Below are 288358 nucleotides of genomic sequence, written 5' to 3' on the forward strand. Positions count from 1 at the left end.
AGTTCTAAGTTCTAGGGGACTGATGACCTCAGATGTTAAGTCCCATAGTGCTCAGAGCCATTTTTATTTGATTTTCGTGGTGCGGCCATAAACACACTGGACACTTTCCATATGGAACACCTCAGTACAAATGACAGCTCCGCGAATGCACTACTCTTTTATCCCTTATGTAAACGATACCGCCGCTATCTGTATATGTGCATATTGCTATCCCATGATTTGCCCACCTCAGTTTATGAAGCTGGAATAACAAGCCTGTTTGCAAAGTGTGACAGAGTAACGGTTCGCAGAGCGTGTCTGTCAAGGAAGATTCGTTTCTCTGTGTTCTTTTGGTATCACGCAACTTAAATTGGCTGAATAAGAAATACTGCGAACGCTGACCAGTAAGGAACTGTTTTAAAGGAGCTGGTCACTCTCCATTACTCTCAATTCCAGTCGTTAACCATTTACTAAATTCTATATACGTGACACTCCAAAACTGTGTCCTGTTCACTTCCTCTCTCTGCCTATATTCGAATGCTGGCGAATCAGATGGGACCTCTGTAACCACTGCTGTATTTCTTGCTCCCACTTCTAAGTTATTTAGGTTAGGCAACGGCAGCTGTTTTTATATTTCGAAAAACATTCTGTCAGTTAAGTCTTAGTACCCATCCTCTTCTTTAAAAGGTTCAAACCCACTCTTTTCTTAAAATAATTACAGTTATCTAAATTAATATTTCGGTTTCGAGCTCAGGTAAGTTTTATGTTAGTAGTTAACTTTTTTCATGGAGTTACTTATTATTTACATCCGCTACTAGTTAATCCAGAGAGGTCTACTGATATCGACTGGCAGTTAACTGTATCCTTTAATTCTGCCTTTGAATTAATAATTTATCTGTCACCTAAATATGCTCTGGCCACCCTACATTTTCTACGATCTCACTGTGGTAGCTACATTCCGTACTCTTCATTCACTACTTCTCGTTTCCTAATCTGAGTCCTCCATATATCCATCAGATCCATCTTATGGATTCGCTTGATCTCTTACACTGTGAATTCACTAAATTGTGTCGATCGCTAACCTGGAACATAAACACAAGCATAATACGGTTCTAGACTCATACTTAAAAATTACAGAATGAAGTTATTAAGCCTTACACACTATTTGCTCTCATTTACAGAATGAAGTTATTAAGCCTTATACACTATTTGCTCTCATCCTTAATGGTTACCTATTTCACATCTGCAATGCTTCGCGGTTTGTCACACTGCCGCAGGGGTTAGCCGTGCTGCCTAAGGCGTATTGTCACGGTTCGCGCGGCTCCCCCCTCGGGCATGGGGGTGTGTGTGTTGTCCTTAGGGTAAGTTAGTTTAAGTTAGATTAAGTAGTTCGTAAGCCTAGAGACCGATGACGTCAGCAGTTTGGCCCCATAGTCCTTACCACAAACCTCAACTATTTTTTCTGGCTCGCTTTTATTGCGGGTCAACAACCAACGTACTCCTTCTTTTAACATGGATCGCGTCAAGATCACGCTCTTATCATCTCCTATTCATTTTCTTTCAACAAGGTTTCCTCTGAAAGTTCAGATATCTGTCCTGTTAAGAGTACATGGAGATATACAAAAATTGTCACATCATTCTATCACCAACTAGAAAATACTCATAGAAATCAGCAAATTGTATTCCTCATCAACTGTCCTCATATCGCAGCGTAGCCTCAATTCTGTTAATTCATCACAGTGCAGTGTTCCTTCACGTCGGTTGCCATCAAATTCTCGTCATCTCATTACATTCTAACACCATTCATATATTATTCAAAACTTCTGCTGTCGAAGCTGAAGTCAAATTTTTTGTCAAATCACTTGTTTGAACCCCCTCACAATCTCTTGTTGTTTCGTGGATAACTTCTGCTACGCTTCCTTTCACTTGTGCTCCTTCATTCCGTAACATCATTCAATCCAGGCTGTGGAATAACTTCCTTCTACCGATGTTTCTGCATTATCTACGAAATGTAATTTGATCTTCTAGTCCTTCAAATTGACCAGTGCAAACTTCTCCTTCAAATGTAACATGACGTGGTAATCCCCAGAAAATCAAGTTTCAATACGGCTTCTGTTGTGGTTGGCAGGAGAGCCAACACCGTGTAACTAGAGGAGGCCGAAATGCACGCGTTTTAGCTCACGCAGGCAGGCGTCAGGTCTGGAACAGGACAAGGAAATTAGAATTTAGAAAAACGGACGTAGATGGTGGAATACTTAACTTTAATCCATTAATGATGAACCTAGGTTTTGACGGTACATGATTCACAATATCAATAGTAACTGATAATGGCGCCTTGCTAGGTCGTAGCAAATGACGTAGCTGAAGGCTATGCTAAACTATCGTCTCGGCAAATGAGAACGTAAGTAGGCAGTGAACCATCGTTAGCAAAGTCGGTTGTACAACTAGGGCGAGTGCTAGGAAGTCTCTCTAGACCTGCCATGTGGCGGCGCTCTGTCTGCAACCACTGATAGTGGCGACACGCGGGTCCGACGTATACTAACAGACCGCGGCCGATTTAAAGGCTACCACCTAGCAAGTGTGGTGTCTGGCGGTGACACCACAACTTCCACTGTCAGATCCTTCATAATTAAAAAAATATGCAGTAAATGCGTGTGACTGATACTCAAAATCTGCCCTTGCTTCCTCCTTAACCTTTGCCTAATTGTTGTTCATCGCACCTTGCGTTCTCACCACGCATCTTAAATAATGCAAATATTTTCTCCCTATCACGTAACTCCTAAAGTTCCTTGCACAACGCCGAACTTGGCTACCTGAATCGAATATGCATTACAATTCTTTTTCTCTCATGTTCACCCTTATGATTGGATATGCAGTGTTCTGTGTCCTTGATTCCCGCTGCTAACATATCCTTCCATTCTTTAGAATTTATAAACAGTGGTCCCGGTAGACTGCCCGTGACTAACTGCGATGCCGGAGCATCCTTTGTTAGTCATCTTCTTGGTGCAGTGCCTCGTTCTTCATTCAATTGGTTATGTCTTGGGACACGCCCACGAACTTCAACTATTCAGACTCTTCCATCTTGACGATCTACAGTGTCCAGTTATCTTGTCGATCATCACGTCTACACTTACCTTGGAGATCGTCACATCTCCAGTTATTTCTCCTACCGTATGGCCAATATTGCGGTCCCCACCGTCTGTGTTCATTTCCCGTAACCCATTCATTTCCATTTCTTCATGACGGGTGTCTCGCTCTCTAGATCTGGCTACTCGCTTGCTGCTTTTCAGGTGGTAAATGCATCTGAATATGGCACACCTCAGTACTACGATTGTAAGCTATCTCTTGCAGTAAATGCTGGAATCCGCGTACATCGTGCATGTTCTTACTAGCGATTATAATTTATCTCTGGATTTGATGCACAAGTTTCGTCAAACAAATTTGTGTGAGTCCTGCTGGGTTGTAAGGTAGCATCTCCTTGAAATACTGTATTCGGTCCCGCCACCTCGAATCTGTATAATTTTCCATCATTAGTGTGCCCACTTTTACCTGATCGTATTTTGCCTTCGACCACTACTCAAGTAGTTCTTCATGCGTTTTATACTCTCCTGCAATCACTCACATTCTCACTGCTGACTCTTCTCTAATATGTGTACAGACAAACTCGATCTTCAGAATATGTCGCCACAATCTCTGTAAAGCCTCTCGGAACTGCTCAATCAGAATCTCAAGGTGTAAGTCGTTTGATGGATACGGAAACAATGAATAAGGTACAAGCTGTTTTCCGATTTCTTCTTCATCCACGCTGCACTGTCGCGGCTGTTATTAACTAATGGAGCTGAACGTTTTGGTACTCCCATCTCCTCTGCAGAGACGCGCAGAGGCCCCCCCCCCTCCACCCTCACCACGGTTGTGCGGAGCACGGCGGAGAGAAGTAAGATATCTCAACTCCTCTTCCTCTCAATTCTTCTCATCTGCGCTTTGTTTCGTCATGTTCTCTCTTCAGTTACTGCTCGAGCTACTGCTCTCCTCTTTCATCAGTGCATCTGTTTCTCTGTTCTTCCAGTTAATGTGGGCTTGCATCTCCTGTACCATATCTCTAATGTCTTCATGGCTGCATTAGCTTACTGTTGCTGGCCCATCTGATGCAATTTCGTTGCGTGTCAGCGACTGCTCGACGGGGCTGATTAATACTGCGACTAGCTAGATTACTTCGTCCAACTTATTCTTCTGTGATCCTCTATGCTTTGGTATCAATAGCTTTCTATAATATATCTGTAGTCCCTTTCGTGATCTGCATCAACGCATCAACTTTGCTATTGAAATCTTGGGCCTGTTCATCTACCTTCGTTGCGAGCTATTTTTGTGCTTCCGTAACCTGATCATCAACTTCGCGTCTAATAATTTAATTTGCTCTTCGCACGTCTTCATGCACTGGCAACTTTCTTGTTTATGGCCACAACATTCCCCGTCTATCTATTCATTTACATTTTTACTCTGCTTCCTATTTTCTTCAAATTGTGTGTTACTTTTTTCTCACTTTGCTGAAATGTTCTCCTTGCTTTTCTTAAACGTTCATCTGACTTTTCGACTTGCAAATCGCCTTTGTTTAAAATTTCGGCGTTCCTCTTAAATTCTGATATTAGTAAGCTCTGCAGACCGCACGTTACCGGTTGTTGAGGTATGGGCTCACGAATGGTATCACTATGTAATGTGCTTTTGTGACCTGTCGTTTCGGAAGTCTCCGTTACATAAGAAATTTTTCTATCTTCTTCGCTTCTACACTTCTGACATTTCTTTATTAGCTTGTGCCTGGCACTGTAATGTCCCCACATCCGTTTCATTTTGTGATGCTAGATTCCACGATTTGCTGAAATTTATCTGTTGAATACTCTCCTGCTGCATCTCTATACCTGGATCACTGTTTGAATTATCTGAAGTTCTCTCTATGCCTTTCTTGTTCTCGCAAAACTTTTTGCTTGCGCCCTTGTAAACTTGGGTGTACCCTAACAGAAACTAAAAAATTCAACACACTTACCATTCCAATAAAGGCTGCAGAGAAATGCTCAAATCCTACTTGCCCGCTATACTTCCCTACCCTCCTGACACAAAACACGCAGAGCATACAGAAAGCAATCCAAATTTTCAATGCTGATCTTCAGCTGGACAACGATGGAAATCTACAAACATCACGTTACTGAAATAAAACACACAAAATATTTACGTGCCAGTAACATTAAATAATTTGGTCTTCATTAATCTAATGTTTATTGCGAAGACAAAGGGAGAGCCTTCTTTAAAATTTAGGTTAGAGCTGGAAAACATTTCGAGGATCTAACTGCTATGACCTGAGCACAGAGTAGATGTATGACAGTCTTGAAGGGAGCCCTAAACTTTTCTGCTCCCATTCCACTTTCTAAAATGTTATATTAAAGGTCCATGTATTATGACAAATTATGAATTATGCAGTTCTGTTCACAGCAGGAGTTCTTCCGGGACTGTGCCAAAATAGCGCCCATGCCTCGTTAAAAACAATCTCCATTGTTCCAGCACGACCTGGAGATGTAATCTTTATTGTGACGGTGCATCCCTTGCTTACAGCCAGGTACGGTTTGCTTTCGTAAAGGCTTCTTATTTAGGCATATGAGCAGTTCACTACCCCGTCTGTATTAAACTATCCCATCCTATGATTTTAAATTACCCGTTAAGACTGGGGATGTTTATTTCCTGTTCAATGGTTGTGCAAAACTAAACATTTCATTTAAATTTGTAGGGGTATACACAGAAAATGTTAATAATTTTTTACTATTTTAATATTAACACGTTTTAGTATTAATTACGGAAAAGCGTTATGTATTCAAACATGTCAACGTGAGTCGTCATTCTCGTGCTATTATTGTTGCTTTTACCTAAGCTCCGACATCCGCTACTTGTGAACTTGCTAGGCAAATAGTATTTTCAGTGAGCTGAGTGTGTGCGGAATTGTAAGAAATATCAATATGTCTTTTAAACAAACTTAAATTTCGTCATTCCTTAAGAGCAGTGCATTTCCGGAAAAGTCAGCAGTCAATCACAGACATGATACTAACAGTGATGCTAATAGAGTTAAAACATACGGCAAATCTAAAAAAGAAAAAAAGGAAAACTGTAACGGTGATGTTAAGAAAGAGACAGAAGGCAAATCTTCTGGGACTGAAAACTTTAAGAAGTCTCAAGATAGGAATGAGAATAATAGCAAGTTTGAAATAATAATCCGAAATTTGGTTATGTAATCAGTTTTACGAAAGTGAGAAAAGACTAAGTCGTGGCTGTCTGTAACTGACAAAAACTTAGCAATATGTCCGGTGCGTTAAGAAGTTCATGAACTACAGGTGGAAAGCATTGCAATGTGTGCATATCGATAACGCATTTTAGCTGGTGTTTGTGCTATTAATTTCAAAAAACTAAATGATAAAATCGGTAATCGTGCGAACTGCAAATAGAAATTAAATGTAGGGAAAAAAACTGTCAGTGAAAGTGAAAAGTTGTGGGAAAAGCAATATTAAGAAGAAGTACACTGCAGCTCCCAACAAACTGGTATAGGCATGCGTATTCAAATACAGAGAGACGTAAACAGGCAGAAAACGGACGGTAACAAAAATATGGCTCTAAGCACTATGGAACTTAACATCTGATGTCATCAGCCCCCTACACTTAGAACTACTTAAACCTAACTAACCTAAGGGCATCACACACATCCATGCGCGAGGCAGGATTCGAACCTGCGACCGTAGCAGCTGCGCGGTTCCGGACTGAAGCGCCTAGAACTGCTCGGCCACACCGGCCGGCTCGGTCGGCAATGCCTACGTGAGACAATAAGTGTGTGGCGCAGCTGTTAGATCTGTTACTGCTATTACAATGGCAGTTTATCAAGATTTAAGTGAGTTTGAACATCGTGTTTTATAGTCGGCGTACGGGCTATGGGTCACAGCATCTCCGAGGTAGCGACGAAGTGGGGATTTTCCCGTACGACGATTTCACGAGTGTACCGTGAATGTCATAAATCCTGTAAAACATCAAATCTCAGACATCGCTGCGGCCGGAAAAACATCCTGCAAAAACTGGAACAACGACGACTGAAGAGAGTCGTTCGAAGTGACAGGAGCGCACATTGCTACAGATTTCATTTCTGGGCCATCAACAAGTGTCAGCGTTCGAACTATTCAGCGAAACATCATCAATATTGGAAGGCCCAGCCGTACACCCTTGATGATTGCACAACACGAAGCCTTACGCCTCACCTGGGCCCGTCAACACCGACATTGGACTGTTGATGACTGGAAACATGTTGCCTAGTCGGACGAGTCTCGCTTCAAGTTGTATCGAACGGATGGACGTGTACGGGTATGGAGACAACCTCGTTCCATGGATCCTGCATGTCTGCAGCGGATTGTTCAAGCTGGCGGAGGCTCCGTAAAGGTGTGGGGCCTGTGCAGTTAGAGTGCTGTGGGACCTCTGATAAGTCTAGATTCGACTCTGACACCCGGCCGATGTGGCCGTGCGGTTCTAGGCGCTTCAGTCTGGACCCGCGCGACCGCTACGGTCGCAGGTTCGAATCCTGCCTCGGGCATGGATGTGTGTGATGTCCTTAGGTTAGTTAGGTTTAAGTAGTTATAAGTTCTAGGAGTTAAGTCCCATAGTGCTCAGAGCCATTTGAACCATTTGATGACGTTGCGACATCTCTCAAACGGGGTAGTGTTTGCCGGGTAGTTCCTCATCCACAGTTGCTGTATACACAGTCACAGACGGTGCATTATGGCACAGGGAAGACGCCTGCCAGACTGTCTGCAGTGGAAGGCCACAGAAAGAATGGAAGCAGGACAGCCGAAAACTGATGTAGCCCAATGGCTTACTGTGAATCTGTTGTTTCTCGGATGTGGTGACAGTTTATAGAGACCAAAACTGTATCCGGAAGACCAGGGAAGGGCGGATCATTTCTGACACCAGAAAGAGGACAGTTATTTGGTTGTAAGGACACTACACCTTGGTACTGCACAACAATTAGCATCTGACCCAGCAGCATCCACTGGACGCGTTGTATCGAGGCAAACGGGGTACAGATGGCTTCGGCAGAGTGGCCTTTATTGCCGGGGACATGGTCTATGTGTGACTCTGACGCGTCTTCACATAAGGTGGAGTATAGACTGGAGTCGTCACTTGGGCGGTCGAACAGTGGGCTTATGTTTCTTTTGGTCTGGAGTGTGATTCACGACGTATTCGCATCTGGAGGGCACATGCAACTCGATTTCGGGAGCCAAACGTCGTGGAAATAGGTCGATGTTGAGGAGGATAGCTAATGGCGTGGGCAGGGATTGTATTGGTGAATGGGCAACGTTTAACTGCTGTCAGGTATCGTGATGAGATATTTTAACCTCATGTGCTGTTGTTGAGAGGTGCTGTGGGCCCGGACTTCATACTGATGGACGATAATGCCGGACCTCGGCAATCACAGGTGATAGGCAGATTAAAACTTTGTGCCGGACCGAGAATCGAACTCGGGACCTTTGCCTATCGTGGGCAAGTGCTCCACCATCTGATGGACCCAAGCACGACTCACAAGTTTCACATCAGCGTACACTTCGCTGCAGAGTGAAAATCTCATTCTGGAAACATCCCTCAGGCTGCGGCTAAGCCATGTATCCGCAATATCCTTTCTTTCGGGAGTGCTAGTTCTGCAAGGTTCGCAGGAGAGCTTCTGTAAAGTTTGGAAGGTAGGAAACGAGATACTGGCAGAAGTAAAGCTGCGAGGACGGGGCGTGAGTCGTGCATGGGTAGCTCAGTTGGTAGAGTACTTGCCCGCGAAAGGCAAAGTTCACGAGTTCGAGTCTCGATCCGGCACACAGTTTTAATCTGCCAGGAAGTTTCATATCAGCGCAAACTCCGCTGCAGAGTGAAAATCTCATACAGGTGATAGGCATTTTCTTGGAAGCGGAAGATATTGCACCTATGGCGTGACCTACTCGCTCTCCTGATTCGAATCACATAGAACAAGTCTGGGATGCACGGGGACACGGGTTGCATCACGTCAGCTTCACCAACCACTCTCCGACATTTGCGAGCAGCTCTGGAAGACGAACGGGCGTTATTGGTCCAACGTGAGACTGAGGAAATCATTCGCAGCATGCCCCACCGTTGTTTTGCCTGAACTGCTGCCAGAGATGGTCACACCCCGTATGGAGCACATTAATCAGTTGTCAGAATTTGTGTGCAAATTCGTTAAGATGCAAAAACGAAGATAATTTTTGCCTACCATTATGCACGTTGCATTTGTTTTCGTTCTGTATTCTTTACATTGTTTGTACTTTACTATCACCCGTGTACACTATTTTGTGGCCACTCAGTGTACCGCAAACCCACGCACACGGACCGTTATTTGCACCGGGATTCGAACCACCACCCACAACAGAAGCGGGGTGTTATCAAGACGTTAGCGGACAGAGCCAGAAATATTTGTGAACCTGACTTGCTCGACGCTGAGATGGAACATCTCCACAATGCACTAACGAAGAACGGATATTCGTCCGCCGAAATAAAACGTGCGTTGAGGCAGCCACGCAGAAATCATACTGACGTACAGGCTACTGCAAACTCTAAGGTTTTCCTGCCGTTTGTTAAAAATGTAACGGAAAGAATAGGGAGGATCTGGACGAAGCGGAATATTACCGTAATTTACAAGCCCACCAGGAAGATACAGGAATACCTTAGGCCTGCCAAGGACGCTCGCAAACCATTGGAAAAATCTGGGGTGTATAGGATCCCATGCAGCTGTGGTGATGTTTATGTCGGTACCACCAAAAGAACTGTTTCTACACGTTTGGAAGAGCACAAGGGAAATTGTAGAAGAGGAGAAACGGAACGATCAGCTGTTGCGGAGCATGCTTTCCAGCCAGGGAACCACAATATTCGTTTCGAGGAGACGCAAGTACTAGCGGCCACGAGCGGATACTACGAAAGGCTCTACAGGGAGGCAATCGAAATCGCTAAACACCCAAATAATTTCAACCGAAAGGAGGAGGGCGTCAAATTAAACGGTATATGGATGCCGGTGTTAAAGAAGATGTGTACCACTCGTCCACTACTGGGTGATGGCAACGGCGATCGACGGCGACGGACAGCGGCCAATTGCACTGACGTTTTCAAAACACGTGACGTCACGCCGCGGCGCGGGGGCGCGCGGACACGGAATTTAGCGGCAGTCAGTAGCGAGCCAGTGTGTGTGTTGGACCTTCCATCAAGCTACGGACCCCCTTGAAGATGTCTCCCGCAGTCGGAGACGAAACGTTGGGAATCACCACAGAATTCGTCAACCGTCCACGGCATAACAGCTCGGATAATTATAATGGACATGATATTTCCGGCCGTGAAAGTTTACATTTTAGTAAAATAAATGCAGCCTTGCATATTTCCGTTTGTTGCTTTGGGTTTGAACACCAGTGTAGGTGAAAGACCCTTGATTAAAAAATCAAACAGAACTTGTGATCACAGGGTACACACTTGGTAGGACTGAGTAAAAATCTGAACTGTTCCTTGCTGTTCCATAAAAACACGGGAGAAGTGCCGGATGTCAGTAACGTCCTGTCACGATATTTCAGCGCAGAGTCTTCTGGCCATCTTCAGGTGAGCACCACTGTAGTAGTACTGGCGAGTACGCGCTGAGCTCCGCTATTTAAAGCCATACTGAACTGACACGGCGTATGCGCTGCTCAGCGTGCGCGTTCATAACAACTCCGTGCGCTGCGCCTCGCGCCCTCCACGGTGAAAGCTTGGCGTATCGATATCAGGTCGATTTTCATCTTTATGCAGATAACTACGTCGACTGCGAAATTTCTCTATAACAGGATTCCAAGCAGAGTTTAGCTGATAACCGCTATCTCGACTAATGAGAGTCTCGTTGTCAGACAATCTTATTTCCACAGATTCATTGATAATCGAGCTCCAAAAGTTTGATGTATGGGCCAAAATTTTTCTGTCTTTGTAGTTCATGGAATGGTCTGTGGAAATACAATGTTCGGCGACTGCGAACTTGGTGGGTTGGAGAAGGCGTTCCTGCACAGTTCGTGTTGTTTGCCGAATATATGATTTGCCGCATTCACACGTAATTTTGTAAACAGCCGATTTACGCAGGCCCTGGTCGTCTTTTACGGATCCCACCAGTGATGAAATTTTGGAAGGAGGGTGAAAGATGACTCTCACTTGATATTTTCTCAATATTCTGCCTATCTTTGAAGAAATATTCCCAATAAATGTTAGATAAACAGTCGACCTGAAGGCCTCTTCCTCTTCCTTGTTCCGTCGTTTGTAGGTCTTCATCACTCTGTTCAGTTGCCTAGTTGAAAAGCCTTTCTTCAGAAATACTTTTTGCAGGTGTTCCAGTTCCGCTTGAAGACTGTCGGCGTCAGAGATGGTATGGGCACGGTGGATCAAGGTTTTGAGAACGCCCATTGTTTGTGCTGGGTGGTGGCAACTAGTAGCTTGTAGATACAGGTCTGTATGAGTGGGCTTTCTGTACAGCGAGTGACCAAGTGTGTCATCACTCTTACGTCGCACCAGGACGTCTAAAAATGGCAAACAATCATCTTTGTCCATCTCCATGGTAAACTTTATGTTTTCATGTATGGAGTTCATGTGACGTAAAAATTCCTGGAGACGGCCCAAACCATGAGGGCAGACTATAAAAGTGTTGTCAACGTATCGCCAAAATACTGTCGGTTTAAAAGTGGCAGATAGGAGTGCTCTCTCCTCAAAATCTTCCATAAAATGATTGGCCACCAGGGGAGACAAAGGACTCCCCATGGCGACACCGTCAGATTGTTAGTAAAATTCATTGTTAAATATAAAATATGTAGAGGAGACAGTGTACTCAAACAACGCTGTAATGTCTGCAACAAACGTATTGCCGATGAGGTGTAGTGTCCGAGCCGGCCGGTGTGGCCGTGCGGTTAAAGGCGCTTCAGTCTGGAACCGCGTGACCGGTACGGTCGCAGGTTCGAGTCCTGCCTCGGGCATGGATGTTTGTGATGTCCTTAGGTTAGTTAGGTTTAACTAGTTCTAAGTTCTAGGGGACTAATGACCTCAGAAGTTGAGTCCCATAGTGCTCAGAGCCATTTGAACCATTTTTTTGTAGTGTCCGAGCGGGCTGAGGCGCTGCAGTCATGGACTGTGTGGCTGGTCCCGGCGGAGGTTCGAGTCCTCCCTCGGGCATGGGTGTGTGTTTGTCCTTAGGATGATTTAGGTTAAGTAGTGTGTAAGCTTAGGGACTGGTTGGTAGTTTGGTTGGTTTGGGGAAGGAGACCAGACAGCGTGGTCGTCAGTCTCATCGGATTAGGGAAGGATGGGGAAGGAAGTCGGCCGTGCCCTTTCAGAGGAACCATCCCGGCATTTGCCTGGAGTGATTTACGGAAATCACGGAAAACCTAAATCAGGATGGCCGGACGCGGGATTGAACCGTCGTCCTCCCGAATGCGAGTCCAGTGCCTAACCACTGCGCCACCTCGCTCGGTAGGGACTGAAGACCTCAGCAGTTAAGTCCCGTAAGATTTCACACACATTTGATTTTTGATGTGTAGTTTTCCTTAAAAAATCAAATGTGTGTGAAATCTTAAGGGACTTGGTGTAGGTGTAGTAGTGTTCCTTGGATATAAAATGTAGACTGGCAATGGCATGGAAAGCGTTTCTGAAGAAGAGAAATTTGTTAACATCGAGTATAGATTTAAGTGTCAGGAAGTCGTTTCTGAAAATATTTGTATGGAGTGTAGCCATGCATGGAAGTGAAACATGGACGATAAATAGTTTGGACAAGAAGAGAATAGAAGCTTTCGAAATGTGGTGCTACAGAAGAATGCTGAAGATTAGATGGGTAGATCACATAACTAAAGAGGAGGTATTGAATAGAATTGGGGAGAAGAGGAGTTTGTGGCACAACTCGACAAGAAGAAGGGACCGGTTGGTAGGACATGTTATGAGGCATCAAGGGATCACAAATTTAGCATTGGAGGGCAGCGTGGAGGGTAAAAATCGAGGAGGGAGACCAAGAGATGAATACACTAAGCAGATTCAGAAGGATGTAGGTTGCAGTAAGTACTGGGAGATGAAGAAGCTTGCACAGGATAGAGTAGCATGGAGAGTATAAAAGGTCCTCTTTATTACTAGGCTAATTACTATTTGGCTCTACAGGGCCTTTATACTGAAATGGTTCTCCACACCACCTAGTATTGTCTTTCTATGTGTGTGAGTAACTGTTTGTTCACTGTTGTGGGTAAATACATACAGCGTACACAGGGCGGTGTGTGAAACTGATAGCGATTACACTCTTCCGCTGTTGTAGAAATCTGCTCCAGATGCTGCAGATACCGTGTTGAGCTGAAAGTGGTAACCAAAGTACGAAGAAATATTCTTCGTGGCTCTGTTGCATAGCAATCAGATTTCTTTCAGTTCTGAGAAATGTCCAGTTACTATTGTGGATTTGAATGATCCATGAAGTGACTTCTTTTCCGAAGAAAACATCGAACTATTTCACTAGAACTGAACGATCCCGTCGGAAGTGTTCTCAGCTGGTGTTTATTAGTAGATCACAATAGCAGTATATCGCTGGGTGTATAATAAGACGTACCTTCTTGAAATGAACAATATTTTATTGTTCTATTAACTGATTTCCTTCCATATGCACTTATATTTTACAATGTGAATCAAAACCTCGCAATGGCGTCGATTTTTTTTACATCACAAGAATGGCTCTCCTCTCCTAAAATTACTCTTAACAAGAACAAACAAAAAGCTATATCCTAAGAATAATTATGTGAGCGCTGACCGCCACAGAGTAATAAACAATATCTTTGTCTCTCTCTCGCACTGTCGCAGCAAGTTACGCTGCATGATACATCATAAGAGCTGCATCAAACCAGTCTCAGGACTGAAGACAACAACAACAACAACAGTGTTCCTTACTGCCATTTATCCAAGTGCAAGAAACTGACAAGAGCCGCGTACGACACATACCGCGCCATACGGCCAGAGACGAGGCAGCACAGCCTCTTGAGGAGGGCTGTCGGTATCTGGCGGCGGATCTTTCTGCCGGTGTGACCGCCGCGGCGGCCTCGGAGCATCCGGCGCGCGCGGTCAGCGGCGGCTATAAAGCGCTGCTGGCGGGCTGAGCGGCACACAGCTCGCTGCCCGACACGGACGCAGACACCGCCGCCAGCAGACATGGGCACAGCGTCCGCCGATGCCGCCGTCGCAGCCAGCAGCTTCACCGCCGCGTCGCCAGCTGTAAGTGGGCGTAGCCGGGCTGCCGACACCGGTACTGGACTCTGTAGTGATTCCGATCGTCGTCGAAACCTTGTGGACGTGCACGTAACACCGCTGTAGAACCAGTGCTTTCTTGTCAAAGCAATGAATGCTTTGCAATATAAGCATTCGCCAGCAAAGTTTCCAGAAGCGTGAAAAGTACACTTACGTGACTCCCAGCGTCGTTTAGGATCTTATTGTAGCCAGAATAGTGAAACAACTCGACACGGCATGGGCTCAACAAGTGGTTGGAAGTCCCCCTTCAGAAAAATTCAATGTTGCTGCCTCTATAGACGTCCATAACTACGAAAGTGTTGCCGGTGTAGGATTTTGTGCGCAAACTGACCTCTCGATTCTGTACCATAAACGTTCGATGGGATCATGTCGGGCTGTCTGGGTGGTCAAATCATTCACTCGCGCCGCGTGGGATTAGCCGAGCGGTCTTGGCGCTGCAGTCATGGACTGTGCGGCTGGTCCCGGCGGAGGTTCGAGTCCTCCCTCGGGCATGGATGTGTGTGTTTGTCCTTAGGATAATTTAGGCTAAGTAGTGTGTAAGCTTAGCGACTGATAACCATAGCAGTTAAGTCCCATAAGATTTCACACACACACATTCACTCGGTCCAAAAAGTTTTTCAAATCAACCACAAACAATTGCGGCGCGTTGGCATGGTGCAGTCATCCACAAAATTCCATCGTTCTTTTGTAGCATAAAGTCAGTGAGCTGCAAATGGAGTCCATTTCCAGTCAATGATCGGTTTAGTTTGACCAGTAGTATACAGAGAAGTTGCAGCATTAGAAAACAGCAGCGAAATGCAGGAAGATCTGCAGCGGATAGGCACTTGGTGCAGGGACTGGCAACTGACCCTAAACATAGACAAATGCAATGTATTGCGAATACATAGAAAGAAGGATCCTTTATTTTATGATTATATGATAGCGGGACAAATACTGGTAGCAGTTACTCCTGTAAAATATCTGGGAGTATGCGTACGAAGCGATTTGAAGTGGAATGATCATATAAAATTAATTGTTGGTAAGGCGGGTGCCAGGTTGAGATTCATTGGGAGATTGCTTAGAAAATGTAGTCCATCAACAAAGGAGGTCGCTTACAAAACACTCGTTCGACCTATACTTGAGTATTGCTCATCATTGTGGGGTCCGTATCAGGTTGGGTTGACAGAGGAGATAGAGAAGATCCAAAGAAGAGCGGCGCGTTTCGTCACAGGGTAATTTGGTAAGCGTGATAGCGTTACGGAGATGTTTAGCAAACTCAGGTGGCAGACTCTGCAACAGAGGCGCTCTGCATCGCGGTGTAGCTTGCTGTTTAGGTTTCGAGAGGGTGCGTTTCTACATGAGGTATCGAATATATTGCTTCCCCCTACTTATACCTCCCGAGGTGATCACGAATGTAAAATTAGAGAGATTCGAGTGCGCACGAAGGCTTTCCGGCAGTCGTTCTTCCCACGAACCATACGCGACTGGAACAGGAAAGGGAGGTAATGACAGTGGCACGTAAAGTGCCCTCGACCACTCACCGTTGGGTGGCTTGCGGAGTATAAATGTAGATGTAGATGACGTAGGACCCAGTCCATTCCATGTAAACTCAGCCCACACAGTTATTGAGCCATCACCAGCTTCTGCAGTGCTTGTTGACGTTTTTGGTCCATGGATCCCTGAGATCTGCACTACACTCGAACCCCACCATCAGCTGTTACCAACTGAAATCGGGATTAATTTGAATAGACCACGGTTTTACAGTCGTCTAGGATCCAACCGAAATGGTCGCGAACCTGGAATAGGCGATGAAAGCGATGTGCTGTTAGCAAAGGCACTCTCGTCGGACGCCTGCTGCCATAGTCCATGAACGCCAAATTTCTCATCCCTTACGACAGTGCTGCAAACAATTGTGGCGCGTTGACATGGTGCAGTCATCCACAAAAATTCCGTGGTTGTTTTGTAGCGTGAAGTCAGTGAGCTACAAATGGTGTCCAAGTAGCCGATAGTAACCATTTCCTGTCAATGATCGGTTCAGTTGGACCAGAGGACCCAGTCCATTCCACGTAAACGCAGCCCACACCGTTATTGAGCCATAACCAGCTTGCAAAGTGCATGTTGACATTTTGGGTCCATGGATTCTTGGGATCTGCGCTACACTCGAACCCTACCATAAGCTGTTACCAACTGAAAGCGGAATTCATTTGAATAGACCACGGTTTTACAGTCTTCTAAGATCCAACCGATATGGTCACGAACCTGGAATAGGCGATGAAAGCGATGTGCTGTCAGCAGAGGTACTGGCATCGATCGCCTGCTGCCATAGCCCATTAACGCCAAATTTCTTATGCTTTAGGACAGTGCTGAAAAATTTCGCTACACTGTTGTAACGGACACGTTCCTTGTATGTCACACGTTGATTTCTGCGGTTATTTTATGCAGTGTTGCTTGTCTGTTAGCACCGACAACTATACACAAACGCCGCTGCTCTCGGTCGTTAAGCCGGCCAGAGTGGCCGAGCGGTTTTGGGCGCTTCAGTCTGGAACCGCGCGGCCCCTACGGTCGCAGGTTCGAATCCTGCTTCGTGAATGGATGTGTGTGATGTCCTTAGGTTAGTCAGGTTTAAGTAGTTCTAGGGGACTGATGACGTCAGCTGTGAAGTCCCATAGTGCTCAGAGCCATTTGAACAGACCGCGACTTGGTCTTACTGGATAAACGTCAGCGATATGGCACTATCTCACTCAATGCTCTGACAAAGTAGTACACAAGACATCATCACACAATCTGTTATCAATACATAACGTAATATAAGCAGGAGCTTCGTACAGTAATGCCTCGTGTGTGCTCTCGAAGTAAACATACAAAATTCCCAACTCTCAGGAAGCCTAATAAGTGTTTCTAACATATGTCGGAGTTTCCAGATTGAGATGTTCACTCTGCAGCGGAGTGTGCGCTGATATGAAACTTCCTGGCAGATTAAAACTGTGTACCCGACCGAGACTCGAACTAGGGACCTTTGCCTTTCGCGGACAAGTGCTCTACCATCTGAGCTACCGAAGCACGACTCACGCCCGGTACTCACAGCTTTACTTCTGCCAGTATTGCCAGTATTTCCCGCGAAAGGCAAAGGTCCCGAGTTCGAGTCTCGGTCGGGCACACAGTTTAAATCTGCCAGGAAGTTAGATGATGGAGTTCCTTGACACATTCAGGGTATAGTTATTGGGAATAGTACATTTGATTGCCAAATAATTAGCTGAATGGAAAATGGGTCCTGTGGTACATCTACCACGCCTTCCATAGGCACACCGAGACCAAGCCGAGACCTATACTTCCACCTGACAATGTGTCACCCCATCGGTTCCGAAGCTTGCGAGAACTGCCCTTTGAACAAATCGCTACATGGCGATACCTGCCAGGCACCTAGATGCCAAGATGTCATTTCGCGTCAGTGATGTGCTGAGAATATAAAACTTCGTTTAGGAAGATTTGAAAACCTCGGGCACTGCCATGTCAACCTGTTGCACTGTCATTGCCAATCGTGGGTACCCAACGCTTGCGATGTTTTTATTAATTCGTATGACGACAAGTTGATGCCACCATCAGAATGGAAAGAAGTACAACACACTACGTGTCCCCTAAATCAGTTACACAGCAGTATAACGTGAAGTAGTTGCGAGTTGGGGCTGCAGATCAGTAAAGGATATTTCAGGGTATATGCAAGCTGAGGGAAGACAAAAAGGATGTACAGCCTGACGAAGGAGGCAAGGGACCGCAACCAGTGGAGATAACGGCATTCTAAATGAGCAGAAAACTGATCGTGATGGTGAACTTTATGGAGGATGTAGTGTGCTGCAGTGTGTTGACTAAGGTGCAATATTTCATTGGCTGGTACTTACGTTTCGTTTGTAGCTACGCTGCTTCAGAAAGCGGACAATATTGCCACTTCGCTTTAACAAACAGGGCGATTTAATGAGTCGGGTCCTCTCATTCAGCTATAGGTACGATGAAAAAAGTCATATTATCAACGCAGGTGGTACGTCGCTTCAATGCAATTTCGGAACTTCCCGCCCGATCACAACCACACTTCGCTGTCGGACTGGGAATCGACTGGGTAATCTAGTCCCGGCTGAGGACCTGCTCTCACAGCTGCAACTCTACCAGTAGCTCACTCCTAGTTTCCAAACTTCGCAGAAACAATCCTGTAGACCTTGCTGTACTGACGTTCCTAGAGGAGAGCACATCACGATGAAATGGTTTGTCCACATTGTCCAAATAGGAGCCCCGTTCGGTACGCGATTTTAACAGCTGGGCTTCTTTCGGAGCAGAAAGAAACGTTTATGAAAAAACGACATTGGGTCTATGGAGTGGGTGATTTATTCTTTTGTAAAATTTTCTTTGTTTATTTATAGACGCAATTTATAGACGTCATATAAATGTGATTGCGTCAATAAATAAACAAAAAAATAATGAAGAAAAAATTTTTTTCTAGAGGAACGTTTACTCTGGAGGCGAATGTGACTAAAGCTGGAACCTATTTTTCCTTTGCCGAATCGATGACTAAGATACATGCCGTTTACTGAAATAATCTCACCGTTATATAATATCCTTTACAAAAAGAGATTTTATTTGATCTAATGGACACTCCTAGCGATTTTTCTTAATAAATAACTAGTAAAAATTTGTAAAAAAATCTGCGATCTGTGACAGTAAATTAACAATGCTTGGAACTAATACTTTTGATATGTTGACACCTTGTTCATATCACAACCTGTGCTCTTCCAACTGAGCTATCCGAACATGATACTCACCTCCGTAGCATACCTCTGGCCTTTTCTCATACTATTACAAATTTTTAGAGCACCCGTCCTGACCATGACAGGTAACCACTAACATTGAACTAAGAGGTTAAACAAAGATAATTACAGGCACTCTGCTATAGCAAGAAGTATCTCACATTGGAAACAATTCTTGGAGTGCGGGGCCTACTTCGTAACAGTCCTAACACAGCATGGCTTCGGCTGATAAACTCTGATCCACGTTAATGTACATACCGAAGCTTGAATTACAATGTGGTACACTTACGTTTCATCCATTTCCGATTTTAGTTGTAGCCAGTACTATTAACTGAAGGAAAATTACAGAACTTAATTTCCACTGATATTAACTAGTGGGAAAGTAAGTAGCGCAGTGTAGTAGCAAAATAGACAAGGACAGAGATGACGGTAGAGCACATACGTTTATTCCTGTATAATATATTCCATGAGCAAAGCTAAATGTAAGACGATTAGGTTTTTTTTAATAAAGTTCTTAGAACTATTCGGCAACGGCCTGGTGGCAGTGGATACACCGCTTCCCGTCAGATCACCGAAGTTAACCGCTTTCGGGCGTGCACGGCACTAGGATGGGTGACCATGCGTGCCGCCGTTGCCATTTTTTGGAGTGCGCTGAGCCTCGTGATGCCAATTCAGGAGCTACTCTACCGAACAGTAGCGGCTCCGGTCACAGAGCGGCGTGCTGACCGCACGTACCCACTCACCCCATCCTTTACTGCATCATAAGCCACAGATGACACGGCGGTCGGATGGTCCCGACGGGTCACTTTTGACCTGAAGACTGAGTGCTATTTTCGAACTACTCAGTTTCATCAGCTGCAGCGTGGGTATTATACAGGGTGATTCAAAAAGAATACCACAATTTTAGGAATTTAAAACTCTGCAACGACAAAAGGCAGAGCTAAGCACTATCTGTCGGCGAATTAATGGAGCTATAAAGTTTCATTTAGTTGTACATTTGTTCGCTTGAGGCGCTGTTGACTAGGCGTCAGCGTCAGTTGATGCTAAGATGGCGACCGCTCAACAGAAAGCTTTTTGTGTTATTGAGTACGGCAGAAGTGAATCGACGACAGTTGTTCAGCGTGCATTTCGAACGAAGTATGGTGTTAAACCTCCTGATAGGTGGTGTATTAAACGTTGGTATAAACAGTTTACAGAGAATGGGTGTTTGTGCAAAGGGAAAAGTTCTGGACGGCCGAGAACGAGTGATGAAAATGTAGCACGCATCCAGCAAGCATTTGTTCGCAGCCCAGGAAAATCGACTCGCAGAGCTAGCAGAGAGCTACAAATTCCACAATCAACTGTATGGAGAGTCCTACGAAAAAGGTTAGTTATGAAACCTTATCGTCTGAAATTGGTTCAAGCACTGTCTGCAGCTGATAAGATTAAAAGAATCGATTTCTGTGATTTTATCCTTGCTCAAATGGAAACAGATGAATCTTTCGTTTCAAAGATTGTGTTTAGTGATGAAGCAACTTTCCACACTAACGGGAAAGTCAACCGTCACAATGTCTGTATATGGGGCACTGAGAATCCGCGGGAAACAACTCAGTATGAACGTGACTCGCCTGAGGTGAACGTTTTCTGTGCCATTTCAGCCAATAAAGTTTTTGGTCCCTTTTTCTTCGAAGGTGCTACTGTAACTGGACTACAATATCTGGAAGTATTAGAGAATTGGCTGTTCCCTCAGCTCGAACAAGAAGCACAACAATTCATATTTCAGCAGGATGGAGCGCCACCACATTGGCACTTATCTGTCCGTAACTACCTGAACGTCAACTACCCGAGGCGATGGATCGGCCGCCAGGCAGCCCGTGACAGAGCACTTCATCACTGGCCTCCAAGAAGCCCTGATCTTACCCCCTGCGATTTTTTCTTATGGGGGTATGTTAAGGATATGGGGTTGCGGCCACCTCTCCCAGCCACCATTAATGATTTGAAACGAGAAATAACAGCAGCTATCCAAACTGTTACGCCTGATATGCTACAGAGAGTGTGGAACGAGTTGGAGTACCGGGTTGATATTGCTCGAGTGTCTGGAGGGGGCCATATTAAACATCTCTGAACTTGTTGTTGAGTGAAAAAAAACCTTTTTAAATACTCTTTGTAATGATGTATAACAGAAGGTTATATTATGTTTCTTTCATTAAATACACATTTTTAAAGTTGTGGTATTCTTTTTGAATCACCCTGTATATTGCGAGAGTAAATATTTATGAGCACATTACAGTTTTTCTACATTTACAGACTTTCATGTATCGTACCAATTTATGTTATCGATACCACCAATTCAGTTTACTGTCATCTGGATAAATTTTCACCCTTTACAGAACACTTGTCTTCCTATCGTGTCACACGGCCTTCTCACGCCTATTTACGTTATGAAACCGAGGAGTAAAATCACTTCACAGAGTTCAGAGTCAAACATTGTACACAAGTTCTTGAATGCCCCTGAAATGTCGGATTTCACAGCAGCCGACCTTTTAGTCAAAGGAAAGGGGGAAATCGCAAACTAATGCAAGATGATTACTTAACTGATTACACGTAATTGGAATGGGCTCTTGAAATTATTATTAAACTTTCAGCACTCGTGAAACTATGTATCCTCATAAATTACAAAAAGGAACATTTTTCTCCCATAAATAAAATTTAAGGAATTACTTAGCTACAACAACCGATCGGGGTGGCATAGTGGTTAGGACACTGGACTCTCATTCAGAAGGACGACAGTCCATACACGCGTCGAGCCATCCAGATATAGGTTCGCCATGATTTCCCTAAATCTCCCCAGGAAAATGTCGGAATGATTCCTTTGGAAGGGCACGATCGATGTCCTTTCGTCTCCTTGAAACATTCAGAGACTGAGCGCCGTCACTAATGACCTTGATGTCGAGGCGACGCTAAATTCTATCTTCCTCCCTTTTCTTAATTACAACAGAATAAATCAATACATGACTTGACATCCAGATGCTGCCGTTACAGCATGGTTAACTGAAACGAAAAATGTGAAATATTCACACTTGAGCTATACACATAGGATTACAAATTAGCGCTGAAGCGGACAAGTTTCTATTTCCTTCTCTGTGGCATTGGATAATTGTCTCTGGAACATAATTAACTCTGAGCCACCGTTCTTGACACTGTTACTACCATGTCTGCCTACACCACGCTTGTCCGTCCACTGCTAGAGTACTGCTGTACAGTAAGGGATCCTTACCAGATAGGACTGACGAAGGACATCGAGAAAGTTCAATGAATGGCAGCTCGTTTTGTATTATCGTGAAGTAGGAGAGGAGGAGTGTCACGTATATGATATGCCAGTTGGTGCTGCAATCATTAAAACAAAGTCTTTTTTCCGTTGCTGCTACATCTTTTCACGAAATGTCAATCTCAAACAATCTCTTTCGAATGCGAAAATATTTTGTTGACATCCACCTAATGAGGGAGAAATAATAATTGTAATAAAATAAGAGAAATCAGAGCTCGCACGGAAATATTTAAGTATTCGTTTTTCCCGTGTTCTGTTCCAGAGTGGAACGGTAAAGAAATAGCTCGAAGGCGCTTCATGGAATTCTTTGCAGGCAGGTAAGTGTGAGCTGCAGTGTAGTCGTGTAGATACCGTATCACGTAGATGCAGATGTCAGCAGACCTTATTGCCACATGTACAGGAATATTGAAATGTGCTGAAAAATACTGTCTCCGAATTTTTCATTCTGTTCCCGCTGTCGGTTGTGGTATTACATGTAGCGCACATTAATCGGACGACTTTCGCCCTTCGCTGACGCAAGTTGCAAGGCGCTGCCGCTAGAGGGCTCCTCATTGTACCGCGAAACTTGTCGTTGTGTAAAGTAACTATGTCGATGCATGAGAGGCTCTCAGAAAACTAAAAGCTCGAATACGAACAGTTCTTCCACAGCATCATAATACCAGACCACACCCAAGGGCTGCGACCTGTGGAACAATCAGACACCTAAGATTCACTGCCATGCATCATACTCCATACACACCTGACTTGACTCCATCCGATTTTCACCAGTTTCCAAAGCTTAAAGGACACCTTCGAGCACTTCACTTCGGTAATGATGAAGCGGTGCAAGCAGAGGTGATATTGTGACTTTGTCAACAATAATGTCGAACGTTCTACAACGACGGTATCAACAAACTGGTCTCTCATTACTATATTGAGAGATAAATTTTTAGACGTGAAGATTTAAGACATAGAATGTTAATAATGTTTGTTTAACTTAAAAATGGTTTAAAAGTTTTCACATAAAAATTTTTTTAGCATTGTTTATCAGCACGACCTATTAGGATTCGTAACTATACAGAAATAACCGGCTATTTCCACGAAGGCGTCAGCTGCGCACTGTTGGTGCACATTTTGGTAAACAGACGATGCGCGGTTTTGGCAGTATCTTTAGTCACTGCCCAATACAGGTAATTGGTTACGACGGTACCCGTGGATAATCCGTAATTGGTTACCTCGTGCAGAAGCATGAAACCGGAATTTGCCTGCAATAATCGCACGTCTGTTGTTCGAAACTAACAATATTTTATTGAAAACAATCACCATTGTTATTTATACATTTCTCCAACCTCCCCTGCAGGCTATGAATGCCACGCCAAAAAAGCAGTTCTTCTTTTGAAGGAAACCAGCCAGCGAGACATTTTCGTACATTTTCATACGAATTGAAGCGTTGTTCAGTGAAAGCGTGTCCCAGCGATGCAAACAGATGATAATCGGACGGAGCCAAGTCTGGAGAATAAGCAGCATGTCCCAGTATTTCCCAACTGAACGCCTCGATCGTCTCCCTGACCCGTTTTGCTGTGTGTGATGCGTTATCATGGAGCAATATGACTTTGTGTTGACTTTTTCCATATTCCGGTCGTTTCTCACGTAATGCTCGATTTAAATCGATCATTTGCTGTTGGTAGCGATCAGTGTTGGTGGTTTCATCAGGTTTTAGCAGCTCATAATAGATGACACCCTTCTGATCTCACCAAACATAGAGCATTGTATTCTTCCCAAAGCGATTTGGTCTTGCAGTGGATGTCGATGATTGGCCTGGATCCGCCCATGATTAACGACGCTTATGATTCTGAAAATATATCCATTTTTCATCACCGGTCACTATCCGATGGAGAAACGACTTTCTTTTGTATTTGACAAGCAGCATTTCACAAGTGGTCTTTCGATTTGCTTGCTTTCATCCAGATCATGCGAAAGCCATTTTCCCACTTTCTGCACCTTTTTCATAGATTTCAACCGAAGACAAACGGCTTTCTGCGTCACATTCAATTGTTCTGCGAGTCCGTGTTGAGTTCGAGTGTCATCTTCATCCAGTAAAGAGTGCAATTCGTTGTCTTCTAACTTTTTCGGCGGTTTCCCACGCTCGTCGCTTCCAACGTCAAAATCACCACTTTTAAATTTTTTGAACTGCTCGAAACGCTGTGTTATACCAAGCGCATGTTCGCCGAAAGCTTCGACAAGCACTCGATGCCATTTTCGGCAGTTTTCTCCGAATGATAACAGGAAACCGATGCTGTTCGCAAATCGTAGTTCGTAGGCACAAAACTCGACAGGTTTACGGGTTTGAAACAAATACCGATGTATGGAACTTGGGTTACTGTGTGTTGACATTCGTCATCAGCCTCAACAGGAGGCAGATGGCGCTGCAGACGCGGTCTGCCGCCCGCTGTTGCCGAGCGGTTCTAGGCACTTCAGTCTGGAACCGCGATGCTGCTACGATCGCTGGTTCGGATCCTGCCTCGGGCATGGATGTGTGTGATGTCCTTCGATCAGTTAGGTTTAAGTATTTCTAAGTCTAGGGGACTGATGACCTCAGATGTTAAGTCCCATAGTGCTTCGAGCCATTTGAACCATTTTGAAGACGCAGTTTCACAGGCCCTACACCATCTACAGGGTGGTCCATTGATCGTGGCCGGGCCAAATATGTCACGAAATAAGCGTCAAACGGAAAAACTACAAAGAACTAAACTTGTCTAGCTTTAAGGGGGAAACCAGATGGCGCTGTGGTTGGCCCGCTAGACGGCGCTGCCATAGGTCAAACGGATATCAACTCAATTTTATTAAATAGGAACCCCCATTTTCGTATTACACATTCGTGTACTGCGTAAAGAAATATGAATGTTTTAGTTGGATCATTTTTTTCGCTTTATGATAGATGGCGCTGTAATAGTCACATACATATGGCTCACAATTTTAGACGAACAGTTGGTAATAGGTATGTTTTTTAAATATAAAAATACAGAACGTAGGTGCTTTTGAACATTTTATTTCGGTTGTTCCAATGTGATACATGTACCTTTGTGAATTTATCATTTCTAAGAACGAAGACTGTTACAGCGTGATTACCTGTAGATACCACATTAATGCAATAAATGCTCAAAATGATGTCCATCAACCTCAATGCATTTGGCAATATGTGTAACGACATTCCTCTCAACAGCGAGTAGTTCGCACAAGCATTGACAATGCGCTGACGCATGTTGTCAGGCGTTGTCGGTGGATCACGATAGTAAATATCCTTCAACATTCCCCAAAGAAAGAAATCTGGGGACGTCAGATTCGGTGAACGTGCGGGCCCTGCTATGATGCTACGGCGACCAAACCACGTGTCATGAAATATGCTATTTAATACCGCTTCAACCGCACGCGAGCTATGTGCCGGACATCCATCATGTTGGAAGTATATCGCCATTCTGTCATGCAATGAAACACCTTGTAGTAACATCGGTAGAACTTTACGTAGGAAATCAGCATACATTGCACCATTTAGATTGCCACCGATAAAATGGGACCAATTATCCTTCCTCCACAATGCCGCACTATACATTAGCCCGCGAAGGTCGCTGATGTTCCACTTGTCGCCGCCATCGTAGATTTTCCGTTGCCCAATAGTGCGTATTATGCGTTTACATTACAGCTGTTGGCGAATGTCGCTTCGTCGCTAAATAGAACGCGTGCAAAGAATCTGTCATCGTCCCGTAATTTCTCCTGTGCCCAATGTCAGAACTGTACACGACGTTCAAAGTCGTCGCCATGCAATTCCTGGTGCATAGAAATATGGTACGGGTGCAATCGATGTTGATGTAGCATTCTCAACACCGACGTTTTTGAGATTCCGATTCTTGTGCAATTTGTCTGCTACTGATGTGTGGATTAGCCGCGAGAGCAGCTAAAACACCTACTTGGGCATCATCACTTGTTGCAGGTCGTGGTTGACGTTTCATATGTGGCTGATGACTTCCTGTTTCCTTAAATAACGTAACTATCCGGCGAACGGTCGGGACACCTGGATGATGTCCAGGATACCGAGCAGCATACAGAGCACACACGCGTTGGGCATTTTGATCACAATAGCCATACATCAACACTATATCGACCTGTTCCGCAATTGGTAAACGGTCCACTTTAACACGGGTAATGTATCACGAAGCAAATACCGTCCGCACTGGCGGAATGTTACCACGAATGATACCACGTACTTAGACGTTTGTGGCTATTACAGCGCCACCTGTCACAAAGCGAAAAAAGTGGTCCAACTAAAACATTCATATTTCTTTACGTACTACACGAATATGTAACGAATAATGGGGGTTCCTAATTAAAAAAACGGAGTTGATATCCGTTTGACCTATGGCAGCGCCATCTAGCGGGCCAACCATAGCGCCATCTCGTTCCCCCTTTCAAGCTAGGCGAGTTTCGTGTTTTAGTTTAATGCTTATTTCGTGAGATACACTCCTGGAAATTGAAATAAGAACACCGTGAATTCATTGTCCCAGGAAGGGGAAACTTTATTGACACATTCCTGGGGTCAGATACATCACATGATCACACTGACAGAACCACAGGCACATAGACACAGGCAACAGAGCATGCACAATGTCGGCACTAGTACAGTGTATATCCACCTTTCGCAGCAATGCAGGCTGCTATTCTCCCATGGAGACGATCGTAGAGATGCTGGATGTAGTCCTGTGGAACGGCTTGCCATGCCATTTCCAACTGGCGCCTCAGTTGGACCAGCGTTCGTGCTGGACGTGCAGACCGCGTGAGACGACGCTTCATCCAGTCCCAAACATGCTCAATGGGGGACAGATCCGGAGATCTTGCTGGCTAGGGTAGTTGACTTACACCTTCTAGAGCACGTTGGGTGGCACGGGATACATGCGGACGTGCATTGTCCTGTTGGAACAGCAAGTTCCCTTGCCGGTCTAGGAATGGTAGAACGATGGGTTCGATGACGGTTTGGATGTACCGTGGACTATTCAGTGTCCCCTCGACGATCACCAGTGGTGTACGGCCAGTGTAGGAGATCGCTCCCCACACCATGATGCCGGGTGTTGGCCCTGTGTGCCTCGGTCGTATGCAGTCCTGATTGTGGCGCTCACCTGCACGGCGCCAAACACGCATACGACCATCATTGGCACCAAGGCAGAATCGACTCTCATCGCTGAAGACGACACGTCTCCATTCGTCCCTCCATTCACGCCTGTCGCGACACCACTGGAGGCAGGCTGCACGATGTTGGGGCATGAGCGGAAGACGGCCTAACGGTGTGCGGGACCATAGCCCAGCTTCATGGAGACAGTTGCGAATGGTCCTCGCCAATACCCCAGGAGCAACAGTGTACCTAATTTGCTGGGAAGTGGTGGTGCGGTCCCCTATGGTAATGCGTTGGATCCTACGGTCTTGGCGTGCATCCGTGCGTCGCTGCGGTCCGGTCCCAGGTCGACGGGCACGTGCACCTTCCGCCGACCACTGGCGACAACATCAATGTACTGTGGAGACCTCACGCCCCACGTGTTGAGCAATTCAGCGGTACGTCCACCCGGCCTCCCGCATGCCCACTATACGCCCTCGCTCAAAGTCCGTCAACTGCACATACGGTTCACGTCCACGCTGTCACGGCATGCTACCAGTGTTAAAGACTGCGATGGAGCTCCGTATGCCACGGCAAACTGGCTGACACTGATGGTGGCGGTGCACAAATGCTGCGCAGCTAGCGCCATTCGACGGCCAACACCGCGGTTCCTGGTGTGTCCGCTGTGCCGTGCGTGTGATCATTGCTTGTACAGCCCTCTCGCAGTGTCTCGAGCAAGTATGGTGGGTCTGACACACCGGTGTCAATGTGTTCTTTTTTCCATTTCCAGCAGTGTATTTGGTCCGGTCACTTACAATGGACCACCCTGTATAGGGAAATTCCGGTTTCATACTCTACACTTAGTATTTACTCGAGTCACACGCCACTTCTACCTGACATTACGCTACACCTCGTTACAGGAGGCGCTACCCATGAGACACCGCCATGCCTGGGTGCGGCACCTGCTGTTGCCGCTGCTGCTGTTGCTGCTGTCGTGCAGCAGCCGTGTTGCGGGGCAGCAGGCGGCTCCGCCGGAGGGCTCAGAGTACCTCGACGTGCGCCCCAACGGGGACTTCCGGTTCGGCTACAACAATGGTACGTACCGGTACAGCAACTGCCCATCACATACGCTGTACACCTCTACAAGCCAGTTCTGTAGTTTGCAATAATGCCTTAGAGACGTAGGAGCTATGGCGACATCCTTCTCAAATTCTGTACACGGTTTATATTACAGTATCCTTTAACTTTCATGTAATCCAGCATAAAACGGCACACACTTTAATAAACACAGAATACACGACTTTCTCAAGTAAACAGAGCTGTTGTACATCTGTTCAAGACGAAATTAAAGGTTACGTTGAAATTTTGTTTGAGAGAAACAATTGAGAGGAATAAAGTTAAATCAAAAGCAAAGTAGAATCTTGTAATAACGTTACATTTCAGTAGTTAATATAGAAGACTGCTTAGTAACTCACTACAAGGAGAAAACTGTCCAAGAATTTCTTTGAATTTATGTGTAGCGCAAGACGGGAAACATGCAGTTGACGGTTAATAACGAAGAAAAAAGTGATATTCCAGAATTAACACTAGATGATGTGTACAAGGCCACTTAACGAATGAAGAAAGGCAGATGGTACTGTTCCATTAGGACTAGTGAAAACTGGAGGGAAAGTAACACACACAAGCGCATTTGGATACTGCTAAAACAGTTTAATTCAGCCACGTTTGCACTTAAAGTCATTGCAAATCTTGGAGAAACAAATCAATGAGTTGACATATCTTACCTATTTTCATTCAGTAATACACTACTGGCCATTAAAATTGCTACACCACGAAGATGACGTGCTACAGACGCGAAATTTAACCCACGGGAAGAAGATGCTGTGATATGCAAATGGTTAGATTTTCAGAGCATTCACATAAGGTGGGTGCCGGTGGCGACTCCTACAACGTGCTTACATGAGGAAAGTTTGCAACCTATTTCTCATACACAAACAGCAGTTGACCGGTGTTGCCTGGTGAAACGTTGCTGCGATGCCTCGTGTAAGGAGGAGAAATACGTACCATCACTTTTCCAACTTCGATAAAGGTCGGATTGTAGCCTATCGCGATTGCGGTTTAGCGTATCGCGACATTGCTGCCCGCGTTAGTCGAGATCCAATGACTGTTAGCAGAATATGGAATCGGTGGGTTCAGGAGGGTAGTACAGAACGCCGAGTTGGATCCCAGCGGCCTCGTATCACTAGCAGTCGAGATGACAGGCATCTTATCAGTATGGCTGTAACGTATCTTTCAGCCACGTCTCGATACCTGAGTAAACAGATGGGGACGTTTGCAAGACAAGAACCACCTGTACGAACAGTTCGACGACGTTTGCAGCAGGATGGACTATCAGCTTGGAGACCGTGGCTGCAGTTACCCTTGACGCTAGATCATAGGCAGGAGCGCCTGCGGTGGTGTACTCAACGACGAACCTGAGTGCACGAATGGCAAAATGTCATTTTTTTTCGGATGAATCCAGGTTCTGCTTACAGCATTATGATGGTCGCATCCGTGTTTGGCGACATCGCGGTGAACATACATTGGAAGCGTGTATTAGTCATCGGCATATTGGCGTATCACTCGGCGTGACGATATGGGTTGCCATTGGTTACATATCTCAGTCACTTCTTGTTCGCATTGGCGGCACTTTGAACAGTGGACGTTACATTTCGGATGTGTTACAACCCGTGGCTTTACCCTTCATTCGATCCCTGCGAAACCCTACATTTCAGCAGGATAATGCCCGACCGCATGTTGCAGGTCTTGTACAGGCCTTTCTGGATACAGAAAATGTTCGACTGCTGCCCTGGCCAGCACATTCTCCAGATCTCTCACCAATTGAAAATTTCTGGTCAATGGTGACCGAGCAACTGGCTCGTCACAATACGCCAGTCACTACTCGTGATGAACTGTGGTATCGTGTTGAAGCGGGCATGGGCAGCTGTACCTGTACGCGCCATCCAAGCACTGTTTGACTCAATGCCCAGGCGTATCAATGCCGATATGGCGGCCAGAGGTGGTTGTTCTGGGTAACGATTTTCAGGATCTATGCACCCAAATTGCGTGAAAATGTAATCACATGTCTGTTCTAGTATAATATATTAGTCCAATGAATCCCCGTTTATCATCTGCATTTCTTCTTGGCGTAGGAATTTTAATGGCCAGTAGTGTATCATACGAAATATTGTTCTGGGGTTACTCCTCTTTAAGATAGAAAGCCTCCACAGCTCAAAAAGGTGCTCGAAGAATAATATGTGGTGCTTATCTACGATCGTCTTGTAGACATCTGTTTTCAGGAGCTGGACATTGTGACTGTCGTTTCACTACGTGTTCATTTCTCATGAAATTCGATGTGAATACTCGTGTTCGTTCCCTCATGAAGATTGACGTGAATACTCCACTACAATTTAGACGGGACAATGATATGCATAATTACAATAACACAAGGAAAAAAGACTCAGTACTCCACATTACAGTTGTCTTCAGCACAAAAAGGAGATCACAATGCTGAAACAAAATTTTTGATCATTTAGCCGCGGCTATAAAATGTCTGACAGACAGCAAAGTAAATTTTGAAAATAATCTGAAAATGTTTGTCCTTGATAACTGCTTTTATTCCGTAGAAGAATTTCTATTATTGTGATGTATAAAAGGTGGTGGGCAAGAATTACTATCACCTGTACATTAAAAAATTAACGCTTGTAAATTTTCGCCATTTGACGATATTCACGAATTCATTTCCGGTGGAATGCAAAACGACTCGTTCCACCTCGTTACAATTTATCGTGTAAAATGGTCCACAGAACATGAAACGAACTAACTAATACAAAATGACCTTCAAAAAGTTCATAGACAGTCTTAGGATAAACACAGTCCTTCAAAATTGGGAAGGATTCTATTTCACACGAAAGGTCACAGATAAGGCACATAATAACCAAAAACCCCAGAAGTCCGTCTCTTTCACACCTCTACAGCTCACTGAAGACGCCATTTTAGCGAGTGCGTGCACTGTCACTAAAACCAACAGTCTCCAGGAAACTGTTAAGCACGGTGGTACATCACCTTCCCTCTCACGTGTGGTTCGGAGACATCTCAACAGACAATATGGTGAAAGAAGGGCAGGCGTAGGATTTCCATCCGTGTGGCCGCCAGATCGCCGGATTTATCTCCTATGGATTACTTGTTGTGACGACATACGCAAGGTTTGATTTACGAAAGTCCAGTAGAGACAGAAGAAGATCTGCTAGCATGAACTCTAGCCGCTGCACTGGAAATTGAAGAGACCATTTGGGATGGAGAGTGTGTATCAAAACATGCTTTGTAGAAACAACGTCTGTAACAACGTTGGTGGACACCACATCGGGCGGCTTTTGTAGTGCATCGGCGCTGTCCTGTATGTACAGTACGCTGGGGTGTTTTTGTTTTGGAATAATGTATACACGTAATGTTTAGGTGATAACACAAACAAATCTGCTCAAGTCATAAATGGACATTTCGTTGTTTCCTTTTGGATTATTACCAAATAAATGTACTGTATCACGCCTAATTCAATTCTCGAGCGAAAGTGCTTTATTAAACATTTGAACTGAACCCATCGCAGAAAGGAAACGGTACGTCGGCGGAAATGGATTCCTATTCAAAATATTAGATTTCCGAACACCCTGTATATGCCCTATGTGTTGTGTCATACAATCGAAGCAACCATTCCACATGTTCATCCAAACGTGGATTATACATCTGCACTGCAATCTTAGATGGAAAAATGCAAATAACTAAATATTCTCATGCATAAGGTATAAAACTTTGCATTATCGAATCGCAACTTTAAACTGTTCAAAGCAAAGAGAGCTCTGGCACAAGCCACACGCATGGGACGATACACTTTGATGCAATGAACTATGTTACCAAACTCACAGCAGTATTCCACAAATCTGTTATCTGCTCCACTGTGCAGTACACCGTGCTCTGGCGTTGGCCGCCTGCAGTGGAGTGGAGCGAGTGACAAACAACCGGTGCGCTCGAAATTTAAAAGCTCTACATTCAGAATGTCGCAACTGCGTACTGGCAGAACTAGGGCCAAAATTTTCGCGAGGGATCGATTCCTGGGGTATCTTGAAAGTGTGCTTTCCCCTCCCCCCTTGAAAGATGAGGCCAAGTTATTAGATGCAACGGGACTGCAGGCGTAACAGCCAAGGAGGGTTTCATACTGAATATTTTGCAAAAAGTGAATTCTATGTCAGGGAATCTCGCTGTTGAGACATACGAACAAGCCTCGTTAGTAGTAACACTAGCTAGAAGCCCAAGTAAGAAGCTATGGGTGAAACAATCTACAACGTTTTGGAGAAGTCCCTAATTTGCCAATGAGACAGCAGTCCGCGTTTTAGAGGAGGACTTTGTCTCTATTTTACGTAATGGCTCTCAAAGCGCCATATGTGTACCAAACTGCCGTGTTTTTAGTCTTCTGTTACATAATGTGCTCTGCGAAAATGCTTACAAGGAGTGTTCTAATAAAAGCCCAAGATTTAAATTTTAGATAAAACTTGGTTTTCTGAACAAAGCACTGTAATACTTACTGTTTTATAATGGAGAGATTTTGAAATTATCCAAGTAAAAAGCATATCCGCTAAATAGCCGCAAAGACTATTGAACCACAGTGGGGCTCTTCCAGCAAAATTTTCAATAACAGTTTTGCACAATGACCGTCGTATTTCGTTGATTCAGTATTTAATTTCGACATTTGAACGGTCTTCGGTTTGATTCCATAAATCAGACACTTCAAAGAACCCTACAGACACTTGTCCATAGGTGATGATGATGATGATAATGATCATGTGTGGTCCATTGGGCGCTCAACTGCGCCGTCATCGGACCCCGTATAAAGTACCAATTTTTATGCATTCCAAGTTTTTACACAGTCCAGTCGAGCCGCTGTCGGTAATGATGATGATGAATTGATGAGGACAACACACATACACAGTCCCCAGGCAGACAAAATCCCCAACCCGGCTGAGAATCGAACCCGCGATCCCGTGATCCAGAGGCTGCAACGCTAGCCACTAGACTACGAGCTCCGGACATTCTTACGTGTTACATTGCAAGATCGTTGCGACCAGTTCCAGTCACGAAAACGGGGGATGGCACGATCAGGGTCAGAATAGTGCAAGACAGTCAGTGCCTCACGGACGGTACGGCCTGTGGTACCTTCTTGCTGAAACCACGTGCGTGCAAAAACTTTACCTTCCAATAGATGCCCGAAGAAGTGGGCTATCGTAAGGTTCGCCATTTACGGTTATTACATTATTTGGCTCGTTCTCATAGGTAACAGGTCCCATTTTTCTCGAGACCTCAATGCACACCAATGACATGAAGAGATTGCATTATTCCCTGACCATTCATTTGTTGATTTATTTATTGAGTCCCAAGTGCCACAGTTGAGCCTTTTAACGAAGCAATCGAGGTGAAAATGGGACTCGTCCCTGAAGACGATTTTGTCAAAACAAAACCGGCATTCACTTCTTGTTGTTCAATGATCCAGTTAGTAAACAGTTTGCTGTGCATAGCTGTTCGCAGAAGTCATTGATTCGTTTGGTTTTTGTAAGCATGGAGATAGAAATCATTCATCTGAGAGTACAGTGAAGAGTGGTTATTGAAAAGTCCTGTTCTTATGCACGATGGCGAATCGAGGCCCCAGGAGTAACGCCACAGTTTCGCATACTGCCAGGAGTTTCCTTTCGAACGACCACTACCAGCTCATGTCCTATGTTATACATCGACAGCTGAATTTTCCAGTTATTCTTTTCATAGCTGATGAATCTGGGACATAATTTCTACCGAAAATAGGACGTACTATACGATTCGAAACGACATACTTTCACCGTTTTGATAGCAATGTTTGTCAATGAGGACGCGTTGTTGCATCGTGTAGCGTCGTATAGTTAGTAAATCTGTATACTATAGACCCCCCCCCCCCCCCCCCCTTGGGGGTCGCAAAGCTTTGCTCGTGGTCGAAGGGGAAACCTGTTGCAGCATGGATGGTAACGTATGTTTCGTGATGATCATCTGCTGTGGTATATATGTCACGCGGAAATCACAAGGTTTTTTCAAAGCGCCTAGAGAATTCACTCAAATTCAGATATGGTACTTATTTATAATAATGAAAACGGATTTAATTTAAACCTTTTGAAGAGTTCAAATTCGCAAACACTTGCACCAGTGAGGAGCAACACGATGTCTATCGATCTTCTCCCACTTCTGCGGAATGGAACTAGGGCGGCGAGAGTCACTAAGTCTTGTACAAATAATATTTACCTCCGAGAGGTTTGCAGGCAGAGAGAAAGGGCCACATCAACTTCCGGGATGGAAAGGCGGTGCAGTGGCAGCGTCTTGTGTTTTACTGACTGCTTACGTGCCAATCATCTGCTGTGATAAAAATACCACACGGAACGAGAACAATTTATGAAAGGGCATTTAAATATGCTCAAGTTCAAATATGATACAAAATGATTGCAACAACACGCACACAGCTAACGTGCAAGATTTGCCACCACTGTTACTACAATGCATTTCAGTAACAAGCTTCGAACCAAACGACAGATCGCCAGGATTGGCAGCAGTGAGACAAGGAATGAGGTACAGCAATTTCTACATAGCGGATCTAGGATGCCTTACCTCACTGCATGTTGACGTTGTTTCTATTTTCCTAGTTCTGTGGCTTCATCGGGATTCCCACAAAATCGTCGTTGCTGATCACCTGGTTAATTTCTCATTTCTTTCGTGTACACTATGTGATCAAAAGTATCTCCCAAAAACATACGTTCTTCATATTAGGTGCATTGTGCTGCCACCTACTGGCAGGTACTCCACATCAGCGACCTCAGTAGTCCTTAGACATCGTGAGAGAGCGGAATGAGGCGCTCCACGAAACTCACGCACTTCGAACGTGGTCAGGTGATTGGGTGTCAGTTGCGTCATACATCTGTACGCGTGGTTTCCACACTCCTAAACATCCCTAGGTCCATTATTTCCGATGTGATAGTGAAGTGGAAACGTGGAGGGACACGTACAGCACAAAAGCGTACAGGCCGACCTCGTCTGCTTATGGACAAAGACCGCCGACAGTTGAAGAGGGTCGTGATGTGTAATAGTCAGACATCTATCCACATCATCACACACGAATTTCTAACTCCATCAGGATCCACTGCAAGTACTATGAAAGTTAGACTGGAGGTGAGAAAACTTGGATTTCATGGTCGAGTGCCTACTCATAAGCCACACATCACGCCGGTAAATGCCAAACAAAGCCTCGCTTGGTGTAAGGAGCGTAAATATTGGAAGAATGAACAGTGGAAAAACGTTGTGTGAAGTGAAGAATCATGGCACACAATGTGGCGATCCCATGGCAGGTTGTGGGTATGGCGAATGCCCGGTGAACGTCATCTGCCAGGGTGTGTAGTGCCAACAGTAAAATTCAGGGGCAGTGGTGCTATGGTGTGGTCGTGTTTTTCGTGGAGGGGGCTTGCACACCTTGGTGTTTTGCGTGGCACTATCACAGCACAGGCCTACACTGATGTTTTAAGCACCTTCTTGCTTCCCACTGTTGAAGAGCAATTCGGGGATGGCGATTGCATCTTTCAACACGATCGAGCACCTGTTCATAATGCACGGCCAGTGGCGTAGTGGTTACACGACAATAACATACCTGTAATGGACTGGCCTGCACAGAGTCCTGACCTGAACCCTATAGAACACCTCTGGGATGTTTCGGAATGCCGACTTCGTGCCAGGCCTCACCGACCGAAATCGATACCTCTCCTCAGTGCAGCACTCCGTGAAGAATGGGCTGCCATTCGCCAAGAAACCTTCCAGCACTTGACTGAACGTATGCCTGTGAGAGTGGAAGATGTCTTGATGGCTAAGGGTGAGCCAACAGCATATTGAATTCCAGAATTACCTTTTGAGTGCGCAAGAAACTTGTAAGTCATTTTCAGTCAGGTGTCCGGATACTTTTGATGACATAGAGTAGTTAATTGTGGAGATTGTCGTGAAGTGAATGATTGGTTTTTGATATTGCTTTGTAAAAGAGTTGAAAAACATCTCACAAGAAAAACTAGTACCATCATTTGTAAAAATGATGCGAGAGCGTTACAAATCTCATAGAAAGTTTGAAGTGGGACACACTTGCAGATAGACGGCGCGCTAAACAGAAGGGGCTGCTTACTAAATTCCGAAATCCGATCTGCACCGAGGATGTAGAGCATGTACTATTACCACCAGTCGTTTTTCCCTCGCGCGATCCCCGAATGGAAGAAGGGAGGGGGGGGGAATTTGACTTTGGCTCGAATTGTGCCCTCCGCCACACACCGCTTGGTGGCTACTGGAGTATATATGTAGATGTAGATGTAGACACATACACTCCTGGAAATTGAAATAAGAACACCGTGAATTCATTGTCCCAGGAAGGGGAAACTTTATTGACACATTCCTGGGGTCAGATACATCACATGATCACACTGACAGAACCACAGGCACATAGACACAGGCAACAGAGCATGCACAATGTCGGCACTAGTACAGTGTATATCCACCTTTCGCAGCAATGCAGGCAGCTATTCTCCCATGGAGACGATCGTAGAGATGCTGGATGTAGTCCTGAGGAACGGCTTGCCATGCCATTTCCACCTGGCGCCTCAGTTGGACCAGCGTTCGTGCTGGACGTGCAGACAGCGTGAGACGACGCTTCATCCAGTCCCAAACATGCTCAATGGGGGACAGATCCGGAGATCTTGCTGGCCAAGGTAGTTGACTTACACCTTCTAGAGCACGTTGGGTGGCACGGGATACATGCGGACGTGCATTGTCCTGTTGGAACAGCAAGTTCCCTTGCCGGTCTAGGAATGGTAGAACGATGGGTTCGATGACGGTTTGGATGTACCGAGCACTATTCAGTGTCCCCTCGACGATCACCAGTGGTGTACGGCCAGTGTAGGAGATCGCTCCCCACACCATGATGCCGGGTGTTGGCCCTGTGTGCCTCGGTCGTATGCAGTCCTGATTGTGGCGCTCACCTGCACGGCGCCAAACACGCATACGACCATCATTGGCACCAAGGCAGAAGCGACTCTCATCGCTGAAGACGACACGTCTCCATTCGTCCCTCCATTCACGCCTGTCGCGACACCACTGGAGGCGGGCTGCACGATGTTGGGGCGTGAGCGGAAGACGGCCTAACGGTGTGCGGGACCGTAGCCCAGCTTCATGGAGACGGTTGCGAATGGTCCTCGCCGATACCCCAGGAGCAACAGTGTCCCTAATTTGCTGGGAAGTGGCGGTGCGGTCCCCTACGGCACTGCGTAGGATCCTACGGTCTTGGCGTGCATCCGTGCGTCGCTGCGGTGCGGTCCCAGGTCGACGGGCACGTGCACCTTCCGCCGACCACTGACGACAACATCGATGTACTGTGGAGACCTCACGCCCCACGTGTTGAGCAATTCGGCGGTACGTCCACCCGGCCTCCCGCATGCCCACTATACGCCCTCGCTCAAAGTCCGTCAACTGCACATACGGTTCACGTCCACGCTGTCGCGGCATGCTACCAGTGTTAAAGACTGCGATGGAGCTCCGTATGCCACGGCAAACTGGCTGACACTGACGGCGGCGGTGCACAAATGCTGCGCAGCTAGCGCCGTTCGACGGCCAGCACCGCGGTTCCTGGTGTGTCCGCTGTGCCGTGCGTGTGATCATTGCTTGTATAGCCCTCTCGCAGTGTCCGGAGCAAGTATGGTGGGTCTGACACACCGGTGTCAATGTGTTCTTTTTTCCATTTCCAGGAGTGTATATACAATTACAATGATATGTTGCTTTCTTTTGAAACTGAATGAAAGTAAATGAAATAATCATCCTGCTATTTGTGTCAAAACTAGGGGTTCTGTAATACAAAAACATAGGACTACGGAAAATGGTATCTATTTTTTATTAAAATTACGTAAGTGTTACGTCATTGGTTAACATCAATTATGAAACTTGTCCATTTTATGCTCGCTGAGAGCGAAGCGCGAAGACAATAATCGCGTCCGTACTTGCTGGCGTACTCGGACAACTGATTGTAGTGACCGAAAACACGCGACTATGATCTCACTGACCCGTTCTGATCCCCACGCCTCTCCGGGGGCAAAGGATATAATAATATCTCTGCCCGCAGATCACTGTGACCTCGTTTCACAATGAACTTGATTTCTCGATCACTATAGTATCAACAGAAGGAAAATTAAATACGGTGCTTTTGAAATCGCTGACATACTTTTATTAAGGTTCTGGGGGTCGCCAGAATATATTTACTTGGAAAGGGGTCGTGTATGCGAAAAGGTTGAAAAACACTGCTGTAGATCCATCACGGTTATCATTTCATTTTATCATGACAGCCAAACTGTCTGTTCAAGTAGCCCACGATGCTTCTTTCCGCTAACCAACCACTCAGGTTCTGAAGGCATTTAGAATGCACTACAATGAATGCGAACGTGATTTTTTAATATGTCCTCTACTCTTGCTTACTTGCGTGTACACTTCATATTATTTAACATTTCCTTGCTCAGTAACAATACCTGTTTGACTTTCATACAATTTCTGACCACAAGTGTACGAGCAACCTTTTGTATTGCAATATTGACCACTAGATGAGACGAGAGGTGGACCATCTGGTATGAGTCGGAGAGTCTCGTATTGTTAGTAGAGAAGCAGTCGCAGCAGATTAGGAGAGCAGAGTGATTTCGTACGTGTGGTGGTCAATGGAAGTCACCAGAGTAACACGGACATTTCAAACCTTCAACTGTTCGGACATGTAGGAAAGGACGGACCCCACGCATTCATATAACTGATTCGCTTAGCTGGGCAATGGATCTACCTTCTTCAGTGCGGATGCCATGAGGCGCGACGAGATAGCCTGCGCAGTTGTGATAACGTCGTGTCCCGGATGGCGCAGAAGTTAACGCACCTGTCTCGTAACCAGGAGATCACAGGTTCGAATCCCGGTCCGGTATAGATTTTCATTAGTCGCCGCTGATTCTTCCCTTCTCCACTTTCAATTTACATATAACGTTATAAGGCTGCCCAAGTCGACAGTTTGTGACGTTACAGTGAAGTAGAAACGCGAATAAACAACCACAGCTGAACCAATACCTGATGGATCTCATATACTGACGGACAGGGATCGTCGACCACTGCAGAAGGTGGTTGTAAAAAAAAGCGTCAAGTCAGCGGACAAGTGCCCCTAAGCGCTACCAGCTGTCCGTCTAGCACTATGACTGTGTGTAGGGGGTCCCAGTGGGGTGCAATGGTCGATCACCTGCTCATCACTGACGCATTTGTGTAGTCAGTGCTAAGTAATGCGTGAGGTGGTGTAAAAAACGATGTCACTGGACATTTGATTGCTGGTCGCGAGTGGATTTGGAGTGATGAATCACTCTACACCATGTGGCAATCCGATTGAAGGATTTGGGTTGAGGGATGCCTGGAAAACGTTACCTGCTAATAGTGAAGTACAGAGGAGGTGATGTTACAGTATGGGAGGGGGGTTTCGTGTTTCGGGTGTGCTCCTCACATTGCACTTAAGCAACAGCTTAATGCAGAAGGATATGAAAACATTTTACAGCTTGGTGTACTGCGTACAGTATAGGGACAGTTCAGAGGTGATGAACGTACTAGGATATCAGTGTACCCTTTCATAAATCATTATCCTCGCAGCAAAGGACTGTGGGCAATAACATGCCTGAAATGAAGTGGTCTACCCTGAGTCCCGACGTCAACCTAATGGAACAGCTTTGAGACGAGTTGGAAAGTCGGCTTCGCTACAGACTGCATCATTGCCTTTGCAGGTTTTGGCTATTAAGAATGGACTCCCGTTACTCCACAGACATTCAGACGACTCACTGGAAGTGTACTCAACAGATTTTAAGTCGTCGTAAACATGATGGGTGGACGTACCCGATACTGACGTCCACACTAGATGTACAGTAGCGATACTTTTGATCAGATAGTGTATATTTTGCTGTATAGCTTTACGTAATTACACTACTGGCCATTAAAATTGCTACACCAAGAAGAAATGCAGATGATAAAAGGGTAATATATTATACCAGAAATGACATGTGATTACATCGTCACGCAATTTGGGTGCATAGATCCTGAGAAATCAGTACCCAGAACATCCACCTCTGGCCGTAATAACGGCCTTGCTACGACTGGGCATTGAGTGAAACAGAGCATGTATGGCGTGTACAGGTACAGCTGCCCATGCAGCTTCAACACGATACGACAGTTCATCAAGAGTAGTGACTGGTATATTGTGGCGAGCCACTTGCTCGGCCACTATTGAACAGACGTTTTCGATTGGTGAGAGTTCTGGAGAATGTGCTGGCCAGGGCAGCAGTCGAACATTTTCTGTATCCAGAAAGGCCCGTACAGGACCTGAATCATTCGGTGGTGCATTATCCTGCTGAAATGTAGGGTTTTGCAGGGTTCCAATGAAGGGTAGAGCCACGGGTCGTAACACATCTGAAATGTAACGTCCACTGTTCAAAATGCCGTCAATGCGAACAACAGGTAACCGAGACGTGTAACCAATGGCCATACCATCACGCTTGGTGATACGCCAGTATGGCGATAACGAATACACGCTTCCAATGTTCGTTCACCGCGATGTCGCCAATTACGGATGCGACCATCTTGATGCTGTAAACAGAACCTGGATTCATCCGAAAAAATGACGTTTTGCCATTCGTGCATCCAGATTCGTCGTTGAGCACACCAGCAGGTGCTCCTGTTTGTGATGCAGCGTCATAAGTAACCGCCGCCGTGGTCTCCGAGCTGATAGTCTATGCTGCTGCGAACGTCGTCGAACTGTTCGTGCAGATGGTTGTTGTGTTGCAAACGTCCCCATCTGCTGACTCAGTGATTGAGACGTGGCTGCACGATCCGTTACTGCCATGCGGATAAGATGCCTGCATCTCGACTGCTAGTGAAACGAGGTCGTTGGGATCCAGAACGGCGTTCCGTATTACCCTCCTGAAACCACCGATTCCATTTTCTACTAATTGCAGATGTTGCTGTCATTTACTGTCTTGTAAAGTCATCATAAGACCAAAACGAATTGCAAAACTATTTAGATAAAATATCTGTATTGTGCGAAAAGTGGCAATTGACCCTGAATAAAGAAAAGTGTGAATTTATTCACATGAGTACTAAAAGAAATCTGCTAAATTTCGGTTACATGATAAGTCACACAAATCTGAAGGCTGTAAGTTCACCTAAATACTTAGGGATTACAGTTACAAACAACCTAAATTGGAACGATCACACAGATAATGTTGTAGGTAGACCAAACCAAAGACCGATTCATTGGTAGAACACAGGTCTACTGAAGAGACTGCTTACACCACGCTTGTCCGCCCTTTTCTGCAATATTGCTGTTCGGTGTGGGATCCGCATAAGGTGGGACTGAAGGAAAAAGTTCAAATAAAGTCAGCTCATTTTGTATTATCGTGAAATAGGGGAGATAATGCCACAGACATGATACATGAACTGGTGTGGCAATCATTAAAACAAAGGCGATTTTCGTTGCGACGTGATCTTCTCATGAAATTTCAATCACCAGTTTCCTCCTCCGATTGTAAAAAACATTCTGTTGGCACCCACCTATATTGGGAGAAACAATCATCACTATAAAGTAACAGATATCAGTGCTCGCACAGAAAAATTAAAGTGCTCGTTTATCCCGCGAGTCGATCGAGAGTGGAACGGTAGAGAGACAGCATGAAGGTGGTTCATTGAACCCTCTATCAGGCACTTTATTGTGAATAGTGTAGTAATCACATAGGTGTAGATGTAGAAGTCAAATGACAACAATGACGAAAACTTTGGTAGATTAAAACCAAGTCAGTTGCCGAGATGAACATTTGGACAGACTGGAAAAACCAATACGGATATCAGTGTCCGTCGAACTAAGCTTAAGCTTAAAACGGCACAAAGAAGCGTATAAACGTGACACGTGCACGTTGCTTCAGCACACTGTGTCGCCAGTGGCAGTAAACGCGCAGAAAGGCTGCAGCTGAAGAGGAGGCTGTCAGCTGAGGCGAGCACCGTGCTACGGACTTCCGGCAGGCTGGGACCTCCCGCGGCGTGTAATGGTTTCCCCCCACAGCTGGAGACGGCATTCTGTGCAAATCGTGGCGGGCATTATGCCAGGCGCGGGCATACATTAGCGGCCCCGTCCGTCACGGAGGATGGCGACGCAAAGTGGAGGCGGCGCCCGTCGTGTCTGCACGTCTCACTCCCCGCTAATTGGCAGTCAGCTGCCGGCGGGCGCCCAGCGAGACCGTCTGCCCACTGGTCGGTCGCTGGTTCAAGACCCACTGTGGTGACTAAATGGGCCTTCTGTATACTGTTCAAAATGGTTCTGAGCACTATGGGACTCAACTGCTGAGGTCATTAGTCCCCTAGAACTTAGAACTACTTAAACCTAACTAACCTAAGGACATCACACACATCCATGCCCGAGGCAGGATTCGAACCTGCGACCGTAGCGGTCTCGCGGTTCCAGACTGCAGCGCCAGAACCGCGCGGCCACTTCGGCCGGCTGTCTACTGTTACTGACAAAAGAAAGCTTGGAGTTAAAAAGTGAATTTACTTTCAAATCTTTTTGTAAAGAACTTACTTTATTTACTAGCGATTCATCAAGAACATTAACACATTTAATAACACTATGTGAGATTAGATTAGATTAGGAAATGAGACACTTAAAGTAGTAAAGGAGTTTTGCTATTTGGGGAGCAAAGTAACTGATGATGGTCGAAGTAGAGAGGATATAAAATGTAGACTGGCAATGACAACGAAAGCGTTTCTGAAGAAGACAAATTTGTCAACGTCGAGTATAGATTTAAGTGTCAGGAAGTCGTTTCTGAAAGTATTTGTATGGAGTGTAGCCATGTATGGAAGTGAAACATGGACGGTAAATAGTTTGGACAAGAAGAGAATAGAAGCTTTCGAAATGTGGTGCTACAGAAGAATGTTGAAGATTAGATGGGTAGATCGTATAACTAATGAGGAAGTATTGAATAGGATTGGGGAGAAGAGAAGTTTGTGGCACAACTTGACAAGAAGAAGGGATCGGCTGGTAGGACATGTTCTGAGGCATCAAGGGATCACCAATTTAGTATTGGAGGACAGCGTGGAGGGTAGAAATCGTAGGGGGAGACCAAGAGATGAATACACTAAGCAGATTCAGAAGGATGTAGGTTGCAGTAGGTACTGGGAGATGAAGAAGCTTGCACAGGATAGAGTAGCATGGAGAGCTGCATCAAACCAGTCTCAGGACTGAAGACCACATCAACAACAACAACAATGTGAGAGTGGAAGTAGTTGCCAGTGGGTAACTGATGAAAGCAAATTAAACTTTTTCAATAAATGGAAATTTATTCCTAAAAGCCCCCCCCCCCTTTTTTTTAAACAGATTTAAAATTATAATCAGAAAGCACCCTGTAAATATCAAGTTACAATTTATGCAGAGGCAGACTTTTTTTTTTTTTTGTTACAGTATGAGCTTTCGGGCTGAGAACCTTGCCGCTCCCTTTTAACACGGCCGTAGTCACGACCGCTCACAACAAGCTCTGAAATACTACACTGGTGCAAATCTGCAACACACCAGACTACTTTATACTAAAAATTTTAACAATTCACACAAACACATAAACTATGCACCCCGTAGGAGGGATGGAAATGGTGCAAAACACTCACAATAAAAATTGTTTGCCACCGAAAGTGCAACTTGTTTTTAAAAGAACTCTTATGGTGGAAGGGTGGCAACCTTATATACTAAAATGACCATTTAAACGAAAACCCATGAAATGCAGTCTTACATAAAATGTAGAAACATGCTCTACCTTACACATATACAAGATGATAGGCAAGATAGAAACACATTTCAGGAATTCGGCCTTCACCTTAAGCAATAAATTCTTTAACACCGAATCCGACAAACATGACAGAGGCAGCTATTAATTTATGGCAGACCGACAGACAGACAGACAAACAGACACTAACTGCCTAACAAATGAGGACGGGAGAGAGACGAGCAAGCTGGGGACGAGAGACTGACCGAGAAAACCAGTAGAATTTAACAAGTAAATGAAACAACATATCACGAATCACTTAACTTCTAACTAACTGCGATGTGTGGCGAAGACCTGGCGCAGCTCCCCCAAAACGCTTTCCCGAACCGTCCGCTGCCAGCCGCTTCAACGGACGCAGGAAGGCGCGCCGATGTCCCGTCTCACGGCGTCGCAGCTCGCGCCGGCCAGACCGATGTCGTGGTTTGACTCCTGTCGCTCTCGTGTCGGCCGCGAAGCCACTGCCCCTCGCTATACGGCGTGGCCCACTGGACTCACGCGGCGACCTTACATGCGCCGACGCTCAAGACGGACAAGTCATCTTGTGTCTCAGTGCGTGACCGACCAACCGATCGATCCAACCACCAATGCCCATTGCCTGAGCAAACTCGAGCAGACTGGCGGCCAAACACATACTAGCACTCCGGACGACAGACAGACACTGACTGCCCCACACTGACCCGGCTGACCAACTCACCCCCTGGCGAGTTCACAGCGCCCCTTAAATGCACGTGAACAGGCAACCTTTCCCCTTACCCATCAGAGGGAGACACCAAAGCTGCGGTTGCCACAGCGGCGCCACCGCCAGAAACGGAGAGCGACTGCTTCACGTTACGCACTCCGGCGCGCTCTTCAAAACAGAAAATTTTACCACGGCTTAGGAGTGCTGCCTCATTTTTCTTGGAACGTACGCTCGATGAATTTTGATACTGAAGTTATCCGCTATGCGCAACACCTCTATTCTAGAGCATCTGTTTGCAGAGTTGGATGAGCAGCTGCAAAGGCTCTCGCGCTTACGAAACAGATCTTCTATTGGAGTTATCTGGTAAAAGCCACAGACCGTCGAGCAGTATTCAAGAAACGGTTGAGCGAGGGTGTTAATTTTTTGTGGATGAATTACATTTCCATAGGATTCTTAGAACGTCTCGTTAGTAGAGCAGCTGGAGGAAACCACGGAGTATTTTACATTGTCGTTCCACTTCACGTCATGCCTGTCGCATACTCCAAAACATTTTAAGTTTGTGACTGTTTCCAGTGACTTATCGCCAGTCACGGAAGCGCACAACAGTGTCTCTTTCCGTATATTTATGCAATATATTTTACAATGGACCTGCCTCTGTAGCCGAAATCGTGAACGGTCGCCCGTGAAATCAAGAGTAGTTCGGAGCTAGTTGATTCGATTCCTCATGGCGTAAGAAATTTGACCGGTAGAGGGAGGGAAGTGCCTGATCATCAGACTATGCACCCAATGTGTTGGGTATTGGGCTGACTTCCAAACGTTTTCGCGGCGTCTCATGCAATGAGGGCATGTGACACTGTTTGTGGGGGTCGTCTCACTGGATATGGACAACAAGCACGGACGATCCCCTTAGACACCCATTACCCAAGCCAGTACAAACATAAAACTACGCTACACAACAATTATTGCAGACATCCACACGACAAGTATACACACTTAACTCTTCACAACCGATGAGACGTCAGTTGCCTAGAAAGTAGAGCTTCGCATTTTTTTTTCTCACCGCAAAACAATGTTACGAGTGCGAAACGTTGCGTATGTATTATTTGAAGTCTTCTGAGTGAGCGCGTCAAAGTTTCCGTCACTTCTGTTAGACAGCGCAGCTGCAGGACATTTTCAAAATGGCGTCTGTAGGTGATGTACGTTACAAGCAACGTGCCGTCACTGAATGCCTCACTGCAGAGAAAGAAACTGTGGGGAATATTCACAAACGCTTGTGCCACGTCTATGGAGCATCTGCTGTCCACAGCTGCTGGGCACGGAGGGTGAGGTCTTCAGAATGCGGTTCGGCGGAGCTCCACGATTTACAGCTGTCGGGGAGACCATCCACGGCTAATACACCTGACAGTTGCAGCGAGCGGATGGTGTCATTCGCGAGGACAGACGCAATACGACTCGACAGTTGGCGCTAAGTCTTGTAATCAGCAAAGAGAGTGTGGATACAATTATCCGCTCTTGGATATTCAAAAGTGTGTGCAAAACGGGTCCTGGCTATCTAACGGTGGATCACAAATGGCGCAGAAAAAAGTCTTAATTTGTTTAACGTTTTGAAGCTGAGGGGAAGCACTTCATTTCCTGGGTTGTGACAGGTGATGAAACCTGGGTTCACAATTCTTAGCCCGAAACAAAACGACCGTCTTTGGATAGGCGCCTTTCCCACTCCTCACAGAAGAAAAAATTCAAAGCAACTGCTTCTACATCTACATCTACATCTACACTCCGCAAGCCACCCAACGGTGTGTGGCGGAGGGCACCCCACGTGCCACTGTCATTACCTCCCGGAAGCAATATACTCGACACCCCACCCAGAAACGCATCCCCCCGAAACCCGGCGAGCAAGCCACACCGCGACGCCGAGCGCCCCCCCCCCCCCCCAGAGTCCGCCACCTGCGCCCGCCAAAATCTCCGCAACGCTATCACGGCCACCAAACAACCCTGCGACGAAACGCGCCGCTCCTCCCCGGATTCCCCCCCCCCCCCCCCCCGCCAACCCGACCCGCCACGGATCCCACACCGACGAGCAACACCCAAGTACAGGTCGAACGAGCGCCCTGCAAGCCACCTCCCCTGCCGACGGACCACACCCTCCAAGGACCCTCCCAACGAATCCCAACCCGGCACCCGCCCCACCAACAAACAACTCTACACGATCATTCCACCTCAAATCGCTCCGCACGCACACTCCCAGATACCCCACAGAAGCAACCGCTACCTGTGTCCGCTCCGCCATCACACAATCATACAACAAAGGATCCTTCCCTCCATGTACTCGCAATACACCACACCTGTCCACGTCAAGGGTCAGCCGCCACCCCCCCGCACCAAGCGCCCATCCGCCGCAGATCCCCCCCGCACCTCGCCACAACCCTCCAACGCTGCAACCACTCTGTACACCACAGCACCACCCGCGAAAAGCCGAACGGAACCCCCGACACCATCCACTAGGTCACCTACACATATCGTGAAAAGCAATGGTCTCACAACACTCCCCTGTGGCACGCCAGAGTTTACTTTAACGTCTGTAGACGTCTCTCCGTTGATAACAACATGCTGTGTTCTGTTTGCTAAAAACTCTTCAATCCAGCCACACAGCTGGTCTGATATTCCGTAGGCTCTTACTTTGTTTATCAGGCGACAATGCGGAACTGTATCGAACGCCTTCCGGAAGTCAAGAAAAATAGCATCTACCTGGGAGCCTGTATCTAATATTTTCTGGGTCTCATGAACAAATAAAGCGAGTTGGGTCTCACACGATCGCTGTTTCCGGAATCCATGTTGATTCCTACATAGTAGATTCTGAGTTTCCAAAAACGACATGATACTCGAGAAAAAAAAACATGTTCTAAAATTCTACAACAGATCGACGTCAGAGATATAGGTCTATAGTTTTGCGCATCTGCTCGACGACCCTTCTTGAAGACTGGGACTACCTGTGCTCTTTTCCAATCATTTGGAACCTTCCGTTCCTCTAGAGACTTGCGGTACACGGCTATTAGAAGGGGGGCAAGTTCTTTCGCGTACTCTGTGTAGAATCAAATTGGTATCCCGTCAGGTCCAGTGGACTTTCCTCTGTTGAGTGATTCCACTTGATTTTCTATTCCTTGGACACTTATTTCGATGTCAGCCATTTTTTCGTTTGTGCGAGGATTTAGAGAAGGAACCGCAGTGAAACAGCTTTGGAAAAAGGTGTTTAGTATTTCAGCTTTACGCTTGTCATCCTCTGTTTCAATGCCATCATCATCCCGTCGGTGATGTCATGATCACCGTGTTCTGCGACTGTGAAGGTGTGATCCTCACTGAAGTGAGGCCAAGAGGCGGTACGATTAATTCAGAAGCATATACCGACACAATAACAAAACTAAAGACCCGCTACAGGCGACTTTGGCGCCACAGTAACCCACGAGATGTTCTGCTGCAATACGATAACGATCGGCCCCACACAAGACTGAGGACTGGTGTACAGTTCGCAGAACAGGGATGGACAGTATCACCCCATCCACCATACGGCCCAGACCCAGCCTCCTCGGACTTCCTCTTGTTTTGGCCATTAAAGGATGCCATTCATGGAAGACATTTTGAGGACGATGAGGTAGTGATTCACACAGTGAAGCACTAGTTCCGCTGCTAGAACAAGGACTGGTACCGACAGGGCACACACGCCCTTGTTTCACGCTGGAGGAAGGCCACAGAACGGGATGGAGATTACGCGGAAAAATAGGGTGTGCAGATAAAACGCATTTCATTACTGTGTGTAATTCTCATTATATTCAAAAAAGAATTGGTGAAGAAAATAAAGTGCGGTTTATTACTTTCTGGGCAACCCTCGAGATATAGGATCGCGGTTCCCGCATCTTTCCCCAAAGCTGTTTTCCCGAATATGGGCTGATTTAGACTTCTCATTTATTCATGTCGACGACCACATGCCACTTCCTGCACCAAGCATCATTGCTTTTCAGATCTTCCTGCTGTTCGCTACAATTATCTGTCTCTGTGACTTTCGTACATAAAATAGCATCATCTGTGAACAGCCACACTGATTTTCCAATGTTATCTTCCAGATCATTTACTCGTATACAGTTCCATTGTTGTGAGTAACAATCTTATTAGGAGCTCTTTTAGGAACTCCGAAAGTTACTTTTACATCGCACAGTTCCCTGCCATTAGGAACAACGTAATGAACTACGTCTGCCAGAAAATCCTGAATCCAGTTTCACAGCTGGTCGGATATTCGGTCAGCTGGCACGACACGTTCCGTATAGTGAAGAGTACTCCCCGCTAAGCCGAGAACAGAGTTTCATAGTTAATAGTATCATTAAAGCAGGTTTTATCCTTCCCCAGCTTACTTTAGTGCTAACAGAGATATCGAAAAACCACTGATATTTAGTCTTTACGTTCCACTCCATAATGTTGACACAGCCGGTTGCAATAATTAGCCATTCTCTTTCTTCGTTTACTCATTTGATGATAATTCTATTGTACGTTTATAGTAGATTCTTAATAAACACATAGAAACTCTTAAGAAGTTCATATCTTCGTAGAGTTTAAATTCATTCATCCTTGCTAGGTTGGACGATATATATAACCACCAAAAGGTGGTTTTTCATCACTGATTTATTTCAGAGGCAGCTGGTTTCGGCACTCCCTTATACCATCATCAGGCTCTCTGTGGTAACACAGTGGCTGAGCTTGTTTTGCCAGACAAAATATAATGCAAAAGCGAACCGTAGTGCACTCAGATTGTTTACAAGTGTCCAGCCAAGTTAAACACGTTGTGCAAATACTGGTTGACTTTGGCGTGATATTTTGTCTGGAAATATAGACTCAGCCACTATGTTACCATAGAGGACATGTTGGTGGCATTAGGAATGTCGAAACTGACTGTCTCTGTAATAAATCCTATATAAGAATACAGCTGTTGCTTTATTTATTTGTGGATAATTCGACTGCTGCTCGTCAACAGATTTCTAGAGTCTTCCTCCCAATGTGAACAGAGAATGAAGTCTGTACACTGCTTAAATGTGTCATGTGCATCCTGTGGTATTATTTTACTCGAATATTTGTTATTTTTGTGGTATGTTGCAGTTCTTTCATGTTACGAAGAAACTGACTGCCTGGCTATGATTTCTGAACAGATGTTAGTCGTGTCGCCTTCGACTAGGAGCAAATGGCTCGAATATTAGTTGCGTAAAAAATATTACCATCATATTCGCGGCAGCAAGAATAAAGGAATGGTGGTTGTTAATTCTTGATCACCAGATATTACCCAGCTCTCTTGGACTCACTTGTAATGACGATCGTCGGATTTGTACACTACAAAAATCTCTTGGAGTCACTTTTAATGACAACCAGTCTGTAGGATTTGTACATTAGCCTCTGCAGCTCCCGAACCCTCGATCTGAGAGCGAGAAGTCTGTGTTCCTGTGACAGTACTTACTCTCGTACTTCACTTTCACGTCACCGAACGAGGTGTCACAGTGATTAGAAGAGTCGACTCGCATGTGGGCGCAAGACTTTTCCAATTTATGTCCGAGCATCCTCATTTAGGTTTTCCAGTTGTTCTCCGAAGCCGGTTATGGAAAAAGGCCACGATGGTTCCCTGGGAACAACACGGCAGATTTCCTCCTCAATCTAATGTCCTAGTTGTCGGAGGACGTTGATCCCTGATCTTTCTTACTTCCCTTTCTTGTCGTCTTATCATCGCCAACAGAACAGAACCGTACGCATACTCATCACAGTCCGCAGCTCGTGGTCGTGCGGTAGCGTTCTTGCTTCCCGCGCCCGGGTTCCCGGGTTCAATTCCCGACGGGGTCAGGGATTTTCTCTGCCACGTGATGACTGGGTGTTGTGTGATGTCCTTAGGTTAGTTAGTTTTAAGTAGTTCTAAGTTCTAGGGGATTGATGACCATAGATGTTAAGTCCCATAGTGCTTAGAGCCAGACTCATCACACATGTACACTAAACAGTTGTGCTTTAGAGACCCTGTGGAAAGCTATCTTATCTTTTGTCTCCTGACTGGTCTGATGCCGCCCACCGCGAATTCCTCTCCTGTGCCAACGTCTTCTGTTATTTACCGGATGTATACCAATCTCCGCCTTCTCTAGGGTTTTTACCCTCTATAACTCCCTCCAGTAGGTTGGAAATTAATCCATGGTCCTATCATCCTGTCATCTTGTCAGTGTTTTCCATGTTTTCCTTTCCTGCGGCGCGGAGTGGTCGCGCTGTTAGAGGCGCCATGCCACTGACAACATGGCCCCTCCCGCCGGAGGTTCAAGTCCTCCCTCGGGCATGGGTGTGTGTGTTGTTCTTAACATACGTTAGTTTATGTAGTGTGTACGTCTAGGGACCGATGACCGCTGCAGTTTGGTCCCTTAAGAACTCACACACATTTGAACATTCTGAACATTACTTTCCTCGCCGATTCCGCAGAGAACATCCTCATTCCTTACCTTACCAGACCAACTAATTTTCATCATTCTTCTGTAGCACCACATCTCAAATGCTTCGCTTCTCTTCTGTTCTGGTTTTCCGTTGTCCATGTTTCGCTACCATTCAATGCTACCTCAAAGGCCTATGTTTCATAATAGACTTCCGTTGGCCAGGAACGCCCTTTTTGCCACCGCTGCTCTGCCTTTTATGTCCTCATTGATCCGTCCATTATGGTTGGTTTTTCTGCGTACGTAACAGAATTACCTAACTTTGTCTACTTTGTGATCCACAATTCATATTTTAGTTTCTCACTCTTCTCACTCTGCTGCTTGTCATTAGTTTCTCTTTCTTCTATGTACGCTTAATCCGTATTTTGTACTCAACAGATCCTGTAATTCTTCTTCACTTTCACTGAGGAAAGCAACGTCATCAGCGAATCTTATCATTTATGTCCTTTCACTCTGAATGTTAATCCTACTCCTGAACACTTCTTTTATTTTTGTCAGTGGTTTTTCGGTGTTTAGATGAACAGTAGGTGCCAAAGACTACCTCCTGTCACACACACTTTTGAATCCGAGCACCTCGTTCTTTGCCTTCCAGTCTTATTGTTCCTTCTTTGTTCTTACACATATTCTACATTCACTACAGCTTATCCCTGTCTTTCACAGAATTTCAAACATCTTGCACAATTTTACATTAGAGAACGTTTTTTCCAGATCTACAAATCCTATGAACATGTCTTGATTTGTCTTTAGTCTTGCTTCTACTATCAATCGTAGCGTCAGACTGCCTCTCTGATGCCTTTACCTTTCCCAATGCCAAACAGATCGTCATCTAGCACATACTCAATTTTCTTTTCTCCTCCTCTGTGGCCGGCCGCGGTGGCCCACCGGTTCTAGGCGCTTCAGCCCGGAACCACGTGGCTGCTACGGTCGCAGGTTCGAATCCTGCCTCGGAATGGATGTATGTGATGTCCTTAGATTAGTTAGGTTTAAGTAGTTCTAAGTCTAGGGCACTGATGACCTCGATATTAAGTCCCATAGTGCTTAGAGCCATTTGAACCCTTTACCTTCATATAATCAACAGTCGACTAGGTCACCTTTAGAAGGTTTGAATTTTCCACGATGGATTTGTCACTAAAGTTACATCCAATGATTAGTCCACGTTTGAAGTCAATACTCATTGCCTTGCCTTTTTTTTTGAGTTATCAGACTCCTGGTGTCATGGAAAAACTATTGCAAGAGCTAAACAACATTTGAAGAAGAAACCTGATGTAATTTTTAATGGTACTGTGAGGGGAAAACTTTTTCTTGCACTTCCAGTTTGGAAATGGCTGCATCTTCCCTTTCAGTCCTTACAAAAATTACTGGACAGGGATACATTTTCCAGTGTCGGGTTACAGTGATGGGTTGTCAAAATTCTCCGTGGCTGGCTTTAAGCTCAGTCGTGCTCACATTAGTGTATCTTGAGAACTGCAAAGTTGCTTTGCATCTGGGGGCAGATATACTCAATAATGTTCATGTCTTGGGGATTCGGTGGCCAATGGAAGTGCTTAAACTCAAAATGTTCCTGGAGCAACTGTGTGGTAATTCTGGACGCGTGGTGTGTCGCATTGTCTTGCTGGATTTGCCCAAATCCGTCGGAATGCATAATGGACATGAATGGATGGAGATGATGATACAGGATGCCTACGTACGTGTCACCTGTCAAAGTCGTATCTAGACGTATCAAGAGTCCTGTATCACTCCAACTGCGCACGCCCCACACCAATACAGAGCCTTCAGCGGCTTGGACAGTCCCTTGCTGACATGCAGGGTCAATGAATTCGTGAGGTTCTCTCCATACCCGTACACGTCCAGGCGCTCGACACATATTCAGCAACGTAGCACGTATTTATCAAATTCGTGCAGGACATCAGTAATCAGCTGATTCCATTCGACACAGAGCTTCCACGAACAGATTCTTGGTGCACAGTATGGTAACTGGTAACATTTGTCTCACAAGCCCCCGGCAACGAGGTCGAGGCTCATGCCAAAATTGTTGGTCATATGTCTCCCAAAGAAGGCGCCCCACCCACCAGAGGCAGAGAAAGAGACTACTAACCGAAAATATAGGGAACTGAAAATCAGATTACAACTCCGATAAACGCTTAAGTATACTATTGGCCATTAAAATTACTACATCACGAAGATGACGTGCTACAGACGCGAAATTTAACCGACAGGAAGAAGATGCTGTGATATGCAAATGATTAGCTTTTCACAGCATTCACGCAAGGTTGACACCGGTAGCGACACCTACAACGTGCTGACATGAGGAAAGTTTTCAACCAGTTTCTCATACACAAACAGCGGTTGACCGGCGTTGCCTGGTGAAACGTTGATGTGATGTCTCGTGTTAGGGGGAGGATGAGTACCATCACGTTTCCGACTTCGATAAAGGTCGGATCGTAGCCCATCGCGATTGCGGTTTATCGTGTCGTGACATTGCTGCTCGGGTTGGTCGAGATCCAATGACTGTTAGAAGAATATGGAATCGGTGGGTGCAGGAGGGTAATACGGAACGCAGTGCTCGATACCAACGGCCTCGTATCACTAGCAGTCGAGATGACAGGCATCTTATCCGCGTGGCTGTAACGGATCGTGCAGCCACGTCTCGATCCCTGAGTCAGCAGATGGGGACGTTTGCAAGACAAGAACCATCTGCACGATCAGTTCGACGACGTTTGCAGCAGCACGGACTATCAGCTCTGAGACCGTGGCTGCGGTTACCCTAGACGCTGCACCACAGACAGGAGCGCCTGCGATGGTGTACTCAACGACGAACCTGGGTGCACGAATGGCAAAACGTCATTTTTTCGGATGAATCCAGGTTCTGTTTACAGCATCATGACGGTCGCATCCGTGTTTGGCGAGGTCGTGGTGAATGCACGTTGGAAGCGTCTATTCGTCATCGCCATACTGGCGTATCACCCCGCGTGATGGTACGGGGTGCCATAGGTTACACGTCTCGGTCACCTCTTGTTCGCATTGACGGCAGTTTTAACAGTGGACGTTACATTTCAGATATCTTACGACCCGTGGCTCTACCCTTCATTCGATCCCTATGAAACCCTACATTTCAGCAGGATAATGCACGACTGCCTGTTGCAGTTCCTGTACGGGCCTTTCTGGATACAGAAAATGTTCCACTGCTGCCCTGACCAGCACTCTCTCCAGATCTCTCACCAATTGAAAACGTCTGGTCAATGGTGGCCGAGCAACTGGCTCGTCACAATATGCCAGTCGCTACTCTTGATGAACTGTGGTATCGTGTTAAAGCTGCGTGGGCAGCTGTACCTGTACACGCCATCCAGGCTCTGTTTGACTCAATGCCAATTCGTATCAAGGCCGTTATTACGGCCAGAGGTGGTTGTTCTGGGTACTGATTTCTCAGGATCTATGCACGCAAATTGAGTGAAAATGTAATGACATGTCAGTTGTAGGATAATATATTTGTCGAATGAATGCTGGTTTATCATCTGCATTTCTTCTTGGTATAGCAATTTTAATGGCCAGTAGCGTATGTTGAACTCTAGCGATCGGAACACAACCGTGAGAAATTAACAAGACCAGTACAGTAACTTGTACGATGGGTAGGGGCGGAAGTGAGTGACGGGGGACTTCCTGTTCCCATGCACTCTACATCTAGATCTACATGATTACTCTGCAATTCACATTTAAGTGCTTTGCAGAGGGTTCATCGAACCACAATCATACTATCTCTCTACCATTCCACTCCCAAACAGCGCGCGGGAAAAACGAACACCTAAACCTTTCTGTTCGAACTCTGATTTCTCTTATTTTATTTTGATGATCATTCCTACCTATGTAGGTTGGGCTCAACAAAATATTTTCTCATTCGAAAGAGAAAGTCGGTGACTGAAATTTCGTAAATAGATCTCGCCGCGACGAAAAACGTCTTTGCCTTAATGAATTCCATCCCAACTCGCGTATCATATCTGCCACACTCTCTCCCCTATTACGTGACAATACAAAACGAGCTGCCCTTTTTTGCACCCTTTCGATGTCCTCCGTCAATCCCACCTGGTAAGGATCCCACACCGCGCAACTATATTCTAACAGAGGACGAACGAGTGTAGTGTAAGCTGTCTCTTTAGTGGACTTGTTGCGTCTTCTAAGTGTCCTGCCAATGAAAACCAACCTTTGGCTCGCCTTCCCCACAATATTGTCTATGTGGACTTTCCAACTGAAGTTGTTCGTAATTTTAACACCCATGTACTTAGTTGAATTGACAGCCTTGAGAATTGTACTATTTATCGAGTAATCGAATTCCAACGGATTTCTTTTGGAACTCATGTGGATCACCTCACACTTTTCGTTATTTAGCGTCAACTGCCACCTACCACACCATACAGCAATCTTTTCTAAATCGCTTTGCAACTGATACTGGTGACCTTACTAGACGGTAAATTACAGCATCATCTGCGAACAACCTAAGAGAACTGCTCAGATTGTCACCCAGGTCATTTATATAGATCAGGAACAGCAGAGGGCGAAGGACGCTTACCTGGAGAACACCTGATATCACTTCAGTTTTACTCGATGATGTTCCGTCTATTACTACGAACTGCGACCTTCCTGACAGGAAATCATGAATCCAGTCGCACAACTGAGACGATACCCCATAGACCCGCAGCTTGAGTAGAAGTCGCTTGTGAGGAACGGTGTCAAGAGCTTTCCGGAAATCAAGAAATACGGAATCAACTTGAGATCCCCTGTCGATAGCGGCCATTACTTCGTGCGAATAAAGAGCTAGCTGCGTTGGACAAGAACGATGTTTTCTGAAACCATGCTGATTACGTATCAATAGATCGTTCCCTTCGAGGTGATTCACAATCTTTGAATACAGTATATGCTCCAAAACGCTACTGCAAACCGACGTCAATGACATAGGTCTGTAATTCGATGGATTAGTCCTACTACCCTTCTTAAACACTGGTGCGACCTGCGCAATTTTCCAATCTGTAGGTACAGATCTATCGGTGAGCGAGCGGTTGTATATGATTGCTAACAAGGGAACCTCCCCATCGCACCCCCCTCAGAATTAGTTATTAGTTGGCACAGTGGATAGGCCTTGAAAAACTGAGTACAGATCAATCGAGAAAACAGGAAGAAGTTGTGTGGAACTATGAAAAAAGTAAGCAAAATATACAAACTGAGTAGTCCATGTGGAATATAGGCAACATGAAAGACAGTGTAAGCGTAGGAGCGCCGTGGTCCCGTGGTTAGCGCGAGCAGCTGTGGACCTAGAGGTCCTTGGTTCAAGTTTTCCCTCGAGTGAAAATTTTACTTTCTTTATTTTCGCAAAGTTATGATCTGTCCGTTCGTTCACTGACGTCTCTCTTCACTGTAATAAGTTTAGCGTCTGTGGTTTGCGACCGCACCGCAAATCCGTGCGATCGTTATTGAAGTCGCGAGCTATATTTGCTGGATTCATATTGCCCACGGAATACATCTCACGTATTTAATACACTCCCGTCCAAAGTAGCGAACAGTCAACTGCCAGCCAGGGAGCCTCTTTAGCAGGAATACTCTCTCTTCCGTGCGCTGTAGTCGACTGACGTCGTCTGTTTCGATGTTTGTTTAGGTGTGGCGTCCACATACTACGGCGCAGTTACCTCGCATCGGACGGACGGACAGATAATAATTGTCCGAAAAATAAAAAAATTAAACTTTTCAGTCGATGGACGACTTGAACCAAGGACCTGGCGTTCCGCAGTCGCTCACGCTAACCGCGGGACCACGGCGCTGTAGAGCTCACATTGTGCTTGGTGTTGGCTATGTTGCGCATTGACTACTCAGTTTGTATATTTTGCTTATTTTTTCATAGTCCCACACAACTTCTTCCTGTTTTCTCGACTGATCTGGATTCAGTTTTTCAAGGCCTATCCACTGTGCCAACTTATAACTAAATCTGAGTGGGGTGCGATGGGGAGGTTCCCTTGTAAGTAGGGAGCTATTGTATCATCGTAATCTGAAAGAAACCTAATCGGTACACAATATTCCGTGTCGGCCCTCGCGGTCACTGCTGTGAGCTGCCTGCGGTGCCGCTGCCCGCTCGCCGCTGGAGCCACCTGCTGCAGCAGCGCGCTTGCCGGCAGGTCCGCCGTCGCTGCACTTCCACACGGCGACGTCGCGCAACGGCGTGGTGCAGGGCCGCTGGGGCGAGCGCTCCCGCCCCGACACCGTCTACTCGGCGGGTCCCCGCGGCTACCGCGTGCGCGGCGCCGGCGTCCACCGCCGCATGGACCTGTCGCAGGCGGTCATCCCGTACCGGCCGCCCGTGCCGCAGGACAGCCCCCAGTACCAGCCCACCTACTCCGGCTACCACGACCCCAACGAGAACCCCAGCTACCAGTTCACCATCAACGAGCGCGAGCTTCAGCGCACCGAGGACAGCGACGCCCTAGGTGAGTCCTCATTGGCCCTACACTTACTTCTGTATAACACCGGCAGAGAGTCCTGGCGGACGCCCACCTGTTGCAGTTACCACAGTCCCAAGGAGGACCCCAGTTGCATGGTCTCCATGAGTGAGTAAGAGCTACAGTACACTGAGGACAACAATTCCAATGGTGAACCCACATTCATCATACAGTTCCTCTCTACAATTTGGATATAGTGCTACCAATTGTCAACCACCTTTCCTGGACGCTACACCCCAAATGGGGGCTCTAGCTACCACTTTTTCTTCGATTTGCTGCCTGCTGGAATAGAAATATTTACCATCAGCTGATAGATTATAAAACTTTATTTAGGTTACTAGTTACAACGCCTCAGTAGCGAATCCTGTAGGCTCAAGTAATCAAATGTCCAGAGTATTTCAGGTATATACCGGGTGATCAAAAAGTCAGTATAAATTTAAAAACTGAATAAATCACGGAATAATGTAGATAGAGAGATACAAATTGACACACATGCTTGGAATGACATGGCGTTTTATTATAACCAAAAAAATACAAAAGTTCAAAAAATGTCCGACAGATGGCGCTTCATCTGGTCAAATGGTTCAAATGGCTCTGAGCACCATGGGACTTAACATCTATGGTCATCAGTCCCCTAGAACTTAGAACTACTTAAACCTAACTAACCTAAGGACATCACACAACACCCAGTCATCATCATCTGGTCAGAATAGCAATAATTAGCATAACAAAGTACGACAAAGCAATGATGATGTTCTTTACAGGAAATGCTCAATATGTCCACCATAATTCCTCCACAATAGCTGTAGTCGAGGAATAAAACAGCACTGTAAAGCATGTCCGGAGTTATGGCGAGGCGTTGGCGTCGGATGTTGTCTGTCAGCATCCCTAGAGGTGTCGGTCGATCACGATACAGTTGCGACTTCAGGTAACCCCAAAGCCAATAATCGCACGGACGGAGGTCTGGGGACCTGGGAGACCAAGCATGACGAAAGTGGCGGCTGAGCACACGATTATCACCAAACGACGCGCATTTGTCGGACATTTTGTGAACTTTGTTTTTTTTTTTGTTTTTATTTTTATTTTTTTTTTGTTCTAATAAAGCCCCATGTCATTCCAAGCATGTGTGTCTTTTTGTACCTCTCTATCTACATTATTCCGTGATTTATTCAGTTTCCAAATTTATACTGACTTTTTGATCACCCGGTATGTGCATAATACTGAAAGTGCTGTAGTGACTGCATGCTATAGCAGTGTTTCGACACACTATTCGAAAGATTTATATCGAATCCAGCTACTTTAGCTTTTCCTGTGTTATCGTATACGACTGGAATCATCTGGATGTTTGAGGTATTGGAGTCTGGAGGAGACGCTACTAAGGCATTGAAACTAATGCCCAAAATAAAGTTTTCAATAACGGCTGATGGTAAATGCTGCTACAACAGTGCGACTAGCCGCTGTTCCTCACTCCATATTTTTATGTTGGATTTACGAATTCCTGAGTGGGTCTACTAACCCCATGTAATTTCCTACCTATGATGTTGGTAGAGTGGTCTCCACTGGGTGTCCAACTGTTCTGGATCCAAATGAGTAGCTACCAATCTGCCTTCAATCAGTTCGTGCTGGAGTGCATCAAGGACAGAGATTCCTAAGGAGGGTTACATTCCCCATAGAGTTCCCTCTATGAAGCAGGTATAGTGGTCCGCAGTGGTATTCAGAAAAGGGTTGGAAGAAGACAGAGCCGACGCTGTACTGTGGGGTGGACAGATGACATCATAACGTGTGCGATGGTAAGACATACATCTGAAGAGCATAATGTAAGGAGAATTCTAGAGGAGATATTTATCCCGCAGAGGTATTTCTAATACTTGTCGACCTACAAAAAGTATTCGACCATGTAAAATGGTGCAAAATTCTTACGAAAGTAACTGCAAGCTATTGGGAAACCCCAGCAATACACAGTATGTACAAGAAACAAGAGGCAACAATGAGAATGGGAGACCAAGAACTAAGTTCTCGACTCTATATATCTGAAAAACAATGATGGAAATAAAAATAAAGGTTCACAGTGGGATCAGAATTCAGGGAAAGAGTATATCGACGATAAAATCCGCAGATTACTTTGATGTACCGGGTGAAAGAGAGGAAGAGCTGCAGTACCTGATGAATGGAATGAGCAGTCTAATGAGTACACAGTATGGATTGAGAGTGACACGAAAGTAAGGACGAGTAAAATAAATGAGATTACCGATACGTTTATTAAAATTGGGGACGACGAAGCAGACAACATGTAGGTTTTCTTCTGAGTTGGAGGTAAAATTACACATGACGGACGAAGCAAGGAGAACATAAAAATCAGAGCAGCACATTCACTCCTGACCAAAAGAAGTTTACTAGTATCAATCATAGACTTTACTTTGGTGAAGAAATATCTGAGTATGTAAGTCTGGACCACAGAACTGTAAGAAAGGTGATCATAGTCCAATGACAAACTAGCAAAGAAGAGAATCGTAGCATTTGGGATGTGGTGCTATAGAAGGATGCTGAAAATAACATGGACTGATGAGGTAAAGAATATGGAGGTTCTCCACATATTTGGTGAAAAACGAACATTTGGAGAACACTGACAAGAAGAAGGTACTGGATGATAGGACATATGTTAGAGCACCATGCAATAAATTCACTGGTACTTTATGGGAGCTGGAAAGGGTAAAAATCTAGAGAGAGGTCAAATGTTGGAATATATCGTACAGTATTTGATGATGTTGACTATATTTACTACTCAGGGATGAAGAGATTAGCACAGCAGAAAAAGGTGTGGCGAGGAACATCAACCCAGTCAGCAGTCTGATGACCCAAAAAAGGTATTAAACGGCTAATAATAATGAGTCAGACGTACATCCTAATTTGAAAATAATAAGCATAGAGTGCTGAAGTACATACATCAAAAACAGTTTTGCATCACCCCAGTTCCCAGAACTCCTGAAGATAGACGTTGAATGTGGATATTGTATCACAGACACAGTCCCTTAGACTGTTCAGATATATCACTCAATCGGCCCAAAGATGTAAACAGCCATGCATGAGCAGCGCCTATTAGACCGTGGGGGTCCGACAGCCGATCAGTTCCAGTCATTCCACCACGAAGGAGGTACACGGCTCCTGTTGTCTGTAGTCCAACCATGCATAGACGGTCGACACCGCGGTTTGATCGCTTCCGCATTCTTACTTTGTGCCAGGAAGGGCTCTCAATAAGGGAAGTGTCCAGGCGTCTCGGAGTGAACCAAAGCGATGTTGTTCTGATATGGAGGAGATACAGAGAGACAGGAACTGTCGATTATATGCCTCGTTCACGCCGCCCGAGGGCTACTACTGCTGTGGATGACCGCAACCTACCGATTACGGCTCGGAGGAACCCTGATAGTAACGCCACCATATTGAATACTGCTTTTCGTGCAGCCACACGACATAGTATTACGACTCAAACTATGCGCAATAGGCTGCATGATGCGCAACTTCACTCCCAGTGTCCATGGGGAGGTCTATCTTTGCATCCCCGACATCATGCAGCGCGGTGCAAATGAGTCCAACAACATGCCGAATGGATCGCTAAGGACTGGCATCACGTTCTCTTCACCAATGAGTGTAGCATATGCCTTCAACCAGCTGAGACGTCTTTGGAGGCAACCTGGTCAGGCAGAACGCCTTAGACACACTCTCCAGCGAGTTGGAGGTTCCCTGATGTTTTGGGGTAGCATCATGTGGGGCCGACGTACGCCGCTGCTGGTCATGGAAGGCGCCATAACGGCTGCACGATACGCGCATGCCATCCTTCGACCGACTGTGCAACCATATCGGCAGCATATTGGCGAGGGATTCGTATTCATGGGCAACAATTCGTGCCCCCATCCTGCACATGTTCTGAATGACTTCTTTCAGGATAAAGACATCACTCGAATAGAGTGGCCAGCATGTTCTCCAGACATGAACACTATCGAAAATGGTTGTTTATGGACTACGTGACCCACCAAACACTCTGAGCGATCTACTCCGAATCACCAGTTGAAGATTGGGACAATCTGGACCAACAGTGCCCTGATGAACTTGTGGATCGTATGCCACGACGAATAGAGGTATGCATGAATGCAAGAGAACGTGTTACTGGGAATTAGAGGTACCGGTGTGTACAGCAATCTGGACCACCTTTCGAAGGTCTTGCTGTATGGTGATACAACATGGAGTGTGTGGTTTTTATGAGAAATTTTCTGTACAGGTTTCGGAACTCTCGGAAACGAGATGATGCAAAACATTTTTTCATGTGTGTATAAAATTGTCCGATGTTTCGGTCACTGTTGAAAGTGGCCTTTCTCAGTGCTGCGTCACTTCAGGAAGACCACTTGCAAGAGTGGCCGAAACGGCGGTCAGTTTTAGATATTGACAATCCGGTCAACAGTCCAGAAGAACTTTATTGGCAACGACAACGGCCGCGGAAGCCTGCGCTTACATTTAAAAATTGTTTGTCTCTATAATCTTGTATGACGTTAAATTGTAGCTCTCTTGCTACGCGTACACTGTGTTTGGTATGCCTCATCTATGCGAGATTATTTTAGACCAGGGGTCTCCAAACTTTTTAGTCCGCGGGACACATTGACTCCTCCACGAAGTCATAAGGGCCAAGATCTACCTAGTGGAATTAAAGCACCCTTGCACTCCATGATCACCGTAATGTAAGGCTACAGGAAAGATGAAATCGCAAAAATCTACGGTCGTGGGAACAGCTAGCACTGAAATGAACTATGATTTTTATTTAATTACATAATTTTGATTGGTGGACGTACCTGACTGAACTTCAGTTTGAAATTATTGATTTGCAATGTAGCGACTTTTTTTAAAGAAAAACATTCAAAGTCAACACTACTGGAATTTTGTAAGTGTCTTCCATCCACACAGTTTCCAAATTTACGTAAATTTGCCCGTGGCTTTTTTTCGCTTTTGGCACTGCTTATTTGTGTGAAAAAACTTTTTCCAAAATGAAAAATTCAAAAAGTGTTTACAGATCAAAATTTAGTGACGAGCATTTGAAGTCGCTGATGATTCTCTCTAACAGTACACTTGATCCACAACTGGAGGTAACTATGAAAGGAAAGTTACAGCTACATAAAAGTCACTAATTATCACTAAGATGTTAAAATTGTTTTACGTGTATAATCTAACAATGTGAGTTTTCAAGATATAAATTAATTACAGTTATTTTTATACATCAGTTACAACTAAAATATCCAATATCGTCATGTACACCCGGTATTGTATTTTCTTTACATTACCTTTAAATAAAAATATGTTATACGATTTACTTGCTATCTGTATTATACAATGTAATCAAAAGAAAGTGAAACCTCGCTTAAGAAGCATCTTCCATAATGATTGATTACTAAGGCTAGCCGCCGAAGTGGCGTCCATTTGAAAGACTTGCACCACACTCGTGAGTAGAATAAAATGCAAAGAATTTTTTTACTTAAAATGTTGTCGCCAAACTAGTCTGTTAACCGTTCTTTTTTTTTTTCACTATCGCACGGAGAATGGTCTGTCTGCTTATTGTGGACAGCCACAAGTTTAAACATGACCTTCAGCTTTGTAAAGATAGAGCCCCGACAATGTCGCGGTGTATTGGTCGCGATAGGTCTCGAAACTCAATTGTTGGCAGTATAGGTACCTCTCAAATACGAGGGGTGTCCAGAAAGTAAGTTCCGATCGGTCGCGAAATGGAAACGACTATGAAAATCCGATGAAGCTTTGCACAGATGTGTTGGTCAGTACATCTAGTATGACCTTAGATAGCATCACGTCGCTCTTCTCATTTCTGAGCTCGCAGTGAGTTCGTAAAGATGCCTAGAAAATAGTGCTTCCCGCCAAGTACGAGCTCCTGTCGAGAAATTTCGCCTGAAGCTATGCAGCCAACATTACATAACTGACGTGCTGTTTCTTCTTCAAGACAATTCTCAGCCGGATTCCGCAGGGGCAATGAAGATGCTACTGCATCATTTTCAATTGGAAATGTTTGATTACCAACAGCACAGCCCGTAATTGTCTCCGTCTGAGTTTCAACTCTGCTTACATGAACCACTGGCTATGAAGACAACATTTTGGCACAGACAGCGACCTATAGGTCAGCGTAGGGAATTGGCGGAAAGCACTGGCGGCTGGCTTCTATGATGAGGGTATTGGAAAGTCGGTTCAACGCTACGACAAATGCCTAAGTCAGAACGGCGACTACGTAGAGAGGTGGCTGGAAGGTGTAGCTAACTGTTACAAATAAAACATTTCTGACTTTCAATGTGGTTTCCATTTCGCGATCAATCGGAACTTACAGGGTGTTTCAAAAATGACCGGTATATTTGAAACGGCAATAAAAACTAAACGAGCAGCGATAGAAATACACCGTTTGTTGCAATATGCTTGGGACAACAGTACATTTTCAGGCGGACAAACTTTCGAAATTACAGTAGTTACAATTCTCAACAACAGATGGCGCTGCAAGTGATGTGAAAGATATAGATGACAACGCAGTCTGTGGGTGCGCCATTCTGTACGTCGTCTTTCTGCTGTAAGCCTGTGCTGTTCACAACGTGCAAGTGTGTTGTAGACAACATGGTTTATTCCTTAGAACAGAGGATTTTTCTGGTGTTGGAATTCCACGGCCTAGAACACAGTGTTGTTGCAACAAGACGAAATTTTCAACGGAGGTTTAATGTAACCAAAGGACCGAAAAGCGATACAATAAAGGATCTGTTTGAAAAATTTCAACGGACTGGGAACGTGACGGATGAACGTGCGGGAAAGGTAGGGCGAGCGCATACGGCAACCACAGAGGGCAACGCGCAGCTAGTGCAGCAGGTGATCCGACAGCGGCCTCGGGTTTCCGTTCACCGTGTTGCAGCTTCGGTCCAAATGACGCCAACGTCCACGTATCGTCTCATGCGCCAGAGTTTACACCTCTATGCGTACAAAATTCAAACGCGGCAACCTCCCAGCGCCGCTACCGTTGCTGCACGAGAGACATTCGCTAACGATATAGTGCACAGGATTGATGACGGCGATATGCATGTGGGCAGCATTTGGTTTACTGACGAAGCGTATTTTTACCTGGACGGCTTCGTCAATAAACAGAACTGGCGCATATGGGGAACCGAAAAGCCCCACGTTGCAGTCCCATCGTCCCTGCGTCCTCAAAAAGTACTGGTCTGGGCCGCCATTTCTTCCAAAGGAATCATTGGCCCATTTTTCAGATCCTAAACGATTACTGCATCACGCTATCTGGACATTCTTCGTGAATTTGTGGCGGTACAAACTGCCTTAGACGACACTGCGAACACCTCGTGGTTTATGCAAGATGGTGCCCGGCCACATCGCACGGCCGACGTCTTTAATTTCCTGAATGAATATTTCGATGATCGTGTGATTGCTTTGGGCTATCCGAAACATAGAGCAGGCGGCGTGGATTGGCCTCCCTATTCGCCAGACATGAACCCCTGTGACTTCTTTCTGTGGGGACACTTGAAAGACCAGGTGTACCGCCAGAATCCAGAAACAATTGAACAGCTGAAGCAGTACATCTCATCTGCTTGTGAAGCCATTCCGCCAGACACGTTGTCAAAGGTTTCGGGTAATTTCATTCAGAGACTACGCCATATTATTGCTACGTATGGTGGATATGTGGAAAATATCGTACTATAGAGTTTCCCAGACCGCAGCGCCATGTGTTGTTGAAAATTGTAACTACTGTAATTTCGAAAGTGTGTCTGCCTGAAAATGTACTGTTCTCCCAAGCATATTGCAACAAACGGTGTATTTCTATCGCTGCTCGTTTAGCTTTTACTGCCGTTTCAAATATACCGGTCATTTTTTAAACAGCCTGTACTTTCTGGACAGCCCTCGTACTTGGCGGGCCGGACACCGGGGTTGTCCGGCCAGCTAACGCGGGTCGGTTTGCCGGGCCGTAGTTTGGAGACCCCTGTTTTAGACGACCAGCTTTGCCCAGTACTACAGTCCGACATACAGTGTTAATGCGCGTAAACCTGCGAGCGTGACACCTCCTGCGCGATACGCCACCTGCACGAGGCTGCCAGCCGCGAGTGACCACTGTGCCTGTCGGCAGGGCGCGTGAAGGGCCGCTACTCGTTCGTGGACGACGCGGGCGAGCGGCACACGGTGGAGTACGTGGCGGGCTCGGGCACCGGCTTCCAGGTGCTGACGGCGCACCCCGACCTGTCGGTCGGCGGCCCGCTGTTCGTGCAGGCGCCGCCGGGCCGGCCGCGGCCAGGGGACGCCAGGCTGCCCAGGGGCAGGTCGGAGGTCACCCGCCGGCTGGACGGCACCTACAGCTTCAAGGCGGCCGGGCCCACGTCGCGCCGCGAGGAGGTCAGTCATATCTCTAACAGGGGAACCTCCCCATCGCACCCCCCTCAGATTTAGTTATAAGTTGGCACAGTGGATAGGGCTCGAAAAACTGAACACAGATCAATCGAGAAAACAGGAAGAAGTTGCGTGGAACTACGAAAAAAATAAGCAAAATATACAAACTGAGTAGTTCATGTGCAAGACAGGCGATATCTAGGACGCTCTGAGCTCAGGAGCGCCGTGGTCCCGTGGTTAGCATTAGCAGCTGCGGAACGAGAGGTTCAAGTCTTCCCTCGAGCGAAAAGTTTAATTTTTTATTTTTAGACAATTATTATCTGTCCGTCCGATGCGATCACTTTTTTGGGAGTGATTATCACATCCACAAGAATACCTAAATCGGCCAAGGTGGAAGAATCTCTTTACCCATTCGCCAAGTGTACAAGTAAGGTGGGTCGACAACATATTCCTGTCATGTGACGCACATGCCGTCAACAGTGTCGTATAGAATGTATCAGACGTGTTTTCCTGTGGAGGAATCGGTTAACCTATGACCTTGCGATCAAATGTTTTCGGTTCCCATTGGAGAGGCACGTCCTTTCGTCTACTAAGCGCACGGTTTTGCGGTGCGGTCGCAAAACACAGACACTAAACTTATTACAGTGAACAGAGACGTCAATGAACGAACGGACAGATCATAACTTTGCGAAAATAAAGTAAGTATACTTCTCACTCGAGGGAAAACTTGAACTAAGGACCTCTCGTTCCGCAGCTGCTCACGCTAACCACGGGACCACTGCGCTCCTCAGCTCACAGTGTCCTTCATATTGCGTATCTTGCGCTTGGACTACTCAGTTTGTATATTTTGCTTATTTTTTTCATAGTTCCACACAACTTCTTCCTGTTTTCTCGATTGATCTGTGTTCAGTTTTTCAAGGCCTATCCACTATGCCAACTTATAACTAAATCTGAGGGGGGTGCGATGGGGAGGTTCCCTTGTAAGCATCCCCTTCTCAGGCCGGCAGATCGGCCAACGCCACCCATCCAGCGGGGTCTGTCCCGACGTGTTCGCCTTTGTGCTCCAGAAGCGTAGGCTCCACTGGCGTACCGGCCAGCTACTGCCTCTGACCTCTACCTGCTTCCACACTTCGTTCTTTTCCCTTCTGATTGGGCGTGGTGAAAAGTGGCACGCGACTTGGCGCAGGTAGGGCCTGCCAAGCAGTCAGTGCGCCCACACACAGTCAAACAGGTCAACGACCCATTTAGCGGGAGGGGGATGGCCGACTCGTAGGTCTGTGAATGGTCAGCTTTACATGTACTCACCGGTGCTACACAACAGCACCAACTGAAACGTCCCCTTGGAAAAATTTATCAATTACTGTGCTGGAAAACCGCTTACGTTATTTGATTTTCAAACAGCTGAGCAGAACTGAACGTACTCAGACATTTCGCTCTTTACTTATTCTGATCAACACTAAACTGACACACAATATTTTTAGCGCAACGCAATCTCACTTTTAATAATCCCTACAAAAGAATGGCCCTGACAAACAATAACCTATACCCTCCATGAATCACTTACCCCACAAAAATCTTCGTTACTGGAACTACTGCAATACAGCTGCCAGCTAAATAAAAGATTCTAACTATTGAAGGCACTAACTACTGACAGGAATATGTAGCAAATGAGAGATTTTGATACAGAACAAACAATGTATTTACCTTAATAGCGTTCAAAAGTCATAATATATATATATATATATATATATATATATATATATATCAGTTCACGACATCCAGTCTTACAAATTTACTGTCTCTGATGTACACACGTCCAGATCATCCGCTGTCAAAACTCCGCCATCTCTCTCCCCACATCCACCACTGCTGGCGGCTCACCTCCAACTGCGCAACGCTATGCGCTGTTAACAGCCAACTGCCCAACACTACAATAGCAAAATACAACAATGCGAACCAGCCACAGATTGCACACAGCACAGTCAGTGATTTTCATATAGAGCGCTACATGGCGTTACCAACATAAAAACCCAAACAGCCTACTTACACAACACACATGCACATGTTGTTGCCTTCAGTCCAAAAACTGGGTTGATCAGTTCTGCATGCTTGTTTGTCCTCAGCAGTATTCTTAATTTCTGCATATTCCATAAGATAAAAAGTATCCAACACTTATTAGAGGACATTAACACGTGGTGTGTCCACCATTCACTTTTGAGACTGTTTCGACACTGCAATGACACTTTCAGTGTTATGTCTAAATATGGAGAAATGGCAGCTCATTCCTCCTCAAGACTCGAAACCAGAGAATACAGTGTTGTTGGATCTGGAGTGAAATCGACGATCTTACTCGCCCAAAAAGTATTACATTGGGTTCAGGTCGGGACACTGGGCAGGCCATTTCGTTCCAGGAATGTTATTGTTCACGGAACATTGCCTAACAGATGGTGTTTTATACTCAGGTGACAGAACTCATGGATCATATCCTAATATCAAGTCGGATTTCCTTCTTCCCACCATAGTGCAGCAACAGTGCAGCATGCAGTCAACAAGCCGTAAGAAGTCCTCTGCAGAAATATTTAGCCATGCTGCCTTCATAGCGGTCCATAATTGCGAAAGTCGTGCTAGAGCAGGATATTGTGCACAAACTGACCTCGCCATTATTTCCCGTAAATGTTCGATACGATTCATGTCGGCCTGTCTGGGCAACCAAATCATTCGCTCGACCCGGCCAGTGTGGCCGAGCACTTCTAGGCGCATCAGTCTGGAACCGTGCGACCGCTACTGTCGCAGGTTCGAATCCTGCCTCGGGCATGGATGTGTGTGATGCCCTTAGGTTAGTTAGGCTTAAGTAGTTCTAAGTTCTAGGAGACTGATGACCTCAGCTGTTAAGTCCCATAGTGCTCAGAGCCATTTGTACCATTTTGAACCATTCGCTCGAATTGTCCATAAACTTCTTCAAACCAACGGCGAATAGCTATGACCTGGTTAGATGGTGCACTGTAAAATGTAAACTTTCACGGCCGGAAATGTCACAATTAATAAAATATTCCGGGCTATTATGCCGTTGTCCAATGGGTTTCACGTTAAAACCCGACGTTTCGTCCCTATCTGCGGAGTACGTTTTCAAGGGGATCCTAATTTTTTTCAAAAACCTGTCATCCGTCAAAATTCCGTCGTTGTTTGGGAACATGTTTCCAAATAGCCGAACTGAACTGTTTTCAGTCAATGAACCAGTCCATTCCCTGGAAACACAGCCCACACATTTAGGAATCCACCATCAGCTTGCTCAATGCCCCGTCGACAACTTGCTTTCACAGCATCGCGGAGTCTGCGCCACACTCGAATCATACAGTCAACTCTTTCCAATTTAAATCAGGACTGATCTGACCAGACCACCGTTTTCCAGTCGTCTAGGTCCCAACTCCATATGGTCACGAGCCCAAGAGAGGGCTGCAGGTGATATCGAACTGTTAGTGAAGGGAGGATATAAGATCAACATCAACAAAAGCAAAACGAGGATAATGGAATTTAGTCGAATTAAGTCGGGTGATGTTGAGGGTATTAGATTAGGAAATGAGACACTTAAAGTAGTAAAGGAGTTTTGCTATTTGGGGAGCAAAATAACTGATGATGGTCGAAGTAGAGAGGATATAAAATGTAGACTGGCAATGGCAAGGAAAGCGTTTCTGAAGAAGAGAAATTTGTTAACATCGAGTATAGATTTAAGTGTCATGAAGTCGTTTCTGAAAGTATTTGTATGGAGTGTAGCCATGTATGGAAGTGAAACGTGGACGGTAAATAGTTTGTACAGGAAGATAATAGAAGCTTTCGAAATGTGGTGCTACAGAAGAATGCTGAATGTTAGATGGGTAGATCACATAACTAATGAGGAAGTATTGAATAGGATTGGGGAGAAGAGAAGTTTGTGTCAGAACTCGACAAGAAGAAGGAATCGGTTGGTAGGACATGTTCTGAGGCATCAAGGGATCACCAATTTAGTATTGGAGGGCAGCGTGGAGGGTAAAAATCGTGGGGGGAGACCAAGAGATGAATACATTAAGCAGATTCAGAAGGATGTAGGTTGCAGTAGGTACTGGGAGATGAAGAAGATTGCACGGGATAGAGTAGCATGGAGAGCTACATCAAACCAATCTCAGGACTGAAGACCACAGCAACAACAACAGTCAAGGCACTGGCGTCGCTCATGTGCTCTCATAATCTGTGAACGCCAAATCTCACTTCACTGCCCTAACGCACACGTTAGTCGTACGTCCCACATTGTTTTTCGTGCTCATTTTTCCGCACTATTGCTCGTCTGTTAGCACTGCCAACCCTACACAAACCCCGCCACTCTAGGTCGTTAATTGAAGGACGTTAAGCAAATGGCTCTGAGCACTATGGGACTTAACATCTATGGTCATCAGTCCCCTAGAACTTAGAACTACTTAAACCTAACCTAACCTAAGGACAGCACACAACACCCAGTCATCACGAGGCAGAGAAAATCCCTGACCCCGCCGGGAATCGAACCCGGGAACCCGGGCGTGGGAAGCGAGAACGCTACCGCACGACCACGCGCTGCGGACGGACGTTAAGCATTGCGTTGTCCATGATGAGAGGTAATGTCTAAAATTTGGCATTCTCGGCACACTCTTGACACTATGAATATTGAATTTCCTAACTACTTCGGAAATGGAATGTTCTACGCGTCTAGCTCCACCTTTGTTCTGCTCACAAAGTCTGTTAATTCTCGTTGTTCGCCTACAATCACGTCGGAACGCTTTCCACATGAATCACCTGAGTACAAATGACAACTTCGCCAATGCACTCCCTTTTTATACCGTCTGTATGCGATAGTAGCGCCATCTGCTAAAAAAATGTCCAAATGTGTATGAAATCTTATGGGACTTAACCGCTAAGGTCATCAGTCCCTAAGCTTACACACTACTTAACCTAAATTATCCTAAGGTCAAACACGCACACCCATGCCCGAGGGAGGACTCGAACTTCCGCCGGGACCAGCCGCACAGTCCACGACTGCAGCGCCCTAGACCGCTCGGCTAATCCCGCGCGGCCTGCCACCTGTATATGTAGGTGTCTCTAGCTCGTGACTCATTGTGAGACAATGTATATTGCCATTCCGATGGAAACAATCATCGTCTCCGAACAGATTTTCTACTCTGAGCATTACGCAATGTTGCAAAACGTGTTCACATACTTCCGCATTCTGCATTATCTTAAGCTCAATAAGAGGCTCACACCCCGCCCACGAGAAACACGACCGTACTGTAACAAAGTGTTGTGGGTTGGCAGGAGAGCCAACACCGTGTTATTAGAGGAAGCCGAAAGGCACGCGTTTTAGCTCACGCAGGCTGGCGTGAGGTCTGGAACAGGACAAGGAAATTAGAATTTAGAAAAAACGGACGTAGCTGGTGGCATACTTAACTTTAATCCATAAATGGTGAACGTCGCTCTTGACTGTACATTACTCACAATATCAATAGTAACTGAACATGGCGCCTTGCTAGGTCGTAGCAAATGACGTAGCTGAAGGCTATGCTAACTATCGTCTCGGCAAATGAGAGCGTATTTTGTCAGTGAACCATCGCTAGCAAAGTCGGCTGTACAACTGGGGCGAGTGCTAGGAAGTCTCTCTAGACCTGCCGTGTGGCGGCGCTCGGTCTGCAATCACTGATAGTGGCGACACGCGGGTCCGACGTATACTAGCGGACTGGCGGTCAACGGCTCGATGAAATCATTCCGAGGTATTCACCGTCAGTCACACTCGGTGATGGTACTAACAAATCTCTCATCTATCCTATCTTCTTTTTATATTCTTCTTAAAAACTACAAAATTTTATTTATATTTCAACCTCAAATTATTGTTATTTTGAATCATTCTTTGTAAATGTTGTAGATAAAACAAAATGAAAGAAAACTGTAAAAAGATGAAAATCGAAAATTGTAAGATGTACGACCTGTTTTAAACATCAGGTAACAGGTCTATAATTTGGCAATAAATAAATAAATAAATAATACTAGCGGACCGCGGCCGATTTAAAGGCTACCACCTAGCAAGTGTGGTGTCTGGCGGTGACACCACACAAAGCTCACCTGTGTACTTGACTGTCGTCACAAGACGTCCAGGCATTCACCAAACCCAAACACTCCAGTCGGATTGGCGCAGGCTACAGCGTGATTCGTCAGCCCAAATCACTCGTTTCCAGGCATCCACTGTCTAAATGCGTCGCTAATTACACCAACTCAAAGGTCGAACGTCGCTTAGCACTGACTAAAGAAACGCATGGCTTATGAGGAGCTGCTCCACAATCGTGTCCCGTTCTTTTTAAATTCCTCCCTACAGTCACTGTGTTTGCTGAACTGCTGGTATTATTTTCCAATTCACAAGCGATTTCTTCCGCTAATTTCATCTGATTTTTTTTAAAACCTCCTTGCACATTGTGTACATTGCTCGACGGTCTCTGACTATCAATGTATTATATTTGCTTGGTTATTCTATGGCGTTTCCCCTTTACATTCATATAAGAAACAGTCGACTAGGTCGACTTTAGAAGGTTTGACCTGTCCACGAGGGATTCGTCACTAAGGTTACATCCGATGATTAGTCCACGTTCGAACTCGATACTCACTGCCTCGTCTCTTTTTTTTTTATTTTTTTCTATCAGTCTCCTGGTGTCATGAAAAAACTGTTACAAGAGCTGAACAACACTTGAAGAAGAAAAATCGACTGTTCTCAGATAACTGATGTGCTTTTTAATGCTACTGTGAGGGGAAAACTTTTTCTTTCACTTTCAACGTGGAGTGGACTCTCTATCCTCCCTTTCAGTCCTTACAACAATTATTAGATAAGGATGAATTTTCCTGCGTCGGGTTACAGTGACAGGTTGTCAAAATTCTCCCCGGCTGGCTTTAAGCTCAGTCGTGCTCGCCTTCTCTCCTTCGTGTATCTTGCCAACTGCGAAATTGCTTTGCAACTGGGGGCGATCTGTGTCGCGAATTCAACCTTTCATAAGGTGTCTCTGAAGCGCCCTCGACGGTTTTTCTGAATGTTTTTAATCCGAATAAGATCGATTGCAACGATTTCGAGAAAAGGCTAGAACCGATGCACTCCACAATTACGGCATCGTCACCAGAATTATACAGTATAAGAAAAGGCATCGCACAGAATGCAGCATCACGGAACAAGTTTGCACCTGTTGATGTTCCTGGCACTTCCAAGGGCGCCTGGTTCTGCGTGAGATGGAAAACAGTGGGTCGAGGTGAACGCAGCGAGAAGAGGCCATCTCTCACGCGAGGTAAACAACCTGACTTCATTCTTCTGAGCCGCTCAAGACAATGGACGCAAGTCATGTCGGAAAATGACTTCAGTGGTGCGTTAGTGGGTGTTTAAGGATACAAGAGGGATTAGTTTCTTTCTTTTTTAATTATATCTTTCTTCGCGCTTCGAGTTTGCTACTGTTCTCGGCAGATTGATGAACTTTTTTTGGCATTTTGAAAGACAGATACGAAAATGATTTACTCACCACCATTTCTAAATGCCAGAAATATTCATTCTCTTCATACGACATTTTCCTTTGAGTGAATTACAGAAGTATTTTTTAGGAACACTACGTGTTTAGGAAATAAGGATAAGATATCACCGTTTACTAGCCTCAAGAAAAGTTTCTGGGTAGCAACCGCCTCTAATTCTACAGGGTGAACCTCAGTAGACCCGACGTAATTTCGGATGTTATTCAAGGATACTTTCCGAATATCTGGCATAAAGGGCCCGTGATCTGTGGAGGTTCGTTAAATAGAATTTCGTTTCAATTCTTATCCCATTTATCTTTGTACCCGTATTGCACTGAAAATATCTGCACTACAGTGAATTGTCGACGGTATTCTTTGAGTACCTTTTCCGGAAACAAACCTGTTACACTCATTAAGTGTTCTGCAACAGTGATGTCAGCTTTACTCTTAACCGCAGTCTGTACTGCTCGGTTCTGTCTCAGATTTTGCTTTTTCGGATATTGCTGATACAAAGCGGTATGGGTGGTCTTACTGATGAGGATTTGGTTGGTATGGACCCCGTGTACGCGTTCAATGAATGTGGCGCAAGAGCGAAACAACGATGCTTCGCTGAACTGTTCCTGCAGGGATGGCAACCACATCACAGCTATTTAGCTCCTGAGCGCTGTTGTATTACTGTGTGTTATGAGTTATTCGTTTTAGCGAGTGTAGATTGCGCCTTATTCACGGCTGAATATGTATTTTTACAGAAGTAGAGATAATAAGGCAACAAACCTATACAGGGTGTTACAGAAAGGTACGGCCAAACTTTCTGGAAACATTCCTCACACACAAAGAAAGAAAATATGTTATGTGGACATGTGTCCGGAAACGCTTACTTTCCATGTTAGAGCTCATTTTATTATTTCTCTTCAAATCACATTAATCATGGAATGGAAACACACAGCAACAGAACGTACCAGCGTGACTTCAAACACTTTGTTACAGAAAATGTTCAAAATGTCCTCCGTTAGCGAAGATACATGCATCCACCCTCCGTCGCATGGAATCCCTGATGCGCTGATGCAGCCCTGAAGAATGGGGTGTTGTATCACAGCCGTCCACAATACGAGAACGAAGAGTCTCTACATTTGGTACAGGGGTTGCGTAGACAAGAGCTTTCAAATGCCCCCATAAATGAAAGTCAAGAGGGTTGAGGTCAGGAGAACGTGGAGGCCATGGAGTTGGTCCGCCTCTACCAATCCATCGGTCACCGAATCTGTTGTTGAGAAGCGTACGAACACTTCGACTGAAATGCGCAGGAGCTCCATCGTGCACGAACCACATGTTATGTCGTACTTGTAAAGGCACATGTTCTACCAGCACAGGTAGAGTATACAGTATGAAATGATGATAACGTGCTCCAATGAGCGTAGGTGGAAGAACAAACTAAAATGAGCTCTAACATGGAAACACATGTCCACATAACATCTTTTCTTTATTTGTGTGTGAGGAATGTTTCCTGAAAGTTTGGCCGTACCTTTTTGTAACACCCTGTATAGCTTAATTTCATTATTACTCTGCAACGAGCCACCGCGTACCACAGGTCCAATATATAAAATATTAAGAAAATATTTCTGAAAATTCTCCGTAATTTTCTCAGTAATTTCGGATTCATCCTGTGTACCCTCGGGTAGCAACGAATGGTCCGCCCTTGGTAGCCGAGTGGTCAGTGCGACAAAATGTCAATCCTAAGGGCCCAGGTACGACTCCCGGTGGCTAGAAGATTTTCTCTGCTTAGGGACTGGGTGTTGTGCTGTCCTAATCATCATCATTTCATCCCCATTGACGCGCAAGGCGCCGAAGTGGCGTCAAATCGAATGACTAGCACCCGGCGAACGGTCTACCCGACGGCAGGCCCTAGTCACACGACGAGCATAAATGGATGAAAATCTTGTTTATTGACTACAAAGAGGACTGAAGGAATTTAAATACGATTTTATACACCCCATAGCACTTCCAGAAAGTAAAGGATTTGTACCTACCCTATTTCTACGACTTATACGTAAAATTCATTCACACGAGGTATCTCTATGTGTTTTCGTTGAAAACCGCCAACGAACTGTGTGTCACTACACCCCATGAGACATGCCTATATGATGGAAGTTCAACAGATTTTCATTTTCTGCACTAACTGGTGCCATTACTGATAGCAATTGGCGGGCCATATTGGCAATCAATACTGGTAAATCGCAGGATCCGTGCATTCATTCAACAATTATAAAAGCGAAAGGCAGTGTATTGTCACAGCTGAAGAAATATGGTAAGAAACGATGTAGAAGCTCCATAAATACTTCAAAACTGTATAAACGAGAAGGAATATCGATCATTACAGTAAATCTGAGTAACATAAGATGATAATGTCCTGAACGGCCACTAAAAACTCAGCTGCCTTGATACCGTTGCACATATGATGTATTTTTCTACTGGTCTCTGAATTTTCCAAATGCATGCTTGAGTAGAAAGGGAAGACTCATAATAGGTGTGTGTATAGAATCTCTCTGGGTGTATGCTTGTAGAATCAAATTCTGAAGCGCAGAGAAGCAGTTAAGAAGAAACGCTGACTTACTGCAAATCGTAATCGCAAAGTTCCATGAACCGTTATGATATCTAACTCCCGAATAGATCTACTTTCATATATATACCAGTACGAAGTTACAGAAACGATTCTTTGAAGGCAATAGTGACATTATTACGTTCCTTAGAAGAGACACTGAGGAAAAGCAAACCTACATTTATAATTCAGATGCGACGCTAATTGCAGTCGATGAGTCTTGTTGTTTGGGCCGCAAAGTAACTGACGATATCCGAAGTAATGAAAATATCAAATGCAGACAGACAATAAAAAAATGTTTACCTGAAAAAGGGAAATTTATTAATGTGGAATATAGATTTAAATGTTAGGAAGTCTTTCCTGAGGTAGAGCATAGGAAATGTGGACTACAGAAAATGCTGAGATTAATGGGTATCTCAAATAACTGATGTGAAGGTTCTGAATAGAAATGTGGTAAAGATTATCACACAGCTTGACTAAAATAAGTGACCGGTTAATAGGACACAACCTGAAAGCTCTAGGAATCGTCAGTTTGGCAATGGAAAAAAATGAGGGAAAAATTGTAGAGGGAGACAAAGGATGTTGAAGAGAACATAGGTCGCTGTAACTACACTATCTGAACAAAAATAACCGGACCCCGTATATAAAGCGGAATTGACCACCAAATATCATGAAAAACGGATTCGCTACTATAAAACGAGGCTTGCCAATGGAGAGATCATCATGATACTTTCTCAATTATAGAAGATTCCAGTTCCTAATCCGGATCTCGGGGAGGGGACTGCCAAAGGGGAGGTGACCATGAGAAAAAGACTGTATAACCAACGAAAGTATAAATTTCTACGAGTCGAGGCGTGGAATTTCAAAAGCTAGAACGTGGTAGGGCAAACTAGAAAATCTGAAAAGGTAAACGTAAAGTCTCACTCTAGATATAATAGGGGTCAGTGAAGTGAAATGGAAAGAACACAAGGATTTCTGGTGTGAGTAGGTGTAGGTTAATATCAACAGCAGCAGAACATTAGTATAACAGGAGGAGGATTCGTTATGTATAGGAGGATTGGGAAGGAAGTATGTTCAGTGATAGGGTTATTCTTATCGGAATTCACAGCAAACCAAACTGACAACGATAGTTCATGTATACATGCACGCGTCGCGAGCTGAAGGTGAAGACGTAGAGAAAGTATGTGAGGATACTGAAAGAGTAATGCTGTACGTAAAGCGAAATGAGAATCTGATACTCATAGGAGGCTGGAATGCAGTTTTAGGGGAAGGAGTACAAGAAAAGATTACAGGGGAATATGGGCTTGGGAAAGGGAATCAGAGAGGAGAAAGAGGTATTGAGCTAGTAATGGCAAATACCCCGTTCATGGAAAAGACCGGGTGATACGAGAAGACTTCAGTTAGATTACATCATGGTCAGACAGAGATTTGAAATCAGAACAGGATTGTAAGGCGCACCCAGGAGCTGATATAGACTCAGATCACTATGTAATATTGATGAAGAGTAGGCTGAAATTTAGGAGATTAGTCAGGAAGAAGTGGAATACAGAAGTACTAAGGCATTCCTGGCCAAGAGAAGTCTACTAGTACCAAACATAGGCATTAATTTGAGGAAGAAATATCTGAAAATGTACGTTTGGAGCACAGAATCGTATGGTAGGTAACACGGACTGTGTGAAAACGGGAACAGAAGAGAATCGAAGCATTTAAGATGTGGTGCCATAGATGGATGTTGAAAATTAGGTGGGCTCATAAGGTAAGCAATGAGGAGGTTCTGCGCAGAATGGGAGAGGAAAGGTAAATGTGGAAAACACTGACAAGGAGAAGGGACAGGCTGATGTTGTTGTGGTCTTCAGTCCTGAGACTGGTTTGATGCAGCTCTCCATGCTACTCTATCCTGTGCAAGCTTCTTCATCTCCCAGTACCTACTGCAACCTACAGCCCTCTGAATCTGCTTAGTGTATTCATCTCTTGGTCTCCCTCTACGATTTTTACCCTCCACGCTGCCCTCCAATGCTAAATTGGTGATCCCTTGATGCCTCAGAACATATACTACCAACCGGTCCCTTCTTCTTGTCAAGTTGTGATACAAACATCTCTTCTCCCCAATTCTATTCAATATCTCCTCATTAGTTACGTGATCTACCCATCTAATCTTCAGCACTCTTCTGTAGCACCACATTTCGAAAGCTTCTATTCTCTTCTTGTCCAAACTATTTATCGTCCATGTTTCACTTCCATACATGGCTACACTCCAAACAAATACTTTCAGAAACGACTTCCTGACACTTAAATCTATACTCGATGTTAACAAATTTCTCTTCTTGAGAAACGCTTTCCTTGCCATTGCCAGTCTACATTTTATATCCTCTCTACTTCGACCATCATCAGTTATTTTGCTCTCAAATAGCAAAACTCCTTTACTACTTTAAGTGTCTCATTTCCTAATCTAATTCCCTCAGCGTCACCCGACTTAATTCGACTACATTCCATTATCCTTGTTTTGCTTTTGTTGGTGTTCATCTTATACCCTCCTTTCATGACACTGTCCATTCCGTTCAACTGCTCTTCTAAGTCATTTGCTGTCTCCGACAGAATTACAATGTCATCGCCGAACCTCAAAGTTTTTATTTCTTCTTCATGGATTTTAATGCCTACTCCGAATTTTTCTTTTGTTTCCTTCACTGCTTGCTCAATATACAGACTCAATAACATCGGGGATAGGCTACAACCCTGTCGCACTCCCTTCCCAAACACTGATTCCCTTTCATGCCCATCGACTCTTATAACTGCCATCCGGTTTCTGTACAAATTGTAAACAGCCTTTCGCTCCCTGAATTTTACCCCTGCCACCTTCAGAATTTGAAAGAGAGTATTCCAGTCAACATTGTCAAAAGCTTTCTCTAAGTCTACAAATGCTAGAAACGTAGTTTTGCCTTTCCTTAATCTACTTTCTAAGATAAGTCGTAGGGTCAGTATTGCCTCACGTGTTCCAATATTTCTACGGAATCCAAACTGATCTTCCCCGAGGTCAGCTTCTACCACTTTTTCCATTCGTCTGTAGAGAATACGCGTTAGTATTTTGCATCCGTGACTTATTAAACTGATTGTTCGGTAATTTTCACATCCGTCAGCACCTGCTTTCTTTGGGATCGGAATTATTATATTCTTCTTGAAGGGTATTTCGCGTGTCTCATACATCTTGCTCACCAGATGGTAGAGTTTTGACAGGACTGGCTCTCCCAAGGCCGATGGAATGTTGTCTACTCCGGGGGCCTTGTTTCGAGTCAGGTCTTTCAGTGCTCTGTCAAACTCTTCACGCAGTATCGTATCTCCCATTTCATCTTCATCTACATCCTCTTCCATTTCCATAATATTGTCCTCAAGTACATTGCCCTTGTATAGGCCCTCTATATACTCGTTCCACCTTTCAGCTTCCCCTTCTTTGCTTAGAACTGGGTTTCCATCTGAGCTCTTGGTATTCATACAAGTGGTTCTCTTTTCTCCAAAGGTCTCTTTAATTTTCCTGTATTCAGTATCTATCTTACGCCTAGTGAGATAAACCTCTACATCCTTACAGTTGTCCTCTAGCCATCCCTACTTAGCCATTTTGCACTTTCTGTCGATCTCGTTTTTGAGACGTTTGTATTCCTTTTTGCCTGCTTCATTTACTGCATTTTTATACTTTCTCCTTTCATCAATTAAATTCAGTATTTCTTCTGTTATCCAAGGATTACTACTAGCCCTCGTCTCTTTACCTACTAGGTCCTCTGCTGCCTTCACTACTTCATCTCTCAAAGCTACCCATTCTTCTTCTTCTGTATTTCTTTCCCCCATTGCTGTCAACTGTTCCCTTATGCTCTCCCTGAAACTCTGTACAACCTCTGGTTTAGTCAGTTTATCCAGGTCCCATCTCCTCCCTTCACTATCTGAATAATTTCTTTTATCTCATCATACATTTCATCAATTTCTTCGTCATCGGCAGAGCTAGTTGGCATATAAACTTGTACTACTGTAGTAGGCGTGGGCTTCGTGTCTATCTTGGCCACAATAATGCATTCATTATGCTGTTTGTAGTAGCTTACCCGCACTCCTATTTTTTTATTCATTATTAAACCGACTCCTGCATTACCCCTATTTGATTTTGTATTTATAACCCTCTATTCACCTGACCAGAGGTCTTGTTCCTGCTGCCACCGAACTTCACTAATTCCCACTATATCTAACTTTAACCTATCCATTTCCCTTTTTTAATTTTCTAACCTACCTGCCCGATTAAGGGATCTGACATTCCACGCTCCGATCCGTAGAACGCCAGTTTTCTGTCTCCTGATAGTGATGTCCTCTTGAGAAGTTCAAATGGCTCTGAGCAGTATGGGACTCAACATCGTAGGTCATAAGTCCCCTAGAACTTAGAACTACTTAATCCTAACTAACCTAAGGACATCACACACACCCATGCCCGAGGCAGGATTCGAACCTGCGACCGTAGCAGTCCCGCGGTACCGGACTGCAGCGCCAGAACCGCTAGACCACCGCGGCCGGCATTCTTGAGTAGTCCCCGCCCGGAGATCCGAATGGGGGACTATTTTACCTCCAGAATATTTTACCCAAGAGGACGCCATCATCATTTAATCGTACAGTAAAGCTGCATGCCCTCGGGAAAAATTACGGCCGTAGTTTCCCCTTGCTTTCAGCCGTTCGCAGTACCAGCACAGCAAGACTGTTTTGGTTAGTGGTACAAGGCCAGATCAGTCAATCATCCAGACTGTTGCCCTTACAACTAATGAAAAGGCTGCTGCCCCTCTTCAGGAACCACACGTTTGTCTGGCCTCTCAACAGATACCCCTCCGTTGTGGTTGCACCTACGGTGCGGCTATCTGTATCGCTGAGGCACGCAAGCCTCCCCACCAACGGCAAGGTCCATGGTTCTTGGGGGGGAGGGACAGGCTGATAAGACATCTGTTAAGGCATCATGCAGTGACTTCATTGGCACTACAGGGAGCTGAGAGGGCAAAAACTCTAGAGGAAGACAGGTTAGAGTACATCCAGCAAATCATTGAGGACGTAGGTTGCAAGTGTCACTCTGAGATGAAGAGGTTTGCATAGGAGAGTAATTCGTGGCAGTCCGTATCAAATCAGCAGAAGACTGATAACCCCCCAAAAAAAATGAAAAGAAAAGAAAAATGGTTGATGATGTAGTGTTCAACTTCGGCACGAATTTTCGGTTGTGTGGCACCACGTGTGACAGATAGATCCGCTTTGAAAGTCTATATTCTTACATTCATCAAAAGTGTTCGTGTCGTTCTTACAGATTCTTTTACTGATTTTGTCAACACTCGTGTACTTCGTGATATATTGTGTTTTTTCGTACATTTGCGAGAGCCGCGAAAAATCTCGTACCGTGCTGTCAATTGCTACGTTTATCTGAACTTTTAATAACTTTAGCCAAAGTATTCTCTTTCAAAACCAGTCTTTCCCTAATTTAATTATAATTATGTTTACGCGAAAGAAGGTACAGCTTTGAGAATTTTTAGACGCTTGCAAACATATTAATTTCGTGAACTTACTAAGTTACGCTTGTTGCGCATCGCCAGTTGCGTAGCAAATGGGCATTTGTGATTTACTGTTACTGTGAATCGCTATAATATCGTGTCCATTTCGTTTTCTCTTTGAACAGGCGTGACTACTGGTAATACTTGTAGCGCATCATACCTATAAATTATACACAGTAAGCAAGCTTAGTATAAAGTTATTTGTTTACTGATCAAAAAGACACTACACCAGGTATAATGCAGCCGCACAGGAAGGGCCGCGTCAAACTGCGAGACCATTGGCAGCCACATTTAACAGGACTGCAAGGCACGCAATTTCACGCTGCTCAGTGGCACGGCGACTTCGGGGGGGGGGGGGAGTCTCTTTACCCAACAACCAGTACGCTGAGTTCCGCTGACACCTGCATATCAGAGGTGGTGCCAAGTGCGTAGGGAGTGTACCAACTTCGCTTGGTCTTCCCACATAGGGCAGATTCAGTCTGAGTAGTGATTCTGGAAGTATCGTCATACGGCAAGTGGTGCAACGCGTGTTGCACCCAATAACATTGTCGACATAATCGTTTTGGTGGTGCAGGTGTTATGGTATGGTGAGGCACAGTTTTGCATTGGCGTACTGACCTCCAAATCATTGAACACGGTGCACTCACCGATCAAAGTTACTGAGATTATTTATTCTCCATGTGGGTCTTTCCAGGAGTCCGTTCGGCCCTGACTTCTTTCTTAGGGTGACAATGCAAGACAGCGTCGTATAAGGGGGGTGAGAAGTTATTGGAATGAGAGGTTATGATACAATTCGCACTCACCACGTGTGGGATGTGGAGACACATGCATCGAAGACCATCCAGCAGTTGCCGAAGACACTGATGGAGAAACTGAACATCCCGCCACAAGAATTCCTTACTAAGCTGGTGGCCAGTTTGGGAGCACGTTGCAGAGCATGCGTTTCTGTCCGTGGTCATCCAACAGCTCACTGAGAACCATGTCCCGCCTTTTGTAAAGCCCATAGGATGGGCAGAGACTCCATTCTGATTATTTATTACCTTTGAATAACAGTGTCTTTTTTTTCCTCGCATTGCGCATTTCTTTCGGTTACTTTCTGTGCTATACTGTAGCAATTCTTTCTATGTATGGTCTAACTTTCCTAAAACTATGTTACTTGGCTATCACAGCATGCCAAAGTTATTTCGTCTTCACGTTGTGCGCGCCAGTGTGCAACAAATTCAATCTTTTTCCGTATTTCGCTTCTTGAAAAGCTTCATATCACTGACTTTCAAAATCAGTTACGGAAGTATGGAATGATGTGGCATTCCCATACAAGACCGTGGAGAACCACACTTCACCAACATGCACTACCGGTCAGTTAAAAATACACCCAACTATGAACATTCAGTCTGATATTTTCAAGAATCGCATAATTCGTCACTGTTTCGTCTCCTAATACACATGCTAAAGCCGCTATTGAAAGATATCCTACTGGACGTAAGACAATGCATGTGCTACCAACAAGGCTGATGATTTACCCGTTCCGCGTTTGAAGATCGTTGGGTCGGTAATCTCCTGCTACAGTTGACCGTATTAAACCAACTCATCTGGTACGGATTCCCCCCCCCCCCCCCCATGTATGTGAAACAATGCGTGAGCAATACCAAACTCCTGGCCTACCCTCGTCACACTTCGTCCCTTCTCAGTTTCCCAATGAGTCTTCTCTGTGTGATGTGATCCAGATGTCGCCCTCAGGCCATGCTGTAGGTGCCTTAACTGCCCTGTGATTGACACACGCTGTTCTTTGCTGTTCCTTCCACTACCTCGTGTTACGAGCCCAACACCATTTGGCGCTATAGTCACGCTCACCTCAAGGCATGCGACGTCCATCTTTCTATGGATGCCTGGGAGAACTCTGGCCACATGCTCCAGCGCTTTCATTTTTTCTACAGGGCAATTAGTATATTAAGTTGCTTCCCCTACCTCGTCGTTACGTTTTGGAGAGCAGTTCATTATTTGCAGTACAGTCATTGGCTGAATCTCTCTTGCAGTTCAATCTGCTCCGCACTGACTTGTGGATTGTGTGTTACTGTTGCTTAAGTAGTAGGTACTATTCTTTTCCGTTGCGTTATTTTATTCTTTGCACCTACTCTTTCTTGATATTTTTTGTAGTTTCCGGAAATACTGATAGTGAGTTTTTGGCACGCTCAAGATATCTTTCAGCATACAACCGTAACGTTTCTCTAACAATTTGGCGACATCCACTTTTAAGGAAATCTATATCCATTTTTTCGACTGTCGTGTGTAGCGTGAAATTCTGAATAGCTTCAGGAGCGAGTTGTCTGATCGCTGCAACAGTGCAGCACAGTAGACATGCTGAAACGTCCCCTTAGAACAAATTATACAAGACTGTGCTTAAACTGACACACAATATTTTCAGCGCAACGCAATCTGACTTTCAAAAATCCCTACAAAAGAATGGCCCTGACTAACATTAACCTATACCTTTCACAAATCACTTACCTCACAAAAATCTTCATTACTCGAACTACTGCAATACAGCGAAGGCCACTACTGCCAGCTAAATAAAAGATTCAAACTACTGAAGGCACTAACTACTGATAGGCATAGTTAGCAAATGAAAGATTTTAATAGAGAACAAACAATGTATTTACCTTAATAGTCATAATATATATAACAGTTCATGACAAATTTCAAAACTCCGCCATTTCTCTCCCCACATCCACCACTGCTGACGGCTCACCTCCAACTGCGCAAGGCTACGCGCTGTTCACATCCAGCTGCCGCTGCCCAACACTACAATGGCAGACAACAATGCAAACTAGCTACAGACTGCACACAGCACAGCCAGTGATTTTCATACCGAGCGCTACGTAACGTTGCCGATAAGAAAACATAAACAGCCTACTTACAATGCTTCAAGTGTACAGGTAAGCACGCGGACTTTACGTGACGTGCGTGTTTACTGACTTTCGCTACAGAAGAGCGGACGATTGTGGGACCTCTTCTCCTGACGACGCACAGTAAGTCAGGTCATTTCAAAACATGGGGAGAACAGAAAAAAGAGGTGTTTGTTTCAACTTCAGTCCCGCAAAATATTGTGTATATTGCACCGGTGCGTACTTGGCCAGCGCTGCAGTGATATTACAGTCTTAAGTCGATATGCTACATGGCGTGACAGTTGGCAGTGATCCAACAGTTACATATATTTCAGATATTGCTGGTGTAGCCTGTTTGATATATGTCAGCGATCCTGCTTGGTCGTCAGGATAAAATAAGGTGTGCAGCACTCTAGAAGGTCGGCTAGGCGCGCGGTCTAACGCGCTGCTTCCCGAGCGGGAAGGCATGCCGGTCCCTGGCACGAATCCACCAGGCGGATTAGTGTCGAGGTCCTGTGTGCTGGCCAGCCTGTGGATGGTTTTTAAGGCGGTTTTCCATCAGCCTCGGCAAATGCGGGCTGGTTCCACTTATTCCGCCCCAATTACACTATGTCGTCGATTGCTGCGCAAAGGCTGCCTCCGTCTACGCGTACACCATACTTGCTCTACCACGCTAACATTTGGGGTACATTCCTCTGGTATGAGACATTCCCGGGGGGGGGGGGGGTGGAGGGGGGGGGTTGTCCACTGGGGGCCGAACCGCACAACAACACTGGGAAAGGTGTGGGGCGGCGGTGGGGTTGGTGGACTGCTGTGGTCTGTTGTGGGGCTGTGAACCACTGACGGCTACGGCGGGGACGAAGCCACTCCGTCGTTTCTAGGTCCCCGGTGCAATACATACTCCAGAAGGCACTTTTACGTCATTTTTAATCGGTAATTTTTAACCGGTAATGACGTATATCGACTTAAAACTAAACGAATACCGATATTATTCGAAAGTGTTGGCAACAAAATTTCCTTAGCGTGACTCCAATTTTGTAAATGGTTCTCCTACTATCCTAATAGTACACTTAACAGATTCAAATGTATTTGCGTGCACGTATGTGTACCGTTTTAGTGGATGGCCATTCTTCTAGAGTCTGGCAGTGCCACAAGGTGGAACTGGGCCCCTCCTTATTGCCGTCATCTCAAAAACTGTTATCTGAGCAGAAAACGTCATTAGAGTTTTCTGGAGAATCCTTAGGGAGCTATTCGGAATAGTGATCGTAATTGTTTTTTCGCAAATTGGCAAATATTTTTTTGCAAGATTACAGCTCTTCGTGTAATAACGTTTCTTTCTCTAAATTCTGCAAAACTACTATAATTTGGAGCGGAGAACTCTAGAACTAAAACATATCAATCAGGAATTACAAAAAATGATATACTTCGTGAAAGTCACTTGTCAGCTTCACCGGTCGCACAATATTCTGCAGTGATGCGCGGTGGCGACAACTGTCCACATAGTTTCGATGCACGAATGTGCCGTAATCGAAACTGGTCCGTTGGTGATTGGTCGGTTAACTGAAGTCGCGCAGGAACCTCGGAATAAGCATATCGGGCATTACCCGTGAGGATTTTACATGCAAAGATTCTCATGAGAATGCATGTCGCATCCCATCGGCTTCTGGCATTTTCGGATCCATTCATCTTGAGAGTTTAGAAAATGACAGTTGAACAAGAAGAAACAGAGGCCATCTGAGGTAAAAAAATAACTGCTATGCGAACCATCTGCCAGTGGAACATGCGACTGCGACCCTTCTGAAAGTCGTAATGGCACAAGTGACGAACGTGGTTATGATTTCAATTGAAAAATGCAAAATCTCTCAACGGTGAAAAAATATAATCTACAGAAAAAAATGGTTCAAATGGCTCTGAGCACTATGGGACTTAACATCTTTGGTCATCAGTCCCCTAGAACTTAGAACTACTTAAACCTAACTAACGTAAGGACATCACATAACACCCAGTCAGCACGAGGCAGAGAAAATCCCTGACCCCGCCGGGAATCGAACCCGGGAACCCGGTAATCTACAGACTTCAAATTATTTGTTAATGCACTGACTTATGTGTCGACAACTCTAAGGATGTTTTCATCATTAAAAAATTATTTGCAAGTGGCCGGCTGTGTTTCTTCTGCGTTGAAACTAACATACGCTTGCTGAAAGACAGCCAATCTCAAAACTGGAAAATGTCAAACATAGAATGAAACGATTCCATACGGCAATTTCGACTTCTAATTCGTTATCAGCGACCTCTCTCTATTGTAAACTGGAAGTTCTACTCGAATTCGCTAAATTTATAATTTTTGATCCGTCAAATTGGATCTATTGTTCTCAGTTTTCTACTTCCGATATCTGAATCCTAATCAGCTACCGAAAGATTCTAAAAAAACCACAGGTTTTATGTCCAGGTTTTGAAGTAAGTTGGCCCACTGCGCATCGGGACAATGGCTTATGGCGCAATATCATTGCGAAAATACCCGCAAAAAAGTAGAAGGACGAAATTCCTTAATAAGAAAGGTGTCCAATAGCAAATGGGGTGCCAAACCTACCGTGGTCAGAACTTCAGCCGAAGCTTTGTGCTTCTCAACTGCCGAATATGCCTGCCCGGTATGATGCAGATCCGCCCACGCAAAAAAGGTAGATATTAGCTTGAATGAGACATGCAGGATAGTGACAGGCTGCATGAAACCAACCCCCATAGAAAATCTTCACAGGGCCGCAGGTTTCACAAACCCTGACTCACGTAGGAAAGCCCATGAACATACCGAGAAGCTAAAACAAACCTCTGATGCCCGTCACTCAATATTTGGCCTAGAGTGTGGCCCCAGCAGACTCAAATACAGTCGCCGTTTCCCAAGTTACGCCTTAGATGAGCCCCCCATGTACTATCCACTAAGAGAGGACCCACCAAGCGGTGTCTCTGGTAACTGGAAAACCTGTAGAACGCTTAACCGCATCAGAACTGGGGTGGCTCCTGTGAAATCTGATCTGATCAAAAAGGGTTTGTTGGACGAAAATGACGACGAATGCGACTGCGGCACTCGACAGGACATGGAAAATCTCCTAGAATTCCCTGCCTGCCCCCACAGATGTACCCTCGACGATCTATGGCTGGCTGAAGAAGAAGCACTGGACACTGCCCAATACTGGGAAACAAACTGTAGTTTCCGGAAACGAAAAAGTAAAGTAAAGTTTACTACCTGATCACATACGCTATGTCGTTTAAGTCCCGTTCATAGATTCTTTCCTATGTCACAAAGAAGGAAGTAGCTTCATTATAAAAAGAAAAAGAAAACAGTGTCATAATTCCACAGCTAAAATCTTTAAAAGTTACTTGTATATGTCCTAAAATTCACCACATTGTCCGCTATAACTTCGCAAAAACCGCAACTCGGCATATTTTCTCGTCATATAAATATTTTCGGTGGCCTGTCTCAGGAACCTCACGCAGAATATTTCAGTTAGCAAGTGGTTTTCTTGTGTGACGGACAGACGGTAAATGCACTGCTAATGGCTCCTGTATTGTTTCGTGTGGGAGGCCAGACGCCCGTATAGCCAGGCGGCGCATCGCTCTACACGGGGCGGGGCGGCAGAGGATACTGGCCCGCCCCAAGGCTAGCGGCGCTTTGTTCCTGCCAAGGACTGCGGAAAGGAACAGCTGGGCGGGGAGGAAGCACTAAGACTCGGCCGTGCCTCGCACCGCCGCGAACTGCGCCGGAAGAGCGCAATAAACAGCGCAGCCTCCGTCGATCCGCAATCTCCCGTCTCACACTCGGCAAACGCAAAATCTTGAACTATCATCAGCGACGTAAAGTTTAGGTCAAGGCGCTACGCCCTCATACCCCAGCCGACAATTGCCACAGTTCCTTCCAAGAATCTACCAAACTGGACGATTTAAATGTTGAATCTCAGTGGCAGATTTTTCAGCAAGTTCTGATAAACTGTAATCGAAATTTGTCTCCGTCCATTCTGAAGCATGGTGAATAAGCTTCCCTCTTTTCGATTAGCTGAAGTGGTACACAAATCAACCCAATGACAATGCATAGTGCGCTTAGGAGCTGGGTACACATTACAGAAGGACAGGCGCGAAAATTTCAGGAGGATAGATGTAGATGTAGCAGGTGGCATGCTTCATACTTAAAGTTGTGTGACATGACCACTGCTATTCACGATATGTACAGGGTGGGCAGAATAATTGCCCAGAAGAGTATTTCATGCACCTTAAGACAGGTAACCAAACTGTTGTGTACATAGTTCCGCGTAGTCAGCGCGTACACAACTTCCCCACTAGAGCGCGCTCTGCTAAGCCCAACAGCGCAGGCGCAGCTCTCGTCCATCTCCGCACTACGAGATGGCGTTGCCATAAAGACGGACCAAATTCTGCTTCCGCCGATCCGCGTATTAATATGTAACGCAGCCAATGAGATTGCTGCTAACGTAGAACCTTTTCTCCTCGCGGATCACAATCGCGCAGTGATACATGAACGCGCGAGATATTATAACGAGTGTACAGACCTCCGATTAGTCACTCTGCATTTGTCTGCACCAGTCTGTACCAGTCTGCATTTGTCTGTACCAGTCTATAGTCAAGTTTCAGTCTGCGCCTAATAAGATTACCATATTCCTGTACATAGCCATTAAGATAAATGTATAGACACTTTTGTCAAATATCAGAAATATATGTGAGAATAAGATTAATGTACCAATACCAAAGGAACTTCTGGTTGTCAATTGTAAATAGCATCAAGAACCAAGTTAAGTAAATTTTATGCTTGCTATTATTTTAATAAATGTGTGTGAAAATTAATCAAGTTCTGTGTAAAGTTGGTCACCGTCAATCTGCTACTCTAAGCGTGTATAGACACTTTTGTCAAATGTCAGAGATATATGTGAGAATAAGATTAATGTACCAATACGAAAGGAACTTAGGGTTGTCAATTGTAAAAAACATCCAGAACCAACATCAGTAATTTTTATGCTTGTTATTATTTTAATAAATGTGTGTGAAAATTAATCAAGTTCTGTTTAAAGTTGGTCACCGTCAATCTGCTACTCTAAGCGTGTAAGTGGCATTTCTATCGTCTGACCTAACGGCAGAAGATAAACACGCCGCGATAAGACCACGAGACATATTGCTGACACTCGTCTACTTCGTTAGAGCGACAAGTCAAATAATCTGATGGTGTGTGTACTGAAGGTCTTACAGTATGCACACCACACAAACATAGGAGGGCCACTCGGAAAGTAAGTTCCGATCGGTCGCGAAATGGAAAACAATGTGAAAATCCGGTCAAGTTTTGCACATATGTGTTGCGTAGTGTCTCTACTATGCCCATCGATCGCGGCACTTCGCTCTTTTCAGTTCTGAGCGCTCAGTGAGCACTCAGAGACGCCTAGAAAATCGTGTCTCCCGCCCAGTACGAGGGCCTGGTGACAGATTTCGCCTGATGTCATGTAACCTGCATAACAACTGTCCTGCGTTTCATTCTTCATGACAACTCTCGGCCGCACTGTGCAGGGGCAGTGAAGATGCTCCTCCACCGTTTTCGATGGGAGGTGTTTGATCACCCACAATTGTCTCGTTCTGAGTTTCATCTCTCCTCACACGAAACACTGGTTATGAAGACAACATTTTGGCACAGACAACGAGCTGTAGGCGAGCGCAGAGAATTGGCGGAAAGCATTGGCTGCTACCTTCTATGACTAGGGAATTGGAAAGATGGTACAACGCTACGACAAATATCTAGGTCGGAGCGGGAGCGGCGACTATGTAGACAAGTAGCTGTAAAGTGTAGCTAACTGTTGCAAATAAAGCAGTTTTGAGTTTCACATTGGTTTCCATTTTGCGACCGATAGGAACCTGCTTCCCAAATAGCCCTCGTGTATTATCCGCCACAGGTGTTGATGTTGTAAGTTGGGTTGCCTATCTTAAGTTGACGGAAAAATTGTAGAGTGAATTTTACGATGGCTGTCCAGAAAGTAATTTACATTGAAAATCAGAAATGTTTTATTTGTAATAGTTAGCTACACCTTCCAGCTACTTCTCTACGTAGTTGTCGTTCTGACTTAGACATTTGTGGTAGCGTTGAACCTACTTTCCAATACCCTCATCATAGAAGCCAGCCGCCAGTGCTTTCCGCCAATTCTCTACGCTGGCCTACAGCTCGCTGTCTGTGCCAAAACGTTGTCTTCATAGCCAGCGGTTCATGTGAGCAGAGATGAAATTCAGAGGGAGACAGTTACAGGCTGTACTGTGGGCGATCAAACATTTCCAACTGAAAACGATGCAGGAGCATATTCATTGCCCTTGCAGAATCCTGCTGAGAATTGTCTTGAAGAAGAAACAGCATGACAGTTATGTAATGTTGGCTGCATAGCTTCAGGCGAAATTTCTCACCAGGCTCTCGTACTTGGCGGGAGACACTATTTTCTAGACATCTTTACGCGCTCACTGTGAGCTCATAAATGAGAATAGCGACGCGATGCTATCTAGGGTCATACTAGAGACACTGCCCAACACATCTGTGCAAAGCTTTATCGGATTTTCATAGTCTTTTCCATTTCGCGACTGATCGTAAATTACTTTATGGACAGCCCTCGTATTTTGTCCACTCTACATAAATGACACCGATGATGATATATTCAGTGCTATGAAACTACTCACAGGCGATGCAGTTTCGTACAGGGAGGCAGTATTGTTGCAAACCTATTACCAAATACAGGGAGACGTGCATATGCCTGGTGCAAACATTGGCAGCAGAGTGTAAACGTAAGGAAATATAATTCTGTTATATAGATGTAAAGATCCGATATGAGTTGATTACACTGTCGGCGCTAAATCACTGAGATCAGACCCAGCCTTCACGTATCTAGCAATATCTATCCGCAGCGTTTTAAAGTGGAACGACCACCTGAATCTAATGACGCGGAATACAAAATCTAGACTCCTCAAGTATCTGGGTGTGACTATTTGAAATGCTCTCAAATGGAATGATCAGATTACAGAAGTAACGGGCAAGGCGAACTCTAGATCGGTTTATTGGTAGAATCCTGAAACGATGCAGTCCTTCAACACAGGAAATTGCTTACAATACGTTTGGTCATCCAGGCGTAGAGTATTGCTCGTCTGTATGGGACCGTTACCAGTTGGGTCTGATTCAAGAGATTGAGATGGTCCAAAGAAGAGCGGCAAGATTCGTGACTGGTACATTTAGCCATCGCGAGAGCGTTACAAATCTCATAGAAAGTTAGAATTGGGACATACTTCAGATAGACGACGCTCTAAACGGAAGGGGCTGTTCACTAAATTCCTAAATCCGATCTTCCACGAGGGTGAAGAGCGTATATTATTACCACCAACTTTCAAATCACGCAATGATCACCACTCAAAGACAAGGGAAATTATAGCTCGTAGTCAGACGTTCAGACAGTCGTTTTTTACTCGCGCGATCCGCGAATGGGAGAAAGAGAAATATAACTTTGGCGTGAATTGCGCCCTGCGCCAAACACCGCTCTGGGGTTAGCGGCGTATATATGTATATGTAGAAGTAGAATGAGTATTTCGACGCGAACGTGAAGCTTGAATGCCACAGTGTCATCGAGGAACTCGTTGTTTCTTCTTTTCAAACCTTGCATTTCCATTGTTTAAGTAACACACGAGAAAAGTTGCATGTAAAAACAGGCTTACCACATTTTCTCGCCTCTGGATTGATATGCCTTGCAGAAGTTTAATGGAACAGAAGAACAAGTCACCTGGTGGTCAACTTTTGAATCGATGATAACCAGTTGAAAACCTCGGTGCGGGATTTTTACCCCATCTACATCTACATCTACATCCATACTCCGCAAGCCGCTTGACGGTGTGTGGCGGAGGGTACTTTGTGTACCTCTATCGGCCCTCCCTTCTATTCCAGTCTTGTATTGTTCGTGGAAAGAAAGATTGTCGGTGTGCCTCTGTGTGGGCTCTAATCTCTTTGATTTTACCCTAATCGTCTCTTCGCGAACTGTATTTAGGAGGGAGCCATATACTTCTTGATTCCTCGGTGAAGGTATGTTCTCGAACTTCAACAAAAGCCCGTACCGAGCTACTGAGCGTCTCTCCTACAAAGTCTTCCACTGGAGTTTATCTATCATCTCCGTAACGCTTTCGCGATTACTAAATGATCCTGTAACGAAGCGCGCTGCTCTCCGTTGGAACTTCTCTATCTCTTCTATCAACCCTATCTGGTACGAATCTCACACTACTGAGCAATATTCAAGCAGTGGACCAACAAGTGTACTGTAACCTACTTCCTTTGTTTTCGGATTGCATTTCCTTAGGATTATTACAGTGAATCTCAGTCTGGCATCTGCTTTACCGACGATCAACTTCATATGATTATTCCATTTTAAATCACTCCTAACGTCTACGCCCAGATAATTTATGCAATTAACTGCTTCCAGTTGCTAACCTGCTATATTGTAGCTAAATGATAAGGGATCTTTCTTTCTATGTATTCGCAGCACATTACACTTGTCTACATTGAGATTCAATTGCCATTCCCTGCACCATGCGTCAATTCGCTGCAGATCCTCCTGTATTTCAGTACAATTTTCCATTGTTATAACGTCACCGGCCGGGATGGCCGAGCGGTTCTAGGCGCTACAGTCTGGAACCGCGCGACCGCTACGGTTGCAGGTTCGAATCCTGCCTCGGGCACGGATGTGTGTGATGTCCTTGGGTTAGTTAAGTTAAAGTAGTTCTAAGTTCTAGGGGACTGATTGCCTCAGAAGTTAAGTCCCATAGTGCTGAGAGACATTTGAACCATTTGTTACAACCTCTCATTATATACTACAGCATCATCCACAAAAAGCCTCAGTGAACTTCCGATGTTATCCCCATGCGGGGTCTTGCCCCCCCCCCCCTACTTTACATGCTGTGCGCATTGTGTCAGTGTGTGTTTTGTCTGTTGCAGGCGAGCGACCGCTCTGGCGTTGTGCGCGGATCGTACACATACTTGGACGACAAGGGCGTGCAGCGCACCACGGAGTACATCGCTGGGCCCAATATCGGCTACAAGGTGGTCAGCATGCGCAAGGGCCCAGTGCCCTACCTGCCGCCCACGAACACCATCGGCACCGGCGCAGGAGGCCTCGGCGGGGGCGGAGGCGGGGGTGGCGGCTTCGAGGGACTCAGCACTGCCGCCTCTGGCGGGACGGGGTACGTGACGTACGTGCCCCACGACACACTCCTACTGACGCTTAGACTACTGGACGGAGGGGGGTACCGGCACTGCCGAATACAAACACTGTGTTTGCTGGAAGGGCGGTGTATTTGACGCACATGTTGCAGGACTCTCTACTACCCATATATTGTACGTAACGTCTTGCAGGACTCTCTACTATCCATAAATTGTCTACCGGAAGGTCGGCGTACGTGACGTATGTGGCACAACAATCTCTGCTACTGTCTGAGTATGGTGGGGTGGGGGTACCGACATTCTCTACTACCAGCTCTTGCTCTATAGCAGACGCAGCTTATGCGCCACGTGCTCCAGCACTCTCTGCTACTGATGGACAACTGGAGTACAAGCATTACTCCTACCCAGACTGGGTCTACCACAGGGAAGGTGTTCATGACGTATGTGGTCCGGAACAACACTACTGGCGATTAAAATTGCTACACCACGAAGATGACGTGCTTTAGAAGCGAAATTTAACCGACAGGAAAAAGATGCTGTGATATGCAAATGATCAGCTTACAGAGCATTCACACGAGGTTGGCGCCGGTGGCGACACCTACAACGTGATGACATGAGGAAAGTTTGCAACCGATTTCTCTTACACAAACAGCAGTTGACCGGCGTTGCCTGGTGAAACGTTGTTGTGATGCCTCGTGTAAGGAGGAGAACGCGTATCGTTTCCGAATTTGATAAAGGTCGGATTGCAGCCTATCGCGATTGCGGTTTATCGTACCGCAACATTGCTGCTCGCGTTGGTCGAGGTCCAATGACTAGTAGCAGAATATGGAATCGGTGGGTTCAGGAGGGTAATACGGAACGCCGTGCTGGATCCCAACGGCGTCGTACCATTTGCAGTCGAGATGACAGGGATGTTATGCGCATCGCTGTAACGGACCGTGCAGCCACGTCTCGATCCCTGAGTCAACAGATGGGGACGTTTGCAAGATAACAACCATCTGCACGAACAGTTCGACGACGTTTGCAGCAGCATGGACTACCAGCTCGGAGACCATGGCTGCGGTTACCCTTGACGCTGCATAAGAGACAGCAGCGACTGCGATGGTTTACTCAACGACGAACGTTGTTGCACGAATGGCAAAACGTCACTTTTTCGGTTGAATCCAGGTTCTGTTTACAGCATCATGATGGTCACATCCGTGTTTGGCGACATCGCGGTGAACCCCCATTGGAAGAGTGTATTCTTCATCGCCATACTGGCGTATCACCCAGCGTGACGGTATGGGGTGCCATTTGTTACACGTCTCGTTCACCTCTTGTTCGCATTGACGGCACTTTGAACAGTGGACGTTACATTTCAGATGTGTTACGACCCGTGGCTCTAACTTTCATTCGATCCCTGCGAATCCCTACATTTCAGCAGGATAATGCACGACCACATGTTGCAGGTCCTGTTCGGGCCTTTCTGGATACAGAAAATGTTCGACTGCTGCCCTGGCCTGCACATTCTCCAGATCTCTCACCAACTGCAAACGTCTGGTCAATGGTGGCCGAGCAACTGGCTCGTCACAATGTGGTGTCGTGTTGAAGCTGCATGGGCAGCTGTACCTGTACACGTCATCCAAGCTCTGTTTGACTCAATGCCCACGCGTATCAAGGCCGTTTTTACGGCCAGAGGTGTTTGTTATGGGTACTGATTTCTGAGAATCTATGCACCCAAATTGCGTGGAAATGTAATCACGTGTCAGTTCTAGTATGATATATTTGTCCAATGAATACCTGTTTATCATCTACATTTCTTCTTGGTGTAGCAATTATAATGGCCAGTAGTGTACTTATACGCGGGTCGTTCAATAAGTAATGCCCCCCATTTTTTAAAGCCATTAATATAGATAGACAAACGCCCTGTTCGTGCTTCACATTTAACTTTTTTATGTGCGCCAGTGAAGTTTCGAACTCTTCTGGCGGATCTCCGAGCTGTAGTACAGCGTCAAAATGGCGTCTACATACGACTCACGTTACAAGCAGCGTACCGTTGCTGAATTCTTGTGTGTGGAAAAATAAACCGTTGCGAACATCGATAAACATCTGTATGTAGTGTATGGCGATGCTGTAGTTGGTGGGAATACAATTGGGCGATGGCTATAGAAACTTACAGCCTCAGGAAATGCAGTAACAGAGTTCCATTATCAACCACACTCGGGATGTCGTTTCACAGCCACTGCTCCAGACATGCTGAATCGTGCGGATGCCATTATTCCTTCCGACTGGAGCATCACAACCCGACAATTGGCTCTACAGTTGTCGGTCAGCTCTGAAAGTACGTCTGCAGTGACCGAGACTCTCGGGTATTCAAAGTGGTGCTCACGATGGGTTCCACGAACGTTCACAACGGACCGTAAGATTCAAGAAAGGCCATTTCATCCGAATTGTTGGAGCCGGCCGAAAGCTGGATGGACCACTTTGCACCGGAAAGAAAAAGGCAGTCCATGGAGTGGCATCATCTTCATTCACCACAAAAGAAGAAATTTAAGACAACTCCCTCTGCGGGAAAAGTCATGGTGACAGTCTTCTGGGATTGTTATGGCTTCATTCTCCTGTATGTGGTGCCAAGAAGGTCAACAATCAATTCAGAGGAATACGTGAAGACTCTGAATAAAGTCAAAAACCGTTTCCGACGTGTTAGATCTGAGAAGAATCCAGCAGAAATCTTGCTCCAACATGATAATACACGCCCCACACACAAGTCTGAGAACCCGGGAAGGGAACACATCGCCAGTGATACCTGTACCATTCTATACTGAATACGAAAAGAACTTGCTGCTGTTCTATAAGCAGTACCCTCTAAACACTGGAGCAGCAAAGAGTTACCTGTGATTGGAAAAATGCGTAGGTCATTCGCGTATTGAAGAACAGGAGGGGGAAACTACAGGACGATATTGATATCAACCTTGTGTAGAATTTTGATTCTCATTTTATGCTCGCGTACTTTGACATTTCCGAAGACCTAATCACTAGCAGCGATCATGTTTGTCCACGTGACGAACGAGTCCACAGTTGTATGCGAAGATTATTCTGATACCTCTGACAGTGGAATTCATATACCGGTACTGTTGTTGCTAAGGCTGTACTACAGGAGTCCGCAGCTCGTGGTCGTGCGGTAGCGTTCTCGCTTCCCGCGCCCGGGTTCCCGGGTTCGATTGCCTGCGGGGTCAGGGATTTTCACTGCCTCGTGATGAGTGGGTGTTGTGTGATGTCCTTAGGCTAGTTAGGTTTAAGTAGTTCTACGTTCTAGGGGACTGATGACCATAGATGTTGAGTCCCATAGTGCTCAGATCCATTTGAACCATTTTTTGTACTACAGGAAATTTTTACAAGTGGAGGTATGGACCAAAACAAGGAAAAATATCCATTAAACTTGTGCTCTAAAATACACATCGGAAAAGCTTGTTCAGCCTCGCTACTGAGAATCCTGTTCCTCTATTAGGTCCACACAACCTCTTCTGAAAAATGTGAAAAATAAGTCCCCGGGGCCTGTAACTTCGACGCCACCTTTCGTCGCTTAATGACAATTCCAGACACGGTTTCCCACCACTGCACCTTCTAAATGTCTAAGAAGCTCGTTCATGTGAATTTGAAACACACTGTGTACAAACTATGTTACTGATAACATACGAATTTCCATGAGGATTTTCGTGGTTGATGCTTTTATATGCAGAGAAATCGCAACGCTAGAAAACTGTAGCGAAATATAGAGGAGCGACGTTTTGTGTAGCGAATGTAGTCGACCTTCAACAGAAAAAATGTAACGTATTGTTCAGAAATAGGCATTTCACTTATTTATTTATTAAAGTGGAACGACAGCATAAATCTAAGGCACATGCCAGAATGAGGTTCTTTGGAAGAATCCTCAGGAACTATAATTCGCTCAGAAAGGAGGTAGATTACAAAATCCTCGTTCGGCTAGTGCTTGAACAATGGTCGACAGTCTGGAATCCGAACCAGACGAAATTAGTAGTAAGTGCGAAAGCATCACGGAAATCATCATCTGGCTATAATGGCTGATGCTACAGAGCATCACTGTGTCGTTCTCCGAGAGCGTACGTTTCTGCAAGAATCTACCTACGTATAGCTACCTTGTACTCGTATCTCACGAAAAGACCGTGAAAGAAAAATCGGAGAGGTTTGAGCTCACATGGAGGCTCACCAACTAATAGCGACTGGAACAAGCAAGGGGGCAAGCGACAGTGGTATTCGAAGTTAATATCGCAACAGACCATAATGTTGGTTGCTGAGTGTAGATGAGATGTTTTAATTATATTCGTACACTCCATTAAGATAACGGTATAGGGAACGTTGTTCTCAAGATATTGTGATGCGTGAAAAACTGATCAAGAAACGTAAATCCGCAGAATTTGAAAATGAACATGTGCAAAATCGTTTGGTGTAAACTAGTAATCAAGAGGAGGCATTAATGTATAACTGAATCCCTCTCTGGACCACCAGACGCACCCCCAAACGTAACCAAAAGATATAGAGAAAACCTTATTTCACTAAAACGTATGTACCCCAATCAAAAGGTCATCATTGGATTAGACAAAACATACAACAATGGTCTGCCAGTTTTGTGCTTGAAGAATGTGATCAGACATCCTTTGAAACAATACTAAATGCTTTCTCAGAAAAGTATATACAAAAATAGCTTGGATTCCCAATCAAGACGGAATTATTTTAGATCCAGTAGCAACAAGCAGATCGTACGTCTATGACGATGTGATGTTGAAACTGATATTAGAGATCATGCGGCACTCGTAGCAACAATGATCACCGAACTACACAGTGCAACTATAAAGAAGTAGGAAGGTGTACTTTCAGTTAACTAAAATAGAAGGCAGTTGCAACCAGTCTCAAGGAGGATCTTAGAGCTCTTAGTTCTGAGAAGGAACATGTAGAACCTGTACTCATGTTTCATAGTTGATCACTGACTGGATTGATACGACCTAGGACGATAGCTAATGGTTTGAGAAGGGGGATGGGAGCACACTTCATCAAATACAGTCTCTTTAAAGAAACGTCTACAGAACTAGCGACTGCTATACAGTAGTGAAAAGAAATACTATATACGGTTGTAGATTAAGAGATGCTAAATGAAATGTGTTTGTATATCAAAAGGTCAATACGTGAAGCTTCCAACACGTTCTGTGGCAGAATACAAACGCAAAACTTTCAGAAAACCGGAACAACTTCTGGTAGTACGTGAAGGCCTTGAGGGGCAGCGTGACTAGATACTCATGAAATTAACAGGAACAGAACCTGAGAGTAGCAGGACACAAGTAGACATTCTGGACCCTGTTTCCGAAACGTTCTTGACAACGCCCAGGAGTATTGGCCTGAGTTTAATTCCTGCAGCACTGCACAAATGAATGGCATAAATACTAGTGCCAGTGACGTTGAGATATTGTAGAAATAATTCAAACGAAAAAGCCCCCAGGGCCCGATAAAATCCCTATTACATTCGGTGCAGCTGATTTATTCCCTCTCATTTCCATAATATAGGGTCGTTACTATTAAACTTTCGCCACTTGAGAGGGCCACTTGAAAAACGTCTTCCTAAGCTGTAGAGGCAATCTGGTTTAACTACTATGCCGAGCTGCTATAATTTTGTCTACTTGGAGATACATTTCTTGTACATGTTCTGAGTAATTACATACGCAGTTTTCATCTTTTGGCAAGGAATTTCATTTGCTTCGTTTCGATTCATTTTATTGAAAGGTCTCAGTGAGATATTTTAATTGTGGAAGTAGTTTTATTTTACCATATTTAGTCTCTATGAATTTTGGTGCTTATTTCTTTCACGTCACGTGTTCTCCTGCTTCAGAAGATATTTGGAGACCGACTTTTTCTGCAGTTTCTTTCAGAAGTTCAGTCTGAGTTTAGAGCTGCCGAGATGTCACGTGTTAAGATTGCTAAATCGTCGGTAAATGCTGGACAGTCTACAAATAAAACTTTGAAAATGGCTGCTAAGGTTCAGTGACCGTGTCAGAATTATATTAGAACAAGTAAGCCCTCGGTCACAAATATTAAGTCAAAATTGACCAGGTTTCGGCGCTACTATGAGCGTCGTCTTCAGAATTAGACTAACTGTTCTAAAACATATTAGAATATAATACATCAATAAAGTTAAAGTTTGTTCTGACTGGAAAAGATGCAGTACTTACAAGTCACATATTAAAAAAGGATCTAAGCCGGAGAGGCGACGTCATGAATAGTTGTGAGATGACGAGCCGATAAGGGCTGCTCGTACTGTGAACAAGGGTTGCAACAAGACTGAGGTGCCCACGTTAGAAAGTGTGGGCAAGTAAACATGGTGTTGCTACGAGCGCCATCTAGTAGCCGCAGAAACAACTAGGCTACTGTACATTCAAAATTAGACACATGAAATTGTGATGCAGCTGATTCAGGCATAACGTAAGCACTAATAATAGGATGAAGTTACGTATTTATCTGCTTTAAGTACATACATTTTGTAATGTAAAAAAACGTTAGTTATGACATACAAGAAAACAGCAAAGATGTGACAGGAAAACAACATTTCGGTAAACTGCATGAATCTACAGTAGCCTAGTTGTTTCTGCGGCTACTAGATGGCGCTCGTAGCAACACCATGTTTACTTGCCCACACTTTCTAACGTGGGCACCTCAGTCTTGCTGAGACCTTTGTTTACAGTACGAGCAGCCCTTATCAGCTCGCCATCTCACAACTATTCATGACGTCGCCTCTCCGGCTTAGATCCTTTTTTAATATGTGACTTGTAAGTACTGCATCTTTTCCAGTCAGTACAAACTTTAACTTTATTAATGTATTATATACCTAATATGTTTTAGAACAGTTAGTCTAATTCTGAAGATGACGCTCATAGTAGCGTCGAAACCTGGTCCATTTTGACATAATATTTGTGACCGAGGGCTTATTTGTTCTAATATAATCTACAAATAACTGGCCACTGCCTGAAGTGATTTACAACATTATTCGGTTGCACCATATTTCACAGGCAGTACACTTAAAATATTCGTAAGAGCAGTATAGTGTAGCAGGCAGCAATAGTGAAGCTGGTGATGTTCCGCAGGAGGCCGACGTCGCCTACGGCGAGTACGCCCGGCGCTGGTGCCGGGTCCCTGTTCGAGTCCAGCGCGGGCAGCACCTTCCCTGCAGCTGGAGGTGGTGGTGGCGCCGGTCTAGGAGGGGGCGCTGGAGCCGGCGCCGGAGGCTTCCTGAGCCCTGGGGGCGGCGCCGGGGGCGGCACCACGGGGACCGGCTCGTCCATCTTCAACACGCGGCCGCAGCGACCCACCACGGCACTGCTGCCCGCTGCAGGCTCACACACCCCTGCCCCGCCTGGAGGCGGCGGCTACACCGATCAGGACATATTTGGGTACGTCCTCCCAAAGCCTGTACAGCCGGCTTTAATTGAAGCTCTGAGCAGCGTATTTCTCTATCCTGCCACTGGTTCAATACTTCACCTGTCTCCAGACATAACAGTTAATAATGACAATAACGTCTTTTCCTGCACTTTCATGCTGTACAGTGACTACCAAACCTGGCTAAGCTGCCCAAATACTACACTACTCGCCATTAAAATTGTTACATCAAGAAGAAATGCAGATGATAAGTGGGTATTCATTGGACAACTATATTATACTAGAACTAACATGTGATTACATTTTCACGCAATTTGGGTACATAGATCCTGAGAAATCAGTACCCAGAACAACCACCTCTGGCCATAATAAAGGCCTTGATACGTCTGGGCATTGAGTCAAACAGAGCTTGCATGGCGTGTACAGGTACAAATGCCAATGCAGCATCAACACGATACCACAGTTCATCAAGAGTAGTGACTGGCGTATTGTGACGAGCCAGTTGCTCGGCCACCATTGACCAGACGTTTTCAGTTGGTGAGAGATCTGGAGAATGTGCTGGTCTGGGCAGCAGTCGAACATTTTCTATATCCAGAAAGGCCCGTACAGGACCTGGAACATGCGGTCGTGCATTAGCCTGCTGAAATGTAGGGTTTCGCAGGGATCGAATGAAGGGTAGAGCCACGGGTCGTAACACATCTGAAATGTAACGTCCACTGTTCAAAGTGCCGTCAGTGCGAACAAGAGGTGACGAGACGTGTAACCAATGGCATCCCATACCATCACGCCGGGTGATACGCCAGTATGGCAATGACGGATACACGCTTCCAATGTGCGTTTACCGAGATGTCGTCAAACACTGACACGACCATCACGATGCTGTAAACAGAACCTGGATTCATCCGAAAAAATGACGTTTTGTCATTCGCGCACCCAGGTTCGTCGTAAAGTACATCATCGCAGGCGCTCCTGTCTGTGATGCAGCGTCAAGGGTAACCGGAGACATGGTCTCCGAGCTGATAGTCCATGCTGCTGGAAACGTCGTCGAACTGTTCGTGGAGATGGTTGTCGTCTTGCAAACGTCCCCATCTGTTGATTCCGGAATCTAGACGTGGCTGCACGATCCGCTACAGCCATGCGTTTAAGATGCGTGTCATCTCGACTACTAGTGATACGAGGCCGTTGTGATCCAGCACGGCGTTGCGTGTTACCCTCCTGAACCCACCGATTCCATATTCTGCTAATAGTCATTGGATCTCGACCAACGCGAGCAGCAATGTCGCGATACGATAAACCGCAACCGCGATAGGCTACAATCCGACCTTTATCAAAGTCGGAAACGTGGTGGTGACCATTTATTCTCCTTCCACGAGGCATCACAACAACGTTCCACCAGGCAATGCCGGTCAACTGCTGTTTGTGTATGAGAAATCGGTTGCAAACTTTCCTCATGTCAGCGCGTTGTAGGTGTCGCCACCGGCGCCAACCTTGTGTGAATGCTCAGAAAAGCTAATCATTTGCATATCACAGAATTTTCTTCCTGTCGGTTAAATTTCGAGTCTGTAACACGTCATCTTTGTGCTGTAGCAATTTAGTGGCCAGTAGTGTAAATAAGCTGACGAAAAAAATCGTAACACCAAAAACATTAATTATTAATGTAGAGTAAAGAAGTTTCGGGAATACATTGGTCTAGTTAACATATTTAAGTGATTGATGTTGCAAGATCACAGGTTAATGTTAGGCGTGTAATTTTGGTACAGTAATAACCGGTGTCATCGCAGAATGTTGAATGCAATCATACACTGTGTTGTACAGATGTCGGCTGTTAGCCTGTGGGACGGAATTCAATGCCTGTTGCACTTGGTCTGTCAATACAGGGACAGATAATGCTAGTTGCGGACGCTGATTGGGTTGTCGTTCTCCGATGATGTCCCTGATGTGCTCCATTGGGGGCATATCTGGTGATCGTGCAGGCCAAGGCAACTTGTCGACACACTGTAGAGCATGTTGCGTTACAACAGCGGCATGTGGGCGAGCGTTATCCTGTTGGAAAACACCCCGTGGAATCCTGTTCATGAATGGCAGCTCGTGGAATAAGCTGATTAACGTACAAATTTGCAGTCGGGCTGCGTGGGATAAGCACGGGAATGTTCCTGTTATCATGCCAAATCGCAACCCAGACCGTACCTCCTGGTGCACGTAGGTCCAATGTGTGTAATACGCAAGCAAGTTCGTTGCAGGCCCTGAACTGACCTCCTTCTAACCAACACAAGGCCATCACTGGCACTGATATTGACCCATGCATCATTAATAACTAGAACGGACCTACAGTCTGCACTCTAATGAACCGTCTCTTGACACCCACTGAAGTCGCAAATGGTGGCTGTTTGGAATCAGTGAAATGCACGTTACAGGGTGTCTGGCTCAGAGCAGTCCTTGACGTAACCGGTCTGTAGCAGTTCACTGTCTCACTGTGGTTCCAACTGCCACTCAGATTGCTGTTGCAGATGCAGTACGATGAGCTAGGGCCACACACCGAACACGACAGTCTTCCCTCTCGGTGGCCCAAGTAGCCGTTCGAAGCCCAGTCTTGTTGCGACCGTACATTCTCTTGACCAGCGCTGTACAGTGGCTACATTCTTGTCAAGTATATCTGCAGCATCACAGAAGGAATATCTAGCATCTCTTAGCCCCAATACGCGGCCTCGTTCAAACTCAGTGAGGCGCTGACAATGACTTCTTCGCCGCCTTCAAGGTGTTCTTGATTAACATCAACTCACCACGTCCAATCTCAAAGGTAACTAACGCTCACGACCATTACAGAGTGCTTCACTCCATCCCTCCATATATACACTCCTGGAAATTGAAATAAGAACACCGTGAATTCATTGTCCCAGGAAGGGGAAACTTTATTGACACATTCCTGGGGTCAGATACATCACATGATCACACTGACAGAACCACAGGCACATAGACACAGGCAACAGAGCATGCACAATGTCGGCACTAGTACAGTCTATATCCACCTTTCGCAGCAATGCAGGCTGCTATTCTCCCATGGAGACGATCGTAGAGATGCTGGATGTAGTCCTGTGGAACGGCTTGCCATGCCATTTCTACCTGGCGCCTCAGTTGGACAAGCGTTCGTGCTGGACATGCAGACCGCGTGAGACGACGCTTCATCCAGTCCCAAACATGCTCAATGGGGGACAGATCCGGAGATCTTGCTGGCCAGGGTAGTTGACTTACACCTTCTAGAGCACGTTGGGTGGCACTGGATACATGCGGACGTGCATTGTCCTGTTGGAACAGCAAGTTCCCTTGCCGGTCTAGGAATGGTAGAACGATGGGTTCGATGAAAGTTTGGATGTACCGTGCACTATTCAGTGTCCCCTCGACGATCACCAGTGGTGTACGGCCAGTGTAGGAGATCGCTCCCCACACCATGATGCCGGGTGTTGGCCCTGTGTGCCTCGGTCGTATGCAGTCCTGATTGTGGCGCTCACCTGCACGGCGCCAAACACGCATACGACCATCATTGGCACCAAGGCAGAAGCGACTCTCATCGCTGAAGACGACACGTCTCCATTCGTCCCTCCATTCACGCCTGTCGCGACACCACTGGAGGCGGGCTGCACGATGTTGGGGCGTGAGCGGAAGACGGCCTAACGGTGTGCGGGACCGTAGCCCAGCTTCATGGAGATGGTTGCGAATGGTCCTCGCCGATACCCCAGGAGCAACAGTGTCCCTAATTTGCTGGGAAGTGGCGGTGCGGTCCCCTACGGCACTGCGTAGGATCCTACGGTCTTGGCGTGCATCCGTGCGTCGCTGCAGTCCGGTCCCAGGTCGACGGGCACGTGCACCTTCCGCCGACCACTGGCGACAACATCGATGTACTGTGGAGACCTCACGCCCCACGTGTTGAGCAATTCGGCGGTACGTCCACCCGGCCTCCCGCATGCCCACTATACGCCCTCGCTCAAAGTCCGTCAACTGCACATACAGTTCACGTCCACGCTGTCGTGGCATGCTACCAGTGTTAAAGACTGCGATGGAGCTCCGTATGCCACGGCAAACTGGCTGACACTGACGGCGGCGGTGCACAAATGCTGCGCAGCTAGCGCCATTCGACGGCCAACACCGCGGTTCCTGGTGTGTCCGCTGTGCCGTGCGTGTGATCATTGCTTGTACAGCCCTCTCGCAGTGTCCGGAGCAAGTATGGTTGGTCTGACACACCGGTGTCAATGTGTTCTTTTTTCCATTTCCAGGAGTATATATATATATATATATATATATATATATATATATATATATATATAGGGTTCGTCCAACAAATGTCAGTCTAGCATCTGATTTTACTATTTTAGATGTGGTCATTCCATACAGGTTGCTCCATACAGAGACTCATAGATATTTTACGCGTGTTACTTCCCCCCTTCCATTATTGGTTCGGTTTACATTAAGACAATACATGTCCTTCGCTGCACAACTACATATGTAAGAAATGCTGTTCGTTTTCCGTTTTTATTAGTGGCTAGCCAACAACCCGTACAACAGAAAATCTTTAACCATTTCTTTGAACAATTCTCGTTTATCGAACAGTCCACGGGTATACTGCCGGTTCATCAGCGCACCTGACGATGGCGACATGTCTGGTCGCCGAAATATTGTGCCCGTTGGACACTATGAACCGGTAGTCTACCCGTGGACTGCTCGAGCAACAAATACGCTGGGAGAAACTGAAGAATCACAATTCTCGTTTAGTTTAGTTCTCGTCTTTGATGTCGTTATTATAATTTTGTTTGAGCAAGTGCTTGAGAATACATGTAGACGTGCACAGTCGAACTTTTACTATCGATTTCAGTACGAGGTTGTTGATAAGCATTCACTGCATGTGTTGTTATTGTCAGACAGTGTGTCCATGGGTAGTAGCCCCAAAAAGGCGAGGAAAGACATTATTCTCTAGAAGCATTTACTCCATATTCTGCAAGGGAGTATAGCTGTTGAGCGTCCTGAAACATCATCATCATGAGCCTACAGCTTCCACAGGAGTTCCAGTTTACTGAAAATGCTGTGTCGGATGCTCAATAGTAGTATGACTACAGTACGTCTAACAGTATATGACTGCGGTTGTAGTTAGTGCTACACTTTCGACACGCAGAGACGTAGAGATGAACAACCAGGAACATATGTGTGACTTAATTCGGGGAGCATTCTTGTCGTTATCGAGAGGGTATGGTTCATAAGTTTCTCAAAGGTAAAGATATGTACAATGTGGGTGACCTGGTGTTGAGTGTGAACATCTACATTAATTCTAGTCCCTGTAGCCACCAGTGATACTGTCAGTCGTCCCATAGCATCTCTCAGTAAAAGCGTAATTTTCTGACGTATTGTATCCCTTCATAGAGATACTAATTATTGAAAACAACAAGCGGAAGCAACATTCCATATTATTACTTCATTGATGTTGTATTGATTAAACAGGTTTGTTACTTTACTTCGGTTTCAAAACTTCCACATTCAAATGTTTGGTTGTTGTTGTGTCTAAAATTTCTTGGAATTAAGATGTGCCTTTTTGTGTAATCCTAATGATTGGAAAAGAGCACAGGTAGTCCCAGTCTTCAAGAAGGGTCGTCGAGCAGATGCGCAAAACTATAGACTTATATCTCTGATATCGATCTGTTGTAGAACTTTAGAACATGTTTTTAGCTCGCGTATCATGTCATTTCTGGAAACCCAGAATCTACTCTGTAGGAATCAACATGGATGCCGGAAACAGCGATCGTGTGAGACCCAACTCGCTTTATTTGTTCATGAGACCCAGAAAATATTAGATACAGGCTCCCAGGTAGAAGCCATTTTCCTTGACTTCCGGAAGGCGTTCGATACAGTTCCGCACTGTCACCTGATAAACAAAGTAAGAGCCTACGGAATATTAGATCAGCTGTGTGGCTGGATTGAAGAGTTTTTAGCAAACAGAACACAGCATGTTGATCTCGATGGAGAGACGTCTACAGACGTTAAAGTAACCTCTGGCATGCCACATGGGAGTGTTATGGGACCATTGCTTTTCACAATATATATAAATGGCCTAGTAGATTGTGTCGGAAGTCCCATGCGGCTTTTCGCGGATGATGCTGTAGTATACAGAGACGTTTCAGCATTAGAAAATTGCAGCGAAATGCAGGAACATCTGCAGCGGATAGGCACTTGGCGCAGGGAGTGGCAACTGACCCTTAACATAGACAAATGTAATGTATTGCGAATACATTGAAAGAAGGATCCTGTATTGTATGATTATATGGTAGCGGAACAAACACTGGTAGCAGTTACTTCTGTAAAAAATCTGGTAGTATGCGTGCAGAACGATTTGAAGTGGAATGATCATATAAAATTAATTGCTGGTAAGGCGGGTGCCAGGTTGAGATTCATTGGGAGAGTCCTTAGAAAATGTAGTCCATCAGCAAAGGAGGTGGCTTACAAAACACTCGTTCGACCTATACTTATTGCTCATCAGTGTGGGATTCGTACCAGGTCGGGTTGACAGAGGAGACAGAGAAAATCCAAAGAAGAGCGGTGCGTTTCGTCACAGGGTTATTTGGTAAGTGTGATAGCGTTACGGAGATGTTTAGCAAACTCATGTGGCAGACTTTGCAACAGAGGCGCTCTGCATCGCGGTGTAGCTTGCTGTCCAGGTTTCGAGAGGGTGCGTTTCTGGATGAGGTATCGAATATATTGCTTCCCCCTACTTATACCTCCCGAGGAGATCACTAATGTAAAATTAGAGAGATTCGAGCGCGCACGGAGGCTCTCCGGCAGTCGTTCTTCCCGCGAACCATACGCGACTGGAACAGGAAAGGGAGGTAATGACAATGGCACGTAAAGTTCCCTCCGCCACACACCGTTGGGTGGCTTGTGGAGTATAAACGTAGATGTAGATGTAGATATAACGTTTTATCTCATTACTGATTATGCTCTACTTTTTCCCAGTAGCTATGTCACCTGCACCGTTGCCCCTGACAGGCGGGCAACCTTACACGTCGCCCAAGAGCCATAGCTGCCTAACGCCTAGGCGTGAAGGTTGCGTCTTCAAAGAGTAATCCTAAGGAATATTTTATTGTAGTATAGAGGAAATAATGTCAGTGATGAAATCTAATATACAATATACAATTAACTACAGATCTGTTCTTTTCATTATTAAATACTTGACATAACTAATAGATTATTCAAACAAGTACTTATTGAATGAATTTCTGATACAACTACTGGCTTCTTGCTAGCAAAAATTCAAATTTTCGATTGGCTATGATTAGTTTACGAATGAAGGATGCGCCATACTGTGAATCGTGTACAATATCTGGTAGTTGTGTTAAACCTTGCCAATCTGGTTCATTTCAAATTTTGTACGATTCATAAATTTTTTTTATCCTGGGACAGTGCTTCAGCAAGGTACAAATTACGATCAGTGACGATTACCTGCAAACCTCCCTACATTCTTCTTAAGATGAACCAATATTTCCTTTGTCTTCTTGTACTTTCATATCAACACGAGTTTTAAAGACTCTACGTCGTCGTCTCTGCAGACCTTAGTGAAGAAGTGAACGACTTATCCTACGTTACACTGCTGTTTATTTTCTCAGTTGAAAAACTTCAATGAAGCTCTCGAAACCGGGTGGAGATCCCTATGTTTCATAGTGCACTCTGGCTGCAGCCGCTATTGTGCCCTCACAAGACGCTACGGCAGCCCCGAGACGGTACAAGAGAAGGAGAGATTCACGTGTGATGCGCCCGATTCAGAGAACCCCACGAGTGACGAGAGGTAAACAAGTGGCAGGTGGCATCTCGACAATAACGCCACACTTATTGTTGGCAGGCATCCTCAGTGGGTTGTCAACCGAAGATAAATTGTAGCGATCGCGAGACTCCGAGGAGACGTAGTCCACGAGCTAAACAGTGTTAAACAGTTTTAACAGTGTTAAATTTCTGGGGTTACTACTCGATAATAAATTCAGTTGTGAAGGGCATACCACGGAATTGCTTAAGCGCCTAAACAAGTCTGTAAATGATGTCAGATGTAGGAGATATAAATATAAAAATGTTGCATACTTTGCTGAATTTCATTCAATTATGTCATATGGGATCATATTCTTGGGCAACTCATCAAACCGAGCAAAAGGTTTTAGGGTGCAAAAGCGTGTGATGAGAATCATTTGTGGTGTAAATTCAAGAACATCTTCTAGAAACCTGTTCAAGGAACATTGTATTGTAATCCTTGCTTCTCAGTATATTTATTCCTTAATGAAATTTGTTACACGTAATACATATCTATTTCCAACCAATAGCTAAATACATAGTATGAATACTAGGAATAATAACAAAGACGTAAAATCACTTACCTTGGTCCAAAAAAGGGGTCCAATATTCAGGAGCACACATTTTCATTAAATTGCCAGCAACCATTAAAAACTTGGTTTCCGATAAAGCATTGGTTTAAACAGAGTTTGAAAGACTTTTTGATAGGCAACTCCTTCTACACCATAAATGAATATCTCAACAGAGACTGTTATGCCGGCTTAAGTAAAAATATCTATTGGATTTGACAACATTTGGTCACAACAGTCAAGACTAGGTATTTTCTGTATGATAAATTTATTAATAGTGCATAACAGTGTTTCATTCTGACAGTGTGTAAATTCTTTAAATATTAGCTGTTCCGGTTTACTGCATTGTATTAACCTATTTCGACTATCTCCAGACAAATGATCAGGGTAGTAAGTGTTTTATTCAAATGTTTTATGTTTTATGTTATACTTTGACACGTTACACGCCCACGAGATTCATATCATTTTCTGGGTCCTTGGAACGAAAACTGAATATAATCTAATCTAACACCCGAAACTGAAACAAATTAACTGCTATAATCATCCGTTTGTTTCCAGTCCTCTCACCTGGCATTGCTTGCAGGAATATCTACATGCCTGAATTTTGCCCGTTTATCGAAAACCAAAAAAGCAAACTATCCTCGATTTCCTTGCACAACGAGTTTTCAATAAATCTGTGACATCATAAGATGGTCCTCACCTTTTATTATGACTGAAAAAAGTCTATAATTTTCTGCCAGTTTGTAAGGAATAATGCTGTTCCTAAGGAAGAATTAACAATCGAAAATAAATAAATATTTTGTACTCCAACTATGGTCGTGGAAACTCCTTGCGGATCTGTGTCCGTGTTCAGAAGTCCTTAGCACATTGGAGGTGGAAAGCTGAGGATGAAGCAGAAGTATCAGTCTGTTGTAGATCATGCTTTTGTTGTTGTTGTGGTCTTCAGTCCTGAGACTGGTTTGATGCAGCTCTCCATGCTACCCTATCCTGTGCAAGCTTCTTCATCTCCCAGCACTTACTGCATCCTACATCCTTATGACTCTGGTTAGTGTATTCATCTCTTGGTCTCCCTCTACGAGTTTTACACTCCACGCTGCCCTCCAATGCCAAATTTGTGATTCCTTGATGCCTCAAAACATGTCCTACCAACCGGTCCTTTCTTCTTGTCACGTTATGCCACAAACTCCTCTTCTCCCCAATTCTATTCAATACCCCCTCATTAGTTATGCAAACTACCCATCTAATCTTTAGCATTCCTCTGTAGCATCACATTTCGAAAGTTTCTATTCTCTTCTTGTCCAAACTATTTATCGTCCATGTTTCACTTCCATTCATGGCTACACTCCATACAAATACTTTCAGAAACGACTTCCTGACACGTAAAACTATACTCTATGTTAACAAATTTCTCTTCTTCACACACGCTTTCCTTGTCGTTGGCAGTCTACATTTTATATCTTTCTACTTCGACAATCATCATTTATTTTGGTCCCCAAATAGCAAAACTCCTTTACTACTTTAAGTGTCTCATTTCCTAATCTAATACCCTCAGCACCACCCGACTTAATTCGACTACATTCCATTATCCTCGTTTTGCTTTTGTTGATGTTCACCTTATATCCTCCTTTCAAGACACTGTCCATTCCGGTTTGCTGCTCTTCCAAGTCCTTTGCTGTCTCTGACAGAATTACAATGTCATCGGCGAACCTCAAAGTTTTTATTTCTTCTCCATGGATTTTGTTACTTACTCCGAATTTTTCTTTTGTTTCCTTTACTGCTTGCTCAATATACAGATTGAATAACATCGGAGATAGGCAACAACCCTGTCTCACTCCCTTCCCAACCACTGCTTCCCTTTCATGCCCCTCCACTCTTATAACTGCCATCTCGTTTCTATACAAATTGTAGATAGCCTTTCGCTCCCTGTATTTTACCCCTGCCACCTTTAGAATTTGAAAGAGAGTATTCCAGTCAACATTGTCAAAAACTTTCTCTAAGTCTACAAATGCTAGAAATGTAGGTTTGCCTTTCCTTAATCTATTTTCTAAGATAAGTCATATATTGCCTCACGTGTTCCAATATTTCTACGGAATCCAAACTGATCTCCCCAAAGGTCGACTTCTACCAATTTTTCCATTCGTCTTTAAAGAATTCGTGTTAGTATTTTACAGCTGTGACTTATTAAACTGATAGTTCGGTAATTTTCACATCTGTCAACACCTGCTTTCTTTAGGATTGGAATTACTGTATTCTTCTTGAAGTCTGAGGGTATTTGGCCTGTGTCGTACATCGTGCTCACCAGATGGTAGACTTTTGTCACGACTGGCTCTCACAAGGCCGTCATTAGTTCTAATGGAATGTTGTCTACTCCCGGGGCCTTGTTTCGACTCAGGTTTTTCAGTGCTGTGTCAAACTCTTCACGCAGTACCGTATATCGCATTTCATCTGCATCTACATCCTCTTCCATTTTCATAATATTGTCCTCAAGTACATCGCTCTTATATAGACCCTCGGTATACTCCTTCCACTTTCTGCTTTCCCTTCTTTGCTTAGAACTGTGTTTCCATCTGAGCTTTTGATATTCATACAAGTGGTTCTCTTCTCTTCAAAGATCTCTTTAATTTTCCTGTAGGCAGTATCTATCTTACCGCTAATGAGAAAAGCCTTCACATGCTTACAATTGTCCTCTAGCCTACCCTGCTTAGCCATTTTGCACTTCCTGTCGATCTCATTTTTGAGACGTTTGTATTCCTTTTTGCCTGCTTCATTTACTGCATTTTTATATTTTCTCCTTTCATCAATTAAATTCAGTATTTCTTCTGTTACCCAAGGATTTCTACTAGCCCTCTTCTTTTTACCTTCTTGATACTCTGCTGCCTTCACTACTTCATCCCTCAGAGCTACCCATTCTTCTTTTATTGTACTTCTTTCCTCCATTCCTGTCAATTGTTCCCTTATGCTCTCATTGAAACTCTGTACAACCTCTGGTTTAGTCAGTTTATCCAGGTCCCATATCCTTAAACATCCAGTTTCTTAAGTTTTAATCTACAGTTTATAACCAATAGATTGTGGTCAGAGTCCACATCTGCTCCTGGATATGTCTTACAATTTAAAATCCGATTCCTAAATCTCTGTCTTACCATTACATAATCTATCTGATACTTTCTAGTATCTCCAGGATTCTTCCATGTATACAACCTTCTTTTATGATTCTTGAACCAAGTGATTAAGTTATGCTCTGTGCAAAATTCTACCAGACGGCTTCCACTTTCATTTCTCTCCTCCAATCCATTTTCATCCACTATGTTTCCCTCTCTCCCTTTTCCTACTCTCGAACTCCAGTCACCCATGACTATTAAATTTTCGTCTCCCTTTTCTATCTGAATAATTTCTTTTATTTCATCATACATGTCTTCAATTTCTTCGTCATCTACAGAGCTAGTTGGCATATAAACTTGTACTAATGTAGTAGGCGTGGGCTTCGTGTCTATCTTGGCCACAATAATTCGTTCACTATGCTGTTTGTAGTAGCTTACCCGCACTCCTATTTTTTTATTCATTATTAATGCTCCTGCATTACCCCTATTTGATTTTGTATTTATAACCCTGTATTCACCTGACCAGAAGTCTATTTCCTCCTGCCACCGAACGTCACGAACTCCCACTAATCTGTCATATTTCTTAATCATGATACTGCAATGTACTGATGAATGCGATCGAAAGAAAAGAGTGCAGCGGTGCACTGTATAATGCTGGGAGTTCCTCTGTTGTCATCCTGAGTGAATTCTGCAGCGTGATGTGTGTCGTGTTGCAGCGGCTACCCCAGCGGCGGTCCAACAGGGGGGACGTCTCCCTCGGGAACGGCTGGGACGTCCCCGGCAGCCACCGGGCCCACCAGCCGTCCCTCCACTGACGATGACATCTTCGGGGGCTTCGGCTCCCCTGCAGGGGGCGGCGGCGCTGGCGCCGGAGGAGGCGCAGGCGCCGGATCAGGTAACTCTCACGCTATCGCTCTGTACCCCAATCATCTGAATATTATTTATTTATTATTTTCTTTTACTCTGTTAACTAGATACAAGAACAGACAAAACGTTGCACATGAATTAGAGTGTATGGTTATAACACATGATTTTTGAACAAAATTCCAAATGAGTTAGTAAACTAAACCTTCCGGCGTTGAAGGAAAAAAATAATATCTACTTAAAAAATAATATACATATTTTTAATGAATACTCTATTGGTAGTGTAGCGCTTGACACAGTCACGTCGATTAAATATTTGGGCGTAGCATTGCAGAGCGATATGAAGTCGGACAAGCATGTAATGGCAGTTGTGGGGAAGGCGGATAGTCGTCTTCGGTTCATTGGTAGAATTTTGGGAAGATGTAGTTCATGTGTAAAGGAGACCGCTTGTAAAACACTAATACGACCTATTCTTGAGTACTGCTCTAGCGTTTGGGATCCATATCAGGTCGGATTGAGGGAGGACATAGAAGCATTTCAGAGGTGACCTGCTAGATTTGTTTCTGGTAGGTTTGATCATCACACCAGTGTCACGGAAATGCTTCAGGAACTCGGGTGGGAGTCTCTAGGGGAAAGGAGGTGTTCTTTTCGCTACTGAGGAAATTTAGAGAACCACCATTTGAGGCTGACTGCAGTACAATTTCACTATCGCCAACTTACATTTCGCGGAAACACCACAAAGACAAGATATGAGAGATTAGGGATTGTACGGAGGCATATAGGCAGTCGTTTTTCCCTCGTTCTGTTTGGGAGTGGCACAGGGAGAGAATATGCTACTTGTGGTACGAGGTTCCCTCCGCCACGCACCGTATGGTCGATTGCGGCCTCCGCCACGCACCGTATGGTCGATTGCGGAGTATGGATGTAGATGTAGATGTAGGTGAAAAGTCTAGATATTACTCTTTGGCCGTCTGGTTCACAGATTTATGTCCGTCCAGAATCCAGAAGGCACTTGATATGGTTCTACTGTACCATGCTACATTTCTACATCAGAAATTTTACAGTTTATTATTCTAGACTACGCTATAACATCTATATCGAGCACCTGGTCAGGGAATGGATGATGGACAGAATACCTCAAGGTATAAAAGTTGGATCAGACCAACGTCTAAATGTAATGCTTTTTGCCGGCTACTAAGTAATCATACAGGACAGTGAAGACAAAATGCAAATAGCGATGCACAGAGTAAACAGTATAATTTTAATAAACATTTTTGGAACATTGATTAAAATTTTTTAAATTTTTTTTTGTTTTTAAAATTCAGTCTTAATCACACAAAGTATGTTACAACAACATAGGTCACCGGTTTCGGTCATATCACATGACCGTCATCAGACCCATGGCATCCTTCGAAGGATGCCATGGGTGTGATGATGGTCATGTGATATGACCGAAACCGGTCACCTATGTTGTTGTAACATACTTTGTGTGATTAAGACTGAATTTTAAAAACAAAAATTTTAAACAGTATAAGCCTAAATTGTAATCCAAGGATATTAACGACGAAACCAAAAACATTGGTCTCTTTACGAACGTATCTTATAATTACTAAGATAATAATCAATAGCATAAAAATAGAACATGTTTCCTATTTCCAGTATCTAAAATGTGACATAGCTTTGGAAAAGAGGAAGACATAAATAAGGAAATCTACACCTATCAACACATTTGTGGCGCGATAAGAGGAACATTGAAGCGTAAAGCCAGATTGGGTTCGTTTACAAATAACTTTCCTGTTGCCAGTCACGATTTTCTTTTATTTTCGCTTCGCGTTACACTTTTCGGCATATGATTCCCATTTTCAGGAGGGTTTTTCCGCTTTGTTCTATGCAATTTTGAAATAATATTTTTGATGAAAGAGATTCAGCTTTGTTCTGTTGACGTCAAGTTTCCTTGAGGTCCATTTGTGCAGAGTCTCACATACGTTAAACCTCACACACAATTTTCTGTGCACAGTATACATCGACAATAACTTAAATAAACATGAAAAGCATTAGTTAAAAATAACATGTTACACAGAGAAAAAACGCACTTGAAAATGGGAATCATTTCCCGAACCGGTAGTGTAAAACATAAATCAAAAGAATCGTGACTGGTAGCAGAAAAGTTCTTTATAAATAAACCTTTTATTTGCACAGTCGCAATCTTTCACAAACAATTTATGATGGATCAGATTAGGTACAATTAAAAAAAGAAACCCAAATGAAATTTTATAAAGTCATTCCACTCACTGGCCACACCACTATATGGGGCAAGAAGTTGGACATTAAGATGAAAAGACCTACGATACTTGGAGGAAAAGCAATGAAGTTCTTTAGGTCAGTGAAAGGCAGCACAAGAGAAAACAGAATAAGAAATGAAGACATAAGGAGAGAATTGAGGATACAGCCATTAACTCAAGAAGTAATCCAACAAAAGTAGGATTGGAAAGAGCATGTCACCTCAGGGAATCCCTCGACAACCGATGGAATACAATCCTATTGGAAAAAGGGCCATGGGTAGACCGTGGAAGAGATTGTGAGGATGTAACAGGCCATACGGCTACACTGTAAAACACTGCATAGTTATGATACAATTTGATTTTGTGTGAATGCAACGGGTACTTGTTAAACACACAGCAATGAATCCACTCTAACCAGTAATCGTATACAATTCGCCCAAGTTTCATCATCAACTCGTTGTACAGATGCTCTGTATAGAATATCTTCTGCCTCCTCTTAAGAACTATGTCAAGTGAGGTCTCTACTTCCCCTGTATTTGTAGACAAGTTTTTGACACCACGTTGATTACGATCAACTTCCTCTGTGACAGGAAAATTTATGGTACAGCCTTTTGGAGAAATTTGTCTAGCCAGGTTTCGAAGTGCTGTGGTTAATACGTAGTTGAATATCCTTAAATGTAGTTAGAACAGTTGCTTGTTCACAATAGCGTAAAGGGGCCATGAGTCCGAACACAGACTTCTTCCATGTCTCATGTCATGTACTACATCACACCTTATATTCTCGCCTGATGTTTCTACAAATTAAACTGCTCAACTTTCAGTGGGATATTCTGCAATGACATATTTTGGATATGAAAAAATTCTTCAATTTGAATGTCTGCTACTGATGTTTTGTTCTAAGCTGGATACATAACTGGTATGACGTCAGTGAAAATTCCCTGAAAATATTACCCTTTTATACAAAATCTTGACACTCAAAATAATAATAATAAGGCTATCTGATTGCTATTTGATTGATATATTAAGAAGTAGTAAGACTTTCATTATGCAAAGACAAATTTAAGGGGAGCCTGAGAATGTAAGCAAATGATGCAACGTTACGATCAACACACTATGTCCTCCTGTTACGTGATACCTGAGGACGGATACCGCGGTTCATTGTCAGAGACAGCGTAGGTAAATAATTTAGCTTCTCCACAATACCGTGAATGAGAGTTTTTCACTGATGATCAGTGGCAATAATTTAAAATGTTCGCTTCACTGATATTTGATCTCATAGTGACAGTAACAAAGCTGCAGCTAGAAAATATTCTCACTTCCTCCATGCAGTGTTTCTCGACTTCCTGAAATCATTTGACTCAAAATGACACAAACTTTTATTAGTACAATGATATGGCGTATCAACTGAAACATGCAACTGGATTGAGGGTTGCTTGGTAGGGAGGACGCAACATTGTCATCTTGAATGGAGAGTAATCGAAAGATGTGTCCCAGTGAAGTGAGTTCAGACTGTTGCTGTTCACCTGTAAGACAGTATTAATAGTGACCACATACTTTCAGCAACTGATGCTATTATCAGTAATGACGTACTGTATGAAGAATGCCTCGCCAATGTTCAATCAGACCTTGGTAAGATTTCAAGATGGGGTCGAAGATTGACAGACTTGCTTTAGATTTTAAGTAATGTAAAATTTGCAGTCCACAAAACATAGTATCCGAAGACTATAACATCAGTCAGTCACACCTGAACTCAGTCAACTTACACAAATACCTGATTGTTACATTTCCTAGCTATATGAAATGGAATGATCAGACAGAGTCAATCGTAGGTAAAGCAGGTGGCAGATTTTCGTGCGACCCATCCTGGACTATTGCGAAATGGCCTTGGAATCATAGCAAGTAAATCTACCAGGTGTGTTGAACGTGTTCAAAGAAGGGCAGCACGAATGGTTATTAGTTTCTTTGACCCATGGGAGAGCGTCACGTAGACACTGAAAAACTGGACCTGACTGTCTTTCTCAACTAGGAAACAATCATAACAAAGTTTTTAGCCAAGATAGGTGCTGTCAAATGTGTAAAATCATCACAGTTGTATTATGTTTTCCAATATTTTGACGGTGCCTATCTTGTCTACAAAATGTTTGTGTTTTGTTTAGTAAGACAGAGGCATGTAATGATGATCTCTCAGGTCAAAACCAGTCATGAAGTAAATAAAATAATTTTCTGTCAGAGACTGTTTCAGTTCCACCAAAGGATCGTTAAGGTTTTCAGAGAATAGATGTAGAAGAAGATGGATGCTAATACTTGTGCGTTTTGTTCCAGTTAGGCCTCAGTCAGCTTTCTGTAACCCACGACCTAATGTCATCCGTTACCATGTTTCCTAAATTACATACAGCACACACATTCACGTCACGCCAGGCAATAGACAGCAAATTCCACATCAGTGAAGACTTTTCTTTATATATTTGGTGGGACAATTCCCGAAGAAAAGGTGAAGTTCGTCAGATGGGATGGACGTAAAATATACGCAAACGGTTGTTCGATTTAAATTCTATGTTGTCCACACTAGAGCAAAGAGAAGCATTCTCACTTCCGTGCCTATTTTGAAGAACTTCCGTGCTGGGGACCACGTCTGGGTTCATTCTGTTTCTGCTCACGCCGCAGTTCCGTGAACACCAATCACAACTCTGCGAAAGTCCGCTCTCATCTCACGTGGAACTCGTTTCCCTACAGTGGTAGGAGCAGATTGTATCAAACAGGTTACAGCCCCGATTGCTTCTGCAATTGGTTTAATTAAATCACGTTTCTCGTGGCAAACCTTGTTATGGCTTCGCACGAAGCTTTCAGTCGGAATAAACTGAGCGAAACTGAATGATTAAACACAGGATATCTTTTTAGGGCTTTTCCATTCCGTAAGCTACTATCGTTTTCCCCAGTAAGTGGACGAAACATTGGAAACAGTAAATGTAGTAACATACCTATTATTAACCATTGTAGTGAAGGGAAAGCAGATGCCAGGTTGAGATTCACTGGGACCATCTTCAGGACACTCATCAGTCAGAAACCTTTACCAAGTAGGAGTAACAAAGTGACAGAGAAAATTCGACAAGAGTGGAGTGTTTCGTCACGGGATGGCTTACTTGGCGTGAGAGCGTTATGCAGAAGTTCAACCAACTCGATTGGCAGATGCTGCAGGAGACCCGTTGTGCATCACGGAAGGTTCACCACGTTCCCCGCGGAGTCGAGCAGCATATTACTTCCTGACCTGTACATGTCGCGAAATGACTGCGGCTAGAAAATCAGGAAAATTAGATTACAGAGGCAGATTTAACTTCCTATAACAAAGGGAAGAAATGGTATTATCAGTAGCAGTACCTTCCACCACACGCTCTACTGTGACTTTCGTAATATACAGGTAGAAGTAATACTGTAATGTCACTGCAATGGCCGTATTTGTCAGGACATAATTAAGCCCTATGAAATTGTAAGTGTATGTATGTCTAACATGTAATGCTGTACTGTTCACCCACGAGAATCACGCATATCAATCAACATATTCTTGGTTCGCAAGCCACCACACATTTTGTCATGGAGGTTACCTGTGGTATCACATAATAATTTCATCTTTTCTCATTTATTCAGTAGTGGTGGGTGCAAAGAACTATAGACTTTTAAGTCCTCCTATGTTATCGAATTTCGCGGATCATTCCGGTGTGTATAGGGGAGGGGCGGGGGATGTAACATGTTGTCTGACGTCCTGGAAAAACGATCTCTAAAATTTTAACACCAAAGCTTTCCATGGTACAACACGCCTCTCTTGTAGTGTTTGCCAGTGGAGTTTGGTGAACATTGCCGTGAAGCTCTCCCTTTTACTAACCACCCAAAGAACAAAACGTGGTACTCTTCACATCCTCAGTCGATTGAGTATTTCATCAGTAGTTGGGTTACGTTTCCTCGGGATTCTGAGATGAACATCATTCTAGCTCCTGTTCTTTTTACAATTAACCTTATGTAGTCGTTCCATACTTGGTAGCTGCGAATGGAGGATTACAGATATTTTATGTTTGGTACTGCTTTCAGTGCTTTATTACTTCTACAGCAATCCTGTAGCAAAGGCTATCTGGCCAAAAGCATCCTGACGCAACTGTTGTTGTATTTTTCAGCTATTAAACGTCCCATAAGTGTTTAGAATTCTGTGTAAAGTCTGCTGCGAGTCGCTAAGTGCTCTCATTCCCAAACAATGGCTGGATATAGTCTGGGTATTTGTGCATCGTGAACTATGCTTTTTCAACCTCCTTCCCTCCCCCACCTTGAGAGGGAGTTGGTTCTTACCACAATAATGGTTCATTCCAGAGAGTAAATGATATCAATACTAAGTCTGGTTGATATCGATTCAGTGATTTAGGAGGAGATGTTAAACATATGTACACCCATATATTTTTATTATGATTGGATTTTTTTATATCCCTACAGTAAACACTAATGGTTGTCTAAGACTTCCTTGGGAGATTGGTGAAGTTGCTTTCGCCTTGTTAATAACAACGTTTTCCATTTTGTCTGGTAGTAAATCGCGAACGAAATCACAAGGCTAGTTCGACAGCCTGTAAAATCGTATTTAGTGTAGTAAATTAGGATAAATATTTTCGTTTCAAATTCATCACCCAAGACTCGAGGCGTTCATAGATAAGAGTTGACGAAACATACTTTGTAGCATTTAAACATTTCTGGAACTGTTATCAATGACCAGAGCATACAAAACTGTCAATATATTTAGTTGCAGGAGGGAAAGACAAGGGCAAAATGAAAAATTTATCATATCAGTTGGTGTTTTATATTATTTCATAACGTTGATGTTTTGTATTATTTCATAAGATGATATTAGGTCCAATATACAGGAAGACGGACGCCTGAGATTAACAAAATCTTCTCGGGCTTCCAGCCGCGTCAGATGATTAAAATCCCACGAGGTACCTGAAGTAACAGAACATCAAATGAACTTATCTCAACAGCGCAAGAAATAATGATTTGTAAACTACCATTTAGGGGAGATCTTTGAGAGAGAGTTTATTGCCACATGTAGTGTATCTGAAGTTGTTAGAACTTATTTTTTTAGTGACGACACCCGTGTCACTGTCGACACTTCAGGCAGTGGCCAGTTATTTGTATACTGTCCAGCATTTACCGACGATTTAGCAATCTTAACTCGTGACATTTCAGCAGCTAAACTCAGACTGAACTCGTGAAAGAAACTGCAAAAAATTCAGTCTCCAAATATCTTTTGGAACAGCAGAACACATGAAGTGAAAGAAATAAGACCCAAAATTCATGGAGACTAAATATGGTAAGACAAAACTAGTTCCACAAGTTAAACATCTCACTGAGACTATTCAAGAAAATGAATCGGAACGAAGCAAATGAAATTATCAATAATCAGTCGAAATGTTTCTCTTTCCTGGACTAACAGAGCATAATGTGCGAGATCAGTCTTCTAGGATCTCTGGCTGACGCACCTTCTTCAGTCTTTACCAAATTGCGATAGAATTCCCTTGGCTAGCAGCTGCCATCCTCTTTGAAGGAGTTTGCGTCATGTTTGTTTCATCTGTTGTGAAAGCAAATAACAGCAATATGTTCCATTTTGGGAAGTTGTATAGTTTTTCACAGGTTTTGTAAATATTTTTTGAAGTTACCTTTGTGTAATTTTCGCTCCAGCTTCAAACATTTTTCTAGGAATACCTTTTTCCCCAGCGTCTTCCGTCTCTTCTTACATCTAATTGCTCGTATAACTCGTAGTGGAGGAGTAAATCCTATTATGCAGCTATTACATATGGTAGTTTTTCATACTGGTTTCGAAGCATTGCAACTTCATTTCCATTTCGATTTTCAGCACTGCAAATGGAGGTAGGCACTTTGATACCAGTCTCAAAACATACACACACTGACTGACAAAAAAGCGTGAAGTACCGACAAGACATTGTCGTATGTGAATGTAATTTCGTACACGGACACATTATCAAAGAGTACGTAAATGATTAAAGCCACTATTCTCCGTGACAGGTAGAACGGCCACCAAAGTTGAGTTGTTACCAGGCCATAGAAGGAGTTTGCACAGCATCGGATGTTGAGTGATCACTCTAAAGGATATGAGATGTCACCAGTGTTAACAGCTCCTAGTTGAGTCTGAAATACGACTCACTGTGAGCCTTACTCGGCCGGCTGGTCGAATCGTGCAATATCTAGATGTGTGAGGCATTCTGATGTGACAGTGGCCCCATATGGAGTGCACGGCAACGTGAGCGCATGTATACTCGTTGTCAAGGGTCCGGTCAACCACGTTTGACCACCACAAGGCAGAATCGCTGTACTGTGTACCTTGTATATCGTAACCCCTTCAAATCTGTGTCTGCCATCCGAAAGCAAGTAAAGACTCCCTGCAAAATTCTGTATCATTCCACATCATCTGTATCTACATGTACATAGCTACTCTGAATGCCAACATTCGGTGCCTGGCAGAGGGTACCCTGTACCAATACTAGTCCTTTCATTTCCTGTTCCACCGGCAGATAAAGCGAGGGAGAAACGACTGTCTATATGCCTCATACGAGCCTTCATTTCTCGTACCTTATCTCTGTTAACCTTCCGCGAAATATGAATTGGCGGAGTAGAAACGTTCTGCAGTCAGCTTCAAATGCCAGTTCTCTAAATTTTCCGTATACTGTCCCTCGGAAGGAGCGCCCCCTCCTCTCCAGGCATTCCCTTCTGAGCTCCTGAATAATCTCCGTATTACTTGCATACTGTTCGAACCTACAGTTAACATTTCTAACAGCTCACCTCTACACTGTTTCATTGACTTCCTTTAATCCGACCTATCGCTGATCCCAACACTAGGGCAGTGGTCAAACATACATCGCACCAGCGACTATATAATGCCTCCTTTGCAGATGAACCACACTTTCCCAAAACTCTCCCAATGAACCGAAGTCGACCATTCGTCTTCCCTACCACAATCCCCACATGCGCTTTCCATTCCATATGGATTTTGCAACGTGAAACGGATTGTTCATCACAGTAAAATTTCAGTGTTTTTTTTTTTTTTTCAAAGTCTGAGCAGTATAAGAGAATGCACACGGAAGTAGTGGATTTCCATGCAGTCTTGAAGAAGTAGTGTTGTCCTTCCAACAGAAAGACAGTGTTGACTCTTGACATGCAGACAGGTAATGGGCCACAACAGAGCAAACCCACAGCAGTCATTCGAACTTTTGAAGAATATTGGTAGGTAGGTCATCACAGAGCAGACCCATTGTAGTCCTGGTAGAGACTATAGTATTGGTGGGCCACCAGAGGTGCAGACCCACTGCAGTCCTTGTAGGAAGTGTGGACAGGCCCACTGTAGTCCTGGTAGAGATGACCAGCAGCCATCTGTTGTGACTGTGCGGGTGCACAATCACCAGTGAAGAGTCTTGCAGTTAATATAGCAAGTCCATAACCCCCACTTGTGCACTCACAAGAACTACTGCAATACAGCGAGCGCCACTACTGCCAGCTAAATAAAAGATTCAAACTACTGAAGACACTAACTACTAATAGGGATAGTTAGCAAATGAAAGATTTTAATAGAGAACAAACACTGTATTTACCTTAATATCATCAAAAGTCATAATATATGTAATTTCAAAACTCCGCCATTTCCTTCCACACATCCACCACTGCTGGCGGCTCACCTCTAACTGTGCAACGCTACGCGCTGTTCACATCCAGCTGCCGCTGCCCAACACTACAATGGCAGACAACAATGCAAACTAGCCACAGGCTGCACACAGCACAGCCAGTGATTTTCATACAGAGCGCTACGTAGCGTTGCAATAAGAAAACATGAACAGCCTACTTACAAACGTTACGGCCAGATGTTTAAATGACGTGTCAAGCAGCTCAGTACTAATTATGTATTCAAACATCATGGGTTTGTTTTACCTACTCATCTGCACGAACTTACATTTTTACACACTTAGAGCTACCTACATTCATCACATCCACTAGAAATTTTGTAGAAGTCATCTTGTATCCTCGTACAGTCACTCAACGACGACAGCTTTTCATACACCATAACGTCATCAGCAAACAGCCGCAGACCCATTACGCTTTCCGTCAGATGATTTATGTACGTATAGAACAGCGGCAGTCCTGTCACACTTCCCTGGAGGCATTGTTGATGATACCTTTGTCTCTGATGAAGACTTGCCGTCGAGAAAAAAACGTGCTAGGTCCTATTATGTAAGAAGTCCTCGAATCACTCACGTATCTAGGAACCTATTCCATATGCACATACTTCCGTTAACAGTCTATAGTGTGACACCGTGTCAAATACTCTTTGCAAATCTGGAAATCTGTAATCTAACTGTTGCCCTTCATCCATGTTGTTGTTGTTGTGGTCTTCAGTCCTGAGACTGGTTTGATGCAGCTCTCCATGCTACTCTATCCTGTGCAAGCTTCTTCATCTGCCAGTACCTACTGCTACCTACAGCCTTCTGAATCTGTTTAGTGTATTCATCTCTTGGTCTCCCTCTACGATTTTTACCCTCCACGCTGCCCTCCAATACTAAATTGGCGATCCCTCGATGTCTCAGAACATGTCCTACCATCCGATCCCTTCTTCTAGTCAAGTTGTGCCACAAGCTCCTCTTCTCCCCAATTCTATTCAATACCTCCTCATTAGTTATGTGATCAACTCATATAATCTTCAGCATTCTTCTGTAGCACCACATTTCGATAGCTTCTGTTCTCTTCTTGTCCAAACTATTTATCGTCCATGTTTCACTTCCACACATGGCTACACTCCATACAAATACTTTGAGAAACGACTTCCTGACACTTAAATCAATAGTCGATGTTAACAAATTTCTCTTCTCAAGAAACGCTTTCCTTGCCATTGCCAGTCTACATTTTATATCCTCTTTACTTCGACCATCATCAGTTATTTTGCTCCCCAAATAGCAAAACTCCTTACCTACTTTAAGTGTCCCATTTCCTAATCTAATTCCCTCAGCATCACCCGACTTAATTCGACTACATTCCATTATCCTTGTTTTACTTTTGTTGTTGTTCATCTTATACCCTCCTTTCAAGACACTGTCCATTCCGTTCAACTGCTCTTCCAAGTCCTTTGCTGTCTCTGACAGAATTACAATGTCATCGGCGAACCTCAAAGTATTTATTTCTTCTCCATGGATTTTAATACCTACTCCGAACTTTTCTTTTGTTTCCTTTATTGCTTGCTCAATATACAGATTGAATAACACCGGGGATAGGCTACAACCCTGTCTCACTCCCTTCCCAACCACTGCTTACCTTTCATGCCCCTCGACTCTTAAAACTGCCATCTGGTTTCTGTACTAATTGTAAATAGACTTCCGCTCTCTGTATTTTACCCCTGCCACCTTAAGAATTTGAACGAGAGTATTCCAATCAACATTGGCAAAAGCTTTCTTCCATATTTCGCATTATTTCATGAAAGAAAAGGATAAAAGGACAAGCTGAGTTTCTCATGAGCCGTGCTTTCTAAAACCACGCTGATTCGTGGCCTAAAGCTTTTTGGTCTCAAGAAAATTTATTATATTCGAACTCGTCCACGAGACTCAGAGGGCCATAGACACGGGTTCCCAGGTGGATGCTGTGTTTCTTGACTTCCGCAAGGCATTTGGTACAGTTCCCCACAGTTGTTTAATGAACAAAGTAAGAGCATAAGGACTATCAGACCAATTGTGTGATTGGATTGAAGAGTTCCTAGATAACAGAACGCAGCATGTCATTCTCGATGGAGAGAAGTCTTCCGAAGTAATAGTGATTTCAGGTGTGGCGCAGGGGAGTGTCATAGGACCGTTGCTATCCACAATATATATAAATGACCTTGTAGGTAACATCGGAAGTTCGCTGAGACTTTTTGCGGATGGAAATGGAAATGTCGTGTGGCTAGGGCCTCCCGTCGGGTAGACCGTTCGCCTGGTGCAGGTCTTTCAATTTGACGCCACTTCGGCGACCTGCGCGTCGATGGGGATGAAATGATGATGATTAGGACAACACAACACCCAGTCCCTGAGCGGAGAAAATTTCCGACCCAGCCGGGAATCGAACCCAGGCCCTTAGGATTGACAGTCTGTCACGCTGACCACTCAGCTACCGGGGCGGACTATGCTGTAGTATATCGAGAGGTTGTAACAATGGAAAATTGTACTGAAATGCAGGAGGATCTGCAACGAATTGACGCATGGTGCAGGGAATGGCAATTGAATCTCAATGTAGACAAGCGTAATGTGCTGTGAATACACAGAAAGAAAAATTCTCTATCATTTAGCTACAATATAGCAAGTCAGCAACTGGAAGCAGTTAATTTCATAAATTATCTGGGAGTGGGCATTAGGAGTGATATGAAATGGAATGACCATATAAAATTAATCGTCGGTAAAGCAGATCCCAGACTTCGATTCAGTGGAAGAACTCTAAGGAAGTAGGTCAGAGTATACTTTTTCGCCCACTGCTTGACTACTGCTCACCGGTGTGGGATCCGTATCAGATAGGGTTGATAGAAGAGAAAGAGAAGATCCAGTGGAGAGCAGCGCGCTTCGTTACAGGATGATTTAGTACTCGCAAAAGCGTTACGGAGTGATAGATAAACACCAGTGGAAGACTCTGCAAGAGTATCTACGTCTACATGATTACTCTGCAATTCGCACTGAAGTGCCTGGCAGAGGGTTCATCGAACCATTTTCATGTTACTTCTCTACCATTCCACTCTCGAACGGCGCGTGGGAAAAAGGAACACCTAAATCTTTCCGTTCGAGCTCTGATTTCTCTTATTTTATTATGATGATCATTTCTCCCTTTGTAGGTGGGTGTCAACGACATATTTTCGCATTTGGAAGAGAAAGTTGGTAATTGAAATTTCGTAAGTAGATCTCACCGCAAAGAAAACCGCCATTGTTTCAGTGACTGCCACCCCAACTCGCGTATCATATCAGTGACACCCTCACCCCTATATCACGATAACAGGAAAGGAGCTGTTCTTATTTGCACTTTTTCGATGTCCTCCATCAATCCTACCCGGTAAGAATCCCAAACGATGCAGCAATATTCCAGCAGAGGACGGGGAAGTGTAAAGTAGCCTCTCTCTTTAGTGCGTTTGTCGTATCTTCCAAGTGTTCTGCCAACAAAGCGCAGTCTTTGTTTCGCCTTCCCCACAATATTATCTATGTGGTCTTTCCAATTTAAGTTGCTCGTAATTGTAATTCCTAGGTATTCAGTCGAATTGACTGCCCTTAGATTTGTGCGATTTATCGTATACCCAAAAATTATCGGATATCTTTTAGTACCCATGTGGATGGGCTCCCAATTTTCTTTGTTTAGTGCCAATTGCCACTTTTCGCACCATACAGAAATTCTCTCAGATCATTTTGTAATTGGAATTGGTCGTCTGATGATTTTACTAGACGGTAAATGACAGTGTCATCTGCAAAGAGTCCAAGGGGGATCAGGAACAGTAGAAGGCCTGTGACACTACCTTGCGGAAAGCTAGATATCACTCACATTATGTTCAGCAATTCTGAGGCAAACTAATGCTCGTCGAAGGCTTGCAGCAGCAGGATTAAGGAACTACCGTACCGTACGTAGACTGCCGCTAACACCACAACAAAAACGGCTGATTGTGGCGTGCTACTGTGACAGGGAAGCTCGGACTGCCGACAAATGGCGTCGCATTGTGTTTAGCGATAAATCGAGGTTCAGCACTACTGCGGATCACCATCGTCGCCGAATATGCTTGTGACCTGCGGAGAGGTCATGTTTTTCCAATATTTCGGAGAGGTAGATTGATGTCAATGATACCCGTGGTCTAGGGGTAGCGTCTTTGATTCATAATCAAAACGTCTTCTGTCCCGGGTTCGATCCCCGCCACTTCCTAAATTTTCATAAATATTCAGCATTGGCGGCCGAAGACTTCCAGCATAAGAAGTCAGCCTCATTCTGCCAACGGCATTGTCAAAGAGGGCGGAGGAGCGGATAGAGGTTCAGGGCACTCTCTTGTCCTAGGGTTGGAAAATTGCCCCTAAAGGCGGAAGAATCAGCAATGATCAACGACATGAGGATGCAGAAGGCAATGGAAACCACTGCATTAAAGACACGTAACGTGTATCCACAGGACATGTGGCCTGCATTTGAAGAAGTCTCATGATGATCTCTCCATTGGCAAAAGATTCCGGAATAGCCCCCCATTCGGATCTCCGGGAGGGGACTGCCAAGGGGGAGGTTACCATGAGAAAAAGATTGAATAATCAACGAAAGTATAACGTTCTACGAGTCGGGGCGTGGAATGTCAGAAGCTTGAACGTGGTAGGGAAACTAGAAAATCTGAAAAGGGAAATGCAAAGGCTCAATCTAGATATTGTAGGGGTCAGTGAAGTGAAGAGAAGGAAGACAAGGATTTCTGGTCAGATGAGTATCGGGTAATATCAACAACAGCAGAAAATGGTATAACAGGTGTAGGATTCGTTATGAATAGGAAGGTAGGGCAGAGGGTGTGTTACTGTGAACAGTTCAGTGACCGGGTTGTTCTAACCAGAATCGACAGCAGACCAACACCTACAACGATAGTTCAGGTATACATGCCGACGTCGCAAGCTGAAGATGAACAGATAGAGAAAGTGTATGAGGATATTGAAAGGGTAATGCAGTATGTAAAGGGGGACGAAAATCTAATAGTCATGGGCGACTGGAATGCAGTTGTAGGGGAAGGAGTAGAAGAAAAGGTTACAGGAGAATATGGGCTTGGGACAAGAAATGAAAGAAGAGAAAGACTAATTGAGTTCTGTAACAAGTTTCAGCTAGTAATACCGAATACCCTGTTCAAGAATCACAAGAGGAGGAGGTATACTTGGAAAAGGCCGGGAGATACGGGAAGATTTCAATTAGATTACATCATGGTCAGACAGAGATTCCGAAATCAAATACTGGACTGTAAAGCGTACCCAGGAGCAGATATAGACTCAGATCACAATGTAGTAGTGATGAAGAGTGGGCTGAAGTTCAAGAAATTAGTCAGGAAGAATCAATACGCAAAGAAGTGGGATACGGAAGTACTAAGGAATGACGAGATACGTTTGAAGTTCTCTAACGCTATAGATACAGCAATAAGGAATAGCGCAGTAGGCAGTACAGTTGAAGAAGAATGGACATCTCTAAAAAGGGCCATCACAGAAGTTCGGAAGGAAAACATAGGTACAAAGAAGGTAGCTGCGAAGAAACCATGGGTAACAGAAGAAATACTACAGTTGATTGATGAAAGGAGGAAGTACAAACATGTTCCGGGAAAATCAGGAATACAGAAATACAAGTCGCTGAGGAATGAAATAAATAGGAAGTGCAGGGAAGCTAAGACGAAATGGCTGCAGGAAGAATGTGAAGACATCGAAAAAGATATGATTGTCGGAAGGACAGACTCAGCATACAGGAAAGTCAAAACAACCTTTGGTGACATTAAAAGCAACGGTGGTAACATTAAGATTGCAACGGGAATTCCACTGTTAAATGCAGAGGAGAGAGCAGATAGGCGGAAAGAATACATTGAAAGCCTGTATGAAGGTGAAGATTTGTCTGATGTGATAGAAGAAGAAACAGGAGTCGATTTAGAAGAGATAGGGGATCCAGTATTAGAATCGGAATTTAAAAGAGCTTTGGAGGACTTACGGTCAAATAAGGCAGAAGGGATAGAAACATTCCATCAGAATTTCTAAAATCACTGGGGGAAGTGGCAACAAAACGACTATTCACGTTGGTGTGTAGAATATATGAGTCTGGCAGTATACCATCTGACTTTCGGAAAAGCATCATCCACACAATTCCGAAGACGGCAAGAGCCGACAAGTGCGAGAATTATCACTCGAACAGCTTACGACTCATGCATTCGACTTGCTTATAAGAATAATATACAGAATAATGGAAAATAAAATTGTAATATATTAAATGATGATCAGTTTGGCTTTATTAAAGGTAAAGTCACCAGAGAAGCAATTCTGACGTTGCGATTGAGAACAGAAGGAAGACTAAAGAAAAATCGAGGCACGTTCATAGGGTTTGTCGACCTGGAAAAAGCATTCGACAATATAAAATGGTGCAAGCTGTTCGAGATTCTGAAAAAAGTAGGGGTAAGCTATAGGGAGAGATGGGTCATATACAATATGTACAACAACCAAGAGGGAATAATAAGAGTGGACGATCAAGAACGAAGTGCTCTTATTAAGAAGAGTGTAAGACAAGGCTGTAGCCTTTCGCCCCTACTCTTCAATCTGTACATCGAGGAAGCAATGATGGAAATAAAAGAAAGGTTCAGGAGTGGAATTAAAATACAAGGTGAAAGGATATCAATGATACGATTCGCTGATGACATTGCTATCCTGAGTGAAAGTGAAGAAGAATTAAATGAGTTGCTGAACGGAATGAACAGTCTAATGAGTACACAGTATGGTTTGAGAGTAAATCGGAGAAATACGAAGGTAATGAGAAGTAGTAGAAATGAGAACAGCGAGAAACTTAACAACAGGATTGATGGTCACGAAGTCAATGAAGTTTAGGAATTCTGCTACCTAGGCAGTAAAATAACCAATGACGGACGGAGCAAGGAGGACATCAAAAGCAGACTCGCTATGGCAAAATAGGCATTTCTGGCCAAGAGAAGTCCTGGGGTCTTGGCGTGACACCCATCTGATATGTATTCAGGTCACGGTTGGGGAGGGTGCAACGTCATACTGATATGTGGGCTCATATTGGCAAGGTCTTTGTAAATTTGACTTGAATTCGTGAACACTGAAATAATACAGGTGGCCTCATCAGTTTCATTTAGCTTCTCCCTTCTCCTTGGGAGCTTAACTTCTTTGTCGGGCGCTGTGGAATGTATACCCACTACTAGATCCATCTTGCTTCAACGAGGACATTTTATGCCAACAGGAGGATCACGACCGCCGCCTGCAGGCGGAAGCCCTTTCGGCGCAGGAGGCAGGCCGAGCACGTCGGCCCCCGGCGCAGGATTGGGGGCGGGTTCTGATACGGCCCCCGGTGGCGGCGCCGATCTGTTCGGTGGCAACGACGACTTGTTCGGCGACTTCGGCACAGGAGGCGGTGCGGGCGGCGGCAGCGCGGGGGCGGGATCTGCGCTCGGCGGCGCCGGGGGTGGAGTGACCAGGCCCCCAGGCGGAGGCGGCGGAGGTGGCGGATTCGGCGGCGACGAGGACCTCTTCGGAGCAGGTCAGAGTCTTCTCTGTCTGCAGGCGACATAGCGTCAACTTAGTACTCTCACTTCACGAGCCCCTCGTTGCAATCTGCTGTTTACTGTTGATGGAACACTTCGCATCTGGGAAAAGCATGTGACTGAAGTGTATTCAGAGCTACGCTGTTTCTCTGTAGTTGGAAGATTCACCCATGAACTGAAAATTTGTAGCTGAGACGATGAGTAATAAATCAGTTACTGTGAATACAGTTTCTTTTTCATTCCACCCCAATAAAGAAAGTGCAGAACAATATATCAATTGATTCCAAAACCCTGGTGAGCAGTGCCTTAAAAGTGAGGAAACAGAGAAAAACATAAAAATACAGTACTTACGTAATTACGATTCCAAAACAGCTGCCAAATGAGATCGTTTTATTCGTAACTATAGGCCTATTTTGCAAAACAGCCAGCGTACTATTATCTGTAAATAAACGGTACATAATTTTTATACAATTCCTTTAACATCATAGTTAAACTTTAACTGGAAAACATTATTATAAAATTTGTTACACACATCGGATGGGTTTGACGTCATACAGTATCGTGATTCTGTGGCTGTCAATTTAATTGCACTCCATTAGTATTCTTGGAGAAATAATGCTTGGTTATATTAGATATGATTTGTTATCTTTTTTTAGAACAATAATTATGTGACATTATCTGACAGATAAATTCTACACCTGTCAGATGAGTAGAAACTTCAGTATTAGATACCGAAAAACACATTAGATCTACTATTTTCTACCACTTATAAATCGAGCAACACACAGCAAATAATTTAGAACAAGCTATCCAGGTTCTACATGTAACATCCAAAGGGCAACTGATGAACATTTTGGAAGAGACGGAGCTTTATTTACATACAATTATCCTCTAAAAATACTATAGAGCAAATCTACTGAAAACACAAAAAACATCGAAAACTTTACTGAAATTATCGATCAAGAAAAGGATAGACTCACAAAATGTTACGAATCAACCAGGGATTACAGATGGATTTTATATCCACACGTTTTGTGATTCTGTCACGGTCTCCCTGTTCTAATTACTCTCAACTGGTATTCTTCGACTAATAACGGTTTGTTATACTAAAAGTGACTTGTTATCTGATATGATTTTCAGATTTTGTTCCTTTTCTTTAGAGTAATAAGTATGCGACATTGTTTGAGAGATTTACCAGCTATTTGTATGGCTACGATCAGTTTTGTTTATAATCATCTAATTTCGATAATCTTTGTTAGTGCTATCGTTGGCGATCTTCTGTAATCTCTGATTGTTTCGCAATATTTTGTGTGTCTATCCTTTCCTTGATCAATAATCTCAACAAAGTTTTCCTTATATTTTTTGTGTTTTCAGTAAATTTGCTGATTAAGTATTTTTAGTGGATAGTTGTGTGTATGTAAGTAAATTTTCATCTCTTCCAAAATTTTGGTTAGTTGTTCTTTGGATGTTACGTATAGAATATGGATAGCTTACTGTAAATTATCTGCTGTGTGTTGCTTTGTTTTTGAGTGGTAGAAAAAAGTAGATCTAATGACTTTTTCGGCAGCTTATACTGAGGTTTCTTCCCATCAAAGATATGTGTTAGATAAGGTGTCACATAATTATTGTTCTAAAGGAAAGATAACAAACCATATATAATAATACCAGCCATTATTTCTCTAAGAATACTAATGGATTACAATTAAAAAGAAAGCAACACAATCACAATAGTGTATGACGTCAGACCCATCTGATGTGTGAAACAAATTTTATAATAATAATTTCTAATTAATATTTATCCATAATTTTAGAAGTATTGTACCAAAATTATATACCATTTACTTACAGAAAACCTCACGATGGCTATTTGCCGCAGTAAGTCTACAGCAAAGAATAAAACCACCTGACTTGGCAGCGTTTTTGAATCGTAATTACAAAAACTCCTTAAGCAACGGGACCAAAAGGCTATAAACAAAAATGCTTTTCACTTTTCTTGTCTTCTTGAAAATTTTATTATTATATGAACATGGGCCCTGTCTGTGACTAAGTAGAAGGCTGTTTACCTGCCGTATGGATTTTGCTTCTTTTATTTTTCCATATTTTCCTTTGGCTGCAATACATTTGTTACATGTTACGTGCATGACATTTGTACTTTAAAATAAATGTTTTTGTTATTTACGGCAGTTAATTTGATTTGTGAACCAGTATACAGTATTACATTTTTCTTCTACTTAGCTTCCTGACCAGAAGCAACCATGAACCTCAGTATCATAGTTTCCGTTAATATTTCTGTGCGTATTTTCATATATGTACCGATTCCACATACGACTGAACTAATAGTATCGCACGCCTCATTTACTAAACTAGTTCACGAGTTCATAGCTGCAATATTTGTATTCAGGAAAATCTCACGTACAACAGTACTACAACTGCATTCGGAAATCAGTGATCACTCCACGCTCGGCAATAAATTCTCTGTCACTGACTTACACTCAGTATACCGGTATCTCTTCTGCAGAGTTCAAGACGGCGGTGTTGGAAGCTACATAACGGCTATACCATCTGTACCGTAGAATGTTTGTAGTTCATTCACCGTTTCCAACAAAAGGGGGAGGCTACTTATTATTTCGTACATCGGAGTGCTTTCCTGTGATGTCAGAATCTGTTACAGCTGATTCTTTGGTGTAGGAACTTTGAATTTATCACGACGTTATTTATATTTATACTTCTGAAACAAATGTTTCGTAGTGTAGCAAAAGGTTATCACACATACTCTAGTGCAATCATTTTTCCCCTTACTGTTTAATTCGTAGACGGCACATGGGAAGAAAGATTATCGGTAACAACGCTATTCTACCGCATTTTGTCTAAATTTTCTCTCACGATCATTAACCAAAGTACGGGATGTAAATATTAGAATGTCTCCCGTAGATACTTTTGCTTGTATACCTACACTGCCGTCGGACATTTACTTCTAGATTAACTCGAGGCTGATTCCCGCGAGTGACTACTAATCGTATAGTCAAACAATGTTAGTCTCTTCATCTATTTATGATCATTTCATTTATTTTTGTTGAGGGTCAGCTCACAGTTTTTTTCATCAAACGCTGGTCAGCTGCCATGTCTTTCATGCACGTCGTTCTGTCTCGAAGCGAGACGGAAACTACTTCCACTTACTTTGAACGTACAAGTAATACTTTATATTTGTTACGAAGCCTTTTGTAGAGGTATGCCACAGGCACGTATTTCGTTTACAAGACGACGTTGCGAGACCTATGTCTTTCAGGAAGTCCAGGACCACGTCATGGCATATTTACTGTCCCTTAGCTCTAGTGAAGGAACTGAGCATACTAATTTTATTTTATTTATTGATTTACTTAACCCGGCATGACTAGGGCTGTCAGGCCCTCTCCTACATCTAACCAGGCATTCTACTTATTTTGCTTTCATATGTTGTAGTAGGTATGGTAAACTACATCTAGTAAACTAATGTAGTGTACTACCCTTTAAGCCACTTAGATAATGAGACTAGTTCTAGTGAGGATTTGTGATGTTATCGGTCTTGATGATATAATCTACCTTAATTACCTCTGTCATTTACAGGTGTAGCCAACTCCCAATCAGACTAACTTAAATAATTGCCTTGAGTGTAGCATAAGCCGTCAGCAGAAATTAAGGAATTGGGGGAACAAGTTGCAGAGTGTAAAGAATATATTGTAATTGCTTCTTTTTCTATAACATTACATCTTTTGCAAACACAGTGAAATTTATTGCGTTTATTCACAATAGGACTCATTAATTGGCGTTTTATGTAGGTTAAATGCAACCATTACCTGCTTGAATTTGATATGATTTACAACATTTTAAGGGCTATAAGACTCTACGGACTGTAAGACTCACTTTAATTTTTAAGTGACTTTTAATAAATAACATTTTTACGACTTTTATTATTAGATTGTAAAACCAGACTAAAGTAAAATTCGTAGTTTATAAAATCGAGATGCTCTTTAAAATCTCTAAAAATCATCTGAACTTTCTTCTTCTTTTTTTCCTTCTTCCTTTTTCTTCTTCCGTTTCATCGTCATCGTTGTCCTCTTCATATATAAGATGGTCGTCACTCCGTTAACAGCGTTATTTAGGCCGCAATTTTTCAAAAATTTAACAATAACGTCTTCTCTCACTCTAGACCACGACTGTTTTATCCATTGACACACTTTTTTGATTGTAGGTCCTCTCTCACACAAACTTTAAATGGTTTATTTGTCGAGATATCAAGGGGTTGCAAGTGCGAGGTCCTCTCTGAATATCAATATCCCGTATTTCCATGACTCCGTTTCACTTTCACAGAATTTTCCAAGCGACTACTAAACTGATCTAGCACAAGAAGAGAACTATTCTTCTTCAAAGCACCATTCATTCTCTGCCACACTCTGTTAATCCATAATTTCATACCATCCAACCCCTTTCATGTACGTGAACAACAACAACTGGCGGTATTTCAGAAGGTTTTGGCACTGGTTTTCAATTGAAAACGATCGTTGGATAAAGTTTAGTACTGTCAGCACAACAAGAAAGAACAAAAGTACATTGCATCCTTTTGGGCCCATTTGTTTTCATAGTTGCAGTTTTAGCACGTACCAAGGCAACAGTTCTATTACTTATCCCATCAAATTTCAGAGTAGTTTCGTCCATATTCGCAATTTGGCTTAGTTTCGCGTTGGTCTTCTTCCGACGTTGAATAATAAATGTGTGGAAAGGTAATATTTTCTCTTCATACTCTCGTTGTATTTTCTGAGATATTTTGGTTTTGATTCGCATGCTATGTCCATGACGCTACATAAACCTGTAGCACCGACCAACTCCACATTTAAAGACAGTTAATTTCCACTGCAGAGCTAGTTTACGAGCATGTATTTAAATAATTTTTTGTATTAGTTCCAATGCCATTTGACTGTGTACATGAATCCATTACAGTAGCTTATATCCTAGTTTTGGCCATTTTGCATTCAGTCCTTTATTTGCACATTTAATCTTCCTCACTTTTTTCAGTTCTTTTTTACTATCCCGCCAATGGCGATTGACTTTTTCTGTTGGCGGAGGGCCGAAATGACACTCAGTTGCTTCGTTTCCATGTTCTTCTGCATATGTTATTACTTTCAGTTTACAGTCCACGTCACAGGAATACCTTTTCATTTTTTCCATTACGAAACTAGCTACTAACAAAAATATTATATTGTTACCAATAACTCGAATCACTTTCAGTTCAAGTTAACTGGCACTGTCGACTGCAATGACGCACCATGGGCTAGACAGTGTTCTTCGTTTGTGACGGCGGGGTGGGAGGGAGACAGTACTGGCAAGCTTGTGAATCCCCGCAACTCATGTTCGTGACATCGATGCACTGCCGCTGCCAGTTGAATCTAATGTTGCCATATAGAGGTAGGTTTCCCGCGGCATCATCTTATAGACAATAAAATACTGTGTAGTATCATTAACTAGTTTTGGAGTCCCTGCAGGCTTATCATCAGATGGAAGTATTACGGAAACGTTACAGGTATTCTCAGACTACGTGCAACTAGACGCTAGCGTCGCTGTGATAGCACTGTCTCTTGGTATTAAATTAATTCCGATAACTTGCTGTTCTTCTCAGCCAATGTCTGTTTACTTTGAAACCAACTGCAGCTAAATACTGTGCGTGTGTGTGTAATATATGAACTATCGGAATTAACATGTCATGTATAACACGGGGCGGAGCAATCTCCCCTATGCTAGCGCCAGACAACACTTGGGGATGTTCACGTAATGGCTACATGTGATGGTGCACTGGCTAGAAGACTAGTTAATGGTGCAATAAATCGTATCAAATTCATAAATCGAATGGTTGCATATCATACCCACATAAAGCGCCAAATGAAATCACAATCGCAGTTCGACAACCACTACGAATTCAAGGAACTTACTAATACCTTAACTTTGTGCAGCAACGTAACTAATGCGTTTCAATTGGACATGCAGATTTAAAAACAATAAAATTCCACTTTATTAATGAGAATATTCGTGATAGATTTTAAACTGTGTGTTGGACTATAAATTAACGTATAACATCGCTTTTCACGCTCAACGCTTTCACGAAGTTCGCTACCCAGACACATCTCACAGTGCGCCCTCACAGCTTAACTTCCACCAGTATCTCTGTTCAACTTCCCAGACTTTACAAATACCCTCTTGCATTCGCTACTGCTCGACCATTGCTGGATGCCGTAATCGAATATCCTAGGCGCATACTAGGGATTCTATACAGTAAGAAGTGCGATGTAATCTGGTAGCCTCACAGTAACATTCTTATTGTTACTCATTAAAGATTTTGAAACACATGGGACGCGTCAGTACATCTCATAATCAGTCAGCGAACTGCGTTTTGAGATTTTTTTGCGCTAGTAATGACTTTCCACGTGCACCAGCTGCGTAACAGAAATGATTCTGATTAATCATAACTGTTCATATTCATGAATAAAGTCTTAAAAGACGTTACAGGAGAAGTTAGAGTATCTAGCAGTTGAGTGCAACTTGTACGAATACATACCAAAACTTCTGTAGCAAAAAACTCATTTCCTCCTGGCAGTATGCAGTAATGCCACCTGGGCAGGTCATTTTATTGTACTGCCGAGCTTGGGAATTTAATCGCACAAATCGAATTCCTTGTTACTAGCTATCGTTTCTCTCACGTAAGTGGTAAATACACTCCTGGAAATTGAAATAAGAACACCGTGAATTCATTGTCCCAGGAAGGGGAAACTTTATTGACACATTCCTGGGGTCAGATACATCACATGATCACACTGACAGAACCACAGGCACATAGACACAGGCAACAGAGCATGCACAATGTCGGCACTAGTACAGTGTATATCCACCTTTCGCAGCAATGCAGGCTGCTATTCTCCCATGGAGACGATCGTAGAGATGCTGGATGTAGTCCTGTGGAACGGCTTGCCATGCCATTTCCACCTGGCGCCTCAGTTGGACCAGCGTTCGTACTGGACATGCAGACCGCGTGAGACGACGCTTCATCCAGTCCCAAACATGCTCGATGGGGGACAGATCCGGAGATCTTGCTGGCCAGGGTAGTTGACTTACACCTTCTAGAGCACGTTGGGTGGCACGGGATACATGCGGACGTGCATTGTCCTGTTGGAACAGCAAGTTCCCTTGCCGGTCTAGGAATGGTAGAACGATGGGTTCGATGACGGTTTGGATGTACCGTGCACTATTCAGTGTCCCCTCGACGATCACCAGTGGTGTACGGCCAGTGTAGGAGATCGCTCCCCACACCATGATGCCGGGTGTTGGCCCTGTGTGCCTCGGTCGTATGCAGTCCTGATTGTGGCGCTCACCTGCACGGCGCCAAACACGCATACGACCATCATTGGCACCAAGGCAGAAGCGACTCTCATCGCTGAAGACGACACGTCTCCATTCGTCCCTCCATTCACGCCTGTCACGACACCACTGGAGGCGGGCTGCACGATGTTGGGGCGTGAGCGGAAGACGGCCTAACGGTGTGCGGGACCGTAGCCCAGCTTCATGGAGACGGTTGCGAATGGTTCTCGCCGATACCCCAGGAGCAACAGTGTCCCTAATTTGCTGGGAAGTGGCGGTGCGGTCCCCTACGGCACTGCGTAGGATCCTACGGTCTTGGCGTGCATCCGTGCGTCGCTGCGGTCCGGTCCCAGGTCGACGGGCACGTGCACCTTCCGCCGACCACTGGCGACAACATCGATGTACTGTGGAGACCTCACGCCCCACGTGTTGAGCAATTCGGCGGTACGTCCACCCGGCCTCCCGCATGCCCACTATACGCCCTCGCTCAAAGTCCGTCAACTGCACATACGGTTCACGTCCACGCTGTCGCGGCATGCTACCAGTGTTAAAGACTGCGATGGAGCTCCGTATGCCACGGCAAACTGGCTGACGCTGACGGCGTCGGTGCACAAATGCTGCGCAGCTAGCGCCATTCGACGGCCAACACCGCGGTTCCTGGTGTGTCCTCTGTGCCGTGCGTGTGATCATTGCTTGTACAGCCCTCTCGCAGTGTCCGGAGCAAGTATGGTGGGTCTGACACACCGGTGTCAATGTGTTCTTTTTTCCATTTCCAGGAGTGTAGAATTCATTGGCTGTAATACTATTGCCGACTCGTTCAGTAATTTTCTTAACATATATTTACAAACGTCAGTCATAATTCGGATGCGGACCTGGTGGATGAGTTATGTGCGTTATTCTCAGAGTGTATAAAAATGAGGCAAACTTATAAATTTATGCAACAGCTGGCATCAGGGTTATTATTCAGAACCAACTGAAGTTTCCTGAATATTTATAGGGAGGAATCCTTTCTGACTGGAGCTCACCAGTGATCGATTCACTTCCTGTTGAGTTGCGCCTTATGGCCGTGGTGAGTGAGAAGTGAGTCACTGTACTCTGTCCATACATATCCCATTTAAACCGATATACTGATAATATGCGTAGCAGCTACGGCTCTAGGCAGCCAGAGGTGTTATTGGCGTAGCTTGGAACTGACCGAAAAATGTTCTCTCTGGGAGGACTTCGTAATAATTCGTTATTTGGTGATATCTTTTCTGAGCCTCGGGATTCTCATGAACTCGATGCCGTAAAGGGTGTATGGTTTATGGCTCTTGCCACTATAGTACCAGCTTAATTATTTCTTGTCTTTAGAGCCTCCAAAACACCTTTTGATGAGTTTAAATTGATCGGAATTAGTAGAGTGCGAGAGAAACTGCGAGCTGACGAGTCTTTTGTGTTTTGTTTGTTTCTTTGTTTTGCACATAATTAGGTGTCAGTACAATATGTATATTTTATATTATTACAAAATAAAAGTTGCATTTTACAAGTAATAAAATTAGTTGATAGCGTAACTTCTGCGCTTTTATACAACCAAAGCAATTACTTTTGATGCAAATGCAGTTTACATGCTCAAACATAGATCTATATAATTACTGTTGTTATTTTGTACTCAGTACAACATTCTTCCTTCTGATCAAAGAAAAGAGTTTCTTGTTATTGCTGATAAGTGAAGAATTGTTTATAAATGTTTATATAATGTCGACGAAGTATTGAAGTGATGTTTTATATGTTTTTGTTTTGTGGTGTTTTTATAATTGTAACTTCTTTTGAGAGAATTGCTTTTTCTAGCGCATTTTGAAAACTCTGTATTTTTTTTAGATCGACATTCCTCTATTCATATTACAAATAAATAATTTTCGAATAAAACCTGAATTAAACAACGACAATTCTAATTTTGCCATAAATAGTTTATTCTTAAGTAAGAGACAGCAGGGAAACTATGTAAAACAAAAATTATCTGTAGGTTACCTAGACCTTTGTTTATCCTCACTCAGGTTCTAGACGGTTCATCGCTTCCGGTTTTTATGGGAATCTACACTCACGATCATAAATTAAGGATAATGCTGATACATGGTGAAACAACGCTCTCGTGGGCGATTTGCGGTTTTAAATCACTTAAGTGTTTGACCATGAGGTGCATATTACCTGCGTTCGTTTCACGGTGGCGCTGGCAGCAGTACACATACGCAGAGGTGTGTTGGTGCATGACAGAGTACGGTGCAGCGAGTGAGTGTGCAGACGTTTTCAGACAATTAGTACAATGGTGACTGTGTGTTGAAAATGGCTCGAAGAACACATATTGATGACCACAAAGTGTGATCTCAAGATTATGGCAACGATTCCAGCAGACAGGAAACGTGTCCAGGCGCTGCAGTACGGGACATCCAAAGTGTACAACAGCATAAGAAGACCGATATCTCACCATCAGTGCCCGCAGACGGCCACGGAATACTGCAGGTAGCCTTGCTCGGGACCTTATCGCAGCCAGTGGGGCAGTTCTCTCCAGACACATGTCTACAGACGAATGAACATACATGGTTTATTCACCCAGAGACCTGCAAGGTGCATTCCACTGACCCCTGGTCACAGGAGAGCCCGTAAAGCCTGGTGTCAAGAACATAGTACATGGTCATTGGAACAGTGGTCCCAGGTTGTGTTTACGGACGAGTCCAGGTATAGTCTGAACAGTGATTCTCGCCGGCGTGAACCAGGACCAAGAAACCAACCCCTTAATGTCCTCGAAAGCGACCTGTATGGAGGTCGTGGTTTGATGGTGTGGGGTGGGATTATGATTGGTGCACATACACCCCTACATGTCTCTGACAGAGGAACTGTAATAGGCCAGGTGTATAGGGACGTCATTTTGCACCAGTATGTCCACCTTTTGAGGGGTGCAGTGGGTCCCACCTTTCTCCTGATGGATGATAATGCACGGCCGCACCGAGCTGCCATCGTGGAGGAGTGCCTTGAAACAGAAAATATCAGGCGAATGGAGTGGCCTGCCTGTTCTCCAGACCTAGCCCCATTGCGCACGTCTGGGATGCTCTGGGTCGACGTATCACTGCACGTCTTCAGACCCCTAGGGCACTTGTGCAAGAATGGGAGGCTATATCCCAGGAGCTGCTCGACCACCTGATGCAGAGTATGCCAACCCGTTGTGCGGCCTGTGTACGTGTGCATGGTGATCGTATCCCATATTGATGTCGGGGTACACGCGTAGGAAAAAGTGGCGTTTTGTAGCACATGTGTTTCGGGACGGTTTTCTCAATTTATCACCAATACCGTGGACTTACAGATCTGTGATGATGATGATGATGTTTGGTTTGTGGGGCGCTCAACTGCGTGGTTATCAGCGCCCGTACAATTACCCAATCTTTGCTCAGTCCAATTTCGCCACTTTCCTGGATGATGATGAAATGATGAGGACAACACAAACACCCAGTCATCTCGAGGCAGGTGAAAATCCCTGACCCCGCCGGGAATCGAACCCGGGACCTCGTGCTCGGAAAGCGAGAACACTACCGCGAGACCACGAGCGGCGGACTTACAGATCTGTGTCGCGTGTGTTCCCTATGTGCCTATGCTATTAGCGCCAGTTTTGTGTAGTGCCACGTTGTGTGGCACCACATTCTGCAATTATCCTTAATTTATGAGCATGAGTGTAGTAAGATATTGATAGCATGCATAAAGAAAGCGATCGTTATGAGGTAGTTCTCAACAGGTATGCAACACACTCAACACATAGGTAATGCGGATACGCCATTTAACTGACCAAACCGACTAGGAAAACTACCATAATCTAACTTTACTTACGATACTCTACGGTGCCCTAGGTAGTTTTATGTCTCTAGTTAGAGGGTGCAGTATACTAAATCTTGCACGGCGCTCATCCTCTGTAGTTTATGTTGCTTCTGTAGGGGCAATTTTAGGTACTTTCCCGGCTCTTTAACCACAAGTGTCCCATACGAAACAGTTTGTCCAGACGTCTTCTTCAACACTAAGGTACACTGTAAACAGTTAGCGTTTATACACTTTATAAAATACACTTTGTGCCCATCCCTGAATTACACGTCTGGGTGCATGGCATGGGTTAGGGCTAGAAAGTCCCTTCTGTAGAAATCGAGCCAAAATCTGCTAACTCCGTTAATTTTAAACTCACTATAGATGTTAGTGAGCTTCCGAAGACAAAACATTGTGAATCTGCGAGAGACGTGTGTAGCGCAATGCAGGAGCTAAGCCTAAGGGCCATTAAACATAGAACCATTCAGCGTACTGAGGCTATAAGATACAGAGACTCGCCCCTGGGCACCCTGTACGCCATATATTAAAATGACTGTTTATGGAGCGGTAGAACCGCATCGTAGCTTGCAGATGTCTCTTGATTCGTACACAAGAGCACTTCTGCTCCCCCCCCCTTTCACCTTTTCGGCTCCAAAATTGTGTACCGTGTGTCATAGGTTAAAATACAAGGGGCGTTCAATAAGTAACGCAACACTTTTTTTTTCCTCACTGAATTTCGTTTGAAAATGTGCTAAATTTATTGTGGGACATCATGAAATATTTCCACTTCAGGCCCTATAGTTTCATGAAGTTCCGATAGGTGGAGGCGCTATACATAGCCTTGAAAACTGCGTCCGTGACGTAGCTGCGTTCCAAGCAGAGGGACGTTATTGAGTTTGTTTTGACGGAAAACCAGAGCATCGCAGATATTCATAGGCGGTTGTAGAATGTCTACGGAGAGCTGGCAGTGAATACAAACACAATGAGTCGTCACTCAGGCGTTTGTCATCATCACAACAAGGTCGCGCAAACCTGTCCCATCTCCTGCGTGCTGGCAACAGCGCACAGCTGTAACTGCTGCAGTGTTGGAACGTGCGGACACTCTCAATCGAGGTGACAGACGGATCATAGTCAAGCACCTCACAGCTCTGTTGGTGGTGCCGACACTCTCGCCCAGCAGTTGGGGTACTCGAAGGTGTGCGTCCACTGGGTTTCTCTCCGCCTAACAGAAGATCGTAAAGAGCAACGAAGGACCATCTATGCAGAACTACTTGAGCATTACGAGGGAGGTTACTGATGCAGCAAGGTATTGCCCCCGCGTGAAACAGTAGAGTGGTACCGTGCGGGCATACAGTACCTGCCAGTAAAGTGTCGTACGGCCGTCACATTGAATGTAGTGTAACACCCCACCTGTGACTTATCTGGTTTTGGCGTGTGTTCTCCCCAGCTAATTGACTAACAGATCAACAGAGAGTGCAAAGCTGCCGCAATATCGGAGAGCGCAAAGAAAGTAATAAGGCCAGGTGACTCCTGATTGAACTGCAGTGGCAGTGTTGACATTAATTGGTTCAGAATTGATACCTTTTAATTAAAAACGGGTGCACATTGAAGTTATATTCAGCTATTGAACGCCAGATGCAAATGTTGAACATAAAATTAATTAAGAAAGTGACTTGGGATTTCAACTACTTGATTGAAAACAGATGCAGTCGATTAGCACACATTTATTTTAATTCTCGACCTTCAATCATCACATACCATGACTCTCCTATCAGGCAGTGGTAATAAAATGCGTTTACCTGGAGTAAAGCGCGATAAATCAAAATTAATTCCTATCGACTGACCCAGGCATAATGTGAAGTGCAAGAAGAATTCCTCAATACACGGCCCATGAAACCCTCGTGAAAACTTTGCCGACTTGATCCAACAAATTAATCAGTGGCCTAATTCAAGCAGGAGCGGGTGCAATATTACCGAATTCAGCGTAGCGGGGCGGCGTCGTTGTGCAGACGTCGGCCGGCCTCATCCCCATAGTCCGCTATGATTTACCGAAAACCGCATGCCGATACGTGCAATCGACCCCGGAATATGGTGCTGCAAGGCTGCGCTCCTCTATTCACTCCTAGCTGTCTTGCTCAGTATATAGCTCAACGAAAACTTTCTTTCTCCAAGCTCGTTTGCTAAGTCCTAAACTGTAGAGATGCTCACTCTTCCTCAGGCAAGCTGAGTAAAGAACGCCACGACCGCACTCTAGGCAAGCTGGGAACGGAAGACCACTACGGAGACTTCTCCCAGTCCGCTCCTCGCCTCGGTTTCCCCTCCAGCAAAATCACTTACGCCAATTTCAGCGCAAGTCGCGTTAATTATGTGTCGCTTCCCAGCGCCGACCAATGCCTGCTCTGGGAAGTGAACAAATTCCCACAAAATTTCCATTCCTCTCAACTTCTGCTATTTGGCTCTTCCCAAGCCACCCATCAAGGTTAGCGTCTGCACAAAACACGAATTATTCCGGAATTCTGACTCCCAGGAGAGTACTTCAAATTACTCGCTCCTACGTTCCCATCGGAGGCCGGCGTATTTCATTCTGTCTCTCTTCACCTTTTAATATTTTTTGTGTGGAATCTAAAATTTAAAAACCTCTCTCACACCGGCCTGATTTAGCTTCACTGATCAGGATAGTAAAAACATGCGTATATTAAGGGAATTTTCATTGACAAAGCAGGCTTATCACATTCACACAGTTCAATACTGTTCTATCCTGATTAAATTGAGCTTAACTTAAATTCCATAAGGCAGTGACGCAATTTAGAAGTCTCGGTGTAGCGAAAATTGTCAGTCGATCTCCTGGAAACATTTGTAAAAATTATTAACTTTCGGTGATCACATGGGGAAGACCGGAGATCTGCTGGTAAGACCGTGTTAGCCTATGTATTTGAAGTAACTGGATATCTTGAGCATACAAAACGGCAGGTTCGTCCAGTGTAAATCAGACGTTCCCCACTGATCCCGTGCTACACAGCGTAGTAAGCAGACACTTTAGTTCATGTATTAAATTCCCTCTCATACAGAATCTCATCAAGATGGCGACTAGCCCAACAATACATACAAATACATCCTCCTTTCACGACTAATCCGCAAGAAGTCCCTCATTCTTTTTCTAAGAGAAAACATAGATAGCAGAGCAGCTATTCCATGGCGTAAATGGACGCTCCAAGGAATAATTGGGCTTGAAACTACTTTGCATTGATAATCGGTAAGATAAGAAGAGATATTTCGAGATATGTACTGAGTTATATAATTTATAAAATTTCTGAAAATATCGCAGAGAGACCGCTGCAAGAGACATTACAACCTGATTTACTTCAGACTCTGTGGACTGTGAATTTAGCGTGAAGTTGCTATAGTCACGAACACGCAAATTTTGGCCTCAGTTGACTGCTCCACCGTAGCTTTGCGCGTCTTTCTCGCATGTTTCACTGAAAACGGGATGACGTACATTTATCAACAGGCACAGAAGTTCTCTGTCTGTTTCCCGGTACGCCAGCATGGGGTCAGCCACCCACTCAATGTCACTCATCTTAAGGCAGCTGGAGGCCGCGCCCCATTACCATTTTCTCAGAGCTTGAGCCGCCCTAAGCTGCCTATTGTCGCTTCCCTTCACCGCTCCCCAGCTGGCCACGGTCAACTCTGAATACTTCCATGGGATAAACTAGCCTCCAGTAAATCTACATGTTTCCGCAAAGTTTACATGTCGTGTGAATTACTTTAAAACCATCACCCGACATTAGTTATTCCAATACGTCCATACTATACCCACTAAAAGATGCATTGTGCCTTGTCAGTCATTTTTGTTCAGCCCTACTGTTCGCTCAACGTGAGTTAGGTGATCTTTAATGACTTCATGTAAGGGGCATAGTTCTTGCCATCTTACAATAGATTACGTTGAAAAATATGGTTTTGTAGTCAGTACAGCAGGGAATAATATGGTGTATGGTGTATCGGAAGTGCGAATAAAACCAACGTGCTTTCAGGACAAAATATTGTTGCATTGCTTATTGAATGCTCCTCATAAAAAAGTAGAGATTTGGTACTCGGTAGAGCACCGTTCCAGTTCCGAATCAAATTGCGGGCTCGACGCCTCTGGTGAGCAGGTTTCGGGGGCGGCGGATCGACGCCCGGCGCAGGCGGCGGCAGCCGCATCCCGTACAAAGACTGCTGCACGACAGCGCGCACCGCCTCGTCGCCGGCCTCGTCTTCGGCGGCGCGGTCGCTGCCCGCCTCCAGCTCCAGCTCCAGGGGCGGTGGTGACAGGGAGGGCGCCTTCTCCGGGTTCCCGCCGGGCGTGGCAGTGCGCGCCCACGTCCAGTCGCTGGACATCCTGCCCTTCGGACACCGCCTGCCCCCGCCGGGGCTCGCCCTGGAGACCCTGGGACGGAGGCGCGCCGTTCAGGACCTGCTGGACTTCGGCAGGGGCTGACGTGACGTCACCTGGGACCACACCGGCTGCCGGCAGCACGTTTCACCCCACTCGCTGCGGCCACACACTTTCAGTCGAGTGCCACCTCTCTGCTCTCAACTTTTACTGTTGCCATACCAGTTTCGTTCTGAACTATGCTCTTACCCAATCTATAGACACTGTGTTGTTAATAAGAAGGCAAAACGTCCGTTATCGTGAGGGACACACAACTTTTTGTCTCAACAAAAGTAAAAGTTACTTTCACTGCCTGCACAATATCAGTATTCCAATTGTTCATATTTTACTTACTATGTCATTTGCAGTTAATAACATTCTCAACAGAGGCTAAATAATTTGGAGGTTCCAGAATGAGATTTTCACTCTGCAGCGGAGTGTGCGCTGATATGAAACTTCGCGGCAGATTAAAACTGTGTGCCGGACCGAGACTCGGACTCGGGACCTTTGCCTTTCGCGGGCAAGTGCTCTACCAACTGAGCTACCCAAACACGACTCACGCCTCGTCCTCACAGCTTTACTTCCGCCAGTACCTCGCCTCCTACCTTCCAAACTTTACAGAAGCTCTCCTGCGAAGTTTGGAAGGTAGGAGACGAGGTACTGGCAGAAGTAAAGCTGTGAGGACGGGGCGTGAGTCATGCTTGGGTAGCTCAGCTGGTAGAGCACTTGCCCGAGAAAGGCAAAGGTCCCGAGTTCGAGTCTCGGTCCGGCACACAGTTTTAATCTGCCAGGAAGTTTCAATTTGGAGGTTATAGGTATACGACGAAAAAACAGCCATATGAAAATCACTTTTTTTCTTCCTCATTGATATAATCTGTTGTCCGAGTCTTCAAATCAGAGATTGGTTTGTTGGTGCTCTCGTATGCAAGTGTCTTCGTTTCTTCATAGCTACATCAACCGACACTTACGTGAGTCTGTCCACTGTATTCCTTCCAAAAGTAAATTAACTATTCCTTGATACCTCAGAATATATCCATTCAGTCCACCCCCTTTTATAGTCAATGTGTGCCATAAAGCTCTATCTTCACCGATTAGACTCAGCATCCATTCATTAGTTATTCTGTCTATCTCTTTTATTATTCGATCTTCTTCGTTACGCCTAAGGACTCCACTTACCTGTTAATAGTTTTGACAGACAATTTCATAATCACATAGTGGAAGGAGATATCAAATCCGAACGCTTAACTCCTTGCGTTTTAGTGATTATTGATTTGAGGCACACAGGAGATGCGAACATTACGTTAACATTCACTATACTGCACAGATACTGTAACTTATTTCACACTGCATCTTTGCATCCAACGAGTAACGAAAGATTAAGGATGCACAGTCGTCCATCGCGAGACTGTATGTCTTAGCAACGCCGTGTTAGCAGCTGAAATGAAAACGCTCTGCACAAACATAACCGTCATACGATCCGTTGTTGACAATCAGATAACTTTCCTTATTACTTCAACACCTTATGAGCCGCTAAATATACTAATAAATAATTGCATCCTAAGAATATTTCCAGTGAGGATACAGGATCCACACATAATCTTCTCCAATCTTCTGTAACACCACATTCACAACCTTCCCTTATCGTGTTGTATGCATGGGTTATTGTCTATGTTCCACTTCCGTATAAGACGGCATTCGAGGAAAATACTTTCTGAATATACTCTTAGTATGAGTTAGTAAATCGAACTGAACATGCAATTCGCGCAACTCAGACACGCAGGTTTTCATCCCAAGAAACAGAAATTTTTATGCACATTATCTTTATATGTTTCCAGTTCTGACTTCATATTGTATTTACAATTTAACAAACAGGAGATGATCAGAAGCATTCTTGGAAGTGGTCTGAATATTTTTAAATTTATCCAATGTCAGATGGAAGCGGCCACAGTGATGTTTTATTGTTATAACAGTAAAATCGCACTGATCTACGATTTGTGACCGGCTTAGTCATGTTCAGGCAATTTTCAGAATTTGTGGGAGTGTGACCACTCAACAGGCACTAAGGAAGTACACTGCGTAATATGACTTTGTAAACTAAAGAAATGGCTCACGTACCCACCTTACAGCTGTATGCACGTTAGAGTTTCGTCTGCATTGCCATCTTATTTTGCCGTTTGAACAGAACGATACTGGTGCTGTGTGTCAAAAAGACGGCCGAGAGAGTCGAAACTAATCTACATAATTGTAATTTAGTGCGGTATTACCTATTATTATTTAACAGTAACATTATCATTTACCTATGCGTTTTTGGCGTGATATCCCTTATGTTACTACGTGAAAATCCTAAAAGAAACACATCTGCGTTACTGTAAGAACCAGTAGGCTCCACTGACTCTGTCAGCTGACTTTCTAAAATAAATGATGTCTGTGATTGCCGTAAATCGTAAAAAGCTGTTATCTTAACGAGAATGAACACTGACAGCAGATATAATTTTAACTGCGTTACTTTCGATGTCTGTTTCTCTCACAGATATCATCCAAAATTTTTATTGTTTATATTTCCTTATCAATGCGAAATAACTCAGGTTTCATTGTTCCTGATTTTCCCATGCTCTGCATCCGTTTCTTCATCATTATTTTCGGATATTCGTGGCACTTTCTGCTTTTTCTACAGCCAGTTGCTTATTCTGGGTTGGCTCTAGTATCAGCTTATTATCCTGTGTAATTCCAAGATCCTAGACTCGTTGTAAAAAAAAAGTTGATGTCGAAAACCACAGCGATACCAAAGCGAAGGAAGCTATTTATGTCACTGAAATTCCTATAAAAATAATTTATCTGAGCTATGACAATACTTATGTCCGAGTTCATCATTAGCGGATAACGTATCATGTTCTACTTTGCTGATTTTCATTAGCAGTATAAAATCTTACTTTTTTTAGTTTGCTTCACTGGCATCTTTGATCATGACAACATTTAGTTTCATCAGTTGCTTGTACAAGAAGAAAACTAACGGAACAGTTAATTCATAAAGCATTCGTTTACGAGAGACGCCTTTCGTTATCTTGCTCTATTTTTTGTTCCCAATTTTACGTCGTCCTCCATTTCCTTCCGTGCTGTGGTACCTTTTTAACCCTTCACACTACACCCAGCACCATCTTTTCAATGTTTCATATCCTTTGTAGTAGCTCATCCTCCTTCAGCTTTTCGTCTCTGTTGCTTCTCCACCGCCAAAGGCGCCTTAGCCGTGTTTCGTTCATGTGTCTCTTCATGTCGTAAGAAATTTGTATAAGTTTCCTTCACTTTGTTCTTCATAATGCCTTCTCGTCTCGTACCTCTTGGGTAAATTTCAGGTTTCTTCTACAGAACCACGTTTCAAATACTCTCCGTTTCTGCTTCTCCGATTTTTTGTGACATACAGTTACTGTGGAAATTTCCGAGGCTATACATTTATGTCACTCCACAAATTCTTCACTTCATCCTCCCTAACGCAGAGTGCCACTTTTATATTCTAATGTATGTTTGTAACAATTCTCTGGCACTCATTTAATCTTTTTACATTATCTGTCCTTTGTACCAGAACCAAATCGACTGAATAGAGGAATAAAATTTTATCTTCTTTGTTTCTCAATTGTATCGTAGAAACGTTTCCTATTATTGCTAATTTTATTTGTATTTGTCACCCAACTTTCTCTTAGTTTGAAACGGACCTATATTACTCCTTATCTTACGCCATTGTTTTCTGTACGAAGACATAAAAACTATAATACCCTCACTGTCGCTCAGCTTAAAACACTTCATTGCCGGGTATTTTAACAGTTCAGTTGATCCCAAAATGCCTCACTACATACGGTCTTCTTGATGCTGCGTCTACTACGAATTTTCTAACGCTCCCGAATATTTCATAATTTTACGTCATATGTAACAGGCTGTTAAATTCAGCTTTGTTTGCCATGTATAAAATTTACTCTCCCCCTATGATTTTGACTATTAGCGTATCGAGTTCTATGTAAGAAACCACTTTACGTAACCAAATAAATGTCGTTTTTCTCACAACGCTTCAATAGAATAACTTATTATTTTGTCTCACAATCACAAGGTCACCCATAAATCTTTAGATTGTAACAGTTTCTTCTTGCACATGTATAACTGCTTTGAAACACACTTTATCAATATGTTGCGGTTCCTGTTCTCATCCTACTATTATGAATTGTAGTTTATATAATTTTTCCAGATCAGATCAGGTGAATGCCGAACTGTATGCTTCATATATCTGCAAGGCCAGTTTCTTTCCCCACCTTCGAACTAATACTGTATTCAGTCCGTAATATCGCCCATGCCGAATATTCTTAGGTTTTCCTGAACCTCTGTATTTTTCTGTCAGTTCATCATTCCTTCTTCAGTACAGTAGTGAAACTGTAAACATGACTTACTCAATTTCGTTTGTGCTCTTTTTGATGAGAAATGCCAGTTCATCTTTTGTCCCTTTAATGTCACCCATTGCTCTTGTAAATATGGATACGTGACTGTATATTTATCTTATTTTCAACAAAAATTAAAGCAGTTGCTTTCACTTCACATTGCCAACAGCTTTTAATAGAATTGTGGTAGGTAATAACACTAATTTTCACTATCCATTCTATTGCCAATTGCCTTTAAACCACCTTTCCGCTCCCGGAAGAAATAAAATCCAAAGCTCTTTCGTTATCTGCCCCATTCTCATAAAATAAAATCCATCTTCAGATAAGTCGCATGAGCTTCATTCAGATCTTTCAGTGGTTTTCAGTTTATCACATGATATACTAATTTCTGCAAAAGTGTAAAGGAAATGCTTTTCCTGGAAAAGCGATGTTACAGTTCGTGCTCTCACATCACTAACGACATTTTTTTTATACAGTTATTTGTGCGATTTCTATTTCCTTAATCAAGCTATGTAGTTTCAATTACCTGCCAAATGTGAACTGCAGTATATTATACATATTGTAATTTTCTTCAGTAGCAGAGGATTTCACTTCTACACTCTCGGAAACTTTGCTTTGGTTATTTTCTTTCAATCTATCAGGTCTTCCTACTTTGTTTGCACAAAGGATTTCCACTAGCATGTGAGATATTACCTCACTACTTAGCATGTCTCCAAAGTTTTGCTTTATCTTCTTCGTACTCTCTCTATGAACCATGTTTTCTCAGTTTTATGACGTTAATCTTACCCGATCAGCTTTCTCTGCCAGTAATGTCTATCGATTACTAATCTTTTGGTAACTACACATACAATGGTCGTCAACAAAAGCTGCTTTCTGAATTTTTCTCATCACGATGTGTGTCTGCTGACCACGATGACAATGGAATGTGAAATTCGTACCTGAACTCTTATATTTCTTTTTTAATGTGTTCGCCCTGTGTTATTACACGCCTTTTATTGAATTATTTCCTATACATAAAGTGTTTCTTCCTGTGCCAAACATCTGTCTATTTCCTGTGTTTCTTGCAGCTTCTCCTGAACTGCTTTGAATTTTGTTGCTATGCTTACCGCTCTGAGTCACTGAAAATTTCAAATTTCTATTACCATTCCTTGATCTGGCTAGAAAACAATCACCTTACTGATTAACGCAAAAATATAACTCTGCTTGTCAGCTCAGAAGTTATACTGATTATGTCATAGACCAGCGAGTATGTACCAGACTTATTATGGAACGATAAAATTATAGCGTTTCCATCTACATAAATGTATTTGATATGTTGATGTTTAATCGATATTGCATGGAAGTATCTTTCAAAGTGGATTTTTTTATTTTCCAACATAAGTAGTATTCCACAGATTTAGTGGATTGCAGCTATGATCTTGTTTTAGCTATTTCAACAATAACCTGCTTTCGAATATTTCACCACCGCCTCAAAATAATGTTTCTTTCTGCCCATACCAGCCACTGCTTCACAAGCCATTTGTGAAGTCACAACCTTCGTCCGTGAACTACATTTCGTATCTTCCATTATAATTTTGTTCACTCTGGTTTTCTTCATTACTTGCGTATGAAACTGTATGAATAGCACAATATTTTAATTCTTCTTACATAAAATCATTGTGAGATGCTGCATCTGAGTTAATTTAGTAAGGAGAAAACTGAATTACATTATTTCATTCACCTTATAATTGCAAATTTAACCGCGAGTTCATTTCTTGCTAACATTTAAATTTTATTTTAATTTTTCCTTAATTTGGTATATCCACAAGTTATCAAACGTTTACGAACATTTAAATTTTATTTTCATTTTCCTTCATTTAATATATGCATAGGCTATCATAACATTCAAAAAACACGTGTTACTTACAAGAGATTCAGTATCTTAATAAGTAATACATTCATTAATGAACGTTGAACACTTGCTTGTGTCGGTATTTACAAATAAACACCGAGCGAGGTGGTGCAGTGGCTAGCACACTGGACTCGCATTCGGGAGGGCGACGGTTCAATCCCGCGTCCGGCCATCCTGATTTAGGTTTTCCGTGATTTCCCTAAATCGCTCCAGGTAAATGCCGGGATGGTTCCTTTGAAAGGGCACGGTCGACTTCCTTCCCCGTCCTTCCCTAATCCGATGAGACCGATGACCTCGCTGTTTGGTCTCTTCCCCCCAAACAATCCAATCCAAATAAACAATATTTGAGACCCCATCATAGTGACATACTATCATTTACTTAAAACCATGACTTTGCATACTGTTATTGTTTATTTCATTTTAACTACTTTCACCACCCTTCCCGCTAACTTGCATTTAATTAGTTAATATCTCGTGATATTCATTGTTCTTACCAACATGTTTATCAAACTTTTTAATTTATTCCTTTGTCACTGAAAAGGTGATGTGAAATTTCTTCGAGATTTGGATTTCTTACAAAGACTGAATAAATGAGAAGTAATCAGTGAACTGTCCAGTTGTTTACTGTAACTAGTTTATAATCTGTGTACATATTTATGTATTAATAGGAATAAGATTATCTTGCATCAATAAAGTGCACACTACAAATTGTCTCCTTTTTCATTTTCTTCATGTACTGATACCCTTGCAGAATAATGTTAGGTCTGTTGATTTGACTTTGAAGTAAGCAACTATGACTAGAAATATTTCAGTACTCTCTGAAGTTTGTTCCAACTAGTGGGAACAGGGTATTCTGAGCGGAAAAAACATTCCGACAGTACTGCTCACGTCATCAGTGCCTTTACAAGGAAGCTAATGCAAACGTAAACGTGTTCAGTCGACAGTTCATAAATTTCAGTGTCTACTAATAATTAATTAATTGCAAAAGCAAAAACTTTTAGGTTCCTAGCTAATTACGTATTTTTAAAAACATATTATCCAGACGCTGTAATATGTGAAATATTGTTTATGGATCTAGGTTTGTTTCAACGTGGTTCCGTGTTGACTTTGCTTCGACTGGTTGCAAGCTGTAGATTCACATGCAACCGCCTAATATTAAGATCAAGATGAGACCGATCTCACCATGCATCCTATACACCTGACTGAAATTTGTATTTCAGAGATACTGGAGACCTTTCTCCGGACAACCTTCCGCAAAATTCCAAATTACTGCTTTTCACTTGAGTGCAAATATGTAGTTTTGTACAATACTTATTTTATCGAATAGGATTTTTCTGAAAGGAAGAACACATTTTAATATTCCTTATTAGTGAATAGCTGTATGATGCAAGGACACCCTTCACGTAGCACAAGACATTCAGCGTATCCTTACAGATAAATTAGAGTAACGGCTGCGAGGTATCGTTAGAATTTTCCTGTATCTTGTGCATTATTTCATCGTGACAACGACTGCTTAACAGCAACCGTTACTTGCTTCCGTTAGGAAAAAGTGAGCCTGTACCCACTGTTCTTTTTTTTTTTTTTTTTCAAACTATTCAGTTCAGTTTTAATGACGCATAGTGGCACGTCCTCACACCAAACGTGAGAGAGTTGTTAGGACCCACCAATACTTATCTCCCCATACAAGAAAAGTCATCAGATCCTTACGAAACAGAAACGTCGACCCAAGGACCCACCACAAATGTGAGAAAGGAAGTCTGACACGCCACGTGAGAGACCTGCATTCACCCTCCCTGGGCTCTTTAGGAGATAGCACTCAGTTACAGACATCATAATCAATTACAGAACACGAATCACTCTATCATATCATCTAGCAGTGACCAAAGTTAAACAGTCACAGCGCCGCAGCACTCCAGAATTATACAGGGTGATTCAAAGAGAATACCACAACTTTAAAAATGTGTATTTAATGAAAGAAACATAATATAACCTTCTGTTATACATCATTACAAAGAGTATTTAAAAAGGTTTTTTTTCACTCAAAAACAAGTTCAGAGATGTTCAATATGGCCCCCTCCAGACACTCGAGCAATATCAACCCGATACTGCAACTCGTTCCACACTCTCTGTAGCATATCAGGCGTAACAGTTTGGATAGCTGCTGTTATTTCTCGTTTCAAATCATCAATGGTGGCTGGGAGAGGCGGCCGAAACACCATATCCTTAACATACCCCCATAAGAAAAAATCGCAGGGGGTAAGATCAGGGCTTCTTGGAGGCCAGTGATGAAGTGCTCTGTCACGGGCTGCCTGGCGGCCGATCCATCGCCTCTGGTAGTTGACGTTCAGACGATAAGGTTTCATAACTAACCTTTTTCGTAGGACTCTCCATACAGTTGATTGTGGAATTTGCAGCTCCCTGCTAGCTCTGCGAGTCGATTTTCCTGGGCTGTGAACAAATGCTTGCTGGATGCGTGCTACATTTTCATCACTCGTTTTCGGCCGTCCAGAACTTTTCCCTTTGCACAAATACCCATTCTCTGTAAACTGTTTACACCAACGTTTAATACACCACCTATCAGGAGGATTAACGCCATACTTCGTTCGAAATGCACGCTGAACAACTGTCGTCGATTCACTTCTGTGTACTCAATAACACAAAAAGTTTTCTGTTGAGCGGTCGCCATCTTAGCATCAACTGACGCTGACGCCTAGTCAACAGCGCCTCAAGCGAACAAATGTACAACTAAATGAAACTTTATAGCTCCCTTAATTCGCCGACAGATAGTGCTTAGCTCTGCCTTTTGTCGTTGCAGAGTTTTAAATTCCTAAAGTTGTGGTATTCTTTTTGAATCACCCTGTATATTCCACAAATTGGCCTAGTTCACAGTTTGGTTTGAGTCCAAGAAGTGTCCAACCGAAGTGTGGCCTCAACACACCTCAGGAACACATCTAATTAAAGAACTCAACTAAACTCCGTCGGAACAGGCCATGAAGACCCAACGGTACCGTCCGGCCATCGTGTCATCCTCAGCCCACGGGCGTCACCGGATGCGGATGTGGAGGGTTATGTGGTCAGCACACCGTTCTCCCGGCCGTATGTCAGTTTTCGTGACCGGAGATGCTACTTCCCAATCGAGTAACTCCTCAACTGTCCTCGCAAGTGCTGAGTGCACCCCGCTTGCTAACAGCGCTCGACAGACCGGACGGTCACCCCAATGCTAGCCCAGCCCAACAACGCTTAACTTCGGTGATCTGCCGGGAACCGGTGTTACCACTGCGCCAAGGCCGTTAGGTTCGACATCTAAAAAGTGTTCAAATGAGTGTGAAATCTTATGGGACTTAACTGCTAAGGTCATCAGTCCCTAAGCTTACACACTACTTAACCTAAATTATCCTAAGGACAAACACACACACCCATGGCCGAGGGAGGACTCGAACCTCCGCCGGGACCAGTCGCACAGGCCATGACTGCAGCGCCCAGTAGACCGCTCGGCTAATCCCGAGCGGCTTAGACATGTAACTGCGCTGTCGAAATATCATGTGAACTGACAATGTTAACTCAAGCACCAATTCAAAATCTCTAAATTTTCACCAGGGAGGCTTGAAAAAAATGCAGTGTGTTGCGTTAAATCCACTGAGTAATATTCATTTCTGATAAGGCAGTCATGGCGTAGTGAGAAACATTAGAAGTAACCCCTGAAAAAGTACAAATACAGGCAGCACAGACTGATACTAACTAGGCTCTAGATTCAACGTATGTTACTAATAAATAAAAATTTGTAAATTTTATATATATATATATATATATATATATATATATATATATATATATATATATGTGTGTGTGTGTGTGTGTGTGTGTGTGTGTGTGTGTGTGTGTGTGTACCGATGCAACATGTAAATAACATCTCTTAAAACTAAAGAAACGTTCGGCTTCAGAAACATCTGAGTTTTCCATCCCAACTGAAGTGGAAGCGACCATATAAGCTAAAAGAACACGAAACTCGGAAAGACACCGACGTTGATTTATTTATCCTGAGTTTCTGTTGCACTGTGGCTCTGCTACTATAAAAAGGAAGACGTCCATTTCAAACATCTTAGAGTCAGGTCATCTGCCAGCTCTCTTCAAGAAAAGTATGTAACATCATTGCTATATTAAAGCGAGACAACGCTCCCTAAATAGCTGAAAATCACCGCTCCATTACTCTCGTTAACATTCTGATCAAGGTCCTCTAGAGGCCCATTCATTATAGAATCTCTTCAGCCATCATTCGAATAGAATGAGCTGGGTTTGGATCAGGAAGAGAATGTGAGGAACAGATGCTAGCAATGGCAACGCAAATCGAAAACGGCCTTGAGAAGCAGAAGATAAACATGGGAATCTTCCGAAGTAAGAGTGATTTCAGGTGTGCCGCAGGGGAGTGTCGTAGGACCGTTGCTATTCACAATATACATAAATGACCTTGTGCGTAACGTCGGAAGTTCACTGAGGCTTTTTGCGGATGATGCTGTAGTATATCGAGAGGTTGTAACAGTGGAAAGATGTACTGAAATGCAGGAGGATCTGCAACGAATTGAAGCATGGTGCAGGGAATGGCAACTGAATCTCAGTGTAGACAAGTGTAATGTGCTTGGAATACATAGAAAGAAAGATCCTTTATCATTTAGCTACAATATAGCAGGTCAGCAACTGGAGGCAGTTAATTCCATAAATTATCTGGGAGTAGGCATTAGGAGTGATTTAAAATGGAATGATCATATAAAGTTGATCGTCGGTAAAGCAGATGCTAGACTAAGATTCACTGTAAGTATCCTAAGGAAATGCAATCCGAAAACAAAGGAAGTAGGTTACAATACACTTGTTCGCCCACTGCTTGAATATTGCTCACCAGTGTGGGATCCGTACAGGATAGGGTTGATAGAAGAGATAGAGAAGATCCAACGGAGAGCAGCGCGCTTCGTTAGAGGATCATTTAGTAATCGCGAAAGCGTTATGGAGGTGATAGAGAAACTCCAGTGGAATACGCTGCAGGAGAGACGCTCAGTACCTCGGGACGGGCTTTTGTTGAAGTTTCGACAACAACCTTCACCGAGGAGTCAAGCAGGATATCGCTCACTCCTACGTATATCTCGCGAAGAGAGGCATACCGACAATCTTTCTTTCCACGAGCAATACGAGACTGGAATAGAAGGGATAACCGATAGAGGTACCCAAAGTACCCTCCGCGACACACCGTCAGGTGGCTTGCGGAGTATGGATGTAGATGAAGATGTAGACCTAAATGAAGCCTATGGTATCGTCTGGCGTGACAGACTCGTGCCACAATTCGTCAGTATCAGAAGCAACAGTGACATCCGATATGAAGACGATGGACGAGCCGCGCGGGATTAGCCGAGCGGTCAGAGGTACTGCAGTCATGGACTGTGCGGCTGGTCCCGGCGGAGGTTCGAGTCCTCCCTCGGGCTGGGTGTGTGTGTTTGTCCTTAGGATAATTTAGGTTAAGTAGTGTGTAAGCTTAGGGACTGATGACCTTATCAGTTAAGTCCCATAAGATTTCACACACATTTGAACAGTTTTGAACGATGGACGAATAATTCAAACGTAACTCACTCCAGCCGAATCCTCAAAAGACCGTTGAATATCTTTCACCTACGGGACGAACAACCAAACTACAAACCTAACATCGCATTTAGTGACCAGATTCTCCAATACTGCAACATTCCAAATACGTAGATGTGACCTAGACAGGTCTCTAACATATAAATCAATCTTGGAATGTGACAATTAAAATCAAATCTCTGAACACTATACTCCAGAAGTTAACAGGACCGCCTGGATTGCCACTGCCGCAGTTGTCATATCATCAGATTTGGCTCTTTCATACTCTGCCGAAAAATACTGCTGCTCCACCTTGCTGAAGAGCTCTCTCACTAAAATAATTGATACGCATCTGAGTGGAGCAGTTCGCCTCATCATAGGGTGTACACGTCCAATAAACACGCATTGGCTGTCGGTCTTTTGTAATATAGTAATACTGTAATGTAGTGGAAGTCTAAAGCAAGAAGGCAATGGGCAAGTCGTCAGAAGCTTTTAAGCATGCACACTGTACGATGACTCTGTTCGTGACAGCCTTGCAGGCGACTAAGACCTCCCAGAAGCATAAAAACAACTCTGGTATTCCCGTAGATTCAGATCGTAATGATAGCATTTGTTCGAAATTCGGGTTGTTGTTGTTGTGGTCTTTAGTCCTGAGACTGGTTTGATGCAGCTCTCCATGCTACTGTATCGTGTGCAAGCTTCTTCATCTCCCAGTACCTACTGCAGCCTACATCCTTCTGAATCTGCTTAGTGTATTCATCTCTTGGTCTCCCTCTACGATTTTTACCCTCCACGCTGCCCTCCAGTACTAAATTGGTGATCCCTTGATGCCTCAGAACATGTCCTACCATCGATCCCTTCTTCTAGTCAAGTTTTGCCACAAACTCCTCTTCTCCCCAATTCTATTCAATACCTCCTCGGGTTTAGTTTATGAAAAAGAAGCAAAAATATTATAGACGTTAGGGAAGAGAAAGGCATGGAGTGAGTTTGGGGTACATTTATATCTAAGAAGCACAACATCATAACTGATACACTAGGTAAGATGAAAGTCTAGGAGCACTCTAGGAAGTATGGTGTAGTTGAAACGAGGAACGACGGAAGAGGGTGGATGCTGGAAGATGATGACTGTGGGTCACAAGAGATTCTACGGTTGATAATGCTACAGTTCCTGGACCTGGATGAACATGAAATCTTCCTTAATTCCTATCCATGGCCAAACTTTTGCAGTGTTCTTGCTTCTCTTTCGTCACAGTAACCCGAATTCGAGTAGACAGTATCTCTACGATAGCGATGTACGTGGATAGTGAACAGGTTCATCCCATGGACTGACCAAAAAGCCGTGTAGATGATCCATCTGGAAAAATTAAGTTTAGTAATAAATATCCAGAGGATGTTGTTTTCATACTCAATTTTTAATCGATGGTCACCAGATGATTAGGTTCTCAAATATGTCGGTGACTCGAAAACTTCCTAAGCATCAGAACCCACTACGTCAGGCTGTTCCAACCGAGCTCCAGGGAGCCGGAGCGCTCCGGAGCGCTCACTGCGGCAGCTCGGAGCCCGCGTGGAGGGGGAAAGCTAACTCACTGCCCCCTGGCCGCATACAGCCGCAACTGACGCAATAATCCGTGTTCAATGACAGCTATGACTAGCCACGGGAGCCCTGTACTTCTATTGGAGGATACCTTTCTATTCATTGAGAGGGATGGTCGTCGGCAGTGTCTTGTATGTCATAAAGTATTTAATTCTGCGATGAGGTACAATATACAACGACATTATACGCGTCTTCACGCAGCGCACTACGATCAGGTAGAAGGCGTTTCACGCAGAGAACTTGTAGCCAGGCTTAATAACGACATACCAGGAGACGTAAGTTTATAAACGCTTTCGTAATACGGAAAGTATCAAAATATGCAAAATAGTTCGTGTTCTGTAATGCGTGTATAATTTTCAGGTGAATGAGAGCGGAGAAAACACTACTGAATCTGCAGTTCGAGCAAGCTGCAGGGTCGCTTACGTCATTGCGACGAGCGGCAAGCCGTTTTCGGTGGGACAACTCGTAAAATCGTGCATGGTAGCAGTTGCAGAATGTTTTTTTCCAAGGGAGGTGCAGGCAATCGATGGGGTTTGCCTGTCGAAGCAGACAATGTCTCGTCGAATCCTGGAAATGGCAGCGGATTATGAAACACAGATCAGGAAAAAGGCGGAGAGCTTTGTTGAATTTTCGCTAGCGCTTGTCGAAAGCACCGACATATCGGACTGTGCTCAGCTTGCAGTCTTTGTGCGTAGTGTCGACATGGAGCTGAAAGTAACTGAAGAACTCTTGGATGTGGTACCACTCAATGACACCGCAACAGGACGTGACATTTTTGAAGCTGTTTGTGAATCAGTGGACAATATGAATTTGCCGTGGGATAAGCTCCATTCTGTAGCGACATACGGTGCACCACAAATGATTGGGCGTCACCAAGGATTTGCTTCTCGTTTGAAAAATAAACTCAGGGATGAATTCGGGGAAGACATTTTGACTCTTCATTGTTTTATTCACCAAGAGGCACTGTGTGCTGCAACAGTAGAGCTAGGTGGCGTAATGAAAGATGTCGTGAAATGCGTGAATTTTGTGCGGCGTCACGGTATGAATCATCACCAATTCAAATGATTCCTGGCCGGCCGAAGTGGCCGTGCGGTTAAAGGCGCTGCAGTCTGGAACCGCAAGACCGCTACGGTCGCAGGTTCGAATCCTGCCTCGGGCATGGATGTTTGTGATGTCTTTAGGTTAGTTAGGTTTAACTAGTTCTAAGTTCTAGGGGACTAATGACCTCAGCAGTTGAGTCCCACAGTGCTCAGAGCCATTTGAACCATTTTTCAAATGACTCCTGAAAGATATGGAAGCGGAGTATGGGGATATAGCTTACCACAGTGCAGTTCGTTGGCTAAGTCGGGGAAAAGTTGTTGATGTTTTCTTTGCCATTCGTGAGGAAATATCCCATTTTCTCGAAATGAAAGGGGAAGAAATGCGTTGTCTGAAAGATATAAAATGGATATCTGACCTGGCGTTCCTATCTGACATAACTATGCATCTGAATAAATTAAATCTTTCATTGCAGGGCAAAGGGCAGCTAATCGTTGACATGCACGACGAGATCAAAGCTTTCATGGAAAAGTTACGTTTATTTGAGAGGCAGATGAGTAATGAACATTTAACGTTCTTCAATCGTCTTGCTTCTTTAAAAATACCTGAAGGTACTACTTTCGGCGATTACCAAGCAAAGTTAAAGCAGCTCATCACGTCGTTTGAAACACGATTCCGAGACCTCACTAGTTTGGAAATGGAACTTAAGGTGTTCAGCACTCGTTTTTCAGTTTCCCCCGATGCTTGTCATTGTCACTTCAATTAGAGATTATTGATTTGCAAAGTTCAACTTTGTAGAAAGAGAGGTACTACAACACGTCGGTTCTGTCACGATGGTATCGTTCATTACAGCAAAAAACATTTCCCAAGCTTCACAACAATGCCACTCAGATCATGTGCATGTTGGCACGTATTGTTGTGAGCAGCTTTACTCAGCAATGAAAAGAGTAAATAGTAAGGAACGATCGTTTCTTCAGGATGTAACAATGAAGCTCATCCTCCGCATTAACGCTGCGAACACTTTGACGCCTGATATTTCCGATCTTGTAATGAAAAGAAAGTATCAAGCTACAGAGGCCCAATAAATTTAGTATGCAATTTCTTATAAAACAGTTGTTTCTTATTTATTTCCCGAACATCGTATTTCCTGGTGTAGCATGTCACCACGTCTTAGCAGCTAAGAGTATGAGGTTGTCGATCTTGTAAGACGCAGCTGGCACATCAAAACGCTTGCCTTGCCGCCTGCCTCAGGCAGCCGTGCCACGCGTTGGCGTGCCGGCCCACTCGAGTGGCCACAGCGAGCGACGCGGCTCCCGGGAGCAGGGAGCGCTCCGCGGCTCACACCGGAGCCGACCAGCTGGAACAGCCTGCACTACGTGGTCCTGAGTGGTGAATGTTCACCAGGGACAAAGGTATCATCAGCAGTGCCCCAGGAAAGTGTGACAGGTCCGCTATTATTCCCTGTGTACATAAATTGTAAGACGGACAGAGTGAGCAACAATCTGCGGCTCTTTGCTGATAATATACTTATGTAAGGGAAGTAGACGTCATAGAGTGAATGTAGGAACATATAAGATGACTTAGACAGAATTTCTATTTTCTGTGATCAATGGCCGCTTGCGCTTAACGAAGAAAAATGTAAATTAATGCAGATGAATAGGAAACACAACCCTGTAATGCTCTAGTAGGGTATTAATGGGGTGTTCCGTCACACAGTCACGTCGCTTAAACGTCTAGGTGTAACGTTACAATGCGATGTGTAATGGAACGATAGTGCATGATCGGTAGTAGGGAAAGCGAGTTGTCGACAGCGGTTTTTTGGGATAATTCTAGGAAAGTGTAGCTCGTCAATAAAGAAGACCCAGTTAGAAGAATAGTACAACCGATTCCTGAGTACTGTTGAGTGTTTGGTATCGCCCTAGGTCGGGTTAAAGGAAGACATCGGAGCAGTTCCAAGACGTGCTGTTAGAGTTTTTACCGGTATATTCGATCAACACGCGAATTTCACCGAAATGTTCAGCGAACTCAGATGGAGGTCGCTGCAAGGAAAACGACGGTCTTTAAGCGACAGCAAGTCGAGGAAATTTAGAGAACCTGGATTTGACGCAGACTGTAGAACTATCTTACTGCCACCAACGAACATTTTGTGTAACGGTCGCGAAGACAAGATAAGAGAAACTGGGAGTTGTATGAAGGTATATATCGGGTGATCAAGAAGTCAGTATAAATTTGAAAACTGAATAAATCACGGAATAACATAGATAGAGAGGTACAAATTCACACACGTGCTTGGAATGACATGGGGTTTTATTAGAACCAAAAATATACAAACATTCAAAAAATGTCCGACATATTTATTTATTCATTTTTATTTATTGATTTATTTAACCTGGCAAGATTAGGGCCATCAGGCCCTCTCTTACACCTAACCAGGCATTCTACTTATTTCAAATTCATACGTTTTAGTAGGCATGTTAAACTACATCTAGTACAAAAAGTGAAATAAACACTTAGAAAGGTACACCTGGAAAAATACATACATATAGAGTTTATATTCGTAGATCGTAAGTACTGTTATAATTAGACATTATTGAAGAGACAAATCTTAGATAGAAGTGCTGGCAGCAGGGAGTATGAGGGAGACTCATGGTGAAGGGAGGAGAAGAATAGACATGATGAAACATAATTAAGGAAATATAAAGGAAAAGAAGATTGCCTGGTTAATAGAGATAGATGAAGAGGAAGGCATCTCAGGAGCAAGATAGGAGACGCTAGCTTTGCTATTTGACAGATGAGAGGATTGGCCTGGTACATTAATTTTGTGGAGAACTTTATGAGGATGATAGTAGGAAATGCTTCAACTTCTTAAAAGCAGCAGGAGATTGAATTTTGCGCAAGGTAAGGGGCAGTTTGTTCCAGAGGCGGAAAGCGGCAGCTGAGAAGGAGTTTGCAAAAGTTTTTATTTTGTGAGTGGGCACAGTTAGGATACCAAATAAGAGTGACCTCATGTTTCGATTATGATGGCATGACAGGTTTTTAATCTCTGAAGCAAGGTACTGGGGTGCTTGCGTGACGAGGAGTCTGTGAAGTAGACATAGAGTGTGGTAGTCACGCTATTTGTCCGGCCGCAGCCATCCTAGCTCGGAGTATGAAGCACTAACATGATCATATCGGCGAATGTTGCAGGTGTAACGCACACAGGCATTCATGGTTAGCTCTAGCCGTCTTTTGTTTTCACTACTCGTGCCTTGTTGAATCACATCACAACAGTGGAGGTTCGGTAGAACGAGTGCTTGCACGAGCTGGCGTTTCAAGTCCCGTGGAAATATGTTCCGAAACTTTTTGAGAGCATAGAGACAAGCAGACGTCTTTCGGCACACTGCGACTGTATTCTCCGCCCAGTTGAGATGCTCATCCAAAGTTACACCCAAGTTCTTCACTGTTTTCTGATATGGTATTGGAGTACCGTCGAGCAGAATAGGAGGTAGCCGTTCGCGGAAATCTGAAATTATTAATTTCTGGTGGGCTATTAAGATTACTTGCGTCTTTTTTGCTTTTAGTTTAAGCCCCAGGCTTTTCGCCCATGTCACTACTGAAGACTGATCATCATTCATCTGAGCGATTGCAGTGTTTACTTCTCCAGGTCTGACGCTTAGGTAGAGCTGGAGGTCGTGGGCATAGAAATGGCGCTTCATCTGATCAGAATAGCAAAAATTAGCATAACAAAGTAAGACAAAGCAAAGATGATGTTCTTTACAGGAAATGCTCAGAATGTCCACCATCATTCGTCAACAATAGCTGTAGTCGAGGAATAATGTTGTGAACAGCACTGTACAGCATGTCCGGGGTTATGGTGAGGCATTGGCGTCGGATGTTGTCTTTCAGCGTCCCTAGAGATGTCGGTCGATCACGATACACTTGCGACTTCAGGTAACCCCAAAGCCAATAATCGCACGGAGTGAGGTCTGGGGACCTGGGAGGCCAAGCATGACGAAAGTGGCGGCTGAGCTCACGATCATCACCAAACGACGCGCGCAAGAGATCTTTCACGAGTCTAACAATATGGGGTGGAGCGCCATCCTGCATAAACATCGTACGTTCCAGCAGTTATTTATCAGCCAGGCTGGGGATGATGCGATTGTGTAACATATCGGCGTACCTCTCACCCGTCACGGTAGCAGTTTTGCTGTCCAGCGCCATCTGTCGGACATTTCGTGAACTTTTTTTGCACTAATAAAACCCCATGTTATTCCAAGCATGTGTGTAAATTTTTACCTCTCTATCTACATTATTCCGTGATTTATTCAGTTTTCAAATTTATACTGAGGTTTTGATCACCTGGTATATTGCCGGAAAAAAATTAGTTTCCAATCCACTCAAGACTGATTGTTGCAACTATTAATATGGACTACGTCAAATGATTACCTTTACGTATCAATAGCACAAGCGGTTCTGTGGTACCAGTATCGACCCAAGCTGAAATACCCTTACTAGTACGTGGTGTAGCCTCCAAGGGTAGTAATACAGGCTTTGATCTGGTATCCACTCGATCTCACAGATGGCGAATACTGTCTTGGGATACGTTATTTCCACGCCTGCTCGACCTGTTTACTTAGTTCTCTGAGAGTTGTTGGTTGACGAGTCACAGAGTAACTTCCTGTCCCATCATATCCCACGAGCGCTCGATTGGAGAGAAGTCCAGAGATAGTGATTGCCTAGGAAATTGCTGCATATCTTGCTGAGCACGTTGAGTTTCCGGACAGTGTGTGGGTGAGCGGTGTCTTCTGTTGGAAAAACGGCTAAAGAACCGTTCTAACAACATTTTGCATGTACCGAGCCCTGGTTAGCGTCCCCTCCAGACACACCAAGGCTGAGTTGTAGTTTACGGCACCACAGGCCTTATTGCCAGTGTGTCTCAGACGAACGCATTCTATGAGAAAGCGCTCACCAAGACTATAGCATACGTATAAACGACCATCACTTTGGTTCTGGTAGAACCTGCTTTCATTGCTGAAGACCAGGGCGCGATTCCATCCTCCAAGTGATCCTCTGACGGCACCAATCGAGCCGTGCACGTCGATGCTGTGGCGTGAGTGGGAGATGAATTAGAGACGTGCGTGCCGGTATTCCCACTGCTAATAACTGGTTCGCCACAGTTCGTGTCAACACGTATCTGCTCACAGGCCGTCTTATCACTGCTGCGGTAGCTGTACGACCTGCGCCACTACAGTCCTTACACTACAACGATCCAGGCGGACTTCTGTGCTCTGTGGACGTCTAGATGCTCGTCTACAGGTGTGAGACTTTGCACAGCATCACTGCACAATTGAGGCAGTACGTACAACCTGTTATCCAAAAGAACCATCCCGCCACTCGGATGGCCACAATTTGACCCACTTCAAACTAGCTCAGTTGTCTGTAGGAAGCACATCTTCGTGACATAGTTGCCAGCCTGCTTCACAAATTTGCACCACGCTGACCTTCTGACTGGGGGCATTGCTCATTAAGGGGAAGGTACTGAGCCGTGTATCGACTCGTGCTACACCTTGTGTTTAGATTGCATTGTTTTCCCTTTTCTTAGCCTGACATGTTTGTTTGATATGTTGTCTGTCATTAAGTGGCTGCTTGGCTGTCTTTTCCCTCTGCTATCGATATCTGCGTTTTTGCTTCAGGGAAACTGCTATGGAGGAAGTGAGATCTTTGACCGGTTGTAACCTCGGGAGGTGGCGCGGAAGTAAGGGGTTGCGCGTAGAGAGTGTGGTGGACACGGGAGGGCAGTGTGGCTCTCCAGCGCGAAGCAGGCGTGGTCGGTTGTACCGAGTCGCCACGTGATGTATGTCGGTTGTGTGTAACGAGCGGGTCGAGTTGACGTAAGAGCTCCCCGCGTGTTGGTTATATACAGAATCGCCCCACGCGTAATTGCTGTTCATTTCGCCTTGGTGGGACGTTAACAAGCTTCTTTAAATCCTCCGTTTCAACACTGGAGTTTAAAATGAGACAACTAACATGAAGGAGCGGTCACTACCCGTCAACGTTGCAGAGAAGACGTGAACTCCGGTGACAGAGCGTGTTGTCGCGCGATCGTGGCGTGTTGGGTACGCTGGCGACGCGTGCGCGGTCGGATGTGTGGATCCTTGCCATCGGAGGTCGCGTACTGTCTGTTCGAGTATAATTGCAAGTTACGTTCGTGGAAGGTTTAATCATTAAGTAATAATTTGTGTAACCAGCGTCTCTTCTGCCTTGTGGCCTCCGGCGACCGGGTTTCCTGTCCCTGGCACCGGTGTAACTGAAGACAGTGATCTTTCCTCCTCCTCTCTTTACCTTCCGATGGGAGGTGTAGTTTTGGCAGTTTAATTGTTTCGCTATTCTGTCGTGTGTTATGACTAAATTCATGCTTCTTGTTGGTTGATCATGTGGTCGCTCATTCAGGACTGTGTGGTGTAATGTTTCCTCGCCTGAGGTTAGCTCTAATTCTGCCAGCAAGTTAAGCCATCTTACAAGAAGTTTTCGCTGGCTAAAAGTCGGTGCAGTGAGCAGCCTGAGAGTGGCAATGGTGTTTACGGGCGTATTTAAATTGGCCAGTATTCTGTCTAGCCTGAGCATCCCTGAGTGGGTGATTTGTGGCCGCCTTACGCAGGTCCGTCATATGTGTTATGTTCTAATGATATTCCACGACACTTCTGTTTAAATTTTTTTTTAAATTCCTCCAAGTTTGTAAATTCCTTTTATTGCCATTAATCGTGTGTTTGCTGAGACATGTTTAATTTTTTTAATGGCAGTGTTGGTAGCTTCACTACCTCACCCTACTTTATTAACAAAGTTCTTTACTTAATTTAGTAGCCTGTTTACTAATGGTCTTTAATTTTTTTTAATTGTTGTATCGCTATAAATTACATTGATTGCCGTTAGCGGCGTGTTCTAAAAGGTTGTTTTTTGCCGTACTGCTAGCTTCTGTGTTTTTTTTATTTTTCTAATTGTTGTATTGCTATAAATTACTTGATTGCCGTTAGCGGCGTGTTTAAAGGGCTGTTTACTGCCGTACTGCTAGTTTCTGAAACATACGAATAAAACATTTGTGAAAATCTCAACTCGACAGTAAACTTCTAGAAATTTGGCCCCGTTACCCAACTTGTGGTGTGGCTTGTAGTAAGCGTAACCACTGTGTGTGTCGGGTACAGATGGCGCTCTGCAGACAGAGCTATGGCACTGCGCTGTCTGCTGGGAGACGACGTTGAAAGCATTGTCAGCATGTCTACAATCCCCCAGGTGGCATACGTCGACATCGGATCAAAGTCGACGTCGCCTTTCCAGGTGTACTAATTTTTCCCGGTAGTGTAGACAGGAAATGCAGTGACTATTAGCAGTACAAAATACAATAACCCACGCACCGTGTGGAGCAGTCGGAGTTTGTATGTAGATGTAGATATGTTTTGTGACGCCGAGAAAGCAAACAGAGAAATTATACGCAGAAACACTGTAATGTTGACGCATTAATTTGTTCTGAAAGTGGTGCTGATATTCAAGACAATAAAGAGGGTTAAAAGCTGTGAGCTATCTGGGGAAGTTAACCTTGCATTACTGAGCAACTGTTTCACCATGTATCCAGTCTAGCTTACCAAATTCCCAACCAGACTAACATTAATGATAACCTTTTAGTAGTCATCTTACGATAACCGGTGATATATACACTCCTGGAAATGGAAAAAAGAAAACATTGACACCGGTGTGTCAGACCCACCATACTTGCTCCGGACACTGCGAGAGGGCTGTACAAGCAATGATCACACGCACGGCACAGCGGACACACCAGGAACCGCGGTGTTGGCCGTCGAATGGCGCTAGCTGCGCAGCATTTGTGCACCGCCGCCGTCAGTGTCAGCCAGTTTGCCGTGGCATACGGAGCTCCATCGCAGTCTTTAACACTGGTAGCATGCCGCGACAGCGTGGACGTGAACCGTATGTGCAGTTGACGGACTTTGAGCGAGGGCGTATAGTGGGCATGAGGGAGGCCGGGTGGACGTACCGCCGAATCGCTCAACACGTGGGGCGTGAGGTCTCCACAGTACATCGATGTTGTCGCCAGTGGTCGGCGGAAGGTGCACGTGCCCGTCGACCTGGGACCGGACCGCAGCGACGCACGGATGCACGCCAAGACCGTAGGATCCTACGCAGTGCCGTAGGGGACCGCACCGCCACTTCCCAGCAAATTAGGGACACTGTTGCTCCTGGGGTATCGTCGAGGACCATTCGCAACCGTCTCCATGAAGCTGGGCTACGGTCCCGCACACCGTTAGGCCGTCTTCCGCTCACGCCCCAACATCGTGCAGCCCGCCTCGAGTGGTGTCGCGACAGGCGTGAATTGAGGGACGAATGGAGACGTGTCGTCTTCAGCGATGAGAGTCGCTTCTGCCTTGGTGCCAATGATGGTCGTATGCGTGTTTGGCGCCGTGCAGGTGAGCGCCACAATCAGGACTGCATACGACCGAGGCACACAGGGCCAACACCCAGCATCATGGTGAGGGGAGCGATCTCTTACACTGGCCGTACACCACTGGTGATCGTCGAGGGGACACTGAATAGTGCACGGTACATCCAAACCGTCATCGAACCCATTGTTCTACCATTCCTAGACCGGCAAGGGAACTTGCTGTTCCAACAGGACAATGCACGTCCGCATGTATCCCGTGCCACCCAACGTGCTCTAGAAGGTGTAAGTCAACTACCCTGGCCAGCAAGATCTCCGGATCTGTCCCGCATTGAGCATGTTTGGGACTGGATGAAGCGTCGTCTCACGCGGTCTGCACGTCCAGCACGAACGCTGGTCCAACTGAGGCGCCAGGTGGAAATGGCATGGCAAGCCGTTCCACAGGACTACATCCAGCATCTCTACGATCGTCTCCATGGGAGAATAGCAGCCTGCATTGCTGCGAAAGGTGGATATACACTGTACTAGTGCCGACATTGTGCATGCTCTGTTGCCTGTGTCTATGTGCCTGTGGTTCTGTCAGTGTGATCATGTGATGTATCTGACCCCAGGAATGTGTCAATAAAGTTTCCTCTTCCTGGGACAATGAATTCACGGTGTTCTTATTTCAATTTCCAGGAGTGTATATGAAAAGACAATTTAAATGAAAATAAATAAATCAGTTTCTATTTAGACATTTATTTTAACATTGATCATTGTTTCGTTAAAATTTCAGAATATTAAACTTGATCAATAACTAAACTGGTGCCTCACTTAGGATTGTGAAAATCTGAGTTTGTAATCTTACGGAACACATCAAATATGGAGCCAAGATTGGGAGACTGCATACAACACTGCATTCATAAAATAACACACGAAGAACGTTGAAACATATGCAAGAGGAAATTAACCACAACCAACGAATTCAAGTTTCACCTCAAGAAGTTACGTTCGTAGCGCAATCCTGTCTGTCATGAAATTACCACACACTGGTATACTAAATTCATACTAACTCTCTGTGAAATCTTCCCAAAAAGAATAGCTGAGGGCTACTTTGATTATTAGACTACATGCTTCACGTGGTCAACTTGGTTTACACAAAGAGTGTAACTCCACAATAATTTTGATAATTAAAATAAATTACATCGAAACACAAATTACAAAAGATAAACATCGAACTGGTTACTATCGTCTTACTATTAACCTGATGGGTCAAACAATTGTATAAGCACGTGGTACTGGTCTCACAAAGTACACCCCACGTGGGTTAAACATAAAGAAAAGTTGCTATATTGAAAAATATTGTCAAGACGAGACGTTATAATCTCACACACATTCGCATTTAAGATTGATGATCTTAGTTAGAGTTACGGATCATCCACACGTGGTTCCACTTTACTCACAAAGTAGTGACAAAGCAACTACTGGAAGATATTCTGAACTTCACACTCGAATTACACTGCTTTGCAATTTAAGATAACATTAGATATTTTAGATCTAAACCTGAAATAAAGGTTATTAAATTTTCAGTTAGGCTGAACTTAAGAAATCCATTGTCCTACGGACTTAGCAGAGATGCGCTTAGCTGGAGATCTTACCACTTCAGACGCTCGCCGCAGACAGACTGGCCTGGGCCCCTACCAAGTGTGCTTAACAGATTCAAACGGAAGTGACCAGAGAGGCAGCTTCCTACACCAACAGGACAATTGACGGACAGGACCATACTAAGAATAGAAACCTCTCTGCTTTTAGAAAGCGTAGCTACCTGTTCCGACTTTGGTCCTACTGTTCTCTAGCAGACAGGCTTGTCTGCTACCATCAAGCATGCAACTAGAAATACATTTGCTCATTCATCCTCTCTTACAGAAGGGAAGGGGGATGACAGTATCTTATCATATACAGTACATAAAAGAAAGTGGATGTAGGTGTGTGTGTGACATGAATTACATATAAGCTGTGTTTGAAAGTGTAGTGGTGTGACAGATCGTTCTTGATTATGTGTAAAAGTGACACGTTCCACTGCTCAGTCTCCTCCCAGACAGAGTCAGAAACACCACAGTAAATTTAGAAGGGGAATGTATGCCGTAAATGACAACAGATTTAAGAAATTAACATGAAAGGAATCCAACAGAGACCTTTCAACACCTGGTGCTTGTGTGTCGCCTTCCACACGAACGCGACTCCACGTGACTGAGGATCTTCTGTCGCTGCTAACGGCAGCGAACTGCGACTACTGCAGAAATAGACAAACCAAGGCCGAGAGTGGGAATGGGAGACGAGCGCCGAGGGACGCGCGACCGCAGCCCACAGCGGCCCATCGCTGGGGTCGCCGCCTGCCAGGGTGCTACCGCTTTATATAACGCCGCCCACCAGCCGCCCAGCGGGACTCTGAACGGAGCACTGTCACGGCCGTCGTGACGGAAGCTGCGGAGCTGCTGTAATCTCCCGAGCATAGCCTCTGGGAGCCACTGCTCTCGCCCGAGGATTCTCTGATCTGCCGTATTCTGCTGTGTCACCTCGCTTAGTGAGGACTTCGATTCGACAGTAGCTATGCTTCTGAATGGCAAGGTTACCACTTGTCAAACTGCTCCTATTTCCTCAAGTATTTCGTCCAGATATACTCTCCTCGTGTGTGCCGATGGGCTGTACCAAATGTAATTTACCAGGTGTACCGGAATAAGTCACAGCTGCAAAATACTGACGCGAATTCTTTGTAGACGAATGGAAAAACTGGTAGAAGTGGACCTCGGCGAAGATCGGTTTGGATTCCGTAGAAATGTTGGAACACGTGAGGCAATACTGACCTCACGCCTTAAGAAAGGTTAAGGAAAGGAAAACCTACGTTTCTAGCATTTGTAGACTTAGAGAAAGCTTTTGACAATGTTGATTGGAATACTCTCTTTTAAATTCTGAAGGTGGCAGGGGTAAATTACAGGGAGCGAAAGGCTATTTACAATTTGTACAGGTACCAGATGGCAGTTATAAGAGTCGAGGGACATGAAGCAGTGGTTGGGAAGGGAGTAAGACAGGGTTGTAGCCTCGCCCCGATGTTATTCAATCTGTATATTGAGCAAGCAGTAAAGCAAACAAAAGAAAAATTCGCAGTAGGTATTAAAATCCATGGAGAAGAAATCAAAACTTTGAGGTTCGCCGATGACATTGTAATTCTGTCAGAGACAGCAAAGGACTGGGAAGAGCAATTGAACGGAATGGACAGTGCCTTGAAAGGAGGATATAAGATGAACATCAACAAAAGCAAAACGAGGATCTTGGAATGTAGTCTAATTAAGTCGGGTGATTCTGAGGGAATTAGATTAGGAAATCAGACGCTTAAAGTAGTAAAGGAGTTTTGCTATTTGGGGAGCAAAATAACTGATGATAGTAAAATTAGAGAGGATATAAAATGTAGACTGGCAATGCCAAGGAAACCGTTTGTGAAGAAGAGGAATTTGTTAACATCGTGTATAGATTTAAGTGTCAGGAAGTCATTTCTGAAAGTATTTGTATTCAGTGGAAGTGAAACATGGCCGGCCGCGGTGGCCGTGCGGTTCTATGCGCTTCAGTCCGGAACCGCGGACTGCTACGGTAGCAGGTTCGAATCCTGCCTCGGGCATGGATGTGTGTGATGTCCTTAGGTTAGTTAGGTTTCAGTAGTTCTAAGTTCTAGGGGACTGATGACCTAAGATGTTAAGTCCCATAGTGCTCAGAGCCAAGTGAAACATGGACGATAAATAGTTTGGACAGAAAGAATAGAAGCTTTCGAAATGTGGTGCTACAGAAGAATGCTGAAGATTAGATGGGTAGATCACATAACTAATGATGAAGTATTGTATAGAATTGGGGAGAAGAGGAGTTTGTGCCACAGCTTGACAAAAAGAAGGGACCGGTTGGTAGGACACGTTCTGAGGCATCAAGGGATCACAAATTTAGCATTGGAGGGCAACGTGGAGGGTAAAAATCGTAGAGGGAGACCAAGAGATGAATACACTAAGCAGGTTCAGAAGGATGTAGGTTGCAGTAAGTACTGGGAGATGAAGAAGCTTGCACAGGATAGGGTAGCATGGAGAGCTTCATAAACCACTTTCACGACGGAAGACCACAACAACAACAACCGGTATGAAACGAGCGTTAAGATACAAATGTGTCGATAGGGAACATTAGTTGCGAATAAGCCTTATTTTTTTTTTGTTTCGTTAGTATGACATCTGTCAAAGATATTTAGTATACGTCAAGTCATGGAACAAACAACATAATATGTTTTCAAAGTGTTAACAATGTCGAATTTTGTACCAGTAAGAGATGATTTGCAGAAAGCATTAATTTGTTGTTTTCATTTGAAAAAGAAGTGCTGCAGAGTCGCATCGAATGCTTGTCGAGGCATATGGTGATCATGCACTATCAGAAGCAACATGCAAAAGATGGTTTCAACGGTTCAGATATAATGATTTTGATGTAAGAAATGAAAAACGTGGAAGACCACCAAAAAAGTTCGAAGACGCTGAATTGCAAGCAATATCGGATGAAGATGATACTTTGAGTCAGAAGCAAATGGCAGCAATGGTAAATGTTGCACTACAAACAATTTCTGACCGTTTGAAAGCTATGGGAAAGATCCAAAAGTGTGGAAAATGGGTGCCACATTAATTGAATGAAAGACAGATGAAAACTGAAAAACCATTTGTCAAATTTTGCATCAAAGACATGAAAGAAAATCAATTTTGCATCGAATTGTTACTGGCGATGAAAAATGAATTTATTACAAGAATCTTAAACGTGAAAAATCGTTGGTTAATCTGGGACAACCATCAACATCGTCTGCAAAACCATATCGATTCGGCAAGAAGACAATGGTCTGTGTTTGGTGGGGTCAGAAAGGTGTGGTGTATCATGAGCTTCTAAAACCCGTTGAAACTGTGAATACTAATCGCTACAGACAACAAATGATCAATTTGAATTATGCATCGATCGAAAAACGACCAGAATGGGCCAGAAGACATCGCAAAGTAATTTTTTTACACGACAATGCACCTGCACACAAAGCAAAACTGGCTCAGGATACAATCAAAACACTTGGCTGGGAGCTGCTGCCCCACCCGCCGTATTCACCAGACTTGGCCCCTTTCGACTACCATTTGTTTTCATCAATGGGACACGCATTGGCTGAGTACACTTCGATGCCTACGAAGAAGTCGAAAATTGGGTGTCTGATAGGTTTGCTTCAAAATACGAACATTTCTATTGGCGTGGTGTCCACAAACTGCCATAAAGGTGGTCAAAATGTATAGAAAGCAATGGTCAGTATTTTGAATAAAATTTTTTTACTTTTCAATTCAAAATTAGTGTTTCATTTTCACAAAATAACGCTCATTTCATACCGGTACAACTGCTAAAATACACTGATTGACAAAAACCGTGAAACACGCAGAAGAGAAGGGAGAAACGAAATGGAACATCACCGGTTGAGTGGATATATAACGTTATTTCTGTGTTTACAAAATAGAAGTTTAATTCACAAATAACTTTGCAATATGAGCTCACTTATCTGTATGACGCTACGTTCCCTCAGACCCGGGTACAGGCACTAGATAGGTTGGAATGCATGTCGTTAAACCGTTGTACCCACTCATGAAGCAAACTGGATCACAACTCTTGAAACTGGTCCTTGACAAGCTGGATACGGGCACTCAGACACATTTGGCGTTCGAAATGGTCCAACACATGTTCTATTGGTGACAGGTCTGGGAATATTGCTGACCGTTGGAGTACCTCAGCATCACAGTCCCCAGAGACAAGTAGGATATGCGGACGAGCATCATCCTGTTGAAAATTGGCACCACAATACTGTCGCATGACAGGTAAAAATTGAGGGCGACACGACGTCGGACAGCCGTCTCCTTTTCCCATCAGAGTTTCCTCATTCACTACCAGTCGTTACCAGAAGTTGTGCCCGATGCCTCCCCACACCATGACGCCACGAGTAAAACCTCTGTGTCGCTCCGAAACACTGGAAGAATCGAACACCTCCCTCCTTCACCACGAGTAGCCTGTTAAGTAAGACGGGGTCGGCATTACACACAGATGATAAAAGATGTCGCCGTAATAGTTTCGCTTCGTGTTGGAGGGCAACTCTGTCCTTTATGAAGTCTCTGTAAAGCATTAGTTTACATTGATTTCTTGACTAAGATTTGCACTTGTTCTCCAGGAATACTTTTTTTTAGCGGCCTTTCCTTCCGTCAGCAAAGACCTTGCCGCAGTGGCTACACCGGTTCCCGTGAGATCACGGATGTTAAGCGCTGTCGGGCGTGGTCGGCACTTGGATGGGTGACCATCCAGGCCGCCATGCGCTGTTGCCATTTTTCGGGGTGCACTCAGCCTCGTGATGCCAATTGAGTTTCTACTCGCCCGAATAGTAGCGGCTTCGGTCAAGAATACCATCATGACGACCGGGAGATCGGTGTGCTGACCCCACGCCCATCCTATCCGCATCCTCCACTGAGGATGACACGACGGTCGGATGGTCCCGGTAGGCCACTCGTGGCCGGAAGACGGCGTGCTTTTTTTTTCCTTCCGGCGATTGGGCATGATGTGCAGTCGCTTTTAACTTTCTCTCATTAGTGTATAGGTTATGACCTCAGTCATTTCTGCGCTCTAAAACAAAACCAAACAAACAAACAACGAGGCCTCTTTCGAACTCTGTCTGCTGCTGACAACTAGGTGTCACACGAGTAAACCGCATCTCCATGTCCTTCGAAGTGACGACACAGCATCTTGACGTTGTTCACGACCCTTGTCTTACAACCAGGCCTACTAACAACAGGAAACACGAACAACAGTTATACAGTCTGGTGGCCGTTCTACTCTTGATTAACACTCGCAGATGTTGTGCAGATGTACGAAGTTACATAGACATTCGACAGTGGCTTCAGACTCCTTCGCCTTTTTTGTCTGGCAGCCAACAAACCATTTAAGCACCCCTGTCGTTTCTAACGTCAGTGTTAACAGGGTATTCCAAACCTTTAGGGTAAACACTGTGAAAGCTTCAGAATAGGGCAGACCACAACATGCCATGTCGCATCCGAGTTTCCCAAATGGTTCAAACGGCTCTGAACACTATGCGACTTAACTTCGGAGGTCATTAGTCACCTAGAACGTAGAACTAATTAAACCTAACCAACCTAAGGACATCACACACATCCATGCCCGAGGCAGGATTCAAACCTGCGACCGTAGTGGTCGCTCGGTTCCAGACTGTAGCGCCCAGAACCGCACGGCCATTCTGGCCGGCCCGAGTTTCCCATCATGTAGCAAATGGAAGAGATGACAGAAGCTAAAAGAACACAGGCGTTGAGTTCTTTAGCCTGAGTTTGTCTTGCAGTATGGTGCTGCTGCTGTTAAGAAGCTAAATGCCTTCTTTTCAAACGGTTAGAGTTAGGTTATCTGCCGCCTGCTGGGCGTGCGGGACGAGGTTTAGACTGTCTCGTGTTTGCTCGGTCCTTCTCGGCAGTATTCGGCAAAGCGTGACATTTCATCTAGTACTGCGATGTGGCGTTTTCCTGTCTGCCCAAAACTCTGCAGTTCGGCAGAATCGTGGTGTCAGTTCTGTTTATCCTTCGCTACTTATTCGTTGTTTGAAGGACGTTCACAAGTCTAGTAGCTGCGTGCAAAGGAAGTGTCAATCTAGCGATCTATCGTCACAAGTCTTTCCAATTGAATGGAAGTGACGGAAGAGAGGGATGAGAATTCTCCGTATCTGTTATGCAGTCGCATAATCGACGGATCGAGCAGATTTGATAGGAAACGACATTACAATACCATGCAGAAGGAATTTAAAGATTTAGTTGACAACGATAGAGTAAAAAATTACAGCGATCGTTAGACGTAGTTCACTGTTCTCTACATCAAGAAGCAGTCTCTCTTACATCTGCAGGCATGGAGCACGTGAAGAAATTGATAATGCGGATAGTAAAACTTCTTAAGCCGCACGCATTATTCCCCTGTCAGTTGTAACAGTTTTTGGTGGAACTGAGCGACAAGTTTGGAGACTTTGTATAGATTGCAAAGTACATTCTTTAAGTCAAGGTGCGTGCCACGAACGATTCTTTGATTTAAAACTCGCTACTAATGATTTTATGAAGGAAGAAGGAGTACAGTAACGAAAATTTGGGCGCCCGGAATGGATTGCAAACCTTGCATTTTAAATGGACATGTATGTACACTGCCCACTGTACGACAAGGCAAGGTGAAAAACTACTTCTTTCTGGTTTGATAGGGACGTACTTAAAAAGAGAGTCGCCTTGTGGAAGGCACAAATTCTGACCAAAACCGTTCATTTCTCTAAGTGGACTGACGTTAAAGATAATGCGACGTCTGAAGATCTAATTGTAGCCTTGCAACAACACGAAGGATAGTTTTCTGAAAGTTTTGAGCACTCTACTAGTCTTACATCTGTTTTGGAGCAGTTTTCAAGACTGTTTGCCATTTCAGTTGATAGAGTCTCTGTGCTTGTGCAGGTATAACTGATTCATCGACAACGTATTCCCGTTTTAAAGAGTATTTATGTTAAAATACTCCAGAACGTCTACATTATTTTACTCAGGTAGAGTTTCCACAGCCGGCCGCGGTGGTCTAGCGGTTCTGGCGCTGCAGTCCGGAACCGCGGGACTGCTACGGTCGCAGGTTCGAATCCTGTCTCGGGCATGGGTGTGTGTGATGTCCTTAGGTTAGTTAGGTTTAAGTAGTTCTAAGTTCTAGGGGACTTATGACCTAAGATGTTGAGTCCCATGGTGCTCAGAGCCATTTGAACCATTTTTGAGAGATCCACATCTCCATAATGAGAATGTAAAAGTGTTACAATATTTCATTCAACACAGGGGTGTGAAAGAACATTTTTCTCTTATGGAAGAGAACAATTACTTGGCAATCTGAGTGCAAACATCTGTGAAATCGCCTAAATTTGTCCGTATGCCTACAGTTTGCAACAGATAAAAATTAGATTATATCTTCAGTGCGCCAAAGACAATGTGTGATCAATGTTTTTGAGGAATGTGAAATACAGAACCAAGTTGTACGCAGCGTGACAGCATTGTCATTCAAATGAGGCGGTTTCGCTGTTTCCCCCTCCGCTTACTCAGACAGCGACAGCGCTGAAGCGGTAGGGGGGGGGGGGGGGGGGGGAAGCAGCTAGGCTGAGCTCACAAACCGAATTCTTGGCCACCGCTGCTTTAGAATATCTCGGATTGAATGCGATAAGGAACTGATCGTACTGATTCTCAGCAGAACTGTCATCAATCAGTCCCACAACTGCAAACGCTACAGATTCGGCACGAATATTCGTCGTTTTCGATTACTGTAGCGTTACCCTGTCAGCAGCACCAACGCAACCATGTTTCTTCTCGTGAGCTGTCATCACGATTGTCAGATATTAGCCTAGCAACAACGACAACTATAGATTTCCGTCCTAATATTGGTCGTAGTTCTCTATTATTTTTTTTTCCAACTCAGTTTCCTATCGTATCGCCGTATCAATCACTAGGAATGCTGGCGTTGTCCTAGCAACATGGTATTATTTTTTTTCGAGTTGCAAGTCGTATGTTTATTATGCATGTTTAAAATGCGTCAAATCTTAACGATTTATGCTTGATACGTCACTCTTTCCTACTGGCATCCATAATCCTGGATGTTAAACAGCATCAAGACTGTTGCAATTCACATAGTCCCGAAAACTATGTATACTGTACTAATACAGTTTTTCCGATTATTCATACATATTATCCAATTAATTACCCAAACAACCCATAATGGTACAATTGCTATCTCAAAGTTAAATATTTTCCGGTAGGTTACTTGCGCAGCCATTTTCGTTGAAATTGCAACAGACATTCAGGAGAAGTGCTGAAACACATAGGCGCACGCAAACATCCATTTTTATAATTGTAGAGTGCTGACATAAAAAACTTACCAGCAACAGCATTGACTCAGGCACCCTGTTAAAAGTGCTGTCTCAGTGCTTGCAATAAAAACACTCGTTCAAGTACTGCAGAATTATGTTCACTGCTAACCGTTAGAGCTGCGGCACTGGAAAGTACAGTAAATAATCAAAAAAATGGTTCAAATGGCTCTGAGCACTATGGGACTTAACTTCTGAGGTCATCAGTCCCCTAGAACCTAGAATTACTTAAACCTAACATCACACACATCCATGCCCCAGGCACGATTTGAACCTGCGACCGTAGCGATCGCTCAGTTCCAGACGGATCGCCTAGAACCTCTCGGCCACCCCGGCCGGCAGTAAATAATGAAAATTTGCTTATTGCACATATACAGTAAAGTAGGAAGCAAAAAATGTTCAAATGTGTGTGAAATCTTATGGGACTTAACTGCTAAGGTCATCAGTCCCCAAGCTTACACACTACTTAACCTAAAGTATCCGAAGGACAAACACACGCACACACACACACACACACACCTGCCCGAGGGAGGACTCGAACCTCCGCCGGGACCAGCCGCACTAAAGTAGGGATATGAGATGATGATTAAACGTGTAGGTGCCTTGGAAGTATAAAGGGAACGAAATTCAGTACACGGATCCTCCCCCTCATGCAGCAGCAATGACCCTCACCATCGGCGTGCGCAAGGAAGGGAGGCGGAGAGGAGACTCTGCTCCTCCCCCCTCTCCTGGATTCGAGGGAACAAATTTTTTATTTCTTACAATACTCTCACACAGTTTAGCTCCATGGGATATAATAAGTTTTAGTTCACCTGGCTGACACGTCTCGAAACAGATAAATTTATTTCTGTAAAAAATTGCAATTTCAGAGTCTGCCCCCTCCCACCCTTCTTTATAAATTTCTGATTTCTGCGGATGTTCACGACTCTAACCAACACTGACGGTATGAAAATCACTCGCTTCGCTTGTGAGATCACTTCCGGCAGGCTCCTGCTTTTGTCAATTGATCTTAGCACCATCACAAACCAACAAATTAGGCGATAGAATCGTATTTCTACACCCTGTACAGGGTTATTACAAATGATTGAAGCGATTTCACAGCCCTACAATAACTTTATTATTTGAGATATTTTCACTATGCTTTGCACACACATTCAAAAACTCAAAAAGTTTTTTTAGGCATTCACAAATGTTCGATATGTGCCCCTTTAGTGATTCGGCAGACATCAAGCCGATAATCAAGTTCCTCCCACACTCGGCGCAGCATGTCCCCATCAATGAGTTCGAAAGCATCGTTGATGCGAGCTCGCAGTTCTGGCACGTTTCTTGGTAGAGGACATTTAAACACTGAATCTTTCACATAATCCCACAGAAAGAAATCGCATGGGATTAAGTCGGGAGAGCGTGGAGGCCATGACATGAATTGCTGATCATGATCTCCACCACGACCGATCCATCGGTTTTCCAATCTCCTGTTTAAGAAATGCCGAACATCATGATGGAAGTGCGGTGGAGCACCATCCTGTTGAAAGATGCAGTCGGCGCTGTCGGTCTCCAGTTGTGGCATGAGCCAATTTTCCAGAATGTCCAGATACACGTGTCCTGTAACGTTTTTTTCGCAGAAGAAAAAGGGGCCGTAAACTTTAAACCGTGAGATAGCACAAAACACGTTAACTTTTGGTGAATTGCTGCACGAATGCGTGAGGATTCTCTACCGCCCAGATTCGCACATTGTGTCTGTTCACTTCACCATTAAAGAAAAAAATATTGCTTCATCACTGAAAACAAGTTTCGCACTGAACGCATCCTCTTCCATGAGCTGTTGCAACCGCGCCGAAAATTCAAAGCGTTTGACTTTGTCATCGGGTGTCAGGGCTTGTAGCAATTGTAAACGGTAAGGCTTCTGCTTTAGCCTTTTCCGTAAGATTTTCCAAACCGTCGGCTGTGGTACGTTTAGCTCCCTGCTTGCTTAATTCGTCGACTTCCGCGGGATACGCGTGAAACTTGCCCGCACGCGTTCAACCGTTTCTTCGCTCACTGCAGGCCGACCCGTTGATTTCACCTTACAGAGGCATCCAGAAGCTTTAAATTGCGCATACCATCGCCGAATGGAGTTAGCAGTTGGTGGATCTTTGTTGAACTTCGTCCTGAAGTGTCGTTGCACTGGTATGACTGACTGATGTGAGTGCATTTCAAGCACGACATACGCTTTCTCGGCTCCTGTCGCCATTTTGTCTCACTGCGCTCTCGAGCGCTCTGGCAGCAGAAACCTGAAGTGCGCCTTCAGCCGAACAAAACTTTATGTGTTTTTCTACGTATCTGTAGTGTGTCGTGACCATATGTCAATGAATGGAGCTACAGTGAGTTTATGAAATCGCTTCAATCATTTGTAATAGCCCTGTACAAGGAAATTAAGAACGTTACAAGATGATTTGTTACACCACTCTGAGTTGTGGAAATTTTACGATCAATTGATAGTATACGAGTACGCGATGTTTACTACGTTATGGAAGGTTACTGCGTCTTAAAATGGAGTCTTATTTTCGTTTGATGTCTTTACTGAGGTGTCAAATGTCTAACTTATTTGTGTGATGGCCCGAATATTTCCTCTCATTAGACATCTTTTCGTCGGAAAACAGACAGAAAAACAGCGGCATAGAGCGAAAGTAGTTTTGAGATTTAAGTTCTTGAACTTCTTTCAAATAGACCAGTGCAGAATTTTCTTCAAGACCATCACTTATGAAACAGTTTCCGATTCGCTTACGTTCTACTGAAGAAAAGGACTGGGGTTCGAACTTAGAATCCAAACCAAAGCTGACCCCATTAGAATGGGAGCATCATAGTCGCTTGTAAAGGAAATGCTCGCTATAATAGGTAAATATTCGTATCTGACAGCTTTGAATAGAAATTTAATGAACGCCCACAATTTTGTGAAATGAAATAAATACTTCTGTTTCTTTTTGTCTCTCTGTCTGAATCATATTCTCATTCTCTCAATCTCGTCCTACCCTCTCGCTTCCCTCTCCTCGCCCCCTCGCCCCCCTCTCGGCCTGACCTCTAGGCCCCCCGCTCTCTTAATTTCTATCTTCTCTCCTTCCCTCCCACTCATCCTCTTCCATCGCTTTCGAAATTTAGATATCACTCCCCTCTCCATCCCCCTCCCTCCCCCTCCCTGTTCTTCTCCCTCTTCCCCACATTGTCATCTCCCTTTCCCCATCTACCCACTTCTGCATCTCTCCACCTCTTCCTCTCTCTTTCTCCCCCTCTCTCCCTCTGGATCTCCCTCTCCCCTTTTCTTCTCCCTCTCGCCCACATCATCATCTCCCGCTTCCTTTCCCCTTCCATCCCCCTATCTTCCATCTACCCAGCTCTACATCTCTCTATCCCTCCATCTCTCCCCTCTCTCTCTCTTCATCCCCTCATTTTCCATCTACCCAGCTCTCCAGTTCTCCATCTCTCTATCTCTCCATCTCCCCCCCCCCCTCTCTCTTTCATTCTTTTCCATCTTCCCGCTCCTAAAGCAAGGCGTCACAAGAACTCTCAATTTACTGACACTCAAAGCTGCTCATTTCATAGATCAATTAAGATATTTAAGAAAGATCACAAATAATCCACAAACTGTTGCAGTGGAAACCCAGTATAGAAGAGCCTCCTCACATAGTTTACTGATAATGTAAATAGCAGCAAGTGTGTTGGTGTTTGTCTAGAATACTTAAGTATGGCAGTATATGCTTTGTCACCAGAGATAATGAATTATATACTGAATAGAACATCGTGTATTGAACACTTACCGCCACAAGTTTGTCATGAAAGAAATAAACTTTGTAGTATGCTTATAGTGCAGATGATTTGAAAATTTTGACGTAATATTATTTCATAAAAACGAAGCACAAACTATGAAACACTGTCCATGTCAGACATTCATAGCAACCTCAGAAGTAGGAATGTAGAACATATGCATACTGAAGAACAAACTGCAAGCTAGCTGATCATGTATGAAAACAATTATTTTGCTGTTACTGTGTGAGACATTACTCCGCTACAAAAATGAAAAGCATAGTCATTTTCGACATTTAAATAAGTTTTAGCATTCATTGTATGGTTTGGTGGAAAAGAATTTCTAACGAAGCACTTGCATAACATTAATGTGTCACACACACACACACACACACACACACACACACACACACACACACACACATAGATGCACACATATATGAACTGAAACCCACATTTATTTCAAGTAACTTATTGACCACCATAATTTCTTAATGAACTTAGTACCTTTCAAACATGCCTCTCAGCGTAGGTCTTTAAGAAGGGGGAAAAGTAGGTCCTATGTTAACCTTTAGACAAATGACCTATATTATAACATTTTTAATTTAAAACCTTAAATTTCCATTTGAGTTGGTAATAACGCGGTTGCATTTACATTCAAAGTATTTCTTCATTTCAAATCTTCAGTTTAATCTTCTTTGACACAAGCACAATCATCACTAATTTTCTTCACATAATCATTAGGACGTGTATTTGTAGAAACAAGTAACAGCTGACTTAGAATTTTGATGTGCTGTTGGCATTGTGAAATACAGGTTTGTAGATGTGAGTTTTTAACTTTTTTGCAAGCTTTTCTAAAATGTTGCCAGTACGGGAGATTTTGCACGAAGCCTCGAAATAATTTCTATTGGCCGGCTTACAGAAGTGATGTAATTATGAGCATTTTCCTTTCCCCTAGCATTTTACAAATCGGAGCAGAGCATTAGCCACTGCTCGGAGCGATATATTCGGTGGTGTTTAATTCTGTTTGGAAGACTGATTCTGTGTACGGAATTGATATGGGGCGATGTACCATTATGTGGAAAGCTGCACGTTTGTTGCTGTCTGGATGCTGGTAGCTTGCAGCTCTGCTTCTTTTGTAAATGCTAAAGAAGTGTCTTCTTGAGCTAATACCTATGTCAAGGTTCAAAGAAGTTAAGGAATCTCCAACTATCTCAAAGCCTAAAGCAATCTGTAGCCAGTGACAACCGACATTAAAATGTAAGTAGGCTGTTTATGTTTTCTTATTGGCAACGTTACGTAGCGCTCGGTATGAAAATCACTGGCTGTGCCGTGTGCAGTCTGTGGCTAGTTTGCATTGTTGTCTGCCATTGTAGTGTTTGGCAGAGGCAGCTGGATGTGAACAGCGCGTAGCGTTGCGCAGTTGGAGGTGAGCCGCCAGCAGTGGTGGATGTGGGGAGAGAAATGGCGGAGTTCTGAAATTTGTAAAAATGGATGACATGAACTGCTGTATATATTATGACTTTTGATGACTATTAAGGTAAATACATTGTTTGTTCTCTATTAAAATCTTTCATTTGCTAACTATGCCTATCAGTAGTTAGTGCCTTCAGTAGTTTGAATCTTTTATTTAGCTAGCAGTAGTGGCGCTCGCCGTATTGCAGTAGTTCGAGTAACGAAGATTTTTGTGAGGTAAGTGATTTGTGAAACGTATAGGTTAATGTTAGTCAGGGCCATTCTTTTGTAGGGATTTTTGAAAGTCAGATTTCGTTGCGCTAAAAATATTGTATGTCAGTTTAAGCACAGTCGTGTATAAAATGTTCAAAGGGAACGTTTCAAAAATAACTCACTAAAATGTACCAAACCAAAATTACTATACGAAGCCTTACACCAGGGATGGCAAAGATTTTGGCTTGCGGGCCGCACCAGAGAACAAGTGCCGAGGCGTTCATCCTCGCTTCACATTTCTCCCACCGCCATGCCACCCTGTCTCAGATCATGGAGGGGACAAGGGAAAACTGAGGACGCGCCGCGTTTAAATGACAATGCAGTCGCGCTACGTACGACTTTGTTTTATATTTCACGTTTTTCAACAACATAGGTCATGGGTAAAACAAATTTTCAGTACTATTTCATTATTTTAGGCTCGTTGAAGACATAATACAATTTTTATTTGGTACAAACTGCGGTCATACGGACAGACGCAGACAATTTCACAGTTTCGCACTCAAGTTGCCACGTAACCGCGACTTATTTAGTTTCTTTGTTGTTGTTGTTATCGTCTTCAGTCCTGAGACTGGTTTGATGCAGCTCTCCATGCTACTCTATCCTGTGCAAGCTTCTTCATCTCCCAGTACCTACTGCAACCTACATCCTTCTGAATCTGCTTAGTGTATTCATCTCTTGGTCTCCCCCTACGATTTTTACCCTCCACGCTGCCCTCCAATACTAAATTGGTTATCCCTTGATGCCTCAGAACATCTCCTACCAACCGATCCCTTCTTCTGGTCAAGTTGTGCCACAAACTTCTCTTCTCCCCAATCCTATTCAATACTTCTTCATTAGTTATGTGATATACCCATCTAATCTTCAGCATTCTTCTGTAGCACCACATTTCGAAACCTCTATTCTCTTCATATCCAAACTATTTACCGTTCATGTTTCACTTCCATACATGGCTACACCCCATACAAATACTTTCAGAAATGACTTCCTGACTCTTAAATCTATACTCGATGTTAACAAATTTCTCTTCTTCAGAAACGCTTTCCTTGCCATTGCCAGTCTACATTTTACATCCTCTCTACTTCGACCATCATCAGTTATTTTGCTCCCCAAATAGCAAAACTCCTTTACTACTTTAAGTGTCTCATTTCCTAATCTAATACCCTCAACACCACCCGACTTAATTCGACTACATTCCATTATCCTCGTTTTGTTTTTGTTGATCTTCATCTTATACCCTCCCTTCAAGACACCATCCATTCCGTTCAACTGCTCTTGCAAGTCCTTTGCTGTCTCTGACAGAATTACAATGTCATCGGCGAACCTCAAAGTTTTTGTTTCTTCTCCATGGATTTTAATACCTACTCTGAATTTTTCTTTTGTTTCCTTTACTGCTTGCGCAATATACAGATTGAATAACATTGGGGAGAGGCTACAACCCTGTCTTACTCCCTTCTTAACCACTGCTTCCCTTTCATGCCCCTCGACTCTTATAACTGCCATCCGCTTTCTGTACAAATTGTAAATAGCCTTTCGCTCTCTGTATTTTACCCCTGCCACCTTTAGAATTTGAAAGAGAGTATTCCAGTCAACATTGTCAAAAGCTTTCTCTATGTCTACAAATGCTAGAAACGTAGGTTTTAAGTCGTAAGGTCAGTATTGCCTCACGTGTTCCAGTATTTCTACGGAATCCAAACTGATCTTCCCCAAGGTCGGCTTCTACTAGTTTTTCCATTCGTCTGTAAAGAATTCGCGTTAGTATTTTGCAGCTGTGGCTTATTAAACTGATTGTTCGGTAGTTTTCACATCTGTCAACACCTGCTTTCTTTGGGATTGGAATTATTATATTCTTCTTGAAGTCTGAGGGTATTTAGTTTCATAACCCAAGCAAAAAGTCTTTCACACAACTACGTCGATCGAAATATTGTAGCACTTTTGTAACCTCATTATGATGACACGGAAACTCTGCCTGACGAAAGCAACTTAGACGTCTTGGGCGGTTCAATTGTAAAAGGACTTGCCATAACTGGAATTGCCTTGCAGGTTAAACAGTTACATCTGCACATGCATTGGAACGGCAAACGCTCTCGGAAATATCTCGGAACAGATCCAAGATTAACAGTATCCTAAAAATCTTTGCAAAACTATTCTTGTTACTCTTTTAAGGCCACCATAAAGCTTCAAACCTCGGTTTTTCTTTACGCCGTTGTACATATAGAACTGGAGTGCCTTTGCCAGAATGTACCCCTTCTGCAGCGCAATTTTCTTTTTAAATGCATCACCCATCTAATCAGAGAGAAGTTACCTTGGAGTGTCTTAAGGTGGGCAGTGTGCATTCAAGTCCACCTAAAATGTGTAGTGAGACGCCCTTCTAAACCCGCAGAACAGGACAGGTAGTTTAAATTGTGGAAAGGGGCCAAAATAAGGTGCCGTCAGTTACACCCGAACATGCAACTTTATTATTTGATCAAACATTACAAAAGCCCCAAAAAAATTTTTTTAAACACACAGCTTTAATCTTTGGAACTTAATTGCCGCCTGAAAGCCACTTTAATTCAAAAACGGCTGAAGGCCAATTACTTAAAACGCAAGGAAAATCAGAAATTCAAAAGGCAAGTCTTATATTAAAACAGTTCTTTAGTTAGGCTGAAGTAAACAATTTATATTCAATCGGCTGAAGGCCTAACACTTAAAACTCCATAACATTATTTTTTTTAAATATCAAAGGCCTTACATGAAACAGTTCTTTAATTTAGGCTGAAGGCCTTAAAATCACAACAACTCATACTCAAATTCGGCTGAAGGCTCAAAACTTTAAAAAATTCAACAACATTAAAATTAGGCACTACACCCATGGGCTTTCAGATGTTCGAGGGTCGGCCTGTAATTCAAACACTAACGCTCACTTAGGTGAGACAGGCAGTCGGCCCAACCATTCACGATCCGACGACAACCTAACCGAGCAACAGCCAACGGACCCCCCGACAAGATAACTTCCACTTCACCCGACCACGGCACAACAGAGTGTTCAACGGAACAACGTAGAAGATTTTGGCGCCCACAACCAACCGTTCATGGAGCTGTCAAACTACACACCGTGCTGGACAGCAACAACACGATGAGGAAACTACACTGCCTGAAATTTACGTCAACGGCCAGGGCAGGTAACCGGAACGTCAACGGCCACAAGGAAGAAGATTTCGCTGCTGCACTTCACTTCAAATAACCCAAAACAGTGAAACTCCATCAGAGGGTGGCTAAAATTTTCCAACTTGAAAACCACGTTGTTGCTCGCGGTAATATGCCAACAGCCGACAATGAACTCCAACTGACACAACGTGAACATTTTTGACTTGCTGGTAGGTTAAATCAAAACTCAACTTTCGTGTCCAGGATCGGTGAGCCACGGACCTCGAAGCAATGGGAACAGCCCCACACACTCCGACACCACGTAGAGACCGCCAGCGGGCCCGGCCAAACTACGTCCCGCGGAGGGTTTTTTTTATTTATTTATTTTTCTTTATTGAATTTCAATTCCCCCAGAAGGGGGCGGGCTGGCAGCAGCTTAGTATGCCGCTCTTCAGCCTACAGACTTTGTGAGAAAGATGAAGAGAATAAATAATAAAAACAGGCGATAAAATCGGAGACTTAAAGAGCAACATGGCGAAAAGAAATCGTGTAACTTAAAACAAAGAACAGAGGGGTGATGATGCTAATAAAATACATACGAAGCAGACAGGTAAAACAACAGACAGACAATTAAAAAACACGGCGACAGTCTGGATACCGTTCGCAAAAGATATAAAATTCATACCTAGCGACAGCATGGTTTCTGTTCGCAACACGAGAAAGACGAACAACACTGAATAGTCACTGGAACACTGCACTAAAAAGTTGGCAAATGTGACATACCACAGCCGAGAGCAGGTGGGGGGAAACTGGACAGATGATGGGAAAACAAAAAAGAGGGGAAAGGAGAGTAAAAGCGAAGGGGGGAACCGGGAAAGGAGCTGATGGAGGATGAGGACCCATAAGAGGGGTGGGGGGCAGACGCGACAGGGAGTGGGGTAGGCAGAGGAGGGGAATACAAAAGGACTTGGGGGGGGGGGAGAGAAGGGAGGTAGGGAGAGGTTTAGTGGGGAGAAAACAGAACGGAAGGGGGGAAGAGGGAGCCCAGGGAAAGGAAAGAGGAAAGGAGGGGGAGTGAGGATCAGAGTTGATAGGAGGGATAAATGGAGGGTGAGAGGGCATCGTTCGGGAGGGGGAGTTGATGGAAGCCACCTTGGAAAAGGAGATGTATGGTGTAGAGATAGAGGGTAGGGGGGACACAACGGTGAAGACGTGGCAGGGGGCGGGGATGGGAGAGGAGAGGAGCAACCAGGGGATGAGGGGGTTCAAGACGGCGGAAGGTGTAGAGGATGTCCCGCAGAGACTTCCTCGCTGCTCTATGGCAACCGACCGACTGGTCGCACACCACCCAGCCGGAAACTATAAGCGCCAGGTCAAAGATAGTCCAAGGTGCGAATATCGATACACACCGCTACTGCCACACGCGGTAGCAGAGGATAACAGCAAAATCGCGATAACCTCGGGAGACTAAACACAGAATCGCAAAGAAGAATTAATCCAGCGCATAGAATGAGCCAGCCACGGCTCATGGAGTTTGCACTTTTGTTCCTGCAATAATTTTTCGTTCAACAAATCAACTGAAAACTATTGCAATTGACAAAGGAACCGTATACGGTAGGACGACGGTTCAAACCAGCGTCTGGCCATCCTGATTTAGATTTTCCATGATTACCCCAAATCGCTTCAGGCAAATTCCGGGATGATTCCTTTGAAAAGGCACGGCCGACTTCCTTCCCCATCCTTCCCTAATCCGATGGGATGGATGACCTCGCTGTATGGTCCCCTTCCGAAAATCAAGCAACCAACCAACAAACAGTGGAATAATGCGCTTGACTCCAGAAATTTGACTATTCGTACCACCAATTTCTGCAAGTGCTCCAGGCCTACAAATTTAGCACAAGTTGCTTTTTGATATACAAAACAATGAATTCCGTCTCTACACATTTGTCATTTTTTTGTTCTTTTATTGCCAACTATACGCTTAAATTCTTTCTGCTTGGTATTGTAATGTCGTTTCAGACAAACATGCATTACCAGGCACACATCAGGTATGCAGGGTGGTCCATTCATCGTGACATGGCCAAAAATCTCACGTAATAAGCGTCAAAAGAAAAAAAACTACAAAGAACGAAACTTGTCTAGGTTGAAGGAGGGAACCAGATGGCGCTATGGTTGGCCCGCTAGATGGCGTTGCTATACGTCAAACGGATATCAACTGCGTTTTTTAAAATAGGAACCCCCATTTTGTATTACATATTCGTGTAGTAAGTAAAGAAATATGAATTTTTTAGTTGGACCACTTTTTTCTCTTTGTGATAGATGGCGCTGTAATAGTCCCAAACATATGGCTCACAATTTTAGATGAACAGTTGCTAACGGGTAAGTTTTTTTAAATTAAAATACAGAAAGTGGGTACGTTTGAACATTTTATTTCGGTTGTTCAGTTGTTCCAATGTGAACTTATCATTTCTGAGAACGCATGCTTTTACAGCGTGATTACCTGAAAATACCACATTAATGCAATAAATGCTCAAAATGATGTCTGTCAACCTCAATGCATTTGGCAATGCGTGTAACGACATTTCTCTCAACGGCAAGTAGTTCGCCTTCCGTAATGTTCGCACACGCTTTGACTATGCGCTGACGCATATTGTCAGGCGTTGTCGGTGGATCACTACAGCAAATATCCTTCAATTTTCCCCACAAAAAGAAATCCGGGGACGTCAGATCCGGTGAACGTGCGGGTCATGGTATGGTGCTTCGATGACCAATCCACCTATCATGAAATATGCTATTCAATACCGCTTCAAACGCACGCGAGCTATGTGCCGGACATCCATCAAGCTGGAAGTACATCGCCATTCTGTCATGCAATGAAACATCTTCTAGTAACAACGGTAGAACATTACGTAGGAAATCAGCATACATTGCACCATTTAGATTGACATCGATGAAATGGGGGCCAATTATCCTTCCTCCCATAATGCCGCACCATACATTAACCCGCCAAGGTCGCTGATGTTCCACTTGTCGCATCCATCGTGGATTTATCGTTGCCCAATAGTGCCGGTTTACGTTACCGCTGTTGGTGAATGACCCTTCGTCGTTAAATAGAACCCGTGCAAAAATCTGTCATCGTCCCATAATTTCTCTTGTGCCCAATGGCAGAACTGTACACGGCGTTCAAAGTCGTAGCCATGCAATTCCTGGTGCATAGAAATATGGTGCGGGTGCAATCGATGTTGATGTAGCATTCTCAACACCGACGTTTTTAAGATTCCCGATTCTCGCGCAATTTGTCTGCTACTGATATGCGGATTAGCCGCGACAGCAGCTAAAACACCTACTTGGGCGTCATCATTTGTTGCAGGTCGTGGCTGACGTTTCACATGTGGCTGAAATAACGTAACTATCCGGCGAACGGTCCGGACCCTTGGATGTTTTCTTCCAGGATACCGACCTGCATACAAAGCCCACACCCGTTGGGCATTTTCATCAAAATAGCCATATATCGACCTTTTCCGGTCCATTTTAACACGGGTAATGTATCACGAAGCAAATACCGTCCGCACTGGCGGAATGTTACGTGATACCACGAACTTACACGTTTGTGACTATTACAGCGCCATCTATCACAAAGCGAAAAAAGTGTTCCAACTAAAACATTCATATTTCTTTACGTACTACACGAATATTTAATAAAAAATGGGGGTTCCTATTTTTAAAAAAACGCAGTTGACATCCGTTTGACCTATGGCAGCGCCATCTATCGAGCCAACCGTAGCGCCATCTGGTTTGCCCCTTCACGCTAGACAAGTTTCGTTCTTTGTAGTTTTTTCGTTTGACGCTTAGTTCGTGAGATGTTTGGCCCGGTCACGATCAATGGACCATCGTGTATATGCTATTTGAGATTTCTCATCCCTCTCTTTTGTCATTCCCATTCATTTAAAAAGATTCCGGTGATAGAACGATAGAAGGCCTCCTCTGTTCAAACAGCCATTGGAGCAGTGAACATCCTTCATACAACGAACAAATAGCGAAGGTTAAACAGCGCTGACAGCATGATTATGCGGAATTGAAGAGACTTGTGCCGTACGAAAAAGTCCGTCCTGCAATGCTAAATGAAATGTCGCACAATTCCGCACACATCCGAGAAGGACCCAACAAAGCCAAGTGAAACGCCCGCCCTTGGTCCGCAGATGCACCACGCGCCAAGTCTGGCACACCGTGGCCGGACCCGGGGTAACGCTCCACCAGTCCAATGTCTCATTAACATTACTGAAAAATGACTTTGAATCTTCAACATTCAACGCTACATTGTCGCATCAAATACCACTAAACGCCATCTTCAAACATGATCCACGTCTAATAAGCGGCACAACACAACTAATTTATTTCCCGAGTCAAAGACGATGGGCCTTATTGCACGTTCCCGTTGCACAAAACCAGTATAAAATCAATACTACGCAAGCCTCATTATAAAATTCTTAAAACCACTTGCCTACAGATTCTGTACAGATGGGATGCGTACAACTTTTTTATATGAAGACAAAAGGCTCGGGATCATAAAAACATACACAGAGCGGGTGGCAGTGGCACCACTGAATGTTGTTCCTAGAATATTATCTGCCTTATATGCCATATACGGTTAGAGGTGTATGTCACAAATCAAATGGTTCAAATGGCTCTGAGCACTATGGGACTTAACATCTGTGGTCATCAGTCCCCTAGAACTTAGAACTACTTAAACCTAACTAACCTATGGACATCACACACATCCATGCCAGAGGCAGGATTCGAACCTGCGACTGTAGCAGTCGCGCGGCTCCGGACTGAGCGCCTAGAACCGCGAGACCACCGCGGCCGGCATCACAAATCATTAATCACACGACATGATCCGAAACTGAACTTCTGTTTAACGTAAACAAGAAAGCTATCAACCAACTGTTCCTTCTGAGGGTTTGCACCAGACGTGTGAGCACAACATCTGAAGTGTACAAGGATGTGATAAAAACGTGAAATGACACTTTCTCATACACCTATGAGCATGTGCAGATACTGAAAATAATTTGGCGCAAAATACTACAAATTGTGCACAATAGCTTAACCCTTATTGAACTACAGTCCGAGCCTACTTATTCCGGTGCAATCAGCCTCGTGATGCCAATTGAGGAGCTACTCGACCGAATAGTAGAGGTTTCGGTCAAGAATACCATCATAACGGCCGGGAGAGCGGTGTGCTGACCCCACGCCCGTCCTATCCGCATCCTCCCCTGAGGATGACACGGCGGTCGGATGGTCCCGGTACGCCACTCGTGGCCTGAAGACGGAGTGGTATCACGAATTATATTTATGTTGTCATGTGTGAATCGAATATTAGCACTTCTGGAGAGAAGCAGTTCTAAAATATCTCTCAGTTTACCATTACCCGTAATGTTTTTTGGGAATTTGGTACTACCCACAGTTTTTAGAATTATTTGTTCTTCAAAATCATTCACCTGTAAATCACACCTTACACTAGCATACTCCGGTAAAAAGGGTAAAAAGCAGAAGTGTCAATGAAAAGTAATAATAAATATTGCTTTTTCTTCTGTACAGACCAACTTGGATCATATTTCTCCCTTTCCAAGTAGTCAAGAAATTCTTTCAATGTCAAGAAATTTCTCCTTTCGTCTAACAGTTTCTACGTGAAATCGGAAATTGTAGCAGACAAACTACTGTGGTTATGCCTTGTACTTTGAAAGGCAGTGACTTTCTCAATATTGATATACAGTGAAGTGCCAAAGAAACTGTTATAGGTATGCGTATTGAAATACGGAGATATGTAAACAGACAGGATACGGCGTTGCGGTCTGGAACGCTTATGTACGACAACAAGTGTCTGGAACAGTTGTTTGATCGGTTCCTGCTGCTGCAATGGCAGATTATCAAGATTTAAGTGAGTTTGGTAGTGGTGTTATAGTCGGCGCACGAGCGATGAGACACAGCATTTTCGAGGTAGCGAATGAATTGGAGATTTTCCCGTACGACCATTTCACGAGTGTTCCGTTAGTATCGGGAATCCGGGAAGACATAAAATCTCCAACATCGCTGCTGCTGAAAAAAAAAAACATCCTGCAAGAACGGGACCAACGACGACTGAAGAGAATCGTTCAACGTGACCGAAGTGCAGCTCTTCCACAAATTGCTGTAGATTTCAGTGCTGGGACCTCAACAAGTGTCAGCGTGCGAACCATTCAATGAAACGTCATCGATGTGGGCTTTCCTAGGCGAGGGCCCACTCGTGTATCCTTGATGACTGCACGACAGATAGCTTTACGCCTCGCCTGGGCCCGTCAACACCGAGATTGGACTGTTAATGACTGGAAACATATTGCCTGGTCGGACGAGACCCGTTTCAAATTGTATCGAGCTGATGAACCTGTACGAGTATGCAGAGAACCTCATGAATCCATGACCCTGCGTGTCAACATGGATTGTGCAAGTAGGTGGAGGCTCCATAATGGAGTGGGACATGTGCAGGCTGAGTGATATCGGACTCCCGATACGTCTAGGTACGACTCTGACAGGTGACACGTACGTAAGTATCCCGTCTGATCACCTGCATCCATTCACGTCCATTACGCATTCCGACGGACTTGGACAATTCCAGCAGGACAATGCGACGCCCCACACATAGTGGCTCCAGGAACCCTCTTCTGTGTTTAAACACTTCCGCTGGTCACTGAACTTCCCAGGCACGAACATTATTGAGCATATCTGGGATGTCTTGCAACGTGCTGTTAAGAAGAGATCTCCACTCCCTAGTATTCTTACGGATTTATGGACAGCCCTGCAGGATTCATGGTGCCAGTTCCCTCCAGCATTAGTTCAGACATCAGTCAAGTCCATTAAAGTCGTGTTGCGGCACTTCTGCGTACTCGAGGGGTCCCTACACGGTATTAGGCGGGTGTACTGTGGTGTCACCGCCAGACATCACACTTGCTAGGTGGTAGCCTTTAAATCGACCGCGGTCCGTTAGTATACGTCGGACCCGCGTGTCGGCACTGTCAGTGATTGCACACCGAGCGCCGCCACACGGCAGGTCTAGACACACTCCTAGCACTCGTCCCAGTTGTACAGCCGACTTTGCTAGAGATGGTTCACTGACAAATTACGCTCTCATTTGCCGAGACGATAGTTAGCATAGCCTTCAGCTACGTCATTTGCTACGACCTAGCAAGGCGCCATTATCATTTGCTATTTATCTTGTGATGCATGTACCGTCAGACCGATGTTCACCAATTATGGATTAAAGTTAAGTATTCCACAAGCTACGTACTTTTCTTCCTACTATAAACTCCTGTAACTGTTACAGACCTCACGCCAGCGTGCGTGAGCTTAGACGCGTGCCTTTCGGCTACCAATCATAGTGGCTTGGCTGTCTTGCCAAGTCACAACATGTACCAGTTACTTTGGCTTTTCAGTGTGTGTAAATGTGAAATCGGACACTGCAGCAGACAAAGTACTGTGGTTCACCCTTTTCTTTGAAGGACAGCGACTTTCTCATTATCGATATACAATATATTCCTTTATTTTTATTATCTGTTATCTGACAATGAAATACTTGTAAGCGTTTTGTTTCTTGATAACTACGTTCAGCTGCAATGGCAATTTCACAGACAGACAGCAGATCAAAGTAGGCCGAGTGGCACCATTAATGCATGTTATGGAAGTGGACGCCGATGCCAGGTAGCTCAAGTGTTCGCCGAAGGCTGTTGTATGTACTGGACGGGGTGAGGGGACGACCGTCGATACGATGAGAGCGTCAGGTAACGCCGCGGGGGAGTCCGGACGGCCGCAGATTCGTTGGAATTCTGTACGAGATGAACCCAGCTCTCACTTTCCTAAAGCGTTTTTCTGTGGTGATGGCGTTGTAGAAGTACGCTGAACGCCGCAGAAGGTGGGTAACAATGAGCCTTGGGCGGAGAATGCACAGAAGACGTCGCGTCTGCCGATAGGACAGCAGTTCACCGGCGGACGCTACGTGGGCTTTGTGAAAGCTTCAGGTACTTACGACTGTATGGTCTCAGCAGAACATGGCAGGATGTGTGAGGATTCTGTAAGTGTGAGACTGTAAAAATACCTGTAGCTGATAGTTCGTACACTACTGGCCATTAAAATTGATACAACAAGAAGAAATGAAGTTGATAAACAGGTATTCATTGGAAAAATATATTATACTAGAACTGACATGTGATTAAATTTTCACGCAATTTCGGTGCATAGATCCTGAGAAATCAGTACCCAGAACAACCACCTCTGCCCATAATAACGCCCTTGATACGTTTGGGCATTGAGTCAAACAGAGCTTGGATGGCGTGTACAGGTACAGCTGCCCATGCAGCTTCAACACGGTACCACAGTTTATCAGTAGTACTGACTCGCGTATTGTGACGAGCCAGTTGCTCGGCCACCATTGATCAGACGTTTTCAGTTGGTCAGAGATCTGGAGAGTGTGCAGGCCAGAGCAGCAGTCGAAAATTCTCTGTATCCAGAAAGGCCCGTACAGGACCTGCAACATGCGGTCATGCATTATCTTGCTGAAATGTAGGGTTTCGAAGGGATCGAATGAAGGGTAGAGCCACGGGTCGTAACACATCTGAAATGTAACGTCCACTGTTCAAAGTGCCGTCAATGCGAACAAGAGATGACCGAGACGTGTAACCAATGGCACTGCATTCCGTCACGCCGGGTGATACGCCAGTATGGCGATGACGAATACACTCTTCCAATGTGCGTTCACCGCGATGTCGCCAAACACGGATGCGACCATCATAATGCTGTAAACAGAACTTGGATTCATCCGAGAAAATGACGTTTTGCCATTCGTGCACCCAGGTTCGTCGTTGAGTACACCATCGCAGGCGCTCCTGTCTGTGGTGCAGCGTCTAGGGTAACCGCAGTCTTGGTCTCCGAGCTGATAGTCCATGCTGCTGCAAACGTCGTCGAACTGTTCGTGCAGATGGTTGTTGTCTTGCAAACGTCCCCATCTGTTGACTCAGGGATCGAGACGTGGCTGCACGATCCGTTACAGACATGCGGATAAGATGCCTGTCATCTCGACTGCTAGTGATACGGGGCTGTTGGGATCCAGCACGGCGTTCCGTATTACCCTCCTGAACCCACCGATTACATATTCTGCTAACAGTCATCGGATGTCGACCAACGTTAGCAGCAATGTCGCGATACGATAAACCGCAATCGCGATAGGCTACAGTCAGACCTTTATCAAAGTCGGAAACGTGATGGTACGTATTTCTCCTCCTTACACGAGGCATTACAAAAACGTTTCATCAGGCAACGCCTGTCAACTGCTGTTTGTGTATAAGAAATCGGTTGGAAACTTTCCTCATGTCAGCACGTTGTAGGTGTCGCCACCGGCGACAACTTTGTGTGAATGCTGTGAAAAGCTAATCATTTGCATATCACAGCATCTTCTTGCTGTCGATTAAATTTCGCGTCTGTAGCACGTCATGTTTGTGGTGTAGCAATTTTAATGGCCAGTAGTGTATATGTAAAGCAGAATGGAATTTTAGGAGAGTCATAGGAAACAACCGGCTACCATACTCCTTGAGCCACCGAACAGAACAGAGGCGAACTACTTTCTTTTCTTTAGCTGTTGGCTTCTGGATGCCAAAACGCGAGAATTTCATTTGTCAGGTGGTCTGACGTAACAGTTAAGGAAAATTATCGAGGATTGGGAGGACCCTGCAGGAAAACTGATACTTGTCACTGGTTGACTGCTTGGATCTCGAAGAAGGGGCGAAGGTTACGAGGGAAGACGGTACGAAATGAGGCGACACTTCGTCCACTGCTTGTGAGAGAATTACTTCGAATTATTCTGGCTGAACTAGGCGTGAGAAGTAGTCATTTCACTTTGCAGCTCCTACTGGAGCGTGATGTTAAGTTAGCGTTAGGTAGCTTTCGGGAATCGCAGGCATCGTCCGAGAAAGTGGCGGACGACAGAACAACGGGCAAGTAACACAACGACGCTGTTAAAAATGGTCAGATATGCAGTCGGCTTCGGCGTGTATGGGTCGCAATGTACTCAGTAAACGTTGGAGTGGTAACGAGTAGGAGGAAGACACTCTTCTGGCATGCGTAGGTCATGAACTCAAATTTTGGCGAACACTGTCGTCAGCTTGCAGAAACGGTTCAGTGTGCTAATAATGCAGTAATCTACCTATCGGTTCCTTGTCTTCGATCTTCGCCTTAGTTACTTGTAATGTTGCATGTTCTTGTGATAATTTGTCAGCGAATAGGACGTTATACTTCAGTGCAGCAACTGCACTCGTTCTGTGTGAGGCTTTATATTGCTTATAATAAACATCAGAATTTATGGTAACTTTTACTTTCATTTGAGAAGTATCTCATCTGATCACAAAATTAAATTACAGTGTCACTATTCCTGGATTCTTTTAAACTCTGCAGGGACATATTTCAGCGTTAATAAAAATTCCTTGCTTAACAAATGATAGTTTAGAGTCGTCACTGACGACCTACAAAGCGATACAGGTTAATTAAACAAAAGCGTAGACGTGTCTCAGTGTCCTCACTCTGACATATTGAGAACAGATGGGAAAAGCCTTCTCTGTTACGTCTGGCTAAGTTATAAGATCAAATTTCGTGACAGATTCACTTCAGTAAGAGCGATCGCCAAAGCACTTCTGTGACTACCGCTCGAATCGGAGTTAGCCAGTTTGGACCCTAACGATGAAAGAAACTATCATTTTCAGTACGTAGCTTGCAAGGAAACGAGATGTGGTGACATTCAGTTGCTGATCACCAGAGTTGGCTGCAGTGTAGGGGATTAAATTCCAAAACTCTCCGCACTATTTCATGAAATCCGTCGGTCACATAGGTCTTCCGTAACATCAAAATGGGTAGACATTTCCACATGGGTTGCTATGAGCGGTGGAAGTACTACGCTTCGTCTTGTGTGTTGCTAGGTGTGGTCGTGAGGTAGCGTTCTCGCTTCCCGCGCCCGGGTTCCCGGGTTCGATTCCGGGCGGGGTCAGGGATTTTCTCTGCCTTGTGATGACTGGGTGTTGTGTGATGTCCTTAGGTTAGTTAGGTTTAAGTAGTTCTAAGTTCTAGGGGACTGATTACCGTAGACGTTAAGTCCTATAGTGCTCAGAGCCATTTGAACCATTTTTTTGTTACTTGGTGTGGCTTTGCGTCTGCCTCAGTTTTAGTGAAATATTTCACAATGGTGTGCAGATTTTGTTTTCCTCGATGTAAAAGAAAGTAGTCCTAATATCCATGTAGTTTCTTTGCCTGAAGACGGAAACTTTCGCTGTAAGTGAATTGCCTGTGTTCACAGGAATGCGTTTCCTCCTAAGTATTCCAAAATAAGTAAGTGAAACATACACTGCGTGGCAGCAGAACCGAAATATCCAGACTTCCAGGTCGCGTGTCAATCTAACTTTGCACTTGTACAAACCACGAGCGGGTTCTTTTTGTTGTGGTCTCCAGTCCTGAGACTGGTTTGGTGCAGTTCTCCATGCTACTCTATCCTGTGCAAGCTTCTTCTTCTCCCAGTACCTACTGCAACCTACATCCTTCTGAATCTGCTTAGTGTATTCATCTCTTGGTCTCCCTCTACGATTTTTACCCTCCACGCTGCCCTCCAATGCTAAATTTGTGATCCCTTGATGCCTCAGAACAAGTCCTACCAACCGGTCCCTTCTTCTAGTCAAGCTGTGCCACAAACTCCTCTTCTCCCCAATTCTATTCAATACCTCCTCATTAGTTATGTGATCTATCCATCTAATCTTCAGCGTTCTTCTGTAGCACCACATTTCGAAAGCTTATATTCTCTTCTTGTCCCAACTATTAATCGTCCATGTTCCACTTCCATATATGGCGCTTACACTCCATACAAATAGTTTCGGAAACGACTTCCTGACACTTAAATCTATACTCGATGTTAACAAATTTCTCTTCTTCAGAAACGCTTTCCTTGCCATTGCCAGTCTACATTTTATATCCTCTCTACTTCGCTCCCCAAATAGCAAAACTCCTTTACTACTTTAAGTGTCTCATTTCCTAAACTAATTCCCTCAACATCACCCAACTTAATTCGACTACATTCCATTACCCTCGTTTTGCTTTTGTTGGTGTTCAACTTATATCCTCCTTTCAAGGCACGAGCGGGTATGTAGGTGATTACTGCTGCAGTTCCCTGCGACCGCTTATTTGGCCACCAGAGTACATTACTCTCGTCCGCGTTGTTGCCAGGCCTGCAAGGGTACATAAGGAGTGCGAGGAGTGATCACTGCCCCCCCCCCCCCCCCTACCCCTCCGGCAGATCCACCCAGGTTTTTATTCATTATCAAGTGCTACGTTAGTGTTGTGTTCGGTGCTGTTATACAGTGTCTTGAAGTCATGTGGTTTTAATTGTGTGCTCGACCTGATTATAATCCATGACTGTTCGTGTCTTTTCTACACTGTGGCCGACTTTTCACCTGTTTTTGTCTCCAGTGCTTTATAAGTGCGCTCCAATTTGCCAGATGTGTTCTTCTAAATTCATGTCGATTTTTTAATGTCCCTCACTGCATGTCCCTGTATTAGTGTGTATTTTAACTGACGCTATAGATACAGCAATAAGGAATAGCTCAGTAAGCAGTACGGTTGAAGAGGAATGGTCACCACTAAAAAGGGCAATCACAGGTGCTGGACAGAGAACATAGATACAATAGATACAAAGAAGGTAACTGCTAAGAAACTATGGGTAACAGAAGAAACACTTCAGTTGATCGATGGAAGAACAAAGTACAATTTGTTCAGGGAAACTCAGAAATACGAGCTGCTGAGGAATTAAATAAATAGGAAGTGCAGGGAAGCTAAGACAAAATGGTTGCATGAAAAATCGAAAAAGAAATGATTGTTGGAAAGACTGACTCAGCGTATAGAAAAGTTAAAACAACCTTCGGTGAAGTTAAAAGCAAGGGTGGTAACATTAAGAGTGTAACGGGAATTCCACTGTTAAATTGAGTAGAGAGTGGATAGATTGAAAGAGAACATGGAAGACTTCTATAAGGGGGAATATTTTTCTGATGTGCTAGAAGAAGAAACAGGAGTCGATTTACAGGAGATAGGGTATCCGGTATCAGAATCAGAATTTAAGAGAGGTTTGGAGAACTTAAGAACAATTAAGGCAGAAGGGATAGATAATATTCCATCAGAATTTCTAAAATCATTGGGGGAGACGGCAACAAAACGACTATTCGTGTTGGTATGTAGAATGTATGAGTTTGGTGACTTACTATCTGACTTTCTGAAAAATATCATCCGTACAATTCGGAAGACTGCAAGAGCCGACAAGTGCGAGAATTATCACTCGATCAGCTTACGACTCATGCATTCGACTTGCTTATACGAATAATATACAGAATAATGGAAAATAAAATTGTGATACATTAAATGATGATCAGTTTGGCTTCATGAAAGGTAAAGTCACCAGAGAAGCAATTCTGACCTTGCGATTGAGAACAGAAGCAAGACTAAAGAAAAATCGAGGCACGTTCATAGGATTTGTCGACCGGAGAAAAGCGTTCGACAATGTAAAACGGTGCAAGATGTTCGTAATTCTGACAAAAATAGGGACTAGCTGTAGAGAAAGATGAGTGATATACAATATTTACAAGAGCCGAGATGGAATAATAAGGATGGACGACCAAGAATGAAATGCTTTGATTAAAAAGGTTATAAGACAAGAATGTAAACTTTGGCTCCTACTGTTCAATTTGTAAATCGACGAAACAATAATGGAAATAAAAGTAAAGATCAGGAGTGGAATTAAAATTCAAGGTGAAAGGATATCAATGATACGATTCACTGATGACATTGCTACACTGAGTGAAAGTGAAGACGTATTACTTGATCTGCTGTACGGAATAAACAATCTAATGAGCACAGAATATGGACTGAGAGTAAATCGAAGAATGATGAAAGTAATGAGAAATGAGAACAGCCGGCCAGAGTGGACAAGCGGTTCTAGGCGCTACAGTCTGGAACCGCGCGATCGCTACGGTCGCAGGTTCGAATCCTGCCTTGGGCATGGATGTGTGTGATGTCCTTAGGTTAGTTAGGTTTAAGTAGTTCTAAGTTCTGGGGGACTGATGACCTCAGAAGTTAAGTTCCATAGTGCTCAGTGCCATTTTTTTAATGAGAACAGTGAGAAACTTAACTTCAGGATTGATGGTCATGAAGTAGATGAAGTTAAGGAATTCTACTACCTAAGCAGCGAGCATAACCAATAACGGACGGAGCGAGGAGAACACCAAAAGCAGACTAGTGCTAGCGAAAAGGGCATTCCTGGCCAAGAGAAACGTAATGGTATCAAACGTAGGCCTTAAGTTGAGGAAGAAATTTTTCAGAATGAACGTTTGGAGTACAGCATTGTATGTTAGTGAAGCATGGACAGTGGGAAAACCGGAACAGGAGAGAATCGAAGCATTTGATTTGTGGCGCTATAGACAAATATTGAAAATTAGGTGGACTTAGAAGGTGAGGAATGAGGAGGTTCTACGCACAGTCAGAGAGGAAAGGAATATGTGAAATGCACTGACAAAGAGATGGGAGAGAACGATAGGACATCTATTGTTGCATCAGGGAATGACTTCCGTGGTGCTAGAGGGAGCTGTAGAGGGCAAAAACTGTAGAGGATAATAGAGATTGCCATACATCCAGCATGTAGTTGACGACGTAGGTTGAAAGTGAGATGATGAAGTTGCCACATGAGAGGAATTTGTGGTGGGCCGCATCAAACCAGTCAGAAGACTGATGACTCAAAAAAAAAAAAAAAAAAGTATGGGCGTGCCATTTGAGAACAAGTAACAAACTACCTGTACAATTTGTAGTATCTCCCACCACTGGTCAGCGACTAACAACAGCCTGACTGGGGAATTATCGTCCCATGTGTAGGCTACCGTTAACAAGACGACATAATCGGTCGAGTAAGCACTGGCCCCGTGACCGGTTCAAATGGCTCTGAGCACTATGGGACTTACCTTCTGAGGTCATCAGTCCCCTAGAACTTAGAACCACTTAAACCTAACTAACCAAAGGACATCACACACATCCATGCCCGAGGCAGGATTCGAACCTGCGACCGTAGCGGTCGCGCGGTTCCAGACGGTAGCGCCTAGAACCGCTCGGTCCGTGACCGGGAAACATGGACTATGGATAAATGATGTCTCATGTTCATTGACGAATAGCGTTTCCCCACTATCCCAGATGATCATCGTCGGCGAGTATGGTGGCGACCTAGGATCAGGTCCCGCTCTTCCAACGTTTAGATCGGAAAGTGTGCACATACTGCCAAGTTCTCTGTTACTTCTTCATTCGATAATAACTGTAACGATATCACGTACCCTCTCAGCCCGTTTAGTTTCATTTCGTTTCCTCCTCCTCTTCTTCTGCAACATTAACGTTTTATCTGGCAGGTAGTGTATATTTATGATAGTGCTCCAAATGTCTAAAAAGTTCTTACAGGTATCTGTAATTTATTTATGCCTTTTGGTGTTCATTTTGGTTTTTGGTAGGTTCTATTTATGTATGTTTCCAATAAGTTGTAGATAATGAAGTGCCTATCATGGAAATAAAGTGTATTGGTATCGTCCACATGTCATATACACGCAAAAAGCTACGAGGTGCCACGAAGGAATTATCCGAATAGGACGGAAACAGACAGACGTGACGCGCAGGTGCGCTCAAACAAATGATTACAATTTTAGAAAAATTGGATCATTTGTTCAAGACAAAGAACGTCACTAACTGAGCAAGCCAATAACGCTTTGGTCCACCTCGGGGTCATAAGCAAGCAGTTACTCAGCTTGCCATAGATTGTTAGAACTATTGGATGTCCTTCTGAGGCATATCGTGCCCAATGGCACCCCAGATCATGACTCCTGGTTCCTGGCCCGTATGGCGAGCGAAATTCTGAGTTGGAATGAGATTCCAGGCCGTAAACACTTCTGGAGATACCCCGGACAGCGGTGAGATACCAATCAGATTATCGCACGCTGAATGGGCCGACCACCACGGGTGATGGTCTCGGGGGCCATTTCTTTTCATGGCAGGATCCCGTTGGTTATCATCTTCGGCATCCTTATAGCGCGTCGACGATATTCTACGATAACTTTGTTGCCCTTCATGGCAAGCCATCCTGAGCTTACATTTCAGCAAGATAATGTCCGCTCGTACGCTCTGAGAGTTTTTACTGCTTGTTTCGTTGTTGCCAAATTCTACGTTGGCCAACAAGGTTGTCGGATCTCTTCCGAATTGAGAATATTTGGAGCATTATAGACAGGGCATTCCAAACACTTCGGGATTTTGAGGATCTAACACATTTATTGGATAGAATTTGGCACGGTATCTCTCAGGAGGACATCAAGCAACTATATGGATCAATGCAAACAGAATAATTGCTTGCATAACAACCATCGGTTGACCAACCCGTTACTAACTTGCTTAATATGTGAAGCTCCTTCTCTTAAATGAATCGTCCAATTATTCTGAAATTGTAATCATTTTTTTTGTCTATACATGCACATCACACCCTCATACCTACCGTTTCCGTACCTTCCGGACATTTCCGTTGTGATAAGTCGTTCTTTTTGCCTTAACTTCTTCTACGTGTGAGGAAATATCTTGGAGGTTAGCCTCCAACATTTTCTACAACCTATCTAGAATGGCATGTGTTGATACCTGTGTTTGATGACACACTCTCCGATCGCTTACGTTTTTGTTCCTTGCGCTGAGAGAATAAAAAAGGAGTGCAATACACGCTGGTGTCCAATATTAAAGCAACTAACCGCTGTGTTTCAGTTCTATGTCTTAAGTCACGATATAATCATACCAACAGTCAACAAATGTCCGTACGATCGTGTTCTACACAGAAGATGGCATTCCGTTCAACTGACAACCACGCCAGAGATGACGTCAGGGCACCCATCAAACTCTGTAGTATTTGTCGGATAGCGCCACCTCCACTGTCACTGTGTACACAAACACAAACGGTGCAGTACGTCACAGAGAAGACGCCTGCCCCACTCTGCGGTGGAGAGCCATATGAAGAGTGGGTGCAGGACAGTCGCAAATTGATGTGGCCCGATGGCTTGAAGTGAATCGTTCTGATGTTCCTTGGTTGTGGCGACAGTTTATAGAGACCGAAACTGGATACCAAAGACGAGGGTAGAGCCAACCACATGTGACATCAGAAACAGAAGACTGTTATTGGGCTGTAAGGGCACAACGGTACCGCCTTTGTACTGCACAGCAGCTGGCATCTGACCTCGCAGCATCCACCTGAGGTGTTGTATCGAGGCAAACTGTGTACATGAAAGTGGCCTTCGGCAGAGTGGCCTTTACTGCCCGAGATTTGCTGTATATTTAAGTTCGACGCGACTTCACAGAAGGAAACATGTAGTGTGGAGTCGTGAACATGCCACCTGGGTGGTCGAACAGCGGGCAAATATTCTCTTCTCAGATGAGTGTGGAGAGTGAGTCTCGAGGGATTCGCATCTGGAGGGAACGTGGAACACAATTTCGGGACCCAAACTTTGTAGAAGAGATCGATACCGAGGAGGGTCCCTAATGGCGTGGGCAGGGATTATGTTGACCACTCGAACAGCTCTTCATGAAATTTTACGGGTGAATAGACAAGGTTCAACTGCAGTCACGTATCGTGACGAGATCTTGGGTCTCGTGTGCGAATGTTGCGAGCTGCTGTGGATCCTGACTTCACACTGATGGACAACATTGCTTGACCTCATAGAGCATGGGTGGCCGATGTTTTCTTGTAAACTGAATATATTGCACACATGGTGAGGCCTGCTCCCTCTTCTTATTTGAATCCTCCAGAATATGTCCGGGATAAACCAAGAAACCAGCTGCATAACGTCAGCATGCACCAACCACTCCCCGAGACTTGCGAACAGCTCTGCAGGAAGAATTGGCGTTATTTCCTCAACATGAGATTTATGACATCATGCATAGCACGCCCCATCGTTTTCAGGCCTGTAATACTGCAGGAGGTGGTCACTGTCCGTGTTGTTGTAGTTGTGGTCTTCAGTCCTGAGACTGGTTTGATGCAGCCGCCCATGCTACTCTATCCTGTGCAAGCTTCTTCATCTCCCAGTACCTACTGCTAACTACATCCTTCTGAGTCTGTTTAGTGTATTCATCTTTGGTCTCCCTCTACGATTTTTACCCTCCACGCTGCCCTCCAGTGCTAAATTTGTGATCCCCTGATGCCTCAGAACATGTCCTACCAACCAGTCCCTTCTTCTTGTCAAGTTATGCCACGAACTCCTCTTCTACCCAATTCTATTCAATACCTCTTCATTAGTTATGTGATTTACCCATCTGATCTTTAGCATTGTTCTGTAGCACCACATTTCGAAAGCTTCTATTCTCTTCTTGTCTAAACTGTTTATCGTTCACGTTTCACTTCCATACATGGCTACACTTGATACAAATACTCTCAGAAACAACTTCGTGACACTTAAATCTATACTCGATGTTAACAAATTTCTCTTCTTCAGAAACGCTTTCCTCGCCATTCCCAGTCTACATTTTATATCCTCTCTACTTCGACCATCATCAGTTATTTTGCTCCCCAAATAGCAAAACTCCTTTACTACTTTAAGTGTCTCATTCTCTAATCTAATTCCCTCAGCATCACCCGACTTAATTCGACTACATTCCATTACCCTCGTTTTGCTTTTGTTGATGTTCGTCTTATATCCTCTTTTCAGGACACTGTCCATTCCGTTCAACTGCTCTTCCTAGTCCTTTGCTGTCTCTGACAGAATTACAATGTCATCGGCGAACCTCAAAGTTCTTATTTCTTCTCCATGGATTTTAATACCTACTCCGAATCTTTCTTTTGTTTCCTTTACTGCTTGCTCAATATACAGACTGAACAACATCGGGGAGAGGCTACAACCCTGTCTCACTTCCTTCTCTACCACTGCTTCCCTTTCATGCCCCTCGACTCTTATAACTGCCATCTGGTTTATGTGCAAATTGTAAATAGCCTTTAGGTATAGTGGGCATAATTTCAGTTGTCGGAAAGTCTGTGTGTGCAAATCCATTAAGTTGCAAAAAAAAAAAAAAAAAAAAAAAAACCAAGTACATTTTTGTCTACCGTTACGTATGATGGAACTGCTTACGTTCTGTATTACTTACACTGTTTCTATGTTCCTATTACCTGTTTACGCTATTATGTGGCAAAATAAACGCAGCCTTGCAAAATTTTCGTTTGTTGTTTCATTTTGTCATTTTGGACACCAGTGTACATCCACAGTAATTATTCAACAGATGCGTATGGCTCCATAACTTGTGTGTCTTTTAACAATAATGTAATTTTATAACCTTGACGATGATATTACGGGCAACGTCCTTGCCGCAGTGGACACACCGGTTCCCGTGAAATCACCGAAGTTAAGCTATGTTGGGCATGGCCGGCACTTGGATGGGTGACCATCCAGGCCTCTATGCGCTGTTGCCATTTTTCGGGGTGCACTCAGCGTCGTGATGCCAATTGAGGAGCTACTCGACCGAATAGTAGCGGCTTTGGTCAAGAATACCATCATAACGGCCGGGAGAGCGGTGTGCTGACCCCACGCCCCTCCTATACGCATCCTCCTCTGAGGATGACACGGCGGTCGGATGGTCCCGGTAGGCCACTCATGGCCTGAAGACGGAGTGCTCTTTTTTTCCGACGATGATATTACATTCTGCCACGTCACTGATATCGTTCGAATCACGAGTACGTCTCTTGAGGAGGCCCGAAAGAGCAGACGAGACGAATTGTTAAGCACGTCTAAGAAAAGAGCTCACCTGCAATACGTTATGGCTTGATAATTACGCAGACCTCTGTCATTATAGCTTACGGATAGTGCGATATCAGTTCCACAAATAATGGCGATTTATTGACCAGTGGTTGGGTGGAGATGGTTATCGACAAAATTGCCAAATTACGGCGGTCCACGTCGGAGACCAGCGCATCGATAGCGGTGCTACGTTCGGCGTAGGAAGAAGCGGCTGTGAGTTAATTGCGGGCAGCTCCCGGCTATGCAGAGCCGTAGGTGCGCCGTGGAGACCTCGACCGTCGGCAACCGGTCCAGCCGAGGATGATCCGCTGCGGTGGCGGGCGACCTCGCACTAGAAGACACGCCTCAAGGCCGTTCCGGAGACCGCGATAAACAGAGCACGGCGCGGCGTGCCGCTCCCATCTAACGCTACGGGCATTAGCGCCGCGACGGCGAAAATAAAAGAAGGCGGCTGCCAGAGGTGGTCTTCATCCCAGCGGGATTGGCGGGCCGGGAGCCAGAGATAATAAAACCGCCAAGGCCGGCAGAAGAAACGAGGGCCACTGGCGGCGAGTAAACAGCGGTACCGTAAATCAGTGCACGCGGTCCGTAGGCGGTGCGGCTTGCGCTTCTGACAAGCTGGAAAACTTTGGCATTCTGATGAGAGCGAGACAGAACGGTGCAAAAGCGTCATGGTGTTTTTCTTATGAGTCTCGCGTTAATTTACAACATTTTTCCTACTCCAAGGAAATAATTCCATCTTTCCAAGTCGTAGCCAACGTTCTCATTCAACTACTTGGGGTATAAACAAGTCTTCATTGGATATACGTAATGTGCCAGCCGATGTGGCCGTGCGGTTCTAGGCGCTTCAGTCTGGAAGCACATGACCGCTACGGTCGCAGGTTCGAATCCTGGCTCGGGCATGGATGTGTGTGATGTCCTTAGGTTAGTTAGGTTTAAGTAGTTCTAAGTTCTAGGGTCCTGATGACCACACATGTTAAGTCCCATAGTGCTCAGAGCCATTTCAACCAATTAGATATGCGTAATCTGAACCGTCTTCTAGGATATGATATTAGGTCCGACATTATTACGTAAATGTACGTTATCAGAACTAACTCAGTGTAAATGCCACATGTATGCTGAAAACAAAATGGTTAAAAAATGGCTCTGAGCACTATGGGACTTAACTTCTGAGGTCATCAGTCCCCTAGAACTTAGAACTACTTAAACCTAACTAACCTAAGGACACCACAGACATCCATGCCCGAGGCAGGATTCGAACCTGCGACTGTAGCAGTCGCGCGGTTCCAGACTGTAGCGCCTATAACCGCTCGGCCACCCAGGCCGGCTGCTGAAAACATTTCTACGGAATGTTTTCGGCATACATGTGGCATTTATACTGAGTTGGTTATGATAACGTACATCGACGCAATAATGTCGGACCTAATATCACTTAGAGAAGACTTAGAGAAAGCTGTTGAGTATGTTGACTGGAATACTCTCTTTCAAATTCTGAAGGTGGAAGAGGTAACAAATAGGGAGCAAAAGGCTATTTACAATTTTTACAGGAACCAGATGGCAGTTATAAGAGTCGAGCGGCACGAAAGGGAAGCAATGGTTGGGAAGGGAGTGAGACAGGGTTGTGGCCTCTCCCCGATGTTATTCCATCTGTATATTGAGCAAGCAGTAAAGGAAACAAAAGAAAAATTCTTTCACGGAGAAGAAATTAAAACTTTGCGGTTCGGCATTGACATTGTAATTCTGTCAGATACAGCAAAGGACTTGGAAGAGCAGTTGAACGGAATGGACAGTGTTTTGAAAGGAGGATATAAGATGAATACCAACAAAAGCAAAACGAGGATAATGGTATGTAGTCGAATTAAGTCTGGTGATACTGAGGGATTAGATTAGGAAATGAGACACTTAAAGTAGTAAAGGAGTTTTGCTATTTGGGGAGCAAAATAACTGATGATTGTCGAAGTAGAGAGGATATAAAATGTAGACTGGCAATGGCAAGGAAAGCATTTCTGAAGAGGAGAAATTTGTTAACATCGAGTATAGATTTAAGTGTCAGGAAATCGTTTCTGAAAGTATTTGTATGGGGTGTAACCATGAATGGAAGTGAAACATGGACGATAAATATTTTGGACAAGAAGAGAATAGAATGTTTCGAAACGGGGTGCTATAGAAGAATGCTGAAGCTTATATGGGTAGATCACATAACTAACGAGGAAGTGTTGAACAGGATTGGGGAGAAGAGAAGTTTGTGGCACAACTTGACTAGAAGAAGGGACCGGTTAGTAGGACATGTTCTGAGGCATCAAGGGATCACCAATGTAGTATTGGAGGGCAGCGTGGGGGGTAAAAATCGTAGAGAGACACCAAGAGATCAATACACTAAACAGATTCAGAAGGATGTAGGTTGCAGTAAGTACTGGGAGATGAAGAAGCTTGCACAGGATAGAGCAGCATGGAGAGCTGCTTCAAACCAGTCTCAGGTCTGAAGACCACAACAACAACAACAAACAACAACGTACTGAAAACCCTCAATTATGAAGTATGGTCCTATTGTTTAAACTATCGACACTAATAAATGATGCTGTAACAATGAAACTTGGCGCACTGTCAGTCCATCTCTAGATATTCGTCCCGTAATGCGACACTTTCATCCCAACTATGTACATCTTCGTCTAGGGCACCAGCATGCATTTACGCTGCACAGGAAACGTTCTACCTCGAAAATTACCTGATCATCATTCTGCAAATGTCTGCCACGCAATATTTCATTCATCCGAGGAAAGAAAAATGAAAAACTCGGTTACATGAAGGAACTATGCATCGATCTCCGAAACAAAGGCATTGCCATATCGTATTTATTCACCTACGTGGTTAGCACACTGGACTCGCATTCGGGAGGACGACGGTTCAATCCCGCGTCCGGCCATTCTCATTTAGGTTTTCCATGATTTCCCTAAATCACTCCAGACAAATGCCGGGTTGGTTCCTGTGAAAGGGCACGGCCGACTTCCTTCCGCCTTCTTCCCTAAACCGATGAGACCGATGACCTCGATGTTTGGTCTCTTCCTCCAAACAACCCAACAACCCACCTATGGTTCCAGACGTCGTCCGCTGTCCATTAGGATACATGTGATGCAAACCATCCCTATTCCTACAAAGGTGCATGACTGGGCGTGCAGTCCTGCATGACCCACCAAATGATATGCCTCTCCTCTCAGGCGCTAGAGGTGTGGAGCCACTTGCCTCCGACATATAGATGAATATGGCCCTCGTGAACCCAACAATTCATTATTTGCATTGCAGTCGTGGAATCACAACCAACACGAGCAGCAGTATTGGTAACCAATAATGTGCAGTCTCGACAGGCCGCTGTCCTGCCACAGTTGAATTCCTGCACGTGCTGGTGGACGTTTTCATTTTTTACATAAATGGAGAAGTGTTATGAGTGGAACAGGGAATTGTATCTATGCTTTATAGATCTAGAAAAGGCATATGACCGGGTTCCCAGGAGGAAGTTATTGTCTGTTCTACAAGATTATGGAATAGGAGGCAAACTTTTGCAAGCAATTCAAGGTCTTTACATGGATAGTCAGGCAGCAATTAGAGTTGACGGTAAATTGAGTTCATGGTTCAGAGTAGTTTCAGGGGTAAGACAAGGCTGCAACCTGTCTCCACTGTTGTTCATATTATTTATGGATCATATGTTGAAAACAATAGACTGGCTGGGTGAGATTAAGATATGTGAACACAAAATAAGCAGTCTTGCATATGCGGATGACTTAGTTGTGATGGCAGATTCGATTGAAAGTTTGCAAAGTAATATTTCAGAGCTAGATCAGAAGTGTAAGGACTATGGTATGAATATTAGCATCTCCAAACCGAAAGTAATGTCAGTGGGAAAGAAATATAAACGGATTGAGTGCCAAATAGGAGGAACAAAGTTAGAACAGGTGGACGGTTTCAAGTACTTAGGATGCATATTCTCACAGGATGGCAACGATGGAAGCGAGGTGTAGCAAAGCTAATGCTGTGAGCGCTCAGCTACGATCTACTCTCTTCTGCAAGAAGGAAGTCAGTACCAAGACTAAGTTATCTGTGCACCGTTCAATCTTTCGACCAACTTTGTTGTATGGGAGCGAAAGGTAGGTGGCTTCAGGTTACCTTATCAACAAGGTTGAGGTTACGGATATGAAAGTAGCTAGGATGATTGCAGGTACTAGTAGATGGGAACAATGGCAGGAGGGTGTCCACAATGAGGAAATCAAAGAAAAACTGGGAATGAACTCTATAGATGTAGCAGTCAGGGCGAACAGGCTTAGAGGGTGGGGTCATGTTACACGCATGGGAGAAGCAAGGTTACCCAAGAGACTCATGGATTCAGCAGTAGAGGGTAGGAGGAGTCGGGGCAGACCGAGGAGAAGATACCTGGATTCGGTTAAGAATGATTTTGAAGTAATAGGTTTAACATCAGAAGAGGCACAAATGTTAGCACTGAATAGGGGATCATGGAGGAACTGTATAAGGGGGGGGGCTATGCTCCAGACTGAACGCTGAAAGGCATAATCAGTCTTAAATGGTGATGATGATGATGATGATGATGCAAAAGGCTATCTTCTCACAAAAAAACAATATTCAAATGTGATTTCTAGATAATAAACAAGATACGTATTTTTTCCTTGATCTGCGTCATACTCCGCAAGCAACCTAACGGTGTGTGAGGGAGGATACATGTGGAACGACTAGCTAATCTCCCCGTCCCTGTTTCACTCGCGAAGGCAAATGGGATGAATGACTGTCGGAAAGCCTTTGTATTAGCTCTAATTCCTCGAATGTTCTCGTCGTGGTCATTTCGTGAGAAGAATATGCAGAATGGGGACGACTAGACTTCTCTTCGGCCTGTGTGGCTGCACTGAAACCCTAATGTTTGCTAATACATTTATGTGGTTTACTTCATCCCAATTCAAGTTGTTGCATGCATCCTTCAAGACGCAATTTTAATGGAAAGCTGCGTGGTGCACTTGTGAACAGTCTCTACTTAGCAGCCAGCCGCTGTGGCCGTGCAGTTCTAGGCGCTTCAGTTCGGAACCGCGTGACTGCTACGGTCGCAGGTTCGAATCCTGCCTCGGGCATGGATGTGTGTGATGTCCTTAGGTTAGTTAGGTTTAAGTAGTTCTGAGTTCTAGGGGACTGATGACCGCAGATGTTAAGTCCCATAGTGCTCAGAACCATTTTTTCTACTTTTCATAGTAAATTGATTTCCTTTACGAGGATAGCAATTAAAACGTACAGTAGGACTACTGTTGTAATAATCTGTTTAGAATATAAGCATATTAGCATTTAGGAATTAAAAATATTCTCGCTAGCCGACTCTACTCAGGTACGGTTTAAATGAGGCTCTGATAAACTCATGGCAGATCCGTAGAAGCTGTTTTACCTTTGTTTACAAATGCGCCTGTCAGTAAAACACGCGCGGCTCTCCACATGACAAAGAAGCGAGTATAGACGCCACTTGCGCTGTTTACGGCCGCACCTCTTACCGGGAACCCGCGAAGGCTGCCACCCGCGACACATCCTGTTGGCTGCTCTGCCTTAACAAACGACGCCCACACGGTAGCTGTGTCCGTCGTGCGTTCAATCCAGCGTCTTACATAGTAGTGCCACTGTACAAAATATTAGTCACCCACTTAAAAGAGAACACTTGGTTGCTTAGGAGCGCTGTAGGTGATTCGTGTTAGGCGGGTTAATCGCCATTCGCCGCTGATATGGGTCATGGAACTGATAAGGTGTATGTGCCAGTTGCTTGTACGGAGAATATGCTGTGTCTTTTTGAAATTGCAAATGAGACCATTCGCAGAATACCAGTCAATGATAATTTTTGTTACTTTTAGGAACATTGGTTACCATATCTTCTGTTGCTGTATGTATGCTTGAATTAATTGTAATACTAGTGTCATAAAAAAAGAAAAAAACTGATTCTGTTATACAGGGTGGTCCATTGATCGTGACCGGGCCAAATATCTTACGAAATAAGCGTCAAACGAAAAAACTACAAAGAACGAAACTTGTCTAGCTTGAAGGTGGAAACCAGATGGCGCTATGGTTGGCCCGCTACATGGCCTTGCCATATGTCAAACGGATATCAACTGCGTTTTTTCTAAATTGGAACACCCATTTTTCATTACATGTTCGTGTAGTACGTAAAGAAATATGAATGTTTTAGTTGGACCATTTTTTTTCGCTTTGTGATAGATGGCGCTGTAACAGTTACAAACATATGGCTTACAATTTTAGGTGAACAGTTGGTAACAGGTAGGTTTTTTAAATTAAAACACAGACCGTAGGTACTTTTGATCATTTTATTTCGTTTGTTCCAATGTGATACATGTACCTTTGTGAAATTATCATTTCTGAGAACTCATGCTGTTACGCCGTTATTACCTGCAAATACCACATTAATGCAATAAATGCTCAAAATGATGTCCGTCAACCTCAATGCATTTGGCAATACGTGTAACGACATGCCTCTCAACAGCGAATAGTTCGCCTTCCGTAATGTTCGCACATGCAGTGACAATGCACTGACGCATGTTGTCAGGCGTTGTCGGTGGATCACGATAGCAAATATCGTTCAACTTTCCCCACACAAAAGAATCCGGGGAACAGATGCAGTGAACGTGCTTCGACGATCAGTCCACCTGTTATGAAATATGCTATTCAATACCGCTTCAACCGCACGCGATCTATGTGCCGAACATTCATCATGTTGGAAGTACATCGCCATTCTGTCATGCAATGAAACATCTGGTAGTAACATCGGTAGAACATTACGTACGAAATCAGCATACATTGCACCATTTAGATTGCCATCGAGAAAATGGGGACCAATTATCCTTCCTTCCATAATGCCGCACCATACATTAACCCGCCAAGGTCGCTGATGTTTCACTTGTCGCATCCATCGTGGATTTTCCGTAGCCCAATATTGCATATTATGCCTGTTTACGTTACCGCTTTTGGTGAATGACGCTTCGTCGCTAAATAGAACGTGTGAAAAAAATCTGTCATCGTCCCTTAATTTCTCTTGTCCCCAGTGGCAGAACTGTACACGACGTTCAATGTCGTCGCCATGCAATTCCTGGTGCATAGAAATATGGTGCGGGCGCAGTCGATGTTGATGAAGCATTCTCAAAACCGACGTTTTTCAAATACCCGATTCTCGCGCAATTTGTCTGCTACTGATGTGCGGATTAGCCGCGACATCAGCTAAAACACGTACTTGGGCATCATCATTTGTTGCAGGTCATGATTGACATTTCACATGTGCTTGAACCCTTCCTATTTCCTTAAATAACGTAACTATCCGGCGAACGGTCCGGACACTTGGATGATAACGTCCAGGATACCGAGCAGCATACATAGCATACGCCCGTTGGGCATTTTGATCACAACAGCCAAACAGCAACGCGATATCGATCTTTTCCGCAATTGGTAAACTGTCCATTTTAACACGGGTAACGTATCGCGAAGCAAATACCGTCCGCACTGGCGAAATGTTACGTGATACCACGTACTTATACGTTTGTGACTATTACAGCGCTATCTATCAAAGCGAAAAAAGTAGTCCTACTAAAACATTCATATTTCTTTACGTACTACACGAATATGTAATAAAAAATGGGGGTTCCGATTTTTAAAAAAGCAGTTGATATCCGTTTGTTGCATGGCAGCGCCATCTAGCGGGCCAACAATAGCGTCATCGGTTTCCCCCTTCAAGCTAGACGAGTTTAGTTCTTTGTAGATTTTTTGTTTGATGCTTGTTTCGTGAGATATTTGGCCCGGTCACTATCAATGGACCACCCTGTATATTACACTCCTGGAAATGGAAAAAAGAACACATTGACACCGGTGTGTCAGACCCACCATACTTGCTCCGGACACTGCGAGAGGGCTGTACAAGCAATGATCACACGCACGGCACAGCGGACACACCAGGAACCGCGGTGTTGGCCGTCGAATGGCGCTAGCTGCGCAGCATTTGTGCACCGCCGCCGTCAGTGTCAGCCAGTTTGCCGTGGCATACGGAGCTCCATCGCAGTCTTTAACACTGGTAGCATGCCGCGACAGCGTGGACGTGAACCGTATGTGCAGTTGACGGACTTTGAGCGAGGGCGTATAGTGGGCATGCGGGAGGCCGGGTGGACGTACCGCCGAATTGCTCAACACGTGTGGCGTGAGGTCTCCACAGTACATCGATGTTGTCGCCAGTGGTCGGCGGAAGGTGCACGTGCCCGTCGACCTGGGATCGGACCGCAGCGACGCACGGATGCACGCCAAGACCGTAGGATCCTACGCAGTGCCGTAGGGGACCGCACCGCCACTTCCCAGCAAATTAGGGACACTGTTGCTCCTGGGGTATCGGCGAGGACCATTCGCAACCGTCTCCATGAAGCTGGGCTACGGTCCCGCACACCGTTAGGCCGTCTTCCGCTCACGCCCCAACATCGTGCAGCCCGCCTCCAGTGGTGTCACGACAGGCGTGAATGGAGGGACGAATGGAGACGTGTCGTCTTCAGCGATGAGAGTCGCTTCTGCCTTGGTGCCAATGATGGTCGTATGCGTGTTTGGCGCCGTGCAGGTGGGCGCCACAATCAGGACTGCATACGACCGAGGCACACAAGGCCAACACCCGGCATCATGGTGTGGGGAGCGATCTCCTACACTGGCCGTACACCACTGGTTATCGTCGAGGGGACACTTAATAGTGCACGGTACATCCAAACCGTCATCGAACCCATCGTTCTACCATTCCTAGACCGGCAAGGGAACTTGCTGTTCCAACAGGACAATGCACGTCCGCATGTATCCCGTGCCACCCAACGTGCTCTAGAAGGTGTAAGTCAACTACCCTGGCCAGCAAGATCTCCGGATCTGTCCCCCATTGAGCATGTTTGGGACTGGATGAAGCGTCGTCTCACGCGGTCTGCACGTCCAGCACGAACGCTGGTCCAACTGAGGCGCCAGGTGGAAATGGCATGGCACGCCGTTCCACAGGACTACATCCAGCATCTCTACGATCGTCTCCATGGGAGAACAGCAGCCTGCATTGCTGCGAAAGGTGGATATACACTGTACTAGTGCCGACATTGTGCATGCTCTGTTACCTGTGTCTATGTGCCTGTGGTTCTTTCAGTGTGATCATGTGATGTATCTGACCCCAGGAATGTGTCAATAAAGTTTCCCCTTCCTGGGACAATGAATTCACGGTGTTCTTATTTCAATTTCCAGGAGTGTAGATGGAAGGTAGTTTACATGCGTCAGGAAATGTAGCGGACCTAAGAGTGACCTTTCGGAACCAAATAAATGATTTCTCCCCAGTCATAATAGTGTCGGCAGACTGCATTGCCCGAGTTAGTAAATACAGTTTCTGCATTCTTCTGACTAGATATGACATTATCCATTGGTTGGCTGAGCCATCAATTTCCCCAATGAAAAGAGTGTCTGTGAATGCGACACCATTTCAACCATTCTGCAAACGAACATTTTCAAAGGATGATATTCAGGCATTGGAAATTAAGTCACATATGTCACAAAAGGTAATTTTTCACTATGGCACGGAATTCTGGACATCTTGTATGTGCCAAACGACGCGGAATGTGAGTAGTAGCGAAGAGAGAGTACCACCTCACATTGCAGGTTGCCTACATCAGGAGCAAGTGTATGTTCAGGGGTAAACCTATTGTTATCTTTTGGCTGACACGTACGTACCCTCTTATTCTGGTAAGTGGAATATGATCCCCTCGGGAGAATCCTCCAATTTGATCGACCAATCGTTCCACTATCCCTCCCCCTTCCCCTCCTCCACCCAATCCCTTAGGTAACCTCCAATCCCCCCTCCCTCTTGGTGATACAGGTACAATTTCAAGCCTGAGTTAGTTGAGTTATTTGAATAGTCCCCAGTCGCTCTATCAATTTGATTGCCTACTTAAGAAATTGATCAATTACTTAACCGCCCCCTTCTGGTGAGCCCTCCAACCACTCCTCTTCTCCCCTCCCCCTCCCCTACCTGGAAATTGTCCGCCCCTCGTTGCTGGGTGGTCAGCATGACGGAATGTTGTACCTTACTCGATTCCCGGCTGGATCGCAGATTTTCTGCCCTCATGGACAGGATGTTGTGTTGTCTTGATCATCATCACTTCATCCCCATTGACACGCAAGTCGCCGAAGCGGCGTCAACTCGAAAGACTTGCACCAGGCGAACGGTCTACCCTCCGGGAGGTCCTAGCCACACGGCATTCCCATTACCTGGAAATTGGCGGCCCTGTGGTGGAGAGAAAGTTTCTAACAATATGAAATTCAGTGACAAAGCAGAAGGTATATTGTTTATTTACAAAAATTTAAGTTTGCAGGGGCTGGATCTCACTTACTCATCGTTTTCTGCTGAAGTAATTAAATCGATCGTTTTCTTTTCATCACGATCGTGCAAGGAATACCATCATGAAACAGTCATCACACATAACTAATATATTAAAAACCTTTCGATCGTGGATGGTGCGCCGTCCATTGGCCCGCACAGAATGCCATCCACACAGGCTGCCAGGAGTTGGGGTGGCAAGGTGGCACCCGTAACGCGGCGACGCGGCCGTCAGCTGACGCGACAGGTGCCGATGTCCGCATGGGCCCCACGAATGACAAACTGGATGTCAAATTAATCTCCGAACACAAGCATCAGGAGGTGGCGTCCGTTCCGTTCTTGACACATGAGAAAGTACTGTCGAAACAGACGCTCTCAATTTTGACCTGCCAATGCCAGGCCTGCATGAGCCGTTGGACATGGTTGGACTGAACCGCAAATATAACTGCGTTCACCGGGTAAACCCCTGCGGAGTGCCGCCACACGCAAGAACTCGCTCCAAGGCAAATGTCTGACTGAGAATCGATCCAGAAATACTGCTGAAGTTAGTAAATAATTAATGTCCGGTCACCTGATCATCATGTAGGAGATATAAGGCGGACACGGTAGCTGTCTCACACACATAAATCGATGATGTCACGAAACTAGTAGTCGGGTAACTCGAAATACACTTTAAAAAAAAAAGATCGTTACATACAAAGAGAGAGAGAGAGACAAAGAGCGAGAGAGAGAGAGAGAGAAAGAGAGAAAGAGAGAGTAGTACTTTGCTTTGCAGATGACGTAGTAAGTAGCATGAGGTATCTCATTCCGCCATGGACTCTAAACTGTCCCAGCCTTCCTGTGCACTTTTCTTGTGCTGCATTTTACGAATTGCTTCAGCAGTTATTAAATCCGGTGCGGAGTACCACTTCTTGAAAATGTCACAATCGTTGCTTCAAAAGACATGCCTTGGAAAGTATTAATCAAATCGTTAATATAACATCTAACCAATTCCCTTCGCACAGTTTAAAGCTACTCGAAATAGAAAGATCAACACTGCACAGTAGTTTGCATGTATAAACAAGTGCTACGCTTTTGATGAAAAAATTCATTAAATAATCCAAATCTATTACAATTTGACGTCACGACTGGAAGCGGTAATTATGAAGTGATAGCTGGGATTTCAAATTTCGTCGTGAATATATACCATTGCCATTATAGAGTTCCCGACCACTACAGACCTGCTAAGTTTATTTCCTCTTTTAAAAGTACTGTAGTATTCCTAACTTGACTGGGTCTCTCAACATCACCAGGATGAAGGAGGAGGGAGTGAAGGGTCTACCCCGTGATTGGACAGTAATAACAACTTATACTACTGCCGTGTATTGAGAAACATGATCCATTCATCGCTATATGAATCAAAACACGTTCACATCCCACTTACTCCCCTTCCAGATGCCCATACGCAATTTGAACAGTACTCCGCCAACGGAGGAAACTGCTGCCGTAAACACAGCCCACGGCAGGAGCCGCAGAGGTGCATGTCAACTAGAGATAGCCCCGCCAGCCGTGGAGGGCCCCACCCCAGGTGGACCTGAATGTTACGAGTACAAATGCTATCTACAGGGTGGTGATCGTAACTGGACAAAATATCTCACGAAATAAGCGTCAAACGAAAAGACTACAGAGAACGAAACTTGTCTAGCTTGAATGGGGAAACCAGATGATGCTATGGTTGGCCCGCTAGATGGCGCTGCCATACCTCAAACGGATATCAACTGCGTTTTTTAAAATAGAAACTCCCGTTTTATTACATATTCGTGTAGTACGTAAAGAAATATGAATGTTTTAGTTGGAACACTTTTTTCGCTTTGTGATATATGACGCTGTAATAGTCACAAATATATGGCTTACAATTTTAGACGAACAGTTGGTAACAGGTAGATTTTTAAATTAAAATACAGAACGTAGGTACGTTTGAACATTTTACTTCGGTTGTTCCAATGTGATACATGTACCTTTGTGATCTTATCATTTCTGACGACGCATGCTGTTACAGCGTGATTAACTGTAAATTCCACATCAATGGAATAAATGCTCAAAATGATGTCCGTCGACCTCAATGCATTTGGCAATACGTGTAACGACATTCCTCTAAACAGCGAGTAGTTTGCCTTCCGTAATGTTCGCACATGCACTGACAATGCGCTGACGAATGTTGTCAGGCGTTGTCGGTGGATCACGATGGTAAATATCCTTCAACTTTCCCCACAGAAAGAAATCCGGGGACGTCAGATCCGGTGAACTTGCGGGCCACGGTATGGTGCTTCGACGACCAATCCACCTGTCATGAAATATGCTGTTCAATACAGCTTCAACCGCATGCGAGCTATGTGCCGGACATCCATCATGTTCCAAGCACATCGCCATTGTGTCATGCAAAAAAAATGGTTCAAATGGCTCTGAGCACTATGGGACTTAACATCTCTGGTTATCAGTCCCCTAGAACTTAGAACTACTTAAACCTAACTAACCTAAGGACATCACACACATCCATGCCCGAGGCAGGATTCGAACCTGTGACCGTAGCAGTCGCGCGGTTACTACAAGATGTTTCACTGCATGACACAGCCAGCCGCGGTGGTCTAGCGGTTCTAGGCGCTCAGCCTAGAACCGCTAGACCACCGCGGCCGGATGTGTCATGCAGTGAAACATCTTGTAGTAACATCGGTAGAACATTACGTTGGAAATCAGTATACATTGCACCATTTAGATTGCCATAGATAAAATATCCTTCCCCCCATAATGCCGCACAGTACATTAACCCGCCAAGGTCGCTGATGTTCGACTTGTCACAGTCATAGTGGATTTTCCGTTGCCCAATAATGCGTATTATGCCGGTTTACTTTAACGCCGTTGCTGAATGACGCTTCGTCGTTAAAAAGAACGCGTGAAAAAAATCTGTCATCGTCCCGTAATTTCTCTTGTGTCCAGAGGAAGAATTGTACTCGACATTAAAAGTCATCGCCATGCAATTCCTGGTGAATAGGAATATGGTACAGGTGAAATCGATGTTGATGTAGCATTCTCAACACCGACGTTTTTGAGATTCTCGATTCTCGCGCAATTTGTCTACTACTGACGTGCGGATTCGCCGCGACAGCAGCTAAAACACCTACTTGGACATCATCATTTGTTGCAGGTCGTGGTTGACGTTTAACATGTGCCTAAACACTTCCTGTTTCCTTAAATAACGTAACTACCCGGCAAACGGTCCGGACACTTGGATGATGTCGTCCTGGATACCGAGCAGCAAACATAGCACACTCCCGTTGGGCATTTTGATCACAATAGCCATACATCAACACGATATTGACCTTTTCTACAATTGGTGAACAGTCCGTTTTAACACGGGTAATATTTCACGAAGCAAATACGGTCCGCATTGCTGGAACGTTACGTGATACCACGAACGTAAACGTTTGTGACTGTTAAAGCGCCATCTATCACAAAGCGAAAAAAATGGTCCAACTAAAACATTCATATTTCCTTACGTACTACACGAATAAGTAATAAAAAATGGGGGTTCCTGTTGTGTCGGCAGATTAGCCAACACAACGTACACTATCTTATAGAGGAGGCCGAAATGCACGCGTCAACTCACGCAGGCTTGCTTTAGGTCTGAAACAGGATACGTAATGAATGCTATAGAGGAAAGTACGTAGCTGCTGGAATACTTAACTTTAATCCATCATTTGTATACAGCATTCTTGATGATACAAGTGAGACTCTCTCTAGAAATGGTTAATGGCGCCTTGCTAGGTCGTAGCCATGGACTTAGCTGAAGGCTATTCTAACTATCTCTCGGCAAATGAGAGAAAGGCTTCGTCAGTGTAGTCACTAGCAAAGTCGTCCGTACAACTGGGGCGAGTGCTAGTACGTCTCTCAATACCTGCCGTGTGGTGGCGCTCGGTCTGCAATCACTGACAGTGGCGACACGCGGGTCCGACATGTACTAATGGACCGCGGCAGATTTAAAGCTACCACCTAGCAAGTGTGGTGTCTGGCGGTGACACCACAGTTCCTATTTAAAACAACGCAGTTGACATCGGTTTGACAAATGGCAGCACATTCTAGTGGGCCAACCATATCGCCATCTGGTTTCCCCCTTCAAGCTAAACGAGTCTCGTTCTTTGAAGTATTTTCGTTTGGTGCTCATTTTGTGAGATATTTGTCCCAGTCACTATCAATGGACCACCCAGCGCAGACACTCGTCGTATTGAATCTTCTCAAATTTCCACGGAGTATATACGCGACACATGCGGTCGCGAAGCTGGCTGAGCGTTAATTGGGATCAACTTTTCACCCGTCCAGGGTCAGCCGTGAGCCAAATCGTCCTAAGCCGGAAGCTCCCTTGGATTCTCTGAACTGGAGTGCAAAGGATGGGGAAGCCCCAGCCCAGAAAAAAGGTGTCCGCTGGGATACTGTTTCCGACCCCGACCTGCTTTTTTGCTGCTAAGCTATCTACAGCCATCTCCACTCACGAGAATATTGGGAACCACGCACATATTTAACTAAAATTGGATGTTACCATTGCTGCTGCAGTCTGACACCGATCGGTGCACTGGAAATGTCTGCCCTTGATGGCTGTGCTGCTCGTACGAATCTCAAGTTGAAATTTCAATATCTATAGCGCACATAATTTTCCACGTAAAATTTCTCTAGTACCCTTATGGCTATCGATGCTCTGAATCTATTCCCCCCATACGATAGAACACACGTTCATTTTCTCTGGACTTGCCACAAGATAAGCCACAGTAACTTTACACAGCAATACAAATATGTATCATAAAAGCTGTCCAGTCATCGTTTAAATATGTAAAGCACCCGAAAATATTACGGTATGCCCTCACTCTCTCACACCGGCTATTTGTCTCGATTCTGCCCAGTTCTAGGGAACTGTTTGATATTTAGATCCTCCAGTTAGCGCTTCTAGAAGGTGATACATCCTGCCAAGGCTCTCTCAGACAAGCACAGGTGTCCAGCACTATCTGATAATCTACAGCGCACCCGCGGGTGAAATGGTTCAAAAGACATCACCGATACGGGTTGCTGCAACGTAATCTACGTCGGAGTCGATAGTGCAACAAGGAAATTGCGAGAATACGCTTAGGAGTGCCGATGAGGTGAGTTTTGTTAGAGCTATATTGCCTATCCCGTCTGTACACCATAGCAGATCCAGCTGAATCCACGCATTGCTAGATTGTAGAGGTATTTACGAAATGAATCATACCCCTTACGTTCGGATATGCTCCTCACTGAGTTGACATCACAATTCTTGACATCAAGTTTAGCATAGCCTTACAATTAGACATACGTAACTTCTTTTACACGAATAGTAGACTGATTATTTCACATAAAAGTCCGGTGTTATATCGGCACATAAGCCACAGTACCTTTACATTCAAGTACAGCGAAACAATTCTGACTATCAATGGTTGTTGTTGTTGTTGCGGTCTTCAGTCCTGAGACTGGTTTGATGCAGCTCTCCATGCTACTCTATCCTGTGCAAGCTTCTTCATCTCCCAGTACCTACTGCAACCTACAGCCTTCTGAATCTGTTTAGTGTATTCATCTCTTGGTCTCCCTCTACGATTTTTACCCTCCACGCTGCCCTCCAATACTAAATTGGTGATCCCTCGATGCCTCAGAACATATCCTACCAACCTATCCCTTCTTCTGGTCAAGTTGTGCCACAAACTTCTCTTCTCCCCAATCCTATTCAATACTTCCTCATTAGTTATGTGATCTACCCATCTAATCTTCAGCATTCTTCTGTAGCACCACATTTCGAAAGCTTCTATTCTCTTCTTGTCCAAATTATTTATCGTCCATGTTTCACTTCCATACATGGCTACACTCCATACAAATACTTTCAGAAATGACTTCCTGACACTTAAATCTATACTCGATGTAAACAAATTTCTCTTCTTCAGAAACGCTTTCCTTGCCATTGCCAGTCTACATTTTATATCCTCTCTACTTCGACCATCATCAGTTATTTTGCTCCCCAAATAGCAGAACTCCTTTACTACTTTAAGTGTGTCATTTCCTAATCTAATTCCCTCAGCATCACCCGACTTAATTCGACTACATTCCATTACCCTCGTTTTGCTTTTGTTGATGTTCATCTTATATCCTCCTTTCAAGACACTGTCCATTCCGTTCAACGGCTCTTCCACGTCCTTTGCTGTCGCTGACAGAATTACAATGTCATCGGCGAACCTCAAAGTTATTATTTCTTCTCCATGGATTTTAATACCTACTCCGAGTTTTTCTTTTGTTTCCTTTACTGCTTGCTCAATATAGAGATTGAATAACATCTGGGAGAGGCTACAACCTTGTCTTACTCCCTTCCCAACAACTGCATCCCTTTCATGCCCCTCGACTCTTATAACTGCCATCTGGTTTCTGTACAAATTGTAAATAGCCTTTCGCTGCCTGTATTTACCCCTGCCACCTTTAGAATTTGAAAGAGAGGATTCCAGTCAACATTGTCAAAAGCTTTCTCTAAGTCTACAAATGCTAGAAACGTAGGTTTGCCTTTCCTTAATCTTTCTTCTAAGATAAGTCGTAAGATCAGTATTGCCTCACGTGTTCCAGTATTTCTACGGAATCCAAACTGATCTTCCCCAAGGTCGACTTCTACTCAATGGTAGGTGAATAAAAACAATTATGATATTTCCACACTCGCACCAACTGGGTGTCATTTTCACACTGCACAAAAGCCTTCCAGCCTCACATATTTGTCGATGAATAATGCATGTAATTAAAATTTAGAAAAGCTCTATCGTCTTTCTTTATTTTGAAGATTTCATCACTTCCACGAAACCTTTTAGTAATTTTTGGTACTTGTAAATCCAGCCAGCACATAGCAGTTTTCCCCTGCTGAGAAATCATTGCATGTGCAATGTGTACTAGGCTAAGTCAATTCAGAGTTAAGTTTCAGGGACCAAGTGAATGGGTGGAGGAACCGCAAAGCTATTCTAGTGTAAGCACATTTTGAAGTTCCTGTTGCTTAGCACCAGAACTGTTTAACACTTCGGAGCAAGAAACGGATCACCGCGAGACGGATCTGCTGTTGCAGAGACAAATTGAGTTTGTTACCAAAAAACAAAAAAGCCCGTCAGAGCGCCATACGAAGATTTTGCTTTTTACATGTGCGACATACGGCGATTTAATGATACAGATCAGTTTAGGTGGTATAACGTGTGTGCGGGATCTGAATTTTCAAAGAGGAGTACCGTGTTCAGTAGAAACCTCCTATATGTTTGAATGCAAAGAATGCCTTATTCCAAGCGTACAGTAGACTTCTGTTTGGCCCTTTCAGCGCACCAGCTGTATGTGACTGAATAATCACTATGAATCCACCGTCATTCCGTTATTCACCTTCAAGTGTGTGCAGAGTATCTGTGAATAACGTAACGTCGTAATCCTGATAGTCAATTTGAGGAGTGGCAGTGAGTGCATTGTGAAAAGTATGGTCATGCTTTAGTTATCGCTATTAAAGGGGAACAGCGACTGCACAAGACTTGTCCAAGAACAGAGCTGGAGCCACAAGTTAGCATAAATATTCTAGAGCTCTTACTTCCTCAATATTTTACGAAAATTAACCTTGAGGACTACGGATCCGCTGAGAAAAAGAAAATGAAGCTGTTTACAGCGTGTTTGAGTTGCTGAAATCAAGAAAGATGTGAGGTGTGCTGTCGGATATTTATATGAAAATGATCAATAGTCGTCGCCACGTGAACGTCTTGATTAATAATTGTTCCCTACATAACTTGTACCATTACTAAGTGTATATATACTGTATATTTTATTTGCTACTTAACATATTTGAAAGGGATGATCCCAGCTTTAAACACTATGACTCGAATGCACGATGCCTCATCGATGGATTACCAACAGTTACGATAGACTATCTTTGGTATATAGTTGAAAATGTCAATAATAATAATGTCAGCTGTGTAGCCAATTAAGGTGCTACTACTTTTTTAATTATCTGCTTCTTTGCTTCATGGTTTCTATGATGATGAGCAAAGACCTATACTATTTAAAGATATGGCATACACAGAAGAGGCAGGAATAATAGAGATATATTCTCTCTCAGCATTGCATAACCGAGGTTGTTAAAGAATGTGAAGTGCGTTAAAGCACGGAAGAGTGCAAAGTTGTTAAAATATTTCGATCATGTAACTCACTGGGATAATCCCAGCATGCCTTATAAAGATAAGATGACGACGCTTCGATTATTCGACCATCACCTGCGTGAAGGGGAAGGAGAGCAACACGTTACAAGGCAACCAAGATTTGCTCAATAATGTTCATGTCTTAGGAGTTTGGTGGCCAGCGAAATTGTTTAAACTCAGAAGATTCTTCCTGCAGCAAATCTGTAGCAATTCTGGAAGAGTTGTGCTAGCACATCGTCCTGCTGGAATTTCCAGAGTCCTCGGAATGCACAATGGGCATGAATGGATGCAGGTTATAGGACAGGATGCTTACGTACGTGAAACCAGTCAGAGTGGTATCTAGACATATCTGGGGTCTCGTATCACTGAACTGCACGCGCTGCACACCATTACAGGGCATCCACCAGCTTGAACAGCCTTGCTGACATGCAGGGCCGAAGGATTCATGAGGTTTCCTCCATACCCGTGAACGTCCATCCGCTCGATACGATTTCAAACGAGACTCGTCCGACCAGGAAACATGTGTTCTGCCATCAACTGTCCAATGTCAAGGCTGACGGGCCCAGGCGAGCGTAAGGGTTTGTGTTGTGCAGTCATCAAGAGTACACGAGTGGGCCTTTGGCTCCGAAAGCCCATATTGATGATATTTAGTCGAGTGGATCGTACGCTGAGACTTGTCGACGGCCCAGCATTGAAATCTACAGCCATTTTCAGAAGTGTTGCACTTCTGTCACATTAAATAATTCTCTTCAGTCGTCGTTGGTCCCTTGCCGGCCGCGGTGGTCTAGCGGTTCTGGCGCTGCAGTCCGGAACCGCGGGACTGCTACGGTCGCAGGTTCGAATCCTGCCTCCGGCATGGGTGTGTGTGATGTCCTTAGGTTAGTTAGGTTTAAGTAGTTCTAAGTTCTAGGGCACTTATGACCTAAGATGTTGAGTTCCATAGTGCTCAGAGCCATTTGAACCATTCGTTGTTGGTCCTGTTCTTGCAGCGATGTCGAGGATCTGATGTTTTTCGGATTCCTGATATTCACGGTACACTGGTGAAATGGTCGTAAGGGAAAATCCACATTTCATTGCAACCTCGAAGACGCTGTGTCCCATCGCTCATGCGCCGACTATAACACCACGCTCAAACTCACTTAAAACTTGATAACCCGGCATTGTAGCAGCAGTAATCGATCTAACAACTGCGTTAGACACTTGCTTTCTTATATAGGCGTTGCCGACCGCAGCGCCATATTCTGCCTGATAACAAAAAAAAAAAAAAAGAAAAAAATGGCTCTCAGCACTATGCGACTTAACTACTGAGGACATCAGTCGCCTAGAACTTAGAACGAATTAAACCTAACTAACCTAAGGACATCATACACATCCATGCCTGAGGCAGATGTAGCGCCCAGAACCGCACGGCCACTCCGGCCGGCCGCCTGATTACAGATCTCTGTATTTGAATACGCATGCGTAAACCAATTTTTTGGCGCTTCAGTGCTTATACTACTTACGATGACATTGCTGCTTCTGCATCTCATGCAGTTCACGCCACTGCTGCTGCTGGTGCAGCTGCATACATTGTTGTTGCCGCTGGTGCAGCTGCAGCCACTGTTGTTGTTGATACTGATGTTGTTGTTGTTGCAGCTGTTGCCTCTCGACGTCTTCAGTTACCCGCTGGGTGATCAGTCTGGTCTGGCAACGGAAGACAGCAAAACGAAAGCTGAAATTTTAAATTTAGCATTTGAGAAATCTTTCACGCAGGAGGATCGTACAAACATACCGCCATTTGAGTCTCGTACAGATTCCCGTATGCAGGACATAGTGATAGACATCCCTGGGGTTGTGAAGCTGCTGAATGGGTTGAAAATAAATAAATCTCCAGGTCCTGATGGGATTCCAATTCGGTTTTACAGAGGGTACTCTACTGCATTGGCTCAGCTAGCATTTATCGCGAATCTCTTGCCCAACGTAAAGTCCTGAGCAACTGGAAAAAATCGCAGGTGACACCTGTATATAAAAAGGGTAGAAGGACGGATCCTCAAAATTACAGACCAATATCCTTAACATCGGTTTGTTGCAGGATTCAAGAACATATTCTCAGTTCGAATATAATGAATTTCCTTGAGACAGAAAAGTTGCATCTTCCGAACCATGGATCAAGGGTATCAGACGGATGCCATATTCCTTGACTTTCGGAAAGCGTTTGACTCGGTGCTCCACTGCAGACTCCTAACTAAGGTACGAGCATATGGGATTGGTTCCCAAGTATGTGAGTTGCTCAAAGACTTCTTAAGTAATAGAACCCAATACGTTGTCCTCGATAGTGAGTGTTCATCGGAGGTGAGGGTATCATCGGGAGTGCCCCAGGGAAGTGTGGTAGGTCCGCTGTTATTTTCTATCTACATAAATGATCTTTTGGATAGGGTGGATAGCAATGTGCGGCTGTTTGCTGATGATGCTGTGGTGTACGGGAAGGTGTCGTCGTTGAGTGACTGTAGGAGGATACAAGATGACTTGGAAAGGATTTGTGATTGGTGTAAAGAATGGCAGCTAACTCTAAATATAGATAAATGTAAATTAATGCAGATGAATTGGAAAAAGAATCCCGTAATGTTTCAATACTCCATTTGTAGTGTAGCGCTTGACACAGTCACGTCAATTAAATATTTCAAATGGTTCAAATGGCTCTGAGCACTATGGGACTCAACATCTTAGGTCATAAGTCCCCTAGAACTAAGATCTACTTAAACCTAACTAACCTAAGGACATAACACACACCCATGCCCGAGGCAGGATTGGAACCTGCGACCGTAGCAGTCACCCGGTTCCGGACTGCAGCGCCAGAACCGCTAGACCACCGCGGCCGGCGATTAAATATTTGGGCGTAACATTGCAGAGCGATATGAAGTGGAACAAGCATGTAATGGCAGTTGTGTGTAAGGCGTATAGTCGTCTTCAGTTCATTGGTAGAATTTTGGGAAGATGTGGTTCATCTGTAAAGGAAACCGCTTATAAAACACTAATACGACCTATTCTTGAGTACTGCTCGAGCGTTTGGGACCCCTATCATGTCGGATTGAGGGAGGACGTAGAAGCAATTCAGAGGCGGGCTGCTAGATTTGTTACTGGTAGGTTTGATCATCACGCGATTGTTGCGGAAATGCTTCAGGAACTCGGGTGGGAGTCTCTAGAGGAAAGGAGGCGTTCTTTTCGTGAATCGCTACTGAGGAAATTTGGGAGAACCAGCATTTGAGGCTGACTGCAGTACAATTTTGCTGCCGCCGACTTATATTTCGCGGAGGGACCACAAAGATAAGATAAGAGAGATTGGGGTTCGTGCAGAGGCATATAGGCAATCATTGTTTCCTCGTTCTGTTTGGGAGAGGAACAGGGAGAGAAGAAGCTAGTTGTGGTACGCGGTACCCTCCGCCACGCACCGTATGGTGGATTGAGGAGTATGTATGTAGATGTAGATGTGTATGCTGAAACAATAAGACATGTATTCAGTACGAAAATCCTAGTGGAAAAAAAACGTTACAGTGATCGATTTTGAACTCTCGAAATCATGTACAGACTCGCTGGTGACACCAGTACTACAAGTATGGAATATATACTTACAATGCTACCGATATTGCTGATGCAGCACTTGTTGCCACTATCTCTGCTGTTGCACCACAGGGCTCATTTCATCTACACTTTGGGCGTTGGTGGATATGCGCTGAAACAATAAACAAAATATTCAATACTACGAAATTCTTAGCGGAAGAGAAGAGTTACAGTTACCAATTTGAATATGTAGTTACCAGTTAATTTCCCATCCCGTTCTAACGCTCTCTGTAGTTTGCCGCCACAAGCACAACCGACGGTGCTTGATGCTGCTGGAATTTTCATTTTTTCACCTAAACTGGTAAAATGCACGCGAGAAAAGGAGCAGAATGCTGCGCACGAACTACAGCAAGACGATCGATCTCACACTACGGTGATTGACGACAGAATGAGAGAGAGTGGGGGTAGAGTGGTCTTTATACGCCCTCTGCCCCTTTCAACCGCTATTTCACTTAAGGAGCCATTAGGAAAGCAGCATTCTAATCCACCAGCACCTGAATGCTGGTCTGAGCGCGCTGGACAGTTTGTCGCCTGTATGACCACGCTGGACAAGTCTGTGTCGGTCTGCCATCACTGTCTGTGTCCTGCAGGGTGTGAGATTTTTGCTATCCGGCAAAACCGAGAGTAAGATTACATGTAGGTAACGCTCGCTCCCATTTTGCGATAACTTTACTTTCAGCTTTCTATGCATTTAGGGTTGCCACAATTTCTGTCTGACAAACCGGAACATTTCTCTCAAATTGACTAAAACTGGACGTAATTTGGGAAGGAGAAATAGGGGCAAAGCGAGCTACCGCTCTTAAGCTTAAAAAAAGCTAAAGATTTGAGAAAATGCTGCTTTTGGTTGCGAACAGCTGCAGCAACACCAGAGAAACGGAACTCTGAAAGATCACTTTGTATTTGTTTAATAGCCTGCCGGAGTGGCCGAGCGGTTCTAGGTGCTACAGTCTGGAACCGCGCGACCGCTACGGTCGCAGGTTCGAATCCTGCCTCAGGCATGGATGTGGGTGATGTTCTTAGTTAGTTAGGTTTAAGTAGTTCTAAGTTCTAGGGGACTGATGACCTCAGAAGCTAAGTCCCATAGTGCTCAGAGCCATTTGAACCATTTTTGAATTATTTCACAGTTGCTGTTGATTTTGTTACGCCCAACGTCAAGCTTTTCGCCCCTTCGGAAACATTAAACAGTCTGGAACTTAGTGCGAGAGTATAGTTCACTGATTAAAAAGACATGATGATGTTCAACGTTATGACAGAATAGTGATCATTTCGCTGCTGTTACGTATAGCCCCTGTTTGAATCAATGTGAAACACAGAAACTGCTCATTTCGTTAACAGCTTGCAGAGTGGACGTTTAATTAGTGCTCCATGTCAGCTAAATGACCCTTAATTAGCGCCCTCTCCCGTATCCGAAAAAAGTATATCATTTACAAATTATCATTCTGCTTCATAGTCACGCCTCCTTCGATTAATGAAGAACCATTCGTCTTAATATTTTTTTTAATAACATCTTTCTCTTCGGCATTAAGAGTTCACTAAAAGCAATCAACCACTTTATTGACAAATTGACTGCAATACGACTCAGATTAACAGAGAATCAAGATGCTGTAAAGCTTAAACTAAAGTGACATCAGGGATACTGATGGTGGTCCATTCATTCGAGTAATAAGGCTTAAAACTGGGCTCATCCATTTTAAACACGTTAGGTAGCAAATAAAATGTATATCGCATAGTAATGGTACAAGTTGTGTAGTGAACATGTAATAATTTATTTATTTAATCTTACGGCTAGTGGCCTCCGTCGGGCAGACCATTCGCTGGGTGCCAGTCTTTGGATTTGACGCCACTTCTGCGACCTGCAGTCGACGAGGATGATGTAATGATGATGATGACAGCACAACACCCAGTTCCTGGGCGGAGAAAATTCGCCGACCCAGCCGGCAATCGAACACGGGCCCAGAGGATTGACAATCCGTCACGCTGACCATTCAGCTACCGGGAGCAGACATGTAATAATCAACAGCGGTCACGAGGCAACGACTCTTAAGCAAAGAATTGTGTGAAATCTTATGGGACTTAACTGCTAACGTCATCAGTCCCCAAGCTTACACATTACTTAACCTAAATTATCCTAAGGGCAATCACACATACCCATGTCCGAGGGAGGACTCGAAACTCCGCCGGGACCAGGCGCACAGTCCATAACTGCAGCGCCTGAGACCGCTCGGTTAATCCCGCGCGGCCGACTCTAAAGCAGTTTCATAAAAATATCCGAGAGCACACCACACACCTTTCTTGATTTCAGCGATTGAAATGCGTTGTGAGCAGTAATATTCTCTTTTCCAAGCGAATCCGTAGTCCGCAAAGTTAATTCTCGTAACATATTGAGGAAGGAACAGCTCTAGATTATTTTTTCTAATGTGTCACTACAGGTCTGTTCTAGAACAACCAGAGTTGTTCAGTCACTATCCCACTTCAATACCGATAGCTAAAGCATGACCATACTAAGCACAATACACTCACTGCCACTCCCTAAATTGACTGTCAGGATTATGACATTACCTTATTCACGGATATTTCGCACACACTTGTAACTGAATAATTGAATGACCATGGATTTATAGTGATTATTCAGTTACATACAGCTGGTGCGCAGAAAGGGCCAAACAGAACTCTACTGTACGCTTGGAATAAGGCATTCTTTGCATTCAAGCCTATAGGAGGTTTCTAGATAAAACGGTACTCATTTTTGAAAATTCAGATCCCGCAAACACGTTCTGGGGCCTAAACAGGTCTGTATCATTCATTCGCCGCTTGTCGCACATGTAAAAAGCAAAATCTTTGTATGGAGCTCTCACAGGCTCTTTTGTTCTTTCGTAACAAACTCAATGTTGCCACTGCGACAACAGATCCGTCACGCGGTGATCCTCTCCCCACTCCAGAGTGTTAAACAGTTATGGTGCTAAGCAACAAGAACTTAAAAATGTACTTAGACTAGACCGGTTTTGTGGTTCCTCCACCCATTCACTTGGCCCATGAAACTTAACTCTGAATGGACTTTCCCTAGTATATACCGCTCATGCAATGATTTATTAGTCAGGAGAGACGCTGGTGTGAGTTGTTTGGATTTACAAGTTACTAAAAGGTTCTGTGGAAGTGACGAAAGAGATAAATTAAAAAAAGATGTTAGGGTTTTTTTAATTGTATTTGCATCCGCTATTCATCGACAAATACGTGATGGCGAGAGGCATTTCTGCAGTGTGAAAACGACACCCATCTGGTGACAGTGTGGACATATTTATTCACCCATAATTGATAGTAAGAAATGTTATGCTGCTACTTGAATGTAAAGGTACTGTGGCTTACGATCCGACATTTCACCAGACGTTTGTGGGAAGTAACCAGGCTAATATTCATGTAAAAAAAAAGTATGCATCTCTAGTCATAAGGGAAGGACAAATTTGACGTGGTGAATTGCGATTTCGACGCATTGAGGGGCATATTCAAATTTAAAGGATTTAGATTCATTTCGTAAACAGCTGCCAAATATGGCAATGCTAGGATTCAACTGAATCTGCTATAATGTACAAACCGTACGGGCAATACTGCTGTAACAAAAGTCACCTCATTGGCAATCCTAAGCATATCCTCGCGTTTACCTTGTTGCAGTATCGACTCCGACGTAGACTGCAGTATACCAAGCCGTATCGGTGATGTCTTTCGAATCATTTAGTCTGCTGGTGCCCTGTAGATTATCACATCGGAACGGACGCGTGTGCTATATAACACTTTTTGAGAGAGTCTTGGCAGGCTGCAGCACCTTCTAGAAACAAAGAGCGGAAGACTTAAACCTCAAATAATTTCCTAGTACTGAGGACAATCGAGACACGTGGCCGGTATGAGTGAGGGGATACTATAATTTTTACGGTGGGTTTACAAATATAGCCGGCTGAAGTGGCCGAGCGGTTCTACCCACTACTGTCTGGAACCGCACGACCGCTACGACCGCAGTTTCGAATCCTGCCTCGGGCATGGATGTGTATGATTTCCTTAGGTTAGTTAGGTTTAAGTAGTCCTAAGTTCTAGGGGACTGATGACCTCAGAAGTTAAGTCCCATAGTCCTCAGAGCCATTTGAAACATTTTACATATATAAACGATAACTGGACTGCATGTGTAACATGTGTATATATTGCAGTGTATAGCTATTTCGGCTTAAGTTGTGGCATAGTCAGAGAAAATGGCTGTGTGTCCTATCGTGAAGCGGGTATATACACTACTGACCATTAAAATTGCTGCACCAAGAAGAAATGTAGATTATAAACGGGTATTCATTGGACAAGTATATTATACTAGAACTGACATGTGATTACATTTTCCCGCAATTTGGGTGCATAGATCCTGAGAAATCAGTACCCAGAACAACCACCTCTGGCCGTAATAACGGCCTTGATACGCCCGGGCATTGAGTCAAACAGAGCTTGGATGGAACAGGTACAGCTGCCCATGCAGCTTCAACACGATACCACAGTTCATCAAGAGTAATGACTAGCGTATTGTGACGAGCCAGTTGCTCGGCCACCATTGACCTCACGTTCTCAGTTGGTGAAAGATCTGGAGAATGTGCTGGCCATGACAGCAGTCGAACATTTTCTGTATCCAGAAAGGCCCGTACAGGACCTGCAACATGCGGTCGTGCATTATCCTGCTGAAATGTAGGGTTTCCCAGGGATCGAATGAAGGGTAGAGCCACGGGTCGTAACACATCTGAAATGTAACGTCCACTGTTCAAAGTGCCCTCAATGCAAACAAGAGGTGATCGAGACGTATAACCAATGGCACCCCATACCATCACGCTGGGTGATACGCCAGTATGGCGATGACGAATATACGCTTACGATGTGCGTTCACCGCGATGTCGCCAAACTCGGATGCGACCATCATGATGCTGTAAACAGAACCTGGATTCATCCGAAATAATGACGTTTTGCCATTCGTGCACCCAGGTTCGTCGTTGAGTACACCATCGCAGGCGCTCCTGTCTGTGATGCAGCGTCAAGGGTAACCGCAGCAATGGTGTCCGGGCTGATAGTCCATGCTGCTGCAAACGTCGTCGAACTGTTCGTGCAGATGGTTGTTCTCTTGCAAATGTCCCCATCTGTTGACTCAAGGATCGAGACGTGGCTGCACGACCCGTTACAGCGACGCGGATAAGATGCCTGTCATCTCGACTGCTAGTGATACGAAGCCGTTGGGATCCAGCACGGCGTTCCGTATTACCCTACTGAACCCACCGATTCTGCTACCAGTCATTGCATCTCGACCAACGCGAGCAGCAATGTCGCGATACGATAAACCGCAATCGCGATAGGCTACAATACGACCTTTATCAAAGTCGGGAACGTGGTGGTACCCATTTCTCCTCCTTACACGAGGCATCATAACAACACTTCACCAGGCAACGCCGGTCAACTGCTACTTGTGTATGAGAAATCGGTTTGAAACTTTCCTCATGTCAGTACGTTGTAGGTGTCGCCACCAGCGGCAACCTTCTTTGAATGCTCTGAAAAGCTAATCATTTGCATATCACAGCATCCTCTTCCTGTGAGTTAAATTTCGCGTCTGTAGCACGTCATCTTCGTGGTGTAGCAATTTTAATGGCCAGTAGTGTATTCAGCGCATTGATAGCTATAAGGGTATGAGAGAGATTTTACGTGGAAAACTGTGTGCACTATAGACAGAAATTTAGAAGTGAGGTTCGTTTCAGAACCTCAGCTGTGAACAGGAGACAATTCAGATTGAAGCAGCAATCATAACATTTATTTGTAGTTTCACTGATCAATATGTGCCTGTTTTCCAACGCTCTTGTGAGTCTGGAGAGGGTGGTAGAGAGTTTAGCATCAACCAAGGAGGTCGAAGCCGGAAACAATATGCCAGTGGACACCTCTCTTCTGGGCTGGGGCTTGCCCAACGTTTGTACACCTGTTCAGGGGGTCAGAGCTTCTGCCTCTCGGCTCTCCGTGGATGGGTGAATTGAGAACTAATACGTAGTTGGTGATGAACCACCTTTGGACCACGTGTGTCGCGTTAATAGTCTGCAGAAATTTGAGAAGATTCAATTTGAGGAGTGTTTGAGCTGGGTGTATAGCTAGCATTCTAACTCGAAACACACTGGCCATATAGGGGTGGGGGCCCTGAACGGCTGGCGGGCATCTCTCCGGATGACACGCGCTTCCGCGGCTGCTGTAATGGGCCACGTTCACGGTGGCAGTTGCCTCCGTTCTCGCAGTAATCCAGCACGTTGCGTTAGGGCTTCCGGAAGTGAGCACGTGGGATGTGAGCGTTTTGAATTATCTTAGTCATCTAGGCATGAATGGATCGTGTTTCTCAATACATAGCGGTGGTATCTGTTTTTACTGTCCTATCACGCGGTAGACTTTTTACTCCCTCGTTCTTCATTCTGGTGCAGCTGAGAGAACCAGCCAACTAAGGAATTCTATAGTACTTTTAAAGAAGAAAATAAACTTCGCAGACCTGTTGTAGTCGGGAATTCTACGACCGTGGTGGTATAAATTCGCGTCGAAATTAGAAATTCTAACTATCCTATGTGATCAAAAGTATCCGGACACCACCAAAAACACACCTTTCTCATCTTAGATACATTCTGCTGCCACCCACTGCCAAGTACTCCATATCAGCGACCTCAGTAGTCATTAGACATCGTGAGAGAGCAGAACGGGGCGCACTGCGGAACTCACAGACTTCGAACGTGGTCAGGTGATTGGGTGTCACATGTATCATACGTCTGTAAGCGAGATTTCCTCACTCCGAAGCATCCGTAGGTCCACTGTTCCCGATGTGATAGTGACGTGGAAACGTGAAGGGACACGTACAGCACGAAAGCGTACAGGCCGACCTTGTCTGTTGACTGACAGAGACCGCCGACAGTGTAATAGGCAGACATCTATCCAGACCATCACACAGGAATTCCACACTGCATCAGGATCCAGTGCAAGTACTATGACAGCTAGGTGGGAGGCGAGAAAACTTGGATTTCATTGTCGAGCGGCTGCTCATGAGCCACACGTCACGCCGATAAATGCCAAACGACGCCTAGCCTGGTTTAAGGAGCGTAAACATTGGACGATTGAAGAGTGGATAAACGTTGTGTGGAGGGATGCATCACGGCACACAATGTGGCGATCCGATGGCAGGGTGTGCATATGGCGAATGCCCCGCGAACGTCATCTGCCAGCGTGTGTAGTGCCAATAGTAAAATTCGGAGGCAGTGGTGTTACGGTGTGGTCGTGTTTTTCATGGAGGGGTCCTGCACCTCTTGTTTTGCGTGGCAATATCACAGTACAGGGCAACATCAATGTTTTAAGCACCTCCTTGCTATCCACTGTTGAAGGGAAATTCGGTGATGGCTATTGCAACTTTCAACACAATCGAGCACCAGTTCATAATGGATGGCCTGTGGCGGAGTGGTTACAGGACAATAATATCCCTGCTGGCCTGCACAGAGTCCTGACCTCAATCCTATAGACCACCTTTGGGATGTTTCGGAACACCATTCTGGGCCTCACCGACCGACATCAATGGCTCTCCACAGTGCAGCACTCTCATTCCCCAAGAAACGTTCCTGCACCTGTGTTGTGGGTTGGCAAGAGAGCCAACCCGGTATACTAGAGGAAGCCGAAAGGCACGCGTTTTAGCTCACGCAGGCTGGCGTGAGGTCTGGAACAGGACAAGGAAATTAGACTTTAGCAAAAAACGTACGTAGCTGCTGGAATACTTAACTTTAATCCATAAATGGTGAACATCGCTCTTGATGGTACATTATTCATAATCTCAATAGTAACTGGCAATGGCGCCTTGCTAGGTCGTAGCAAATGACGTAGCTGAAGGCTATGCTAACTATCGTCTCGGCAAATGAGAGCGTATTTTGTTAGTGAACCATCGCTAGCAAAGTCGGTTGAACAACTGGGGCGAGTGCTAGGAAGTCTCTCTAGACCTGCCGTGTGGCGGCGCTCGGTCTGCAATCACTGACAGTGGCGACACGCGGGCCGACGTATGCTAACGAACCGCGGCCGATTTAAAGGCTACCACCTAGGAAGTGTGGTGTCTGGTGGTAACACCACAACCTAATTGAACGTATGACTGCGAGAGTGGAAGCTGTCGTCAAGGCTAAGAGTATGCCAACATGATATTGAATTCTTTCATTACCGATGGAGGGCGCCACGAACTTGTAAGTCATTTTCAGCCAGGTGTCCGGATATTTTGAATCACATAGTGTATGATTTCATACGTCATTGTTTCCAATCCTGACATCAAATAATAGTGCATTTAGATTACACTCTTGGAAATTGAAATAAGAACACCGTGAATTCATTGTCCCAGGAAGGGGAAACTTTATTGACACATTCCTGGGGTCAGATACATCACATGATCACACTGACAGAACCACAGGCACATAGACACAGGCAACAGAGCGTGCACAATGTCGGCACTAGTACAGTGTATATCCACCTTTCGCAGCAATGCAGGCTGCTATTCTCCCATGGAGACGATCGTAGAGATGCTGGATGTAGTCCTGTGGAACGGCTTGCCATGCCATTTCCACCTGGCGCCTCAGTTGGACCAGCGTTCGTGCTGGACGTGCAGACCGCGTGAGACGACGCTTCATCCAGTCCCAAACTTGCTCAATGGGGGACAGATCCGGAGATCTTGCTGGCCAGGGTAGTTGACTTACACCTTCTAGAGCACGTTGGGTGGCACGGGATACATGCGGACGTGCATTGTCCTGTTGGAACAGCAAGTTCCCTTGCCGGTCTAGGAATGGTAGAACGATGGGTTCGATGACGGTTTGGATGTACCGTGCACTATTCAGTGTCCCCTCGACGATCACCAGTGGTGTACGGCCAGTGTAGGAGATCGCTCCCCACACCATGATGCCGGGTGTTGGCCCTGTGTGCCTCGGTCGCATGCAGTCCTGATTGTGGCGCTCACATGCACGGCGCCAAACACGCATACGACCATCTTTGGCGCCAAGGCAGAAGCGACTCTCATCGCTGAAGACGACACGTCTCCATTCGTCCCTCCATTCACGCCTGTCGCGACACCACTGGAGGCGGGCTGCACGATGTTGGGGCGTGAGCGGAAGACGGCCTAACGGTGTGCGGGACCGTAGCCCAGCTTCATGGAGACGGTTGCGAATGGTCCTCGCCGATACCCCAGGAGCAACAGTGTCCCTAATTTGCTGGGAAGTGGCGGTGCGGTCCCCTACGGCACTGCGTAGGATCCTACGGTCTTGGCGTGCATCCGTGCGTCGCTGCGGTCCGGTCCCAGGTCGACGGGCACGTGCACCTTCCGCCGACCACTGGCGACAACATCGATGTACTGTGGAGACCTCACGCCCCACGTGTTGAGCAATTCGGCGGTACGTCCACCCGGCCTCCCGCATGCCCACTATACGCCCTCGCTCAAAGTCCGTCAACTGCACATACGGTTCACGTCCACGCTGTCGCGGCATGCTACCAGTGTTAAAGACTGCGATGGAGCTCCGTATGCCACGGCAAACTGGCTGACACTGACGGCGGCGGTGCACAAATGCTGCGCAGCTAGCGCCATTCGACGGCCAACACCGCGGTTCCTGGTGTGTCCGCTGTGCCGTGCGTGTGATCATTGCTTGTACAGCCCTCTCGCAGTGTCCGGAGCAAGTATGTTGGGTCTGACACACCCGTGTCAATGTGTTCTTTTTTCCATTTCCAGGAGTGTATAAGAAGACGAAACCAGGATAGACGTAAGGCAAGTTTGTTGTAATGACTGTAATTTGATCATTAAAAGGGAATTAAAGAAGTTGAGAGATTGCAGGGCACTCTCACTTATGATACGGTGAGATTCTGTATAATGTTCTTAGGGAAGAAGATCTTTATTACTTTATTGCTATACTGGATACGATCTGACTTCATTCATATGCTGAAATGTTTGGCAGTAGTTAACGCTCTCGTTTGTGAGCTATAGTGAAGGAATAGCGGTAAGCATTACCTGCGTTCAAAGAAAGCGAGTGCTGATTTAAGCGACTGCAGTAAAAGCGTACAGTGGCTGAGGGCCGAGGGTAGAGTATCTTCTGTGGAACCTGGGTTGAAAACGTTGCAGACTGTTCCTCAGTCACATTGTGCAGATACTTTGGATGGGCCCGGTCGGTCGGCGGCCGCGTCCAGGTAGGCTGACAAGTACCGAGGAGTCGCTGCTGCTATGGGGAGACCATTGAGGACCGGCAATAAGGCAGAGGATGGGCCTTTGTTAGATATGTGTTTCTGCGAATTTCCGTGGGACAGGTCAGTGGCGCCCAGATGTCCAGCTCTGATACAAAACATATTTGTGAAGGCACAAGGATTTTGGGGAATTTATGGTCATTCTGTGGAAAGTTCGAAATGGACACAACAAGGGAGATAACGATCTTTTTATAGAGGGCTTTGGTTTCATACAGCTCATGCTTTTAGTAAAGACGCGGCATAAACACGTGGGATTTAAAAGTTGCTGGTTCGTCAAATCTGGGGTATGCACAGCAAGGAGCGGTCTGCCAGCTTTGAATGCAGCGCTCCAGCTCATGATAGGCTTGGGCTAGAGGGAGTGTAGTCTATGAGCTATTCCCCTGAGCTGACGAGGAAAGCTGACAGAAAGGGAAGAGGACACTCTTGTACTGGCGCTTCGCTAGTAAGGAACTGCAGGTCTTTACCTAAACAGTGAGACTTGTTTCCTTTGCTAGTGTGCCACTTAGAACCTGTGCCAGTCACCATCTGAACCGCCAGAGGTACTGCTTCTAACATCACACACACAATGAGTGATGCGTGGGTGTACATATTTGTTTTTAGTCGGTCGTCTAAACATTTGACATATTCCGTCACGTGTAGTCAAGGCACGGAGTCAAATTGATTTGGCAGACCAGAAAACGGGTCCATCTGCACTGTAATCCCTCGGGGTTTGAGAGGCTCATAGGGAAGTAAATGCGTTCCGAATCAGCCGAATGCAAGACTGCGTAGTTGCATTTTTCGGGCGTGCGCCATTATTAACAGATTGCTGCTGTCCATGACACCAATCACCAGATGTATCGCGGTCTCCTGCCCTGACCAGCAGGAGGGTAAAGTATTCGCTGCTATTGCGTAGGGCTGAAATATATGCTTCTCAGCACACTGTTCTTTGGAACCGTATTTTTCTTTATGGAATAGTAGACTGTTGCGAAGACGGATTCACGTGTGTGAAGTCAGGTAAAGCGATTAGTTCTGGTTAGTGTCGTGTGTTGATACCCACCTGATCACTTTGTTCACTATAGACCGCATATCATTGAAAGCGTTTGTAGAATAAAAAATGTTTTGTGTAGTTTCTTTTGCCATTTTTTGTGTTGCGATGTTATGAATGAATAAATCAATTGTTATTTACCCCATAACTCCTCCCAGAGTTATGATTAACATTAAGTATGCCATTTTCATTGAAGTATTGATTGCAACTGAATTAGAAAGCTTCCAGTTTTCGAACTGCTGCTAGGATCTAGGCCCTTGGCTCTTCTGTGACGATGCCATTTAGCCTCCTTGCCAAACAGGTCCACCTTATGTTAGTTGAATATATAGTTCAGTAGTGTGTGTTAGACACTTAGTTCTCTGATTGTGTGGTTTATGTGTTTATTTGTTTTATTTACAGTGTATTTGTGTCATTGACTTCGGTGTCACAACGTAACCGTTTTCCCGTCGTTGCTAACGACGATGTCGAATTATTTTTGTGGTGTTTACTATTGTATTTTATCTATTTGGTAGTTTGTTGATTCTGGATCTAGTGTACTATTGTCGTAGTCGCGGCCTGCATACTGCTTTGCAATTTTTTTTATTTTTATTTATTTATTTATTTTTTTTGACGTCATTGTGTTGTACTGAGTATATCTTGTGAGTTAGATAGTACAGTTTTCCACGTGTTGCACGGATAATTAAAGTTTTTTTATCGATAGTGAATTTGAATGATAATGACAAGTAGGGCATGGAGACTGGGAGCGGAAAAATAAACCGTACATCATGAAGGAAGAGCGCAATGAAACGGTGGAGGCACAGTTTGAAAGTATGGAGACGCTGCCTTTGAACGGTGTTACCAGCAACGATGTCGTTCAACAAGGAAATCTGGGAGACGAAAGCGATGTGGCTTTTCTTGAGGGGACAGGCAGAGTCAGATCGCGTGTGATAGAAGATGTGAGCGTTCCACAACATATCGAAGCAGAGGTGCTCATTAGAAATCCTGACAGAGAAGACAGGGCGGTATAAGAACGCAATGATGCGGATACAACACGGCAGAAATCAACTAAGAGTTCGGTCGATCACTATACTGAGGAAAAGGAAGATGACTTTAATCTGATGACATTTTTAATGGGAATGGAGAGGAAACTAGATAGACTAAAAGGAATGGAGGAGAAGGTTAATGGACTAAAGGCAATGGAGGTGAAAATTAATGAGGCGACGACAGACATAAAAAATATCGGTGCTGAGATAAATCAGATGCGAGAGGAACACAAGTCATGAGCAAATAAACTCCAGGAAAACCTACGTAAAATAAACACCAAAGCAATCAAAAGTTAAATGATTGCACATGCTGCTAATAAGACGGCAGACGGAGCCAGGACAGTAGTAAGTTCCGGAAGGCGAGTAGCACTCAAGTAGTGAAAACGAGTAAACGCACAGAACTGCAAGCACGAGAGGCAGTGATCAATTTCAACAAGAAGGTCGATACCGTGGAAAAGCGGAAAAATGATGCGGAGCAGCACATCGACAAGAAAATAAGTGAAGCCACGGATCTTCATGCGACAGCGACCATAGACAAATTAGAGTCAGAGCTGCGCAGTTAGGGACTGGTTCGGACTAGAGATGGGCAAAACTGTTCTTTTCAGAGATTGGATCAGAACTGTTCACTCCCTGAAATGAATTAGCTCTTTTTCATGACTCACCACTCATTTACAATAGAAAATAAATGGAAGGCACATTGCCCTTTAAACTTGGTTTATTCCAGTACTATACCTGTATTTTGAACTTAATTGATCCTATTTTGAAGTAACACAGATAATGAGTAAGAATTTTGTATTGTTTATTGAAATTTCCACGATATGACAAAGTTTTTGATTATTGATATATTTTGCACTATCGTGGATTTTTGGGTGATCGGAAAATGTTGTAACTTGAGATTTACATTAACAATATATTTGGCTATAATGTATTAAAATTTCATTAACCTCATACAAATACATTGCAAGCCATATAGTTTTAAAGTGAACGTTTCCTTCCGAAGACGCCTAAAATCGCAAAATCGGTACCAGAATAAGAAAAAAAAAATATAAATTTGACTGTAAAACGAAAGTGCTGCATATAGCCTTAGGCAGAATAAAACAAGGAAAATAATGGTGTATCACATTTTGCGATACATTTATTGGTTCGCTCGTAATTAAAGCGTAAATTCGAGTGTCCATAATAAAAATCCTATAGTAAGAGGAGTCATCAGGAACCTAATCTAATCAGTTTAAACAAATAAAAATAAAATAAAAACAATTGATGTATACATAACATAATAATGTAATATACATAGCGGTATTACTACAAAGAACAATATCCAGTAGGGACGAACTGCGATGCAGAGGTGCTGAGTCGAGCAGGTCGAGCCGTGAGCTGTATTACTGCGTGAGCTGAGACCGCAGAGACCAGAGTGACACCTGAGTCGCTTTGCTCAATGCTCTGGCTAGAGTCGAGACGGTGGGGTGAGTGTTGAGCGGGCGAGTTCCAAGGGTGGGGGGAGCGGTGAACTCACCCGCTCCGAGATAAATCGTCCGTTCCATTGCGAGCAGGTTGTTGCAAGTAGTTCCTATGTTATCCGCTAGGTGGCTCTCTGTCCTGTTGCTCACATCAACTGCCCAGAGGGCAGGACGTGCGACTGAAACGATCGCTGACAGAGTGCGATGCGAAGTTAAGCTGCGCCAGACACTGCACGCGGCAGACGACGCACAGAGACGGCAGGGCATATGTGAAACACAAAATCCAATGGGGCACTGCACTATGCAGGCAGCCAAGGTAGAAGCAGGGCAGAGGCCGGCGCTGGCTGTGTTGTGTGGCGTGCACTGTGCTCTGACCAGCAGAGGCGCTGCTGATATGCTCCGTCTCTCTCTCTCTCTCTCTCTCTCTCTCTCTCTACCGTGGGAAACGTTTGGAGCTACCGTTCTTTTTTTCTGAATCACTGATTGTTCACTCCTTTGAAAGATTCAACTCTATGAATTAGTTCAAGAGCGGATCCCCCATCTCTAGTTCGGACGTGACAACTGCAACTCCAGTGAGCGTGACTGAAGAGGTCCGGACTCTCCTTTCGTTCAGGTCTCAACATGAAGCTATCAACACGCGTATACAGAAGAAATTAGACGAGGCACTGAGGACACAAATTTCAAATTCGACCAATCACGTACGCAACAGAACCAGAAACCAATTCGGACGCGACGGATAACTGCGTACCGTTACCAGCGAGCAGAGGACATGGTGAGATGAACATCGCATTTTCTCGAAGCAGAGGAGGCAGCACAAATGATGGGACCTCGAACGAGGACGGAAGTTGTCGACGAAACGCCATTTGATTTTCAACACTACTTACAAGTCTGAAAATACGAAATTTTCCGAAATGTGTGTAACTTCACTGACCCACGCACTTGGATATCACAATTTGACAACTATTCACCTCCAAATTGGCCTTTAAAATACAAATTAGACTTGAATTGCGGACACTTGCAAGAGTCAGTTGCGGAGAAAATGCGCGGGATAACAGTGACGTGTAGAAGCTACCCGGAGATCAGTGACAGCTTCCTAAATATCTACTGGTCCAAGGAGACGCAAGAGCGTATAAAGTACGAGATGATTGTTGGCAAAGATTTCGAGAGTTCAGGCTACAAAGAAGCCCAGTCAAGTTCCTTGATGCAGTGATTGACTAGAACCAGTAACTTGACGTACCATGCTCTACCGGTGAAATCATTCGTCACTGTTACACGAAACTTCCGTCGGCATATCAACAAGTATTAGCTGACAGGTGTAATGTCGAGTTCAGTACTTTCCGTAACACTCTTTACGAATTAGAGTACGTATTCCGAGCAGAGATTATCAGGGAACACAAAGGAAACTCCGACAGATCAGTCACAGGCTCTATGACCCGTACACAATATAACCATTACAATAATAGGAAGGGAAATGTACAGAATGGAATGACTTACGTAAACCATTCACGGTCGGAAAATTTGGGGAGTAATGAAGTGGAACAACGAAGAGACCGGAATGGGAACCGCAATAGTTGTATACTACACAACAGAGACTGGAGTGGAAGGAGGAATGAAGGCAACAGATCACAAAACAACGGATGCCGAAACCATGGCTCGGGTTTTAATGATAATAGGAGATGTGCTCGTATGAACAGCGGAGAAAACGGAAGTGGAGGTCAAGTCGAAGAAATTGAGATCCGGGGACCTAACCCACGACGAGGGGCGCGAGGAAATGTGAACTAACGTCAATGACTAGTTGAATAGGCAGAAGAGGCACAAAATGCACCTGCAACTGAACTCGGTCCTAGCCTCACCAACGTTACTAGATATGACGATCTAGAAGAAACGTTGGTGGAAGATTCTTATTCTGTACAAGCCACAGATAGTTTAATAGTCGCTGGCAGCCGAGCATAAGCCATAGTAGCATAAGTTTTGTTTAGTTATAATAGTTTTGAACACAACAATCATTTGTTTAGATATTTTTGTGATTCACTATGGTAATTGGCATAGGAACTACTCCCACTATTGCTAATCACAAGAGTGAGGCACTGTTAGAATTTCAGTCCTTCGTAACATACATCAAGTTTATAGATGTACATATGGTCATCCCAGAGCTAATTACAATTGTGGAGAGTAGAAATGTGCCGATTTCACGGCGGAAACTTCGTTGTTTATTTGAGTCTTATTTCGCACGAGTTAATATTTTCTCATAGCAGAATCAGGTGGCACAACAAGAATAGAATTTTATGTCTTCGAGTCCGAAACTAGAGCACGGGTATTGGGAACGGAATTCTTCTCGTAACATCTTGGAGCTCAACTACAATCTTATTTTTTTCTTTCTATTCTGTGTCCATTGCAGTGAACGCCCTTGTACCATCCAGTACATAATTCATGGTATTGTCTGTGAGAGCGGCGTCGTTGAGATTAGTTCGCGAGACCCATGGAGGTATTTTGCAGGATTGGCGTGTATTGTCCAGGTGAGAGGCGTGTTGACTTTCTTGTGTGTTTCGCCGTGGTTTGTGACAACTGCCAATTGCAGTGTGTCTCTGCTGTGGTCTGGTTATTGTCATCGCCAGTGGCGTGATGTATTTGTGGGGTGTTTTACGTCTATAGATATCGCCTTTGGTGTGATGTTTCTCGCGAATGGGATATTTTATCCGAGTGTGGTTACACAGATGAGCTATGGCGTCTGATGCGACTGTTGTTCACTGTGGTTATTCGCTTGTGGTTTTCGCATGTGGTTCTCCACACTACTGTGCGATGATATTCGTGTTGGCTTTCACGAGTAGTTCGTGAGTGCCTAAGTGGTAGGTCATGGACGATAGTTTGTGCTATGTGGCGTGAGCACAGAATGTGCGAGTCACTTTGCTATGTTTTTGCAGAGTAAACGAAGCACACCATCAATTTGTGAGAAAGCTTTGCAGTCAAATGTTGATAATACCATGTGCTGTTTTGTGTTTGTTTCAGCAGCTGGAGTGGAAAATTTGTACACCAACCTGAGAAATTTTTGTGTCAGTTTCAGAAAAAAAAAGAATTTCGCTGCGGTTGTTTTGCCACATAGGAGAGAGAGCAGACTGGTGACGTCGGCACTCATCGATATTCACTCCATCCATATACCAGCGTTAGTGCCAACATAACGACAAAGTAATGGGAAGGCTACCTTCAGTAGTTCGTATATCTTTTTTTTTTTTTTTTTAGTTGTTGCGTTGCATGAATAAGTAGTAGACTTAGATGGTGCGGGAGTGACTGAAGTGAATGTGTAGTCTAAACCTGCTTAGTACTTTGAGTTGCATGAAAGGTTGTGGGAAATTAACACTTCACTGTCATACATTACAACACCTCACCACTACTTAAGATTATAAGAATTTAGACACAGAAAATTAATCATTTTAAATTATTACTGTAATAAAGTCAAAGAACACTTGTAGAATAGAATGAGATCTTATTTTTGTCAAAAGAACATTGTAAACCCTTTGAGTTTTTTTTAATTCTTGAAGTAATGATGTAAAGCAATCCTTTAAAATTTCGTTGTAGTTTTCACTATATTTATGCTGTAAACATATTTGTAAAATCACGGCACGGCACTGAGTCCCCATGTAAGCATCGAAAAAAAAAAAAGAGAAGAGAAGAGATGGGGCCCCTCCACGCCCTCACTAACGTGGTGACCAAACCAAAAGCTCTACTGTCACCTCCGTCAACATGTTAGTTATCTAGTAAGTGGATCACAGGATGCTGGGCTGTGATGTTATCCGTGCGTCTGGGTAAGACTACGCATTAACACGGTCCATCAGGTGATGGATAGTGGACGAAACGCAAGTGAGGGCAGCGATTTGAAGAGCAGAGGGTAAAAAGTGCCAAGGCTCGTTCCGTGGGAAAGAAACCTCAGCGACAGTGGGATGGGCAGTAAGAGCAGTAGTGGCTTACTAGCTGCGATAGTTTATGCAAGGTTGGATTTGTTAGTATGGGTATCATGCATCATTACCGTGGCAAGCGATGGCGATGTATCCCAGTTACTGCAACCGCTACATTCCTGGAACAATCAAGATCGTTATATAATAGTGGGAGATCGGCCATATATCATCTCACTGTGTGGGGGATGTGTGGAGCTTGTTTGCATGCAGTGTACGGTACGGCTTCCCTGCGTGGTGCCAGTTATTCGGCAGCGTATTCCAGCTGGATATCCAGTAATGGCGTCTCATTAACAGGGACTCACCTGTACCGTTGTGTTTGCGTGTGCTTGGCCATAGATGTTAGGTCGTTACAAGTACGTCTTTTGGTCTTCAGAATAAACGGGTTCTGCGAATGTAAGGAGTTTCTGTATAGTCTTGTGGTGAGTTTGTGGATTACCTCCGTGAGAGTCTCAAGTCGGTATTCCCGGTGAAGGTCCGCGATGCGTGTGTATCGTCGAGCGTATCCCCAGACAGTAGCTGCGTACGTCATCAGGGGTCGAATAAGTGTCATGTACAGACTATGGGAGCTGGGTGGATGGCAAAGTATCAGGCAGTTGGAGAGGTCGCTGACACTGAAGCAGCCATAGCAGCACATCAGACAGTGCGTAAAGGACTGTAGCGGTAGCCCTGTGAGCCAGGGGGTGGTGCAGGAGGTGGTGATGACCCACATTAGCGACCGCAGGGCCGCTGGTCGACATAACGTCATCGGGCTACTGAATGGAGGCAGGTGCGACCGAGCCCTCGCGCCACAAGCTGTCAACAAAGGGCTGGTGACCTGGTGGCACGAGAGCACTTTCGCCGCCACTTCTGCCTCCAAGGTCCTGAGGGTCCAACTGCTGAATGGAAGGGCGAGCTCGAGCCGCAGGATCGAGGCTGGGGAGTGCTGAATGGAGGTACTTATGTGTCTAGAGACACAGGTCAACGCAGAGCAGCAACGGCGGAAGGTGAGTCACCTCTAACCTGTGTCCATCTACACCTACATTTACATCTACATGGAATCACAATTCTCTATTATTCCAATCTCGTATAGCGCGTGGAAAGAATGAACACCTATATCTTTCCGTACGAGCTCTGATTTCCCTTATTTTATCGTGGTGATCGTTCCTCCCTGTGTAGGTCGATGTCAAAAAAATTATTTTCGCATTCGAAGGAGAAAGTTGGTGATTGGAATTTCGTGACATAATTCTGTCGTAACGAAAAACGCCTTTCTTTTCATGATGTCCAGCCCAAATCCTGTATCACTTCTGCGACACTCTCTCCCATATTTCGCGATAATACAAAACGTGCTGCCTTTATTTGAACTTTTTCGATGCACTCCGTCAGTCCTACCCGGTAAGGATCCCACACCGCGCAGCAGTATCCTAAAAGAGGATGGACAAGCGTAGTGTAGGCAGTCTCCTTAGTAGGTCTGTTACATTTTCTAAGTGTCCTGCCAATAAAACGCAGTCTTTGGTTAGCCCTCCCCACAACATTTTCTATGTGTTCCTTCCAATTTAAGTTGTTCGTAATTGTATTACCTAGGTATTTACTTGAATTTACGGCTTTTAGATTAGATAAATTTATCGTGTAATCATAGATTAACGAGTTCCTATTAGCACTCATTTGGATGACCTCACACTTTTCGTTATTTACGATCAACTGCTACTTTTCGCACCATTCAGATATATTTTCTAAATCGTTTTGCAGTTTGTTTTGATCTTCTAATGACTTTATTTTTCGATAAACGACAGCATCATCTGTAACCAACCGAAGACAGTTTCTCAGATTGTCCCCCAAATCGTTTATATAGATAAGGAACAGCAATGGGCCTGTAACTCCACCTTGGGGAACTCCAGAAATCACTTCTGTTTTACTCGATGACTTTCCTTCAATTACTACATACGCTGCCCGGTTCATCCCATAAACGTCTTCAGCAGTGGCAACACATTTCCGCCTACCACTTCATCCAAGACGGCCAGTAATCGAGAGGCCACTGATTGCTGGCAACAGACAAGGTCCTGACACATCGAGGGTGCTGCCTGTACTGTATATGCCGCGTAAAAGGGGTAACCCATCATATGTGTAGTGCTGTGTTTATTCGTGTGACAATTGTAAATTTAAAAATTGGACTCCCTAAAGACTTTTGAGAATGGAGCTGTACGAGGTATTTGTTGTTTTCAATTAATTTGTTTTATATAGGCGTTGCTGTTTTATTACAAGATCACGTGTATTTTCTGCGTTATTTTTCGTTTTGTGTAAAGATTCACTTGTTTTATGTCACTTATATTTTGTTTTGTTGTGCTGACACTTACACTTTTGTACTAAAGGAAGAGACTGACACACATTAAAGAAATACGCTGAACAGATAACACATGTAAAATGAACACTAGGTATCTTTTATATTGGTTGAAAGTGAGAACGTACGTGATCGATGTTCTTTCAAGGAATGACTGAAGCCATTTGTATAACTGAGCAGGGGTAGTAATTTTCCATGGACGGAGAATCCCCAAGATAACATTATTGTATTCTGGTTAGGGAAATAACCATCAATGGCCACAATTTCAGAATGAATCAGTAGATAAATGTCTGCATGATCCTGTAACTGTTTAGTAATTGTAAAAAAATGGTTCAAATGGCTCTGAGCACTATGGGACTTAACTTCTGAGGTCATCTGTCCCCTAGAACTTAGAACTACTTAAACCTAACTAACCTAAGGACATCACACACATCCATGCCCGAGGCAGGATTCGAACCTGCGACCGTAGCGGTTGCGCGGTTCCAGACTGAAGCGCCTAGAACCGCTCGGCCACTCCGGCCGGCTTAGTAATTGAAATTAATGTCTGGGTCTACAAGAATATGACCCGGTGGTATGCCCATCACATTTTTATTTCTCACTTTAATTTTGTAGGCACACAGCAGATAGTGTACGTATGACCCCTGGTTGAATGTGGTAAAGACGGGGTATAATATTGTGCTGGGGTTTATGGTGAACAGAGATTGATTCATGTTTATTTCTTTGATAATGAAGCAACTAAAATGTCACAATTTTTTTTCTGTTCCATGTCACGCTAACCGTTTTAAAGTGTGACATTCCCCAAGAATAAATTTGAGAGAAATGGGGAGGTTGTGAGAGATTGTAGGGCACTCTCACTTCTGATACGGTGTTATGCTGCATAATATTCTTAGGAATGAAGATCTTTATTAATTGGTTGCTTTACTGGATACGATCTGACTTCATTCATGTGCTGAAATGGTTGGCAGTAGTTAACGCTCTTGCTTGTGTGCTCTAGTGAAGGGATAGCGATAAGCTCTACCTGCATTCAAAGGAAGAGGTGCTGATTTGAACAACTGTAGTAAAAGCGTATGGTGGCTGAGGACCGAGGGGAGCGTTTTTCTGCAGAACTTGGGTGAAAACGTTGCGAACTGCCCAGTTCCACGGTCTCATTGTGCAGATACGTTGGATGGCGCCGGTCGGTCGGTGGCAGCGTCCAGGTAGGCTGACTAGCACCGAGGAGTCACTGCTGCTATGGGCAGAGCATTGATGACTAGCAATAAAGCGAAGGATGGGTCTTTGTTAGGCAAGAAGCCGATGAGAAGACTGTGTTTCTGCGAATTTCTGTGGAACAGGTCAATGGAGCCCAGACGTCCAGACTCTGTTACAAAACATATTTGTGAAGGCACGAGGCTTTTAGGGCGTTTATGGCTGATCTTCAGAAAGTTCTAAGTGGACGCAACAGGGAAGAAAACAGCATCTTTATGGAGGGCTGTGGTTCCATCCAGGTCATGCTTTTAGTAAAGACATGGTGTAAACACGTGGGATTTAAAAGTTCTGGTTGGTCGAATCTGGGTATGCGGAGCAAGGAGCGGTCTCCCAGCTTCGAATGCCATGGTCCAGCTCATGCTTGGGCTAGAGTGGGTGTAGTCTAAGATGTAAATGTGCTATACCCTTGAGCTAGCGACGAAAGGTGAGAGAAAGGGAAGAGGACACTGTTGTACTGGCGCTTCACTAGTAAAGAAGTGCAGGTCTTTACCTAAACGGTGAGACTTGTGTCCTTTGCTAGTGTGCTACTTATAGCCTGTACGTCACCATCTGAACTGTCAGAGGTACTGCTTACGGCATCACACACACAGTCAGTGATGTGTGGGTGTACTTATTTGTTCTGAGTCGGCCGTCTAAACATTTGACATATTCCGTCACTCATAGTCGAGGCACAGAGTCAAATTGTTTTGGCAGAACAGCAAATGGGTCCATTTGCACACTGGAATCCACGGGGGTTTCAGAGACTCATAGGGAAGTACCTGCATTCCATATTAGCCGAACGCAGGACCACGTACTTGCATTTTTTGGGCGCTCACCATTAATATCAGACTGCTGCCATCCATGACTCCAGTCACTGAGCTCGTCATGGTGTCCCGCACTGACCAGCTAGAAGGTAAGGTATTCGCTGCTATTGCGTAGGGCTGAAATATATGCTTCTCAGCACCCTGTTCTTTGGAACCATATTCTTCTTCATGGAATAGTACAGTATAGATGCTTGACTGTAGTGGAGATTTGGGTATACCACGAATTCACATGTAAGAAGTCAGGTAAAGGGATTAGTTCTGTTTATTGTCATTTAAGATCCCCAACTGATCACTTTGTTCACCATAGAGCGCATATAATTGAAAGCATTCGTCCAATAAATAATGTATGAAGTTTCGTTAGCAATTTTTTTTGTCTTGTGATGTTAAGAATGAATAAATCTGTTGTTATTTGGACTGTGAGTGTATGGGTTTTATTTTGTCAAGTTGCTCAATGGATTGATCCAACAAGTACCCTTTGGCTCCAGCATGAAACAATTTCCACCTCACACTACTACAGAAGTCAGACAGATGCTCCTAATGTACCACCAAGAACTGCTTGAAAAACATTTACCATGATGTCAGGATACCACGCCACCTTACATGACCACATTTCCTCCCAGTGTTCTGATAAACATTACCTTTGCCATTTTCATTCAAGTATTGATTGCAATTGAAAGCAGGAAGCTTGCAAAGTGTTGTTTGAGAAGGGAACAAAATAAGCACAATATAATTCACTGATGGTGCATCAATTGCAGCTGAAGGTGTACAGGCACTTAGTTACGACTTGAATGGAACATGTGCTAGCTGTAGATTGAGATAAACCTAGAGATGGAAGTATCACAGGCGGACTTGTTAGCGGTCTAAATGTTGCATCTGGGAAAGAAACTTGATATTCACATGCAAGTCATAAAAGGAAGGACAAGGGCAAAACGTATTTTATAAGAATAAACAGCACTTAGTATTCAGGAACATAAAACTCGCGCGTGGTTGTTAATTTACTAAAATAAGTCTAGAATCCGTAACTAAGTCCACGAATCAACTGCGGTCTGCGTAAAACATCAGAAGTACGTTGCAAACAAGCGAGTACATGCATAATCAGTTCCTATTTCAACCCTAAACTGTGTTAACGGGAGTACTGTACCAGAGATTTTAGTCAGAGATATTAGTATTTCTGTGCAAGGTGAAATTTTTGTGCAAGATCTTTGGTGCCTGCGGAAGAGAGAGAACACGGATCAGCACTGAAACAGTTTTGTTTACGATGTCCTACACCGGCTCACAAACGAGAGATAGATCAGAGTGATCCGTCGCATGGATGACCGATCGCTTCGTAGATCGCACCTGTGTGGACAAATCGCCGCAATCTGTCGCTGGTCGCTGTCCGCATGGAAATTCCGGTCTGTCTCGTGGATCGCGTTCGATTCGTTCGACCAGTGTGGTTATCTGGCTGGTTAGCAGCAATGTGTGGCAGTATGGCAGATGGCTGGAACTAGTTTCTTTATTTATCAAAGGTGGCTCAGCAATTTTGTTTCATTTTGCTTTGCCTACATTGAGTAAGAAACCCAAAGGCCACAAACTACTGTGAGAAGCTGGAGTCTCCATTTATATTAAGAAGTAATACAAAGTACACAATCTGATATTGCTGTGATTAGCATTTTGAAGCTTTTGCAATAGAATTGATGGGAAGTTCTTAGCAACAAAAGCGATGGAATGGGCTCCTTCTTTTGATTTTCAGTCATTTATGAAATAATTACACGCATTATAAAAATTTTAAACTTCTAAACAGAATGACATACCTACTGTAATGTTAGGAGGACATTTTTATATAAATGTTTAGTGCAAATGTGTTATACAGCTATTCTCATGCCGCTTGTCATTTCATATAATCTAATTATTTTTCATGCAGTTTAAAACAAAAGTTACGTTAATCTGTAGTCTGCAATTCATATCATTATAGACACATCAAGTAAACTGTGTAATTATTTGCTGTTGAACCATGATCCAGATACATAAAAAAGGATTTGAGGACTAATAAACGGCGTTCAAATAGAAACAAATGCACAAATCGGTGACAGGAAGATAATATAGTGGCGTTTGTAATGAAGTGTGGTTCTGACCAGAGCGTGGAGGATTCACAGCACATCGCTAGAGGGCACACGTGCATGGCAGCACGCGCTAGAAGCAGCATGCATCAATCGTCCAACACTGCCAGTCGCATTGCAAACAGTGACGTCAAAAGAAGAGCAAAGAGGGGTTGTTCGTTTTCTGACAGCGGAAGGAGAAGGACATTCATCAACGAATGTCACAAGTGTACAGTGATCACTGCAAGTCCCTTGCAAGGGTCAAGGCGTGGCACAAGTACTTCAGGGAAGGACGGGTGTCGTTAGCCGATGATGCACGGTCTGGAGCACCACACTGCATTACCGATGACATAGTCCAGCTGGTGGATGCACTCATTACCCAGGACTACCAAGTGACAGTGAAAGCCATAGCCGCCGTGGTCGGATTGAGCTTCGGAAGTGTTCACACCATCATGAAGTAACGACTGCACATGCGCAAAGTGTGTGTTCAATGGGTGCCCCCCAGTCTTCAACCACACCAGGAAGCATGTCGAATGGCCCACTGTCTTGCCCATGTGGAGCGCTATGCTCGGGAAGGGAATGCGTTCCTGGCACGAGTGGTGGCTGGGCATGAGTCATGGTGTCATCACTTCGAACCAGAAACCAACCGACGCAGTCTCCAGTGGAGGCATCCAGGGTCACCATCACCAAAATCACCCAAGGCCACCCACACGAGTGCAGGAAAGGTTATGTTGACTTCCTTCTTTGACCAAGATGGCCCCCTTCTTAGTCACGTCCGCCGCTCGTGGTCTCGCGGTAGCGTTCTCGCTTCCCGAGCACGGGGTCCCGGGTTCGATTCCCGGCGGGGTCAGGGATTTTCACCTGCCTCGAGATGACTGGGTGTTTGTGTTGTCCTCATCATTTCATCATCATCCAGGAAAGTGGCGAACTTGGACTGAGCAAAGATTGGGTAATTGTACGGGCGCTGATAACCACGCAGTTGAGCGCCCCACAAACCAAACATCATCATCATCATCATCTTCTTAGCCACTTCCTGCAGTGCGGGACAACAGTTAATGCCCAGCATTACTCGCAAACCTTGTCCACCCTTCACCAAGCGATCAAATCAAAACGACCAGGCAATCTCACCCATGAGGTCATTCTGCTCCATGACAATGCAAAGCCTCATATGGCCGACCCAGCTGAGGCACTCCTGCAGAAATTCAAATGGGAGGTTCTCGGCCACCCTCCATACAGTCTCGACCTCTTTTCCTGTGATTACACCATTTTTGGTCCCCTTAAATAGGATCATAAGGGCAAACGATTTACCTCGGACGACGACGTCCAGCTGTACTTACAGAACCGGTTAACACGCAGCCCCGGGAATTTTAAGACACTGCCATTCACCGCCTTGTGTCACAGAGGGGTAAGTGTCTCAACAGCCAGGGTCAGTACCTCTAACATACAGGTAGTGGTTTCTGTAATTATGCCTCCGGCTCGTTTCTTTTTGAACGTCCCTTATAAAACGAAAAGCATTGACGTAAAGGAAAGGCGTAAGCAAAATGTATGGCGTCAGTAAAAAAATGTAATATATTCCGTAATGTAATCTACAGTCCCCAAAAACATCCTCTCAAAACCAGTTTAATACACTACTGGCCATTAAAATTGCTACACCACGAAGATGACGTGCTACAGACGCGAAATTTAACCGACAGGAAGAAGATGCTGTGATATGCAAATGATTAGCTTTTCAGAGCATTCACACAAGGTTGGCGCCGGTGGCGACACCTACAACGTGCTGACCTGACGAAAATTTCCAACCGATATCTTATACACAAACAGCAGTTGATCGGCGTTGCCTGGTGAAACGTTGTTGTGATGCCTCGTGTAAGGATGAGAAATGCGTACCATCACGTTTCCGACTTTGATACAGGTCGGATTGTAGCCTATCGCGATTGCGGTTTATCGTATCGCGTCATTGCTGCTCGCGTTGCTCCAGATCCAATGACTGTTAGCAGAATATGGAATCGGTGGGTTGAGGAGGGTAATACGGAACGCTGTGCTGGATCCCAACGGCATCGTATCACTAGCAGTCGAGATGACAGGCATCTTATCCGCATGGCTGTAACGGATGGTGCAGCCACGTTTCGATCCCTGAGTCAACAGATGGGGACGTTAACAAGACACCTACCACCTGCACAAACAATTCGACGGCGTTTGCAGCAGTATGGACTATCTGTTCGGAGACCATGGCTGCGGTTACCCTTGACGCTGCATCACAGACAGAAGTGCCTGCGATGGTGTACTCAACGACGAATCTGGGTGCACGAATGGCAAAACGTAATTTTTTCGGATGAATCCAGGTTCTGTTTACAGCATCATGATGGCCGCATCCGTGTTTGGCGACATCGCGGTGAACGCACATTGGAAGCGGGTATCCGTCATCGCCATGCTGGCGTGTCAAACGGCGTGATGGTATGGGGTGCCATTAGTTACATGTCTCGGTTACCTCTTGTTAGCACTGACGGCACTTTGAACAGTGGACGTTACATTTCAGATGTGGAACGACCCGTGGCTCTACCCTTCATTCGATCCCTGCGAAACTCTACATTTCAGCAGGATAATGATAAGAATCATAAAAGAAGGTTGTATACCTGGAAGAATCCTGGAGATACTAGTAGGTATCAGATAGATTATATAATGGTAAGACAGAGATTTAGGAACCAGGTTTTAAATTGTAAGACATTTCCTGGGGCAGATGTGGATTCTGACCACAATTTATTGGTTATGAACTGCAGATTGAAACTGAAGAAACTGCAAAAAGGTGGGAATTTAGGGAGATGGGACCTGGATAAACTGAAAGAACCAGAGGTTGTACAGAGTTTCAGAGAGAGCATAAGGGAACAATTGACAGGAATGGGGGAAAGAAATACAGTAGAAGAAGAATGGGTAGCTCTGAGGGATGAAGTAGTGAAGGCAGCAGAGGATCAAGTAGGTAAAAAGACGAGGGCTAATAGAAATCCTTGGGTAACAGAAGAAATATTGAATTTAATTGATGAAAGGAGAAAATATAAAAATGCAGTAAATGAAGCAGGCAAAAAGGAATACAGACGTCTCAAAAATGATATCGACAGGAAGTGCAAAATGGCTAAGCAGGGATGGCTAGAGGACAAATGTAAGGATGTAGAGGCTTGTCTCACTAGGGGTAAGATAGATACTGCCTACAGGAAAATTAAAGAGACCTTTGGAGAAAAGAGAACCACTTGTATGAATATCAAGAGCTCAGATGGGAACCCAGTTCTAAGCAAAGAAGGGAAGGCAGAAAGGTGGAAGGAGTATATAGAGGGTTTATACAAGGGCGATGTACTTGAGGACAATATTATGGAAATGGAAGAGGATGTAGATGAAGACGAAATGGGAGATAAGATACTGCGTGAAGAGTTTGACAGAGCACTGAAAGACCTGAGTCGAAACAAGGCCCCGGGAGTAGACAACATTCCATTTGAACTACTGATGGCCTCGGGAGAGCCAGTCATGACAAAACTCTACCATCTGGTGAGCACGATGTATGAGACAGGCGAAATACCCTCAGACTTCAAGAAGAATATAATAATTCCAATCCCAAAGAAAGCAGGTGTTGACAGATGTGAAAATTACCGAACTATCAGTTTAATAAGTCACAGCTGCAAAATACTAACGCGAATTCTTTACAGACGAATGGAAAAACTGGTAGAAGCCGACCTCGGGGAAGATCAGTTTGGATTCCGTAGAAATGTTGGAACACGTGAGGCAATACTGACCTTACGACTTATCTTAGAAGAAAGATTAAGAAAAGGCAAACCTACGTTTCTAGCATTTGTAGACTTAGAGAAAGCTTTTGACAATGTTAACTGGAATACTCTCTTTCAAATTCTGAAGGTGGTAGGGGTAAAATACAGGGAGCGAAAGGCTATTTACAGTTTGTACAGAAACCAAATGGCAGTTATAAGAGTCGAGGGGCATGAAAGGGAAGCAGTGGTTGGGAAAGGAGTAAGACAGGGTTGTAGCCTCTCCCCGATGTTATTCAATCTGTATATTGAGCAAGCAGTAAAGGAAACAAAAGAAAAATTCGGAGTAGGTATTAAAATTCATGGAGAAGAAGTAAAAACTTTGAGGTTCGCCGATGACATTGTAATTCTGTCAGAGACAGCAAAGGACTTGGAAGAGCAGTTGAACGGAATGGACAGTGTCTTGAAAGGAGGATATAAGATGAACATCAACAAAAGCAAAACGAGGATAATGGAATGTAGTCAAATTAAGTCAGGTGATGCTGAGGGAATTAGATTAGGAAATGAGACACTTAAAGTAGTAAAGGAGTTTTGCTATTTATGGAGTAAAATAACCGATGATGGTCGAAGTAGAGAGGATATAAAATGTAGACTGGCAATGGCAAGGAAAGCGTTTCTCAAGAAGAGGAATTTGTTAACATCGAGTATAGATTTAAGTGTCAGGAAGTCGTTTCTGAAAGTATTTGTATGGAGTGTAGCCATGTATGGAAGTGAAACATGGACGATAACTAGTTTGGACAAGAAGAGAATAGAAGCTTTCGAAATGTGGTGCTACAGAAGAATGCTGAAGATAAGGTGGGTAGATCACGTAACTAATGAGGAGGTATTGAATAGGATTGGGGAGAAGAGAAGTTTGTGGCACAACTTGACTAGAAGAAGGGATCGGTTGGTAGGACATGTTTTGAGGCATCAAGGGATCACCAATTTAGCATTGGAGGGCAGTGTGGAGGGTAAAAATCGTAGAGGGAGACCAAGAGATGAATACACTAAGCAGATTCAGAAGGATGTAGGTTGCAGTAGATACTGGGAGATGAAGAAGCTTGCACAGGATAGAGTAGCATGGAGAGCTGCATCAAACCAGTCTCAGGACTGAAGACCACAACAACAACAACAACAACAACAATGCACGGCCGCATGTTACAGGTCCTGTACAGGCCTTTCTGGATACAGAAAATGTTCGACTGCTGCCCTGGCCAGCACATTCTCCAAATCTCTCGCCAACTGAAAACGTCTGGTCAATGGTGACCGAGCAACTGGCTCGTCACAATACGCCAGTCACTACTCTTGATGAACTGTGCTATCGTGTTGAAGTTGGATGGGCAGCTGTACTTGTACACTCCATGCAAACTCTGTTTGACTCAATGCCCAGGCGTATCAAGGCCTTTATTTCGGCCACAGGTGGCTGTTCTGGGTACTGATTTCTCAGGATCAAATTGCGTGACAATGCAATCACATGTCAGTTCTAGTATAATATATTTGTCCAATGAATACCCGTTTATCATCTGCATTTATTCTTGGTGTATTAATTTTAATGGCCAGTAGTGTAAGTTATAATTGTCATTTGTTTTAAATTTATGTTTTGCAAGTATGCTTGGGAATAAGAAAATCAACTGTTATTGCTGTTAAACATACCCGTTCGTTTTACATATCAGAACTTTGAAAGGTGGCGACCCTTTGGGAGTGCGATCTTTCATCTGTTGTTAATTACACAGAGGCTACAGAGGCATTTCAGCAATCTCAGTTACGTAAGAAGCCATGAGAACGACTAATTGTATGTATTTCAGGGAATGATAGTGTTTTTTTGCCGCTAGCAATAGTATTTGTGACACCAGATTTTTTTCTGCATTGGTGAGGATGGCAGGAGGATGTGGCCAGGGCGGCAGAAGTCAAGGAAACAGTCGATGGCTCTTCCAGGAAAGCACCCGGCTTTCTACAAAAGCGTGACTGCTTTGATGGCGAGCACAGGCAGTGGGCTCTCGCCATAAAGTCGGTCCACGAGGGTGGCCCAGTCTTCAGTAGAACAATGGCCAGCTACCTGCTTTCCGGAGGCATATTCACCATCTCGGGTGTGCTACTGAGACACGGGAGCCAAGCTTTGTGATTGCTCTTGGAAGGAGAAAATTGTCCACCACAGTGTGGAATGTAAACACATTTGTCTGGCGCCAAGTTTAGCTGGAGAGAGCATACATTTTGGCTGCCAACTCTCTCATTGGAAGAATACCGCTAGGCCGCGTCAGGACGGGAGTTCTGGTGTGGCGTTATAAGTATGCGATTAGCACAATTTTCGCCAACAACTTGGCCATTGGAGGTGCAATTTTTGGGCACTCCACATGGAGTTGATGTCATGGAGGGAAGAGAGGAGAGATATCAGTGGCTTTCGGTGCATATCAACCGTAGAGGAGAGTCTGGTCGATTCAGCAGAGGTACACTGTATGCTTGGCAAGTTGGCGGAGAGCCACTGCAGAAGACAGTCTTGTTTGTTTCCGGCGCGCCAGCCATGATTCTCTGGACATCTCGGCACGAAGGTACTGTGGTTGGCAGTTACGCACCAACAGCCCATCTGAACATCACCGTTGGGGAACTCTCGCCTATTATCAATCTTTGTCTGTGGACTTACTCTTCACTGCAGCGAGTCCATCTGTCCTGCAGCCCTGTATTTCAGTCAACCTATGCCGTAATGACGTTCAGCTAATGGCTCACATTCTCTGTAATTACGTCACATGTAGCCACAAAGCTTTGTTGCTGTTACCTTAAGGGAGGAATCGTTTTACCGTGACCTCCTTCCCCTCAAATAACTTTGCCTGCCATCAACATAAACATCATCTGTCATCGTGTTTCTTCTTTTTCTTTCTCTTTTTTTTATCTGTATTCTAATTCTGGGAATTCTCGTCTTGGCTTTCTATATATTAAGTATAAAAAGATCAATATTTCATTTCAGTATCATGTTCATCCTTTTCATCCTTACCACCGGCCGGTGTGTTCGAGCGGTTCTAGGCGCTTCAGTTTGGAACCGCGCGACCGCTACGGGCATGGATTTGTGTGGTGTCCTTAGGTTAGTTAGATTTAAGTAGTTCTAAGTTCTAGGGAACTGATGACCTCAGATGTTAAGTCCCATAGTGCTCAGAGCCATTTTTTCATTCTTACCATTTAAACTATGATAAATTTTTGTAAGCTGATGGTACATAATAGGGGCAGGAAACCTTACGGTTTCTCGACACAGTGACATTCATACTAAGGACTTAAATTTCATGTGGGGTGTTCAGGCGAGTGACCGGTTTGCGACAGATCGCTGAGATCCGTCGCTCGTGTGTGGAACTCTAATTTTAAATAGGACAAAAATTGAATGCAAGAGATTATGAGACATTGATTTTGTATGAAAGGCGCATTGGAAGTGACATAGCGTGCACGTTCAGAAGAAGCGACTGATTGCGTGTAGAAAGGAACAGATGTCTTGGTGGTGTTGCGGATGAGTTGAAGGTGACTGCTCAAGTTCTTTTGAATTGTTGACGTATCAATAAAAATCACTTTCCCCAATGATTTTAGGAATTCCAAGGGAATGTAACCGATTCCTTATGCCTGATTTGATCCTAAGTTATCACAGCTTTTTTATATTCTTATTCTAATAACCCTTTCTCTTCCCTACTGACTCCTATTTCTTCCTCTCTGAAATCATGAGACAAGTCCTCCCACTTATAGATGCCTTTAGTGTACTCTTTCTACCAATTTGCTCTCTACTCTCTATCGCTCACTGAAAGTCCCATTGTACTCTTAATGTATTACTTCTAATTTCATCGAAGCTTATTTTGACTTTTCTGTATTCTTCCGACAGTCATTTTTTTCGGTTTCTTCGCGTTTCTCATGCAGCCATTTCGCCTTAGCTTCCCTATATATCCTATTTATCTCATTCCTAAATGACTTATGTTTGTGTATTCCTGAATTTCCCTGCACATGTATTTACATCCTTCCTTCGTCTATCAAATGAAATATTTCTCCTGCTGACAATTGTTTCTTCGCAATTATCTTCTTCGTACCTACTTTTTTCTCTCCTACTTCAGTGATTGCACGTTTGAGAGATGTTCATTCCTCTACTACTGAACTGCCTACTGACGAGGGATCCCTTGAGTAAGAGGCCGCAAGTTCAGCCTCTGTTTTCCTCATGTACATTGTCCGGACAGTTATGCGTATACGAAACCACACATTCCACTGACTCATCTCTCAAAAAGGCCAATTTTTTTCCTGCCACTCCATTCTCACTATGAAAAAATTCCTTGGATTCATTTCTGATGAAATTGCAACTTCACCAACTGTTGTTGTAGATACAATGCAGTGGTTGCTTTGTTTCTCGTCGCCACTGCTCTGCATTGTACCAACACCAGTACCACTGTGACACTGTTGTGAGTTACTCGACGACTTAGCAGTTCAACTACGCTCCGTAGCCACGTGCTGTGCTTATCAATGGATACCTACAGTCCTGCCCCCTGTTGTCATTAACAGACAATATTGTGGTTACGTGGTAGACAATATGTGGGGCGTCGAATGCCGATATACACTCCTGGAAATGGAAAAAAGATCACATTGACACCGGTGTGTCAGACCCACCATACTTGCTCCGGACACTGCGAGAGGGCTGTACAAGCAATGATCACACGCACGGCACAGCGGACACACCAGGAACCGCGGTGTTGGCCGTCGAATGGCGCTAGCTGCGCAGCATTTGTGCACCGCCGCCGTCAGTGTCAGCCAGTTTGCCGTGGCATACGGAGCTCCATCGCAGTCTTTAACACTGGTAGCATGCCGCGACAGCGTGGACGTGAACCGTATGTGCAGCTGACGGACTTTGAGCGAGGGCGTATAGTGGGCATGCGGGAGGCCGGGTGGACGTACCGCCGAATTGCTCAACACGTGGGGCGTGAGGTCTCCACAGTACATCGATGTTGTCGCCAGTGGTCGGCGGAAGGTGCACGTGCCCGTCGATCTGGGACCGGACCGCAGCGACGCACGGATGCACGCCAAGACCGTAGGATCCTACGCAGTGCCGTAGGGGACCGCACCGCCACTTCCCAGCAAATTAGGGACACTGTTGCTCCTGGGGTATCGGCGAGGACCATTCGCAACCGTCTCCATGAAGCTGGGCTACGGTCCCTCACACCGTTAGGCCGTCTTCCGCTCACGCCCCAACATCGTGCAGCCCGCCTCCAGTGGTGTCGCGACAAGCGTGAATGGAGGGACGAATGGAGACGTGTCGTCTTCAGCGATGAGAGTCACTTCTGCCTTGGTGCCAATGATGGTCGTATGCGTGTTTGGCGCCGTGCAGGTGAGCGCGACAATCAGGACTGCATACGACCGAGGCACACAGGGCCAACACCCGGCATCATGGTGTGGGGAGCGATCTCCTACACTGGCCGTACACCACTGGTGATCGTCGAGGGGACACTGAATAGTGCACGGTACATCCAAACCGTCATCGAACCCATCGTTCTACCATTCCTGGACCGGCAAGGAAACTTGCTGTTCCAACAGGACAATGCACGTCCGCATGTATCCCGTGCCACCCAACGTGCTCTAGAAGGTGTAAGTCAACTACCCTGGCCAGCAAGATCTCCGGATCTGTCCCCCATTGAGCATGTTTGGGACTGGATGAAGCGTCGTCTCACGCGGTCTGCACGTCCAGCACGAACGCTGGTCCAACTGAGGTGCCAGGTGGAAATGGCATGGCAAGCCGTTCCACAGGACTACATCCAGCATCTCTACGATCGTCTCCATGGGAGAATAACAGCCTGCATTGCTGCGAAAGGTGGATATACACTGTACTAGTACCGACATTGTGCATGCTCTGTTGCCTGTGTCTATGTGCCTGTGGTTCTGTCAGTGTGATCATGTGATGTATCTGACCCCAGGAATGTGTCAATAAAGTTTCCCCTTCCTGGGACAATGAATTCACGGTGTTCTTATTTCAATTTCCAGGAGTGTACATCATTTGTCCTTTGCGGCCTCGCACGCAAGGGGTTCTTTCTAAGAAAAGGCGACTTAATTGCTCTTCAGTACCGTGTTTGCGGTGGGGATGAGAACCATTTTTAATTTTAAGAGTTCCTGAAGCTTTCGAATAGCATTTTTCTTTAACATCGCAACGAACAGATTCCAAATGACGACACATATTAGCTGGAGTCATGAAGAGATGACTGAGAGTACTGTGGTCCAGGTTACACGTAGATGTTTACCATCATTCTTCATCATTCCTAAAGTAAAGCTATGTAACTGTCAGTATACTTCCGCAGTTATTTACTAAGTGCCCCGAGCTGATTACCTGTAGGAGCGTCAACTGGCCTAAATACTTTTCACACGATTTCATTGAGAGTACCCTCATTACTACCATAATTACCTTCAGCAAAAGCGCTAGCTGTTGAGTCGGAAGCAAAATGGTCTGTTCTGTGTTAGAAACCTTTAGGGTGCCTTTTGCAACAACCTCTCCATTAAGAACTAAATTCAGTAGCTGCAATTTTTAAGGCCGAGTAAAGTTTAACTGGTTACTTGCGTTGATAATACTTTTAATGGCGTAATATAAAATTCAAACAGACCGTTAACAAGAACAAATAATCTCTTTCACATAATTTGTTTAAAGTGGTAGGAAGGGAGGACAGTTTTTTTTATAGTGTTAGAAATAAAATTTTGCGTTTCCAGACAAGCATACAGACACTCCTATTTACCTCTACAGGCTTAGGCCCCACAGCATAATGTGGGTAATCTCGTTGATGACAGACGACTGAGAGACACGAGTTGACGTGGCTGCGGGCGCAAGGTGAGGCAGACGACGGTGGCGGTTTGCACGGCCTGCTACAATCACGCTTCGTGCAACTGTTACTTCATTGTTGGGTGTGACATTGCCGCCGCATCTCCGATAAATGCAGCCTTCTTCCCCGCTGCTTTAAAATTCGCACCGACTTTCCGGAAACATACGTGGAAGCGAGAGATAGTTGTGTGTGTGCGTGAGTTGTTTTCAGTTGCTTCCACGAGATCGCGAGAGTCAAGAAGAAAGGCAAGACAGTTTCGCAGAATCCTTGAGAGATCTCCACGGACCCTACAGTTTAATCAACGCTGATCAAAAATACACTGCCTGAGGAAAAAAAGCGAAGAACTCAGAAAACCTGGTCGAATGAGAATGCCTTCATACACGTGCACATCTTCGGTTGATGTGTAAATGATTATAACCGTAATTATCTTTAACGGGTAGAAATGCCACCAAGGAACGTTATTGTTGGTTGTGATAAGTGTTGCTAGCAGAGCAGGTTGGATATGCAAGGGGTGTAAGAGCATCCGCCGCGCGGGATTAGCCGAGCGGTCTAGGGCGCTGCGGTCATGGACAGTGCCGCTGGTTCCGTCGGAGGTTCGAGTTCTCCCTCGGGCATGGGTGTGTGTGTTTGTCCTTAGGATAATTTAGGTTAAGTGGTGTCTAAGCTTAGGGACTGATGACCTTAGCAGTTAAGTCCCATAAGGTTTCTGACACATTTGAATATTTCGTAACAGCTTCCGATGTTGAGTTATCACTATGAAGGGCACGGAGATGCGACATACATGTGTGAGACAGCGTTATCAGTACCTGACAGAGTTTGAAAGGTACCGCATTGTGGGCCTGCATTTAGCCAGGTGTTCGAATCGGGCCACATCCTGAACTGTACGGCATTCGTATATGACAGTGACTCTTAGGTTCGGAGCGGGCTGTTTGAGATCTAATCCATTCAGTGGATGCAGTCCTTTTCAGACAGTATTCCAGCGGGCTGAGAGGTGGTTGGACAAATTATATTTGGAAATACACTCCTGGAAATTGAAATAAAAACACCGTGAATTCATTGTCCCAGGAAGGGGAAACTTTATTGACACATTCCTGGGGTCAGATACATCACATGATCACACTGACAGAACCACAGGCACATAGACACAGGCAACAGAGCATGCACAATGTCGGCACTAGTACAGTGTATATCCACCTTTCGCAGCAATGCAGGCTGCTATTCTCCCATGGAGACGATCTTAGAGATGCTGGATGTGGTCCTGTGGAACGGCTTGCCATGCCATTTCCACCTGGCACCTCAGTTGGACCAGCGTTCGTGCTGGACGTGCAGACCGCGTGAGACGACGCTTCATCCAGTCCCAAACATGCTCAATGGCGGACAGATCCGGAGATCTTGCTGGCCAGGGTAGTTGACTTACACCTTCTAGAGCACGTTGGGTGGCACGGGATACATGCGGACGTGCATTGTCCTGTTGGAACAGCACGTTCCCTTGCCGGTCTAGGAATGGTAGAACGATGGGTTCGATGACGGTTTGGATGTACCGTGCACTATTCAGTGTCCCCTCGACGATCACCAGTGGTGTACGGCCAGTGTAGGAGATCGCTCCCCACACCATGCTGCCGGGTGTTGGCCCTGTGTGCCTCGGTCGTATGCAGTCCTGATTGTGGCGCTCACCTGCACGGCGCCAAACACGCAGACGACCATCATTGGCACCAAGGCAGAAGCGACTCTCATCGCTGAAGACGACACGTCTCCATTCGTCCCTCCATTCACGCCTGTCGCGACACCACTGGAGGCGGGCTGCACGATGTTGGGGCGTCAGCGGAACACGGCCTAATGGTGTGCGGGACCGTAGCCCAGCTTCATGGAGACGGTTGCGAATGGTCCTCGCCGATACCCCAGGAGCAACAGTGTCCCTAATTTGCTGGGAAGTGGCGGTGCGGTCCCCTACGGCACTGCGTAGGATCCTACGGTCTTGGCGTGCATCCGTGCGTCGCTGCGGTCCGGTCCCAGGTCGACGGGCACGTGCACCTTCCGCCGACCACTGGCGACAACATCGATGTACTGTGGAGACCTCACGCCCCACGTGTTGAGCAATTCGGCGGTACGTCCACCCGGCCTCCCGCATGCCCACTATACGCCCTCGCTCAAAGTCCGTCAACTGCACATACGGTTCACGTCCACGCTGTCGCGGCATGCTACCAGTGTTAAAGACTGCGATGGAGCTCCGTATGCCACGGCAAACTGGCTGACACTGACGGCGGCGGTGCACAAATGCTGCGCAGCTAGCGCCATTCGACGGCCAACACCGCGGTTCCTGGTGTGTCCGCTGTGCCGTGCGTGTGATCATTGCTTGTACAGCCCTCTCGCAGTGTCCGGAGCAAGTATGGTGGGTCTGACACACCGGTGTCAATGTGTTCTTTTTTCCATTTCCAGGAGTGTATTTAGAAAGGGGCTATCAATTCAGACAGTCTTCTGACGAACAAGGGGAACTTCCCAAAAACCCTTGTCGAAACTGGGAGATTTGAACTGTTTTAACGGCGAAACAGTAGCAAAAATAAAACATGTTTCGTCAGCTAATCTCAGTTAATTCTTGTAAAAGAAAATGAGTCAAATTCTAGTGTTGGTTATAGCTAATCTACGTTCCCATTATCACATAAATATTAATAACTCTAAGTGACCAAAAATCGGTTAACATTCTGGCAACAGAGTACCTCCTCCATACCATCCGGTGTGGGTACTGAAAATATTGATCATGCGAATTCCAATTCGTGCTTTTCCCACAGGACATCCTGGCATCCTGGAAGCCATGGATGAAGGCAATCAGGTCGATGCATTTTTGCATGACTTCTGAACAGCGCTGGACTCAGTGCCACACCCACGCTTACTATCAAAAACTGGATTGTATGGGGTGCCAAGCGAAATTTGTGACTGTATTGAGTACTTTTTTTCATTTTTTTTTTTTGAAGGGAGGACACAACATGCTATTTTCGATGGAAAACCATTGACACATACAGATAGAGCTTCAAGTGCGACTCAATGAAGCTTACTGGGTCACTCGGAGGTCATGCTGTTGGTTAATAGTCTTGCAGCCAACATTAATAGTTATCGCAGACCTTCTACCAATGATGTATCTATCTGTATGAAGCACTGTCTGATGAAAACTGTACAAATATTCACAAATATTTTGACAAGATTTTAAAATATTGGATAAGACGTCAACTTGTTTCAACTGTTCAGAAATGTAAAAAATTATAAAATTCGCAAAATGAAAAGAAATTGTGCTGACCTATGACTGTCATATCAATGAGTCACAATTAGACACAATTAACTCACACAAGTATGTGCGTGTAAAAATCTTCAGGAATATGAAACCATGACGTGTGTTCAGTTGTAGGTAAAGTGGATGATAGAATTTGGTTCATTGGTAAGATACTAGGAAAATACAACCATTCTACAACAGAGATTGCTTACAAAACACTCATGGTAATACCTATCCTAGAATACTGCTGAAAATGAAAGCTGCCTGTTCAACTGCACTTTCACTTTTTCCCCACAATATTTAGACTTTCTAAAATCTTTGTAATGTTTTGCAAGTTTATACTATTGTCGGCTTCGATTACTCGAGCCAAATTCTTTCTGTCTCCACTAAAGCATGTTTTTATCTTTGGATAGCTTCTCTGACCACCAGCCAATAGGAATTGTTTGCAGGTGTCCAGCCAAGAGACCTTATAGTTCGAATGGGAACTCACAATTCTCTCTGTTTCTCGTTCTGCTCTCAGCTGATTGAGGACGATGTTTACAGTTATTTGCCGTGATGACTAATACGTGAGGCCTAGATTATTTCAGTCGTGTGCTCTAAATATCTGCACAGTTATCTTCTGATACTTCTGCGTAGAAAACTTGGAGTCAAGTATAACGTGAAATGATATCCTAGTGCATACCGACACAAAAGCTCACTACTTTGCTCACCTTTTTAAAAATGGAACATCATTTACAGGATCGAGCAATACCTTTTCAAATCGCAGAGTTGTAGATCCAAACTTAACGTCTTCCAAGGCATTATAAATCGTATATTGTCTTTCTGGAAGTAGTGTCTTGAGAAGATGTAATTTCGTTACCTTTTTCTAGAATTCTAGTTCATATTATATTACTTGAGAACCCGTACGATGTTTGTGATTTGTTTGGACTGTTTAGAAACAGCAATATATATGTTATCTGTAACATTACGTTGAATTATTTCGCTCAACCTGTATCATTTCTTTGTTGTTGTTGTTGTCGTTGTTGCTGTAGTCATCAATCCGAAGACTGATTTCATGCAGTTCTTCACGCTGCTCTATTCTGAGCAAGCCTTTTTATTCCTGCGTAACTGCTGAAACATACATCTTTCACTATCTGCTTAGTGTATTCATCTCTTGGGCTGCCTCCACGATTTTTACCCCCACAATTCCCTCCAGTACTAAATTGGTGATCCCGAGATGTCTCAGAATGTGATCTGTCAGCCGGTCTCTTCTGATAGGTTGTGAAACAAATTTCTTGTCTCCCCAATTCCGTTCAGTACCTTGTCGTGATCTACCGACATAATCTTCAACATTCTTCAGCCGCACCACATTTCAAAAACCTATTCTTTTCTTGTCGAAACTGTTTCTCGACCCTGTTTCACTTCCATACATGGCTATACTCCATACAAATACCTTCAGAAAAGACTTCTTAACACTTAAGTCTATGAGCGATGTTAACAAATTTCTCTTCTTCAGAAACTCTTTTCTTGCCACTGCCAGTCTACATTTTGTATTCTCTCTACTTCGACCATCGTCAATTACTTTGCTGCCCAAACAGCAAAACTCTTTTACTACTTCATGTGTCCCCCTTCTTGATCTAACTCCCACAGCATCGCTTGATTTAAATCGACTACTTTCCATTCTCTTTGTTTTGCTTTAGTTTTATTCTCCTTTCCATTCAACTGCTCTTCCAAGTCCTTTGCTGTCGCTGGCAGAGTTACAGTGTCATTGTCAAATTTCAATGTTTTTATTTCTTCTCCATCAATTGTAACGTCTACTAAAAATTTCTCTTTGGTTTTCTTTACTGCTTGTCCAATGCACAGATTAAATAACATCGGGGATAGGCTACAACCCTGTCTCACTCCCTTCTCAACCACCCCTTCTCTTTCACGCCCATCAACATCTGTAACTGATATCTGGTTTCTGCACAAGTTGTAGATAGCCTTCCGCTCCCTGTATTTTACCCCTACAACTATCAAAATTTCAAACATGGTACTCCAGTCAATACTGTCAAAAGTCTTCTCTAAGTCTATAAATGTTATAAACATAGGTTTGCCTTTCGTTAACCTATCTTTTAAGATAACTCGTACCCTCAGTATATCTTCGCGAGTTTCTACATTTCTCCAGAATCCCAACTGATCTTCTCCAAGGTTGTTTCTACCACGTTTTCCCATTCTTCTGTAAAGAATTCGTGTTAGTATTTTGCAACCATGATTAGCTAAACTAATAGTTCTTTAATTTTCACATCTGTCAGCACCTGCTTTCTGTGGAACTGGAATAATTACGTCTTCTTCAGGTCAGAGAATTCCTCCTGTCACTTACATCTTGCACACCAGATGGGAGAGTTTTGCCATTGTTGCCTCTCCTAAGTCTCTCAATATTTCTAATGGAATGTCATCCACTCCTAGGGACTTGTTCCGACTTAAGTCTTTCAGTACTCTGTCAAATTCTTGTCGCAGTATCATATCTCGCATTTCATCTTCGTCTACGGTCTCTTTCAGTTCTTTAACACTGCCTTCAGGTCCATCTCCCTTGTACAGACCCTCCACATACTCTTATCACCTTTCAGCTTTCCCTTCTTTGCTTAGGACTGGTTTTCTATCTGAGTTCTTGACATTCTTACAGCTACTTATCGTTTCTTCAAGAGCCTCCTCAATTTTCCTATTGGCGGTATCTATCTATCCCCTAGTGAAACATGAATTTAAATCATCTCCGTTGCCATCTAGCCACTCCTGATTAGTGATTTTGCACTTTCTGCCAGTCTCATTTCTTCTACGTTGAATTCCCAATTTCCTGCGTCATTTGCTACATATTTATTTTCTCCTTTCATCTGTTAAATTCAATATCTCCTGTGCTATCCAAGAGTTTCTACTAGGCCTTGTCTTTTTACTTATTTGATCCTTTGCTGTCTTTATTGTTTCATCTCTTAAAGCTACCCATTCGTCTTCTATTGTATTTATTTTCACTGTTATGATCAACCATTGCCTAATGCTCCCTTTCAAACTCTCAGTGACCTCTTATTCTTTCAACTTGTCCAGGTCCCATCTCCTCAATTTCCTACCTTTTAATCTGCAGTTCGTGATCAACAAATTGTGGTCAGAGCCCACATCTGCCCGTGGAAATGTCTTGCAATTTGAAATCTGGTTCCGAAATCTTTGTCTTACCAATATTCAATCGACCTAATACTTTCCAGTGCACGCAAGTCTTATACACGTATATAACGTTTCGTGCTTCTTAAACCAAGGGCTACCGACGGTTAAATTATGCTTTCTGCAAAGTTATACCAGCTGGTACCTCGTTCATTTCCTTCTCCCAGACCATAGTAACTTACCATTTTTCCTTTTCTTCCTTTTCCTACTGCAGAATTCCAGTCCCACATCACAATTAAATTTCCGTCTCCCTTAAATATCTGAATAATGTTTTTTATCTCATATAAATTTCTTCAATTTCTTGATCATCTGCGAAGGTAGTTGGCGTATAAACTTTTCCTACTGTGGTAGGCGTGGCCTTCATCTCTATCTTGGCTACAATAATGTGTTCACTATGCTGTTTCTAGTAGCTTATCTGCATTCCTATTTTTTTAAATCATTATTACCCATATTTGATTTTGTATTTATAATCCCTTATTCACATGACCAGGTATTGTTGATCCTGCCACCGAACTTCAATAATTCCCACTATATCTAGCTTTAACTTACCAACCCCCTTTTTAAATTTTCTAATCTACCTACCCAATAAGGGATTAAACATTTCTCGGTCCGGTCCGTAGAACTCCAGTTGTGTTGCTCCTGGTGACATCCTTCTGAGCAGTCCCCAGCTGGAGATCAGATCATTTCTTTATTTTCGTATTTAAAGCAGTTCCACGCTGCCGTGCCCAACTTTTAATAACCTGTTTCTGCAGGTTCCGTGATATAAATGAGCTGTCTCAGTAGGAACAGTTAAATGATTCAGTCCTACGCTGCTACTACAGCTCATTAATAATAAATACTCGTCTCTGCATGGAAATTACGAGTGGAGAGAGTTGGGTCACTAAACGTTTTGCTGCAATGGTGATGTCTCTGGAAAACTATACATATATCTTTGTATAATAGTGAGATATTTCGTGAAACATTGGAAAGTGAAGGGCTCTCTATTTTCAATAGTATGTGGATGTTTTGTTCCTAAATTATGTCACGAACTCATTGGTTTAATGAAGCATTTCACAAATTACTCTTTCGAAACTAAATTCAGTAGTTACAGAGAAGAATAAACAACGTCACTGAACTGATTTTGGCTATAAGCTGCAAGAATACACATTATATAACTTTTGGACAGGTTTTTAATGGATGCTTACCCTTTCTTGGGTGTTAGGATACACAGCTCTACATATTGATTACTGTCGAGTTTAAAGAGTGTATGTGTGTCTGCCTGTGACTATTTCGTTATTCATTGGTATTGGGATGACGTTTTCAATTTTATATAGGGACATAAATATTCGTATAAAACTCTATAACTTGTTAGATTGGGGCTTTACTTAACTATTCATGGTAGTAGCTCATTCTTAAAACACAGAAAACCCGCCTGCAAAAGTGTGAAGGATAGTTGCCAAATAGGATCAACGTGGGATAATGAATGTCTATTAAGAAGAACAGCACGAATGATCATAGATTTGTATGTCCAGTAGGAGAAAGTCAGGAAGGTTCTGGAAAACCTCGACTGCAAGACGCCTGAAAGTCGACGAAAAATATACAGTGAAAGCCTCCTCACGAGGTTTCAAGAACCGGATTTAAGTGGAAGTGTACTGCTATCCCCTACGTATCACTTCCACAGAGATCACGAGCACAATATTAGTCACACAGAGGCGCTTAAGCAATCGTTGTTATCGCGCTCCATAAGTGAATGGAACGGACAGAAGGCCTAATAACTGGCAAAGTAGGAATTACCCTGTGCCATACACTACACTGTGGTTTGAAGAGTATAGCCATTGAGGTCGATGTAAATGTTGATGAAAATGAAGAGAAACTTATTTTCAATTTTCCGACATGTAAGATCTTACAGCTAGTAAGAGAATAAATATTTTGATTACAGTATTAGTAGTAGGTGTTATGTGTCCGTCAAACCGATTGAATCTATCATAGAAAAATTGTGAAACTACATGAAGCAAACACAAAATCAGTGTATAAGGTATAATCTTGTGAAGTCTGGTGTATTTGCAAGAGACTGGTTACCGGACTCTCGTACGACCTGTTCTTAATGTTCTGGAGTATTTTGAGTACTCACCAGGTCGGATCAGAGGACGAAACACAACGAATTCAGAAGCGTGCTGCTACATTTGAATCCAGTTGTTTCAGTCACGTGAGTATAATCAATATGATCAGAGAAATTGAAAATTAATCTTTGTTTGAAAAAAGAAGTTCTTTCAATAAAGGTTGTGAGATAAGTGTACACGACATTTTTTGAGGTGGGTTAATAACTCTACATTTTGATGTATAGATGGTGGATAAAAATGTGGAAACACCAAAAACATAACACACTACCATGCCTAATACTGTATAAGTAAAGCATTGGTATTAAAAACATCTTTCGCCCATCTCGGAATGGATAAATACGTGTCTAATGTGGTTTTCAAGGGAATCACATAACATTCTTCCCGGAAATTAGTAGCAGGTTTTGGTAACAGTGATTGAGGTGGACAGCGATCATGTACCTTTCTCTGCAAAATCGGCCACAAATTCTCTACAATATTGTGATCTGGTAGCTGTGCCATGGTAGATGGGATAATGAGTCCTCGTGATGACAAAACCAGCCCTGGATGATGAGAGCTGTGTAAGCCCTTTCGTCTTCAAAAAGTATCCCGGTTGAGGAACAAACGTCGTAACAGGGATGATGATGATGATGATTAGTGTTTTAGGGCGCACAACAACGAGGTTATCAGCGCCCGTTCCCAAAAGTTCAATTTAGAGCCGAATTGTGAGAGAATGGGTATTGTTCAAATTGCAAGATTGGACACAGCACATCAAAACAGGGAGGTAAAACTAAAAATAAAATAGCAGTACAAAGAGGTAAAAATAATTAACGGTGACTGAGTGACCACTTACAAATAATGGGTGACCAAACCACTGGACAGCACATTAAGACTTCAATCCCAATATTTTGGGAAGAAGGCCAGACATCACACAAAAACGTAAAACTCTAGTGACACGCGCCTCATTATTAGTTAAAAGAGAGGGTAGGTCTGGTGGGAACCTGAAATCTTCCCTCAAACCCGCATATAAAACACACTCACTTAAAATATATCGTATCGACAGCTGTGTCCCACATGTCTGACACGTTGGTGGCTCCTCACGACGTAACAGAAAACCATGCGTCAAAGGACAATGGCCTGTTCTAAGCCGTGTAAGGGCTACTTCCTCAGCGCGTCGTTGTCGGAAGGAGGTGAGCCACGGTCGGACAGAATCCTTCACCGCTCCCTCACGTCCAGCCATTGTGCCTCCCACCAACGCCTGACCTTCCGAGTCACGAAAGACGTAATGGCCTGCAGGGGGACGGAACAGTGAGCAGGAGATGGGATGGAGCAAGCCTCCTTGGTAGCCGCATCTGCAAGTTCATTTCCAGGAATCCCTATGTGCCCTGGAACCCAGCAGAAAATTACATCCTTACCCTGCTGTTACAAGAGCAGGAGTGCGTCCTGCACCTCTTGCACCATCCGATCTGCTGGGTACATCTGTTCAAGAGCGTGTAGAGCACTTTGGGAATCGGAGCAGATGATGAATTTTGTGCCACGATGTCGGCGCATATGCTCTAATGCTTGCAGAATGGCAAACAGTTCTGCATAGTAAACTAAGAACTGCTCTGGGAGCCCTATCCGATGGACAGTATCGGGAAACTCAGCAGAGCAGCCCACAAAATCCCCCTGTTTAGACCCATCCGTGTAAACAGTAATAAAATCGGAATGGCGTTCTAAAATCTCAGTAAGTTTAATTTTAAAAAGGTGGTCCGGGGTACAATACTTCCTGTAAGCAGCCAGATCAAGAAGTAATCTTGGCCTTTGTAGTCGCCAGGGAGATCCCCTACTGCATCCCTGGTGGAGTACCTTAATGCCCTCCAGGTGTACTGACTCGAGACTCTCCTTTGCACTGATGCCAAACGGCTTTGTTGCCGCCGGACGGTGGCGGAAGAGACGTGCCAGTGCCGGCTAAAAAGTGTCGGACGCCAATGAAAGGGGAGTGGACTTGGCCCTATACGCGTGCCGTACCACGAGGAGAAGACGCCGAATGGACAGCGGAGGCTCTCCCGCCTCGACACACAGACTAGCAACTGGACTCGTGCGATAAGCCCCCGTTGAAAGCCTAATACCCTCATGGTGAATCACATCCAACATTTTGAGGTAGGATAACAGGGGATAGACTTGATCATCCAAAATGATGCTCGCGTATCATGTCATTCCTGGAAACCCAGAATCTACTCTGTAGGAATCAACATGGATTCCGGAAACAGCGATCGTGTGAGACCCAACTCGCTTTATTTGTTCATGAGACCCAGAAAATATTAGATACAGGCTCCCAGGTAGATGCCATTTTCCTTGATTTGCGGAAGGCGTTCGATACGGATCCGCACTGCCGCCTGATGAACAAAGTAAGAGCCTACGGAATATCAGACCAGCTGTGTGGCTGGACTGAAGAGTTTTTAGCAAACAGAACACAGCATGTTGTTCTCAATGGAGAGACGTCTACAGACGTTAAAGTAACCTCTGGCGTGCCACAGGGGAGTGTTATGGGACCATTGCTTTTCACAATATATATAAAGGACCTAGCAGATGGTGACGGATGTGCCATGCGGCTTTTCGCGGATAATGCTGTGGTATACAGAGAAATTGCAGCATTAGAAAATTGCAGCGAAATGCAGGAAGATCTGTAGCGGATAGGCACTTGGTGCAGGGAGTGGCAACTGACCCTTAACATAGGCAAATGTAATGTATTTCGAAAACATAGAAAGAAGGATCCTTTATTGTATGCTTATATATTGCGGAACAAACACTGGTAGCAGTTACTTCTGTAAAATATCTGGGAGTATGCGTACGGTACGATTTGAAGTGGAATGATCATATAAAATTAATTGTTGGTAACGCGGGTGCCAGGTTGAGATTCATTGGGAGTGTCCTTAGAGGATGTAGTCCATCAACAAAGGAGGTGGCTTACAAAAGACTCGTTCGACCTATACTTGACAATTGCTTATCATTGTGGGATCCGTACCAGATCTGTCCAGGTTTCGAGATGGTGCGTTTCTGGATGAGGTATCGAATATATTGCTTCCCCCTACTTATACCTCCCGAGGAGATCACGAATGTAAAATTAGAGAGATTCAAGCGCGCAAGGAGGGTTTCCGGCAGTCGTTCTTCCCGCGAACCATACGCGACTGGAACAGGAAAGGGAGGTAATGACAGTTGCACGTAAAGTGCCCTCCGCCCCACACCGTTGGGTGGATTGCGGAGTATAAATGTATATGTAGGTGTAAAGCTTAGTTGTTATTTTGGCATAAGGGCAGCAGTCCACAATCGTCTTCCGGAAATAGTCGAGCCACAATTACAGTAGGTTGTGTGCTTGCCGAATCACTTGCATACCGTTGCCGATAGGACCTCAGTGCGCAAGTAATCGATCAGTGAGCACGTATGGTGTCGCAAATTTGTGCTGCTGGAAACACTACTTTCTCTTTGCTGCTGATATTCTTCTCTCACTTTCACTATAAATAATTTAATACGCACTCGACTTTTAGGTAAAGTTGCTTGCTAAAACATTCCATACAGTCACAGCTTCACCACCTCTGAACATCTGAAAATTCGATACTGTAAATAGGTGCACGTAGAAAGCAATACTGTGTGACGCACTTCAGTTCCGTAAGTGGCAGTCGGTTGTAGCAAGTATTCGATATCTGCATGCATGACAAACGGTAACTTTAATTCTTTGCTAAACTTGTTGAATTCAACGTACTGTTTTCCTGCGTTGACAGTGTTTTCTGGTTTGAACTGCGAACAGTAAGTCAATGTGCAGACAACTTCTGTTTAGAAAGAAAGCAGCACGTACTGCACTCAAATAGTTCAACTGAAATTTGATGAGCCGTGATGCTACTACTTACTAACCACGGAAGGTTTTTCATGTAACGGAAATGGTAAATTTTCGTTTTTTTTTTTACTGATGGTTTTAACGGGTTTATTGGTTCTTGCTATTCTGTTTCGAGATATGCAGTGAAATCATTTTATATTATTTTCCTACGTATTCTTTTTCTTCCTCCTATAAACACTCACTTGTGCTCAGAATACTGAAAACTGTACACATTGACAGGTACATTTAATTGGTTTTATCAAATATTTCCACATACTTAGAAAATGGAACGTTTGTAAATTTCAGGGAAACGGAATAAGGAAGACAATTAGAGTGATGGTGGTGGTGTTAAGTTCTATGGGATCAAACTGTTGAGGTCATCGGTCCCAAGCCTTTCACACTACTTGAACTAACTTACGCTAAGGACAACACACACACCTATGCCCAATGGAGGACTCGAACACCCGAGGGGGGGAGCCGCACGAACCGTGGCAGGGCTCCTCAGACCGCGCGGCTAGCCAATTAGAGCTCTAGTTCACATAAGCATTTGCAGAGTACTGACCTGCTAAAAGTGGCCTCTGGAAGCAATAACAGGGTATTTGACTGTTTGCAGTAAACCGTTTTAAACGGTTAATTACGAGGATGAGTCAAATGAAAACATTAAATTTGTATTAACAAATCGAAATTTAGCGCCGTTATCCTGTACGTTGGTGAGCGTGCTACTAACATCGTGCAGAGCGGCTTGTAGGTGGCAGCATAGTGCAGATGCACATATACCGTCGCAGTATCAGTATAAAGATAGCCGCCCCATTTGCGACTTGCACCAGGGAAGAACAGCGTTCTTCGGTTCTGGCGTAGTGTAGGCGTGAAAATTATTGAAATTCATCGACGAATGAAGGTTCAGTACGGTGATGCATGTTTGTCACAGCAGCACGTCTACGAATGGAGTAGGAAGTTCGCAAATGGTGTGACTTCAGTGGAGGAAGCTCCTCGTCCAGGCCAGGCACAACGAGTTGTGACTCCACAGAACACTGCAGCAGTTGAAGCCATAGTGAAGGAAAACCGCCGAGTGAGACTGAATGACATTGCAGCATGTTTACAGATTAGTGATGGATCAGCACACCACATTGTGCATGATGTGCTCCAGTTTCACAAAGAGTCTGCAAGATGGGTGCCACGCCAAGTGACTCCTGAAATGAGAGAACGACGTGTTGATGCTTCTGAAGAACTTCTTCGGCTTCCTTGAAAGAATCGTCACTGCGGACGAAACTTGGGTTCACTTCCACCAACCGGAATCGAAGAGAACGAGCAAGGAAACGAGCCACTTCTCATCACCAAAACCAAAGAAGTTTCGAACGGAACCATCAGCAGGGAAGCTTATGACGACTCTCCCTTGGGACACAAAAGGCGTCATTTTGGATTATTACATGCCTAGAGGGACCACTGTCACCGGTGTATCATACACAGATCTCCTAAAAAATCATCTGCGGCCTGCAATCAAATCAAATCGACATGGATTGCTGTCAGAAGGTGTCCTTTTGCGACATGACAATGCGAGGCCCATAACTGCCCGTACAACAGTTGCAACAATCACAGACCAGCATTTTGAGTGTCTTTCTCATCCACAATACTCACCAGACCTTGCCCCAGGTGATTTCCATATGTTTGGACCACTCAAAGACGCAATGAGAGCAAAGAAGTTCCGTTCTGATGAAGAGGTACGCCACGCGGTGCATGAGTGGTTGCGCGGAATACCAAAAGAATTTTATTTCTAACGGAATTTATGCACTTTCTAAGCGCTGGAGGATTTTCATTGAGCATGGGGGAGATTATGTTGAAAAGTGATACAGCTTTGTACCACTTCTGCACAATAAACAATATTTAAAAATTATTTAAGGTTTTCATTTTACTCACCCTCGTATATCATTTTATGCTCATAACATGCTTTTTTTCATGAAATTTAATGTTTGAAAAAGAAACCGGAAATGAGATTCAAATAATTTGAAAGCACGCTAAAACGCTCTATTTGAGTCATGTGCTGCTTGTGACATCGTTGGCTAGTACGCTGTTTCTGCTTTCCTAAAGCTCATTCACGGAGACATCTTGTTTTGAAACTAATGTTTCGCGAAGTGGGCTACAAATCGCATGTAGTACCACATTGCACAAATAAATCTATAAAAACTCCTAAAAACTGTTTTTGAGTGTTACAAAGAATGAGAAGATGCGTAAAACGTGGTTGCAACTCGCTCGTAGATAATAACTGCTTGTGTTTAATTTCTGTGAGCATCATTTTGATTTAAGTAAATGCTTCATAGAAACACATTATCGCTTGTAGCGTAACAGATAGCACGTGCTGCACTTGTAATGAAATATTAACAAGATCGATCCTCATTCGGACATTCGGAGCAAGATTCCTTCATTTTTTCATCTCCGGCTATTCTCCTCGCTCAACACTACTGTCTTTTTAAGTTTACTTTATTCATAATACAGTCACGTAAGAGGTTTAAATTCTATATCGGTTTACATTTTAGTATCTATTTTATCCACTACTTTCATTTCACACCTGATCAATTTAAGATGAATCACAAGGATGGTCTTAAGAAACTGTAGTTCATGCCAGACTTAGCTCTAATAGTGAAGAATCTGAGAAACCATTTAACACTTTCCGGTCACATTATGCTTCCACAACAAGTTGTTGAAGACAGTAGTTTTCCACTTCCGATTGCGTCCATAGAGCTTGTTACAAAGCTATACGATTTTAACAAAGAGGAAAACTGAACATTAGTTGGAACCTAGGAAGAAATGTAAGAAACATCAGTGCGATAAAATGAAAGTTCGTCTTGCTTAAACACTTTTAAATCATAGTTTCAGCAGAAATTAAGAATGCAGTAGACCAACAGGTGCTTTGGGTTCTCCTGCGTGAGCTGCGTATTTTATAAACACAATTTACAGTGCGTTTAAACTAATTATTTGAGGAAACAGAAAGCCTCCTATGTTTAAGGCTGCTGAAGGCCAACATGATGATGCTTTGTAGTTCCCCGCGAGAGCGACTACGATGCCTGGAAATTACAGGATTGAGAAATAAATTACTTGGAAAACAGTAGTAGTTCTGGCAACAATCACAGTAATTGCAGATCAGAATTATCTGCAGTATGAAAAATATTCCGCTGAGTTTTCTTTTCACAGTTCTCCTGAAAAATCTTTTCAGCATTCCCCTAGAAAATAATCCAGTTCCAGAGTCCCTCAGTTTGAAGACAACTCTGCGACTTATTGCTGTGCCATAGTACTTGCATCCCAAACGGCGTGCAAGACAGTTTTCACATTTATTACTTCCAGAACATAAAAAACTGAGTTGTATTTGAATAATGAAGAAAACATTAACACATCACCATCTGAAGGTTTCCACTGAATAGCCGGCCGCGGTGGTCTAGTGGTTCTAGGCGCGCACTCCGGAACCGCGGGACTGCTACGGTCGCAGGTTCGAATCCTGCCTCGGGCATGGATGTGTGTGATTTCCTTAGGTTAGTTAGGTTTAATTAGTTCTAAGTTCTAGGCGACTGATGACCTCAGAAGTTAAGTCGTATAGTGCTCAGAGCCATTTGAAACATTTTTTCCACTGAATATCTCTCCATTGTTACTTAAGAGCTGTAAATGCATTTTCCGTCACTAAATGACTTAGACGTTTGCAGAAAAAGTACGGGAACACATTAGGAACTTCAGCTAACTCTGCTGTAACACACGTCTAGCTTCGTCTTACTCGTAGCTCGCGACGTCACCAGAGCTTCAGCCAGTAACAGAGCGTTTCCGATCACTCGGCCAAATCTTGAAATTTAATCATTTTAAGCTTCAGTTAACTAAAAATTACACATATTTTATGAGAATATTTGAATGCTATAATCATTCATAACAACAACAATGCGAACCATATTTCTAACATAAAAATAGCCTATTACAGTTCTTGAGTCAACATTCATAATGACAAGTTTGTTTGCGATCAATGTTGGTAATTTTCTATGCATTGCTGCACAGACGCTTTTGTTTATATTCAGCTCAAACATCACATTCCAGAATTTATTATAACACCGAACAGGGATTGAGAACTAGGAAAGTGTCCCATTATTTCAAAACTCGGTTTGTAACTCAGGTTGAATGCCACCCATTAGTGTATCAGATAGCGATAGAGTCGCATACTTGTCATTAATAATCGTTTATTTGATCTCACTCGACTTGAGAAGGAGGAATACACAGCCAATTGAATTCCTGTACTCTGTTTGGGAAAACTGGAAGAGAAAGAACGTGTTATGGATCCTTAAAGCCACCATAATTAGCTATTACGTCGATGCATATTCGACTTTCAAAAGCAGAATCGTCACAAATCTGTTGAAGAGCATCGTCGATGAGTTTAACTCACTTTGAAGATTGTTCATATGTATAGGATGGTCGTAAGCAATGTGTCAAAAATGTAACGACAGATAGAGAGGATCGAAATAAGGAGATGTCGTATAGGAATTTGTGTGCAGTAATGCGGCCGTGAGCCGGTAGAGAGCGCTGAAGACTAGCGGCGTATAAAAGCGTTTCGCTAGCTGGATTCGTCACTTTCTGCACGGATCTCGAGCAGCATGCATCGCTTCACCATTGCAGAGCTGTCCGACATACATTTCATGTATGAGGACGCACAAGAAATCGATTAGCTGCTTGTAGGAGCACTGAACATTCGAGCGTCTACATAGGGAGTTAGGCACGAGTGGATCTTTTTATGCTTCGAGGCTTGGAACTGGCGTTGGAAGATATCGCAGAACTCCTGCAGTGACAGAAAGAATTCTAAACACGGTAGAGGAAGACCCTTCAACAAGCTCGAGAGCTTTAGGACGTACATTGAGTGTGAGCCATCAAACTGTTTTGAGGACTTTAAATGAACGACGGAATGCATCCGTACCATTTACAGAGAGTACAGGCAATGAGCCCTGACGAGCATCTTCCGCGTCTCAACTTTGTTCTTTGGTACCTACAGCAGACTGCAGTCAATAAAGCCTTCCTTGGAGATGTTTCACTTACTGATGAGGCCATCTTTACGCGGTTGGGTATGTTGAACATCCGTAATCCTCACCTGTGGGCTCATGGTTACCCACATGGGACAATAGACATGCGTACCAAGAAAGATTTTCCATTAATGCTTGGGCAGGCATTGTGCGCAGTAACTTAGTAGGACCGTACGTTCTACATAGTCGTTTAGCCGGCCACGTACTTAACATCTTCCTACAGGAGGTCTTGCCTGAGCTTCTGGAGGATGTTCCTCTAGGTGTCAGCAGACGAATGTGGTTCTTCAGTCGAAACGCCAGGAATCACCGGGACGCTATCTACAGCCAGCAGTGTACAGGACGAGGGAGACCCGTTCCCTGGCTACCGTGTTCTTCTGATTTAACCTGCGTGAATTTTTGTTTCTTTTTTTGTGGTGTCATATGAAAAGCCTGGTGTACGATAATCCCGACACATCTGTTGCTGCTGGACTGTGATTCATAATGCTCTACAAGCTAGCACTGTAATGTGTCATTAATACACACATATTACTATACGAAATCTGCTTATTTAGATCCCCTCTACCTGTCTTTACATTTTTGACATATGATTTAGGACCAACCCGTGCATATAAAAAAGGGGAGATCAGTGTGAAGTGTACCCACGCTTCGTCTTTATGACGGCTTGGATACTGCTGGGGACACCTCCAGTAAGGTGTCTAAATGTGTGTGGAGGAATGGTAGTCCATTCTTCCTCGAGAGCAGGTACCGGAGAAGGTAGTGATGTTGGGCTCTGAGGTATGAAGTGAAGTCGTCGCAATAATCCATCCCAAAAGTTTTCCATTGGGTTCAGGTCAGGTCTCCTGGCAGACCTTCATTTTAGGAATGTTATTGTCCACGAACCACTGCGTCACATAAGCTGCTTAATCACATGATGTATCGTCATGTTGATACAAGCAATCATCATGTCCGAACTGTCCCTCTACTGTACACAGTACACAACGACGTAAAATGTGTTCGTAACCTCTAGCATTTAGAGTTAAGTGCAATAAGTTGACCACACCATAATCACGATAAAACTCCCACACTGACGCAATAACTGCTCGATACTTCAATGCTGACACTACACGTGATGGCAGGTAACTTTCTACGGGCATTCACGAATCGAAACAGTTTCGCGGATTGCCACTGGGCTTAGCATGATTCATCACTCCGATTTCCAATCATCCATTATCCAGTAGCGTCGCTCTTTAGACTGACTCAAGCGTCACTCAACACTGGCTCCAGAAATTCCTTCCTACTAAGGAGCATCTCGACTATTAAACACCATTCTTTTTAATTCCCTAGGAACAGCCATTGTGCTAATTGAACTGCTGGTAGCACTTTGTAATTCATGAGTGATTCCTTCCGCTGCTTTCAAGCAGTTTTTCACAACCACCCTCCGCTATACTCGACCGTCCTTGTCCGACGGTATACGATTTATGCCTGGCCATGTCTTAGTTCTGGATGTCCCTTTGCTTCCGCACTTCATACACACAAACAGTCAAATGAAGCAGATTCAAATAGATTGAAATATCCCTGATAGGTTTGTTATTCAGGTAACGTTCAACGAACAGACCACTTTCCAAGTCACTGATCTCTCTTGACCGAATCATTCTGCTGTAACTGCTTTCCTACTGACATCACAATGTTCCCCTCCTCCTTTTCTCCTGGCAGGTCCGTCTCTCATGATATCTTGCAGTTCTGGAATTTTGTGGTTATGTTTAGTACCTGCGAGAAGAACATACGCTAAAGCTGTACGAACACTTGTTAGGTAAAACACAAGAATTGAACTTAACATTGTGAGATAATGGGCGAGTTGTGGCGACCTGAAAATATATGTTCAGAGTTGGGGCGGCCGCACAGGACGCTCGTCAAAGCCGCGGCCCGGCAGCGACCACTTGGTCCCGAACGTTAGCTTAGCAACCGCGTGATGCCGCACAACGGTCGGTCCAGCCGCGTGGCTGGGAATTCCATCGTGACGCTGTGTTGATGAAGGAGACACGTCGGGAGTGACAAAGATGGCGGACTTGGTGAAACCTTAACGGCAGACATTTCGCAGTTCGTGTAGAAACTAATAGTAGCCAGATGAATCATGATACCTAAAAAAAGAAACATGTATATTATTATTATTATTTGCAAGACGATTCAGATGGTGTAATCAGACTTTCAATATCTTAATTAGTTTAAAGTTTAGTATCTGACGGTAAATTATACCAGTAACACCCAGCAACGAATTTCCAAATTATAAACGCTTCATCCGATTTAGTCGATCGCCGTGTCTTTACAAAGCTATTAGTGTAAACCTACATTGGTATGAATTACAGGCATGTAAATTGAATAGTACATGAGTTGTTGTTGTTGTTGTGGTCTTCAGTCCAGAGACTGGTTTGATGCAGCTCTCCATGCTACTCTATCCTGTGCAAGCTTCTTCATCTCCCAGTACTTACTGCAACCTACATCCTTCTGAATCTGTTTAGTATATTCATCTCTTGGTCTCCCTCTACGGTTTTTACACTCCACGCTGCCCTCAAATACTAAATTGGTGATCTCTTGATGTCTCAGGATATGCCCTACCAACTGATCCCTTCTTCTAGTCAAGTTGTGCCACAAATGTCTCTTCTCTCCAATTCTATTCAATACTTCCTCATTAGATATGTGATCTACCCATCTAATCTTCAGCACTCTTCTGTAGCACCACATTTCGAAAGCTTCTATTCTCTTCTTGTCTAAACCATTTATCGTTTACGTTTCACTTCCATACATGGCTACACTCCATACAAATACTTTCAGAAACGACTTCCTGACACTTTATCTATACTCGATGTTAAGAAATATCTCTTCTTCAGGAACGCTTTCCTTGCCATTGCCAGTCTACATTTTATATCCTCTCTACTTCGACCATCATCAGTTATTTTGCTCCCCAAATAGCAATACACATTTACTACTTTAAGTGTCTCATTTCCTAATCTAATTCCCTCAGCATCACCCGACTTAATTCGACTACATTCCATTATCCTGGTTTTGCTTCTGTTGATGTTCATCTTCTATCCTCCATTCAAGACACTGTCCATTCCATTCAGCTGCTCTTCCAGGTCCTTTTCTGTCTCTGACAGAATTACAATGCCATCAGCGAACCTCAAAGTTTTTATTTCTTCTCCATGGATTTTAATTCTTACTCCGAATTTTTCTTATGGGTTATTGGAGGTCAAAGTGGCCGATTACTATTTATCGAGTCAGGCCAAAAGTACTCCACAGGTACACGAAGAAACGGTAGCAGCAAGCTTATAAATATATTCATCTATGTCTTCTTTATATCGGATGTATACTAGTAATGAGGAATTGGTTAAATATTTACTGTGTTGTAGAAAACACAGAGACATTAGGCTACTGGCCTACCTTTTGTTCATTTCCTTTGACATTTGTTTATTTAATTAGTTTATGTATCTAATAATGTGTGTTAGAGCGTGCTTATGGTCCACCCGTAGGAATATTTACTTAATTTCAAGTATTTAAATGTAAATCCATTATTTCGTACGTTTCATTATGTTTGTGAGGGTACGTTGGCATGGAGACATGGGGGGAGCGCTCTAGCCAATTACAGCACTCGTTACTAAGAGAGACGTATGAAGGTTGGGGAGGAGCATCGTTTTCCGGAGAGGACACGGGGGAGTTCGGAACAGTGCGGCGCAAGGGGCAGTCGCACAGGACACGGGAGTGCTGGACAGTAGGGCACGGGACACGGGAGTGAGTGCTGGACGCGAACAGTACAGCGCGAAGGACGCACAGTCGGCGGCGTAGCGACAGGTACTCGGACACTGTGGAACGGTTTGCCGGTGGCCGCGCCAGATGGAAATACACTCCTGGAAATGGAAAAAAGAACACATTGACACCGGTGTGTCAGACCCACCATACTTGCTCCGGACACTGCGAGAGGGCTGTACAAGCAATGATCACACGCACGGCACAGCGGACACACCAGGAACCGCAGTGTTGGCCGTCGAATGGCGCTAGATGCGCAGCATTTGTGCACCGCCGCCGTCAGTGTCAGCCAGTTTGCCGTGGCATACGGAGCTCCATCGCAGTCTTTAACACTGGTAGCATGCCGCGACAGCGTGGACGTGAACCGTATGTGCAGTTGACGGACTTTGAGCGAGGGCGTATAGTGGGCATGCGGGAGGCCGGGTGGACGTACCGCCGAATTGCTCAACACGTGGGGCGTGAGGTCTCCACAGTACATCGATGTTGTCGCCAGTGGTCGGCGGAAGGTGCACGTGCCCGTCGACCTGGGACCGGACAGCAGCGACGCACGGATGCACGCCAAGACCGTAGGATCCTAAGCAGTGCCGTAGGGGACCGCACCGCCACTTCCCAGCAAATTAGGGACACTGTTGCTCCTGGGGTATCGGCGAGGACCATTCGCAACCGTCTCCATGAAGCTGGGCTACGGTCCTGCACACCGTTAGGCCGTCTTCCGCTCACGCCCCAACATCGTGCAGCCCGCCTCCAGTGGTGTCGCGACAGGCGTGAATGGAGGGACGAATGGAGACGTGTCGTCTTCAGCGATGAGAGTCGCTTCTGCCTTGGTGCCAATGATGGTCGTATGCGTGTTTGGCGCCGTGCAGGTGAGCGCCACAATCAGGACTGCATACGACCGAGGCACACAGGGCCAACACCCGGCATCATGGTGTGGGGAGCGATCTCCTACACTGGCCGTACACCACTGGTGATCGTCGAGGGGACACTGAGGAGTGCACGGTACATCCAAACCGTCATCGAACCCATCGTTCTACCATTCCTAGACCGGCAAGGGAACTTGCTGTTCCAACAGGACAATGCACGTCCGCATGTATCCCGTGCCACCCAACGTGCTCTAGAAGGTGTAAGTCAACTACCCTGGCCAGCAAGATCTCCGGATCTGTCCCCCATTGAGCATGTTTGGGACTGGATGAAGCGTCGTCTCACGCGGTCTGCACGTCCAGCACGAACGCTGGTCCAACTGAGGCGCCAGGTGGAAATGGCATGGCAAGCCGTTCCACAGGACTACATCCAGCATCTCTACGATCGTCTCCATGGGAGAATAGCAGCGTGCATTGCTGCGAAAGGTGGATATACACTGTACTAGTGCCGACATTGTGCATGCTCTGTTGCCTGTGTCTATGTGCCTGTGGTTCTGTCAGTGTGATCATGTGATGTATCTGACCCCAGGAA

At 44.4% G+C, this 288358-nt stretch overlaps 2 protein-coding genes across 2 annotated transcripts; both read left to right on the forward strand.

Moving 5' to 3' along the window:
* The first annotated feature begins 14193 nt into the window (after positions 1-14193).
* On the forward strand, positions 14194-131860 carry LOC126100991 (spidroin-1). The gene is made up of 8 exons (XM_049911658.1): positions 14194-14283; positions 28435-28609; positions 57819-58127; positions 66295-66557; positions 94110-94354; positions 101462-101767; positions 113949-114127; positions 131364-131860. The coding sequence occupies exons 1-8, from the start codon at positions 14221-14223 to the stop codon at positions 131690-131692; spliced, it is 1869 nt and encodes a 622-aa protein (XP_049767615.1). The 5' UTR covers positions 14194-14220; the 3' UTR covers positions 131693-131860.
* Positions 131861-133523: 1663 nt separating this feature from the next.
* LOC126100768 (uncharacterized) lies at positions 133524-147340 on the forward strand. Its single transcript, XM_049911388.1, has 2 exons — positions 133524-133539; positions 147015-147340. Exons 1-2 carry the CDS (start codon positions 133524-133526, stop codon positions 147338-147340), a joined length of 342 nt encoding a protein of 113 aa, XP_049767345.1.
* Positions 147341-288358: the final 141018 nt, after the last annotated feature.

The sequence above is a fragment of the Schistocerca cancellata genome, chromosome 9, assembly GCF_023864275.1.
Source record: "Schistocerca cancellata isolate TAMUIC-IGC-003103 chromosome 9, iqSchCanc2.1, whole genome shotgun sequence".
NCBI classification, from domain to species: Eukaryota; Metazoa; Arthropoda; class Insecta; order Orthoptera; family Acrididae; genus Schistocerca; species Schistocerca cancellata.

Coding starts and splice junctions, on each gene's coding strand:
- LOC126100991 (XM_049911658.1), top strand. CDS start 14,221: ATGGGCACAGCGTCCGCCGATGCCGCCGTCGCAGCCAGCAGCTTCACC. Junction 14,284..28,434: donor TCACCGCCGCGTCGCCAGCT/GTAAGTGGGCGT, acceptor ACCTCGTTACAG/GAGGCGCTACCCATGAGACA. Junction 94,355..101,461: donor GCCGCCTCTGGCGGGACGGG/GTACGTGACGTA, acceptor GATGTTCCGCAG/GAGGCCGACGTCGCCTACGG.